This window comes from Lemur catta, chromosome 9 (assembly GCF_020740605.2).
Source record: "Lemur catta isolate mLemCat1 chromosome 9, mLemCat1.pri, whole genome shotgun sequence".
Lineage (NCBI taxonomy): Eukaryota > Metazoa > Chordata > Mammalia > Primates > Lemuridae > Lemur > Lemur catta.
The window spans coordinates 27,791,261-28,079,618 of NC_059136.1; the positions used below are offsets into that span (position 1 = coordinate 27,791,261).

The 288,358-nt window shown below is 42.0% G+C and overlaps 1 protein-coding gene across 1 annotated transcript; it reads left to right on the plus strand.

Annotated features, from left to right (window-relative positions):
- Positions 1–421: 421 nt before the first annotated feature.
- Positions 422–181,315, plus strand: FAM135B (family with sequence similarity 135 member B). Its single transcript, XM_045561074.1, has 19 exons — positions 422–520; positions 48,900–48,979; positions 87,968–88,107; positions 94,470–94,540; positions 99,627–99,800; positions 104,884–105,010; positions 137,555–137,708; positions 139,783–139,832; positions 149,752–149,907; positions 150,686–150,759; positions 158,636–158,790; positions 162,807–164,826; positions 166,576–166,742; positions 169,219–169,310; positions 171,823–171,920; positions 173,284–173,435; positions 175,480–175,590; positions 176,260–176,373; positions 180,785–181,315. The coding sequence occupies exons 1-19, from the start codon at positions 444–446 to the stop codon at positions 180,988–180,990; spliced, it is 4,218 nt and encodes a 1,405-aa protein (XP_045417030.1). The 5' UTR covers positions 422–443; the 3' UTR covers positions 180,991–181,315.
- The last annotated feature ends 107,043 nt before the right edge of the window (positions 181,316–288,358 follow it).

The following is a 288,358-nucleotide window of genomic DNA, read 5'->3' on the forward strand; positions in this document are numbered from 1 at the left end:
TGAGGTTAAGAGCAGTATAGTGACTTGCACAAGGTCACACAGCTAGAAAGTGGGAGAACAGGGATTCTATGTCATGAGCCATGAAGGATGTGCTCTTAGCTGGGATTCTGTTGCCTGCATAGTACTTATAGGTAGGAGCTGGCAGTGGACCTGCCAGGCTTTGGAGTTAGGATACCTGGGTCTGAGTCCCAGTCCTTCCAGGTGTGAGCTGTGTGACATTAAGCAAGTCATTTCGTCTCTCTGTATCTTCTTCTATGAAAGGAACCCTGAGTGGTGATATTCAGTGGACACATGCTACTCCCTGGGTCCTGTTGGTCAGATATTCTTGTCCAGCTGAGCACTGTTGATTTCCTGTTGTAGAAGTGAGGTTCTCCATGTTTGGCTGATGTGATATCAAGTTGTTAATTTCTTTCTTGTTTTTCAGGTAATGAACCAAAAGGATCATGTCTGAAGTACAAGGAACGGTGGAATTTTCTGTAGAGCTACATAAGTTTTATAATGTGGATCTTTTTCAGAGAGGGTAAGCATTCTTCACAATTTGTATTGTGTGTGTGTGTGTGTGTGTATTTCCCTGGGAAGAGGTGGATGTGGGGAAGGCAGGTTATAGGAAATTTGAGATTAATGGGGAAAGGATTTTCATTATGTTTTCTTGCCAAGTTGAAGATTCAAACCTTTATTGCATCTGAAAATAAACCATATATTGACAGACTAGAAAATGCTAATTTATCTCCTTCCTCCTGCACTCCCTTGTACCTTCTCTCTTCTCAGTTGCTCTTTCCATGAAATATGTGTATTTTAAAGGAAAGTGAATTTATGGGAAATGAAGCTTGCCTGTATAGCTCTGATAAAAAGATGTCTGTATGCTCAATATTTATGGGGGCCATCCATTTCCCCAAAACCACATATTATCCAACTTGTGCCTGGATGTTTCAAACACTGAGAATGTTGGCATTTGCAAATGTCATCTTTAAATGCATAGTTAAAATCTAGTTGTTTCTATTGTTTTGAGGATGTACTCTGAATTTGCCATTTTATGTGCATGATCTCAATAAATTCTCATGATAAATTAAACTTTCAGAATCATTGTAAACAATGAAGATGAGAAATGGTTATATTAATATAATGCAACTAAATGAAAACTCGACTACATGTACTCACAATGGCTGCTACTACTTCTGCCATGTTACTAATAAGGAAACCGAAGTTCATGGAAACTGACTTTGTTATGTGCCCAAGTTAACAGAGCAAATTAGTGACCAAAACAAGGGATATCTATCAGTTTGCTTTTGCTGCATAACAAAGTACCCTAAAACTTAGTGGCTTAAAGCAACAACTTTCAGTTAGCTCATGATTCTGAGTAGGCAAATTGGACTGGGTTCAGCTGGGTGATTCTACTGAGTTGGACCAGGCTTGGCCGATCTCAGCTGGGCTTGCTCATAGGCCTGGGCCCTCATCTGGGGGGCTATGGTTTTTCTCCCTGTGATCTCTGATCCTCCACAGGGCTGGGTTCCTGGGCTTGGTACCTAGTTAGCTTCCAAGAGCAAGAGTGGATACACACAAAACCTCTTGATGCCCAGCTTTGGAAATGACATGAAGCTGTTTTGAATGAATTCTACTGGTCAAAGCAAGTTACAAGACCAGTCCAGATTCGGGGTGGAGAAATACATACTGTTTCTTGATGGAAGAGTGAAAATCCATGCACATTTTTATAATTTACCATCAAGGTTAGACTCCAATGTTAAAAGAATAGCTCAGAAATTAATGCTTTAAGTGCCTCTTGGGTGCCATGGCCCCTTCTTACTTGAGGGTGAAATTCAGTGGACCTGAGTGGTTTTAGCAGGTGACCTAAACCAGGGAGTAAGAGGAATGGGAAATGATTCTGGGACCAGCTTTATGTTCCAGGGAAGGAGGGACAGGGAGGATTCTGGTCAAGATTCAGGCACTGGGCTTTGATGTGGCAGAGCTCTGTGCATCTTCCTAGAAGTCCCATTGCCATCTGCCTACTTCTCCTCATTTGATTAGAAGTTACCTGACACAGTGATGAGAGCCCGAGGCTTGGGCTTTGCCACTGCTTCTGGGCGTTTCTTTGGCATACCATGCCACTCTGCTCTTCAGGTTCCACAATTTGCAAGAAAAGGAAGTAGTTTTAATAATGTCATGTGTCCATCATGGCGTTAGATATTTTTCTATTCATTATCTCCGGACTCTTTATAACCAACCATAGAAGTGAGCATTATTATTTTCATTTACCAGAGAGGTAACTTGATATCAGGGAAGTAGAAGAGTACACAGCTTTAACACAGCCAAGGGGGGAGCTGAAGCTAAAGCTTTCTCACTCAAAATTGTGTATTATTTTCTATTATTTAAGGCCAGTCTCCAAAGTGGGCTGCATTTTCCCCAGGATTTATAAGATAGCCATCAGGATATGGGAAGAAATATTAGATCTTTTATTTATAATTGCTTTGGCCAAATAGGTAAAAAGAAATCAAGGTCCACTAATAGTTAGAATCCAGACTGACCCTGAAAACCTTGCTTTGTCCGTAGGGCAGTCCCATTGAGTAACTCAGATGTGGAGAAAGAACAAAGAGAAAGTCCACAGTACAAATAGGTTGACATCACTGTCACATCACAAAATACTGCAGTGTGTGACTGGACAGTTATGTACACCTATCGGTTGTTTTCTAATTTTAACTACACTAACCCTCATAGAACTCTGAAGGAATCATGAATTGAAGGTAATAATAATAATGGGAGAAAACCAAATACCAGGAAATGCCAGAACCACAAGTATCCTACTTCTTGCAAAAGGCTGTTGCTATACACACTGAGATTATAGATGACAAGCTAATCATATCCAACAATAAGTAAGCTGAAAGATTTGGTCTTATTCAGAAAACTATTTGGTATACAGATTTGTAAGCTTAATTATCCACAACACATCTCATACTTGCTCTATATTGTACCTTGAAATACTGTCTGAGTCTTGTATGAAATCATCACCATGAGCAAAACATTTTGAAGTGACACATCCAAAACATGAATAGACCCCTGAGGTGGTATAAAGGAGATTGAATAATGAGTATAGAAATCATGACGTTTTTAGTAAGCCTATGATACTCTTCTTTCTAGATCTATATGTTTCAGGGAAGCATTTTGTTTAGATATGTTCACCACTAAAGTCTAATATTGAATTAGGCTTCCAGATCTTATGAATATATATTATATATCTATATGCTATATAGATATATATTTCATCTATCTGTATAATATAGATAAATGAGAACAAAAATGTTATGTGATTCATGAATACAAAACTATCTATTTTAAAACATGAATTATTGCACTTTTGTCATTTAAAACACTTTTTTCTATATACTGCATAATATATATGTGTAGAACTGTACATATTTATTATTTATAAGTAAATATACATATATTGGAGTTACATGCTCAAAAACTTTTTTACTGATAAGCATGCAAATCATTAACATTTGGAGACTACCAGTCCAGTAGATCAGAAATACTTTCACAGGCTTCTGGCTCTTAATGCTGGCATTTCATGGTTCCAAGGAGTGTGTGCCTTCAGGTACATAGTTGAGATGTGGATGAGGGCATAATCTCATGGCTGTACATGCTTGAGAGTAGCTTGATTGCAGCTACGTCTGTGGACAGGTCTGGGTGTGGTTTGGGTGGAGTGACATAGACCTCTCAGGTGGATGGAGTGAGTTCTAGGATCTCCAAGGTCTGATTAGCAATAAACCCCTGAGCTCCTGGATCCTGCCTTCAGAGAGCTGTGGGCAGGCTGCGTGTGATGCTGACCAGGATTCTACATTTGCCAGGGAAGTTCCTGGCAGATACAATCCCTAGTGCTCAAGGATTTTTCTGCTCTGAATCCCACAGAAGCTGTGCTTAGAGTGAAATGTAATTACTTTTCCCAGCTTGTGCTCCCTGGGGAAGGGTTGGCTGCAGTCCAAGCCTGGTGGGCAAGTGGGGCCCTGGGGTAGTTTGTGAAGGAAAGCAAATGAACTCCCGATGTCAGTAAGAGAAGAAATGTAGGGTTTGGGGAAGCTGGTCCTTTTATGGGGGCTCAAGGGTATATGATTACATGTATGCTATATAGGGTCCTTGGGATGGTAAAAATTCAGGTTGGAGATTGAGAGTAGCCTTCCTTTGACTGAGTCTGACTGTGGCCATCCAAGTTCCACCTAGTTGATGAGAAATGTCCATCGTACCTCCATCCGGATGTCCCTGCTTATTGTTTCCTCGTCTGGCCAGAAAGGGACCTCCTCTTGAGTTTTTGTGAGATGCTGTATTGGAAGCACATAGATACACAAGTCAGAATATTGCCTGATAATTTGCCTTGATCATGGAGTTTTGCTTTTAGCACGTTTATATTTGTGGATGGTTTTTCTGGTGCCAGAACATACCCTGCCTTTTCATGATGTTTGCTTTGAGCAAACAGTCAACATGCATTTACCCAAAGTCTATATTGACTGAGGCAAATTCTCCAAGGGAAAGCATTTCCTCACACTAGTCAACGAGTAACATGAGGTGTCATGTCCACATTCAGCGGTGAGGCTCATGCCAATAAAAAGCCAGGGCCAAGGAAGTACTGGGACCTGGCTTTGGGCTCAGACCTGCATTTGAAGCCAAGCTCTGCCACTTATGAGCTCTGAGGACTTGGGAACATCCCTTAAAATCACAGTGCACCAACATTTTCTAGCTTGTAAGATGGTGGTGACAAAGCCCATCTCATGGGGCATGCGAAGGGCTATGTCACTAATTAATATCTACAGAGAAGGTAGTGTGGTACCTTGTATCTAGGAAATGCCAACTAAACTGTTGCTACCCCTAGTATACTCTTGCCTCCAGTCTGTCACTAACTCTACTAATGGAAGTATTACCCAAAGGGGTCCGTGTGACCACCTTGCCTTTCTGTTTATAATCCTTCCAGCTTCTTTTTGCTCTCATTCCTCGGTCTAGTGCTCAAAACCTGAATGTGTGACCTTAAACCTCCTCATCTTATTGTCTGTGCTCAGACCATTCTTGGCCTTCTTTCCCATAAGATCTGCCTTGAAAACTCTGCTCTATGCAGGTACTAGCTCAAATGTAACCTCCTCACCAAACCCTTTCTGTGTATGGATACTTAGCTACTATATTCAGCCTAGATGTTATGAATTCTTAGCCTTTCCACATTCCTCATATGCCTTATTCGGTCATCTACTCACATGTTCATTACCGTAAACAATGGTAAGCATGTTCTATTGCATTAGACCCTGGAAACACTGGGAGGAAAAGATAGAGCCCCTTCCCTCAAGGTATTTACCAGCTGGTGAGGGAGGCAGATACATACACAGGAAATGGCCATGATGTGTGGTAAGTTCTGCCACCGACACAGACTTGGGGTGCCATGAAGAGATGAAGAAGGGGGGATCCAGTCTGTAGGCAGAGTCAGAGAAGACATCCTGGAGTGAAATGACAACAGAGCTGTCACCTTAAACATAGGTGGGTGTCAGCTGTGCAGAAAACCTGGAATAGTGGGAGTCCTGGGGCTCAGTGGTCTTAGGAAGCAGAGCCCACCTGAAAGGCCAAAGGTGACAATTTATGGATGAAGTGAAGGAGTGGGGAGTGGGGCAGGTAAGAGGAGTTATTTATATATTTATTACAGCCTACTTTTCGTTAGCCTTGGGGTGGTAGGGATGCTAGTGTCAACTGCCACAAACTGTCTTAGAGAGCAGAAGAGGACACTGCAAAAAGGGAGTGTTGGAGATGTTATATGTGGCTTTGTCTTCTCTCTCTCTCTCTCTCTTTTTAGTGACTTGTAATTTATTTATTTATTTATTTTCAAAATATTAAGGAAGTACAAATGTTTTAGATTGTATGGATCATTTTTGTAATATTTGAGTCCCAGCTATAGTTATACCCATCACCCAGATAGTTTTCATATTACCCATTAGGTTGGTTATTTTCCCTCCCCTCCACCTCCTTGACCCCTCCGCACTGGTTAATTTCCGCTAACTTCAGTAAGTGTGAGCTCCTTAACAATGAGGACCTGATCCTATTTGACTATGTATTGAGGGTGCCTAGCCTAGAGCCTGCTGCATGCTGAGAGATAAATAATAGCTTATCTTTGATTGGATGGAACTTTTTGTTTCTTGTGTTGAAACTTCTTCAGTTGCAGATGGGTCACATCGATCTTTATTAAGTGATGTTAATAGAAGACAATTCCTAATTCCTAACGTACTGTTTAAATTGATGCTACCCAAGGTGTGGTCCATAAGTTCTCCTGGGAACTTATTAGAAATGTGGATTCTTGGCTGTTGTCTCAGACCTGCTAAGTCAGGACCTGTGGTTGAGGGGCTCAGGACACCATGTTTTAACACGTCCTCCTGGTGGTTCTGGTTGAAAAGCACAGGGAGCACTGCTGAAAGAGTTTCTGTGAAAGTCTTGAGCTTTGTCACATAGTGGTTTTGCCTGGAAACTGAAAAATCTACCCTTCAGACCAATTAAATAAAAAAACTTCTATAGTGAGACTGCAGTGTCAGCACTATAAAGTCCCCCAGGTATTTCCAGAGTTGCAAATGGCTGAGTTAAGACTAAGATTCCACGTGCTAAGTAATCTTGGCCTTTCATAAGTCCTTTCATGAAGTTTTCTCTTCCCCAATAGAAGATTGGATCTTAACTCCTTTGCACACTCTGCCACTGTAAAAACTACAGAGATTCTGTGTTAGCTTTCCAGCATGGTGCTGGGGTGAGAAAAAAGGAGAGAAGATCTTATTTTGTATGCAATAATTTTTTCATAAGTAAATACTTTTTAAATTAACAATTAATTATAAAACCCATTACATGGTTATTTGTAAATCATCAATGTAGTCATAACCAATTTGGATCTATTTTAAGAGATCATGAACCTTCCTTTCTAATATTGTTAGCTGAGATGGAGCTGACATTTGTCCTTAAAAATGAATTCAAATTTGTTTTTAAATCCTAATTCAGGTAAGGCTCTAAATGAATCTGGTTTTCTTTCTGAGTGAAGTTTTCCATGGTTTGAGGTACAGATTCATCTCCTGTCTTTCCTCTGACATTTCTGTACTGTATCATGTAGGAAATTTTCTGCCCAGAGGTTTCATAGGACTTTACTGAAAAATTCTGTCCCTATTTACAGAAAAGTCTCACAAAAAGGGCCTGAAATCAGTGTCATCAGATCTGACATGGAAGTTCAAAAGCTTGTAGAAATGTTAGGATTGAAATTCCCTTTGCACAAACTCACCTGCCTTTTCTCTACTGAAGTGAAGATGGTGGAGTCATAAGTCAAGTGGCTCCTGAAGGAAAATGCCATCTCGGGTTTCCAGCCCATGTTCCCCAACACTGATTAATGCCCGGCGACGTCTAGCTCCCCTGTGAAATCAGCTCACCAGCCCTGATGTGCCTTAATAGACTCTGAAATACAATTATCTTTGCTTGTCAGAGATCAGTTAATTGATTTGCCTGTTTCTGTCAGAAACAATCCTTTTTTTCTCTTCTCTTATTAAAATATGTTGAGTTCCTTTTCATTCATTGCCACAGTTTTGAAAGAGATTATACACGTTTGCAAGCCACCTGGAATGGCCGGCTTTGCTGGAAAAAGAGGCGGCCACGGCAGAGGTGGCTGGTCAGCGTGCAGGAGGACCTACAAGGACAGCACTGCCAGGGCTTCGGCAGGGGTGCGTCTGCGAGGGCAGGGTGTCCACCATGCTGAATGGTCAGTGCGTATGATCTGGACACCACAGAAGCGGTGGCTTTGACACACCATTCCAGTGCCTTGATTTTCAGTTGTTTAAACAAATACACTCCCTTTACTTTTGTGGAAGCCAGTTCAGTTTAGGGTATGGTCAGGGTTTCATCTAGCACAAAAAGTGTCTAAGCATCTTTTTATCTCTTAAATTCTATGATTATCATTGTAATAAAACTTTGATCTTCTCCCTCCACACAATGGCTTTATTACCATTATTCCTATGATGAGTAAATGTCAGTTTACCCCAGGGCTTATGTAGATGGACATTTTAGATTATTTTTCTTGCAAATCCACATTCCTATTAATGGTTGCCCTGTCCTGTTTTTCTGTATTTGCCTTTTAATCTGTGACTTCATCAGCCTGCTGCTTTGAGCCTTTTATCCTCTTAACCCCTGGCCGAGGACGTGCTTGGCAGGTGTGTAAAGAAAAGCCCTTTCTAGGGGACCAGATGTTGCCCTGCAGAGATTTAAAATGCCTCTGGTGAGCCCAGAGCCACCCACAGGGCCTCCCTCCCCACCCCGTGGAATCAAACGCAGAGTAGAATGCCACGGGGAGTGCGCTCCTTTCTAGTTTTGTACTCTAAACGTACTCTGAACCCTACAGGTACTCGCTGGTTCTCACTCAGGTCTTTCAAGGAGAGTGAAAGGGCACCTGTAACCATGAAGGTGGCATAGTAGGAAAGCACAAGCATTTGGGAGACACTGATATTTGTTCTAATTTGTTTTCTTCTATTACTAGCTGGGTACCTACAGACAAGTTACTAAACTTCTCTGGTCTCACTTTTTCATCATGTACTTTTGTAGGATCTTCATTAGATGTCAATTAAATCACCTAGGAAAACAGAGGTCCAGGCTTTGCAATGCCTGTCAGGATGGCCCGATGCCACTGTGGCCTGTCTATCCCACTGACTATAAGATAACTAAAACTCTGAACCAGACGTCCTCAGCTGGGTAGTGCCAGGACTGGCACAGACTGCTGGGTGGGTGAGGCTCTGAATTTGTGCTCCTTCCTATATTTTAAGCAGGTGCTTTTTGCCTTGTACTCACTACTGCTAATCCCTCAGGAAGGGGTCTTCTTGCCATTGTGAAACCATGATGGTTCTTATTGGCTTCAATGGGAAAAATCCCTTTTTTCTTTATCACACATTGGAGATCAACAAAGTGAAAATGCCACATTTCTAAAGAAATGATAGCTTTAGGAACACTAGTGAAATATAGTCAAAAGAGATATACTAAACCCCAGAATGTAAGACAATGAGATCATTAACTGCTCTTTTTCATCTATCAGTTGTCAAGTGTTGCCCAAAAGCAATTTGAAATGTATTCCTTCAGGTATCTTCACTGTGTGTGTGTATAGTTGTGATTATAAAAGTAATATGTGTATTGTGGAAAATAAGTATAAAGATAAAAATGTCACCATAATTCTTTCACTAGGCAATGACTATTTTATATTCACATGTGTTTTTCTTGAAAATGTAGTGTTCAAGTTGTTCTGTATTTTTCTCACTTTCCATGCTGTGAACATTTTCAGTAACTCTGCATATTTTTACAGTATATTTAATAGCTACATAGAATTTCCATCATATGGTTCCATTATAATTTATTTAAATAATGCTGTATTTGGGGACATTTTACTTGTCTTACATTTTTATTTTAAATATTGAAATGCATTTTATTATTCAAAATTTGTCATGGTATTTTTTTCTTGATTAATTAGGAAACATTTCTCTCTTAATAATGTAAATAATATACCCTAGAAAGGAATACATTTTGTTGCTGGTCTTACTTCATAGTCCCAGGTAACGCTGATGAAGATTCATGCTCCATTTGACAAGCTCTTTATCACTGAACAAGGTGAAGGAGGAAATGATCTCTGACCTAACAATCCTTGTTTACTTCCAAATCTTCTCTGCTCCACCTCCTCCAAAACCCCTGCAAAAGGAATTTTACAAATCTCAGAGGAATTAAACACTAATTAAAAAACTCCATGGCATGAGACAATGGATCTACACTTTTTGAGTGAGAGGAGCTTTTGTGAACAGAAAAAAATCAGCAAATCGTTCATCTAGCTGATGCTGGAGTTTCCATGGCTGCATTGATATTCAGGTAGCTGAGTTACTGCTTGGGAACTTTTGGAAAAAACAAAAAGAGTATTGGAAGGATGTTCTGCCGTTCTTCCTCAAAGTAGGTACATCTTTGCTTTCACCAGCATGCTCATTCTCAGAACAAGTGAAAGTTTGTGTTTTCTTGGAAAAAAAAAAATCTCTTTACTGTCATTTGATGAAACTATCTTTTATGTCTTAACCCTCCAGAGTCAACCAGAATTCTTTGGAGAAGGAAATTTAAAATCTTTGTGTTATTACCATTAACCTCATATAAGCCTCATAATTTTACAGGTAACATAGTATTTATCATCCTTAAGTCATAGAGGAAGCAGAGACGCACCTGGGTTCAACATCTTCTTTGGTTTTGCACATCCTGGAAGTGGCCAGGTGGAGAAGTTCATTCTGGAATGTCTGGACTCCAGAGTCCACAAATTCCATGGACTCTCTCTCTTGCCTTTAGTGCTGCCATAAGAAAATCCCTGAGACTGGGTAATTTATAAAGGACATAAATTATTTTTTTCACAGTTCTAGAGGCTGAGAAGTTCAGGATCAAGCCACCAGTTCAGTGTCTGGTGAGGGCCCTCTTGCTGTGTCCTTACATGCAGAGGGGTGGCCACAGCACCCTCCCATAGTGGAGGCAGAAAGGCAAAAGGGCCTCAGCTAGTTCTCTCCAGCCCTTTTATCAGGCACTAATCATTCCTGAGGGCAGAGCCCTCGTGATTTAATCACATTCTCCAAAAAGCCACCTCTTTACAACACCACAATGGAGGTTAAGTTTCAACATGAATTTTGGAGGGGACCCATTCAGACCATAGCACTCACAGTGCATATTTTATTTTCTCTGGGCCTTTCTCCCCCTTTCTTAACCACTATGCTTGGCTGCAAACAGCAAGACTCCAGAGCACTAGTCTCAGGAGGAAATGATACTCAGACTTCCTTTCCAGCCACTCTGTTCCTGCCAGGGTCTCTCCTTGAGTAATGAGGGGATAATGTGGGTTTTGAGAATTGAATCCTACCAGCCAATGACTAGCAGAACCAAGAGATACTTTCTTAGCCAGACATGCTCGCACCTCCTTGATGAAAGTTCTTTCCCTAGACAGAGCACTCAGAGATGGTCCCTTTTTTCTCATTCTTTAAAAGTGAATGAGTGACAAAAGTCTCCCCTTTGCTCACTCAGTTCTCACCGATGTCGTCTTCCTCAAGAGAGAACATGTGGTCTTCCCCCCATGACATTCCTGTACAAATGCCTCCTTGTAAAATAGACCCGGGGCCATTTCCCTTCCTTTATTCATTTACAGACTGTCATCAAGTTGCTCGTTTAGGAGACCCCGAGCTCTGGTTCTTGTTGGCTCTCTCCTACACGTTCTGGGCAGAACAATGAACGGCACAGCTGTGAACTCAAGTAGTTAACAATACAGTGTGGAGAGAGAGGTGTAAGTCAAGAAAGTGATGCCAGAGATGGAAGGCAGAGCATGGACTAGGTGCTGAGGTAGGGCAGGGATCCCCCCACACCCCCAGGAGGTATCAGGATGGGTTGCCTAAAAGGGGGGGCGTTCACTAGCCATATACAGGCCAGGGGGGGTCTCAGATATTAGGAATAGCACACACTGAGGTCTAGAAATGAAAAAAGGACCTGGCATCTCCTAGGAAGCACGGCAGTGCTCAGGAGCGCTGTGTGAACGTGGTGTTTCCACAGAGTGGGTTGGATGGGACTGGCCAAGTAGCAGCGAGACTGAGAGACTGATCAAGAAGGGCACACGAGTGAGTCCCTTTGTAGAGCTGGGATTGCATCTTGCAGACAAAGGAAGACTATGTAACAATTTAAGTAAGGGAGTTGCTTGATTATGCGTGTTATAGAAATGACACCTTGTAAGCAAAGAGGATGACCACTGGGGTGGGGAGAAGTGATGAAAGTGTTCAGGGTAGCTCAGAGGGAGAATTTTGGGGAGCTGTTGAGGCAATGGGATCGGAAGAACTGGTGCTTGCACCTTGTGCTGAGGGGAAGGGATAGGTCGCCTTGGTGGTCAGCCCTTCCCTTGGGTGAATGAATTGATGAGGCTGAAGGAGAGGAGGACCAGGCAGCAAGCAGAGGCCTGGTGCGAGTCTGGGCTGGGATTCGCCAGCTCTTGGGCATACGTGAGTCTGACTGAGATCACTCCATGACTGTGTGACACTAGTATAGGCTTTGTGGGCTCAGACTGCTGTGTGTCAGGAGCTTTCCTGTGTCAACTCACTTGATGCCATGGGCAGCACTATGAGCTAGGCATTATTGTTATATTTGTCTTTTACAGATGAGTACAGTGAGGCTCAGGGTCACCTGGCTACCCCATGGCAGCCTCAGGGTTTGGATTCATAGCTGTTGGTCTCTAAAGGTAGCGTTATCAACACTGTCTTTTATTTTGTTAATGAGACCAGGTTCCAAAGGTGAAAAAAGTCACAATTTAAGTGCACTTAAAGGTGGAGAAACTGGCAAAGAGTCTGAGGTATAGCTGTTGGGGAGGTGCAAGGAGAATCAGGACAAAGAAGTCAGAATCCAAGAGATGTGGGAGCCAGAAGGAGGGGGCATCCCACTGGCCAAATGTTGCAGAGGGATCTAAGGGTATGAGGACCAAAAAGTGTCTTGAAGCTGGCCTCGGGGGTCAAGGCTAGCCTTTGCCAGAACAATTTGTGTGATGAGAGCAAACAACAAGAGAGCCTGGTATGCAAATGCTGCAAATATGGATGGGAACTGACCTCGCAGAGGGAAATCTCACCACGAACTGGGGAGACCTGACCTGTAAACCAGGTTTTGCTGCTCAACGTGGTGGCAGCCAGAGACCAGCTATGGGGCAGAGCCGTTCACCCTGGACACCCCATCACAATGATGATTTTGGGGGAGTGACACAGAGAAGGCATCCCAGAGGAGGTTGAAAACCACACCAAGGAGTCTGGGTTTTCTTGTTTGGGGATGGTGTGGGAGGGATGAATATAGGATGTCTTAAATAGGGGAGTGATGTGATGAGATGTGGGTTAGAGCCTCATTTGGCTCAAGTGTGGAGAGTAGATTGCAGCAGGGAGAGAGACTGAATTCATGCATTGGGTGTGGTTACTTATGCCAGCTGGGTGATGATGATAAGGGAGATATTTACTGAGCAGTGTGGCAAAGAGGTTTCTTACTGCGCCCCAAACCCCATTGATTAGTAATTTCTGAGAAGTGGGGGTTAGTTTGTATATAACTCAAATCCCACTACTGATTCCTCTCTTCCCATGACCTAGTGAGCTATAGAACCATAAGAAACAGTAACGAAATGGAGCCAATGTCTGTTATTTATAGCTGGGAAAGTTCATGATTCTCTCCTACTGAGGGGCATTGAGGAGAACAGATTGAGCAATAAGGATTAGGAACAGGCATGAAAGCCAAAATGGGATTTCTTCCTGTCTCTCCCCATCCTAACTGAGACAAATCTTTAGACTCAAGTGGTTAAAGGCAGAGGGAGAGGGGAGGAGAGAAGATGGATTGATATTTGCCTCCCAGGAGGAACCCAGCTCCATCAGCCAAGCTGTATTTACTGAATACAAAAGGAAAACAACTGCCGATCATAAGATTGTACATGAATCTTGAATTTTTTGTAAGGTTTACAGCATGATATTTATTTACTTATTTATACATAATAGTTGTATACATTTATGGGGTACATGTGCTATTGTGATACATGCATACAATGTATAATGATCAAATCATGGTAATTGGCATATCCATTATCTCAATCATTTATTGTTTAGTTCCTGACATTCAAATCAGCATAACCCTGCCTATTATTAAAATGCATCCCAGCCAATATCTCAGTCTTTGGCAATCAAATTGGTATAGCTTCACCACCTGAGTGACCCAGTCCCATGGGTTTAAACACCATCTGTGTGGGAGTGGCTTCCCAATTCATGTCACAGGCTCAGCCTTTGTGGAGCTCCTTCTCTTATGTCGTGGGTACCGAGAGTACTATGTCAACAAGTTCAAGGTTGCCTTCAGAATCAATAGGAAAGTGTACTGTGTTAATCAAAACACCTGCCCTAAGCATGCAGGAATTCGTGGTGTGTTGGTTTCCTAGAGTCGCCATAACAAAGTGCCCCAAACTGGGTATACTCAACAACAGAAACTTGTTGTCTCACTGTTCTGGTGTCTAGAAGCCTGAAATCAGGGTGCCGTCAGGATTTGTTTTGAGTGACGGGAGAGAGAATTTGTTCCCTGCCTTTTTTTCTACCTTCCAATAGCTTTCTGGTAATCTTTGATGTTTTGTGGCTTTTAAGTGAAGCACTCCACTTTCTGCCTTCACCCTCACCTGGAGACCTGTGTCCCTTCACAGGGTCTTCCCTCTGTGCATGTCTTTCTCTGTTTTTATGACGCCAGTCATTTTGGATTAGGGACCACTCTAATGACCTCATTTTAACTTGATTCCCTCTGTAATGGCCCTATTTCCAAATCATACCACATTCCGAGGTCTTGGGAGTTAGGACTTCAACATATCTTTTGTGAACACAATTAAACCCGAACAAGTAGTATCTACCAATTTTGTGTGGAGGGAACAGAATTTGGAAAGGCGTGAAAAGACATGATTTTATGTGGAGTAACAGCAGTTTTGGGTAGATTCTGTTTTTTCTCAGGACTGAAGGGAGTTCCTGGGATGTGGGACTTCCAGTGCTAAGGCCAGGAAAGTCCCAGGCAAACTGCAGTGAGTGAGTCACCATAGGGGCACGAGGTGAGGGGGTGAGCAGTTGTATATTGTAAAGACTTTGTATGTGAAGACCATGGGTGTTATCCAGTGGGGAGGAGTGTGACAAGTGTATGGGCATAACGTATGGCAGTTCTGGAAATAAGCATATATATCACACAGTTCAGCTTCCTTAATGTGTGAATAAGGAAGCCAGGCACAGTAAAAGGGGACTTTGCCTTCAGTAGAATCTCAGATTTTCTGATTCCCAATCAAGGCCTTTTCTCTCTCAAAACCAAAATATCCTGAAGTGTATTCAGTGGAACATTAGTCCCTCAATTGCAGCCTGCAATATCCCTCTCTGGGGATTTTTTTTCTGCAGCAACATTTCTATACTTATTGTGTCACAGATGTGCGCGCGTGTGTGTGTGTGTGTGTGTGTGTGTGTGTGTGTGTGTATACATGTACGTTTGTGTGAGTGTGTGTGCATATACACATGTCTGAGTGTGTGTGCATGTGTGTGTGTGTGTGTGTGTGTGTGTGTGTGTGTGTGTAGAAAACCTACTAAGAACTTCTGATACTAGAATTCCAAAGAACATTTCTTGGATAATGGCTATTTTCCCCATGCCACCAGCTTCTCACACATCAAAAGGATTGATTTGCCAAATTGTACTAAGTTGGATTTGATTGGAGGGCTGAGGTGGAAGATGCTTTGTGTCCTCCTGTCTAGCGGCCTTCGTTTGAATACTGACTGAAGAATGTTGACTTAGGTAAAGGAAGAGGATGACATTTATTGCTGTCTGTTTACATTAAACACTTCACATAGCATGCTCTAGTTTGCATGTTTGAAATATCACGAGAATGAGGAAACTTCTTAGATGCCAGATGGGGACACACAGGGAATTCAGAGAGATTTGCTCAGGGACTGGGATTTGGGCTCTGGTGTCAGAGTGCCTTAGTTCAGGTTCGTACCCCAGGACCTCTTTGAGCAATATGGTTTTGGACAAGTTACTTAACCTCTTCTTATCTGAAAATGGAAACAATGATAGTATCTAACTCACAGGGTTTTTGTGAAAAATAAATTGTGTGTATTGTTCTTATTAAATTTTAGCTATGTGGTTATTCTTCATCATCATCATCATCCTCATCGTGGTTATTCCACAGTTTGCCTGAGGGAGCGCTACTATAGGCGAATAGGAAACCCAGGATTGAAGCCTGTTCCTGGCTCACTGCAGAGCTTATGTGTTCTTATACATGCTTTGGATTTCAGGCTCCACTTTGCTTATTTTAGCCTGCAGAAAGGGTGCGTGTACAGGCTACAAAAATACCTTTATTGAGAGTCTCCATCCACCCATCCATCCATCTGTCCATCTACACACATATGTATTCACTCATTCATTCATTCTTCCTGTCATCATGTATATATCAAATAAGTAATACGAGGCCAGCCATATGTCAAATGTTGGAGAATTAAAAAAAAAAAAGGAAAAAAAAAAAAAAAACCCAAACATACACACAAAAAAACAGCCAGCTTGAAAACACCAGCCAGCTTGTGCTTAATCCCTGCTATATCCTCCTATATCCTAGGGATTGTCCTAGGCATTTTATCTGCGTCACTTCATTTACTTATCCTGGAGAAACAGATATAATCTTTTCTATTTTATGCATGAGCATGCAGCCTTCAACAAAGAGTAAAGCCAGATAATTTATTCAAAGCCATGCAGGCTACTCTGTGAGGGGTCCAGGGTTCTATTCCATGTCTATCTCACCTCCAAGTCCACGCTCTTTCCCAGAAGCCATACTGTTTGCCTTCCAAAACCCACATCCTGCGTCCCTTCCACTAAACAGCTCCCGATCTTACAAGATAGCTAAGTCATAAGGAGGCTGAGCGGTACACCCTTTGCTTTTGTTGCAGTTATTTCATGAGTGGCATTAGTCCAGTGCGAGCTTGAGGACACCTCCTGGCCTGTCGTGGCAGGGGGCTGGGCGTGGCCACTCCTCTCTGCCCAGGCAGACCTCAGGGGCTCTGTGTGCCCATCCATGTGTCCAGTCCAGGACACTGGGCAAGTGTGTTGACAAACCTGATCACTCGAAACCTGGCAAATTCTGCCCCAACTGTTTCACAAGGAGTAGTTTAATGAAGTGGTGATGATTCTGAGCTGTGTGAGCACCACTTTGTGGTCAATAATGGTCTCCCAAGAAGATTAATTAGACTTGTCCTTAGTTTCTCTGACATCCTGAACTGAGACTGGGAGTGAGAAGAAGGAAGACAGGGAAGCAGGTGAAGGGTTAGGTGGGAGGTCTGCAAGCATTCTTGTTTGTAAAGCTTTGGCTTTCTTTTCTCCAGTGGAATCTTACAGAACAGGCTGATATGTAAAAGAGGAAAAAGAAGAGCTGGTCTGGTTGACATTTCCCTGGGTGGGGGCAACTCTGGGGTTGCTGCTCAGAACATGAGGACATCTTTGTGCATATTTGAGCCACTGGGATAACAATAGTGCAAACAGTAACAGTAGTATTAGCCACCATTTAATGAACACTTGCCATGAGCCTGGTATACTGCTAGGTTTCATATGGTAGTTATCATCTCATTTAATTCTTAGAACAACCTCCTGATGTCAGGACTACAATTCTGCCACCACTTTGTAGGTGAGGGAACCAAGGGACACAGAGATGATGTGACTTATCCTAGGTAACACTGACAGTCTGAGGCAGCGCTTGGCTGTGCGTTATTAGATCAGATCAGGGAACCTCTAAGGATGTGTTGATTCATAATGTCCGATTCTCCCAGAACTGCTGTGTCTGGCGCGGGCCCTGACTTGCCACCCCTGGAGATCTGCAAACAGAGTGGGTGGTGGGTGATTGAGGACTGCTACTTCAGGCACCTTAAAAAATAAAAATAAAAAATCTCAGAAGGTTATAAGAGGGCTGTTAATTATAAAAGCAGCAGGCTGTCTTTGTTTCTCCAGTGTGCAGGCCTAATGGGGCACAATTCCTTTTGGCTGTTCCTTCTTGTGATCTTTCTGAGCCTGGGTTTCCATGCACTATGTTCATGCAGAGATGACTTGCAGAACTTCTAAGCGTCAGTGTGGGTTCTGATGTTGGGGCAAAGGATCCAAGACTTCCTATGAGTATTGCTGTCTTTTTTGTTCTCTCTGAGATGGAGCCAATCGTGGGCTTTTGGATCATTGACACCACAGGGAGTGATAGTTTGTGTTCTCAAGCTCTGAGCTCCATGTTCACTCTTTGTTTAGGAAGCATCTGGGCTCACGCTCTTGGTGGATGAGGAAATAGTTACCGAGATGCTCTGAAAAGTCCTATCCTCCTTCTCCTCTTAGAGAAGACATTGCCCTACCACACACCTTCCTTCACTTCCACCCCTTCATTCTTTCTTTTGTTAATTTATTTATTCATTCATCAAACTGTAATCAATACCCACGTGCCAATCAGTGTGCTACATATTAGGGACTCAGAAGTGACAAGCACAAGACCTTTCCCTTAGGCTACTAAACCCTCACGAGAGAAACAGACACATGTTATTGTACAGTGTGATTGCCGTGAACATTCATGAGTGCTTGCTACTTGCCAGGCCCTTTGCTGAGCTCTTTACATGATAAAATTTAATCTTCACAGAAACTGAAGCAAGTCCTATCCACATTCACCTTCTACGATAGAGAAACTGAGGCAGCAGAGGCCATCATGTAAGATGATAGGGGAGCTCTTCCAAGGCAGAGTCTAACGAGTCTAGTTTGCCTTTGGAGAATTCAGAAAAGGCCAAGAATAGGGTCAGAGGAGGCCCCTCCCTCTTCTCAACTTTGGGATGTCAGGTGTTATGGCCAGATAATTGGGTGGCTCGGGGCTGTGAGTCATTCCAGATACAGCTGCACAACAGACAGGGTTAATATCACAGAATCCTCACATGCTATGCCAAAGGGGCTTGAATGAATGAATTTGGGGGTGCCACATTGTTAAACTGAGGGTTTCTGTCATAACTCTGGCAGCTGACTTGAAGTAAGCACCCCCCCCCCAACCTGTCCATTAGGAATTACCCAGACTTAGGTATGCTCTGTTGCCTCCAAGCTTTGCACCTGCCCCTGCTACTGCTAGGAGCACCCTTGCTGTCCATACTGTGCTCTCTGCTGACTCCTGCTTATGTTTTTTGTCTCTTCTCTAATGCCACCTATTTTAGGAAACTCTCTGGCAGCTGAGCCCGGGTTAGGAGCCTCCCCCCTGCTTTCCTTTGTCCTACCACTTATGCTAATCACCTCCCCATTGCAGCTAGGGCCTTCCAGCCACGTCTCCTCCACCAAGTCCTCTGTCCCCAGGCTTGCCACTCAGGGCTAGCCTAGTGTGGGGCTCCACTAAAGCTTGTTGATAAATGGATGAGTTGGTTTGAAATATTTTGACCCTCATTGTCCGTTGATTCAACAATGAAACCGCATTTTTTGAGTGTCTACTGCATAGATGGACACAGTGCTGGGGGCCGCTTTCATGGCTATGACCCAAACAGGACAGTCCCTGCTCTCAGGAAACATCAGTCCAATGGGAGAACACACATAAAACCGAAACTCCCTTTTCTAAGTAGAGCATTCAGTTTGAAATATGTGCTATGGTGCAAAGTGCAGGTGCCCATAGACAGTACGGCAGGAGACTCCTAATTTAGACCGAGGGTTCAGGAAAGGCTTCTTTGAGGAAGTAACGCAAGAGAGACTGAAGGTTAATTAAGAGATAGCCAAATGCAGGTGGAAGAAAAGAGGATGCGAAAGGGCAGCCGTGAGGCCCCGAGGCAGGGACAGCTTATTTCAGAAAGTGAAGTGAGGCCGCTGTGCTGCTGGAGAGGTGAGCTGGTGCCAGGTCATGCATGGCCTCAGTGCTCTGTTGAAAATCTTCCAGTGCACTGCCCCGGGCTCCCTGCCACTGAAATTACAGCAGCCGCACAGGCCTGAACCTCAGAGTCATTCTTCACAATGTTCCTTCTCTCTTGACACATTCTATCTTTTTTTTTCTTTTTTTTAATCCATCAGGCCACACTTTTGGCTTACGTTCATATAATACCCCAGATCTAGCCACTCTCCTCAGCATCTTCACTGTTGCCATCCCAGTCTTGGCCACTGTCATCTGTCACCTGGGTGCCTGCCACTGCCTCTACCTAATCTTTCTCTGCTTCCTCCCTCATTTTGTCTCTGTCAGTGCAGCAGCCAGAGGGTCTTTTTAAAACCTAAGCCAGAAAGTGTCACTTTTCTGCTCAAAACTTTCCAGTGAGTCCTTGATTCACTCAGAACAGAAGTGCAAATCCTTGTGGTGGCCTAAGAGGCCATCCCTGACTTTCTGGTCCACCTCCACCTTCCCTCCCCCACACCCCCCCAAACCCCAGCATTCTGGCCACTCTGGATCCCTCCTTGTTCCTGCCCTCTCTGCTTGGAGCATTCTTCCCTGGCTGCTTGCATAGTGCAAGCCCTCACCTCCAGTGAAAACTTTTCTCAGGTCACCTTTTCTAATCACACTTGAAAGCTGCAGCTTTCTCAATCAGAAATCCTCTTTTAACTCAGCACTGTTTTCCAGCGTACTATATGAAAGGTACACATCACATTTTTATTAATTTGCTTCTCCTGCTAAAACATAAGCTACACAAGAGCAGGAATCTGTATGTGTTCTTTTCCCTGAAGAATCTCAGCCTTTGGGATGCTGCCTAACACACAAGGAACACACCCAGCTCTTTGTTTAATGAGCTGAATGAATGAAGTAGAGGAGGGAATGCTCCAATGGGCATTTTTTATTCATGCACAATATGTTACGTATTTATGGGGTGCATGTGATATTTTGTTGGGTGCATAGAATGTGCAACCATCAAGTCAGGGTATCTGAGGTTCCCATAACTTTGTGTATTTATCATTTCTATGGATTGGGCACCCATTAAATCCTCTAAAGTCATTCTACTCTACTGTCGAAAAATGGAATTTATACCTTTTATCTAACTGTATGTTAGATACCTACCTGTCTTCATCCCACCCTTCCCAGCCTCTAGTATCTGTCATTCTACTCTCTATCTTTATGAGATCAACATTTTTAGCTCCTGCATATAAATGACAATGTGTGATATTTGTCTTTCTCTGACTGGCTTATTTCACTTAATATAATTACCTCCAGTTCCATTCATGTTGCTGCAAATGAAATGGTTCCGTTCCTTTTTCTGGCCAAATAGTATTCCATTGTGTATATATACCACATTTTCTTTATCCATTCTTTTGTTGATGGACATTTAGGTTGTGAATAGTGCTGTGATAAACAAGTGAGTGCAATTATCTCTTTGATATACTGATTTCTTTTCCTTTGGATAAACACAACCTAGTAGCAGAACTGCTGAATATTATGGTAGTTCTATGTTTAGTTTCTTTGAGAAATCTCTGTACTGTTTTCCAAAGTGGCTGTACTAATTTACATTCCCAACAACAGTGCATGAGTTCCCTTTTCTCTGCATCCTTGCCAGCATCTGTTATTTTTTGTCTTTCTGATGACAGCCATTCTGAGATGAGATGATATGTCATTGTGGTTTGGGTTTTCATTTACCTGATGATTTGTGATGTTGAGCATTTTTTCATATACTTGTTGGCCATTTGTATGTCTTCTTTTGAGAAATGTTTGTTCATATCCTTTGCCCACTTATTAAATAGGATTTGTGTGTGTGTGTGTGTGTGTGTGTGTGTGTGTGTGTGTGTCTTGTTTGATGTTTTAGTATATTCTGGATATTAGTCCCTTTTCAGATGAATATTTTCTCCAATTCAACAGGTTGTCTCTTCACTCTTGATTATTTCCTTTGGTGTGCAGATAATTTTTAATTTAATATAGTCCTATTTCTCTATTTTTGTTTTAGTTGCCTATACTTTTGAGGGCTTAGCCATAAAATCTTTGCCCAGGCCAATGTCCTGAACATAGGAAAAACAGTATTTTCCCTATATTTTCTTATAGTCATTTTATCAATGATCACTGTTTTAGCTGTGACCCCTGCCACTTCCCAAGATGAAGTCAACCTGCCCACCTTTTATGCAGCCCAACCAATCTCCTTCACTCCTTTAAAATAGAGGAGGGGTCTTGCCTCCATCTGAAGCCAGCTGAGTAGGGATTGAGGATTATGACAATGTCATAGAAGTGGCTTATTGAGCAAGTAAACTGGAGGGAGAGGAGGTTATGGCCCAGGAATGAATGTAGGGATAGCTGACTTTGGGATGTTGAATAGTTTCTGTTACTAAAAATCCCAGAGTGTGACAGAGAGATTTATAGAGGTAGAATGAAGGAGGGGGGTCCATAGAAATGAGGAATTCAGAAATCTGGGAGGCTCTTATTGTCTCACCCTAACCATAACCCAAGCTAGGATCACGGTGACATTTGGACTGGGGATGCATGTGGTGAGCCAGCTGCCACAGTTCTCTGGGAGGAGGTCAGAGGAGAGTGACAGGATGCGGGTGTGTGTGGCTAAATGGCACAGCCTCAAAGATCAGCCTTGGGTGACAGGTCTGGGCAGCAGTGGTCTCCAAGGGGCCCTGGGTTCAAGGAGCTTCCAAACTACCTCCTAATCCAACATTGTTCCAGACAGGAGAAAATAACCAAGGCAGTGCCTACTGCAGAAGACTTCAGGGAGCCAGAGTCCTCAGAGAACACAGCGTTTCATTTCAGGCAAGCAGATTCAGAGACTATTGAGAGGAGTTTGCTGATTATGAAATGAGAGTTCCAGGGGACACAGTGGACTGGTTGAGAAGGGGCAGAATGGTTTGGGGGCTCAGTCAAGGGCAAGGAGGAGCGGAGCACTGTGGGGTTCTTGTGTGGTAGATGATGACTTGTGGTTTTGACCTTTATCATCAACTGGGAAAACAGGGTAAGATACATCAGAGTTAGTGTCTTAGCCAAGGCCAGGCCGGCACACTTATACCATGTTGGCTGCAGCTCAGTGTGGGAGGTGGGACACTTCCTGTAGCCTCCGCTCAGCCATCCATGGCTGTAAACAGAGACCAGAGGTGGAATGGAGCTACTTTGGAGTCTTCCAGAGCCCTAAGTCCCTTCTAAGGTCCACTTGTGGCCTGGAGGTCAAGCTCTCTGTGCTTGAGAAGCTGAAATCAGAGTGTCTCTGCCTTGGTTTGGCTGCCTTGGCAGCTGGAGGGTGTAGCGGTGGCTGTGTGTGTTCCTGCCTGCCCATCTCTAGAGCTGGAAACACTAAGCCTTCATGAGAGCCAGGTCCCTTTTCAGACAGCTCTGTGGTCAGAACGCCTGGCAACAGGTGGGACAGTCTCCCTTCCATCCCTCAGTCCAGGAGTTCTCATTGAACCTCATCAGGACACTCTACATCTTTCACGCTCCAGGTTACAGAGCCTCGTTTCTTTATTCCTCACGGGGCAAGCTTTTAAGGAAGAATATGTAAATAAATGCATATTTTAAGAATCAGTGCATTTCTTTTGCAATAAAACTTAGGGAAGAAAATGTTATTGGTATATGGATATATAGACTTCAGCATATTCAGTTCTGAACTCCCTGTGCCTAGCATGCAGCTGAGGTCACTGAGTCAGTGCATGCATGTTTCGGTGCACTCATGTTTGTGGACATGCATTGTTGCATGCACGTGTATTTGTGGGCATGCATGTTTGTATGCTTGCATGTCTGTGGGCATGCATAGTTGTGTGCACATGTGTTTGTGGGCATGCATGTTTGTATGCTTGCATGTCTGTGGGCGTGCATAGTTGTGAGCATGTGTGTTTGTGGGCACACACGAGTGCTTTTTTAAACTAATGGACAAGTAGGAAGATCTGAGCCCTGTCATGCAGCACGGAGGGCTCTGGAAATCAAGAGGGCCTGTGGTTTGTTTCTTCCTCATATCCCTTCCCCTCAGTGAAACTTTAATTATCCACCTCATTGTGCCAAGAGTGAAGTTTGTACTGAGTGTCATTGTCTCCTGTTCAACGGGCTACTCAGACATCCCCTTCTCTCCCAGGGGTCTACGTAACTGTGTTCTAAGAACCATTTGAGTACCAAAGGCCCTTTGAAGACACCTGAAGGACTCTTGGCTACAAGCACAGTTGAAAGCACCTTTCCCTTTCTCTGGTCTGAAAGGAAGCTGCTCCTTCTGCTGCCTTGTACTAATTAGAGGTCAAAGCAGGGAGGAAAATTCCTACTGCTTGGGAGACGAGGAGGTTCTGGGATGAGTCTTTAATTACTCTATAGCATTAGAGCGTCACTCTACCTCTGTGGCCCTCAGTTTCCCCATCTGTCGGTCATGCCTAGATTGCCACCCTTGGGATGTTCTGGAATTGAGTAATGGTTCTGCCTCTCCCTAGCTGAAGAGCTAGTTTAATCTCTCTGAGCTCTGTCTACCTATTTTCCCTATTACAAGAAGACCTATTTTATGGTATTTTTTGTGGAGATCAAATAGTTGAAGAAATGTGAAGGTCTTAGCAGGGGGCTTGGTGCATAGTAGGTGTTCCTAGTGGTAATTAAAGGCAGAGTTAAACACCTGGCAAAGTGATTGTCACATCTGCCGGCTTGAAGCTTCACATCACCACTGTTCATCTCAGAGCTCTCAAATCTTCCCCCACTGAAACTCTGTACTCACCAAACTCTAACCAATTGCCTCCCTGCCCTCCCCCTGCAACCCACCATTCAACCTTCTCTCTCTACGAATTTGGCTACTCCAGGAACCTCATGTAAAATAAATCATACAGTATTTGTCCTTTTGTGACTGGCTTATTTCTCTTGGCATAATGTCTTGAGGGTTCATCCGTGTTGTAGCACGTGTCAGAATTTCCTTCCTGAATGCTATTTCATTGTGTTGATAAACCACAGCTTGTTTATCCACTCATCTGTCGGTGGACACTTGCATTGCCTGCCCCTTCGGGCTAGTGTGAATGATGCTGCTATGAACACGGCTGTACAAATATCAACGAGTCCCTGCTTTCACTTCTTTCTGGCACATACCTCCTACTAAACACCTTTTGAGTATTTTATTTCAGATTCTCTCCTAGGCTCTAGGAAGAGAGGGGGTACTAGACAGTGAGGATGTGTCCCTGTACCTAGGAAAGTGCTTGATCTTGTAGCATGGGAATCAAAGCACATCCATGTCACACAGGGAGACAGGGCTGGATTTGGAGAACATGCTGGGACCAGGAGGTCCCAAAAGAGGGAAGGACCATTTGTAGCTGCCAAGAAAGTGAACCTGGAACCAATCCTTCAGGATCAAGTGGATGTGTGAGGTGCAGGGACGGTTGAGGCAGAGGGAGCCTCAGGCGCACAGGGCTGCTGCGTTCAAGGATGTAGGAGGCAGGCAGGAGAGGGAGGAGATGGGTAAGGAAGGACCAGACCGTGAGGACCCGTGTTCCAGGCTGTGGAACTTGGGTGCTGCCCAGTCAGAGGGTCTCTGAAGGACAGCATTATGATCTGTGCTTGATGCCTACATGAGGAATAACAAGCAGGGCCTGGGTACTGGAGTCGCCCTGCTTAGCTGTGTCACCAGGGCCTGTCACCCCTCTGCGTGTGTCAGTATCCTGTTGGTGGATGATAATGCGATAATAGCATGCAGTTAAGCATATGGGTGATACAGGTACTACTAATACCTATGTGAAGATTTAGTGAGACACTTTAAGTAAAATGCCCATCGCATTGTTGGTATGTGGGTGAGTGCTCAGTGCCCGTTACCTGTTCTGTTGTTGTCTTTCCTTTCACATTATTTGTGTTATTTGTTTTGTTCTTGGGTCGTGTTGTTATTTTAGAAGGATCTCTCTGGCAGTGGCAGAGTGGAGGGTGAATTACAAGGGGGCTCCCAGACACCCAGGGTGCAGAGATGCTCTGGGGATAAGAGCTGGACCTTGCTGTAGCTGTCCCAGACTGTCCTGTGACCTGCTCGCCAGGGACAGCCGGGTCACAGGCTGTGGTCTTGCCAGATGATGAGAAGGGAGTTCTTACAGCTCTCACCCCATCCCGGAACGATGAGTCAGGCACGGCTCCCAGGGATGGGGGGGGCCGTGTCCACTGCAGCCTCGACCAGATGGTGGTGGAGACAAAGCGCAGTCCCCGCCTCCCCCCGTCAGCTCACCCTCACCACCCTGCTGAGCAGAATGCAACAGTCCCTCTCTTCCTGGGGGCCAGCCCTGCAGAGGGCAGCCAGGTGGCACGCCAGAGGGGGCTGGGGTGGGGGTGTGAGCTGGGGAGGCTTCCCTGTAACACAGAGAGCGGAAGGATTGTGTTTAGATTGCTTAGTGCTTCAACTGTATGATGCTGCACGTCTCAGCTGATGGAATGTTCTAATTCTAATCACTGTTTAAATACAATCCATGCCCCAGTTTTGTCAAAGGTCACTGTAGTTTCCTAGTCTCCTTTTTCCTGGGGTCCTGAAAGTGTGGTGGGAATGTGAGGTGTCGCTGTTCCTGACTCACATCCCTCCCTGGAGTACTGCCTGGTTTCAGGGTAGGACGGGGGGGGGGGGGGGGGGGGGGCTGGGGGGGGCGGGAGTGACACAGGTGAGCCAGTCTACATTGGCGATTATAAATATGTTTAGTTTTTTAAACATGATGCAATTGGATTTTCAAATCTGAATAAATACCACCTGACCCGCTAACAATTGTATGATTATTTAGGGTTTTAAAAATAAGTACAACATATCGCACAACTCCTCTACTTTATGTGAAGAAAATAATAGGAGATGGGGGGGCCCTAGGGGAGGGGGATGTCGTCTCACGTGCCAGGTGCAGCGGACTCTTCTCTCTCCTCTCTAGGACTCTGAAAGCCCCTGAGTTCTCTGAGGGGCTTCGAATCCCCAAGACCGACTCTCAGCCCCAATCCTGCACTGTAGGTCGTGTGTAGTGCTGGGTGTGGCACTTCCTGAGGTCTGTATCATTGAAGACATTTATCCTGTTGGACAAAAATAACATATTCATTCATACACATTAGAAAATGCAGAATAACAAAAATTGTATTCCTCAAAATCGTTACTAAAATTTTTAGAAAGTTAGGGTCTTCCACATGAATATAGATTATATGTGCACTGATATCAGCATTTTAAACAAAAATAAGATTATATTGTACACATTGAATCCTTTTTATTTTTCTGACTGTTTACTAGCAAATGGGTGAATGGATATTTGCTAAGGAGCTCTGTAGACGCTTGCTGTAGGTCAAAGTCTGAGTGATGTGCAAATGCAGAAGCGTTGCCAGGGTATTTCCGGACCCTCCCTGCTGTGGCGGATCAATGAGAGCGAGCTAGAAGTCAGGATCAAGAGGTTAGTGGTCAGATTCTGCCACTAGAGTAGGCTCCGGGCTGGGCTGAGGCATTCACTCACTCTCCAAATAAGTAGGTTGAGACAGTCTGCATATATCAAGTTCTTCTAGTGAGGAGCTGACAGTCTGAGTCAGGTGCTTGGGTTAAACAGATATTAATTCTTAATTAATGTCTTATTAGTCCATTCCTAATTCTTGCCTTGAGGGACTGCTAGGCAGTGTGCTGGGACTGTAGAGAGAAACGAGGAGCGTGATACAGCTCTAGCCCTCAACATGCTGGGTTCCAGCTAGGGAAAGGCTGTTGGAGAGTGAGCAATGGTGATGCGGTGGCACCAGCACAAAGCAGTGGAGAAGGCCAGGCGCTTAGACAGCAGAGGATGGGCAGCACCCTACCCAGCTGGAGGGCAGGGAGCAGCTTTAGAGGGAGGTGTCAAGTGCAAAGGTGTGAAAAGGTGGACCAGCAGGATGCATTTGCAAAACAGTAACACAGCATAGCGGGTGCAGAGGCAGCTGTCTAGGGCCAGAGCTCTGTCCTCAGGATGATGTCAGGAGAGAGGAAGACAGACCCTACCTCAGAGACAGAGCTTGGTAAAGGGCAGAAGCCCCTGCAGAGTAAACTGGGTCGTGGTTTAGTTGTCCCATTGTGTGTGTGTGTGTGTGTGTGTGTGTGTGTGTGTGTGTGTGTGTTTGCTTTCCAAACCCCAACAATAGCATTCCCTGACTCCCTGTTAGGGAGAACTCTGAGGTGAGGGTGGAGTCCTGCTCAGCACTCACTGGGCACAAAGCACCCTGCTCTGTTTCATTTGAGATCATCTCACCTCCGCCATCTTGCTGAAAAAACATCACACAGATGTCTAGAAAGCACTGCCAGCCTTTTGCTTTGGTTGGCTAGCAACATTCAAGGCTTCTGATTTCTTCTGTAGGCTGTTAAGACCCAAGGTAAATTGGCTGAGGGTCCAGTAGGCTCCTGAACCCTACTTGGGTTTACTGTACTCCATGTGCACCCTTATCTCCTCCTCACCCCCCAAACAACCCCCCCACCCCCACGCCGGCTTTTCCCAAGGGTCCTCCTCACTTGTTGCAGTTAGGAGCTTCGCCAGTCCATCCCATTGCCTGAACACACGCAGGGTGGAGCAGTAGAGAGGAAGAGTGTGCTCTTTGCAACCAGGCCTGGGGCCAAATCCCAGATCTACCACATCAGCAGGTGACCTTGCTTTACCTTGAGTTTCAGATGTATTGGGATGTAGCACCTTAACAATATGACTAGGAGGATTGAAAGATAAACTTTATGGGATATTGTCCATCAAGGTAATTGTTACACTGTAGAAAATGCAGTCTGTCTTTTTCCTCCCAAAACCCTCAATGAGCTCCTGAGAGTGGCAGAATCTTTCTAAAACTGGACACAGAGAAAGCTGTGGGTCACAGAAATGGGCTCACAGGGCAGGCAGGAGGTGTTCGTGCAGTCCTACCCAGGCCCCGAGGCAACACAAGCATGCTTTTTCCTTGCAGACCAACGGGACTACTCTTGGACCACAGGCCTAGGGTCAGCTGAGCTCCAGGAGATATGATATGTCCCAGAGCTTGGACTCAGATCGGCCATTCCAAGTGTAGACCCAAGCTTTGACCCTGCTCCCATTAAACTTTTCACTAATCAGAAGACAATCTCTTAGCTGCACCCATCCTTTTCACTTTTTCTTACAAATAATTATGGAAACACGGCGTGCAGCCTCACTTGGAAATTACAGATTTGTTCCGAGCATTGCAAATGGATCCTTGGGCAGCTTGAAATGGGAATTTAGTTCTGGGTTTCAGAACTCACATAGTTCACCGTCCTCATGTTGGAAATCCTCAGCGTGTCCTGGAGATGTTAAGTGACTTGCCTAAAGTCACACGTGAGTTGGTGTTAGGGATGGTTCTAGGCCCTTTGGACCACATCACATGAGGCTCTCTTTTGCCTCAGGAATAACCTTTCAGGACTCACCAGGGGAGTCTCTACATGCTGGAACGTAAGAGTCCTCCGGGGGCCCCTCCCAAATGCACGTCACTAGCCTGATGTGAAAGAAGTAGAAACTAAACTAAACTAACCAAACAAGCAGAATTCAGGCTTTGGGATACTACAGGTCACCCCAGAGTAGACTTTATTTCAAATGTCCACAAATTTGTCATCAGTGTGATGTTGTTAAGGGCTGATGGTGCTGTGCTTGTGTTTGGAAGACCATTCTGTAGTGTAGAGTTATATGGCTCAAAGAGTTTGACCTTGGTTTGAAATCCTGCTCTACTGCATTTTTGCTGTGTGACCTTTGAGATGTCAGTCAACCTCTCTGAACCTCTTTTCTCATCTGTAATCTGGGATAATGCCTACTTTTATGCCTGCTTTTAAAAAGAAATTGTTCTGTTTTCTGTCATTCTGAAGAAAGAAGAGACATTGTATTTCTTAAAAACTTGTATCATAAAATAAACTATTAGGGGTTTACAGATATTGATTTAAAATGCTCCAGAGTCCCTCAGTTAGTACCTTGTATACCTGAATCAGATGACAAAATGCACAGCAAAGTATATTTGTCTTTTTTTTTTTTTTTAATAATGGGTTTACTAATGGGTGTGGAGTGCAGTGTCTGGGGAAATGGACATGCTTGTAGCTCTGGCTTGGGTGACGCAAAGGCAATATATGTAAATAAAATGTTTGTAGCCCCATAATATTCTGAAATTTAATAAATAAATAAACAAATAAATAAAATAATGTGTATACAATTGAAGTAATTCTTTACTCAGCACTTCATCTTTCTGTGACTGTGTGCTAAGTTGGAACGGTTCCCAGCACCTACCGTGTGTGGCATGCCAGGGAGGCAGGATAAAAACGACAGGTTTATGTGAGAGAGGTTGACAGCTGCCTTTGGAGGTGATGGATTGCCTGAAACTTGGGAGCTTCCAGATTATAATTCTGTTCAGAGAAAGTGGGGAGGTGATGAGAGAGCATGGGTGTTAGAGGGGTAGGTAGAGCAGCTCCAGTTCCCACTTGGCTAATTAACCTCAGCATAGCCTTGGGAAAGCCACTTAAACTCTGTGAGCCTACTTCCTTCATTAATAAAATGAGGATGACCCTGCTCAGGTGGTTCACTGAACTTAGACATAAGGTGTGCTCCTGGACAGAGCAGCAGTGCGTGGCAGGGATTTCGTGCTCAGTAGCTAGCACTTGTGCTAGAGACAGGGTCTTGCTCTGTTGCCCAGGCTGGAGTGGTATGGTGGTGTGGTCGCAGCTCACTGCAGCCTTGGAATCCTGGGCTTAAGTGATCCTCTTGCTTCAGCCTCTTGAGTAGCTGGGACTACAGGCATGTGCCTCCACGTCCAGCTAATTTAAAAAAAAAAATGTAGAGATGGGAATCTTTCTATGTTGCCCAGGTTGGTCTCCATCTCTTTGGCTCAAGTAATCCTCCTGCCTTGGCCTCCCAATGTGGTGGGGTTATAGGCACAAGCCACTGCACACATTTTATTTGAAAAGGGAAGTGCCTTTGAACAAGAAAAGTGTTGGTAAGGTTGTTATCATGTGTTGAGTGTCCTCTGTGGGTCTTTTTCGTACGGATTCAGAGATGCACAGACCTTCCCCAGTCTGCTCTTTCAGAACTTGAGTGTTTGCTTTTCCCAGTACTCGAGCTCAAGGGAAGCACAGACAAGTGTGGGCTTTCTATCCACCAAAGACTGACGTTGTCCTAAACCACAGAAAACGGCAGACAGCATTTTAAACTTAGGACGCCTTGAATACAGGTTAAGGCATAAATATAAGAAAATTAATGGATAGTAAAAATGAGTAGCTTGTGCCTGACAGCAAAAATAAGAGCTTTATAGTCAGGGAAGGGTGTGAGTGCATGTGTTTGTGTGTGTGTCTGGGGTGGGGGCGGAGAGACAGACAGATAGACAATGGAGGGATTGAGCAAGAATGAGCCCGTTGGCCAGCCAGCCCCTAACCAACCCCAAGTGAGGAGTGTGCTCATATCCAAGCCAGCGCTTCTGTGTTCAGTTCAACAGAGCTTTGTTAAGCACCGCGCTGTTCTCTTTCTTAATCATTTTGGGACTTTTCGTCCTTTCTTCCTTCTGTTCAACTCGCTTTATATTTATATAGTGACATCTACCAAACTTCTGACCCAGGTTTTCTTACACTGAGCGCAGGGCTTTTTCAGGAGTGATAATAATGACCGGAGTTGTTACTGTTAAGTACAGTAGCTTTGGCAGGCTCAGTGCTGCGTTCTCACATCTACTGCCTTGCTCGTCCTCACGGCAAAGCCTCCCCAGTCTGCCGGACCCCGGGCCCGTAACCTGCCTGCTCCTCACATCAGCCGGGGAGCAGTTCTGCAAAGACAATTTGCCTCACTTGTGAGCTCTTGGATAAAACACCCTCCCCCATTGTAATTACAGAGCACATCTCTTAGTCAAATGGAGCTAAGGGAATTTTTTGTTGTTGTTCTGTCTGAACAGTTTTGCAGAAATAAAGATTTGATGGATGAGGAAATGGAAATTTTTACGCAGATAATGAAATCCCTTGAAATCTCCAGAATGGCTTCAGACACCTGGTAGTTTTCATATCAAAAAGCAATTAAGAGATACAAGGTGCCAAGGGGGGAAAATGAATCAGGGTTGTGACAGTTTCTTCTCAAAAGAGATACATTCTGGTGGAAGGCGCTGGAAGTTGGTCAGGGATGCTTCCTCTGAGAAAACAGTTGGCGAGTGTGTTTGTTTGTTCCTCTAATATCTATTTCTCTATCTTTATGCATTTATCTGTCCATCTGTCCATCCATCTATATCTATGTATTTATCTATACATCATCTATCTATCTCTGTCACTGTCTGTTTAGCAATCATCTATCTAGCTGTTTGTTTGCATAGGTTTTGGTGGTATCCTTTGCCTGCCCTTATAGCCCATGAACTAGGACTTGAACTAGATCACTTACGGATTTTGTTTGTTTGTTTATTTGTTTATTTGTTTATTTATTTTTAAAGGAGGCAGAGGCTGCTAACTGTGAGGTTTCATCTACGTAACAAGACCACCTTTGCTAGCCAAGCATCTTCCTTTCTCCCTCCCATAACCTGCCCTGCCACTACAACCTGATTTACTACCATAACCTGTTTTGGGCCATGCTCGGAGCATTCAGCCGTCATTCTTTCTGTCACCTGAAGATGACATATAAGCTTCTGTACCCCATAGGGATGTTGGGTCTTCATTTCGAAGGCTCCCATATATATATATATGCTAAATAAATTTGTAAGACTTTTTTCTATTAAAAAACAAAACAAAACAAAAACAATATATTTTGATACTTCCCCCACCCCTGCAAAAAAAAAAGGAGGCAGAGAAGAAAGTGACATCATCAAAAAGGATGTTTAGGGTAACTTTCATTTCTGGAGTACAATGTATACATAACTTTAATAATGTAGTTATTATTGAAGACTTTCTCTGTGCTGTGCTAATCTTTTTGGATGTCCCCTTCACTGAACCTTATTAAATGGGTCTACTTGTTCATCTGCATGTTACAAAGGAGGGGATGGTAGCTCAGAGAGGTTAAGTAACTTTCCAAAGGTCACACAGCTGGGAGGTGATGAATCTGGGACTCAAACCAAGCTCTGTTTGATTTCATAGTTGGTGCCCTTAACCACTACATGTATACCCCATGGTAGAGGGTAGCTTGAACTATCTAGTTTTATAGTAACAAATAACAGTAAATGTTTGGGAAAGAAATAGATATTTGTGGTCCCTGGTTCTCCATCCTATACTCCAGCCAAACCCAGCTCTCCAGTGTCCCCACAACATTCTCCAGGACCTGCCCTCTGCATTTTTCCAAGCTGTTCCTCTACCTTAAATGCCACACCTTCTTCCCTAGCCTGGCCAAGACCTACCCATTCTTTAAGGGTGAGCCAAAATGGAGTGTAAGCTTCATCAGCATTAATTTAGAGTTGGAAAATGGGTCAAGCCCTGAATAAGTCAGGTAAACTCATGCATAGAAATATACAACACGCATAAAATTTCATTACAGAGGATCTCTGCCTACCAGGACCTCCATCACCTCTGGGTCCAAGCCTGCATTCCAGTGCTGAAGAAGCATGCTGTGGTTCTCTGGGAGTATAGAAAAGTGGAACATAGTCCCAGGCTTGTTCCCTGAGATTAGCATGTTACTAAGGTCCTGTTGAAAACTGGTGACATCAAAGAGATCAATTTTTGCTCCAGCCACTCTGCTTTCTTCACTGGCCTTGGACCCTTAGCTCACACCCCTATTTCTTGAAATGCGAAGTCTCTTTCATATGTTCTGCTATCTTTTAGGGACTTTTAGCTTTACAGTTACTACTTTCTGCTTTGAATAAACCCCCACCACCTCCTGGAGGCAACCTCTTCCCACTCTAAGTTAACCTTGCCCTTTATGTCATCCTTGCGAGCTTGAGAGACTTCTTAAGAGTATGGCTATTTTTTGTGAAGTGGGCTTTCATCTCTGCTAGCATGTAAGCTCTTCAAGGGCAGGGCTTGTTCCTTCATTCATCCCTGTGTCTTTGTCCCCAGCAATAGTCAAGTTACAGTTGGCCATAACCAAGCAGAAGAATTTGAAGATGTGGAGTAAAGTTTGCAATGGCTTATTCCATTACTATGACTGGTATGACTTTTTAATGTTTGGGCTTTTCATGCTTTTATGGGTCATTACTGTATCCCAGTGACCTTTCAGTTGGTGGCCATTATATATGCATTGGCTCCAATTTTAAAGATATTTTTGGAATTTTATAACCATGAGCTTGCATCCAAATTCTTCTTATAAGCTATACCTCTATGAGTAAAATACCTTTTGATTTGAACCTCAGATTCCTCACAGCATAGGACTATTGGAGGAGGTGATGGCCATCCTTTTGAATATTGTCCAGGTAGAATATAGCAATGCATGTTAACCACCTAGAATGGTATCTAAGATTGACTTGTAAGAACTGGTGCCTTTTTTGTTCTTACTCTGATAGTATTCAGTCATTAAATATGAAATGTCCAATTTTGAATCAAAAGTGTAGTTTATTATATTTCAAACAAGAAGCAGTACAATGAATCAAAGTATGTGCCCAAACTGTCGACACAGTTTTGCCATCTTATAGGTAGTTTGTTTATGCCAGCAGCAAAGAAGCCTGGAGAGCGAGTGGCAATGAAATCCTGAAAGACGTTTTCTACATTTTGTTGAGAATTGAATATTTTTCCTTGCAAGAAGTGGTCCAAAGCCTGGAAGCAGTGGTGGTCAGGAGGGGCAAGGTCTGGTGAATATGGTGGATGACAGTCTAGCTTCTGGAGTCTGAGCAGTGTTATTTATGTGACATGTGGTTGAGCGTTGTCTTGCAAAAGGATTGGCCTGTCTCTATTGACCAATCTTGTCTGCTTAATCGCAAGTGTCCTCATCACTTCATCCAATTGGTTGCAGTAGACCTCCACTGTAATTGACCAGGTTTCATGAAGCTGTAGCAGATAATATCAGCACTGGACCATCAGACATTAGCTTTTTTTGATGAATATTTGGTTTTGGACTGTGTTTCAGCACTTCATCTTTATCTGACCATTGTGCCAAATGCTTGCTATTGTCAAAAAGAATCCATTTTTCATCACACATCACAATACAGTGTAGAAAGTGTTTGCCTTTATGTCCTGACAGCAAAGAAAGGCAAGCTTTGAGATGCTTTCCCTTCTGAAGCTCATTTAATTCACATGGTACCCATCTATCCAGCTTTTTTACCTTGCAAATTGTATGATTATTATTGATATTGATGGAATGTGTGAAAGCAACAGTAAGATAACAGATCTACCTACTTGTATAAGCTCTTTTCTTATCACTTAATACCAATATATATATATTGAAATTAAATTGTGTCCAAATATATTGGTAAAATGGATTGGAGGATGGGCTGAAATTAGCAGTCCTAGGTTCTAGCATAGACTCTGCAAATTTGGAGGAAACTTATTCCCCCTCTCTGGGTCTACTTCCCATTAGCCACCTAGAAATGTTATAAAAGGAATTGGTGCCTACAATGTCTCATGCACTGTACCAGGTGTTCTGTGTGTATTATCTCATATGTTCCCCACAACAATCAGTTTTTAAGAGGAAAACCAGTGCTGAGAGAGGGATATGAATTGCTCAAGGTCATGCACCATCAGTGAGCTGCACACCTTAGCTTTTAAAACCTAGTGTGTCTGAGGTGAGGGCCAGAACGCTGGGGTCCCATTGTGTGTTTTCATTTCATGCCTTTGATCCCTCTGTAGGAAAGCCCTGTGGGTTGTGTTGGCTCTCCAGCCCTGCCTCCACTTCTGACTACTTGGAACTAGTTGCACGTTCTGGTCTTGCCAATTAGAAAAATTCTTTGTGCAGATACCCCTGTCACAGTGTGATACTGCACGGCAGATTTTCTGGTCTGAGGTTTTAAATTACCCATGACATTTCAAGCTGTGCAAGTTGCTCGAAGGCCTGAATTCACCCAAGCTCATTTAATCAATCCACACCAACGTGAAGAAAATCAAATGCTCCTTCACATCTAAAGGGAAGAGGACTGGCACCTGTTGCACAGCTGCTGTGTGCCGGGCATCTTGTACTGAAACCCTCTGCTTCATATTGCCTCTCTAGAAGGAACTTTCATTTTGCCTGAAAATGGTACTTTCCTGGATGACAGCGTGATTGGCAATTTTTCTGAGAGCAACATTGACACGTGGCTACTAATGCAAGCTAGTACCCCATCTGGGATGGTCATTAGATAGGAACAATAGGTCCATCACCATCCAGTAGGAATAAAAACAGCTGAAGGAGATGCAGGGACGGGGAGGTACTTTTCAGCTTTCTGGCAGCTCAGCAATCTCCTATTTTTTATATTTAGTAACTTCAGCTAAGCTACTTACGTTGCTGATTTGAGTACCTTAAGGGATCTGCTTCCGTGAGTACAGATGTTTGTTAACGAACCTATTGGGGTAGATAGGCAAAGATAACCATAGCAATAATAACACCTGCCATTTACTGAAGCTCAGTTTTGCTTGTCACATTGATTTTGATTTCCATATCAACTCCAGAAGAAATCTGGTATCCTGTTTTGCAAAGGAGAAGACTATTCTCTCTGCAGAGCCCTGTCACAGTGTGAAAAGAGTTCAGGGAGTTAGACAGTCTTAAGTTGACACAAGAGGCATCACTGTGGTTGTTCTTGCTGCCATTGGTTTTTTGAGTGTTGTTTTAATACAGATGAGAAGAGAAGGCAGTGGGAGAAGTTATGGCCTTCTTGTTCGGACTTCCAAGTGTTTGCAGAAGGCACACATTTTGTAGAGGTCCTTATTGCCTCCAGCTTGTGAGAATCTAATTAATTAGCTTTATTCAATGAGATTTCTCTAAGCAGTAAAATATAATTTTTCCTAAAAGCTCAGCAGTTCGAGTCCCACCCAACAGTGATTTTCTTGGAACTGTTCCAGATTCCCTACTTATTTACTCTGGGTGTCAGATTTCCTTTGGGTAAAAGAATGGAGTGCTGGTGGGAGTGGAAGAAGAGGGCAGCAATGGTGTGCTGATAAGTGTTTAAAAACTGGCCCTTGAAAAAATATATTTAAGATATTTGTCAACGTCCATGCTATTAACACTCCTACTAAGGCCAATTGCAAGATACCAACTTGACATTAAAGAACGTGAAGGTGTGTACAGTCAGCACACCACTGCATGCCAGGTGGGAAGCCACTTAAAATGCAATAACTGTATATGGGCTTCTATGGATGTTCAATTTAAAAAACAATTTGGGCCGGGCGCCGGTGGCTCACGCCTGTAATCCTAGCTCTGGGAGGCCGAGGCGGGTGGATTGCTCGAGGTCAGGAGTTCGAGACCAGCCTGAGCAAGAGTGAGACCCCGTCTCTACTAAAAATAGAAAGAAATTATCTGGCCAACTAAAAATATATATACAAAAAAATTAGCCGGGCATGGTGGCTCATGCCTGTAGTCCCAGCTACTCGGGAGGCTGAGGCAGTAGGATCGCTTAAGCCCAGGAGTTTGAGGTTGCTGTGAGCTAGGCTGATGCCACGGCACTCACTCTAGCCCGGGTAACAAAGTGAGACTCTGTCTCAAAAAAAAATAAAAAATAAAAAAATAAAAAACAATTTGATTGAACCAGTGTTTAAGAGTCTACAACTCAGTTATCTCATTAGTTGATGTGATATTGGCCATGTGACTTAAATTTTTTGAGTTATTTGTTTGTTTTTAATTTAAGGGAGTTAATTATCTCCAGGGACTCCTCTAGCCCTAAGAATAAAATATGGGTTTTGAAGTTAGACTGACTGTGTTGTTTAAATCCTGACTCTACCACTTATCCTGGGCAAGTTATCTAACTACTTTTGCCTCAATTTTCTTTTACGTAAAATGATATAATAGTACTTAACTCAAAGAATAGTTGTAAGCATTCAATAAATTGTTATATGTAAGTTGCTTTTCATCTTCCTTTTAGATAAAACCAGGACTTTTAATTTATTGGCTCTCCTGGTCATGATAGACTACGTTGTATAGTGGGTTAAAGCTCCCACCCAAAAATCAGATTTCTTGTGCTTAAATTTCAGCTCTGCAATTTACAAGTTGAAGGACCTTGGAAAAATGGCTTATCAGACTTTAATCATATCTCTCTTTTTTTTAAAATGGAGATTATAGTTGTTTCCACCATAGAGGGATAGTTTCGATGATTGGCTCAGATGTCCTATGGATGGTTAGCATAGTGCTTGAAACACAGTGTTAGGTATCAGTGTGATAGCTGTTGACTATTCCTTCCACTCTGAGTTTCTGGGGTTCTGGTAATTGAGAGCAATCACAGATATTTTCTGTGTCAAGAGAAGGCACTTTGGACTTTTGAGATTCCCTAAAAATGGTAAATGGTCTCATTTTTTGTCATCACTACTTTTTAGAGGTGATGAATGGTGTGGCTGGACATGTTCACTTTCTTTTAAGGAATTGAAGGTAATGCTGTATAAATCCCCTACTTGATTTAGGAGTCATACCACCTTAGGATTTTGAAAACGCTTATTTCCTTACTTGTGTGTGGGAATGATAATATACAATTCATAGACTTTTCATGAGAATTAAATACGAGTTGTGGTAGTGTGAATGCCACATAGTGTCAAACACAAGGGGTTGAAAAACAGCAGAGTGTGCAACCAGGGTACAGTTGGTGAGGACACAGGGATTTGCAATTTTGATCACTTCCCTCAAGTTTTCTGGGCAGATAATGTACACAGAAAGTTACGCAAGAAACACGTTACTGTCCCCCAAGGCTTTGGATGCAAACCCTGTTAAAGAAGGCCAGTGTGTCAGGTTTCAGCCACATGAGGTGAACCTTTTTCTTCCATTGAGTAACCTTTGTAACCCTTTTTGTAGCTGTGGTGTACAAAAACTATCTGCTTCATTTCTACACAAAAGTCCAACCTGGATTCTTACATTTCAGTGGCTCATGCAAGGGCAAGCTAAGCTTTCCACTGCCAGAAGAAAGGCCTTGAGGGAAGTCAGACTGACTATATCCCTTTTTCTGAGTTTTCACCTACACAAGATATGGCCCAGGAGGGTCTTATGATCTGATCCCATCAGTAAGAATTGTGTTTGGCTTCAAATAATCAGACCCTTGACTAACTGTGGCTTATCCATCATAAGACACCACAAGAAATGCAGCAGCAGACAGCACACCCATTTTGCCAAGGACACCAAGGACTCACTCAGGCTTCTGCCTTTCTCTTCTTCCATTCTTAGTAAATGACTTTTTTACACTCATGGCTGAAAGAAGACTGCTTTAATGTTCACTATTATGTTTTCTATATCGAGTTGGAAGACAAATTCAGAGAAGTGACAGGCAACCCAAGGGTCATGAAATAGATTTCTCCTTTAAAATCTTTCCTGTTTATTCTACCTGCCAATATGTGCTTTTATCTCATTAGCCAAGGGGGGATCATAGAATCTCTCCTAGCTGCAAGGGACTCGGGAAAGGATATTTTTAGTATAATACTTCCCCTGAGGAAACCTGGCTCTGCTTTGTAAGGAAGGATCATGGATCTTAAGCAGGTGATTCATAGCATGAGCCACATAGAGCCTTCCAGATCAACAAGGATATGGGGGTAGAGAAATGAATTGGGTCATCACAGTAAACATTGTTGGAATCTGAATGAGTTATTGTAATTGTTATGTTTTGACCATGTTGAAGTAGCCAGACAAGTTCTGCTGAAATATTAGAGTGGCCTTTTCTTGAAAAAGTGTCTCAGTATTTGTTATTAAGGCCAATAAAATTCAACAGAATGGGTTGTCATGTTACAGTGTCATCTTACAGTGGTGGGTGGATATTGTCAGAACAGATGAATCAGTGTATAAGTGTGTACTGCATAGTAAAAACATACAGTTGTTTTCTGGGTCTTTTCTGATTTTTTGGGAACCTGAAGTCCTCTCTTATTGGCAGGATTTCCCAGGCTTCTCGCAAGGGCAGAGCTGCACCCAGCTTCAGAGTGTCTCCCACTGTCAGGTTGCAGCCACCTGTAGAAGGCTGGGATTCCAGACAGAGCCAGGTTTCCTGATGGCAAAGGGACTGGTAGGGACGATGTGATAGCTCATTAGCCAAGATGTAAGCAAACAGAATTCTTGACAAGGATGGAGGTAGGCGAGTTTATGTTTGTCATGTCTGGCCGTAAGAGAAATTGTTCCACCACTCTAGTTATTTATAAATCCTTATGCAGTTTTCCTACAGCTGACTATCATTAGATCTTGAGCCTTTTTTTTTTTTTAAGTAAAGAAAGGCATTGAATGCATTATTTCCAATTCTGTTATGGTGTCCTACTATTAGAGCAAGGCCAAGGAGAGAACCACCAGTGTTTTACACAGCTTTATCCAATGAGGTTTCTCTGAGCAACTCTCTGATGTCAAGCACTCTAGAGGAAGCTTGGACTCTAAGTGACTCAGCCTTTTGGAGAGCAGAGTTTCCTCTCCTAACCAGACCAAAGGAAGCTCAACTCAAGTCCTGAGTCCTCTACCAACTTGCCAAATGTCCTTAACTAAGCTTTGCAATTGTGAAGTGGGGGCCATAGAGGCTGTTTTGACTCTCAAATGAAGAAACATACAAATCCAAGCTTGCTTTACGAGGAGTTGTGCTAGGAGTCACCATTTACAGAATCCCTTCCTTGTGCAATGTTTTAACTATTCTTTAAAAATAAAGTTCTGCACATTCGTATTTCAGTGTATACTCTAAACATAAGGAAACTAAGCCTTTGCAAGTCCTGGATCCTGGAGAATGTGAACCCGTGTTTCTCTGACTCCAAAGGTCCTTCCAGTATTCCTTCCTATGTCTTGTGTAGACAAGACCCAGTTGTGAGACAGTCATGCTCACTCTTTCCTGTGACCTTTGCAGGAAGTCACAGTGTGCTCAGCTTTCTTGGAATCCCTGAGGTCCAATGAAAGACACTTCATGTGTTCACAGGGACCTTGACATCTAGATGAGCAGACAGAGGCAGGAGTAATTCCATTATCATGTGACAAGAGAAATGTCAGGTGCCTAAGGCACCTTCATGAAGGCATCTTCATCATCATCATTTTTATCATCCTCATTATAGAAAACACCCATTTAGCCTTACTCCTTGCCAGGTACTATAAGCACTTTGCATATTTCACATCATTTATCTCTCATAATAGCACTTACTGTCCCCATTTATAATGATGAATTTGATTACAAGGACATTAGTGATTTACTCAAGGTCACACAATGAGTAACAGCCAAAATTTCAGAGTTCCCCTTAACCACAATGTTATAATTGCTTCAGAAAACTCGGAGAGGTTTTTTTTCCCCAGCCCCATGGGCACAGTCACATCACAGCAGAACATTTACATCTTGAGTCCGCCATTGTGTGTTATCATGCACTGTGGGCCACAGGCACCTCTACCTTGCCCCACCCAGAGCATCACACTTTCCCCCAGCTTTACCAATAGTATGAGGTTGGAGCATAGGTTGGGATCATGGATGTGGGAGGATGTCTCATGTTACTATTGCCATGTCTTAGGTAACAGTAACAAAGACATTTTATCTTTGATCACATATGGGGTTAAGCATCACTCACAGCCCATGCTTGCTGTGAACTGTTCTGTTCATGCCTCATGATTATTCTGCAAGGCTAGTGCAAGTGTGTGTTTCCTCACCCATGAGGAAAGAGAGGCTCACATAAGGAAAGTTACTAACTTAAGTTTGCTTACTTGGCTTGGAGTAGGTGTTCTGAATCCAGGATATCTGTGTTTGACCTTTTCATGATAGAAAATTATATTTTAGGTCATGTCAGGTGTCCCTGGGTCAGAGTGGTTGTTTCGTGCTATACTAATGTAAAAGTGATTATGACAAAATGTCACAGATCTCTGTATTCCTATTAGAGAATAAGACTTCTAGTTTTATTAGTTTTATAAAAATTGCTTGCGGACTTGAGTTACAGAGTTGCAGATATTGGATTTGATTGTATAAGCCCATAGTTTATTGAGAATCTCTGGTAGTGGAATTTTAATTCATTCATTTATCTGGCATGTATTGAATGCAAGATCCTGGCACTTTGTAAGTTTGCTGGAGATACAGAGATGAATGGGCCATGGCGTGACTCCTCCAGGAGCTGACGGTATGGATATTTCTATAATTACCTGAGAACAGATGTTCATTAGATGCTTCTCTCTCCTTGGTACAGCTCTAAAGAATGCAAAAGAAGTAAAAGGTAGCATTTCTTTTCTTAAAGTGCTTTTGAGAAAACAGAGGGAAATACATGAAATAACAGAAACATTAGAAAATTAGTGATCAGAGCAAGAGTGTGATTGGGCGCCTGGTGATAAGAGTGATGAGGAAATTGAGGCAAACTTACAAAGTTTAAAGCACCTGGCTTTGCTTTTCCTAAAATAAACTTGGTTTTAGTCAAAGGGCCCTGTGTTTTTATCCCTGAAATTCCCAATAATTAGCTATGTCACTATGGGCGAATTGACCTCTCTGAGTCACAGTTTATATATTGTTAACATGGGAATAATTGTTCCTGTTAGTTTTGTCATGAGGGGTAAATTTGAAAGCCTGTATGCATTAGTTTACTGTTACTGCTCTAACATATTGCCACAACCTTAGTGGCTTAAAAGAACACAAATTTATTATCTTAGAATTCTGGAGGTTAGAAGTCTGAAATGTGTCCCACTGGCTAAAATCAGTATGTTGGCCTGGCTGTGTTACTTTGTGATGTCTCTAGAGGAAAATGTTTCCTTATCTTTTCCCCTGTCGAGAGGCTGCCTGCATCCCGTGGCTGGTGGCCCCTTCCAGCTTTGAAGCCAGCAATGGCTGCTCTAGTCTTTCTCATGTTGCATTTCTCTGTCATTCTCTCCTTTTTTTTTTTTTTTTGCCTCATCCCTTCACTTATACAGGCCCTTGTGATTGCATTGGGTATATCTAGGTCATCCAGAATAATCCCTGCATTTCAAGGCCGTTTGATTAACAGCCTTAATTCCATCTGCAGCCTTATTCTCTTTTGCCTAACATATTCACCCGTTCTGGAGATGGGACATATACATTTTCATTATGTCTTGGAGGAGGGTTACTATGCCTACTATGTTATGTAAAAGGGCATAGTTTGGTGCCAGTCTTATAGATGAAATTCAATGAAGGATGATTATTTTTGTTATATTTCCCAAAAGGAGTCCTGTGCAAATTTAGACTGCTCAAACATACCGGTGTAGTGTCTGCAGTTTTGTACCTCCCGGTCTTAGCTTCTCTCTTCATTCTGACTGGAACTCATTGCTCGGTCTTCTCCTACCACTTGCTCATTCTCTGAGAACTTGAGCTAAATGCTCCTCCCTTCCTCATGGTAGCTTCTTTGAATGATCCCGAACTAGGAGGAGGTAGGTCTGAGATGGTTAAAGTGTACTTGGAGATTTGTCTGCATTACTCACTGAATATATGAACTTGGACAGATCTCTGTATCTCTAGGTGTTAATTTTCTCATCTTTAAGATAGAAATCATAATAAGTGCAAAGATATCCTGTAGGGATTGAACAATATCATGCATGTCATGTATGAATGTGTGGTTTATGGATTTATGACCTGGCGGAAACTTTCAATGAGGCAAAAGAGAATTCCTAATGCAATTTAAGCATTCTGTTTAATCAGGACACAGCCTGAATGGATCACCCTAATTGAAACTTATTTCTTTCAAATTGTGCCCATGAAGCATCTGAAGTTTAAGATAATTGATTCCTTGAAGTGAGATTTAGTAGTATCAAGTGTTTTTAAGAAATAAGAATTCAGAGAGCACTTTGGAATTAGTTATAAAAGGGATCTAAGCTATACAACAAAATATGACTCCTATGAGGCATAGCAGGAAAAAAACCACACACTGATCTCTGGAGTTAGAATCCCAGTCGCCCTTTCATAGCTCTGTGGCTGTGGATAAGTAGTTAGATCTCTCCTATGGCTCAATTTGTTCCTTGGTTAACACTTGAGATGGTGCTTTCTTTCACAGAGGATTTATGGGGGATCAAACAAGAATAGGTACACGGAAGTTGCTAGGGCAGCTCCTGGCACAGAAAGGCTTAATAAATCTTGCACATAGCTGCAACTGCTCCAAGTACAGTCGGCTAGGAAAGTGATGCATCATTCCTGGCAGTGATTGACCCATTGTATGTTCAGGGACAAAGCCTTTAGACTATGACAGTTGGTGGCTGTGCTGATGACATTTGTGCCCGGTTCCCTCCTGATGAAATTACTGAAATGCATAAGTCTTCTATTAAAGAAACATTAAAAGTAACATCCTGCATTTGTATCAATCAGAATTTGCCAGTTATTGGCCCATGTGGATTTAGCCTGTAAATGTGTTTTATCTTGTTGACACAGCGCTTTATTGATAATGTTGTGGCCATAGTTGCTGCTGCTAATTGTTTTTGCTGTTGCTGATGTTGCTGCTGTCATTGTCATTGATTTATGAGCCAATACTTGGCATTTTAAAGATGTTTTATTAAAAATTAAATTTATGTCTTCCCCTGAAAAAACAGAAAGATCTAGCAGTATGCAGTCAGTGTTTCTGGACCATGGTAATTAGCTGCTGCTATGTAGCTGCTGCTTCTGTGGACAAGGCAGGATCTTCCACTCTGCCACACCACTCTCACTCAGATGCAGTTCGTGGTTATTTGTTATTGTGCTTACACTGGGATTTCTCGATGGTGGTATACTGTTTCTGTACCCACATTTCTATCAAAAGTGGAAAATGAAAAGATAGATTAGGTGGGACCCAGGGTTTTCTTAAAATTTGATTTGTGTAATTCGCCTGGCCCCTGTAGGCATTTGAGTTTGCTCCAGTTGGTGTGCATCTTTCTCTTTACCCAGTTTGCTTAATGGGAGTATCTTCTAACACTATAGTATGGTATCACAACCAGGATATTTATACAGACAGTCAGATACACAATATTCTCATCACCATAAGGATCCTTTCTCTAGCTGTTTGGTAGTGACACCTACTTCCCTCCCACTCGCAGACCCCCAACCCCTGGCAACTAATTTGTATGCTATTTTTATAATTTTGTTATTTCAGAAATGCAGTATAATTAGAATCACATACCTTTTAGAATTGGCTTCTTTTGCTCAGCATAATTATCCAGAGATTTATCCAAGTTGTTGCATGTATGAATTGTTCATTCTTGTTTATTGCTGAGTAGTGTTCATAGTTTGTTTAACTGTTAACTTAAGGACATCTGGGTTGTTTCAGTTTTAGGTGATTATGGATAAAGCTGCTATAAACATTTTGTACAAGTTTTACCATAAGTAGATTTTCATTTCTCTGAGATAAATGCCCAGGAGAGCAATTGCTTGGTATGACAGTTGCATATTTAGTTTTTAAAGAAATTACCACTTTCCAGAGTGGCTGTACCATTTTACATTTTCACCAACAATGTTTGTCTGCATAATTTCCAGTATTTGGTGTTGTCACTATTTTTATTTTAGCCATTCTGATGGGTGCATAGTAGTATCTCATTGTGGTTTTACTTAGTATTTCATGTAATGTTGTTGAACATCCTTTTTTAACTGTATTTTTTTGTATATATTTAAAGTATACAACATGGTGTTTTTATATACATAGAGTGAAATGATTATTAGAAGTAAGCAATGTAGCATTTATAATGTCTTCCAACATTACCTCCTTTTTATTTTTTAACTTTTTTTTGTGATAAATACACCTAAAATCTCTCTTATCAAATTTTCAGCATATAATATAATATTAACTGTATCCTCCTACTGTACATTAGATCTGGAGACTTATTCATCCTACCCAACTGCAATTTTGTATCCTTTACCTACGTTTCCCCATTTCTTCTCCTTCCCTGCCCATGGTAACCATTGCTCTATTCTCTGTTTTTGTGTATGTCTCTGTTCTTTTTTTTTTTTTTTTAATGTTACATATATGAGATCATGTAGTATCTTTCTTTCTGTATCTGGCTTATTTCACTTAAGTATAATGTTCTCCAGGTTCATCCATATTGTCACAAATAGCAGTATCTTCTTTCTAAGGCTGAATGACATTCCATTATGTGTATTCCATTCTATCTTGTACAGTTCCACAGTTCTTTACCCATTGATCCATCCAGGGGCACTTAGGTTGTCCATAACTTGGCTATTGTGAATAGTGCTACAGTGAACCTGGGAAGTACAGGTATCTCTACCAGGTGCTGATTTTATTTCCTTTTGGTCTATACCAGTAGAGGGGTTGATGGGTCAAATGGTAATTCTATTTTTAATTTTTTGAGGAACTGTCATGGTATTTTGCATAATGGTTGTACAAAGTTATATTTCTACCAACAGTGTATAGGAGTTTCTTTTCTCTACATTCTCACCAACACTGTTATTTCTTGTCTTTTTCATAACAATCGTCCTAACCGGTATGAGGTAACATCTCATTTTGATTTTGATCTGCACTTTCCTGATGATCAGTGACATTGAGCACCGTTTCACATGCCTGTTGGTCATTTGTATGTCTTCTCTGGAAAAATGTCTATTCAGGTCCTTTGCCCATTTTTAGATTGCATTATGTGGGTTTTTATTTTTTATTTTTTGCCATTGAGTTGTATAAGTTCTTTATGTATTTTGAGTATTAACCCCTTATCAAATATATGTTTTGCAAATATTTTCTTTCATCTATAGGTTACCATTTCATTTTGCTGATTATTCTTCTTTCTCAAGATTGTTTTAATTATTTAGGATCTCTTGTGGTTCCATGTGTATTTTAGAATTTTTTTTCTCTATTTCCATGAAAAATGTCATTAGAATTTTGATTGGGATTGCACTGCATCTATGTATTGCTTTGGGTGGTATGGACATTTGAATACCCTTTCATGGTCTTATTTGCCCTCCGTATGTCCTCTTTGGTTAGATTTCTCTTCGTGTGTTTGCCTTTTTTTTTTTTTGGCTATTGAATTTTGAGCGTTATTTTATTTTTTTAGTGATGAGGTCTTGCTATGTTGCCCAGGCTGGTCTCAAATTCCTGGGCTCAAACTATACTCTCTCTTCTGTCTCCCAAGTAGCTAGGATTATAGGTGTGCACTTCTGTACCTGATGAAAGTTCTTTTTATATCCTAGGTACTAGTCCTTTGTCAGATAGTCAATTCTCATTGCTCACAGTAGTATGTTCTATAAAGTCACCGTGAACACTGAATTAGCAAATACTGAACTATTGTTCCTGGAGGAAATACAGGTATAGGTACCTGTGAGCTTCTGGTCACACTTCTGTCAACTGATCAGTACATAACCTTGTTTTATGTGTGTTGATGTTTAAAAATACCTTACTTAATATGTATTATTGATTCATTAACATTGAACTCAGCCAACAGCACTAAAAATCATAGCTGAACAAAGCTCATCTAACACACATACTTTCTCTGTAAAGCACATCATGGCATTCCTGCATTTGAAGACACTACATAGCACTTGGCCATATGCTTGGGAGCTATCTTAAAAAGCAGAATCACCAACAAAAAACATAAAGTACAAAAACATGTGCCACTAAGTATACTTCAAAAAGATACTTGTTTGCAGTATTGCCCAACCTCTGTTGGGAACCTGTGTGTCAGATGATTCAAATTTGTTCCGCCACTGTGTTCCTGTGAATGGCATGAGGGTATCACTTGTTTTTTTTATGGATCATGCTTTCTGTATCAAGTCTAAGAACTCTTTGCTTAGCTCTATATTTAAAATATTTTCCATTTCTTTCTAAAAGTTTAATAGTTCTGCATTTTTCACTTTAGTTTATAATCTATTTTGAGTTTTTATATAAGGTGTGAGATTAAAGTTGAGGTTTGCATGTGGTTATTTTGACTAAGAACGTCCAATTCCTTCAGGGCAATTCATTTAAAAGGCTGTCTTTCCTCCATTGAATTGTTTCTGAACCTGTGTCAAAAATCCCATGGGCATATTTATGCCCTTGTTACTGCTGGGTGGCGGGTGGAGGTCTAGGCTCCCCGCATGGTCCCCACTTAGACTGGAGAGGTGGGCTTCTCTTTAGCATCCACTGGGGTTGGAAGTCTGGCTCCCTGCTCATGACCTCTGCTGGCAGGTCAGGGTGGGGAGCAGAGCTTTTTAACAACCTGGCAATGGTGCAAGTCTGGATTTCCTCTGGGATCTTTGAAGATGTGGGTGGAGGTGGTGCCACAGTATTTTCTGGTTTCTTGTCTGAAGTACACAGCTATTGTCTAAAAGTTTTCTATCTTCCTAGGCTGTCCCCTTTCTGATCTTTTGGTTAGAGGGAGCAAGCTTTTTTGATAGGGCTCTTTTTATCCATGGCTGTTAGCATTCCCTGTTCTTCACCTTCTTCAGCTTCCATCCTGGGATATGAGGCAAAATGAAATGCAGAAAACTCACCACCATGCCTTTCTTTGGGCCTTGGGGTCCTTAGCCTGTCTGCTCTCTTCTCGCTATACTGTCTAGAATTTTGAGTTGTGCTTAGTGCAAAGAGTAGAGGACAGTGTGTCTACTCCATCTTTCGGGAAGCAGAAGTCACGGCAGGGATTTTTTTTTTTCTTAACTAATTTTATGGACAGAAACAAGTTTGGTGAAGTTATGTGATGTACTTAATATCCCACAGCTGGAAATGGTGTCACCCAAGCTACAGCTCTGAATCCAGTGCCAATGCTCTTTGTCCTACATCTCCTCTGTTCATTATTTACACGTAAAAACAAACATGGGCCTGCCTGCAGAAACATTCTCTCAGTATATTCACAGTGCAGCTGTGTCAAGAACAGGGTACTCCCCCAGGTATGAGCTCAATGAGCCATGGGAGACTGATGTGTTCAGGGTCCATTTTCCTTATATTGCACTTTATTTTATTTACATTCCATTTCATAATGGGGTTAAAAATCAGTGGAAGGGAAGAACAATTATGACACCAGAAATGTTCCCAAGTACTTATAGGCAAAGTGGTCATGATCATTAAATGCAAAGCAATTGTTGAATCACAAGATGGATCTGCACTTGTGGCCAAAGAGGGCACATAAGAGAGTATACTGACAGCATGGGAACCTCTAGGATGCGCTGAAATGATGGGATGTGGAAATGGGAGTGATATATTGAACATACAGGGAAAAGAAATGCACTGGGAAAACTGTTTGGCAATACCCTTAGGAAAAACAAGTCAGCTGCTGAGTTTCCAAAGGAAGTGGTTTTCTGTGTTGCGATGTGATAGAAACTCACTTTGTTATATGGGTTTTCCACCATGCATTAAAGAACCTGTAACAATGGACTTTCCTGACTAAAGAAAATTCACACCCCAAATCATAACTGTGTCACCAGACCCAGCTATTCCTTTTCTCTATTCCTATCATCTCTAACCTTGTTCAGTCTTGTATGATCTCAAGTGAGCTCATCTGCCTGCCTCTGACATTGCCCCTCCTTCCCTCTCTGACCCTGCTGATAAAATACGTTTCTCTTTGATGCCAGATGATTGTGCATGCTGCCAAGAAACTTCCCTGGTTTCCTATGGCTTTCACGGTTAAGTTTAGGTATTTTTAGAAGTTGTCAGCATCAAGGAGTCTGATCTTCAGCAGCCTGTCCTTTGCTCTTTTCTTAGGTATTACCAGATCCGAGTGACCTTGAAGGTGTCCTCAAGGATCCCTCACAGAGTCAGTGCCTCCATCGCTGGGCAGACAGGTGAGCAGAAGAACGGCAGCTGGGCGCCTGCTCCCGATGGTAAACCTTCCTTTGTCACTGCATGCCAGGGCATAGCAGCATGTGAGGCACATAGAGGTGCTCGGTAAATCATTGGTGAATGTGGGATGTGTGAATTTTGGGAATGGAGACCAGCTTTTGGAAGTGGCCATGGGTGTACATTGTTGTAAAGAGAACTTGGCTTTAAAAAATAACATTATGGAGGTATGACTACATGGTGAGTGCCAGGCGCACTGTCTGGAGAATGGATACTCTTGAGGCTCTGACTCAGAGGGATGGGCGGGACATGGACAATGTATATAACCTGAGCTTTTGTACCCCCATGATGAGCTGAAATAAAAAAAAAATAAAAATAACATTATTCCAGGAGCAGCTGATACTTGGGGATAAACTGGCTTTGGGGGGTTGGTTAAGTCAAGTCAGGAAGGAAACTGGTGGGAAGTGGCACCCAGCAAGTGGGTAAGGAGCAGCCTGTCATTAAAGAGAATGTGGAAATCAGCTAGGCATAGAGGCCTGAGTGAGTAGGCAGTTGTGGTGGGGCTCACCATACAAAAGGAGGGCTCCAAATGCCAGGCCCCCAGCTCGAGAAGGATGGCCAGGGACAACCCGCGTCCTGGTTTGGAGATTAAGCGGGTGTTGAGGGCTCCGAGCAGGTGCTCTGTGATACGATGTTAAGTGAGAAATATAGAACGTATTGCACCAGAAATAAAACTAGCAGAGATATATGGAGGTTATATTAGCAAATTGGGGAGAACTATGTTAGACCAGCTTAACCTTAAAACCAAGGACAATATAGTGGGATAAAAAGAGCTATGGAAAATCTGTTTAAGAGTAGCCAAGAATGTTATAGAAATTGGATCCAGTAGAGTTAAGAGTTCTGGTCACAGGTATACTTCATAAAATTCATTTGGAATTGGCAGTGATATTATGGGGAGTGAAATCACATACGACTGGGTACTCAGAGTTAGGGGTATAGATGTCGTGGTCTGCCTGGCTCCACTTTGGAGGAGGTCTGGAGTGGGGAGTCAGCTCCTCAGGCCACGCAAGGGGACATTAGAGGAGGCCTGAGGCTTATGAGCAATAGGCTAACTCAAGCCTGTGCTCCATGAAGGGAAATACTGCTGACCACCTGCTTCTCCCTGACTCTGGACAATGTGTTAGGTAATAGTCAGGTCATCGTATTTCCATGGTGCTCCTTCTCTTTCTCTCTGCTCCTCTCTCCTGGGAAGACATCAGCATCTGATCCTGGGTAGCCACCCACTCCTCTACGTCCAGTGTGCATTCAGGGTGATTCAGGAATCCACATAGTCCCTCTTTTGCTACCACCCTGTGGTGTGCCTCCTCCCTACCCCAGCTTTCGGGAGAAGAAGGTTCCTGGTGTCCACAGAGAGAGTAGAGGGGTTGGGTGCCGACATTACATAAACTAGGTGTGTGACCCCAGGTATGTTATCAGCAGCTTGAGGTTTATTTCCTCACCTGAAATATAAGGATACAAATCCATCCTTCATAGTTTTTTTTTTTTGTCTTAGAGATTATAAATGAAAAGGACATTTAATAGAGAATGTAAGTGCAAGTGTGTGAGGAGAGGACCTGGCACAAAGTAAATGTCCGATCAGGGTTCCATTCTCAGGGCCAAGATAAAAGCCTGGGGGTGGGACCTGCAGGTCAGGTGGGAACAACAGCCCTGGTGACCTGATGACAGCCAGCCCCAGGTTCCTGACAAGGACCCTGCTTCTTCCTGCTGACTGTGCACGACATGTGTTTGGTTCCTTTCTTGGGCTGAGCCTTCTCTTGGGCTACTGGGTGCCCAGTGGCTGGCAAAGCCCAGCAAGTAGCTGTGGGAAAGAAGGACCTGAGATAGTGCTGCACAGAGACAAAAGAAAAATAATATTTTTGGGAAAAATCTATTTTCTCTTTTGCTCTAGTTTGACAGAGGAATAATCATGGTGAAGTTGGTTTGCCTTGAGCTTTACAGTAGCACACTGTTTAGAAGTGAATGCTAACACAGAGGCCAGCGGTAATTTACAATAGGACTATTGCATGGGTGAGGGGTACCACATTTGTGATTTCTTTTTCAAAGTGAATGTTCGATACCACTGCATTACAAAGCACTCCAAAGCATAGTAGCTTAAAATAATGGTTTAATCTCTAATTTTAATGTTCTGAGATGGCTTGGATTGGCCAGGGTCTTTTATGCACTACATTCATCCGAGACCTCAGGATGTCTTCACTCATCTGTCTGCCTCCGGGACTGGACAAGGGAAAGCTGAGCTTCTGCCTCCAGCTGGGAGGTCAGACTTCTTAACCTGGCAGCTCAGTTCACCAAGAGAGAATGCGTGGAAGATTCCAGGGTGCTAAGGGCTAGGTGGGGAGCTTCACAAGGTCACATCCTCCATAGCCCATTGGTCAAGGCAAGTGACAAGGTCAGCCCAAGTGGAAGGGAAATAGGCTTCTCCTATTCATGGAAGCTCCTTCTGCATGCACAGTGGTGGCAGGAAGCCTTGGCATCACGTTTGCTGGCAATCATCCAGATATATTTTCCATTACCTGCATGTATCTTTGAGGAATAAAAGAAAAAATGTTTTGGCAACAAAGTATGATATATTAAAAAGAACCAGGAAGAGTGGAAACACTTGGAATCTAATGATGTCTTTGGTATTCATTAGTTGAATAGTCTTGTTGGAACAGGTTATTTAATTTGGCTTTTTGTTCCACTTACCCTTAAAACGGAAATAGAAAAGGTACTGAGTTTAGAGAGACACAGTTCAGTATCAGTGAGAGTGAGAACCTCTGGGCTTCTGAGGTTCAAATTCTAGTTCTGCCACTTCCAAGATGCTTGAATTTAGAGAAGTTATTCAACCAGTTTGTTTTCCAGTTTCTTCATCTATAAAATGGGGATGCTAGGTGGCATTTATCTCATAGGTTTGTGGTAAGGATTGAATGAATTATGCAAGTAAAATGATTAGAGTGCTGCCTCATGCTCAGAGTAACCGTTAGCCAGAGTAAGATTTGGTAAAGTAGCTGTTCACACAGCAGCATTCTGCCCAGTGGAGACTGGGGTGGCCGTCACTTGGATGGAGCAGTGACACCATGCAGGACTGCCCAAGGTAGGAGCTGGGTGGCTTGGCTGAGGAAGGACCTCATAGATGAGACTGTGAAGGATGAGTAAAATTTGGTCCCACAGATAAGGGTAGCGAACGATGATCAGAGCGGAAGTAACAGAATGGCTGATGTCATTGAGACCTGAACAGAACAACAGTGTTCCACGGGGGCAAGAGATCTGGTGTGACTACTGGTGAGAACTGGGCTGCCCTGAGAAGAGAAATAAGTTGTGGTTGGGGGGCGGGGGGTGGCTGTTTTGTGTCATACCAGGGAGACTGGTTTCGTTTCACAGACACAGCCAGATGAAATGAAAGCACTTTGACAACATAAACCCAGTGCTGTTCAAACATATGGTGTTGCCTCATATATTAAAGGACAGAATTCTGCATTTTTATTCTTTGTAAGTATGTCAGTTCTCTAATAGTCACATTATATGAAAATATGTTTCAATTATGCAGATGATTTAGATGCAGATTCTCTAGATGTGAAACAATGTCTCATTGGATTTTACAAACTAGATGTTTATGATTACAGCCTGTGGATGATATATAGTAATTCGTTATGGGAAAAGCCTGTACCCTATTGTGTTTTCTTTTTCAATACCTTTTTTAAAAAGATGATTTGGGGAAGATTTCTCTGGAAAACTGATGGCTTATTCTTGTCTGAGTTAGCTGTATATATTAGTATATGTAGTTGAGTAGACTGTGACAGGCTTTGAACTCATGCTGGTTAGGAAATCTCCTCCCCTTGGGCATTCTGGAAAGATCCTAGCTTTAGAGAAGGGATAGATATGTGAGCAGTGACAGCAACTGTAATAGTATCAAATGTGCTCATGGACTTGGGTACAGGGTACAAAGGGGGCCCCTTCTGTGTGGATATGGGGATATTGGGCAGTTTGGCCCTAGTGTTCAGGATAAATATAAAGGCCATTTACAGTAGTATCAAAAATATCAAATACTTGGGAATAAATTTAATCAAAGAGTACTTGTGTACTAAAGACTACAAAACACTGTTGAAAGAAATAAAAAAATACAAAATAAATGAAAAGACAGACTTTGTTCATAAAGTAAAAGATTTAATATTGTTTAGATGGCAATATTCCCCTAATTGATCTACAGATTCAATACAATTCCTAGAAAAATTCCAATTGGCTAGAATTGTGAAAGCCAATCCTAAAATTTGTATGGAAATGTAAGGGACCCAAGTCAAAACAATCTTGAAACAGCAAAACAGGGTTGCAGGACTTGTACTTTCCAATTTAAGTGGGATTAATTCACAGTAATCGAAACAGTGTAGTAATGGCAAAGGATACACATATCGATGAATGGCATAAAACTGAGAGTTCAGAAGTAAACCTGCACATCTATGGTTAATTAATTCCCCACAAGAGTGACAAGAAATAGAAAAGTATAAATTACAGTGTCTAATGATTCACTGAGCCCAAGGCTTCCCTCGACTATTTTAAAACATAAAAGAAAACTAATTGCAATATCTTCCTATTGTTCTCCTTTAACTTCAGTAAAAATTGGGAAGATTCACTATTTAGAACTCAGGAAAATCAGCAAGAAAGAAACCAAACAACCCTATCCAAAAGTGGGCAAAGCACATGAATAGAAAATTTTCAAAAGAAGACAGAAGTATGGCCAACAAACATGAAAAAATGCTCAACATCTCTAATCATCAGGGAAATGCAAATCAAAACCACAATGAGATATCACTTAACTCCAGTGAGAATGGCCTTTATGAAAAAGTCCCAAAACAATAAATGTTGGCGTGGATGGGGAGAGACAGGAACACTCCTACACTGCTGGTGGGACTGCAAACTAGTACAACCTTGTGTGGAAAGTAATATGGAGATTCCTTAAACAGATACAAGTAGACCTACCCTTTGATCCAGCAATCCCATTATTGGGCATCTACCCAAAAGAACAAAAGACATTCTATAAAAAAGACATCTGCACTCGAATGTTTATAGCAGCACAATTCACAATTGCAAAGATGTGGAAACAACCTAAGTGCCCATCAATACATGAGTGGATTAATAAAATGTGGTATATGTATACCATGGAGTACTACTCAGCTATAAGAAACAATGGTGATATAGCTCCTCTTGTATTTTCCTGGGTAGAGCTGGAGCTCATTCCACTAAGTGAAGTATCAGAAGGATGGAAAAATAAGCACCACATGTACTCACCATCAAATTGGTTTCACTGATCATCACCTAAGAGCACATTTAGGAATAACATTAATTGGGTGTTGGGCAGATGTGGGGGGGAGGGGATGGGTGTATACATACATAATGAGTGTGATGCTCACCATCTAGGGGATGGACATGCTTGAAGCTCTGATTTGGGGAGGTGGGGGGGAAGGGCAATATACGTAACCTAAACTTTTGTATCCCCATAATATGCTGAAATAAGAAAAAAAAAATTTGGGAAGATTCAGTGGAATTTGTTAGATTAAAGACTCAGATTTTTAGGGTGGCAGGTCCTGCAACAGAAAGGACCTAGACTCAGATAGTCACGTTAAAATCCTGCTTGTACACTTTAGAGCTATGAGTGCCAGGCAAGCCCTCCAACCACTGAGCATACATTTTACTATAATGGGGTTAATCATACCTTTTGCCTGGGGTTGCTGAAAGGGCTTGAGAGCATGATGGTGAAGCCCCTAACACCACGCTTGATACAAAATGGGAAAAACAAAATGTACATGGTATTACTATCCATTAATAAAAAGTCTTACTATGGATTCAAGGAAAGCTTGTAGATGGAGCTAGCGGAGGTGTTCCCAAGACAAAGGCGATCCAGAGATGTTTCAACAGGGTGATCGGCTGTAACTGAGACAGAGGGACTCTGCAGCATGGGGGAAGGAAAGCCAAGGTCAAACAGGAGGGAACATTCAGTTTTCCTCAAGGGCATTGATGGAAGATGGAGATTGGGATTCAGGAATGGCTGGGAGCAAGACTGTGACTTAGTATAGTGTGATAGTCCCTGTGCCATGTCATGCTGTGTGGGCACAATGGCCTTAAAGAATGATGCAGACTGTCACAGCCTTCTTGTGTCATTACTGCATCCCTGTGCATTCTTAGACAGGTGGGGTGTACACATCCAAGTCAGAGCCAGGCTGTACACTGTCATCTGATAGTTGCTAAATGAAGCCTGCCAATGGCATGTGGTTTGCCCACAGCCAGTTATGCAGCAGAGATGGAACAGAACAGAAACAAGGGCCACATTTTTCCTTAAAAGTATGATGGGAAAGTTCAGAAATTTTTTATGTCTCAGTACTCAAATTGCATGTTACTTTCATTATTCTTAGTAGTAATCTTAAAACATGATAGAAACATACACACCTATATATATGCATATGTAAACATGTTCATGCACATGTATACGTATAATTGATTTCAAATGACCTTCCTATTCATATAAATACATATAACTGTATACACATATATGTATAATTGATTTCAAATGGTCTGTCTTTTCCTAAAATATACACTGAACATAGACTTGTCAGTCAAGCATATTGGCACTGTGATTCAAATTGGTATTTATGTCAGTTCAACAAATTTTTCGATGCCTCCTCTAAGGCAGGAAATGTACTACTGTGCCCTGAGAAATACAGAGATGAATGGTAATTAATTGAAATGTGAGAATTAAGGTGTTCCAGGAAGAGAAAACAGATGTAAGAAAGTTAAATATGTGATTATATTTACTTCAAAGGTTTGCTTACATTTTGTGGGTCTCAACATTGTTTTCTCTTTTCTTCTGAATTCAAGATTACAATTACAAGTAACCGATATATCCAGTTCTATGAATAAATGTTAAGCGTACTTAGCCTTGCTATTTCCTTCCACCAAAATGGTGCTATTTAACAGATTCTGCAGTCTCTTTCTACCTAGAGATGGTAAAAAAAAAAAAAAAAAAAAAGTTTTTTTTTTCTCTTTCTTTTTAGGGGTCTGATGAATTAAGTCAGACTTAGGAAAGGGGGGTCTGTTCAAACGTACTGAAGTTATGGCAAAAGATTAGGCAAAAAATAGGCATCTGCTAGTCATTGCTCATCAAAGCAAGAGGAAAGCTAGCACAGTAAATTGTACAAATGTATAAAGTTTGTCATGATTAGTTTTAGTAATATTTTGAGAGGTAATTTCCATTTCCATTAAGTGGAAGCATTTAAGAGTTTCACCATGTAGGGGGCAGGGGAGAGATATTTATTCTCCAAATGAATCAATCTAATTTTTCAGGGTCCATTAAAGTGAACCTAAATATCAAATATTCTGGTTTTCATGGAGAATGCTAAGCAGGTAAAACACTCCAGGTCCTAGGCTCTAAGTACCTGCCTGGAGCTAGAGGAGAGGCTGCCCAGGGCTGGCAGGGTACACTCCCTGAATAAGCAAAGCACTTAGAAGAGGCTCTTGCAGCCGCCTGGCTTCCAGCCAAGTCACAGCAGTCAGCTCAGGAACGGTGAAGCCCAGGGGTCCCTTAGGTATATCTACTCCTTGCACAGGCGAGGGACCCACTCTGCCAGCTGGGCCAGTGATCCTTTGGGTCAAGCCAGCATTGTCGCTCTATCCTTTGTCCCCGAGACCTCATCTTAAAGCCTGCGTGGGCTCTAGGGCCCTCGTCAGGAAGCCTTCTTCAGTCTCCTGTTCCTTCATGTGCTCTGACTCATCTTGGCTCCTGCTCTTGCAGTCCCTTCCACTTTGAATGCCTGTCCCTTCCTCCCCTGCCCTTTCCCACTTCTCCTCCCACTGGACCAGCAGGAAGAACGCGTGCTGCCTCCAACGACTGGGTTGGCTAAGGGTGATCCCTGCCCCTGTCAGAATTCTTAGTAATATTTGCTCATCTGAGGGTCCTTCACTCAACCTTTATCTACGTGGTGTGGACCCTCCTGCACTCCCTCTTGCTCTTCTGTGCTTCTCCCACCCCATGTTTGTGTGTTTTCTGTCACCTGAACCTGGGGTTTCACTTTGGGAGACCACCCCAGGCTACAGGAAGCATTTGTTCCAATCATTGAATTTGTCTGGGAGTTTGAATCCCACTGTCCTCACCCCTACCCCCATCCCCGATGTGAAGCAATGGTTGTTAACTCAGGGTCAGGGAAGCCCAGCCCCCTTCCCTCAGGACAGATGGTGCTGAGGCATAACTCACACTCCATAGTCCCCTGCCTGCCCAGGCTGATGTGCCCTTCTCACTCTCATGACCTCTGATAAATGTGCCCAGGCCCATCTCTCTCTCTTTCCCCACCCTGGACCCATACTCTCCACACTGGGCTCACTGAGGGCACACCCATAACAAGTGACTTGCCCACAAATCCTTGGCTGTCATTTTACCACCTGTATCTGGAAACCCTAGAAATAGTACAGCAGTTAGAAAGTAGGTTTTGAGGTTCACCTGGCTTCCTGTTCCCTGTGCTGGTAGCTTCTGTGCATCTGTTTAGTCCTCTATACATGGGACACTAATGATAGGAAAGACCCCAGAGAGCTATTTGGTGGATTGGTTAAGGTGATACATGTGGGTACTTAGTAGGGTTCCTGTCCCATTGGGAGCCATATGCATGGATTCTCATGTGTACATGCACACACCAGGACATTGCAGCCTTGTACCATCTCCTACCATATCTGGCAGGAATAACCTCTTAGTCTACCCCAAATTTGATGTGAATTCTATTGAGATACTTACTCAGCATCAAATTCCTAGTGCCTGAAAGTGTATGAACTTGATGGCTGCCTGCCCTCCTGGGGCTCCGAGACCAGGGTGTGGAGCAGAGAGATTGAGTGTCAATTACAGTGTGGGTGATGAGGGCTCAGGAGGCAAAGGGCCCTGGGTGCTCAGGGCCTCCTTGGGAAAGTTGCTCTCTTTTGTAAATATACCTGAATGACTTCCAGTCCAAGGCCATCAATGCAAGTCACCCCATGTTCAGAAAATGAGAAAGTCCCCCCAGCAGGTCTCTATGAGTTCAGCTCACTTTGAGTGAGCACCCCCAAGCTGGTATTCATTTCCCCACTAAGTAAGGCTCCAGGGCCCCTGGTCCTCTACCTGTTCCTGGCTCAGGGAGTAGCAATAATAGCTTCTGTGGTGGAGCTTGTACCCAGTACACTGAGTTTTGAATGAGCAAACCTAGAGAGAAAGAGGAAGAAAAAGTGAAGGGCCCCTGGAGGACATGCCCAGAGAGAGATGCCCCACAGGCTTCGCAGTGGCTCACCTTGTGGATGGGGGCACGGGGGGAACAATCTCTGTCTCTAGAGCATTACACAAATTGATTCTAGAACCAGACACCTGGGCATGCACTGGGTGACCTTGGACTCTTTACTAACCTCTTTAGGCCTCATTTTCCTTCTCTGTAAAATGGGAGCAATAACTTATTCACGTGGTTGTTGTAAGAATTGCAGATGTTAATTTGTGCAGGCACATAGAAGGGAGCTGACAACATAAGCCCTCAGTCCATGCTGGTTAGTTTTAGTTGTTAAAGGAGCTAGAGTTGGCCGACGTGAGGGGAGAGTGGCACGGACTGAAATGTTGTTCCTGATGGATTGCTGCTTGTTCCGTGTTCCCTGAGGGCCTCCTGTGTGTTTGACACTGGTTCTGGAGCTTTCTGAACCCCACCAGATGCCCAGCCACAGATGTCTTCTTTCATAGCCGGGAACTTCACCCCACTGGGGGTCTCAAGCAGGGATTTTCACTGCGGAAGGAGGTGATGGACAATGAAAAGACCATTGTAAAATTGCATGTACATATTCAAAGTCATTTCAGTCTTTCCTTTAAATGAAAAAATTTTTCTTTATCATGATACTTAGGGATATACGTTAATTTTCCATGTGGAAGGCGATGCATAAATTCACATTCCACAGTGATGGCACCATGCTGCTTTCTTCGATTCTGGCTTGCTGGGCCTAGCAGAGCCTGGGGCATAGCAGACATGCCGTGCACATTTATTGAATTAGTGGATGAAAGACCATATCAGAGAATAAAGCTTGGGCCAAAGAATAAAAAGAGGAGGAAAGCTGAATTCCATGCAATTCAAAAAAAAAAAAGAGAGAGAGAAGAAAGTAGTGTGCTCTTGAAGGTGAAACAACTAGCTGTCATCGCTTCAGCGGCCACCCCAGGTGTAGCTCTGCCCACAAAGTTGTGTTTGAAGGAAGTGAGTGTTTCACTAGGCAAATAAGCTGTTTTGAGTTCTCTATAGTCATTAAACTGTTTCTTAAAGGGGGAAAAAAAACCTGCTTATTTACAGAAAACAAAGTGTATAAAAGAGGCAAGGCAACTTCTTTCTGTTTGGGCCAGAAAGTCTCTGATAGTCCAAGATTGAAGTAAGACGCTGGGAAAGTAGAGTATCAGCGGGGAGATTATCTAGAGCCCATGGGGGAGAGCTGTTCTAGACCTCTCAAGCCACAGCATGGGGTCCACATCCTTATCGCAGAGCTCCTCCCTGCGTGGGCCATTAGATTTTAAAAGTGAAATGAGATGACACTCTGAGAAAATATTGAAGAAAAAATTCACTTGGGGCCACATAAGTAAGATAAACTCTCTGCTCTCCCAGACCTTGGAATTTTGTACTTGCGCTAATACATGAATAATAATGATGGATAATTGGATGATAGAATCTTCTCAGAGACTTACAGTTGTAAGAAGAAATTCTGAAGTCTTAACACTTTAATGTAAAAGACAGGTCCCTGAGGATGGGACTTTGGAGCAGAGGACTTCTTTCTTTTTTTTTTTTTTTATTTAGAATGCTACAAAATGCCTTTATTAGTGGAGTGGTCATTTAATTTGTCATCCAAACCTGGACACTTTTAACATTGAAAGAGGTCAGAATCCAAAATTATACCAGAACAGCAGGCATAGCTAGGACTGTCCCAGTAAACTGGCATGTATGGTCACTCAACTTTTTTTTTTTTTTCAATTTTTATTTATTAATTTATTTTTATTTTTTATTTCATTTCAGAATATTATGGGGGTAAAAACACTTTGGTTACATATATTGCCTTAGCACCATCCCAGTCAGAGGTACAAGATGCCCATCTCGCACCAAGTGTGCACCACACCCATTAGGAGTGAATTTACCTATCCCTTCCTCTCCTTTCCCCTCCCACCTGCCCGACACCCAATTAATATTATAGCTGCATTTTCATCTGGCGCCAATGGCAATCAGTGTAATTGTGAAAATAAATATTCATTTCTGAGCCAGCCAAGGCAGTTAGGCAAGTGGAATAGTAACTGCCGTGAACGGCAGGAAGGCCATCTCTGCTTGGTCCAAACTCTGTTCTAAAAATACCTTGGCAAGGCCACAGGCTCTGTTGTAACCACGAGGATTACCTTGTGCATTTTTTACTCCGAGGGAGCACATGGTGGAAGGGGCAGGTAGATCAGAACCTCTGGAAGGAGTAAGGGAACGTTCTCCGGGCAGCATTCCTACCCATGGGGATTCTGTGCACCGTACACCAGGCCCCTAGCGTCATCTCAGAAGTTCCAGCAGGGCCCAGACACTCTCACTTTTGGTGACCTTACCCCACTTGCTAGCAAATATATTAAGGTCAACCAATTTTGTACAATTGAATCAGAAAAATATCTATTTTTTGTAAGGTATGTTTTCAAAATTAATTAGTTCCCAGTAACTCTTTATTCATGAACAGTTATGACTTTTCTATATACTCAAGAAATGTTGCAAAGTGAGAAAATCTACTTTTAAGGAAGGTCTTTGCAAATGTAATGAAATTTTTTTAAAGACTAAATGTGACCAATATAATATTATTTTGAGGAAATTTAATTACACATTTTGACTCTAATTTTTATATTTTTGACTGTACACACACACACACACACACACACACACACACACACACACACACACACATCTGTGTGTGTGTGTATCTCTCCCTCTCAATCATTCCCTAAGCCACGGGGCAGCTCGCAGACTCCAGGCACCCTGCCAATGGCATCCAAGGCAAACACCAATAAATCAGTGCTGCCTGGCGGGCAGGTGTCATGCATGTTGAACTGAGTCCAGAACTGTAGGGCTTGTTGTTTGGGTGGTTCATCTGAATAATAAAAACACAAGATTTTCTATTTCTCTGTTCCTTTGAAGCATTAAGTTTAATGATGATAATGGGTTGAAATGTGCCTTTTTTGAGAGATATCAGGATCATCCGGGGAGCATACACTTTGAAGGCAGACAAAACTGAGCTGATGTCTTGGCCCAGTTTCTTAGGGGTTTTGCGCCTTTGAGAAAGTCACTTGATGTCTCTGAATCTCAGTTCTTTTAGCTGTATGATAAGAATCCTAATTGTTACCTCACGGTATGCTTAAAAGCATAAATTGCCGTCTCTCGAGGTGCAACGTGAGCAGCAGCTTTGGTGTGGGACTGTGAGGAATGGAGACGTGACCTCTAGGGGCTCAAACCAAATGAAAGATGATTTCCTGCATTAGAGTCTGGAGGTGGGCAGCCCAAATTGGCATGGTGGCCCCCTGTGGCCATCAGGGACCCAGGTCCCAGCCATCTTCCTGCTCCTTTATCCCATTGTGCTGCTTCTGCTGTCAAGCCCAGCTGCGGGTCCAGCGTGACAGCTGACGCTGCAGTCATCACACCTGAGCTGCAGACTGACAGGGAAGGAGGGAAGAGGGGAAGAAGGAACAGAGTGGGAGGGTGTGTTCCTCCTTCTATTTAAAGGTCTTCCTGGAGGGCTCAAAAAGGTCCCTCTGTGTCTTATTTGCTTGGATTTATTTATATGGCTATGACTGAAAACAAAAGGGAGGCTGAGAAGAGCAGCCCTAGGACTGGGTGCAGTTCTCAGGTTGTCTCCAGGAAGGAAGAGCCCCTGGGCATCGCCTGCCCCACTAGCAGCCCCTGCCCTGGTGCTGTGGGAAGAATCAAGATGACTCGAGGGCACATGTGAGATAAGGCACCTGAATGTGACTCCTCATGGGAAAGTTTCTTCTTTTTCAGTTTTCTTTCCATACGTCTGTTTAATTCAAGAAAATTATTTTTAGTCTAAAATACATCTTTAGTCTAATACATCTTTAGTCTAATACATTAACCCTTGCTAATCTCCCTTTTTAACAAAGAGATCAGGTGCAGGACCACCTACTCTAGTTAGCAAGAGTATCTAGCTAGACTTTAATAATGTTGATTTGTTTTAATTGAGTTTGTTTCTAACCATACCTTCTATGTATAGACAGTAACACTGGATTTTTTTATTATTAATTTACGGGAATGATGGCACGTTTCACTTGCAAATAAACTTAAGTACAAAAAGAATCATTGTAAGCAAAATATATTAAGCAATGCAGGTAGAGGGAAATAGGTAAAATCATGAAAGTTTTATGTGAATGACAGAAGTTGGGGAAATAGCGATATTAAATCCAAAAATAGACACGAAGCTGCCAGATCAGTATCTGAGCAAGTTACATTGAACTTCTAGCCATTATTTATTGTTTGAAAGATCAGGAGACAAAGGCGCTCTTGTGTTTCATAGAATGCCTTTGATACAGTGTCCTACTTATGTGTGCCCTATAAAAAATTAGGAAAAACTTGCTTCAGGCGATGGAATAGAGATAAAATTTCCCACAGAGGCCCAACAAGTTGCCACAAGAAGACATATTCTAAACCAGTGTAGAATTGTTGTGGACAATGTTGTTACTCAATCAGGGTTTCTCACAGACTGGCTCTCTGTGCACCTGTCAAATGGTCCTTTCTTTCCGATGACAGCCCGAGATGAGAGATTAGATTTATGTTAACACTTCTCATGCAAGGAAACCAGCAGAAAATGCCTATCCTACTTTTTAATATCCATATTGTATTTGGACAGTTACAGAAACAGTGTTTCCCTTTTTATCTTGTTAGCTCATTGGAAATATCTCAAGGAAAAGCTGTGAGAAATACTCAATCTTGTAGAGTGCTGCTTTTGCTCAGAATGCTCTGGAAGTAAAAGCATGAGAAGCTTTTTGGTTTTATTTTGTTGTTGTTGTTTTATCCTCTCTCCCCCCGCTTTTTTTTTTTTTTTTGGTAGAGTACATTCACCTTAGCAAGGCAGCACTTTTGTGAAGACTTTACTTATCTTGACCAGCACGCATACATTCAGGGCAACTGTGAAATTCAGATGCTTAGAGCCATCTGCCTGAGGGAGGAGTCAGCTCCTTCAGTGTGTGTTCAGTGCAATAATCTCTCTCCACCACTCTGGAGAGATCTTGAGTTTCAACTCAGTCTAGTCCGTCACTGGCAAAGACACACTGATGTCTGTCAAGTCCACACAGAACCCAGATGAATATTTCTTACAGGTAATTCAGATTATGTTGGGCCCCTACTCAAATTCTTCTGATGCTGAAAATGAAGGCAAAGATGATGATGATGATGACAGCAGCAGCAGCTAATGCATATAAAATGCTTAATATGCATCAGGCACTGCTATTCTAAGCTCTTTGCATATATTGACTCTTCTCACTTCTCACAACTCTATGGGGTAGCTGCTATTATTATCCCCATTTTACAGATGAAAATACTGATTATACCCTTAGTAAGAGGTAGGTGCAGCATTCCAACCCAGGCAGGCTAGCTTGTAACTACTGCATTACTCTCTGCAGTACACCTTGGAACAAAATCCAAACTCCTTCATAGATTCTGGTTTGTTCTGTGTCATCCTATCTCTGAGTTCCCCTCGCAGTTACCTTCCACCCTCTTCCCTGTCCCTGCTGCTCTTCCCTGAATACACCAAGTTCATTCCCAACTCAGCTTCTGAACTTGGGGATCTCTTTGCCCGGAATTTGGTACTTCCTTTCCCAACCTTTTTCCAGTTTGTTCTATCAGTTAGCTCAGGTCTTTGCTCAGATGTCACCTCCTGAGAGAGGCGTTTTTGCCAAGTTTTCTTTTTTCCTTTAGTAACTTCCCTGCTTCACTTGTTGTCACATAACTCCTCACTCTTTTTTATCTTCAGATGACTGCAGTTAATTTTATTTTATATTTGTTCATTTATTCTTTTGTCAGCATCTCCTCTTGAATTTAATAATAATACTAATATTTTGGCAAGTTGTTAGTGTATTTTATGTACCAGAGTCATACTTTAATATTTTATGTGTATGCATGTACTTAAGTCATCACACCTTCCCTGTGTGATAAGTTACATGACTAGGCCCCTTTTTTATAGAAGAGGACATCTAGGCATAGTGAACCTCATTGACCTGCCCAAGGTTCCTTGGATATTAAGTGGTGGAGACAGGATTTGAATCCAGTTAGCAAGACTCTGGGGTCTGGACAGGTCTTGTTTGTTCCCTGTTGTGCCCATGGCGCTGGGAACAGGACCTGTATCAGCACTGGCTGAAGGAACAAATCAACTTTGTTGGTAAATAACCATGTAACTGGTCCAGCAGGATGAACCTGGGCTTCATCCTTAGGCCTTTGTCCACCCTCACCTCAACCTCTCATCAGATTTTCAGTCCTATCAATGGGCCTTTCTCCTCCTCCACAGATCTCCAGTTCCCTCCACGCCCACTGGCTTTGCTCTGGTTCAGACCCACATTCTTTCCCCTGCTCAGCATCCAGACCCCTCTCCCTGTCATCGTGCCCCCCAGCTGTCATTTCATGTTCACACTGACACTGTCAAAGTGGTGGCAAAATTAGACCTGCTGGGGCTTCCAAGACAGTGTTCCACGGATGGGCTTCTTGGACTACACACGTCATTCCAATTTTACTTTTTAAATAGTTTAAACTTTTAAAAAATGTAAGAGATGCAATGTTTGTGTTATTTTGATAAATATTTATACACCAAAGACCTCTTTTACGAGTATAACTTCTAGTGTCTGTCTGGGTTTGAATCCTGGCTCCACCTCTTTGAAATGGTAAGACTTTGGGCCAGTGTCCAGTTTCTACATATGAAAGTGATTGCAAGAGTAGACCCTGCCTACAGCGTCCTGTGAAGATTCAGTTTGGTCATACAGGTCACCAACACAGAAGTCGTGTTCTAATGTCAGCTTCTCTCCTCCCTCATTCCCTCACTATATTGTCTACTCATGCAATATTCTCTGTTTTTGCATAGACTTCCTATTCTCCTGTCCCCTGTTTCAACTGTGTGTCATTGTGGGAGTGACTTAGCAAATACACGTCTGACCACACGGCATTGTGCAAGCAGGCATACCCCTCCGTGACACTTACATGTGGGGGGCTCAGATGCCAGGCCTGGCCAGGTCACATCTTCTCAGCACAGAGTTATACAGTGACATGAGGATAGACAGCAGCCCAGGTCATGACGATATTGTGTTGTATGTAATTCCAGCACTTACCCTGAGCTCCCCATGCGTCTTATCTGACTTTAATATTCATAAGGAAGAGCATGAGCATTTATCGGATATAGAAGTGGAACTTTGAAACAAAAATTGACCCCAAACTTTTCTCTCTTAATCAATTTTAGAGTTCTTGAATATTAAGGGAAATAGTTACCATGCGAGGTAAAAATGAAAGTAGAACCAAAAATATTGGGGGGGTGGAAATCAAAGGTTTATCACACAAAATACTTACACATTTATAATGATTATTGTAAATGTTAAATATGCTGTATCTTACGTTGTTATCCAAAACACGCATATCTAAGACTCCTCATTTCAAACTTGCATGTCCATCAGAATAACCTTGTGGTTTCATTCTTTTTCTTTTGCAAGTATTATTATGCATTTGAACTATATATTCATCAAATCATGTTTGCGTATTTCACAGGTTGGACTTCCATGTAAGATTGAGTTCGGGGATGGAGGAATTAGGAGCTGCATTGCCTAAGCATAATTCATTGTGATATTAGTAAAATACATAAAGGGTTCTGCATGGAGGCCTGAGCTGTTTTCTGGGAAGGTGTGAGCTGACATTAATTAATTCATATGGAGTCACCAGCAAATATGCTGAGGTTAAAGCCAGGGGTGAGGATGAGTTTGTGGGTGGAGAGTCTGTGGATTTTGAAGAGAGGCCGACCAAGGCCTTCTAAAGCTGTGCAAATGTCCAGGGGTGGGCAGATGAAAAGGAGTTGATGAGGATGTCTGAGGAGGAATAGCCAGAGAATGAAGAGAAAAGGCAAGAGCCAGAGAGGATTTCAGAGGGGAAGTCTCTTTCCACAGGGCCAAGAGTTACAGAGAGGTGTTTGACAGAGAGTGGAGAGCATCTGTTAGAAACAAACATCTAAGCCTTATCTTTTGCTCAAAGTTGCTGTGGATATTTGGGGTCTTGTGTGGTTCCATATGAATTTTAGAATCTTTTTCCTATTTTCATAAAAAATTACTTTGTAATTTTGAAAGGGATTACGTTGAATCTATAGATCACTTTGGGTAATATGGTCATTTTAACAATATTCTTCCAATCCATGAATAAAATATATCTTTTCAAATTTGTGTCTTTTTCAGTTTCTTTTATTAGTGTCTTATGTTTTCAATGTAAAAATCATTCCCCTCCTTGGTTAAATTTATCTCTAAATACTTTATTTTTTTTTTTTGAAGCTACTATAAGTGGGATTGTTTTCTTCATTTCTTTTTCAGGTAGATAGTTTGTTGTTAGTGTATAAAAACACAATTTTTTTATGTTGATTTTGTATCCTGTATCTTTACTGAATTTGTTTATTATTCAAAAAAATTGAAGAGAAGATAATACTTCCAAATTAATTTTATGAAAGTTTACCCATAAAGTTTATCCATCAGTATCACCCACATACCAAAACAAAATAAGGCCATCACAAGAAAAAACAGAAAAACATTGCAGGCCAATATCCCTGAAAAATATAAATTGAAAAATTTATATTTTCTAACAGGTTTTTGGCGGAATTTTTAAGTTTTTCTATATATGAGATAATGTTATCTACAAAGAACATTTTTACCTCTCTCTGTCTAAAATATATATATATATATTTTTTTTTTTTTTCCTTGCTTAATTGCTCCTTTCAATACTCTGTTCAAGTGAAGTGGTGGGTGTGGGCACACTTTTTTTTTTTTGTTCCTGGTCTTAAAGGAAAAGCTTTCAGTTTTTCACCATTGAGTATGATGTTAGCTGTGGGCTTGAGATATATGGCCTTTATTAAGCTGAGGTACGTGTCTTCCATACCTAATTTACTGAGAGTGTTTTATTATGAAACAGTGTTGAATTTGTCAAATGCTCTGCACATGGCATCTTTAAAAAGTTCTATATAGCAAACACCTGACATTTGATAAATTTTGCTTGCAATTCCACATCAGGTTCAACATCCTTCCTTCCCCTTTTGCCTTCCTGACCCGATCTGATGCTTTTGCAACCAAATTCCTGCACTGGGTCTCTCTCTGCTCCAAATATCTAGGGAAGTTTCTGCTTTCCTGACAAGATAATGCTACAATGAGAAAATAAGCCATTAGGTGGACAGGTCAACAGAAATAATAATTTACAAGAGAATCAAGTTGAATTTTCCAAAACCAAGTTTGAATTTCTTAAGTGGGGCCTTTCCCTTTGAAATCAAGAGGAAAACAAAAACAAAAACAAACAAGCACACACACACACACACACACACACACACACAGATGCACAAAACAAAACAAAAAAACCCTAACGTTTAAAGCCAAAAGTTAGAGATAGATGAGTTGAGATCATTGAGTTCTCATTCTAAGGACATTAAATCTCCACATTCCTGCTCTTAGGGGACTAAGAGGTGTTAGGATCAAAGCATGATGTGAATCTTCTCTGAATTGCTTCTGTACAGATTGAAATCCAGCTCACCCTCCCAGCCATGACGAATGTACCCATTCAGAATCACCTGGTGATTGCTACTCCAACAGATACTACAGGTCGAACTACACATTTTCTTCCTTACTCTGTCTTCCCTGCCACACGCACACAGATTCTGATCTCAAGCAGCCCAGCCGGCTTGCAGGAGAGGCTCAGTGAGGATTCATGGTGTGGACCCATGTGGAGCTCTGCATGTTCTGTTGATCACTCCCTGAGAGGCAGCGCTGCTTTTTTAAGCCCCCGTGTTAAGGCTCCAGACACTGTCTATCTTCCTGACACAGTGTTTAGGCCACCCTTTTGGCCTGGTGTGATTTTTTAGCTGTCTCAGCTTCCCGAGTGTGATTTTTCTCGCCTTGATGTAGCTGACACTGTCATGTCACAGCCAGCTCTGACAATGTTGCTGGGTGTGTTGCCATTTGAGGATTGGATGCTTCATAATCACTAAATTAGGAAATAAACAAAAAAAACACAAAACTTTTGCTGGCACATAGAGAAGGCCCTTGACTTCCATGGGATAGACAGGAACATGGAAGATAACCGAACGCACTGGTGGCTGCCAAGGGCTTGGCCTCCGGGATGAGGTATCACAGGGATAAAAGTGAAATGCAGGCACAATCCCAATCCTAGATCTATAAACAGAGGAGGTGGGCTTAATGGTTGTGAGAGTGAGTGTTAGCTGAAGTATTCACGAGATGACTCTGGAGCAATGAGGTTTTCCTCCTTGCCCTGAGAGGTCCTCCTGGGAAGATTCCACAGGGCTGGAGCCAGTTCTGGGGCGGGTCCAGGGCCACGGCCGTTTTAGGCCAAAGCAGACGGAGGTGGAGGGCAGATGTGTAAGCCTGAGCTGAGCTAAATGAGTGAATGCACAACTCATCTGTCACAGGATCAAGCCATTGGTCAGTAAAGGTACTTCCTTCACCAGATCTGAAGGGAAAAGTTGAGTCAGAAAATACGAGGAACGTTCTCCATTATTCAGAGATTGTGATTCCTATTAGGTGGGTTTCATGACAATTGCAAACTCATGTATCACTATTGTGGAGGCTTGAAAAACTGTCTGCAAGACTCTACCTCCTTTGAGAAGTGAAGCCTAGAGTTTTGTTTGACACTTAGAAAGCCCTGATGCTGTTGTCTGAGCTGACGCTGTGTGTGTGTGTGTGTATGTATGTACATTTTTTAAAAAGTGAAAATAGGCTTTCATCCTCAGAAAATGTGGACATGCAGCCAAGGAACTAAGGATTAAATGTCCAGAGGAAAACCAAGGTGACAGGGACTGATGAGAGACTGTCAGGAAGGTGTGGAGAAGGCAGAGGGACAAACGCAAGGATGACTGTGTTTTCAGAGGAGCTGGCCGCCCAGGACCTCTGTTTTAGGTGTCCTTCCTGCCTGCATGGACAAACATTGTAATAGGAAGGATGCCCATGTCTATTGTAGACCTTGTAGGACGGCTGACATGCTGGACACTTCTCCAAAGCTCCACAAGGTGGATAATCTTTGACACATATGGTAGAATATGATTTTAGAAGATTTTGTTGACTGGTCATTTGTTAAGGAAATTTATCTTTTTCCTTTCTTCTGAAAAGAAAAAGAATTTTATTGGCTTGCTTGGTTTCTTCCTCATATAAGCATTTTCATTATCAGCATGAACCTGGCGGAAGAGGCTTCCCCAGTCCATCCCTGCCTGCCTCTTGGCATTAGCTCACCTTGCCATGTTCCAGCCTGCCAAACTGCTTTTACTTGCTCAGAATCTCTTCTTTCTCTCTCCTGCAGGCCTTCACAGGCACTCTGCCTTCGGTGTGATCACTCCCCGTCTCTGCTCTTCCCTGTTTCCCCCACCTTCCTTTCCTCCACATCATTCAGGATGTTTTATTAACCTAGGTGGGCTTCCCTGGCCTGGGACCCCCCACATACCTACCTCATAGCACCCCAGACATTCCAACACCACATCTATTGCATGCCTCCTTTCTCTCTTTCTCAGTTAGATTTGCAGCTATGATGGAAATTACTCATTAACGTCCATTTCTCCAACAACAGATTTTAACTCCCTCCGTTAGTGAACTTGATGGATCTCCTGATCACCGCCATCTTTTCTTATAGCACTCAGCACCAATTTATTTCATGAATGAATGAACAGATTTCATTGGTTTCCCTCAGTGTGCATGAGGAGGTAGAGTAGTAATAAAGGAACCAACACTGATTGGCTATTTCATTAATTTTGTTTTTTCACTAATTTTGCTTCATAAGTAACACAACTTTGTTGTTTCGATTGTTTCATTAGTTTTGTTCCATATGTCATCTATGCTAAATGCTCCTTGAGAATATTTCAAATAAGGGTAAAGATATCTTGGGCTACTACCCAAATCCAAGACACCTCGCCTCTCCAAGGAAACCATAGCTAACTTGTTGGTATACGTTCTCTGCATTTCATTTTGTGTGTGTGTAGATAGGTCATATGTAGATATTGGATTGTCATACTTTAACAAAATCTGTTCATGTGTACCGCTGGTGTGCCATAGCCAGCTGTGCCAATTCATGGAGCTGACAGTGGACATCTTTTCTCCTTTAGTGACTTCACCTTGGTAGACTGAAATTGGCTGTGGGTGGGGCTGTTTATGCCAAGAAATCAGCAAACACTACAAATCAGGTCTGTTTTGAGGAAGCCAGTTGTTAAACGTGTACTAGCACATCACGGTTTGGGGGCTTTTACAAACAAGGATGATTCTGTAAACATTTCTGTACATGCCTCCTGCACAAATGTGTGAAGAGCTTCTGTGGGGTAGACACCGAGAAGCCCAATTGCTGAATCAGTTCTAGGGTATGCAGATTTTACGTGTTTTTAAAAAAGACTGCCAAAATGCACTTCAAAGTATCAGTTTCACCTTCCATTAGCAGTTTGTGAAAATATCAATTTCTCCAAACCAATCTAGAAAGGTAAAACGTAATATCTTCTTTTAGTTTTCCATTCCCTTATTCCTGAAGAGGTGGAATCACTTTTCATTTGTTTATTAGTTATTTTTATTTCCCATTTTATGAATTTCCCATTCATAACTTGTGCTTCTTTTTCTTTGGATCATTTACTCCTTAGTAATATAATTTTGTTTCCTACCTACTGCCAAACACATCTTTGATAGCAATATTTTTGATATATCATGTAGAAAATATTTTCTCCTAGTCTTTAGCTTGCCTCTTAAATTTGTTTTATGTAATTTGTCTCATACAGACATTTCAAACTTTTAAGTTTAATGTATTGAAGCTTTTGCCTATTAGCTTAAGATGGGCTTTCCTACTCACACATATATTCTTCCCAGCAACCTGATGCTGGAACCAACATTATTCCCTTTTACAGTTGGAGGAAATTGAAATTCAGGGAGGTAAGATGGTGGGGTGGGGATTAGCATTCAGGTCTGTTTGGCTCCAGTATCATGGTGTACTTGAGTCATAGTTCCATGCCACTGCTATGGTGCAACCCCAGGGGTCCCTAATGAGTGACTCCCCTGCTGGTTTAGCCTGCCTTGCATCTCCATTTCTTAATTGGACAACTTTCAACCACACGGAAATGTCCTGCTGGAGTCCTAGAAAGGCCTTAAAATGACACCAGGACAACTTGTTCCGCCATGTGTCTCACCTCTGGTTCAGCAAATTCTGAATATCTAAGCTAATCCTGATGTATTAGCCTCTGTCTTGCTGCCTGGGATTGCCTTAACTCTCTGAGGAGTGAAATGTGCACTGGTCCCTTGGCCCCTAAACTGGAGGTCTCTATGAGTCTCTCTGATTAGGCCCTCTCTGTGCAGATTAACAGGGGGTGAGACCTCTTTACTACACTGGAGGTGGTAAAAACAGAGATTACACAGCAATAGCTCTCGCCAGATATGTGTAACATCTCTCCAGAATCCTTTCTTCCCTTCCTGCCTCACACCATGTTACTCACCTGCTGTGACCGAGAGCTGCAAGAGCCGTGGTTCTCATGCGCTCCCTGGGCGAGCTCTGCATGTGAACCTGCCCTGTCACGTCGGTTTGCGGGGTCTGTTCCTGCCTCTGTCAAACTTCAATGTTAACAACCTGTAAAAATGCTTTTATTCGTCTTTAGATCCTAAGTCCTCCCCATCCACAAATTAAGAGTTCTATATTTCCTTCAGTTTTTATTTTTGTAACACCTAAAACTGAATGGTTTCTTGAGTGATTTTTGTTTCTTTGTTTGTGGGGGTTGTTTTGTTTTTCTATAGCGTGAGTCCTGTGAGGACAGAAACTCCATCCTGTTCACTGCCACAACTCAAGTGCCTGGCATACCTTAGTCACTCAATACTTAGGATTTGAGTCAGTGGATTGATGGGTGGATAAAAAGATGAACAAAGGAATGAAGAACTTCACATCACCTCCAGACTCCATTTAAGGACCCTTTCTCTTTTCCGTAAATCCTGTTAGACAGATTCACCTGAGCGAACGTTCTTCAGTATTGATGGTTTTGGTTTAGAGCAATTCAGGTCGATATTGTGAAAATGTAAGTTGCAATAAAAGTCATGACTCCTGGAAATGAATGTTCTTGTTTATCTTCCTTAAAGTAAATGTACTTGCCTAACTTCTGAAATATGTGCCGGCATCTGATACATATTTCCATGGATTGGCAGTAATGGCACTAATAAATTTCTGTTGACTGCACGACTGAATATACCAGGTACTGTGCTAGGTCTTTTGTAGGTGCTATTTTGTGCATCCTCATGACAGTCTTTGGAGAAGAGTATCTCTGTCCCCATTTTTCAAAGAAAGAATCCGAATCTCAGAGAGTTTAAAAGTGAATAGAGCCAATGTGTGTTTCTGAATTGTTGCTGTACTTTACTTGTTAATTTCAGTTTATCCAGTGAATAATTTGATTTCTCCGTATTTCTATGATTTTTTGTCATGGTCAATTAAGAAGAAAATTCTTTTAAGAATTAAAAAAAAAGCAGGTCAATGGGTTATTGCTTTTATACTTTTTTCCAAACCTAATACTATTTTTTAATTTCCACATTCAACAAATATCTATCAAGCAGTTATTTGCTATACAGTGTATTAAGTCTGTTTAATCAAAACAAATTTAGCTTCACAGAGGCTTTGGTTTAAAGCAGGAGGCAGTTATTATGTAAATAATCACACACAGTCAATTCTACACTAACTAATGTCACAACACTAAGAGATATGTTAACATTTGGCCATGCTGGGGAGATTAGAGAAGGCTTTCCAAAGGGAAGAGATGCCTGAACTGAGAGGTGAAGGATGAGCTGAAGTCATCTCGGTACACAGGGAAGGGAAGCGACATTCCAGGCAGAAGGAACAGCATGGGCTAAGGTGACATGGTGACAGGGGATGCCATAACAGAGAAGGTGACAAGGTGACAGAACATGGCTGGGGAACAGTAAGCAGGGGAGTGGGAGTAATATGAGGATGGAGGGGCAGGGGGGAGCAAATTAGCTTTGAGGACTATATTAGGAATTTGTTTTTGTTTATCCTAAGAGGAATGGAGAGAGATGGACGAGTTTTGAGCTAGGAGCAGCATTTGCATCTTGAAAATATTTTTCTCAGGCAAAATTGTGGAAGACAGTCCACACAGGAGGCAGGCTGGGGAGAATAAATGTCATGGAGGGGGCAAGTTTGCTGGAGATTGAGATGGAGAGAAGTGGGATCACTTGATGAAACACTGCACATGGGTGGTAAGGGAAAGGGATTTATTGAGGGTAACTGTCTGATTTCTGCCTTAGCAAGAGGCTAGATCATAGAAGCATGAGCAATGTAAAATAAGGAATGTTGGGAGGAAAAAAACAGCTTTTTAATTTTTTTTTAATGGTGATATAGGGAGTTATTTTTTTTTATTACAGATTTTATTTTTTAGAGAAGTTTTACGTTGACTGCAAAATTGAGAGGATGGTATGGTATGCATGCCCACCTCCCCACTATCAACATCTCACATCACAGTGGTACCTTTGTTGCCGTGGCTGAACCTACACTGACGGATCATTATCACCCAAAGTCCATAATTTACATGAGGAGTCATTCTTGGTGTATATTCTATGGGTTTGGACAAAGGTATATGACATGCATCCACTATTGTAGTGTCTTACAGAATATTTCCACTGGCCTAAGAATTCTCTGAGCTTTTGCTATTCCTTCCTCCCTCCCCTCTGACCCTGGCAACCACTGATATTTTTACTGATTTCATAGTTTTGCCTTTAATAGAATGTCATATAGTTGGAATAAGTATGCCTTTTCAGATCAACTTATTTTGCTTAGTATAATAACGTGCATTTTAGTTTTCCATGTCTTTTCATAATTTGATAGCTCATTTCTTTCTTAAAAATATATATATAATGTTACATATTTATGCAGTACATGTGATATTTTGTTACATGCATAGCATGTGTAATGATCAAGTGGGAGTATTTGGGGTATCCATCACCTTGGGTATTTATCATTTCTGTGTGTTGGGACATTTCAAGTTCTCTCTCATAGCTACTTTGAAATATACAATACATTGTTGATCTCATTTCTTTTTAGTGCTTGAATAATATTCCATTATCTGGAGGTACCATGGTTTATCCATTCACCTACTGAAGGACATCTTGATTTGCTTCCAAGGTCTGGCAATTATAAATAAAGTTGCTATGAACATTTGTATTCAGATATTTATGTAGACATATGTTTTCACCTCCTTTGAGTAAATATCAAGGAGTGTGATTGCTGAATCATATGCTAAGAATACATTTATGTTTACGAGAAACCACCAAACTGTCATCTAACGTGGCTGTGTCATTTTACATTTCCTGCAGTCATGAGTGAGAGTTCCTGTTACTCTACATACTTGCTAGCATTTGGTGTTATGAGGGTTTTGAATTTTAGCCATTCTAACAGATATGTAGTAGTACCTCATTGTTTTAATTTGCATTTCCCTGATGATATATGATATGGAAAATATTTTCATATGTTTATTTGCCATCTGTGTATCTTTGTTGATGAGGTGTCAGTCAAGATCTTTGGCCCATTTTTTATGGTTTGTTTATTATTGTTGAGTTATAAGTTTTTTTTGTATGTTTTAGATAACATTCCTTTATCAAATATGTCTTGTGAAAGTATTTTCTTCCAATCTGTGGTTTGTCTTTTCATTTTCTTAGCAATGTCTTTTTCTAAACAGAAAATTTTAATTTTAATGAAGTCCAGTTTATCAGTTCTTTCTTTCATGGTTCGTACCTTTGGTGTCACATTTAAAAGACATCATTGCCAGACTGAAGGATATCTAGATATTTCTTCTTTGTTATCTTCTAAGAAGATAGTTTACTCATTTACTTTTGAACATGTTAAATGTATTTTGCCTTTGAAAATCTAGGCAGGTGATTTCAGATAGGCAATTTAACTCATAAATTTTGAACTTAAAGGGTAAGTCTAGTTTGAAGACATATTCAGTGGCTTTGTACTAGATGCCATTTTATGTCCAGGACTTGGAGAATGCACAAAACAGATAAATTGGCTGCTCTCCTAGAGCTTACATTCTGGTTGGAAGAGATCAATACATCTCAAGTTGTAGTATCTGCTATAAAATAAACAACCCACCATAAGGATGGGTAGGGAGTGGCATTGGGGTGGGGAGGGCTTGCTAATTTACAGGAGGGGACTCTGATAAGGAAGCAAAGAAAAGCTGCCAGTGAAGCTTTATTTCACAGTGGCCAGGGGAGAGGGTATTTCGAGGAGGACGAGTTGACCAACATTGCGGGATGCTGCTGAGAACTTGAGTACAATGTGTACTGAAGGTTTCCTTGAACTTTTAGCAACATGTAGGACACTAACCACCTTGATAGGAATTGTTTTCATGGTGCTAAGGGAACAGAAACCATATTCTGGTATGTTAAAGAGTGAGTAGAGCAATGGAGAATTGGAAACAGACATTAGAGACATCCTTTTTGGGTATGTTGATTGCTACCAATTGAAGGTAACTTGGAGGGGCTGAGAGATTTGGCTTCTCTGTGTATTTATTTCTAATGAGAGAATGTTGAATACACTTACCATCACTGGGAAGGATCTGGTTTAAGATGAAAGATTGAATATGTAAAGTAGGAAACAGAGTTGAAACACTACAGTCATTATAAGTTTGCTTTTTCTCAGGCCCTGCACCAAGTCCTATGGCTGGTGAGAGGAACCCACAGCATGATGGATCTCAAAGAAGCTCTCACAGACATGCAAATAAACAATTATACAATGAAGTACTCATAAGGAAGGTGGGGCAGTGCAATGTGGTAGCTCAGCAGGGGTGGGGCCGCCCCTCCCTGCAGATGTGCAGGAGTGTGTGTGTAATTGAGAGGAAGAGCTGCCCCCTGAACTCGGCTCCCAGCAAGTTACAGAGGGCTGTGGGGCCTAAACATCAAACTTGCATGGTTGCTTCTGCACCAGGGAGTTGATGTAAAGAAAATTGAGCCCAGGAGAACAGGGCACCTGGTAACTGAATCTGAAAGTGCAATGCTTATTTCTGCAGACGCAGGCATAGGTGTGTATTGATTCTGGAGCCAACTTGGTTAGCACTGGCTGATGCACAGGCAGGTGATACTGTGACTCTCAGATGGTGGTTGTAGAATTTGCTTAGACACAGGATTAGAGAGAGCCTTGGAAATAGTCCTTTTATGCACTGGTGAGCATCAGGGCTCTGGACTTGGAGAGTGGATTTGAGATTCCACCGCTGGCCCTTGGGCTGGATTTTCTACCTCATTGAGCCTCCAGTTCCTCTCTGTGAACTGGGTTTATACAACAGTGTGACTTTCTTCTAGCTCTAAGTCCCATCTTGTATGCGTGAATTATCAGATGTAGGATATTAGCTGAGAGATGAAAAAAAGAAAAGTTGCTTTTCCTAGAAAGTACTCATCCTTCACCTGTGGATAATCAAGGTCCCCAGACTAAAACCCAAAAACTCATTTGACAATTTGGGGTGCATGTATTTTATTTAAAGCACTGGTCCAGGTCACAGGGAAAAGGCTCAAATGATTTTCCTATGGTTGATGCCCTTAAGTAGCTTACAGAACAATGGAGGAGGACAGGGTGGAGGTGGGTGATGGTGAGATGAGACTAAGTTGAGTAGAATAGAAGGTGGACTAAATGGAACCAAGGAAAAGTGTGAAGATGGATGAGCAAGGCGGGGCAGAGATGTGTTTTTCATAATAACAGTGACATGCATCATTGTCTTGCTAACTTTTAAAACAATCCTTCAGAAGAAGAGATTGCCATGATTAGTTTATATATGAAGTGAATTAGACTCAGAAAGGATAAGCAATTTGCAAGTGCATGAATAAAGATCTGTCTGATTTCGGAGCTTGTGCTGCTTGTAATTACAATAAATTCTGCCTTCCAGTTGGGGAACATCTTCATAGAAGAAGCGACACTTAAGAGGTCGTTGAGAAACAGGCAGTATTGTAAGATGAGGGTGAGGCTGTTGATTCATTAAAAATCACTAACTGTGTGCTGCCTCTGCCAAGCACCTTACTAGAAGCCTAGAACACACTGGTGAGTAATGGAGTCTCTAATCTTGGAGAAATCCGTGGACCAGTTACAGAAAGACACACAGAGCTGTTACTCTGAGTAACAGCTGTTCCAACAAAGCTGGTGCAAAATGCCCTGGGAAGAGAGGAGGGAGCGATTATCCTGCCTGTGGCATTAAGGGAAGAACTTCTGAGGAAGAGAAAAATATGCAGGGTCTTTATGGATGAAAAAAAAGTGAGAAAAAGAATGTTATAGTAAACAGAATATTCAGAAATATTTATAGATTACCTGTTTTAGACAAGCACTGTACTAGCACTTACTGAAAAGTATCAGTAGATACCCAGGTCTAATCAGAAAGAAACTTGGATTTGGCATGGCAGAAGGCACTACCAGCACATACCCACCCTCCTACTCCCCTAAAGTTAAGAAACTAATTAAAACATTGAACAACAGTGTTAATGTGTAGTGAACCATAAACACTCACTTTCATTGCCTGATTTGATACTCATGACAGCCCTGTAATTGGAGTTCATAGCTCCAGTTTACAGGAAACAAAGTGATTTTTTTTAAAAAAAATCATGTTCTTATCATAGGAAAAAATTAAGACACAAACTCAAGTCTCTCAGTTCTCCTTCTGCATCCCAGTGGCCTTGATCAGCTCTCTCACATTCCTCAAGTCATCTTACCACATCTGTATCATTGACCAAACACATATTGATCACCTACTATGGGGGTTGCAAGGGCAGGATTCCACAGGTGCTACAATTGAGGAAATCAGAACATTTATTTAAGGAAAGAGAATAATATTGGGTCTTCCTCAGAGCAGGGAGTATCTTGTGTCTGCTGATCCTGCACAGGCCATGGAATTCTCAGTTAGTATTTTTGATGGAGTATGTGTGTTGGGGGAGTGTATTAAAAAAGACAGATGGCTTTTCTGAATGCTGAGTGGTGCTGGGCAATAAATGCGTATGATTCAGAGGGGAGAACATTCGCTCTACGCTGTGTGCAGAAAGGGAGAACACTTGAAATAGGCCAGATCTTGCATTAATCCTTCAAGCCCCACTCCTTGAAAGTGTGAGCACTAATAAGTGGATAGTTATAGTACACTCTAGCTGTGCCTGAGACTGGTCCAATAGTTGGCTGGAGCTATGGTTGTAAGTGCAGAAGAAGTTCAGGTCGAGAAGTATACTAGAACCTTCAACCATAGGACATGTGGTTGGAACCCTTCTGTCCTGTACTTGCTGTGTGTGGAGTTGAAAGTGAATTACTTGGCTCAACTGGGACCAGATCTAAGTCAAGGTGGCCCATCAGAAGCCAGGTCGGCTATTTAGGTGTGACTCTAAGGCTTAAAGACCAACTAGAAGGGGCTGGGGTGTTCAGGGCCTGAGGAGGGTAGAATTGGAGAGAGCAGAGCTGGCCCTGGAGGGATTCCCAAGTCCACATTTACACAAACTGTGTATCTGCAGCATTTGGCACAATGTACCAGCAGTGGGGACAGGAGCTGAATTAGAGAAGGGGAACAAGTGTGCTACATGAGCCTCCAGTGTCCTGGAGGACAGGATCTCAGATCACTCTGGGCTGCCACTGGAATTTAGAGAGAGAGTGAGTGTGAAGCTGAGAAGACAGAGCTCTGGCTGCAGGGGCAGGTTGCAACAGGACTGAGCCGCACGTGGTGTGGGAATGCCTTGCTCATTTTAACCAGGGCCAGCATTCAGCCAGCGCATCTGGTATGAGCAGTTATGATCGACTATAAGCACAGCTCAGGTATGTGCCTGATGGACAGAGGGGAGGGGACCAAGAGGAGAAAGGTGATGCAGGGCAGGAGAAGGTCCAGGTGAGGATGTGCTGTGACAGGACAGCCAATTCAAAGCACAGGTTGGGGAGGGGTGGGGTCAGCCTGCGGAGGGAGTTGAGGCTGAGGCTACTGATCTTCTGGACCAGTCAGGCTTGGTGTAGCCCCTGGAGTGGGGCTGGCCTCACCGGAGGGACCCTTTATATCTGTGGAAGACAAAAGCAGAGCAACCGCCTGGTCTCACCTACACAGCAGTGGCTCTGGAGCTCCTTGCTATTTTTGCAGTCACCGCCTCCCCTCCATTCTGTGGCCTGCATCTAAGGCCAAGGTCACCGCAGGCTAGCGGACTGCTTTGTGCTCCTCGGAAAATCTTGGGGACCATGACTGGGTGGGGACACTGCCGCTCTGACAAATATTTGATTAGCTGCAATTGCAGCTATACTTAGTTCTCCTTGGGAAGCATGTGGGGAGACAGATGGCTCAGGAAAGGCTGAATCACATAAACAGGGCTCTTTGCCTCCCATTTGCTGAGTCTCCTGATGACTTATTAACAAGGATGAGTTTCAGGATTAGAAGATGGAGCCTTGGTTACACGCTTCTCAGAAACCCCACGGTGTGTGTTTCCGGCATGGTTTCTGCTGGCTGTTTGCAAGGGAACATGGATCGATGTGGACTCTGGGTCACAGTGGGGACAGAACAGGAGACAGAGACAGCCTCAGTGCGCTGGCTGCTCGGTCTGAGATGCAGTTCACTTCCACAAATGTTATTAAACGCTGCTGCCAAATTCTCAGTGATCGGGTCACTTGGAGCTTTGGTCGGTCATGCATTCTATAAATATTTGCCTGGCCCGGATACCACACAAAGCATCAGCTTTGTGCTAAGTCCTCACTGTGACTGCAGCGTTCACAGGGATCATTCCAGGCCCATGAAACCACAGTTAAGAATTTAGATTTTGTTTTACATACAAAGGGCGGGTAATGACATCTGGTTTATATTTTATATTGATAGACTAGTGGTGGTAAGAGTAGAAGCAAAAAGTAAGGTTTTTACTATTTCATATCGAGAGAAAATTAGAAAAGAAGATAGAAAGGATCAGATTCTTTTGAACCACATTTTGATTTTGAATCCACAGGATTTGCTGATTGGATAGAGGTAGTGAGGGAAAAAGAAGAATTAAAGATGACCATTTTACTATTCATAATTTTGGTAAGATTGGGAAAGGAACATGTTTGGGACACACAGTGACAGATTCTATCCTGGCTACATTAGGTTTATGATCTGTATTTGACATCAAAGGAACAATGTCCAACGGGCGAAGGATCACCCCCACTCAGGAGATGGAGTTATACATGCAAGAGGTCTCAGCTTATATGTAGCATATAAACCCTTGGAAATGGCTATCATCTAGGGAGGGAGCTTATAGAGTATAAAAGAATTGAAACCTAGACCTGTAGTTTTGCAGCACAGAGCACTGGGAGCTGCAGGAGGAGCCAGGGATCAAGAGAGGGCAGTGGCAGGTGAGTGAAGAGCCTGAACTGAGATACCTCCCATTAGCAGGTGCAGAGGGTGTAGGAGCCAGCTTGCTCCCCAAGGTGGTCATGTTGCTATTGTCAATTTCACATGTAAGATAACTGAAGCTGGGGGTTTTAAAGGTCTCACCCAAAGTCTCCCAGCTCTTAAGCAGGGGATTTTCCACACTCCATCCAGGCAATGTCCACTGCCCTGGACCAAGCCTGCTTTCTTCCCAGTTTCAAAGGGCAATTAAGGACTCCTTTCCATTCCCCACACCTGCCAAAATTTCTGTTCATAGCTGGTAAAATTCTGTGCTGGATAATTTTTATGGCCACATCAGCTCCACACTCCTATTGATCCAGCAATGCATTTATTTGCTGCTGTTTCTCCAAGCACATATTCTGTGTTGCATCCTGTACCAGGTACTTTCCTAGGTCATCCCATTCAACTCTCCAAACCCTGGAACAGGTGTTCCTCTTCCATCTCCAGTTCACAGCTGGGGAAACTGAGGCTCAGACTGGGTACATTCTTTGTTCACAGGTGCACAATGTATAAATGACACCGTGGAATGCATTTTAACGCAAACACATTTCTTGTCCTCACAAAAGCATGAGGTATAAGGCCACATACTGGACTCTTACTGAAATCCAATCTGAAATACCTAAGGCTACTGAGCAGTTAGGAGCAATCCAAAACCACAGCTAGCCAGCTGTTGGGCAACTAGAGGATGCTAGAGGCAGCACACAGGGCTCCTCCTTCTGAGATTACAGAGCAATACACATTATTGGAAAATAAAGTGTTATCAAGTGCTGGCCCTACTGGGCTCATGCTAATGGTAGGTCACAATGGTTTGTAATTAAATAATTAAGCCCACTCAGCATTGATGGGAGAATGCTTACAGCTCAATTGCAGCAACAGCCCTTACTCATTCAGTAGGTTAAATTGTGCTTTTGACTGGGCTCTTTTGTTTACTTGCTCTCCTGTAAATATGCATTTTTGCCGAGCTATGGTATCCACTCTGTAACTTGGGTTTTCTTCCTGAGTAGGCTGGGAGTCAGCATCCTGGGTACTAGAACTATCACAAACTAGAACTACCGCAAGCAGTGGGTAATGTCCACAAGCCATCTCCCTCCATTTCTATGTTCATCAGTAGTTGACTGATTGATTCAGTGACCGTGATATGTAAAGCCTGCTGTTCTATCATTCTAGCACTTACATTATTTTTCTGTAAGATACAAGTGATGCAAGTGAATTGAGGAGAGAAAAAAGTTGGGAGATTCTGTACTAAATATTGAAGAATATTCCTTGCCATTGTTTTATCTTCACCAGTGACAGCATTATGTGTAACATATTGCCTGTGTGGTTGTTTAGTTAAATAATGAATGAGGGAATAAACAAATTAAGGAATGAGAGAATTAAAAAAAATAATAAGATTTGCAGTAACCATTCTACCATCTACTCTATTTGGCACTGAGGAGGTAACAACTTCTACGATCATGATTTTCTGCATGAGTAAAATGAAGACTCATATGCCCAAGGTCATACCCAGTGATCTAAGGAATATAAAATACCTGAAACTTAGACCAATCAATCTAGGCTAGCTTCTGTAGAGAAGTTTTCAATGAACAAAACATTTTGTATTTATTATATATTACACAAAAGTGACTTTTTCAAATCATACAATTAATAAATAACATCTATGCTCAAACTCAGTTTCATGTACATAACTTGCCACCTTAACTAAAATTTTAAATTAGCCTATACGAGTTGTTGCAACTAGTGCAATGTGTCTGGAGAGATTAGACATTCATTTAGATCAGGGCATGACTGTGGGTTTGGACAGCAATGGGAGACTAATTCCTTATTTCACAGACAGGAATGTGCAACAGATATGCCTCACAAGGAACCCTGTGATTGTTCACTGCTGACTGCCAGTGTTTGTCCAACCTGGTACACAGAAGGTTATTAATAAATATTTCATATAAAAATATATTTTATAGCAAAAACTATAGAAATTTATTAATCTGGGATTATGGGGAAGAGATAAACTTATACCCATGTGTATTAAAGCAAAATGCTCAGTACTCCATGTACATCAGGGTACTTTATGTAGAAAGCAAGAAAAACATTTGATAATCTTAGAAATGGCAATAAAAATGACAACTAAAACATAGTCCTTTATCAATGTGTCACCAATGTGATATGCTTCAAAAATTGAAGGTACAAGTAGAATCGTATCTCTTCAGATATTTCGAGTAAGTGCTTGTGTCTCTAAATACCCTATCAGCAGAAATGCCTCTTGCTTCCCCTTTCTCACATTGTGCAAGAAGCTTACACACAAGAACTGGGCTTAAAGGGGTCCTTTTCTGAATTCCAGGTTTGGAGACAGCTGGTTCTGATGGGTCCCATGCTGCTGGGGCATCTCGTTGGCACATAGTGTGTCTGTTGAAGTGTGGATCGTTAGAGATCTAAGGCAGATTGTAACTTCAGTGGTGAACTCCTAGCTGGTCCAGGTATCTGCTCAGGCTACGAGGGCCCCTGCCCTGAGCTGCCAAGTTATAATTCCATAGATAACTGCTATGGTCTCAACGTATGTCCCCTCCAAAACTTGTATTGAAATTTAGCTGCCACTAAGTAATGGGACCTTTAAGAGGTGATTGGGCCAGGAGTGCTTCACCATGATGGGTGGGATTCCTACCTTTATAAAAGGTCAAGTTTGGCCCCCTTTTGTCTCTTGGCCCTTCTGCCTTCTGCCATGGGATCATGCTAGAAGAAGGCCCTTGCCGGATGCTGGCAGCTTGATATTGGACTTTCCAGCCTCCAGAACTGTAAGCCCATATATTTCCATTCATTACAAATTGCTTCTGTATAGCAGCACAAAATGAACTAAGACATAGCATTCATATATTCAGCCACTGCTCGTCACAGCATAATCTTCCTGTCAGGTTAGATGAGTCCTTGAACTTTCTAGCCCACCAGGTAGCCAAACCAACCTTCTAACCATGAAGCCTCAAGCATTAATAAACATCCCAGGTCATCCTCCTGGGCTCCAACTTTTCTCAAGATACTGTTATTTCTGTGGGCATGTTGTGCTGGCCTGATCCACATAGTATACCATGACGACCTTGGATGGGGAAGGTCTGTCCTGGTCCAAAAATACCCCTGCCGTTCAAACTCAAAAGAAAGTCATCAAGACCATGGTTCCTTCTCTCCCCATAGTTCCTGGTTTACTGTTTAAATTATTTTGCTTGTACTCCAGTGATGGGGTCTCAACCTTGTGTCATCACAGGAGGTCCCACTATCCCTCTCCACCCTGGCAGGGAGTGCTCACTGGCCCTACCAACCAGGCAACACTTACATGGTTCCAGGACATCATTCTGGTCATTCTTTGGAAAAACAATGAATGTCCTTTTTGTGATGGCTTTCTCTTCTGCCTATTCCTTGAAATGGTTGGAAAAAATAATAAAGTTCAGCTTCAGAGTGACTTTCTGTCATTCTTGTTCCTAGAAAACGTCAGGAGATTACCTTAGTCATTATTATCTTCAACTTACGAGAAAATCTGTTTGAATTTTGAGAATTTTACAGGTAAAAACATGCTTCTGTATTCATCCTTGTACCTAAGCCTCACATCCGTTGTGGAAATCAGGCAGGACATGCTTCTTGCCTCATTTGAGCTCGGATTCAATGCCCTGCCCAAGGCCCCACAGCTAGAAAGTAGGGGCAAGTTTAGAACTTAAGTTTGCCTGGTAAAGGCAATTCTGTCCTAAACTGTATGAAAGCCAAGATTGTGACTTTGAGGAACACATAGTCTATTGGGGCATTTCCACTTCAATTGGATCTAACATGTTAAGGAATTCTCTCTAAGAATGTGGCCTGGGTTTAAAGAAATTCAGTAATGTATACTCAGTATTTTATTTTTCAAACAGCACAGACTTCACCCAGCTGGCTTCAGGCCTTGGGAGTTGGAGAGTGTGTCTTCTGGAGTTTTGGCAATGCAGCAGCCACCCAGTTTGTTGGGGAGTTCCTCTTTGCAGGCAGAGCCATGGCTGTGTTCATGGAATGGGATTCGGGTTTAGTCCACAGGTAAATGCACATAAGGTGTTCTTGGCTTAGGCACCAGGGTGTAGGGGTCTGTGGCAGGTGAGCAGCCTCCACACTTTGTAATCCATCTCATGGAGCATCTGGGGCTGGTCATAGCTCTCAGCAGAGGGAATATCATCATTTTAGTTTTAAACATTTAAAGGTGTATAGATACGTGAAGTTTTAATATCTCTCATTTTGTGAGGGAGAAGAAATAGAAGAACCTAAAAGCCATTTTTTCTCTTGCCTTCTGGACTGAGATTCCAGGTTCAACTCGGGTTTGAAATACATTCTTTATACAGTTGGGGCCTTGAAAAGCTCTTCTTCCCTCTGCCCTATTCTCTTCTCTCAGTCATCTCCTCTCTTTTTTCTTTCCATTCTCTTGTTTTCCTTCCCCCACTTTCTTTCCATCTGTCTTTCCCCCCCTTAAAGTTCCAACTCTCCTTATGCATGGGGCCAACCCTAACGCACACAAGAGAAAGATATGTGGGAAGACTCTGGTCATTGGACCACTTGTATGGAAATCTGGTTACCAAATAATAAGTCAAAATACCCTAATGAAAAAAGTGACACTTTACCCCATAGCGAGCAAAGGGCAGCATCCCAAACTATGAGTCGGGTCTTGAAGGGTGGAGAGAGTGTGTACTTTCGTCCCCTCTGGGTACCCAGAGCACCAGGAAGCAGCAGCAAGGATGGTGGTAGCACCTGAACATGGGTGGTTGTTGAAGATGGGGGGATCCCCACAGGGACAAGAGCAAGTGTCCCCACAGGGACAGGACAAGTGCTGGCTCAATGATCTCCATAATCCCAGAAGCTGCCCATGATTAGCGAGCTTTCTCTTATAAAAAGACACCTGTTAAATGCCCTATTTAATAGTGGTGATAAAATGACCCAGAAAGTCCCCTAAGGTGTGATAAATGTCTCTTTTTCAACTTAATGGGGTACCTTGGGATTTGGTGATTTTTAGTAAATACCAGTTAAGCCCTGTGGTCCAGTTTGCTGATCTGCTTAAACTCAGAGAAGTTTAATCTCCCATAAAAGTGTGGCCAGTGGAAAAGTATTCAACAAAAAGAACTCAGAACCTTCTCTGTAAACACAATTAAAAAATCATCATACTGTGTATTGCGTGCCCAGTGCGTGCCTGGTCTCAGGCTCTTGATCTATTTCATCCTCTTTATGTCTGCAACAGTTCCAGAAGGTCAGTGAGGATACACCCATTTTTCATAAGGAAAGCTGCTGTTACAAGAGGTGATGTCACTTGCCCAAGAAGGCAAGTGATTGAGCTGTTTTGCTGGCTGTCCCTCCTGGTGGCAGACGGCTCAGTGCTGCTCTGACCTTCAGCGTATTTACCCCATCCATCCTCTGCCACGTTGTCAGTCTGGCTTATCGATCAACCAGGCCTTGGCAGTGATCAAGAAGGGGCTGGGGTAGAGGCATCTGTATACGAGAATCATTTCTATTTAAAAGCCACATCAATTTGAATCTTAACAGGTCTAAATAGGGCTGCATTAGGCCAATAATTTCATTTCCTTTATGATGAAGTGCAAATTAAAGCAGGCGCATCTGAGCAGCCTTGGAAACAACCTGGGGTTTTACATATTTTGTGTTCCCTACTCTGAAGCTACAGGGTAGGTGTTGGCTTAGCTGTCACTGTGCATTGGGAGGTGATGTTGATCCTGTGTCCCTGTTTCTAAGGCACTCGTTAAGCCATCAAGAGGTTGTATACAAGGCACTTGTGCAGTTTTTCTTTGCTGGTTGAACTTATTTTTCTTATTTTCTTGGCTCCCTTTTCAATCAAGCTATTTAATTCTTTCAGCACTGCTTTATAGAGTACCCACTCTTTGCTAGGAAATAGGTGCATTTTATTCGTTCTCCTGAGACTTCATTTTCCTGTTATTAAATGGAGATACATGAGGGCAAATTTACAAAGTGCCTCATCATACAGCAATGTTCTACCTTAGGTTCGTGTAACAAAACACCATAAACCAGATGGCCTATCAGCAACTGAAATTTATTTCTCATAGTTCTAGTAGTTGCACGTTTGGAGATGAGGGTGCCAGCGTGGTCAGTTTGTGGTGAGAGCCCTTTTCCAGGTTTGTGGACTAATGACCTCTCATTGTATCCTCACATGATATAAGGGATGAGCTCTCTGGCCTACTTCTTATAAGGGCACTAACCTCATTTATGAGGACTCCACTCTCATGAACTAGTTACTTCCCAAGGGCCCCACCTCCTAACACCATCATAAATGTTAACATATGAATTTGGGGAGACATAAGCACTCAGCCTATAACAAGGACATAAAAAGTCACTTCTCTCTTCTTTGAGCCTTGGTCTCTTCATCATAGTAAAACTTGCCTTACGGGTTCATTATGAGGGTTAATGAAAGCAACACAACTGAAAAGCACTTTGGAAGCTGCAAAATGCCACATAGTGGCTTGTTATTATGGATAGGTAATAATTCTCTTATATTACATAAATCAGATAGTATTTATAAATAAGTATAAGTATTATTTATTTTAGAATACTTGTATATTTTTCCAACTCTACAGTTTATGTGTTGAGTGATTCTGAGGACTTCACGCATTTGTTCCCCACAATAACCCTGGTTACTGGGTGCAGTAAGGTCTCTTAACCTCATTGGATAGATTTGTCTTCCTGGCATCTAATTAACTTTGAAACAATGTTTAGGGATTATGGTAGGTTTAGAATGCATTGCAGGATACGAAGCTAAACAAGTTCCTTAAATAAAACTTGATATACAGCACAGTTTGGATTAGCACATTTGTCTAAACTTCAAAACAAAGTGTTCTTCCTAACAAAATGACATGCAAACAGCATCTTTCAGGAGAGGGAGATTCTGTGGGCACTAGGAAGTCCTTGTAGAAGGAAGGGTGGTTTCTATCTTTTACTCCATGTTCTCTTCATTGTTTCCAGATGAGGGGGGTATGGAAAGCTTCACAGAGGAGGGGACCACCTGTGGACAGGTGAATAATTGAGTAGGTGCTAAATTCCAACTGAGGAGCACTTCCCACAGCATGGCAAGTGACTGACATAAGATTATATAGCTTGTGCAGGATTAAATAAGACTCTTCTGTGATACTAGCCCAACTCAATGAACAGAACTATTTATGTGCTGGGGTCTCATTTATCTGTGATTTTAAGCCTTGGAAATTGGAAGGCAGTTTGGGGCCATTACTTTTGGTAAGCAGGACAGACACCTGATAGGGCTGCAGTTACAGGACAGAGCTGAACTTCACGGGCTCCTACTGATTCTTGTTTTGCAGAGAGCAGCAGCCTGCGTTCAGCCTGTGTCCACGACAGCACCTTGCATAGCCGAGTCTTTCAGATCTTATACCGGAATGAAGAGGTACCCATAAATGATGCCGCGATCTTCCAAGCTCATTTACTCTTAGATGGTGAAAGGGTAAGTCGTGAATCTACTGCCAGCCACACATGGCTGTTCCCTGTCATTGCTAGGTAAATGGTAAACGAAGGAGAAGCTGTAGATTTACTCAGAAATCTGACAGATAGGAATTTGTGATTTTAGAGTGCTCATGTACTTATTTACATATTCATTTTTTTTACTCATTCTTTCATTCATAAACTTGCTCATTCCATGTAGTCTCAAGTGCAAGCAGTCTCCATTGACTAACTTGCTGTCTCTCTTATTCACCGCACACTTGGTTATTTGTGCATCTATTCAGGCACTCTGTCAGCGAGTCAGTCACTGGATGTTTATTGAGTATCCACTTACTGTAGGGCTCTGTGTCAGGCCCTTGGATGAGGGACAGACTGATGAAGGCAGTAGTAGGTCCTATGCATCAAAGGGGTTGGTGGTTCAGTAGGAAAACAGATGTATAAACGAGTACCCTGGTGGATGTGCACTCAACTGGCTGTTTGTAGAAATTAAGTAAAGGGACACCAAGGATGGAGAAATGAACTCCATGGGGATGAAGGCAGTGGCGTTGCTCAGTGGCTTCACAGAGGAGCTGGCTTTCATATGCACATGCTGAGTCCATCAGAGCCAGAAAGAGAAAGAGCATCTTATGAAGGGGAACTGCATTAATACAAGCCCAGAGGCCTCGGGGGCTTCATTATACTTACTGAAAACTTGATTAAAAATTGCCTTTTTATCAGATTCACATGTTTCAAAGCAATATCTGAAGCCCAAACCATTGCTCTCCCTCCCCCATGCTCACCTTGAATCTCTGTTGCCACATTCCAGCTGATTATTTCCTGCTAGGATACCTTTAAGTGGTGTGGAAGAGTGTTCCTATTGTAGGAGAATCTGTTTGGAGCCTGCTACTCACATTTCCCACGGGAGTGCACAACGACTCCTACTGGGCATCTGATATCTTTCTCCTCTCATGCCTCGTGTCTTTATGTTCACATCTTTTATGATCTAGGTAGTGACCAAATCCTCCTGTGTGGCTAAAACGGAAAAGCTGTCACTCACTCATTCTTTACATAGTAATCCACCCATCCATCAGAGTTTTACTGAGCACCCACTAAGCACCTACTATGGTGTTTTGGGGCTTATATCAAACAAACTGGTCATGTCTGTTCTATCAATATACACCATGCCCAGCTCATGAGTCTATGGGATACACTTGTGAGGGAAAGAAGAGATACACGTGCACCCCCCTGGAGGTCTTGTGAAGCTACAGTTGTCCCCAAGTGGAAAAGACAGCATGACAGTCCTGCTGAGCAAGAGTGGCCACTGCCTCATGACAGATACTCAGATGATGAGATTGTCAAGGGCTCAGCAAGTCTTCAATGCAACCTTCACAGCTGTTACACTTAGTGTAGGGAAAGATTCCCTTGAGTGTTAAACTCCCAGGCAGGCTGCACTCAAGATCAGCTTCCCCAAATAAGAGAACCACACTCTGTTTCTCATGGGCCATTATCCTTTGGCATGTTGATCTCAAAGAGATACCTTGGCAGAGTGACTGTTGCAAACAAATGATGGAGGCTGGGTTTGGGCATCATTCAGGTATCCTGTCCATTATTCCATCTTATTTCCATCAGCATCTTGCTCCTGTTCCTACGAGTGTAAAGCTTTCGAAGTTTGACCTTTCCCAACGCTCAACTTTAGCTCAGGTGAGGTTGCAACCAGCCTTAGTTCTGAGGTTGAATAGGGAGTGTGTTTCACAGTACATGTTGTTTTCTTCTGCATATCAAATTTCTTTTCTCTATAAGCTCATAATTTATTACTGTGTTGGGGTAATCCATATGGCAGCGAATAGTGTAACAGCTAATCATTGTTTCCAAATCAGTGACAATTAAAGTTAATTGAGTATGTCTGTAAAGACTGTATATTTGCAGTAGCTACATTAGCTCTTTTCTAGTTAATATCTATCTGCTTATGACAACCAAAACACTTCTTATGGCCAGGTGGCTAGAAAATATGTTCATGAATGTACATAGACATCATTGTGAACAGCAGAAACATATGAAATGCGTGTCCATCAAGCTCTGTTCCACATGCTGTGAGGAACTGAAGCATGAAGGAGATTCAGTCCATGTAGTGAGGTCCCAGGTAAGTGCAAGAGGTGACCATGGACAGAGCTAATCACAGGTTAAGGTGTACTATGTGATGTTTTCATGACAGTTACAAAGAGTGAGTATGAAGATAATGTGGGTATATATTCTGTGTAACCCCACAAAAGATTTAAGAAGGTTTAAAAATTTATAGAACACTAAAAAGAAAAAGAAAGAAATATTTTTATAGGCAGAGATATATAGATGGAAAAAACACAAAAAGGAAAATAAAGCCCAGGTTAAATGTAGCAGACCAAAATGTACAAGCATCCTCTGGGCGTTTGTTAAATACTAACAGCCCACACAATTAGTGCTGAGCTCCTAGTAGCCAAGGCAAAGATGAAGATGTAGTTATTAACAGGATGCTTAGCACTCCGAGGGAGAAGAGGAACATATTATATTAATATATTTTTTAAAAGTCTTTGTTAACAAGATTACATTTGCATAGGCTTAAAAAAGGAAAAGCATTTCCCAAAGTGCTACTTCTTGGTGCATCACGGTCCCCTGACAGTGCTTGTAGAAAATGCAGATTCATGAGCCCATCCCTGGCCTAGTGATTCAGACAGTGGGTATTTGTTTGGAGGGGGCAGGGATTGATTCAGAGCTTCAATAAGTAGGACAAGGCAAGATTTCCATGGGAAGCATTTATGAGCTCCTGAGACAAAGGACAGTGAAAAGCAGAAAAGTAGAGGGTGGGTTTGTGGAAGAGGCACAGACATAAAGCTGGGAAGGAAGGTGGAGGAGATGGCATGGAGCCCCACAGAGACCCTTTCAAAGGCCATATGTTTACCCTGCTCTGAAGGTGGGAGGCTCCTTTGGGATTCCAAAGGAGAAGAGCTGGGATTTAGAAAGATCAGTCTGCAAAAATATGGAAAATGGTTCCCAGGAGACCAAGGGTATAGATGCAGTTGCTGCGGTGGTCCCTGAGGGTGCTGGTGAGCCCCATGGCGGAGAGAGTAGCTGTGTGGATGGGGACAGTGTTGAATGAGAGGATGAGCTGCCTGGCAGCTAGTGCAGCTCACAGAACTGGGTTGAGGTCCAACATGGGGGGTGGAGGACATTGTGTGGAGAAGAAGGTTAAATGGAAGTTGACACTAAGACTTGGGCATGGTATGGGCTTGGAGTCACCCTTGGCAGTCCAAGGTAGTTGCAAAAGGGAGAGTTTCTATTGGGGAGTGATGGGAATTCAAGTTGAGTTATAATAACAATCACGATGAGCTTAACACAAATATAGCATCTTATACTTATTAGGTGTGTGCTGTGTGGCAGGCATCGTGCTGAGTTCTTTGTCTGGAATATCTCATTGAATCACTGCAACAACATTATGAGGAGATTCTTCCTCTTTTACATATGAGGATACAGAGATTTAGAGGAGTTATTTTCCAAAGTCACACCACCAGGAATTGGCAGGGCTGGGATTCAGACCTAGGTAGTCCAATCGCAAAGTCTGTTTGTGACCAGCGTGCAGGGCCACTGTGTGGATTTGGTGGAAGAATGGCTCTGTTATGTGAAAAGGACCAGTAATAAATTGGAAATAATGGCAATAATAACAACTAACATTCATTGAGATTTGTGTGAACAAAACCCTTTGTGTACATTTTCTTATTTAGTTCAGACAACAGCAATACTATGGAGTAAGTGTAATTATTTTACTCCCATTTTATAGATGAGAAAACAGCAGAGGTTAACTGGCCCAAGGTCACACAGATGATACTAAGTGGTAGAGCTAGGACTTGCGCCAAGGTAGGTTGACTTGAAAAGCTGCCTTCTTAGCCACCAGACTGTGACAAAGCTCATGAGGGAAGTTAAGAATGGAGGAGAAAATAAGAGTCCCTTTTGTGAGCAGAGTTAAAACCAACCAGTGAGAGAATGTGCAACCTAGAACACAATAGGATCTAGGATATGGGGCTCACTAACTAGTTGAGTTTGGGAAAGTGACTTCACTGCACCGAGCCTCAGTTTCCCCATTTTTAAAATAACTTCATGACTCATAGTTTTATGAGTCATCTTAAATAAGATAGTGTATGTACAATGATAGTTGATTTCCTTCCACATAGTAACTCTTCTATAAATATGAGCTTCTTTTGTTATTTTCACTATTATAAAGAACTGCTTCTTGGTGGTGAGAAAATGACCCTTGAAGGAAGGTGATATCTTTAATGCAGAAGAGGCAGGGTAAAGGAAAAACACGTGTGCATATGTGCACCCTGTGTGTGTGTGTGTGTGTGTGTGTGTGTGTGTGTGTGTGTGCGCGCGCGCGCGCGCGCGCACGTGTTTGTGGGCGGGGCAGGTAGTTAACAGACGATCATAAAATGCATGTTGCGAAAAGGGGGTGACTTCATTCTGAAGTATCTTGCAAATAAGATTCATTGAGGCATCATGAAGTCATAGCCAGGCTCAATTTAGCCACAGCTTGTCCAAGCCATTGATTTCTCTCCAGTTCCTAAGGAATCGCAGCAAGTTTAAAACTGGAGCTGACAGTGAATTTTCATTACCAAGGCAAATGCGTGCTCAGAAGGCGGTGGGGAGGACTTGCTTTGCCGGTCTCACTTCCAAGGAACCAGTGGCAGGAGACTGGTTTCCTTGTGTATTTGAAGCAAGGTTCATGATTATGCAAAACAAAGCTAGGAGAAGAAGTTATTTATAGCACTTGGATTGAGCAAAATGTTAACTTTTAAGTGGCTTTTTTTTTACAACAAATTTTAAACCCTAGAGACCTAAAGATAAATTCCATCCATATGTCTCTGCCTGAATTATGCTTAACCAGGGAGACGTTTCCAAAGAGGCCTTTGGATAAAATATTTCTGTCCCTGCAGAATGAGGATATTCTTGCAAAGAAACAAAAACAAAGAAAAAGGTTGGGGATAGGGAAGATGCATTGATACTTTCTATGTCGCAGGCACTATTCCTGGAGCAGGGGATCCAGAAGGAATTAAGACTAGTCTCTCCCTTAATGATACACAGATTACTGGGGCCACCGGGCAGGAAAATAGCCGGGAGGTTTTAGCGCAGGCCAGATGGGCATTGTCAGTGACTGCAGCAAACCAGTAGTAGCTGCAAGAGCAATTACTGATCCAAACAGCTTTCAAATACCAGCCCAGCATTGCCACATACAGGATTTTTTTTTTTCAGAAGCTGAAAACGTGTAATAAAAATGTGAAATTGCCTGAATTGTAAATGGTTGCTACTTGTACAAAACATTTTAAAAAATACCATGGGGACTAAATAAAACATGTCTGCAGATAATACTTGGCTCATAGGCTCCCAGCTTATAAAGCTAAAAAAAAAATACAATTGCAATAGGAAGCGCCAAATGCTAAGAAGCAGACGTTCACGGTCACAGAGGAGAAGGGCTCCATCCAGCCTGCAGTGGGAAGGGGGCAAAGTCCTGTCACAGGTGTGCAGCACTGACACTGGGTGGCCCCACTGAGTGCAGGTGGTGGAAAGATCTGGTAGTTAGCAAGGGGGAGAGGACATTGCTTAGTGTGAAAAAAGAAGAAGGAGGGGTACCATCTTTTAGGTATATGTGAGAAGCTGGCAGGAAGAACACAGATTGGTATGGTAAAAAGTACTTTTTTAAAGCTAAGGATACAAGCAGCTATGGACAGCATGTGAATGCCCAAGTGTCTTCAAGTGTAAATGGTTAAATGCAATGGATCTCAAGATAAAATTGAAGGAGCTGCTTTCCCATGAAGTTGAGACATCTTGAGCAGTAGCGACTTTCCTGAGCACCAGCTTCCTCCTCTGCACAGGTGGACAGTGGTGCCTGCCCTCAGAGGGTGCCTAAGGGTTGGAGGTAACATTCCCTCTGGCTTTATCTTATCACTAGCCAAGTGTGGTTTCACTGTGAATCATTGCTCCATCCTTCTCCCAAAGCAGGTGCTAGGGAACACTTTGGGACTCTACTCCTGCCCAGAACCAGATTCCAGATCAAATCGTTGTAGGAAATGAGACTCTCAAAAGTCCTACAATGAGTAAATTTGCTTAGCCTTTTTTTTTTTTTGCAAATTGGCTTTCCCCAAGCTGAATATGTAAATCTCTTCCTTGTGTTTTCCTTGTAATGTTCCCAGATATCCTGTTCATCCGGAACTTCATGGAATATGCATGGAAATGCTGCTTTAAGCATAAGTGGCATTCATTTTGTGATAAGATACTGTTTTTCTACTTTGGGACATAGACCAGCTAAGTATTTCATTTGGACAAGATTTGACTCCTGAAACCCCTTGGATTTTGTCTCTCTTACAGGTGGAAGATGCACTGAGTGAAGTCGATTTTCAACTCAAGGTGGACCTGCACTTTACGGAGAGCGAACAGCAGTGAGTGTCCTGGAAATCCTTGAGTTGCGGCAGCACGATTCTCCCCTCCACCCGCCCCTGCTCCTGTGGCATCCTCATGGCTCCAGAATGCTCCCCGCATGCTGGGGTCCTGATGAGCTGTGAGGTCCCTTACCGGGAGTGGGGGCTGAGAATGACTGCTTGGCCATTTCAAACTGCATGCATGCTAGGCTGGTAGTTCAAATGCTGCAGACACAGAAAATGCCTGACTTCCTGGATTTATTAACTGGCATCTTCTCATGTCTGACACCTTTTTATGCTTTCAATGTGGTATTAATTGGGGGTTTTAGATAAATGACCCTATGGGGCTATAAACCTCAAAGCCCCTTCTGATTCAAAGGAGATTCTGCCAGCATTCTGCATCTTCGTACTAGATACCTGCTATTGTGTTTCAACTCTCTGAAAATTGAAAATCCATTTATGTGTAACCTGCTGATTAAATAAGCAGGAGGCAACTCTCTGCTTTCTCATAACTGCTTCCTTTCAGCCTGTTGGCTGGCCTCTTCCTCCTACCCTGGGGTGAACTATCATGCCAGTAAGCCTCTCTGGGTTTTCTCAGGTAGTAAATAAATCATCCTTTCCTTAAGTATTAAGAAGCCCAGTCAAGTGTAATGTCAAAACTCTAAACTCGCATCCAGTTTACAGCGTTTTTCTGTTGGTACACCCACTTCCTGGTCCAGGCTGTCCCAGGGCAGGAAATTCCCAGTGCAGAATCAGGGCATGGTGGGGGCTTTACATCCTGCCCTGCCTTCCCTCCACTGCAGTTTGTGGAACTTTCCAGCATCAGGCACAGTGAGGAGGGGGAGATGGAGGAAAGGGCAGGGGTTCATTTGTGAGCAGAGTCCTTTGCGTGGCAGATACTGAATCGTTCTTGGGATATTCTTGTGAATTCCTTGGAGATGCACCTGTTAGTCAGCCCCTCCGACCCTCACCGGGCCCCATCCCTACAGTTCTCTGATATAGTGATGCCTCTTGTGGCTGCATGAGTCATTCCTTGCAGGAAACTACTTGGGACATACACTTCTCCAAATAACCCACATCTGGCCTATGGGAAATAGACACAGGCACTTTAACCCCCATCCCACATTTGTGGGGAAAATCCTCTGGCACAGCTGCCTGGTCTTCCTTAGACCTATCCAGCCACCCTCAGCTTCTCTCCTGATAGCCTCTGCAGAATGAGTTGGGCACCAGGACCTGTGTGCCCTCAGTCTCAGGGGACATAGGGCAAGTTCACTTGAAGACCCTCTTCCTTTGGCTTAAAGTGCAGGCAAGAAAAACTTTTTCTTCCTCTATTAGAAGAATCTCCACACACATGATCACTCTCTGCAAACTCAAATCAGTTCTCACTTCTGGTCTCTACAACCTCTTGAGCAAATGCCTCACCTTTTCCTCTGCAGTTGGGGAATCTGGAAGCTGATATACCAGCACTGGTAGAATGGGCCAGCACTGATCCCTTCAAAGTTCGGACTTCCTCTGAGGACTTTCTCCCTCTTCTGAATGACTCTTCCATCCCTGAAATACGGCTAATTGTTATGGGGGGTTTCATAAAATGAGGAGTTGAGTCAGAGGGGATATGAACCAAAGATGGACTTCTACTGAGGTGTCAGAGACCTGACTGTGTCTGGGAATTGAGGACGGACACCTGCTGATGTATAGCTGGGCTTGTCTAGTCGCTGGGCTGGCGGAGGTATCTGTCCATGGTTCTGCAAAAATGTCTGGGCTCAAGATCACAGGTTTTTCATTTTTTTCTTTATGTGGACAGCAGCCCCTCTGGCCATCTGCCTCTCTCATCACGTCTGCTGCTTCCCTGGTGGGACGGTGAATGCCTAGGAAATCTTACCTGCTTCACACCATCCACAGAATTTGTTCTTGCACCACATGGATGAACCCAGAATCACTAAAAGAGACTGGTCTTCTTCCCAATCTACAAACTCAGACGTGAGGCCCCTGCCTTCATTGGTCTCATATGTTCTCTCAACTGTCTGGGATTTCTATCATTCACTTCCCCAGTAATCACTCCTGCCCTGTCTCTCTGTGCCCACTTCCTTCAGAGACATGCATCCACAGCTCCATGGTAGTTGATTACAGAACCTGCCATTGGTTCTAAACTCAGCCTAGAAATAATTCTCCAACCAGTGCTCCAAGTAGCCTAATAATAAGCCACTGTGGACAGAGCAAATGAGACCTTCTTTCCAGTAAGACAGCAGTTAAAGGAGAGCCTGTATACAGGAGATTGGCCCAAAGTGTATAAAATTCAACCATCTAGGGTCTGTACTCATAAACTATAAAATATTGGAGACATCCTTGCACTTTTATAAATCTCAGTAGCCTTATTTATAAAGTGCGTATCATCATAGAATGCAGACCTCATCAGTTTTTTACAGAGATTAAGAGAGAGAATACATACAGCAAGCCAAGTGCATGGCCTGCTGAATAAATTTCTTCCACTTTATGGCTTCCTGGTCTTTGATGTGTCATTTCCTTTGCATAATAACAAAGCAGTTAATAACAATCAGAGCAGGAGGTTTTCATGAAGTACAAGATTAGCTAAGAGGAACAGGAAGCAAGAGCCCAGAACGATTGAAAATGACATATTTTTTCATTTTTATAAATTGGGTTCAGGGATGACACGGTGTCTGTAGCATATCCTGGGAGTAGACATTCGGTTTCGAAACATGACTGCATTAGCTGGCTTGTTTTGGAGCAGCATAGCATCTCATTTCAGGGATGCTGAGTTCCCCAAGTCCATCTTGTCTAGGCTCTCAATGCAGGTGGCAGAATTCTGCCTCCTGGAGCATTTGACTACGTCCAGAGACATTTTTTGGTTGTTGCAATTGGGTGGGGATAGTTGAGGGGAAATAGCAGAATGGAGGCAAGGGCTTCACTTCTGAGTTTAGGTTGGGAGGAAGGTCGCCCTCTTTTAGGGATGGTGTGAAGCAGATTGGATCGTCACAATTATTTACTGGCATCTAGTGAGGAAAGGCTGGAGATGATGCTGAACACCTTAGAACACACAAGTCAGACACCTCCACTACAAGGCATCGTCAGTCCCCTAAGTCAGTGTCACTAAGGTTGAGAAACTCTGTTCTAGCCAGACCTTGTCTTTGTACTTGTTACTCTGCAAAGGCCCATCAGCCCCTGTTTGCCCAGGGACGGGAGCTTGTTCCTTCTCATCATAGTCCATCCTGCCCCTAGCAGTTCTGCTGGTCAGGGAATTCTTGACTTCAAGGAGCACTGCATCCTTGTGAGTCTTCCCTCAGTTGATCTCTTATTCCTTATAACCACCCAGAAAAGCTGAGTCTGGATGGCAGTTCAGATAATGAATGTTCTTCATGCCATCTCTTCATCTCCAGGCTGAATACCCAGGCTCTTTCTCTGTGTGTTTTTATTTGTTTAATTTTTTGTTTGTTTTAGTTTCTTTATAAGAACCCAGGCTTTCTCCTTTCGATGGTACCAGGTTAGACTCCCCTCCCTGGAGGAACTAAGTTTTATCTTCATTTCAGATAATATTCATTTCAGAGCACAGAAGAGTTATCACCTCCATAATTCTTAGTTCTTTATTCCTACTGATATGGCTTAAATTCCTATTAACAAGTTTTTGCCATCTTTGCTACCTTGACATGTATTTAGCCTACTGTTATTCAATCCCTGGTAATATTTCCATGAGTCGTAGGAGCCTGTGTCTGAATAGATTCAAAGCAGCATCGAGCAGTAACTCAGAACCGACTGTAGAATCAGAACTGGTCTGGCATTTTAGCTTAGCCCTGTGACTTTGAACAAGTTAATTAACTCATGTTGATTTTACTTTCTCTCTATAAATGGAATAATACTAGTAAATACCTCATAGGATTGTCATACAGATTAAGGGAAAAAATACCTTGCTCAGTTCATAGCAAACCCTTGATAAATTATTGCCAGAATTAAAATGTATATCAATATTAATGACTTTCTGAGTTTCTCCGCCCCCTCCCCATCAGGTTTCTTCCAGGTACAAGAGGAGACCATTATTCTACTCTATTTATAGAGTCACACTGGGCTGCGATGATTTAGTTGGCTCTTTTATTTGGCATGCATTTGCATGCAAGCAACAAGGATTTCAAGGAAGCAAAGTCCCTTGGGTTCGGTCTTGGGAAGCTGCGCCCTTCACCTTGACCTTTCTGTGCTCCAAGCATTTATCCAAGGAGAAAGGAGGAGCATTTCCTCCCTGCTCTACTCATGGAAGCTGCTCCTTCCAGGTTTCCCGTGTGCTGTGCGTTCAGAGAAACTTACAGAGCCTGAAGCACTGTTTTTCAGAGATTAGTGTGCTGGGTCCTTCTGACGGCTACCATGGCTGGCTTTTATTTAGACAAGAACCAGTCCCCTCTTTATAACAGAAGACACATCAGGTCTTGCCTGCAAGTTGGTTTGTCTCTTAGGAGTAAGACGCACACCAATTACAAAACACTGGAGCAGCGGTGGGCAAATTCTTGATGAAATGGGTCAGACTGCGTAACCACTGGGCTCCGGGAGCCATTCATTCAGCCAGTCCCTTGTTCGTTTTGATAAGCGCACATTTGACCGACTTCTGCAGCATGCCAGGTACGAGGCTAGGTGTTGAGGATATAAAGATGAATAGGCATAGTCCCTGTCCTGAGGAGGTAGGAATCTAATAGAAATCACAGGCTCACACAGTCAATGTGGCATTGTAAGTGCAGGGCTGGATGTCTGGACATCTGGGGGGAATAGGAGAGAAGTGTGGGAAAGGAGAGCCAGAAGGATTCAGTGTGGGGATGAGCCTTGGAAAGCAAGTTAGAGCCTCTTATTCATCACTGACACGTGGGCTTGTTGTCCCAGATATGCCCCGTAGAGCTGTGTGATATGCAGTGAGTTCTTTCCCTCTCTGAGCATTGATTTCTTTATCTGTCAGTCATGGGAAAAGGGATTTCTACCAGGCAGGGTATTTGCAGGATTAAATAAGATGATGCATGTGCAGTGCTTGGCCCACGGAGATGCTGTAAGATAGACCTGCTTGGTGGACAGCAGGGCCAACCCTCCGTTGCTCATGTGAGCTCACCTGCTTGCCTTCCAGGTTGAGGGACGTGGCCGGGGCACCCATGATCAGCAGCCGCACGCTTGGCCTACACTTCCACCCACGGAAGGGTCTGCACCACCAGGTGCCAGTCATGTTCGACTATTTCCACCTCTCTGTGATCTCCGTGACCATCCACGCGGCGCTGGTGGCTCTGCGGCAGCCCCTGATCAGGTATGAAGTGAGGAGGCCGCCCTGGGGCATGGGGAGCTACCGTCCGTCACAGTGTGGCAGAGAGGGTCGGGTTTGCCAGGGAGATCAGCGTAGACAAGAGTGCTTCTCCCAGGCTGTAGGTTCAGGCTCTGGTCCTAAATTCTGAGGGGACTGGCAGTCATGAGGGAGCAGGCATCAAGGGCCAGGCGCTGAAAATCTGCAAACCACGGCTGACACTGGGAACACGTGGATTCTATACCCGGCTTCACTTTTGTCGAACTGTGCCTTATTTGAGAAGTCCTGTAATGTCCCTGAGCCACATGATTTCATCTCTCAAACTGTAGCCCTAATGTGTCCCATCTACATAAGGTCTTAGTGAATCCAAAATGAGAACAGTGCCAAGCACGTGGTAGGGCCTCAGTTTTCTTTCTCTCCCTCAAGTTCCTTGTTCAGATAAGGAAGATCCACCTACATGGTTTGCCTCCCTCCATCAGTTAATTTTCCCAGAACATCTCCAAGGGCCCATGAAGCACTGAGGTTTTATGAATCCTTGAGTGGAGGAGCAGAGCTGACAACAGCCAGTGCACTGTGCTGTGCTCAGCTGTCTTTATATTAACACATACTCCCAGCACGGCCTGATACGTGCAGCACATCATTTCAAAACATCACACATGCGCATGGGCAAAATTTGCGCATGTGCAATGGGATATTTAGGGATAGAATCTTACAACGTGGAGTCTCAGAAAGGAAACTTCCCCAGTTTCCCTTTTCTGGATGGCTCCTCAAGTGCTGAGAGTTTAAATGCATGTGGGGGAGACTTGAGTTCTCACTAAGTTTGCTGTCTCTGGCCTGAAGCCCCTATTCCCTGCTGGGGTCAGAGAGCAGGAAATGAGTTATCTGACCTGAACCATAGCATGTGGCCAGGAGCTGGCCCCTGGAGGTCTTGACCCAGTGACCATGCCCATTTGCTGATGGCACTCTGGGGTCTACAGAGGGAAGTCCCACAGGAGAGTTAAAGTCAGAGCTTACTGCAGGAGCAAAGGGCACAGGGAATTGAGGGGTGGAGAGAGCTGGGGAGGGTGGTACCCTAGCCTGGATTCACGAACTGAGATAAAAAAAAGTCTGGGGATGTTACAGCCCAAACCTTGATTGAGCTCCTGGACAGAAACTGGGTCCTCAAGATGAACGAGACACATGTACCAGGGAGACCTGGGGACATTTATTTATTCTTTCATGCAATGGATGTTTATAGTGGGCCTATTTGCTTTAATAAAGGTGTCAGGAGGTACACAGCACATCCTACTCTGGGATCTAAAGATACCTTGGATAGATCCTTCCCTCAAAGACTTCACAGTACAGTGGAGTGGACCAGTTTGCTTACATGATATTATAATATGGTCAATGCTATTCTAGTAGAATTTGATAGAAAATATTATAAGATTCATAATTATAGGAACAAGAGAAAGCAGCCCTGACCTTGGGAAGTGACAGGAGAAATAGAACGCAGAAAGCAGCAGAGAGCAGTCGTACCCTGCCAAGGATGTTCTCTAGCTGGTGGCTCACTATGAGGCTTAGCAAATAAATGGCCTCAAGGCAGAGTCAAGGGCATGATCTGTCTGCCCTCAGTGAGGTGAGGCTGGCGAGGCCGGGCTGGTGGCCGAGGGTTGGGTCCTGGGATTAGCAGGCTGTCGCTGCTAAAGGTGTGGTGACAGCCTGGGGTAGGAAAGGCAGAGCTCCCTGCAGGGTGCTGGGGTCCTGAGAGCGAATTGTCACCAGCTAGAGTTTAGACCATCTTGTCTAGCCATGCTGTTTATTTTTCAGGCATCCTTGGATAAGTCCCCTAACTTTGCTAAGAATCTGTTTCAACATATAAATGAATGAATGAATGAATGAATGAATGAGGAGGAATTTTTAAAAACTGGAGTGTGATACTAAACTAACAGGAATGATGACTGGCTACAGTGAGATGAAGTAAACAGTGTTGCAGTTGGTGAAAGTGTGTTTGGTTCGAGGTGGGTGTCACTAAGCATTAGCCACTTCTAGAAAGGCCAAGCCTGGAAGCTCTGAGATGAATAGATCAGGTCTAGGGCCCTTAAAGGCTGCAGTTTGGCAGAAATACACACAGGCTGTGAACTCTAATTCGGAGTAATACCTGTTATGCCGAGGGGTGTACAAAGCATTGTGGGAGGTCCGTGTAGGGTAGAGATAAAGGGATGGTCTTTAGGATCAGAGGGACCCAGACTGAAATTCCAAGTCCCCTATTAATTCTATTAGATCTAGCACGTGAGCTTCAGTTTCAGTATGTACCCAAAGGCTGTTTGAAGGATTAAGTGAAATAGTACATGTGAAACCCTTGACCATTCATCCAATCGATTGATATTTACTTAGCGCCTACCATATCCCAAGCCTTGATGCGGGGGCCTCATGTCTAGCACATAATAAACACCTAATAAGTGGTAGGTAACTGTTAGCATGGGGAAGACGTGCTTCTGTTTAAAGGACATGAAGGAAAGCTTTCTAGAAGAAACAGCCTTTGTGTGCCACCCAAGGGATGAGAGACTGTGACAGTGAAAAATGAATTTGGGAGGGCAAATTGGAGTTCTGTGCTAATAAGGTAACTAATGACACATTAAGGAATTGAGAATCTGCTTATTGTAGAAGGAAGTGCTGCAGGTTTTGAGCAGGAGAATAACTTGATGAGCGCCATGTTTTGTAGAGACCCCAGCAGTTGTGAGTGGGCTGCACAGGGAGTCACATCCGAGCAGAGGCAGGAGGAGGAGTTAGGAGAGGGGAAGTGTTTACAGCAACTGAAATGGCAGAGAGCCGCCCTCACTTCTTTTGTGCTAGGGGCCCTGATACTATTCTAATGAGAATTTCGGGATCTAGGAATTCTTACTAAAAAGTTTAACCTTCGGCAGAAACAGTCTCTTGCAAGTTTGTCTGCAGCAGCCTTGCTGGGTAGGAGCACAGATAGGAATTCACAGTAAGAGCTTAGACTTCTCCGGGGATGGGGGTAAAAATAGAACTGTCTTCTGTTCTCTGGATTTTGCAGGAAGAAATTCTCTCAGTTGGCTCACAGTAGCTGGGAACAAAAGGGAACCCTTTAAGGTTGTGGGAAATACCTATCAAATGGGGCAGGCACTAGCTTTTCCAGAAAAGCAGCTCTTCGCAGCATCAGTTAAATCCAATCAGTATGAAGCAGGTGTAAAATTAAAATTTAATCTCAAAAGACCCTTAACCTTCACTGAACCAGACTGAATAAAAGAATATGATTTTTAGTCCTCAAATGAATTCAGTTAGATTTCCCTTGAGGGATTCAGATCCACTGGAAAAGCTAATCGAGGACACCCTTAAGCAAATAACAAGTTATTTTAGTTATTAATTTGTATTCTGTCCCAGGAATGTGCCATAAGTATCCACACACACACACACACACACACACACACACACACACACATATACACATTCTACTTTTCTTCTGGAATGTTCCTTCTATCCATCGTTTAGCTAAATTGTAGAGTTGCTTCAACTTGCAATTCACAACAAATCAGAATAATGGTATTATATTTTATTATATCTGTGTCATTATCAGGAATAGCTACTAGCATTTATTGAATCATTACTATTTGTCTGACACTGTACTGGAGGAGTCCCTGGCTTATCCTGTGGAATCCTCACAATGATGCTATGGTTAAAGTGCTCTTTTCCACCCTTCTGACTCGAGGAAACAGGGTAGCAGAGGTCGAAAAGCTTGCCCATGTCACACAGCCTGGGGGGGTGGGGGGCACTGCTGGGCTTTGGACCCTGGCCCAGGGGCCTGTTGGCTGCCTCTCCAGCACTTGGCCGTGCTTCACTTGTGTATCATCTCTGACTATTCATCCTGTTTCCTAGTTTGTCTTATAAACTGCTCTTCTGTGCCCACTGGTCTGAGTTTACCTCCCTCGTATTATATTAGTTGCTTTGTGTGTCTGCCTCCCTCTCTAGAATAAATTGTCTATAAGGGGAGGGTTGTGCTTTAATCTGCTTGCCACCCTAACACCTAACGCACTGTCTGGCATATAGTATGGGCCTCATAAATGCTTCAATAAATGAATTAAACAGAAATAGAGCATAATTTCCCTGTCAATATTTTAAGCAGGAACAGGGGTCTCTTGGGTTAAATCTCCCCACGACTTTTTCTTAAACACTAATGACAAAGATGATGCCACCTGGGGCAATGTATTATCAAGACCTTTGCCATCAGAGACTTTCAATCTCACCAGGGGATTAAAAAATATCTATCAAATAGTATTTACATTGTGACAAAACAAGTAACCTTAAGATATTAAATAAAAGAGCTCTGATAAAAAGGAAAAAATCAGTATAAATAGACTTTACAGATCTATCAATTGATAAAAATCAAACAAGTAAAGGGAAGGAGAGATGATCATAAACCCAAATAAAATAAATTTGAGCAACCCCGCAGCCTTTTCTAATCTTCTTCCATCCCAAAATTGATAGTCGCTGTCACAGCGTGGCAGCTGATCTTTCCGCTGCATCGCAGAGCTGGGTAGCACCTGTATATTTGTCTGTTGAACAGATTACAATATTCCCCACTAGCATTGACAGGGAGAGAGCTTAATTCATCAGGACAGCCTTTGACATCGGCTCGACTCTCGTGTGGATGCTGGAGGTGGATGTTGTTTTATGCTTTTCCACAGAAGAACAAACAGAGGTTCAGAAGCAGAGACGAGACTCAGATTGTGTCCAGCTGGGGCTGTTCCCAGTCCTTCTGTGGCCCGTTCCACCTGCCCCTCGGTTCACATGCCCTTGAGCTCTGCTCAGTATCCCTCACGGGTGTGTTGTTGGCATGTAGGGTGGACATTTCTCTGTATACATTGTAGGGATATGTAGCATCCTTGGCTCCTAAGCTTACGTGTGAGTTGCTCCCTTATCATTAAGACATCCAAAAATGCCACATGCAGACACCCCAGGGGGTGAGCTACTCTGTGTAAATGACTTACCCCAAAGACTCCACAGTAACACCCCTCGAGGAAGCTGAGTTAATGGCAAACATCACTTTCTTTACATTCTTTTTCTCCCTCTTCAATTTTCTTCCTTTTAGTTTTACTCGTCCGGGAAGAGGCTCCTGGCTTGGTAGAGGTGGCCCAGACATGGGGCAAGAACAGTCCATCATTTCTCTGGAAAACCTGGTCTTTGGAGCTGGATACTGCAAGCCGACTTCCTCAGAGGTAACGTCTGCACAGGGCAGTGACCCCGCGACTTGCAAACTTCACATTGCAGGGCGTGCGCTCTGAGATTCCTGCTTCTGTCAAATGCTGTCTATAGAGATCCTTTGCTTATTTGTGTCTTCCTCTCACTGTCCATCATCTTCCCTTGTAACACTTCAACATTTATCTAACACATCCCTAATGCCAAGCCCTGGGGTCGACACAGGAAGTACGTCCTTCATATGGTGCCTCTTATGTGTGGTCCCCTGGAAGAGTAAGGTTCCCTGGAGGTGAGGAGGCTGTGTTATGCAGGGCTTCCCCCAGACTGTGGTAGCATCGAAGGTCTGCTGGCATTGAGCCATGCCCAGTTTGAAAATCTGGCTCCACCTCTCCTTTGTTCACTTTCTGAGCATCAGTTTTCCTACCTGTAGAGTGGGGTCACTGATGGTTCATAATCAATTACATGGAGTGTTATGTGTATCCACTGTTGTAATACGTGAAAAGTTCCCAGCTCAGTACCTGGTGCTCCTAGCTGCTCAATGAATGTGCATATCTGTCCTTCCTTCTGTTCCTTTGTCCCAAGAAACATACGTTACTCTTTGAGGATGTGCAGGGCTTTGGCCGCATACAGTATTACTTTGTCCTTACATTGTCAACCTAAAATAATCAAGAAGGTCAGAATCTAGTTTAAAAGGAGTTTATTCAGGTGCAGAGGTTGAGGACTGCAGCCCAGGACACACTTCCAAGTTGCCTTGGAGAGTTCTCTGGAGAAACGAAGAGAGGCACAAGTGTTCAAAGAAAACAAGGAAGCATGGGGGTGGGGGGTGGATAATTACAAAAGTGGTTCTTCAGGAATTCTCATTGGGTTACAGGAGTAACATTGGTTTGTGATTGGCTGGACATTGCTGAACTATAGGGTGGGTGGCATTTTATGGCTACTTGGCATCAGTTAGTCTAGAGCCTGAGTAGCATGTGGCTTTAAGAGGATGTGAGCTCAAGAGTACGTGAGACGTGCCTGGTGCTACATTGTAAATGCCTTTCTGGGCCTGATAATTTAAAGGGGCTCACATTCCTCAGATAATTTTTTTTTGTCTTTCTCAGGATGGTGTGTCTTTATTAGTGGTCTGCTCAGAAATAACTAGCCTGTATTATTCAGGGTTTTCCAGAGAAACAGACCAATAGGAGATATAGAGATATAGGTATACACACATACACACAATACACATATACATATACACACGTATACACGCACATGAAGAGATTTATCATAAGGAATCGGCTCACATGATTATGGAGGCTGAGAAGTCCCCAAATCTGCAGTCAGCAAGTTGGAGACCTAAGAGAGTAGTTTATAGTTGTGGTCCAGCCTAAGTTTAAAAGCAGGAGAAAGCTGATGTCCCAGATCAAAGACCATGAATAAGAAATATAAAATTCTCTCCCACTCAGCCTTTTTGCTCTAGTCAGGCCCTCAGTGGGTTAGATGAGGCCCATTCACATGGGAGAGGGCTGTCTGCTGTACTCAGTCCGCCAGTTCAAATGCATGAGAAACACCCTCACAGACACACCCAGGATAATGTTTGACCAAACATCTGGGCACCCATGGCCCAGTCAAGTTGACACGTAAAATTATCCATCACAGAGCCCACATTGTAAGTGTGAAAGGCTGTCCATGCTCGCACAGCCCCCAAAAGAGGTGCTTCATCTTCCTGGGCGTCGGGCTCTGTGCTTAGACTATTCAGAATGTCAGGTGATGCGCTGTGACATCACCTTTTCTATCTCTGAGACCCAATGGGGAGGTCTGGCTGTGAAAGCTGCCCAGGTCATGTCTCCATCAGGTCCAAGCTGCTGTGCCACATTTTCTCATGGCCTTGAGGAACAAAGACAAGAGCTGCTAAGACCCTCCTGAGGGACAGGGAACCTGAAGCCAGAACAGGGCTCTGTGCCGTGGAAGGAGCAGACTTTAGAGCCAAGTAGAGCCAGCTTGAGGGTAGACTTCAGGGACTTAGAGATGCAGGACCTTCGACAAACAGCAAACTTGTCAGAACCCAGCATCCTTGGCATCGACTCAGAACCCAGCGTGCTGTAACTGAGTGAGGAAGGAAGCAAGTAGAAAGTTGAACCTGCCAGGGTGCGGCGGATGTTATTGGCAGCACACTCTATAGGACCATCCCTGCAAAAAGCTCCCTAAGGGCTGACTGAAACCTTTGTTGTGACCACATCACAGTCCAATTTCTCCTCTTCCCAGTCCTACTTCTCTCACACCCCCAACATGTGCCAGCCCAGAAAGCCCCCCCAGTAGATCCGGTACCTGAAAATCCACCCGCTCAGGCTCTGTTGTCCAGGAAACTTGGCCTGGGACATTAGGAAATACCAGTGGTCACAGATCAGTTCAAAGCACTTTCAACACTTATCTCCCAAGTTAAGGGCTGTTGGTGGTGCTAGAGGAGCAGGAAAATGATTATGGTGAGGTGCCTTCATTGAAGAAATTCTGATATACAACTTCCTACACGTCCTTCCAAGACCTTGTTCAGATGTTCAGTACTCTCTGATTCCCTAGGAAGAAATACTTTCTCCTTAATTCTCTGGGTGTCTCTGCCTCTCCTCCACTGGACTCTGAGTAGGTGGGGTAGAGACCATCCCATTCAGCTCCACGACCGCAGGGCCCAGCAGCACACCTGGCACACATAGTTAGTGCTCAAGAAGTGTGTGTGGAATGATTGACTGATACACGTGTGTGAATCATGTTCATGTAAAAAGCTGAGCAGCAAGAGAGTGAGGCCACACGGACCATCATTGCTTTACAAGGCAGCAGAGGGAAACCAAATGGAGGGGGCTGAGGAGCGGTGGGCACCACACTGACATGTAAGTGCCCAGCAGGGCTGCCCTGGGAGGCTGTGCAGATCCCTAAACCTGGTATGGGGTGGGGTGGAGTGAGGCACACTGTAGGTCATTTCAGCCCACCGGACTCTGCCAGGGAGGACACCTCTGAGCACGACCCAGTCCCAACTCGATCTCTGAGCCTGTCGTAATGCGCTAGAGAGAAAATTCTGGTTTCAAATACCTGCTTTGGTAAATACTGTATTACTTGGGGGAACTCATTCACTCTTGTGGAAACTCAATTTTCTCACCTGTGAAATGGGAAAATAGCTATCTTTTAAAGAGAATTTCAGGAGTTAATATGTGTAAAAACATTACAGAAATAGACTTAGCAGGCACATGATACAGCATAGTTTTTTTTTGTTTTTTTATCTTTCTTGGGTATTTTTAGGGACGTGTGTCAAAGCAGACCTCCCTGTCTTTTACGAGAGTCAGATAAAATGGCTTGTTTGTGGGTGCTTAGCATTGAACTTGCTCGTGGAACGTAGCTCAATGGGTTATTTTCAGGACTTGATTCTTTTCCTGTGCATTTTCCATTTGGGTCCCATCCAATTATGTGGATTCATTGCTGTGCGCCCACCCTGTGCCTTCCCACCAGGCCAGGTCTGCCAAGCAAAGAATAAAATCCACTCCCCTCACCCCGCCGGGAGCTATGTATCCAAATCCCTGCGAAGCCCGGTGCATTAACAAATACCATCGGAATCCTCACAGATTGCAGCATCAGCTGGAAGGATTAGAGAACAGGTGCTTCCTTCAAAATAAGCCTTTCCTTGCAGAGACATTTACAAAACTAGAGTTTCATAGCAAAATGAGCTATGAAAAATCATGGGGAGGTGAGGACTGACGTAGCAGGCCATGTCCCTTTCTCATTGGCCCCAGCCCTTCCCCCTTGTGGACTCCGTTCTTTCCTGCTGCACCTTTGACATTTACACCTTCAGATTTAGAATTGGTGGGGCGAGGGCTTGTGTTCTTCTCCATCCCAAACCAGCAGCTTTGCACTGGTCGGGGGGTGATTTGCCCTCATTGGCTCATGGCTTATCTGTCAGTAGGGATGCTAATGCCTGGCTCACAGGGTTGCTGAGAAGATTATGGGAAATAAGCTTATAAGGGTCTTGAGCATAAAGCCTGACTAAAAACTGCCCAACAACCCCCTTGCTGATATTATTTTCTTTCATTTATTCACATAATTAAATCAAATGTTACTCCAACAGCTTCAATGTGGTCTTGTGATGGGACATTGAATGAAGAGTCCTAAATGTGATTTTGTTCTTGGCTTCATTAACATGCTATGTGACCTTGAGCTAGCCACTTCACCTCTCTGGGTCTCAGTTTCACAAGGTGTAGAAAGAAAATTGGATGTGATCATCCTGGAGACCTCCTTTAGCCCTTTCTCTGCTGCTTTTACTGTGATATCCTTGACACTGCCTCGTAGAGTTGGGGGCAGGTGGCACATGCCTGATGTATTAGTCTAGCTTCTCTAGAGAAACAGAACCAATAGGGTTTGTGTGTGTGTGTACTGAACACCTCCTCTGCCTCAAGGTGCACTGTTAAGCCATTGATGTGCATGGACTCCTTCAATTCACACAAGGACTTATTCATATTTTCTTTTACAAATGAAGACATGAGACAGAGAGAGGTTAAGGTATGTCTCCCCTGTCACACAGCTGGGCAGGGGTCATTGTATCTTCTGCCAGACTTAGCGCTCTACCAGAGCGGGGTGTGTTTCTGGTTTATTCACCTGTGTATGCCTGGCACGTGGTCTATGCTCAGGAAGCCTTTGTTGAATGAATGAGTGTTGAACGCCATGGAATCTGAGAACATCCGAATACAGGAGAGCAAAAGCACTTGCAAGCAGAGTGTGAGGCATTTGACTTTCCCAACAGATCTGTTCCTAGTTGGCACTTTGAGCCTTCTGGATCCTTTGCTCACCTGCGGAGATCACAGGTGCCTCCCCGTTGTGGGTAGTGTGTTCTGTTAGAGCAGGCTCTGTCTGAGATGGGTACTCTGGCCCCCAAAGTGGGATCCCCCATCCTCCGTTTGACTTAGAAGATGATTTCCCAGACAGAGGAACATATGTCATTGGGAGAATGTTCAACGTTGCCGCTCTGAAGCCAGCTTTCTCTTAAGCTGGATTGCAGAGAATTGTAGAATACCTTCCTTGAAGTGAGTAATGCTTATACTGTATATGCGCATGGTGTGCTTAGCTTTACAAGGCTCCTTCCGTGCTGAGCCTTGTATTGTGACAGCCCCTTCCCCACTGATGGGAGTTATATATCCAGCAGGAAAAGGTGGTGATGGAGAAACTGAGGCACAGGCAGACTCCTAGGAAGAAATTTTCCCTCTCCCTGGCATGTTCTTTTTATACCCTTTCACCCCCATTTTTATTGGGTTCCTGGCACATTACCCTTGCTTTGAATATACCCTCACTTGTTATTGTAAACATTCTCATATCCTTTTCATGAAGATCTAGGGTCATATGTATAAGACATAGACATTCAATATAACTTAAACATGTCGTTATATTACCTCTGTATTGGGACATCTCTATGAGCAGAGACACCACCATTGATTTATTCACTAATAAAATATTAATCAAGCACCAACTATGTCTCAGGCACTGTGCAAGGAGTTAGTGACAGGACAATGGAAATGGCAGTCTTAATCCCTTCCTTGTGAAGCATCTTCATTTCTAGAGCCCTTGGCACACATTAGAGTTGTCAGCACATTGTAGGTGCTCAGTTAATGCTGGATAAATAAATGAGGTGAGAAGCTATATACTTTTATCTTCTTATATCTATGATGAGTGACCACAGCTGATATAGCCACCAGACACAGTAGGCACAGTACCTGGTAACCATGGCAGTTTTAGGGACCAATGGAACATTTTAATTTCATTTAAAATCAGAAGAAAAAAAACTATACAATCCAGTCTAAATTATATTCATCTTTACACAAACAGTTATGAAACTATAATTTTATACTTGTTTCATGGATGAGGGAGTTGGCAAAAGGCAAAAGTGTCTAGAGCCCACAAAAGTCATAATTCAACCCTGGGAGCACTTGTTCTTATTCCTCATTATTGTTTCCTGATTGCAGACGGAAGAAAGCAGAGCTTGGTGAGCCCAGTTGATTTCCTCAAGGCAGAAGGATACAAACCTAGAACTCAGTCCTCTGTTTGGCTCCAGGCTTTGCTGACACTCATTGTGGCAGCATGTTGTCTTGCACCTGGAATGTGCTACATGGACATTTGTGACTGGATGGAGAGTCCGAATATAAGAGGCACCAGTGTTTGAAATTTGTGAATATTATGCTTTAAGGTTAAATACCTGGAAAGGAGCAGGAGTTATCAGGAAAATGTCCTCCAGATTAATCCATGTTTTTATATGAGTCAGGATTTTCTTATTCATTAAGGCTGATTAAGTCCATTGTGTGTGTTTGTTTTCTTTATTTATTAGTCAAAGGACATTCAGGTTGTTTCTATGTCTTGGCTACTGTGAATAATGCTGCAATGAACATGGGAGTGCAAATATCTCTTTGAGACCCGAATTTCAATTATTTTGGCTATATACTCAGAAGTGGGATTCCTGAATTGCATAGTAATTTCATTTTTAGTTTTTTGAGGATTCTTCATACTGTTTTCCATAGTGACCACACTATTTTACATTCCTACTGCAAGGGTATACAAGGGTTCACATTTCTCCACATTCTTGTCAGTGCTTCTTTTCTTTTTTTCATATAATAGCCATCATAACAGGTGTAGGGTGATGTCTCATTGTGGCTTTGGTTTGCATTTCCCCTGATCATTAGTGATGTTGAGTATCATTTCATAAGCCTGTTAACCATTTGTATGTCTTCTTTGGAGAAATTTCTACTGAAGTCCTTTGCATATTTTTAATTGAGTTATTTATTTATTGTTTTTTTAGTTGAAAGAGTTCCTTATATATTTTCTATATTAACCCCTTATTGGATATATGGTTTATAAATAGTTCCCCCCTCTCATCTGGTAGGTTGCCTTTTTCACTCTATTGGTTGTTTTCCTTTGAGGTTCACTTTTTAGTTTGGTGTCATTCCACTCATCTATGTTTTCAAGAGATGATTTTCAAGATGAATGTCCCCTTATGTTTTCTTCTAGGAGTTTTATGTTTTCAGGTCTGACATTTAAGTCTTTAATCCATTTTGAGTTGATTTTTGTGTATATTGTAAGATATGGGCCCAATGTCATTCTTTCAGGTGTGGATATGTAATCTTTTCTACATCATTTTTTAAAGAAACTATCCTTTCCCTATTTTGTATCCTTGCTACCTTATTGAAGATCACTTGACTGTATATAAGTAAGCTTATTTCTGGGATTTCTATTATTATTTTTAAATCAATTTATTGAGCTATGATTGACATATGTAATGTTTACAACTTGGTGAGTTTGGATGGGTTTGCAGTTTGGTTCCTTTGGCCTAAATTGCTGCTTTTATGCCAGTACCATACTGTTTTAATTATGGTAGTTTTGTAATATAGTTTGAAATCAGGACGTGTGATGCTCCCAGCTTTGTTCTTTCTCAAGATTGCTTTGGCTATTTAAGGTCATTTGTGGTTCCATATGAATTTTAGCATTGTGCTAAATGACATAAGCTAGTTACAGAGGGACAAATACTACATGATTCCACTTATTGAGGTATCTAACATAGTCAAGCTCATAGAAACAAGAGAGTAGAATAATGGAGGTAGGCAGGGGCTGAGGGGGAAAGTGAGAAGTTGATGTTCATTGGATATAAAGTTTCAGTTACACAAGATGGATAAGTTCTGGAGATCTGCTATATAGTACCATGCCTATAGCTAACAATACTGTATTTTTCACCTAAAATTTTGTTAAGAGAGTAGATCTCAAATTAAAATTTCTTACTAGAATTTAAAAAAATGAAAAAAGAAGTTACCAGGGAAACATGAAAACACAGTAGTTATTTAAAGTAAAAAATGTTTTATAGTTTAAAAAACTGTATTTAATAACTTGTACTAATTTAAGAACTAAGATAACAAGTGCTGTTTTGTTCCCCTCATTAAAATGATAAGATTTAAGATTTTTCTTTTAAATGGTTGTCTTATTTAATAAAATCCTGCAAAATAAATAGCAAGTTACTATATGATGGGCTTCAAGCACGTGGCAATACATTACATCAGTCTGCATATAAATCCAGTGTAATTCCACTGTCATTTCCAAAAGAGCCATTTAAATTAGTGAACATGCGCTTTTCATGCAAGTCCACAGTGTTGCTTACTTACGTACCACCCTTTCCTTACTGCAAACTGCCTTGATTCCACATTGCCTGCCTTCTATTTCCTTGCTCCTTGCCAATACTTGTAGGCATGATGGGAGATGTCATATGGCAACAAAGAGGCAGTCACATCCCTTCCCACACTGTCCAGGGTTCCCCACTGTGTCCTTGGTGCCCAGTATGGTGCACAGTGCATGGCATCCACTCAACAAATACGCACTCACCGGGAAGTGAGGGAGCAGCAGGGCACACAGGCAAGAATACTGCACTTAGAGTAAGGAAATCCAGTAGGGCTAAGGTTGGGTTGTCAGTGGATTAACTGTGAGATCTTGAGCAAGCTATTTAACTACTCTGAGCCTCTTTTTCTTCTTTTCTTTATGGGGAGGATAAAATCTGCTCACCCTAAAAGGTCTGTCTGGGACTCAGGAAAGGTGAGGTATTTCCCCTTTCAAGAATACTTTCCTTGCTATCCCCTTCTTTCTCCCCTCCCTGCTCCCCATCCCAGGATGGTGTGATGGTGACAGTTCAAACCCATGTACCTTTTAACAGAAGTGTGACAGCTAAATGTAGTGAGCAATTATGCATATTTGGCTCTATCCTGGATATTTTTAATGTACTTCCTCACAGCTCCCTGAATATATTCATGTTATATAGTTGAAGACATTAAAGCTCTCATAACTTAAGCAAATTGGCCCGTGTCAGACAGTTGGTCCCTGGAGGGACTGGGATATAAGCCCAGATCTGACTGTGTACAATACTTTCCCTCTGTCCCCTTTGAGTCATTTTCTCCTGCTCAACTCCTTTAATCCCCCCTGGCAAGTGTCAGAGTTGTATCTGTTCCATTCTGTACCTAGCAAGGAGCAGTCAGCAACAGGTATCTCCTTATAAATAATTATATCAGTGTTAGCTCCATTTTGCAGTGATAAACCTGAGTCTAAGCCACTCATAGTACATTACTGTGAGCTCACGTGTGAGGATGAGCTCAAGTGTGAGGCTGCCTGATCCCTGCTCTTATGGGGTTTACAATTTAGCCAGAAAAAAATGATCTTCAAAAAGTAATTTAATATGAGATGAAAAGCAAAGAAACAAAGTAGACTGAAGAACTTCAGATGTTAGTTGACTAGGAGAGACCAGAAACAAATAGATTGACAGCCCACTCAGTAGTTTTTAGAAAAGTATATTGTCGAAGAAACCAGCAGCATGGACTACAAGAGTGTTTTACTATTCAGGGCTGATGTCAACCCGTGTCCCTCTGGTGCTATAGAGCAAGAGGCAGGCTTTGAAAACTATATTGTCCCCAAAGGATCATGAGCCCCATTGCCAGAATCAGAACAGACCAAGAAAACTAAGGCAGACCCAGACTACATGAGTCCAGGGGCATGGACCAAGGAGTTCCAACCACTAGCAGAATTTCTGACTAACCAGAAAACCTTTTGCACGTCCAGCTACAGAGCCTTCATTCAATTTGCCTTCCTGGCCAAATTTCAGAATTTCCATAGTCCAGGTCTACTGCGTGTCTCCAGTTTTCCTCCATCCCCCCAATAGAAATGTTTTATGTCAGCTACCCTGTTATTTCCTACCATTGTCCATTGTGAAGGGTAGTTAACATCTATTTTCAGGCCTTAGATTGCTGGACATAAAAGAGTCACATCCAGACCCAACGTCAACACCACTGCCCATCACTCAGAAATCCTGCAGTTTGAATATGATGCAGTGACTGCATGAGCTTAGCATGTGGTTATTCTAGGAGTTGGTGGAAGGGTGAAGTAGACGGCGTGTGATCGGAATGGCAGTGGTGGCAGACATTGGCAGGATCCTCATTCATCTTTACACGCACGATTGAAGATAAGTTTCTGAGTCTCCCTGGCAGTTAGTTTGGGGCCATGTGTCTGGAGTACACGTCTTATCCCTTGAAAATATTTTGCACGATACTCCAGGCTTTCCACCCCATCCTATGGGGCCTTTGGAAGATGCATGTTAAAGGTGGCAACATTACAGGATAGAAGGAGCCTGGAGCCTCCAGCTCCTGCTTTTCGTAAACTGCCAGTGAAGCCTGCGGCTCCACAGAGGCCTTTGCTGCTGCGATAACTCAGCTTTCACGTTGCCACACAGGGAAAGCTGAGAGTTATTTGTTCCTTCAGCACTGTCTGGCGTACTCTGACTGTAACAGTGGGTCTCTGGGGAAGAGCACCCCAGATAAAAGGACCGTATTTATCAAAGGCTAGAAGCCTGATGTGCAAAACCCCTTTAGCGTCTGTGTTGTGGTCTTGAGATTTAGTGTGCCTGTTAAATTTAGTGGAAAATGGGCTGGATCATGGAAGGTCCTGGAGATGATTCTTTTAGACTCAGTTTCTAGAAGGCCCCGTGCAGAAGGTGCCAAGGAGGAGGCCACAGCAGGGGTGAGGTATGGAGGGAGTGTACAGTGGTGTGAACTCCTTGACCCTCCTTCAAATGCCTGCCCCAACTATTGGAAACACCCAGAAAAGGGGCCGAATAGCCTTCTGGTGATGGTGTCACCAATGGCTGTGTGACTGGGTTGTGCCCGTGCACACACATGTGGGTGCTCGTGTAGAGAAACGCAGTTCTGTTTGCAGGAGGGATAAAGCAATTGCCACAGAAGCAGCTGTGTTCTGTTTTTAACCCACTCAGCAGAACAACAGGACCATGCACCTGTCTATACGTGATACCCCGCCTCTCTGTCCTAAGTCTAAAATCTCAGCTGGCCCAGGAAGAGCAGCTGCTGCAGTTTGATGGCCAGAGGGAATGCCGAGAACCAGGGTACGTCCGGGTTTTGTGCTGTAATGCAGGCGGCATTGCTGTCCTCTTCTCTTCTTTGTCCTTTTCCCAAGTCTCTTAATGGTCTGATGGTACTGCTTGAGGTTAAGAAGAAGAAAGAGAAATTCCACTGAGCACCCAAAAGTCATGGGGTGCATGCCGCACGCCCCCCGTAAGCTGGCTCCTGGGAGTCTGTCGTTCAGCTCAGCCTATGAAACCTGCCTTGTAGAATACAGATCTACTCCCTGCCAGCATATGTCAGTCAAGCTCCACGACCTCTTAGCTCTGTATACTCTTTAACCTGGACATCAGAAGTCTGACATATTTGCCCTTCTTAGTAGCTCATTAGTGCTAAACAACCTTGAACATGGTACCAGACCACAGGCAGAGAGCATCTGTCCCTGGGGCTGCCCCTGCAGTTGGGATGACACAATAGTTACTAACCAGGAGTTAATAACTCCTGGAGAGTCTCTTCTTTAATAGGGATATCTGAGCCCTACCCCTAGAGATTCTGATTCAGCCCAGCTAAAGTGAAGTTTAGATAGCAGTATTTTAAATATCTCCCCGGGTGATTCTGATGTATGCCTCCAGTGAGGTCTCCTAGAATGGTCCCAAAGGCACAGACTTTGGAGTTGGACACACAGATTCCAACCTAGGGTCTGTCACTCTGGGACTTGATGTCATCATTTAACTTCTCTGAGCTATAGACAATGTATACATAAAGTGCCCAACCCAGGTTGGGAGTGCAGTAACATTCGTGACTCAACCAGGGATTTTTTTTCTGTCCTTGAGGAAGGCAGCAGAAGCTGTAACATACCTACTTCTGCATAGTCTATTAGATTTTGTTGATTGCAAGATTCAGGATTTACTACAGAGACGTGACAATGGGGAGTTATTTTTCAATGGATAAAAACAAGATGAGTAAGTTTTAGAGATCTGCTGTACAACTTAGTATCTATAGTCAATAATAGTGTATTGCACGCTTAAAAATTAGTTGAGAGGGCAGATCTCGTGTTAAGTTTTCTTACCACAAAAAAAAAAACCACAACAACAAACAGACAAAAAATAAAACAGCAGAGAGGCACAAGGGAACATTTGGAGGTGATGAGTATGTCTATATCCTTGATCATGGTGATGGTTTCACAAGTATATGCATGTGCCCAAAGTCACCAAATTGTATACATTAAACATATGCAGGTTTTTTTTTGTTTATCAATTATACCTCAATAAAGCTGCTAAAAATAAAAACAAATTTTAAAAGGAACAGGTAACAGGACTCCCATAGGAAGCTAAAGGAGGGAGCAATAGTATGTCTAGAGTTTTAGGGAATCAAGTGAGAAACTCTGGATCCAAGGCAGGTCCCAAGGAGCTAGACAGGGGAACATTCATGATGCCCATGCTAGAGTGCCCTGTCAGCTACCTGAGCTATCCTTGCTTTGCTGATTCACTTTTTATATACTTCCTTCCTTCTCCCAGTCCCAAATAGTTGGCTTTCTCTCCATGTCCCAGAACAAATCTCAAAAGAAGAGAATCAGTTTGGTTAGGACAAAGATGAGCATCTATATTTGAGCAGAGATTTCAGCAACAACCACGTCAAAGGTCAAAAGGTCAGTTCCTCAGGACAGTCTGAGTTCTGCCTCTCTCCCCATCTCCTCCTTCCCTCCTCCATGTCTCCACCTCCTACACTCTGCTTCACCTCCTTTCCTTCATTGTAACTATCTTTGCTGAGAACTTCTTTGTCACCTGTGGCATTCCTGAATCAGTCTGTATGGATTGATTTTTCTCCTCATATGTGGTGTATTTTCCTGCATCTCTGTATGCCTACTAGTTTTTGATTCAATGCTAGGCATCGTGATTTTACCTTTTTTCAATGCTGGATATGTGTGTGTGCATGCATGAGTGTATGTGTTTGAGCTTTGTTATGGGATGCAGTTATTTGGAATCTGTGTGATCTTTCCAAGGCTTGCTTTTTAAGGTTTGTTAGGTGAGGTCAGAGCAGCCTTTACTCTAGGGCTAATTTTACCCAACCATTGAGACAATGTTCTTCTGAGTTCCCTGTTCAGTGTCCCCTGAATTCTGAGGTTTTTCCATTCTGGTTTGTAGATACATCAAGTATTCTCAGTCCTACGTGAGCTCTGGGGATTGTTCCCTTGGCTCTACTTCCCAGTACTCTGTCCTGGGAACTCTAGCCCCCTTGGACTCCCTGAACTCTGCTTTCCATCTTCTCAAATCAGAGAGTCTTCTAGGATTTTCCTGAGTTTCACCTTCCTGCAGCACAGCCCGGAAACTCCCTCCAGGCAGTATATGAGAACAAACAGCAGTAGGGCTCACTTCATTGTTAGTCTATGCAGCCTGATGCCCAGTCTGAAAAACATTGTTTCACATATTTTATCTGCTATTACAGGTGGGTGAGCAAATGTGGTCTCTGTTTCTCTGTATTAGCTGAAGCAGTAGTCTCTCTCCTCCCCATCTTCCTTTTTAGATGGAACTTTTGAACATTTCTATGTGTGCAGTTACTTGCTGTCATTTGATTTCCTATTTCCTTGTAAACCATTAGCTGAAACACAGGACTTGAAACAGGTTTCTTTGAGAGTCCTGTGTGGTATAGCTGTTTTTAATTTCATCATCACTGCCGGCACCATCATCATCCTCTTCCTCCTCCTCATCGTTATCATTGATACTAAGGACTTACAATGTGCTAGATATACTTCTAGGCTCTTTACATCTATTTACTCATTTAACTAAAATGACAACTTATGAGGCAGATTATTAATAATCTCACGTTTAAGAAGAAGAAAGTGAGGCACAGAAAGCTCAAGGAAGCAGCTCGTGAGCAGCAACCTAGAACGCAAACCCAGGCAGCTCCAGCACCTTCAGGCTCAACAACTGTGCCATTTGCCTTTCACACGCAGTTGGCAGTTGATCACAGCCGGACCTGTCCAGGCAGTCCCAGAGGAGAGAGTGGCACTTCAGAAGCGGATTGGAGTGACGTTTGAATTACACTTGCCTAGGGCTCTGAAGGAAACAACGGGTCTGTTCCAGACTCCAGGCTAGAAGGATGTGCCAACCATGGGTAGAGGCTCCTGTCATAATATTGTCCCCTGTAGGCAACCCAAGCATTTCAGATTGCGTACCTGCTTTAGTAGCTCCAGGATGTGCTGTGGATGCTGGATCCAGACTGCTTATGTTCTACTCTTGACTCTGCCACTCTCTGTGCACAAGAATGTGCACGTGTGCATGTGGCAGGGAGGGGATTTAAGGCAAGTCAATTACCCTCTGGGTGGCTGAGTTAAACTCATTATAAAATAGAAATAATATTAATAAGGACAATTCATAGGTTGGGGTAAGAAGTAAATCAGTTAACGTATTAAAACACAGAAGGTAGTGCAGGGCACAAGAGCAGCCTTCCCTAAGCTGTTATCTTTGAATAGTTTCTATTAACTGCTTATGCCAAGCACATGGGTGTCCATCTCTGTGTCCACCAAGTATGAGTTCTCCTAGAGGCAGAGCAGCCAGGTAGAACACCCTGGCAGCAATCTAAGAGAGAACCTGCTGCCTGCTAATGACAACAGGAAACTGAGGAAAGAAGTAAAGAGTCACTTAAGAGGGAGAATAAATAGGTCTGGGTGAAGGAGACAGAAAACTCAAGGATAATTCTGATTTTCTGTTTATGCTAATTAGGGAATAGTATGGTCTTTACCATTTGTCGTCTGAAATCATGCTCCTTTGGTATTTTCTCAATTTGCATCTCAAATATTTATCCAGACTTTCTGGTCCTTACTCTGTACAATTACTGAGTGGTCTTCCTGAACTTGTGGGGGTTCTGGGCACCATCTGGTACCCAGTGGATTTTTGTAAAATGACTAAAAGCAGAAAATCAATTTCTGTGATGAAAGTGGCCAGGCACAGGTTCCAGGTTTAGCAATTCTAGGCGTTACAAGAGAGCTGGGAATAGGGATCCTTTCCCTAAAATATCAGCCTCTTCTCCCCATAAGTGTCCTCTTTTCTCCCTGAAAAACAAGCAGGACCAAAGGAGCGTTCCAAACCCCAGACTTTCCATCTCCCACGTCATACATAATTGAATATATTTGATAGTTTCTATCATCTTGAAAAATCACTTTTCAAATATTGAAATAATAAAAGATCCATCTAGGAACAGTACTGTAGATATTACCTTCTGTTCCCATGGAGACCAGATTACTAGTGTTCAGCTGTGTGATTCTTAATGACAGTTGCAGATACAACTCATGCTGGGTTAGCCTCGTCAGTAAACATGTGATATTCATCATCACCTGCAAATATGTTCGACTCATTTTAACTTATATTTATTGTTGGGATTTTATAAATGGTTTTCTTTTCTAGTTTGGTTCAATTTAATTTTCTTTAAGGCAGATTACCAGTGAAGGTAAGCATTTTCTTGGTTGTGTTGTCTATTCATAAATTGTGTGTGTGTGTGTGTGTGTGTGTGTGTGTGTGTGTGTGTGTTGGGGGGAGCGGGGCACTGAACAAGGTCTCTAGAGTGTAAACTCAGTGGCCGTAGTACACCTTGGGAAGCAAGAAATCTAGTACCCAGGAAAAACAAAAGGAGAAGGGAAATTTATTGAGCAACTACTCTGTGCTATACACAGTGTTCAGTTTTTGCAAACGTGATCTCTTCTGACTTTTCTAATATCCATGTACATTTCTAAGTATGAGCCCCACTCTCTAGAAGAGAAAATAAAGGATCCGAGAAGCCAGGCATCTTTTCTAAGAGCAGTTATCTGAGTTCAAATTCTAACCCACCTCTACAGCTCTGAAGTGTTTGTGCTCCTGTGTATGTTGCACTAAATTAATTTGTGATTGTGAGCAGAATATATTGCTGGTCCCCTGGGATCTCTATGGTCGTTCTCATGGTTAATATATTCAGAGTGACTGACACATGATAAATATCAAATGAATGATAGCTTTCTTCTCCTTTTTCCTTCTCCTGCTTTTAGTTTTTCTCATTATTTTTAGTTATAGCTATAATTAAAAGCAATAGAAATAGGATTATAATCTTTTCTCATGTGCACAAACAGTTTTGGTTAATTTAAGCACTAGATTTACATGGATGCAGTTTTTATTTCCCCCCAAAGTCTCATTGCACACATACTTGGAAGTAATCTGAGTTATCATGTTTCCATAAATAATAAATTTCCACCCATTAAAGTTTATCCGTTATACTTAGCATGAAGAGGTGGAAGTTAAATATGACATCCTTTAATAGTCTCGTTGTTTGGAAGACAGAGGTAATTTTTTATATAGAAATTAGAATTCCTTAAATGTAAAAGCTTGCCTAGAAGAAGCCCTCAAGTTTCTTATCTTCTTCCCAGGTCTGTTTCACAGTAACATTCAACTTCTTCTCTTTTCCCATTTTATCCCCGTCTCTACAAAAGCTCCGTGAAGGAAGGGACTAGGTATTTCTTGAACACTGATGTATCTCCAGTGCCTCAGACATAGGAAGAAACTCACTGAATATTAAGAAATGCATGAGAAAACAAATGAATAACTTCATGAAGACAGCTAGAGGCAAGGTGGTTTTTATTGTCATTTTACAGCTGACAGTGTTGGAATTCCAAATCAGTTCTTCTAACTCAAGCTAAGAATTCTTTGAACTATACCATTTTGTTGTCCAGGTATGACTATCCAGAAATATGTCAACAATTCTAGTCTTAAGCACATTCTTCAATTTAGTTACCATTTACATAAACATTGGTTGTGGATAAGATTTCCGGACTCTTGACCTCAGTGGGCATGTTTGTCAGGTGCTATATGAAGACAAGGATGATGATGATGATGTTGACCATGTTGATGACAGCCAACACTTACATATATTATCTCATTATCCGTCACAACAACTATGAGACTACTATTATCATCCTATCATATGCATCAGGAAACTGAGATAACAAGTTATTTGTCCAAGTTCAGACACCAGTAAAGGGAAGAAGCTGGTAGACTCCATAGCTCAAGGGCCTGGGAAAGCTCTGCAGCCTACTGGTTATGTGTCCTCATGCCTCAATTCCTCCCTTTATAACATGGTCAGGATTGTAGCTATCTTCCAAGGGCATGACATATGTTATGTGAATATGCTTATTGCAGAGACCACCGGGCCAAAGCTTCCTGTGAATGAATCAGAACTTAGGGACCAGATTTTCACTCTCCAACATGCCTTCCATCACTAGCTGTTTAGCTTGATATAGAAACAGCTATGCTTTCTAAGTGCTCTTATTTATAAACACATCACAGGACACTGAGTATTTATTTCTCAAATGAATGACAAAAGCAGAACATCAGAAAAATTATTTTTTAGAGATTTCCCTTGGCCATCTTTTTTCCTTTTCAGAATGAACGTCACTTGCTCAGAGGAGCTTTACCTGACAACCCTTACCTTCATCCTTTTCCGTTAACCCTTAGTGCACTGCACATATCACTGCAGATGGTTGCCTTCGTGCTATAACCCTCATCGCCCATGCAAGCACCTGGTGCTCAATAAATATCATGTGTATGAATTTCATTAAAACTATTCTGAAAAATTATTATCTCAAAATGGATCAGATATGTCCTCTTTTATCTAACCACTCCTTCCAATGGTTGTAAATCTTGTTGGTAGTGTCTTCATAGAAACTTTTGTCATAATCATTTAGATTTTAATTGGCAACCAGCAACTTGCTGCCTCCATTCCAATCCAGATCCCCCCTTCCTGGAGTAGATATGACAAGGAAACCCTCTTGGAACCAAGCCTTCGGATTTTTCCAGTTATAGACAGTCTCCTTGTCTGTAGTCTCCTTGTCTGCTACTAACATAGTCTGCTCCGGTATTTATTATTGGAAATTAATCTTATTCCTCACTGACATCTGCTGCCCCCTCTGCCTCACTGGCTACTTTCTCTGGGTAGGTCAGAGAATCCTATTTCATACTGATCTCATTCTCTTTCACAAGAGAACTTTCAAAAAAATCAATGCTTGCTCATGGCTGCCAGAATGTCTGCTGAGGGCTTTGGGGAATACTCTAACCTTCACTTGGCATCACCTCTAGGATGTGAGCCACTCATGGGGGGCAGGCAGGGTGGGGAGAGTGGGAAGCCCACCCCAACTTCCCAAGGTGACTTACTTGCACTTAGAATTATCATTGATGCATCAAATAATGCAACATGATTTTGGGGTTCTAAAGTGTTCTGTCTGTCCCAAAACACTTCCACCCTCTTGTTTCATTTAGTATTTATGACCATACGTCTGCAATTTGTTAAACTCTATCAAAGAATGAGAGCCCGAGGCCCAGAAAGTGGATGTGACTTGGCTAGGCTTGTGCCTGGTAAAAGTTAGATGCTGAATTTAAGGCTCCAAGTTTACTGTTCTGTTTGCTACATAACAGTTGTCTCCAGCGATCATAGCAATGAATTTATATAGGGATAAGGGATATATTCCCATGGCTAATATCCAGATCAAAGTCCATACTTTCAATTAACTAATAGAATAATATTAGATATTTTTATTTTTTTAGCTTTTACTGTATTATAGCCCCCATAGTAAGCCTTTCACACACTATCTGATTTACTCTTCAGGAGCCTTTACAGGAAGCTATTAGTATTAATAATTACCTCCTTTTATAGGTAAGGAAACTGATGCGTGGAGAGATAAGTAACTGGCTCCAGATCTGGTAGATTGTGAATGATGGTGATTTGAGCCCAGGCTGATAGACTCTAGATATTTAATCTTAACCTTCATATCTAATCAGCCGGGGTTGTCTTCCTGGGACCTAAAACTGTTTTTATCTGTGTTGTTTATTAAGTCACTAGAAACCTCAGAATCATCCTCGATCCCTTCTTTCTCACATCCAGTTCAGAGACTGATTCCTGTAAACTCTAAGTATCTTTGCTTTTGTGCCTTTTCTCCTCTCTCTTCTGCTGCCTGAACTCATAAGTTCTAATCTAATTGCTTCTTATCTAGACCATGCACAGATTCCCAGCTCAACTTTTCTTCTGATACTCTTCACTCTCCTCCATCTCTGCCTAAGGCTAATTTGAGGTGATGAATGCTGAATTCATCATCATGACAAATGAGAGACCTTCATACTTCCTTATGCTTCTAAGTCTAAACTTATCTTAAACCTTATCTCCATATGTACTTTCTGTGAAAATCCCATCGATTTTATTTTTCATTTCTCCAAAAGTTTTTTTTTTTTTTTTTAACCTGTGTCTTCACCAATGTGCCTAGAATTTTCTTCCTTCTGCCCTTATCTGGCTATTTATTTTAAACAGTGGAGTCCCTTTTTACATGGCATTTTTCTTGACTGAACCCAGAATGATACATTTGTGCTGTAATAGCATTTGCGTGTAAATTTATCATAGCACTTACTAAGCTGGACTGAAATCATTCATCTATGTGCTGTCTCACATCTTAGCTTACAAGGGTCTTGAATGCAGAAGTCATGTACAAATAATCTTTTCATTTCCTAACAGAGCTCTGCTTGGTGTTTAGGCCAGAAACAACACCCAAGAACTGATTCTTGAATAAATGCATATGTGTACCATGCTAAGCATGCTATGTGTGTATGTTCTACTTAATTCTAAAATGTAGCTATTCATAATAATGTTAACCGTAATTAGGATTGAAAACATCTAAAACTCTTTTTGATAGAAATATCTCTTGCCTTGGTGTAGAACTAGTAATAAAAGCAGCATTTGAGTCAGGGAGATGGCAGAGCAGTTCCCAAGAGAAGAGAAACTTTAATTTACTGGGATGTCTGTTGAGAAACAGCGTGAGGATATCACCTGGCAGCCCGTAACATGGATTTGGTAAGGTGAATGCATAGAATATAGATGCAGTTAGGTTAGGATCAGAGACTGGTTTCAGGGATAAAGCAAGCTGGTTCCAGGGAAATTAAAGGCAGAGCAATGACAAGCCACAGGAATGACGACTGGGTTTCAGTCCCTTGGTTTAGAAGGGCCTCCACAATGAGGCATCTAGAGCACCATGTAGGACCCACATGAAAAGTTACTGTGAGTCCGGTTGAGAACAGACTTCCAGCCACAAATCTCCATGGCTACAGAAGCACTCATATTGCTCAGTCCCTCCTGTTTATTATGAGTGCCTACTTAAACCTGGCCTCTAAGTGGGTTCCAGCCCAGTGGAGCTTGACAGTTGCTCTCTACTCCTGAGTGAGTTGGTTGGACCCCCTCTCCCTTTATACGCTTTCCAGGCCATTTCCATGTATTTTATCCTCTTGCACCCTTATATTGTTTAAATCCACAAAGAGAAACTTGCAAGGGAGATAAACTTCCTCCACATTTGATCCTTAACAAGCTCTAAAGTCCAATCTCCAAAAGATACTCTGCCAGATCTGAGAGTCGAGTCTCAAAACAATCAAAGACATCAAGTAAAACAGAAAGGAATTACAACAAACTGAAAACAGCACATGGAATCTAACCGTCCTCTCCCGTCCCTCCATCTGTCTGTCTCTTGTAACTCTTGAGTGCGATCTAGTTATGAGGGAAAATGATGCTGTTGACATTATAATGGTATTAATAAAAATAATAGAATTAACTGGAATAATGATAATTATTATTAATTCATGGTGGTTACTCTTTATGGAGTGGTCATATGGTATACTTAAAACATACCAGGCATTTGATTTATTATACAAATTAATCCTTTCAACAATCTTATACAGTAGGTGATATCTCATTCCAAAATTGTTTTTCATAGAGGGATGCAGCATTTTGACGTGAGGAGTGGTGCTCTAAGGAATCATGTTTCAGAGTTTACAATTTGCAAAACCAGTATTTGAATCTAGGTTGACCCTGTGGGTGGAGCTTGTACTCATTCTACTCAACACACAATGTCTCACATTTTTTTTTTTTGAGACAGAGTCTCACTCTGTTGCCCGGGCTAGAGTGAGTGCCGTGGCGTCAGCCTAGCTCACAGCAACCTCAAACTCCTGGGCTTAAGCGATCCTCCTGCCTCAGTCTCCCGGGTAGCTGGGACTACAGGCCTGCGCCACCATGCCCGGCTAATTTTTTCTATATATATTTTTTACTTGGCGAGATAATTTCTTTCTATTTTTAGTAGAGACAGGGTCTCACTCTTGCTCAGGCTGGTCTCGAACTCCTGACCTTGAGCAATCCACCTGCCTCAGCCTCCCAGAGTGCTAGGATTACAGGCGTGAGCCACCGCGCCCGGCTCACATTTTTAAAATATCACAGGAAATGATTGTTTGGTCATTTTTTAAGAAACACATATAAAGCTGATTAAATTGGAGAATAGTATTTTTTTTCTTTAAAATGAGACCTTCCTTCAAGCCAGACTGTAAAAATAAAAGACATTCATCAGAAAGGTGTTTGCGGTTTTATGATGATCTGACAACTAAATTGCTTGTTCAGTTTGAGTTGTGTAATGTTATTCTCAATTAGATTAAATATTAAGAATCCAATTTGCAAACTGCTAACAAAATTGCTGAACATTGCACACAGTCAGGGGAATTGCTTTTAATGAGGAACAAATGGAAGTAAAATACTAGAAAATGAAAGTGCCAAAGCTGTAAATGTTTTAATAGATAGATTCAGCATTTTCAAATGTAGACTGTTAAGTATTTTCTACACTGGAATATGATGTATTGACTTTGGTTACCTTAATTAAAGAATTTGCTGTCTGCAGAGTCATTGTTAATAGATCCAGTTGTGAAATGGCCTCTGCATATCACTTGCAGGCTCTGTCTGCAATACTGAAAAGCAGAGAGGAAGCTGTGTCTGGAAGAGTACAGGGAAAAGGGGTTCCGTTCTCCCCTACTTCCTTCCTGTGCCTCAGTCTCTTCAGTGCAGGGAAAGGGGAGCGACATTTGTCAGGGTGGACAAGTAGGGTACCAGCTGATAGCCAGCACCATCACTCTACCTGCCGAGACCTCTAAAGTGTCCCTCTTGATACTTTAGAACTCCATCCGAGGGCCATCTCCCCCAAGTCCCTGCAATCTGGGTCACATGCCTTTCTTGTCTGCCTGCATTCTACAAATACCTTATTCTCTGCTGGATGCTCCTCCTTTCCAGCTCTCTTTTAAGCATCTTTCTCACATTATCTGTTTTTGTTGTGCCTCACCACATTGTTTTCAGGTGACAGTTACTATCACTGCTATTTTATAGTAAGATAATAAATGATTGCAGATATGCTGCATATAGATACATGGCCGTATGCCATGTAGACAGTGCTCACAGTGTTTGACAGAGTATTAGCAAGTAATAAGCAGTCAATACATGCAGACCAGCATTAACAATACATCAAAGGCCCTAGCCTCAATTAAGACATGTTCCAATGCAAGATAAATACTGTCACATCAGTAACCATGTGTTTAACCACTTGATCTTAAACCCTATACAAATGCAACTACTAAAACTGTACAGTGATATTTGAATACAATTTGGTTGTCTGCATGATAAAATTTTACTTAAAACGGGTTCAGATTATTTTGGGCCTATTAATTTTGATAAATATTTTTGTAGGAAACTCTTGATTCCTGACACTGTCTGAGAGATCTCCCACTATGTCTCTGCATCTATAAAATGAGGCTAATAATGATACATACCTTACAGAGTCGATCTAAAAGCCATAAATAAACTATTACTTCTTATGCAAATACTATTATTTTGGTTTTTGTGATTGTCATAGTTATTTGAATTAAAGCCAGACATACTTTGAGCTGGTTTTCTATAGCACTAAACATTCTATTATGACAAGGTTTACAAAGTGGTCTCCCATGTTCCTTAGTAATCCCTCAGAATAATAATCCCTCAGATCTGTTTTCTGCTGGCCCCAAGAGGGAGACGCCATTACACTGAGCATCTTCTGTAGAGAGACAGGGGTTGGTCGTGCTTAGGAGCATGGGCTGTGGGGTCAGGCATGCCTCATTCAAGTGACAGCCATACTCCATACTGATTGTCCAATTTTGACACCTACAGGCCACCTCTACTCCCCCACCCCACATTGGACCTAGTTCTGGGTGCCATGAGGCTCAGACATATGGGTTTATGAGGAGCCACCTGGGTGTGTGTGTGCTTGACATGGAACATAGACATGTTTTCAGTATTGACCTGCTCTGGGCTACTTTCCAGGTTCCCTGTAGAGGGACCATACTTAGGAAGCCCATCAAGAGTACCAAGGGGAAAGACAAAGACCAAATTCATACAAGCAGCCTCAGAACTCACAATAAGAGAGTAATTCCAGATACTGACTCTTGGCCTGGCCCAGCATTAGTTGAAGGAATGTAATATCTTTATAAGTAAAATCACAAAAGCATAACATTTTGAATCTTTAAAGCACCATAGTGAACCTTGGCCACTTTTAAAGTAGAAACGGATGCAATGGTCACAGTGTCCTAAGGCGCTGAGACTGACAGCTCACTCTGCAGACACCTCTAAGCTTATCCTCTTGGAACTAGCTTCTTGGAGATGGTTGTAATGACTGTTTGGCCTTTCACAGACCACGTGATTAATGCTGTTTATCTGATGGCCATTTCACTTTACTCCTACTGTTTTCATTATCTCTATTCTCACTGTCTTGCCCTCAGTTGAGAAGATACCATTCAATGTAGGGGCTTTGATTCTGGTGAATTCAGAATAGTAGTATGTGGGATTTGAGCCAGGTGGTGCTGTTTAGGAATTCTAGACTTGTCTCTTAGCGTTGTGGCACCATTCATGTAACCCCTCAGGGGCCATTCCACTTTGTACACTTGCATCATGATTCCAACATTTTTAAGGGGTTGAAGGACCAGCAGCTGTGACCTGCAGGAAGCCAGAGTCACAGAGGAAAGCCTGGACACCTTCCCACTCTGTCCTGCCCTCCTGTCCTTGACAGACACCCTGACATGTTCCACACGGTGCTGATGTGTCTCTGGGGTCCTGGGAATTGATTCTTGACTGACATGCTATGCCTGGTCCTCTGTGACCTTACTCTAGCCTGTCTGTCTAGTTTCATCTCCTGGACCCATTTACTTTAGCAGCACATAGCTGATTATATTTCCCTGCACTTTGTCCTTTTATTCTCACCCTGTGCCTTTGTTTATGATGGTTTCTGTTCATAGCATGCTCATCCTTTGTCCTTTATGTACCTACCTAACCCTTGAAGATTCAACTGCCACATCACCTCTTCCAGGAATCCTTCCCTACCCTCAAACTCTAGATAGTTTTGTGCATCCCGTCCACACTCAGAGTATCCTGAGGTATCTTTTAGTATGACACTCACTTGTCATATAGCACTGCAGTTATGTGCTTGGGTCCCTGGTTCCTCCAACTTGAGTACATTCTCCTCCAGGCAAACCTCTGGAGCTCAAGTGCTTGCCACCATGATGGGCACACAGGGAAACACCAAATAAAGAGCAATTAGGGTTATGATAATAAATGGAACTGGTTTGACTCCACCGCCTTGCTGACAAACACAAAGAAACCCAATCATAATACTTCTAATATGAAAATATAGTTCTCTAAAGTCAAGCAGATTAATAGCAACAACTTCTGCATTCATACAAAATGCATCATTGGTATTAGGGCAATGTATAAGGTGGTTATGAATTATTCATGGACAATATATCAATGTATCTAATTACTAGTGAGTTATTATTTCTGTAAAGTTCTAAATAAGTTGAAATCTCTCGGTGTTGTAAGACTTGACCGATTCAGTAAAGAAAAGGTCATCACTTAAGGACAGCGGTGCAAGGATTCATGTCTTCCACTACCAATGATAATCACAGGAACACTAGTATTTTTTGTCCTTTGTGGATAGCAAAGAGCTGTTCCCCTTTACCTTCGCTCTTGCCCTCTGAGGGCAGCGAAGGCCCGGTCCGAGGTGCTAGCGCAGCCTCTGTCCATGGTGATAGCAAAGCTTAGATTTGACTCCTCGGCCCCAGGCCTCGCCTCTAATTTCCCATCTGCTGATATTTTTATGGAACCTTCTTGCTTCCCTCCATACAAGTTTAAAAAATCAAATGATTTTGGAATAAGCTGGATCACAAAGCATCTTTTAGAAGTTGCTGTTTACAACAGGCTTATAAACAGAAAAGGAAACAATATTTAGGAGTCAGAAATGAAAACAATGAGCAACAAAGATGGTTGAGGTCTGATCTTCAGCCAAATAATTGGCACTTGCCTTCTGGATAAGGACAGAAAAGCTCCACCCTCAAGGGGTATTAGTTTAGTCCAGTGATTTTTGTACTTTTTCTTTTTATAAGTGAGGATTTTTTTTTTCCAAACAAATTCCTATGCAGAACCCAGCACATAAAACTGCTATGAACAAAAAGCTATGTTGAAGTGGGACCCCCACCCACTGGTCTATTCCAACCCTCTCCCCAACACTGACCAACTGTCCTGCATGCCACCCTCATTCCTGAGCACCCCAGGTGACACGGCCCTTCTGTGGCCATCTGTCCACAGTGCAGCAGTGATAACATTAATGATCTTGTCATCATAGAGCACATCTGCTATTGGACGTGAAGGGGAACTGATAAACAATACCTTCTTTTCCCCAAATGAGTGCCGAGACAATTGGATAAAACAAATTGGAGATTTTGTTTACATTTTTTGGCAAGGTAGAGGGTGAATATATGAACAGTGAGCTCTAGAATTAACTACTTACCTACCCAGGCCCAGTAGTGTGAGACAGCTGCAGGCCTCCCTTGCAGGACTCCACGACCAGGCTCCCCCAGGGCTAAGGGTGATGGAGATTATTGTCTCTGAGGACAGAACAAAGCAGAGCATGTTTCTTATCCAAAACTCACCATTTGGCCAGCAAGTGGGCAGAGACAGGCCAGGACTATAATGGTAAGGGAAGTCCCTCCATTTTGAAGCCACCTTAAGAATGGAAAATTCACATTCTCTGCCACGACATGCGCCCTCCTACAGCTCCCACTCATTGTCTCTGGCACACTCAGTGGGACCTTATGTAGTTAAGCTCTTCACAGTAGCCTTTTGAGAGCTGGAGACATCTCTCAAGCTTCCCTGAGACCCTCCTCTTGTTTCAGTCAACCACATGGAGTGATTGCCAACTACATGAATGTATCTGGGAGTAGAAACTGAGTAATAATCTCTCCCTGATTTCCAGGAGGGGCACACTGGTACCACAAACTCATAGAGGGAGAAAACACAAAACCAAGATTACTGTCTCCACGTCCAGAGCCATACAGATCTCCCTGTGATCACTCAATAGTCACTTGCATGATCCTTCGATGCTGAAGCTACATGTAGGTGGAGGGCAGCAGGTGTACACATGTGGGATGGAGCAGATGTCTGGGTCAGGACAGGACCCAGACCCAGGACTCCCAACTCCTCCCCGACCCCCACAGCTACCCCGCAGTCCCAGCCTGGCAGCTCTTGCTTCCTTTTTCTCCTGCTAAATAAACTCTCTGGGATGTCAGTGGGGGGTAACAGGTGTAACTTTGAATCCAATAATATTAATATGAAAAATCATTTGTGATTTTTATATTTTAAATTGAGGGGTGGGGTGTTTGCAAGAAATACTTGTAGTTCAGCTCATAGTTAGTCACCACAACCCAGAGTACTGGGACACAACATTTAGGACTCACCAACTAAAACCTCACCGATTTGTGGCTGGCAGAGAAGGTGATGAAGGGCCAGAAGGTAAAGTGATTTTCCTGGATCACAGCTAGCTAGCAGCAAAGCTGCAGCTAGCACAGGGGCTTTGATTCTCTTTGCGATGTATGAAGCAGGATTCCTTTTGAAGCCTGGGCCCTTGACCTGAGTTAGAAGCTCGACTCAACTGCTTCCTGGGTGCGTGAACACAGGCAAACTATTTAAACTGCCGGAAGCTCAGTTCAAAAAGGAAGTTCAGCATCAAGATTGGAAGCGTGTGGGCTTCCAATGCCAGCGCATGTCTAAATTCCTGATCTGTTGCCTGCTTGTCATGAGACCTGCAAACAAGGGATTTGCCACTTTGAGGGTCAGTTTCCCACTCTACAAAATGGGTGCAGTGAAACAAATAGACTTATATCATGGGGTTGACATGAGAATTAAGTGATTAATACATGTAAAACACTTAATGCCTGGCATTTAATAGAGCCAAATAATGTTAACTATTTATTAATGCTTTTAAGATTAGTATTGTTTTCTTAATGGTAAAAATGAAACAATAATGTAAAACTCACTGAATTACCAAGAGGAGGAAGCCAGGGACTAAAAATAGTACCAGGCATACCAGCAGACACGTAACAAATGGTGCTACTATTAATAGCATTCTAGATTTTGAGGTCTGATAGAACTCACATGTCTTTTTCAAATAAACCTCTAGAATATTAAAAGCCAATTTCATTTACGTATTCACTCATAACTGTAACACAAACAATGTATTGATACTTCTTAACAACTCTATCTCTTGCTTTTATGGGTATTTTTGAATTATTTTGAAAAGTTATCAATGTTTAGCACATGCCAAATAAAATTTAGATTACATGTATGTTCCATATAAAGTATAGGTATATTTATATAGGACATATATATCTATAGCATGATTATTATAGTAATCTAGGAAATCCTAATCCAAATCCCCAAATCATGTGAAAGTCCCACAGTTTTAAAGTAGGGGGACGTGAGGCTATGTTGGACATAAAGGCCAGGACTGTGTCCATCAAGTCTGTATTGTCATGACGATACGGTGACCTGTAGCAGAGGCTACAACTCACTCCTTCATCCACTCATTCTCTGTGTATTCAGTGAATATCTATGTGCCAGTGTTTCAGGTTCAAAGACAAATAACACTGTTTCTACCGTCTAAGTATTCAGAGAATGTTGGAAAGAGAAAGAGGGAGAATCATAATTGGTCTAATAAAGTATGCATGAGGAACCACAGAGGGGGTGGTGGTTGGAGAATCTCACAGAGGAGACAGCATTTGATGTGCATCTTGGTGGTGACTAGGGGTTAATTCAGAAAGGCTGGGAAAAGGACATTTAAGACAGCAAGGGACAGGCCCTCAAGAGGAAATGTACCTGGAGGGAAACAGTTGAATCTGGAAATGTGGTCAGGGCTTAAGGTGGAAAGGCCTTGAATGCCACACAAAGGGGTTTGAACTTTATCTTATAGACAGTGAATAATGACATGAACTGACTTGCACAGACTGGTGCTGTAGGTAGAAGCTAAGACCAGAGCAGTGAGACTCATAAGATGGATGTTTTTAATAATTCAAGTAAGCCATGTAGACAACTCAAACTGTGGCACGGATCAGAGAATGCTAGAGGGAGAACCTTCAAACTATAACAGATTTTTGAGGTAAGAAAGAATTCTGGGGCCTTGGGGAACTCCCTGGCTTTACTGGGTGTTGGGCAAAATGGGTCCCATTAAGGAAGACTAGAGGAAAGAGACGGATCTGGTGAGGGGGCGGTGATGAGCTCTGTTTGACGTGGCTTTATGACAACTAGGCAAGCTATCCAATCAGAAGTTTGGAATGCAGAGATCTGGATCCCAGGGAAGGAATTAAAGTAGAGGTGTAGATTTGAGAGGCATTTATATAAAGGTCAGAGTTGATAACAAGCTTAGCTATTCTGATTTTTATATACTCTGTTAAGTAATAAATGAGATAAAAATAAACTTCTTAACTAACATATTAAGTACTTAACTATAAACCCGGCACTCTCTTAAGCATTTTAACTTTATTGTTATCCTGACCGTCCACAACAGGAAACTGGCACTTCTAATGCAGAAGGATGGGCTCAGGCTTGTTGTTACGAAGGGACTAATCCATGAGCAAGGTGCAGGCATGTTTGACTCCAAAATCTGTGTTCAAAACCAAATCAGGCCTCTACAGAACTCCCAGTGAACTTTAACTCATTTTTAGGTCTCTAAGTGTGTATCACTGTTGAATCTTAAGCTACACAATCCATAGACGTGTTCACCGAGAGTGGCCTATGTAAGCAAACTTTCCTTTCAGTGCACACTGACTTGACACTGGGCCATTACATATGTCAGCATTTTACCTGAATGGCCTCATTTAATCTTGAGCAGTAACCCTGTGACACCAATTTTAGGACTATTCCCTCTTGACAGGTGATGTACCTGCAGCACCAGGGAGGGGGAAACCCTGCCCAAGGTGACATTGGTAGTGAGTAAAGAAGCAAGAACTCAAACTTGGGTTTGAGCCTCAACACTAATGCTGTTTGCCATGTAGTCCAAGCTCCAGACTGTACATTTAACCATAGAAATGTTTTCCCATTTACTCTGGACTGACTGCAGCCTCAGGAAGGGAGACACCTGTCTTCTGTCATGCACCTGCTCTGGGGTGAGCCCTGGCCAGGAACATTCCATGTGTGAGTTCGTGTGCAGCCTGACGGTCTGCCTGCCCTGCTGGATTCCTGCTTTAGTATTTAGGGTTTTCACTCCAGACTGCTGCAAGAGGGCTGCTGAAGTGCCCTTGCTTTGTGCTAGGGAGATTGTCACATAACTTTTCAATGCACTTCATGCAATTCTAATGGAAGTACATTGGCTCTTCTACCCTGACACAAGCTCTGCAGGCCTGGAAGCTGGCTAATGGGATTTTCTGTGGCATATCACTCATTTTTCAAAAGTCGTGCTGTAATTTATGAAGAATGGAGGTTTTCAATTTTGTTCTGTTTATAATAATCTCCAGCCACATCTATTTCAGTATTTCTATTTGGATTAGCATTTTGACTTCTTCTTATCTCAATAATCATATTGAATCAGCCTTATGAAGGTTCCCCAAGGTTTTCTTTATGTCTCTCTTGAAAAATCTAAACAATGTTTGGAGTCTAGTTTTAAAAGTCAAACTTAATAACAGACTTCATAGATCTCTTGCCCTCTTCGGTGGGCCTGGAAGCACTTTCAAAATGAGGCGATCGTGATGAGAAGACCGAGCTGTGGGTAGGTGTGGGCAGGTAGCTGGGGCAGAGGTGGGGTTCTCAGGGCTGCTGGAAGCTAACTGGGGCCTCATAGCTACCTTATGTGGTGCCTTTGTTAATCCCCTTCCCACTCTTATTCCTGCTTAGTCACAGCTAATGGAGACACTGCTGTACTTAAATTAATGCCTCTGTCAAGCAAGCGGGCCTTTGTCTTGCATCTGCTTTCTGCCGGGCACGATTTTCCGAGGCACGTGTGGCATACTGAGAAACGACTGCCTGGTGTCGGCTCCTGAGTTTTGAGAATCATGTCTGCTTCCGACAAGCAGAGAGTCCTTATATAAGTTACTCAGTACTTCGAGCCACAGTCTTTGATCTATGAAATGGAAATAAGAGCTTTTGTCATTTATTGTTTGGTGTGATCAGAAAGAACTCCAAGACATGAGAAGTGATGGAAACAAGGAGCAGATAAATGCCCAGAGCATCCTCCGACTTATAAGTATGTCTGTGTGTGTTTTCAGGGTGTGCGCACATACAGTAAGTGCACATGAACATACATAGGCACATATGCACGTGGTAGTATTTTAGAAGGGTCTACAAGAAATTATTAGACTCTAGGGAGTGGGACACTTTAAATTGTGTTTTCTTTGATGATAGTGAGATTTTATGTTTGTTAGTTTATTTTACTACATCTGTATTCTAGCTAAATGCAGTGGTTTCCTTCCTGCTCTGCAGGCCTGGATAGTCTGACATGCTCCCTGCTGTGCACTAGTTCTGCCAGTTTTTCTATACCTGTCTGTATTGGCTTGGCTGTATTCAATCTTAATATAATAGGTGATATGAGACATGGGAATAAATGGATCAGCCTCAATGCTGGGTGAACACAGATGTTATAGTTGGCTGAATTTTCTGGCTATGGAATCTTTTGATTCCAAACCTTGTTGAATGTCTTTCTTAAATTCAAATCAGAAGGGACCTTACAACCTTGTAATCCAAAGCCAGGTTTCAGGGCTGGGAAAAGTGAGGCCCTGGGGAGTAAAGTTGCTGCAGAGGGTCTCCCCAGTGGACTCTGTGGTGGGATGCCCAGACCCACCTTCAGGCCTGAACCACTCCCTCTTCACACTGCTGGGAATATCAGTGGCTGGCAGCAATCGGCCGAGTTTAGAGATTATCCTGTCTAGAGAGAGCTGCTCACCCAAGGTCAAACCTTCCCCATAAAGTAACTCACTTCCAGTACTGGTCAATGCCTGGGTACAAAGACCTGGCCCTTGACTGAGGCCAGCTGCTCTGCAGGTCCAGGGCTACCCATGGCATGGGCTGAGGTCTCTTTTGTGTCCGCATGACAATGCAATGCCACTCCTCTGTCCTGTCCCACTCCCCCACAGATGTTGCTCCTGAGAGCACACCACAGTGACCCTCTCATAGTCTCTTTCTAGGGACTATGCACCTAAGACAGTCTCAGAGCTAGGTGATCACAGATCTGAGACTCCCATTGAGGTTTCCTAAATTTTATCACTTTGTATCACACATGAGCAAATCATCCTAAGATGGTTAGTATCAGTATACTTATACCCATTGATGCCTGCTGACACGACACCATTGGGAGCTCGGATGAGGTGCAGATGTGTGTTGACCCCCAGCAGGCCTATTTTGCCCCCACTGGACCAATTCAGGCCTCTAAGATGACAGCAAAAAGAAAGGAAAGCAAACGGGGCAGGAGGCTGTCTCCATCACTGGAGATGTAGACTAACTCACACAAGCTGAGAGGGAGAAATTCCCGCATCTCCCCGCCCCAAGCAGGCCAGGCAAGGCAGCAGGCCCCAGGGACAGGAAGAGCCGTTGCTTCCTCCCATCTCAGCCATGTGAGCAGGAGATGCACAAACAGGTCCCAAGTCCTCTGGGTTTCCCAGCACATTTCTCAGGAACTCCCACCCTCTGTGCCCGGACCCTCTCCCACGGGACCCCTTTCTCTGCTTTCAGAACAGATCCCTCCTGAAGTTCCTCCCGGGATGCCCCTCTCTCTCGAGTCTGCAGGAAAGTCAACACTGTGCTGCTGCTTCCTTTTCATCATGCCTGGATCTCCAACGCAATTGTGGACTTAAATGTCCTTTCCTTGTTAGACAAACTACTTTGTAACTCTACCAGTTTAATCTGTCTTACATCTATTAATACAAACAAAATATCATGTGTGGAGCATCCCAACACTGCATGCTCACATTCAAAGTTCACTTTCAGCATTGATTACTTAACCTCATGACCTCTTCCTAGTTTACCACAGCACATTGTTTTTACTGTTTTTCAGCACTATGTATCATAAGGCATCCACCTGCTACAAGGGTCTTTCTAAATTCCTTATCTCCCTGTGAAAAGGGCCCACCTCCATTGTCCTATGGCCTCTTCTTAGAGTGCACCCTGCAGTGGTGGGGGAGAGGCTTTTAAGGGGGGCCGTTCAGTTGCCACTGACCTTTGAGGTCAGTGCCCTCATCCTCATCATTCACTATTATTATTGTTGTTGTTGTTATTGCTATTTTATCATTTTAATTTGAATGTGATACAACAAAGGTGAGGCAGAGTCCAATGTTTTTCCCACATGGAAGAATAAAAAAGAAATTCAAGCTCAGTTCTCTTTTCCTGGAATCTGTAACCACTTCCCAGTTTTCTCAGGACCAGGGCTGCTTCCTTCCCTGAACCGCCAAACGTTTTGTGAATGTTGCTGCAGGGTGAGTGGAGGGTACAGCCCTGGGTCAGGCGTGATGTTCCTCAGCGTTTGTTTCTGTCTAACCCCCGCAGGGGAGCTTCTACATCCCGTCGGAGAACTGCATGCAGCACGCACACAAGTGGCACCGAGACCTGTGCCTGCTGCTCCTGCGTGCCTACCGGGGACTCCGCCTCTACTTCCTGGTGATTATGAGAGATGTCCCGGAGCTGCCGCACACGGAGCTGGGTAAGGATGGGTGGGGGGGAAGCCCATCCCAGCACCTGCGGTATCCCCTCTGGCTAGGGATTGCCAAGTCCAGCATGCTTTTGTGGCACCGCAGTTCAGGTAGGTTTTGTCTGCGTTCTACGTTATTGTAGGAGGAGAGAATCTGGGAAGTGCAAATGCAGTGTGAAAAGACACGTTCATTCACTCAGGCATTCATCCAGCAGCCATTTATTGAATACCTGTTACACACCCGTACTCCCAATACATAATGTGAAGTCACTTTCTAGGGGAAAATGCTAGTATATAGCCTTTTATTAATTAGGCTATAATTATAAAATTGTAATTGTTTTACCAGAGTGTAAAACAATCCTCATAAAGAACTATATATATTCATATACCTATATATTTACATATGTATGTAATCTGGATGATTATGGAAACCTCTTAGTATCCATCCTATTTGGCTAGGTTACCTGAGGACTAATTGATTTTTGCACATGGATTTTCCAAAGATTAGATGTCATAGAGATCACTGGGCCAGAATCCCTCTCAATTGGCAGATGATGGAAGTGAAGTTCAGAGAGGTCAAATGGACTGTTTAGAGTCACACAGCAATGTGTGGCAGAACCCGGACAGGTCCCAGGGATCCTGTGCTGATCCCCCAGGGCAGGGTCCTTCATATCATGTCATTCTCAATCACAGCAGGTGAGGTATCATGGTTCTGCTCAAAGTCCCCTAATAAGAGCACTTTGCCTCCAGAACAGAGGTCATGTCCTCAGCCTGGTTTTCAAGATTAACACCAATTTCAACATCAGAATCTGATGCTGGGTACCTTCATTTCTCTGCCTAGACCCCAGACTTCACTGCTGAGATTTGGCTATGTCTATGGCCTGTACATTGCCCATTATTGCACTGAAACCATCACATGACTTGTCTGCATGCTTAGCTTCCCCTCTGGACTTGGGGGAAGCAGGGTGCCCTCGGATGCCTCATGCACTCTCCCTGGGATGTGGAGTGGTGGAGCAGGTGCAGGGACAGAGTTGCTGAATTGACATCTACAGCCATCTTACCATCAGCTTTATCAGCTCTAACGCCAAGTCCTATGCTCAGGCGCTACTCTGAATCCCAGGCAATTACTGAAATTTTTTCAGGTTCAAATCTTATGTATACAATAAACATAAGCACAGAATCAGAGCCAGTTTATATAGCTCAAAGGGAAGATGAAGATTGTTCAGTAGCAGTTGGACTCCTAATATAACTTTTTTTAATCCAGAGGAACTGAGTTAATTTGTTCACTCATGCATCATATTTTACTGAGCATCTTTTATGTGTCCGGCGTTGTGCACCGAGGAAGCACAGCTGTGATCACAACAACAGTCCGTTGTGTCTCCTGGGGTTCACAGACATGAGGACAACAGTCAGGTGAAGAGATGCACGCTAATTAGGTCAGCAGCTAGCATCCTACGTTGCTGAGGGGTCGTTTCCAGTCACCTGGGCAATAATGCCATAACTAAAACCCATGCCCCAGCCATGTTCAAATCACTGACCATGGCATCATGGAACTAGGGAAGATTTCAAACAGTCATGACTATGACCTTTATATCCCAAATGGCCAGAGGCCAAGAGCCAGTGAAGCTGAGAAGGAAGCTGAGCCCTGCCCTCCACGTCTCGGGGCTTCTGCATTTCCATTTGTAAGGTGGAAATGCAAATCCATGTCTCATACATGCTGCACATATATATGTCTGTGTGTGTACATGTGTATGCATGTACCTGCAGAAACAGAAATAAGTGTGGAATCTCTCTGGACCACACAAAATATTATATGAATGTGGGGATATACTGTTTCTCGTAAATGTATCCACGAGATGATGTTGGCCTTTAGTGCTCAGCCCCTGGCTCCAATCAGGCTTATTCTCCTTATAAGCATGATCTCTTTAGGAAATTAGAATATGTGTAAGGAGAGTCCTCGGCAGTTGTGTTTGTCTCTGTGTGACTTTGATGCCAATTTGAAACATATACTTTTTTCATTTAATTAGCAACTGCTGCATTTCCGTGTGTACATTAATTATATGGTTTTTTTTTTTTTGCTTCCTAGAGGCCCTTGCTGTTGAAGAAACACTTTCTCAGCTGTGCTCGGAGCTACAGGTAATTAGAGAACTGGCCCTGGGGTCTGAATGAATAGCAGTAGTTGTGCAAGATAAACATAGTTGCTTGCTTGCTATAGAAACCAGAGTTGAAAAGACACCACTTGTAACCTTTCTCTAGATCTCAAACTGAAGAAATGTTCTTAGATCTGTTACCCTATGTCATTAAGTGTCTATTAGTGTGTGCCTTGCCTGTGCCAGATGTTTTGGAAAATCTAAACAGGTTAACAGGTCTCTGTCTTCTTGAAGCTTGTACTACACTTGTGCATTTGCCCATCGTTCATCCATTATCCATCCATATTTGTTGACTAGTGACAATGGGCTTCTCCATGGGTGTGATAGGACCTTGCACCTGTGCTCAGGTGGCCTCGGACACGTCAAGGAGGCCAGAGTCAATGACGATGACAAAGACACAGCATGCATTTACCAAAAAAATTCATCAAATGTGTATTAAGAATATGTGCTCAAAAAATATTTGACAAGTGCATGGTATTATTTACAATTTCTGGAACATTTCACATCCTATTGTGTTGGATGGTCTGGGTGAGCACTGTTATCCCTGTATTAACGAGATACAAATTAAGATTGGAAGGAAGTCTGGTACCTTAGGGTGAGTGACACAGCTAACCAATGCTAGGAGCAGAACCCAAAACAACTGCCTCATCGCAAACTGACATCTCTGTCTTTTAAACCAGTGTTTCTCGACACTATGTGCACATTAGAATCACCCTTGGAACTTTGCAGGTCCACCTTTGCCTGGGCCTGGGCTTCTAGACAGCCTGAAAGAGAACATCTGGGCCAAGTAGTGGTGTTTTCATTCAAAGCTCCCAGATGAGCATTTTGTGCAGCCAAGTTCAAGGTTCCCTGCTTCAGAGCAAGTTACAAAGTTAGCAGAATTTGTGTCACAATGATGCAGAGGCAGAGAGGCTGTGGGGCACTGAGAGCAGCAGGGCTCTAGGAAGGGTCTGCAGGGGTGGGGGGGGCATTTGACATGAGCCTGGAAGATGGGGGCACTTGCTTGTAGGATAACAGGGAAATCACATTGCAAACACTGCTTATCATAACTGCAGGAGAGTAACACAGGAGTCGGTTTAGAGAGTACGTAAGGACCAGTAAGGCCTTAAAGTCCTCCTTGCCAGCAGCAGGGAGCTTACATGCTCTACACTGGTGCTGTTGGACCTGCACCAAGTGGACGGCCAAGAAGGCAGTGGGCCGCAAGGCTGCAGACAGCTATAGCTCTCTGTCCTTCCCCTGAGTGAGCCCCAAGGCTTCTCAGCCGCACTGGTCCAGGTTTGAATCCAGGCTGAGCCCTTCCTCCCAGCAGCTGCAGGACCCTGGGTGATGAACTCAGCCCTTAGGGCCTCCAGTTCCTTGTCTAGTGTTGGGGTTGTTGTGAGGGGACCACCAGGGAGCTCAGCTCATGGAAATTGCTCTGCATAGGTGGCCTCTCCCCCCAGGACTTGCCAGGCTGCCTCCTGTTCCATCCCCCGAAGGCCTGGTCAGAGCAGTGGGCCTGCGGGAGGCGCCCCTCAGCATCCCAAGGAAAAATTGCTTTAATCTGTGAATTATCAGAAATTTAGGTTTAGCGATTGAAGACAATATCAACAAGAAGAAGAAGGAATATGGTCAGCTTCCTAGATCAACTTTCTAATTTCCAATTCAGGAGATGGTGCGGGAGAGCTAGCTGATTAGCACCTGTTTGTCAACACACCCTCTCACCTTCCTGCTGGGCATGGCTGCAGGTTCTCCAGGTGCTTCCTGTGCCTGTTATGCTCAGGTTTCTGGGAGCTTCTTGTCCAAAGCCTAGGATCACCATAGCACCAGCACCACCAACTTACATTTAATAAGCAGGGATCCCCAGCCAGGCAGGGCTCTAAGTGCTTGTCAGTAACATCTCCTTTAACTCCCTGTTACCCACTGAGATGTCACCTTCGCCAAAGCACCTAAGCAGGTTAGCAGGGTAAGTGGTAGAGAGAGTCTGTGCTCACACCCAGCAGGTATTCTGCCTCCAGAGCCCGAGCTACAGCTCCAGGCCCGCAGTCCTGAGGGCAGGCAGGGCTGCAGCATGTTTTTTCCATATTGGTCAGGTGATGCTGGGTAGTGGGGACCTGGGGTATATCGTAAAGATTGTGTGCATCAGAGCCTGGTTATATATTCCCTACCTAGTAACTGTGTGACTTGAAGCAAGTTGCTTAATATTCATGAGCCTTGATTTTTTTATCTGTAAAATGGGGATAAAAACCATTTGTTTGTCATCAATGTCTTTTTCTCTTAACCAGTGAGCATGGCACACTCACTAGTTGCCTGATTGCTATTTTGTATGAATTGTGTATGAATTTCCTCATGTAATCAATAGAACAATTCTATACAATAAGTAATCATATTATGTTCAGTGGGTGAATAAACTGGGCTGGACTCACTAAGGATACACCCTTTGACCAGGGTCACTGGCAGAACAGTGGCCCTCGTGCCCCACCGTGATGCCGCCCCAGGAAGCAGCATCTATGGCATGGAAGAGAGGTGGGGTCTGTGAGACCCACTACAGTGCAGAAAGCACTGACGTCCTGGGGGTGCGGTGATCACAGGGCTCTGGCTTGTCATGTCCTTTGTCGTAAAGTAGGTTCTATTGCTCCAAGTGCTCTCGGCAGCAAATAAGATTAAATGGCTGTGTTCTTTTTGTCCCTGGGAACTACTACCATTAGGCTATGGACCCAGGAGAGTTTTGATTAATTTCAGCAAACATTTCCTGAGTCCCCAGTGCTCACCAGGCCCTGGGCTAAGCCTGAGGTGCTCAGTGGGGACCCCTTCCCTTGTGGAGTGCCTAGCCTGGGGAGGTGATTGCTCACTCTTGAGCCTCCACTGCGTGGAAGGGCTCCTGGCACCTAGTAAGCTCTTAATAAAGGCTGGGATGAGCAGATGAAGCAATGGATTGCAAGAACGATACCAGAGGTGAGGAAGTGATTGATGCTGGAACAGTTACTGCTGACTCCCTAAGGCTGTTGCCCTGTCTATAAAATGAGTTTGGACTCCTGTGTTCATTTCCTCATTCAGTAACTCTGTGTGCTACTGTTCTGTGCTATGTTTCACTCAGAGAGCAGTCGTGAGAGTTGAGTTCTGCCCAGACTATGGGGCGCAGCCCTGAATCTGCCAACTGGCAGTCCAACATCGGGCAGGTCATCTCCGTGTGTGAAAGCAGCTGTTACAAGGACGAAGTGAGGTCCCATGCACAGGGTGCTTAGGACAGAGCCTGGGGCACCATATTGTCACCACCCCTGCTACTGCTGCCTTGTTTGGCATCAGTCAGGCTTTTCCATGGGCCTGGTGAGGGGTTCAGACAGGGACACACATGCTGTACGTGGTTGTGGGCCCCCAGGTGGATGTGTGGCTAATTCCACCCAGAAGGAGGCAGATTCTAGTGGACTCTAAAGAAGAGACTGCATTGGAGGAAATAACAAACTCTTCCTGTTTGCACAAGAGCAGCTGATAGAGGAAAGAGGGCACCAGGCTGTGCTTGTGGCACAGTGGACAGGCTCTGGGGAGCGGGTTTGGGGGCACTGTGGCTCCAGCGGGGAGCCCAGGCTAACAGCGAAGGGGCCCTCGTGCCATGCACCAGGGAGCTGGGACAGATCCCCCCGGGTCACAGAGAGCCATGAAGAAGGAGGTGCTATGTGGCAAAAGAAACTGCTGAGATCTGCCTCTACCCACAGAGCACTTTGATGACAAGTACCTGGGGGTTTTCCTCACCCCAACAACCTTGCCAGTTCTAACACCAGCTGCACATCCTACAATCCCACCAGCCCTTCCTGCCAATCAGCTATAAATCGGGGATTCCCATGACCCCCTCCTTGAGTTTAGTTATTTGATTAAATGGCTCACAGAACTCCAATAGCACTTGTCTTATTAAATACTATTACTGATTTATTATAAAGGATATTACGAAGAACACAGACAAACAGCCAGATGGCGTGTGTATAGGGTGAGGTCTGGAAGGGTCCCCAGAGGGCTTCTGTCCCCTGGAGGGGGTTGCACGGCCCCCTGGCACGTGGTGCCTTCTCAGACCCAGCAGCTCTCCCAGCCCTGGCGTTTAAGTTTTTAATGGCGGCTCCATTGTATCAGGCAAGATGGATTAAATCTCTGGCCTTGGTGACAGGCTCAGTCCCCAGCACCTGTCTCTTCTCTTGAGGTCAGGGTGGGGCAGAAATTCCCAACTCTCTAATCACTGATTGAGCTTTCTGGCAAACAGCCTCCACCCTAACACTGTCTGGGGGCCTGGCAAGAGACACCTCATTAGCATAGACTCAATTAGCCTTTGGCTGGAAAGGATTTAGGAATAACAAAAGAGGCTCCAATCACTACCCCAGGGTTGTAGAAGCTCTATGACAGGACCCAGGGTTTGTCAGAGGGAAAGGGGGTGAGGGAGTCTTGAGGCAGGAGGTGGTGGTTATGGTTAACCCCAGTGGCAGCAGTGGCAGTACCAGGCCCTGATGCGGGGAAGGCTCCCTGCCCGGCTCACTGTCCTCTCAGCAGCCCTGGGAGCACAGAGAGGGAGGTGCTCACATACCCGCCCACTTCACAGTACGTGGACCACAGGCCTGTGGTAGGGCCTTCTGTGCTCACCGTGGCATTGTCTGGTCCCCACAGTAGTTCAGGTAAGAGACTGTGCTTGGGACACAGGCTGCCAAAGCATTTATCAAAGGCTGTGACATAGGTTGTATGAGCCTTGCTTCTAAATGGGAGCTTGGAGACTGAAGCTTTAGAGACTGCCTGTGTGCTGTGGTCACTGTCACCACTCCCTTCTCTGCAGTGGGTCCCTGGCTCTGAGTTTGCAGGACTAACTCTAGAGGGTGACTCAGAGCTCGGATCATTTGGAGCCTGCCCGGGACAGCCAGAGAGCACTGAACTCAGCTAGAGGCAGCTAGTTTGAGAAGCAACCATTTCTCTGCTCAATTTTAGAATTTCTCAAACTTTAATATGCACATGAATTACCTGGGGGTCTTGTTAAAATGTGGATTCTGCTGCTTTTGGTCTGGGGTGGCACAGTAGATTCTGCATTTTCAAAAAGTTCCCAGGAGATGGTGGTGTAGCCGGTACTCCTTGTCCCACAGCGTGCACACTTAGTATCAGAACTCCAAAACTGCACTAGGGGTCACTCTTTATGTTGACAGCCAGCAGGCACTAGCTGCCTCCTCCTCCGTCACACCGTGAAGCTGGGCACGGAGTTCAACTCCACTCAGCCTGGACTTGACACTCCCGAGCTGTGGGGCTCCTGGCTACGTTGCAGGGCATCTCTGCTGAGGTTCCAGGGGCCTTGGCAGCAATGCCCAGCTGCCTTCGTGTGGCCCCTCCCCTAGAATGTGGAGGCTCACGGGCCCAGCAAGACCTCGCCACATCACAGCATTGGTCTTTACAGGCGCCTCTTCTGTAACTGCGAGCCCCTGTGTGGCAGGGACCTTGTCTGACTCATCCTTTGCTTCCCGCAGCGTCCCATACAGAGTACACTGCAGTAAGCATGGAACCCACACAGCGACAGCTCTCACTGTCCTGCTCACCCGCAGCATGAGGGCCCGACTGCGTAGGCCGGAAGCCAAAGCTGTGGGCATGTGATGCTCCTCTCACCCGTCCCCGAGGTGCCCCAGCCCTCTCTCCTGAACATCCTGTATTTCAGCCCCTCAGGGGATAAAACTGAGGACCTCACCCGGGTGCCTTCTGCATACCATGGCCCCTGCCAGACTGTCCCATCTCACCGTGTTTTTATTTCTCACACCGTCCTCGTCAGCCTGTGTGGCCCAAGCCAAGTTCTCATGTCACAGGGAAGCATCTGAGATCCTGGGATCCGAGATCTCCCCATGGTCCCTGTGTGTCCCCGTGCAGTGCGCCGTCCCCGTCATTGCTCAGTGAAGTTTAGTGATTCACATTGCTTTTCTTCCCCTCCACTAGGCCGTCAACTCTTCCATGGAAGGGACTGAGTTCTGTGTATGTTTGCAGCCCATTGCAAAATGAGTCTCCAAATAGCACAAGGTAGAGAATAGTGCCGCAGAGTAATTACCAAATTATACTCTAGACCTTGGGTTTCATTTTCGTTGATAAAAGTCTCTCTGAATGACTTGAATTTTCTTTCCTCCGCATCACCCTTGGTCCTGTAAGTGGGTGAGCTAGTAGAACTGTTGCTGTGCACTGCTATGATAAGAGCCCTTGAACATTTGAGGGAAAAATGGTTAATGAAGAAGGTATCAAGTGAGCTCCAAGCCAGAAGCCTCCGGGTATGGTAGACCCTGTGCCTGTGCAGAGTTTGATAAGTACAGCGTTTGCAGGCAGTCCCTCCTGTCTTCTGCAGATACGTACTCAAGTGGGCTGAACAGACACGTGAGCGTGCTGCTGGGATACACGCAATGGGATGGCCGCCACCCACAGGTCTACACGGGGTGCAGTGGGAGCGTGAGAGGCCACACAGCATGGTGACTGGGCCAGCTCTGGAGCAGGTCTTCCTGAGTCCAGACAATGTCTCCATTACTCACTCTGGGTGTAATCTTGAGCATGTTGCTTAACCTCCCAGTTGCTCCATCCATATAGCAGATTGATACTATTAATAATAGTGCCTACTGATAGGATTGGTGTAAGGATTAATTCAACCTCTATAAAGTTCCCTGTAACTCTCAATTGTCAATGCTATTCTTAAACACCCTCTTGTGTATCCAAGAGAGGGCATGTAGGTGAGTGGCATTGCGCTAAGATCTGAAACACGAGTGAACGCCGCAGGTGTGTGTGTGTGTGTGTGTGTGTGTGTGTGTGTGTGTGTGGTACGTGGGAGGGATCCCAGACAAAGGTGAGAACATGCACAAAGGCGGGGTTGTGATCAAACAGGGATTTGCAGCCCTGGCCCCCTACTACGATCATCTGGGAAACATTTAAAAAGTGTTAATCCCAGAGCCACACTCTCAGGCGTTTTGAGATGGGCCCAGACACCTGTGGAATGATGGCTTCCTGGTGCTTCTGACGTGCAGCCAGGATTGAGGACCGGGAAAGCACGGTTCATCCAGGGAACATACGGCAGGTGTAAGGCAGGCTTCTTCTGACTTAGTGCCTGTCCACCTTGAAGACACAGTGCTGGCATCACCTCCTCCAGGAAGCCTTCCCTGACCCTTCCACAGCACTCAGTATGCATCTCGCTAACTGCACATTGTAGGTGTATTATAATTATCAGTTATAATAGCTCTGGCAGGACTGTTTGTATTTGTACTTGGCTCCTCAGAGTTCAGCACAACTCCTACCACAGAACAGGCTCTCAGTGAATGGGACACAGAAGTGAGGAAGTGAGTGAGGAGTGTGTGAACACGTGTCTGGTCCAGGTGACGAGGTATGAGGCAGCCGCAGGGGGCAGTGGCTGAGCCTTCTTCTCAGGGAGTTTCCCCTATGACAGCACGGACCACAGTTGTCTCTGTGTGGCGTCAGGGGCCTTTCCTTGGTCTCCTGAAGAAACCTTTCCGCTCCTGTCATCTGTAAGTCCACAGGCCCAGGCCTCTGCAAGAGTAGAAGAGACCTCTTGTGGCTTAATTAGAAGCTTCTGTAACCTTATCTGAAGCCATTTCTATAATCAACTGAGGGCAAAATAGTTCTTCCAAAGATACATATAATGAATAGCTTTTTTTTTTTCCTCCTCTTTTTCCTTCTGGTGGCTGAGCTCAGATGCACGCTATGTTTGCCGGAACCACCGTGGTGGAGGGGGAGGAAGGGGGCAAGGGAACAGGAAGCCCAGGAGGGGCAGCCTGGGAACCTCCCCATGATGCCAAGTCACCTGTTGATTTAATAAAGGGTTACTGACCCCCGCTATCCATCAGCCATCACGCGAGTTACTGAAAATGCTCAGAAGGCCAAAGCTCCAAGTGCAGGCGAGGAAGGGTGTAGGAAACAAAACAAGCAGCATGGTTGGAGGTGCTTGGGGAGAGGTCTGTGCAGTTCAAGTAGACATCAGGGACAAGGAGGTTAGTCTGATACTTAGAACATGGTAGAAGTTGCAGAAGAGTCATGGAGTCATGAGAAACAAGGAGACACAGAATTGGCTCCTCAAATGGTTACCTGGTAGAAGATAGACAAGTCCAAAGTGGTGAAGAGAAGAAGAAAGGAAGTAAGAAGGTAAGAGGAGAAGGCACTCCAGGGATGGGGGAGCCTGAGCCAGGGCCTGCGAGTGGAAGTAGCAGCTCAGTGTAGCAAGGGCTGGGCGTACATGGGGCCAGCTCAGAGGTGCCATGGTTGAACGATGCCCTCTATTTGGAACATGTTCATTAATTGTAAAGCATCAGCACCCAGTATTTAGAGAGCCTGTGTGCCATATTCCTCCTCCGTTCCTCTTCTACTTATTCTTAGATGCCTCACTTTAACTGATCTACCTTCATCTAGCACTAGTCTTCAGTCTAAGAATAGCAAAAGGAACTTCCAGTGCTTTAAGCTAGGCATTGGACTTAGATCTCCCTATATGTTATTACATCCAAAAGCAGTTATTTGCTTTACATACTCATTTAACAGATGAGGAAACTGAGGCATGGGGAAAAAAGAGAGAAGAGATGGGGTTATAAATGGCTATAGCTGTGTGTCCTAGTCCACATGCATGGGAGAGATCTCCACGCCACTTAGATTATTAACCCACATTCCTGTCTCCACCACTGAAGGAGGCTCCCTGCAGACAGAGACCCCTCTTATTCATCTCTGTGTCCTCTTTTAGTCTAAACACTTGCCTGGGATGTGGAAGATGCTCATTAAATGCTTGTTGAATAAATGATGATGCCTAGAGCTCAGTGTTGGGCCTTGGCAACTGGCTCCTTGCCTCTCCTCGGAGAACTGACCTCTCATCCCTCCTCTCCAGAATTCAAGTTACTCACCAAGAGGATGGCTCTCGTAGATCTAAATTGCAGTTGTCTATAATGTTTCTGTCTAAAGGCTCTTTCTAGTTTTACTCCTTTAAGTTTTAGTTAAGGCAACCTGGATCCCTAAGAAATGTGGAGGGGCGAGGGGAAGGTGGTGGTGGGCCAAAGCTATTATGCACCCATCATGTGCAAACCACCTTGCTACTCAGGTGCTGAGAGGTTATAAAGATGTTGCCTCCTCTCAAGCGAAGGTTTTAAATACCTGCTATGTGAGGGTGGCATGGTGATGCAGCTTTGTGGTCACACTGTTCTTCAGAATCCTTCCTCTGTGTGATCTTGGGCATTCTACTTACTAACTCTCATTTTACCATTCTGTAATAGCATGGCTACAACAGCTCTACAAAAGGGTGATTGTAGCGATCAAATGGGTAGTGTATATAAAATGCCTGGTGTTCCACCTGCCAAATAGGAGATTGCTATAATGATTGCAAAGTACCCAGTTCAGAATTTGTTGGGAGACAGAGAATCTAGCCCAGTGTAAAAATATTCATTACCTGAGGGGTTTGGGGAGGATGTGAGTGGTAGGTTTCTAGCTGGTGGCAACGTCATTGTGAAGGAAGAGAGATTGGATAGAGAAGTTGAAAAGGCATAGCGGGTATAAACAAAGGGAGAGGGAAAAGATCAAAGGTTCAAGATATTTATGGAAATCTAACAATAACTTGCACTTAGAACACGTGAAGGTAAAAATAAAATGGAAGCAACAGACTGGGGCTACATTGTGGGTGCTCTTGCATGCCAGACTAAGGGTTTTGGATGTTTTTCTGTAGACAGTGAGGAACTACCTAAATAGTTTATTGTTGCCATTGCTGTTTGAGCCCCCAGATCAAAAGTGCTATGATGACATGATCCCGTAGGCCATGAGGTGTAATATGACACCACAGAGGTACAGAGAAAGGAGGGAGATTTATTGAAAACAGAGAAGTCAGTAAAGACTTCAGGAAGAAGACTGCAGTCCCTGAATGCAGTAGGGGGCCTTGACCGCCACCCCTTGTGCCTCTCCAGATGTTGAACAATCCAGAGAAGATAGCAGAGCAGATAAGTAAGGACCTCGCCTGGCTGGCCGCCCACCTGATGGCTCTGTGGGCCCAATTCCTGGACACGGTGACTCTGCACTCCCACGTGACCACTTATCTCACCCAGGAACATCACACCCTGAGGGTAAGGTGTCAAATGGTATAAATTCTCTGGTCACGTGCATTTGGTTTCTTTTCAGGAAGCTTTATGAGAGTTAGTTCAAGAATTGAGATCGGCCTCTAGATCTAAGGGCTTGTCCTGCCTGCACTGTGACAGCACAGAGTGACATGACAAACTTGCTTAGCCCCTCAGACCTTTGCTCTATCATTTATAGACACCTGCTGTGGCTATCTCAGAGTATAGCAGAGCTTATCACAAGTAATATTACAAGTACTTTGAAAAGTATTTGGAAAAAAATGTTTTCAAATGTAAGAGATTGCTCTTAGTGTATTTCCTGGCCACCGGTTTGGGTGCATATGGGTAGGTACTAATGAATAGCGAAAGACGTTGGTCTTCTCGTTTGCAAAGAGAGGACCCAATGTCTGAGGATTAGAGTCCACAAAGCACTTAGGCAAAACACTTAGATGACTGGCTTTGGGAATTCTGTTTCTGCATTTATTTATGGGCCCTGTCTTATATTCTAGTACAAGAAATAAGATCTAAATATAAAAAAATGATGGAAAGCAATACAAGAGCAGATTCATAAACACACATTAAACTGTGTCCAGAAACCAAGTGTGGGCTAAGAGCTATGAATGAGAGAGAGCAGCTTGGGAAGAGTAATGAGAACTCAAGGTTGTGGGCACAGATTTCCTCCTGTTGGTATATGTCACTTGTTTTTCCTTGAGCCTCAATTAAAAAAAAAAAATGGAAGTAATACCCACCCAAAGTATTAAACTGTTTACATTATTTTATTCCTCAGGTTCGAAGGTTTTCTGAGGCTTTCTTTTATATGGAGCACCAAAAACTTGCAGTTCTGACTTTTCAGGAAAATCTGTAAGTAGCCCGTTGCATGCCCACTTTGTTTCCTAAAAGCAGCCATTCAAAGACATTCTTGTTCAAAGTCACTCTTTACTTCATCTCTGAACGTGAAGGAGAGACGTCTCCTCGCCCCTGCAGATTCCATCTGCGTTTCCTCTGCAGGTAAAAGAGTCAGACAAATTCTGACTCAGAGGTGGGAGCTGGCAGGTAGCAGAGAAGGTCACCAGCCAAAGTTTTCTTTTGTTGAATGTCATTATGGTTCTGCAGACAGAATCAAGACTTCCTAGGTCCCTGATGACATCTGGGCTGAGTCCTCTTTGCAAAATGAATTAGAAGCAGGTGGTGTGGCCACAAACTATGGCAGGAAAAAAAACACAGAATTCGTCTGAGACTCTGTGGTAGCTATGAAATGCTTTTAGCATAAGAATTAAGTCTGAACTACCTAATTAGGAGGGCTGGTGAATTTCTAAGTTTGCCTTCTTCCAGAAAAAAAATTCAGAAGTACCCAAAAAAGTCAGAGGGTTGATGGAAGATGAGGTCATGCTCTCTCATAGAATCCCTGGTGAGCAGGAGCAGAGATTCCTCCAAAGTGTTTTGGCCTTTGCTGCACAAGCCCAGTGATTTCCTTTTGCTTCCAAATCATAATTTTGCTTCAAAAACTAAATGTGGTTGGCATAATGCTTGAGATGCCACAGTAAATCTAAAAGGACGAACACCTGAGATTCATTCATCACTCAAGGCAGACCTGGAGGTCCTTTCACCTTTATCCTTGTAATCTTATTTTCTCCCCACACCTCGTTCGGTGTGGAAATTACAATGACATTTACAGTTTGCCTCATGGATTCTGAAGGTAAGAGGGGCACCGAGGAAAGCACAGCTGCAGGTTGAAATAGCTTGTCTAGAAATTTCTAGAGTCATTCACTTACTCATTTATACATTCATTCATTCGTTCCAGTCTCCAGCTGGAACTGGCAGAATATATTTTCTAGAACTAAAATAAGAAGAGTTAACCTACAAATATAAACATGACTTTGGGGGCCACTGAGCGAAATATGGCAAATCAGGATTCCTGCAGGAAACCTGTTTCCCAGAGTTGCCACAACGACAGGTAAGCCTGAGATTGTTGAGGCAGGGTTGTGTTCTTGAGGGATGTGAGCTCACGTGGAAGAGCTTTGTTGGGATGCTACCCACAGAGTTCCGATAATACGGCTAAGTCAGACAACCTGAGGCCAAGACTCTGTGCCTCCATTTACTGGCATTTGATACTTGAGAGAGTTATTTTTCTGGCCTTGTTTTGTTTTTTTCTTCTTTCCTTACTCTTATCCAGCCTTAGTTTTCATATCCATACAATAGGCAAGATAATAATGGTTGGGACCAAATGAGAATGTCTATGCACATGGAATAACATAGCACAAGCCACAGGCTCTGCTCAGAAAATGTCACATGGTGATTGATGGGGTGTTTATTGTGCACATACACAGTGGGAATACAGCAGGGAAGGAAGTAAAGATGCTGTCTTCATGGTCACTCATTCTAGGGGAGAAATAAGCAAGACATATATTATACCATTTCAGGTAGAGACAAGTGTGGAAAAATAAAGCAAGGTAAGGACATAGAAAATAAAGAGAAAAGGGGTATGTCCAATGTCCTCATAAATGCTTAACAACCAGCTTTCAGAAGAGCAAAAGCAAACAAACAAAAAGATCTGCTTTCTACTGTTTGCTGATTTCTGTATAAATGCTCCCAGGATGGTCAATTCCAAGCTAACAGTGTGTTATCACTAAACATGGAGTTGAGAAGAGATGGGCCCAGTTAGCTCTTGCAAACCAGTATGAACTGGCTCCAAGGCCACACTGGGTGTAGGAGAAAGACTGTGATAAGAGAAGGTCTTTCAGCTGGGTGCGGTGGCTCACGCCTGTAATCCTAGCACTCTGGGAGACCGAGGCAGGAGGATCGCTCAAGGTCAGGAGTTCGAGGCCAGACTGAGCAAGAGCGAGACCCTGTCTCTACTAAAAAATAGAAAGAAATTAACCAGACAACTAAAAATATACAGAAAAAATTAGCCGGGCATTGTGGCACATGCCTGTAGTCCCAGCTACTTGGGAGGCTGAGGCAGGAGGATCACTTGAGCCCAAGAGTTTGAGGTTGCTGTGAGCTAGGCTGATGTGATGGCACTGTAGCTCTGGGCACCAGAGTGAGACTCTGTCTCAAAAAAAAAAAAAAAAAGAGAAGGTCTTTCTAAGGGTGTGACATTGAAGGTTATCTGAGGTTACAGCAAGACAGACCATGACATGGGAGAAGATTTTGTTTAGGCAGAGGTGATCTCTGGCGTGAAGGATCTGATGTGTTTGAAGAGCAGCAAGAAGACAAGTGTAGCTGGAATGGAGAGAGCAGTTGGAGAGGGAAGGAAGGGACTGTCAGAGGGGCAGGTGAGGACCAGCCCATGTGGGGCTTTACGGACCAGGAAAAGAATTTGGATTTCGTACTATGACAATCATGGTTAATGGCTTTTTTTAAAAAACTAGGAATTGAGTATGGGCCTTGGCATTTCAAATCTCATATATCATATACATGGTTTTAAATCTTGATTCCACAACTTGTAATACTTGTGACATCAAACTAGTAATGGAATCTCTCTTAGCTGGTTTCTTAGATATAAAAGGGGGATCTCTTCATTCAACAAAGGTTTGTTTAGTGTTTACTATGTACCAGATGCTATTTTAGTGTTGGATATTCAGCAGTGAACCAAACAGATTCCCTGTCTCATGGAGCTTATCTTTTAGCAGTGGAATGCATATAAATACATAAATATAACATCCCAAATGATAAGTATTATGCAAATATATATATATATATCAGTGTGAGAGGAACAGAGAATGCTATTTCACAGAGTTGTCAGAGCGTTTATCTGAAGCAGGCATGAGATTGAGCTGTGCAGATCCCTTGGAGATTAGACTATTTGTCCTATGGAGTAACTGTCAAGATTAGAGAATGTTTTAAGCATTCAATTAATAGTAGATATTAATGTAAAACATATCACAGACTAAGATAGAAGGGATACTACTAAGAAGAAAGTAAACTTAGTTAGGTCGTCAAGAATAAGGGGATGGAGGTATGACTACATGGTGAGTGCCAGGCGCACTGTCTGGGGAATGGATACGCCTGAGGCTCTGACTCGGGGGGGGGGGGGGGGGGGGCGGCACATGGGCAATATATATAACCTGAGCTTTTGTATCCCCATAATAAGCTGAAATAAAAAAAGAAAAAAAGAAGAAAAGAAAAAAATAAATAAGAACTATAGAATAGAGAGAGGGGGAGATTTTATTTTGGACTGCGAAAATTACTAGAGAAAAGATACCAAGTGCTGGGAAGAGAAGTGAGGCTCAGATGGAGATGGTGAGCGGGGCTGTGCCGAGCTGGCACCTGAGCACGAACACAGGTCTAGGCATGTGGAGATCAGAGCTGGAGAGAGGCGGCCTCTGTCTCAGGAGGTCCTGCTGTTTACACAGGAGGGAGCACCAGGCTCCCAAATCAGGAAGAGCATGTGGAAACACACAGTGGCACAGGAGACACTCATCTGCCAAGGCCCATCTTGTTAAAGCTCATATTAAATTAGGTTTCTCAAACAATAGGTCACAATCATTTAGTGGACTGTGAAATCAACTTAGTGGATTTGGAATAGCACTTCCCAATGGGTTAGGATAGGATGGAACAGAATAGGAGAGGAGAAGTCTGAACAGGCAGCAACAGTAAACTTTTGTTCAGTGTGTGTGTTTGTGAAAGTGTGTGATTGTTCTGGGTTGCCATGAACATGAAGATTATTTTTTGCCATGGGTTGTGACTTTTAAAAAGTGTTAAAAAATGAGTCAGAACTGGTCATTAGCAAGGGTGTGTTTTGTTATTCCTCTTCTCTTTTTTATCTAAGTCTAGCCAGTGCTTTCCACACCTAAGGAGGTGCTGCCTGGAAGTCTGCCGGTGATGAATGGAGTGTTGATGGATAGGAAACCCTGTGCTGATGTGTTAATTCCCATAACAATGGTAGTTGACATGCCACTTTGCCTTTTACGCTCTATATATTGATAATTGTAACACCGTCCACCTCTTAAAAAATCATTCATTCAAGAGATTCTGTGTATAGGGTTGAACACAGTAGGCATCTTACCTGCCTTCCTGGTGTTTACAGTCTATGGAGGTTACTCTGGTAAGAAATTATCTAGTGCATAACATGCTCTGGTTCTTTTAATGTTCACATTACTCCTATGAGGTATGTGTTGTTATTCCCCCAACTTTACAGAAGAAGAAACTGGGAAAACTTGGGTTCAGAGAGGTTGAATAACTTATCTTAGACCACACAGCGAGCGAGTGACACAAACATGGACCTGTTGGAGTACAGAGACCACAGTCCTAGCCTCCTTGCCATGGCTGCTTTGTACAGTATTGAGCCATCATCCTAAAGAACATACAAGAAGTAAAAGGTGGATTTTTAACCTCTAACATAGAGGTGTCCTTATGCTGTTGAGCTATACTCCAGGAGTACAGCTCAAGACAGCCTAAGTTGGGAGTCAGGTGAACCTGATGTTGAACTCAATAGATGATGAGCCAGGCCTTATTTGCTCCATAAGACACTCCCCCTGATTGCTTCACAGCATGGTCCAGCTGAAACCCAAGGTGTCTGCCTGAATGCACAAAAGGAGAGCCTCGCCCACTGTGCGGACAGGCTGATTTTCATGCATCGCAGCTCTCTGAGTGTCACCTAGTGGATGAGGAAGTGGCCACACATGCAGTATGCATGCTCAGACACAGGTGTGACAGTCCAGCCTGGGCAGGTTCATTCCAAGCTAGTCTCTTCCCACTTGTGTGGCTTTTGCAGTGGGTGGGGTGGGGGAGGACCATGCAGGGAGGGGAATGGGAGGTGACAGTTTAAAAAGAGAAAGGCACAGAGTTCAGATTCCTGTTTGAATCCTTTTGATGAGGAGGAATGGGACTTCTTATTTAGTTAATGCTGCTCTTAATTGCTAACATATTTATTCACTCAACTCCCTCTCTCCCTTCCTCTTCCTCTTCTCTGCACAATCATTGGTAATCCATTGTGTTCCAGGCACTGATCTGGGGACTTCAGATATAGTGATTAAAAAATAAATAAGGTAGATAAGGCCTCTGTCCTCATTGGACAGAGAAGACCAATACATTTGCAAATAAGCAAAACAAACAAAAAACAGAAACAAAAATTCAGATAGGGCTAAAGAACTAAAAACCTGGTGATTTAGTATCTGAGTTGGGTGATTATGACCAGTGGCTCTCTAAAGTACAGTGTTAAAGGAGAACATTTCTGAGAATATGGCGTTTACTCTAAGGTCTGGAGGGTAGGAAGGAGCCATAAAGGAAAGTGCATTACAAGTGGAAGTAACAGCCAGTGCAAAGGCCCTGAGGTCAGACAGAGCCCGGATGCTACCTCAGAGGTCCAGGAGAAAGCCAGTGGGGCTGAAGGGTGGTATGTGAGGAGAAGGTGGGAGTTAAGTCACAGGTATGGCAGGGCTGGGTGGTCATTCAGGGCCTTGGAGGGTCAGTCTAGGAATCAAGATTTACTCTCAGTTTTGCCAATAATGAACTTGACTCCACCTCCTCTCCCACATTCTCCTGTAGCTTCCTTAATTCAGAGGGAAACTTGCCCTCTTCTTTAAATATTATTGTTCATATGTTTGTTTCCTTTAATTGATCTTTCTCATCCTGGATTTCTTCATTCCCCACAGAACCCTATAAAATAAACACAAATACACATGTATACATGCAGCAACACACTCCCACCTGTGCACACACCCCTACACCCATATGCACACAGACATGCCCCATACATATAAACACATATGTGCACCACATGCACTCATGAAAACATACACACATATGCCAACCCCCACAAATACACACCTGGATACACCACACATGTAAACAAACCCACTCACTCATAGACTTTCTTCTTGGTCAGAATTATTGTCCTAAAACATCGGTGAGGCTGCAGCATTTCTTGGCATAGAGGCTGTGGTCTGCCGCCTCCTTTTGTCCACATGGGGTCTTGGCCCCACAAGGTACTCAGGGATCTTCATGCTCCAGTGCCACCCTCCCTCTGCTGCTTCTTCTCAGCCTGCAGGACACCCACGGAGGATCTGGAAATACGCAACACTCCCTATTTCCTTGCATACACCATGTTGATTAATTGATTCATTCATTTAACAAGTATGTATGGATGCTCACGGTATGGAGGCATTGTTCATGGCACTTGAGCCACATCAGTGAGCAAAACAGCACAGGAGGGAAGGCAGGTGCTAAATGACATGCATTACAAATCAATAAATTATATAGTATAGTAGGTGGTGACAGATATTGTAAAAAAAATAGAGTAGGGTAAGTGCGTCAAGAGTGTTTTTGTTTGGGTTGAAGTGGGGCAGATTGCAGTGCTCCGTATTTTTACCTTTGCCATGGAGGAGAGAGTGTCCCTGCCTGGAACACTTTTCCCCTGTTTGCTTCAATCAGTTAGTGCCCGGTAATTCCTAAGTACCGGTTTCGGTTGCAGTTCTCCGGAGAGACACAATTGATAGGATGTATAGAGATTTTATATGAGAGGGGATTTATTAGGCAATTGGCTCACTGGAAGACAGAGGCTAAGAATCCTCACCATAGGCCTTTCTGCAAGCTGGAGAGCCAGGGGAGCCAGTGGTGTGGCCTAGTCCAAGTCCAAAGGCCTTGGAACCAAGGAAGCTGATGGTGATTTAGCTCTAAGTAAAAGACAGAAGTCTTTACTGAGAGTCCATGGCAGGAGGGGCACTGGTATGAGTCCTAAAGGGGGAAAAGCTGGAGAACCCGGAGTTGTGATGCCTAGGGCAAGAGAAGCAGGGTATCCCAGCTGCAGCAACAAGAGCAAGGATTCTCCTCTCCTCTGCCTTTACATTCCACACAGGTCCCAGCCAATGGGATGGTGCCGCCCACATTGTGGCTAGATTTTCCCCACTTAGTCCACCAACTCATGGCCGATCTCCTCTGAAAACACCCCTGCAGCACACCTGGGGCGGCCCAAACTAGCTGTGCATGCTCATTTCTTCTCCCAAACTCACCGACTCCATAAGGCACTGAGTTGCTATGGAGAAATATGATACAATATTAGTCATTTTTTCCTCATGGAGTAAAAGAAACTCTCTCCCTTCTTCAGGGACTTGAGGAAAAGGGAACACACATTTTCTACCACTCCAGCCTTTGAATTAGAAATAGTGATTATTCCAAATTCTGGAATCAAGTTTCAGAATCAAATAAATTCCTATTGCTGGAAGGAAATTTGGGTCATGGAAATAGAAATTAGGACCCCCCTTTTTTTTTATCCTACATGGAGAAACCAAATAATATGGTTCATGGACTAGAAGAACTTATGCCCTAATCAAGGATGCCAGTGTCCACATAACAATCAATAAAAGCTATTTAGATGGTTTTTAATTCAAATATGCCAAAATATGACTCAGACTATATGTGGTGTTTGAAGTTAGAGAAGCGAGAGTAAAGAATATCTAAATTTAAGTTTTTCCTTCAAAATACTAATTTAACATTCCTAGCCATTTGGAAACTCAGCTGGCATTTCACTAAAACAGTTTGTGATAAATACCTTTTTGTTTCACCTAATGCTACAATCTGTGTCCTGTAACCTCCGTACCTAAACCAGTTCCTAAACAACACAGACTGTGTGGTGGCTGAGAGGGTGGGTGTGTGGGAAGAAAAGAAGGATGGACAGACCTTCGATTGCCGGAGGCTGATGAAAATTTTCTGAATTTGGGGGGATTCACAGATGGGACAACAGTGTTCAAACATTTTCATCTTGGTTGGAAGCTCACACTGTGTGTGTGCTCCCCAGGACACAGAGCCACAGCCAGCTGTCTCTGGACATCCGGAATTCAGAGTACCTCACCAGCATGCCCCCGCTGCCAGCCGAGTGCCTGGACATCGACGGCGACTGGAGCACCCTGCCGGTTATCTTCGAGGACAGATACGTGGACTGCCCGGGCACAGGTGTGTCTCTGTGAATAGCCTTCCCCGTGGGTTTCGAGCGGTGGCCCTGCTTGTATCCCAGCAACAGTGGGACCAAATTAATGAACTATTTTGTCAGGTTGTAGGGAGGAAGCAAGCTATTTGTTCGAAATGAATTTAGGTCAGTGACATTGATAAATCAATCTAACAAAAGAGCAGTGATAGTAAAGAGTCCCTCCCCAACTCCTTCTGGGGTGGAATTGTATGTACTGCCTCAGTGGTTTCACCTATAAAATGGGAACCAAATTCCCACTCACCAGAGTGACATAGGAGTCAGACAAAGATCCTTTCTTATTTATCCCAAGTGTGTGATTCAAATAGAAAGTCATTTCTAGTTGAATTTTAATGACATTGGTTTCAGGTTCCTATGAAGTGTTTTATGCCACAAGACAGGCAAAGCACTCAAGAAAGTGGGCTGCATGAACACAGTCAGTGTCAGTTCTGGGTCCTGTCCCACAGCTCTGCTTATGGAAACCCAGCAAGCTAAATAAACCTGTCCTTCCTTCAAGGGTCAGAAAAATACCAGGCCCAATACTGGAGGTTTTAGGTGTTTAATTTTTTTTAATTCTACAAACAACCAAACAAGCTCTATTTTGCAGATAGAATCTGAGGCACAAGAAGTGTAAGAATTTGTTAAAGATCATGTAGTTTATTGAAGCCAACATTCAAAACTAACTCACTCAGACTCCAAACTCCATGCTTCACCTTGCTGTCTCTGTGAAGCATTGTAATTCCTATGTTTGGCACCCATCATTTAAATGATGCATTAAAATGGCTAAATTTCAGAGGTTCTGCAATCTGGGACTTATAGGATGTTTTAAAAATCTAGGTGACTTCCAAGGACAACACAACCTTGCAAACATTTGCGGTTATTTGGTTCTCAGTTGTATCCTGACATCTAGTGCCAACACCGTGTATGACAGCTAAAACATGGCCAGTGTAGAAATGGCCTCCAACCCACCTGGTAGAAATGAGTATGAGACATGGCACTGAACGTTTTTCTTATGTGGGGTGCTTGTGTGTGTTTGCATATATATGTATGTGTACATGTGCATATGTATATGCATATATATAAAAGTTTATCTTCATCATAGTTTTTTTTAATTTAACTACAAAATATTTGAACAGATAGAGAAGATATTTAAGATAAGCACCCATTGTCAGAATTCCTAATATTATCATTATTAGGGCTTGTTACAGATTGTCTTCCAGTCTTTTTTCCTAGGCATATTAATAGATATTCTAGTGAATGTAAAATTCAGTCCTTCAACTCACACGTGCAATCGTATTGGATATCTTTATTTTTTCTTAATCAAATTCACTTTATCTTCGAACCTCCATCCTGCAGCATCAGCTGGAAAGCCAACCTCAATCTTTCTGGAACTTCCCTGTCCACTCCTTTCCTACTACTTCTCATATCAGTGTCCTGGAGTCTAAGACAGCAGCAAGACGTGGTTGGGGGAGGTCTTTCTAGGGTCATCTGCACATGAAGGTTCCTCTAAGCCATTCATTTTTTGTATTTGTATAGTGTTTTAGGACAAGCCTCTGCTTGAAGCTTCTGTGATGTGCTCGGGGCTGGGACTCCAGCACAGCACAGTTGTGCTCATCTTCCCAGACGAACCACAGGGCAGTTGCCCTCAGAGGCAGGGCTGTCTCCCCCAGGCTTCGCTCCACCTACCTCTGACCTGAGCCGTTCCTGTCCACCAAACTACTTTTACAGAATTATCTGTACCCCACTCAAAGCCCAAAGCTTTCTTTGACCTTCTTGATCTTTCACAAAGTGCTGATCCCTTTATTATCTCTATAATTTTGCCAAATTCCACATTATTTTGGCAGGAAAGCCAGCTGTACCTGTGTATGTTTCCCAGTATTTGACAGATCCTTGATGCTCACTTCCTCTCTTCTTAACACACTGCCCAGGAGAGGGATTTTTCACATAAAGTATGTCCATACACTTTTGATGGGACTAAATGGCATTGAATTAATGTGCATAATAGTCTTTGCTTTGCTGGATTTCTGTTCTACTCTCACTTTATTTTATGAACACAATTCATTGACTGCGTACTAGCCATATGCTAACCTGGGTGCTACAGAGTTTCATAAACCACGAGCTCTTCTCTCCAGAGGGCACGGGAGATGCACAGTGAGGTGCAGGATGGTGGTAGGATGTGTCACACTACAAGTGTGTAGAAAGGATGCTAGGAAGTTGTAGCAGAGAACACCTAACTTGCTGTAGGCTGTGAGGAAGGGAAGTTTGCTCATAGTCTCTCAACATGCTAAGAACGTGTCCAGGTAAGAGCAAGGTCTATTATTGCCCTGGCACCATCGTAAATTTCCGTTAAAGGTGTCAGATGATGATGACTCAAAGCCCCATCAGTGGTTTACTTCATGACCACATTCAGTAGTGATTGTGTCCATTTTCCTTCTACTAACGCCATATAGAGACTTTAAACTTAATAAAAAAAAAAAGACTTTAAACTTTTTAAAGAAAATAAAAACCCAGTCCCCCTTTTTTTGTTTGATGTATGTGGAAATTGAATAACATATCAGATGACTTTCTCATAAGAGCTGTAGTACAGACACGGGACACTTACTTTTGTCCAGTTAGGAATTATTAGAAGGGAGGGAGCAGGGAGAGAGAAGAGAAAGAATAATTTACCCTAAAATAAAATAAGATAAAAAAGATCATACTTTAGCTCCCCGCCATCTGATTATGAAGATCAAAATTATTCCGGGCACTTTCTCGTTGTCTGAATGCTATGTAGGATAATTGCCTTGGCTACAGAGCTCGAGTTTGGCAGTAGTTTTCTGGAGAAACCAGAAATCTGTCTTGCCCATGTGTAACATCATTTTATATAGTAGTTCCACTATGATATATGACTAAAAGGCTTGCTGGTTACTGTGAATCTGCCCATTCCAGAGTTGAGAAAAGTGAACTCTAATAGGAAAGGAGCTTATTTAAGTTCTTTAGTTGTCCTGGATCTTAAAGCTGGTAAGTGGCAAGGTCAGAATTAAAAATCAGGCTTTCCTAGCTCCAAAGCTTTTTTCTTTTATGTTAACTTTGTAAATATTGTGCAAACCGTGGAGAAATGCTGTAATATTTATAAGTGGGGATTATTAAACATACTTTGGTAAGCAAAAAGCAAATAAAAAATGACAAGATTTGACAGCTTTTTATTTGTGCAATGCAATTCTGACACTCACTACCCAGACTTAGGTCAAGCTTCACAGTGTGGGGCACAGCCCTAGATGAGACTGACTTCGTCTTAGATACCAGAAAAGCAAGCTCAGGGGTTCCCAGGCCACCCACACTTCTCAACAACTGGCTACAGATTGGGTTCCCGTAGCCGCCTCACATTCAATAACTTTCTGGAATGACTCACAGAACTCAGGGAGGCATTATGCTTATGATAATATTTTTATTATAAAAGATACAAATAAGGTCCAGTCGAAAAAGGAGATCCATAGGCCAAAGTCTGAGAAGTCCCAGACATAAAGTTTCTGTGTCCTCAGGACTTGTCACCCTCTAGGTACATCAATCCATGTCATCAACCAGAGAAGCTCACCTACGCCCAATATCTAGAGTTTTCATTGGGTTCCATTATATGGGCATAGTTGGTTGAACCACTTGCCCTGTGACTGAATACAAGCTCCGGGCTGGAGATCAGGCTGGCATGACCTGGCTCAGTGTCCTCACTCTCCAGTCACATGATGGGTCTTCCCAGGGGCCAAGCCCTATCCTGAGTTATCTCATTAACATGACTGTTTAAGGATTCATCATGAGTCACCTGATTAGCATAAGCTATCAGGACTCCCATAAATGACAAAGATACTCTTATCCCTTCAGAAATTCCAAGAATCTATAGGGTATCACTCAGGAAATAGGAAACTGGGACATTCAAATTCTTTATTATGCCTATTCTGTGTTAGGTATTTGGATAACTATGAACAAAAATTCTTAAACTGTAATGCAACTTTATTTCTTTTTTCTTTTGTAGGGCATAATTTGAGTGTTTACCCTAATTTTGATGTTTCAGCGACAAGTCCCACAATAAGGCATCTAAAAAAGAAAGAAGAGAACCATATTGTAAATAGAAAAGTTCCTTTTAGGGACGACCTTGTCTTGTCTACTGTGAAACCAGCCCAAATGGACGCTCATGAAGAGGTTATTAGGCGTCCAGAGCCAGATGAGAATGTAACAACACAAAATCACGTGGACGTGTGCTCTGAATCTCAGGTGTATCTGACAATTGGTGAATTTCAGGACAAAGCAGGTACGCACGAAGATGAATGTGGGACTGGCCAGAGAGCTGATGTTGGAACATGCCCACTGACAGATGTGGACATGTCCAGAAGGAGTCCAGGCCCGGAGGATGGACAGGCCCCAGCACTGACCTACATTGATGTAAAATGTAGCAATAAGAACCCCCACAGAGCTGAACCCATGGTGGTCGTCAGTGCTCAGCACGAGAGTAGGAGCTCTAGGGACAAGTGTGGATCAGACAGGACTGGGTTAAGCAAAGCGGTAGCAGGTGAAAATCACCAAAATGCCATCTCTTCGGAAAAAACAGTTCTCCGTGAATTAGGCACTCTAGGAAAGGGAGCTGAACAGGAGACTAAGATGGTGCTGCTACGTCTGAAACTCATTGCCTCTGAGCCCTGTGGCCCACTAAGCTCTACTCTGAGGGAGCCCTTGGATGGTAGGTCTTCCCTCAAGGACCCTCACACAGAAGAGCAGGAGGAACTGTCAGTGCTCTCTGGGGTCATCAAGAGATCTTCTTCCACCATCTCTGATTCAGGCATTGAGAGTGAGCCAAGCTCCGTCGCTTGGTCCGAGGCCCGGAGCAGGGCTCTGGAGCTGCCTAGCGATCGGGAAGTCTTGCACCCGTTCGTTCGAAGACACACACTGCACAGGAACTCCTTAGAGGGTGGACACACTGAAAGCAACGTGAGTTTGCCAAGCGGCATCCAGGCTTCTCTCACTTCCATTAGCTCTTTGCCTTTTGAGGAGGAGGAGCGGGAGTTGGCGCTCACCAAGTTAACCAAGTCTGTGTCTGCACCCCAAATCAGTAGTCCAGAGGAAGCTGCTAATGACGAAGACACCATTCAGCAAGATAGAGGTTTTGGTGAACCTTCAGATGTGGACCTCAAGAGCAAAGATTCTCCTGGACACTGTTCTCACCTTTGTGGTGGCTCTAGAATCCAGGACGCTAGGGTAAACCACTCCGTTGTGGAGGTAGATTTAGATGCTGACAACCAGCAGGGCCCTGGTTACATAGACATTCCCAAAGGTAAAGGGAGTCAGTGTGATCCTCAAGGGCACTGTCATCTTGATGGCAGGACTGAGAACACTGCAAGTGTTGAAACCAAAGGTCTTAGTTTAAAACCAGCACGTGTCATAGCACTTGAAAACACTAGGACCAGATCTCTTCACAGAGCACTGGCGGGAGCCCCGAAGGGCGTGCCTACAGACTTCGATGTGGATAAACGAGCTCTTTCCAATGATGGCATCTCGGAGGGTGAGGGTATCGCCCATCATAAGGTGCCTGAATTGAGCTGTACATCGGCTGCTGATGCCATCAAGCTGAGTTCAACAGGCAAGCAAAGCGGTTTGCCTCAGATTGTTAATGACACAGCATTTAACAGAGGAGTGACTGCCTTCTCTGAAGTTGATCATAAAGCAGGCACTGTGTGCCCCACTGTGACTCACTCCATTCACCCCAAAGCTTTGAGAAACCAAGAGCCAAAGGCAGGTTCTTCCATCGTGGGGTCCCCCCTGACCTCTGCAGAGACCTTCACTCTGGAGAACCTGAAGGCTGTGGAGGTCGTTAACTTGTCTGTGTCATGCACTGCCACATGTCTCCCTTTCTCGTCTGTGCCCAAGGAGACCCCTGCCAGGGCTGGATTTTCTTCCAAACAGACCTCATTTCCCATCACTCATCAACCTGTGGGTTCCTTTGGAGTTGTTCCTACCCATTCCAGCAAGTTGGAGGAAGAAGCCAGTGAAAGGATGTTTAGGTAAGTTACCTGATGGGCTTACATATCACAGGACAGTCTTTTAGTTTTCTCCAATAGTTCTCCATTTCATGCATACTATCTCAAAATTGCAGTGTCTATTATTTTCTGATTTAAATAAAATAATACAGTCATATCATATAAATCAAAACTGCAAAATAGTGTAAGGAAGTAAAAATTGGCAATAAGCCCACCTCCCAAATATAACCACTGTGTGTGTTCTTCCACATTTATCTCTGCATATCTCTATCCATGTATGCTTTTCATGCAAAGATAAGATCATTTTGTATGAACTTTACTGTTAGTTTCTTAAATTGAGTAATATATTAGAAACATCTTTGTATGTTTATAAATCAATTTTTGCATCATCTTTTTCATGTTTAAACAATATTGTATGGATATACCATGACTTATTACCCAAAGTCTTTACAAGTGAACATTTAAATTTTGTCCAGCTTTTGTTATAAGAGACAACTCTCTTAAGAATATCACTGTACCTATGCCTTTGCACATTTTGAGAAGCTTTAGGAGCCTTTGGGGAATAGAAAACTTCAGCAGATTTGCCTCTTAAGCCCACTTTAATGTTGTGGGGTTCTTCAATTTACATATGCAGTGCCAGAACCCATTTCTTCATCCTTGTGTTGGGTTTGTATTCATATCGCTCCCCCACCTATAAACTATTAATATATATTTTATTAGCTATATAATAGAAACATTATATCAAAATATCTCATTTTATTTAATCTTTTGCAAAATGCTAAAGTTATGTATTAATGATATCCCCAAAAGAAATTACACAGGTAGGTAAATGTTGGACTTTTTGTTTTATAAAGAATATTAAGTACCTATTATGTGGTGCTTGTCATCAGTTCAACAAGCATGGAGCAGAAGCTGCCCAATGCCAAGCCAGGCTTGACCTGGCTGTTAGTGTCCTCAGTCTAACAGGGAGACAGACAGATGAGGGAAGTAAATGAGGGTGTGACTGGGTAAATGTGATGACTCATGTGTGCATAGTAGAGCCAGAAGGGATGGGACCTAATCTGACTGAGTGTGAATAGGGATGGTGCTCGGGAGAAGCTTCTAATAGAAGGTAACACCTACTCTGAGAAGTGATGATGACGATGATGCCACCAATAATAGATAATGATGAGAGACAAGTAAGTGTCAAAGCCAAGATTCTAACCTTGGCAATCTGAGTCCTGAGCCCAGGTTCGCAACCACCACCTTGTCTGGTAAGCAGGCAGAAAACATCATAGCTGAGTAGGAAAGGCATTTCAGACATACAGACCCACACACACCAAGGCATGCAAGTAAAGCCATTTACTGTTAGAAGGTGGCAGTGGTGGAATGTGATGCTGCAGAAGCAGGGCAAAGCCAGGCCATGGGGGCTTCTGTGCCAGGTCAAGATGCTTTCGCTCTTGGGAGATCTTTGGAAAGATTGCATGGGTCATTGGAGCTGTATGGATCCTTGGAAGTCCTATCACCCCTGTCTCCTGTCCAGTGCAGCAACCACATAGAAATCTGCAGAGCCAAAACCCACAGAACCTTTGGTTTTCTTGGGGTGCTGCCACCTCCTTGTTCAGCACAAAGCTTCACTCACTGCTGTCTCCCCAGAGGGCTCACGCTGGGCATTTGCTGCTCAGCAGACGCTTTGCTCGTGGGCACTCATCACTCCTGCATACCAGCCCACATCATTTCCTGCGCAACATGAAATACATGGCTTGGCTTGTGATTAATTAGTGTATTCTCCAGTTTTTATCAGGCCAAAGAAAAATTTAAAAAAGAACTGAAGATTGAAGGATTTCTGTACAGTGACTTATCTGTACTAGCTTCTGATATACCGTATTTCCCACCAGAGGAAGAGGAAGAAAATTTGGAAGATGGGATTCACCTGGTTGTCTGTGTCCATGGCCTGGATGGTGAGTTCTGAAAAAAAGCTTCCTCCTCAAAATTCTGTACAGCATACAATTTATAATACTTATGAATTAATCTAGATCAGGTATTAGCTCAACAAAACATACAATTAACAACTGTGGAATGACAGTCACTATGATGAATCTAGGGATATGTCATGGCCTTGCTCCCAAAGAAAATATCTCTCTGGCACAAAAAAAAAAACCTATCAAGTAAATGAAGTACATAAATGAATGGATTCATGTGCTGAAGGAATACATGGAATAAATAAACAAATAAATGGAATGAATGAACAAATAGAATGAGTAATTGGTGGATGAATGTACAAAATAAAAGAAGGAATTGAATGAATGAACGAATGGAATGAATGTGTTACTGGAATGAATATATTAATGAAATGTATGAGTATAGTAATTAGAATGTGTGAATTGATGGAATTCATGAGTCAATAGAATGGCAGGAATAAAGGAAGAAATGCATGGGATGAATAAATGAACTCATTTTGAGAACTTTAGGATATTTTTCTTCCCATTTTTATTCATCTCTCACTTACGGGTGACCTTTTCTATACCAGTCACTCTACCAAGTTCTGGGATTTGCAGGGACAAAGAAAACTTTCTCACTCATCCCCTCAATGCCATGCATGTCCAGGCTGTGTCTCTTTACTTCCGTAATATGACATTAAAATGAGATGAGATTCTCAAATTTTGTTAAAATAAGAAATCTGGACAGACGATAGGCTTGTATTTTTTTTTTTTTCCGTCATGCATGTGGGAGAAGAAGAAAGTTACAAAGATAGAGCAGCTTTGTCCATATTGTCTTGTGTCAGAAAACTGAGCTGTTGGTAACGTCGTCATCTATCTGGGCACCAAGTCATCCAGAGGACAGCTGATACCGAGCACAGGTTTCTTTTAAGGTTACTTCTCTAGTTCAAGGTGAATACGTCTAAGCTCTTCAGAATTTTACAGGATGCCTTTGTTCAAATTCTGTCTCCAAGGGTATATTTATATTAACTGAGAAGTGTACACATTGATCAGTTATGAATATTTGCACAGCTCTTCATGTTGTGCAATAAGCCCAAGATTTTTATTAATCTCAATGTTCTCAGTTTAATGTCTTATTAAATTATATTTTCTGAGAAAGTTTTAAGTTGCAGAAGGTTCTCTTTTCCTCAGTAGCTAAAGGGAGTGGTGGCATTTTCATTCCTAATATAAACACTTTATGCTAAATACAAACACTTCCAACTTTTCATTGTATTTTATTTTTTTTAAAGACAGGTCCTGGAATGCCGTTAGGGAACTTTAACAACAACAAAAACAGCAAAACCCAAAAGCCTAATTTTACTGTCAGAAATGAAAGAAAAAATGGATAGCATTTAACTTTTTACCACAAAATACACATTTTTTTAAAAATAATATGACCGTTTATGACTATGACCCTGCAAGTTTGGACATGTGCTCTGACAGACCACCAGCATGGGTGGCGTTTGGGCATAATGAGTCATCCTTAAAGATCAGGGATGCTTCCAAACATCTGGAGTTACCCCAAATTCCATGTGGCACTTTCATCCTCCTTTGAATCATTGGGTAGTTTCATAAAGAATGATATTAAATTAATTATATTTTCACTTACAGCATACAAAGTACTTTGAAACTATGATAAAGTAGGTAACCTATATATCCAAATAAGCAGCTTCTAATTTTCAACTCCACAGGGACCTGATCTATTTAAGGAATAGGCCAAAAATTGATTAAGATACAACTGAACTCCTGTGACCTGCATGGAATGTATGCCTAACAGTACTTGAATGAGAATCTTATGCTGTTATATCAAATTCATTTTTACATGGTTTTTATCTCAGGAATGCATCTCCTGTGTCATTTGTGCCTCTACAATTAGCTACAGCCTCAATTTCTTAACCTTTCAGTCCTCTGTCCCTGGTTGTCACCACTGAGCCTCCATGGAGCTTGCTCTGTCATGACTCCTGTTCCCAAGGGAGATTCTTGTTCTGTTTAGATAACTGTGCCTTGACTGGCCTATTGGGGGGCTTGCTAATTACCTGTAAGTGGAAGGATTAGATAGACTTTGTTTGTCTTAAGCAAATAATTTAAGAGGTGTCACATTGTGCCATATCAGTCATTAGGCAACACCATTTGCAAAATGTCCTGGGCAAACAGAACTCGCTGTGGAAAAAGGGGAGGTGGTACACTTCCCGCTGGCCCTGCACAGAGAGTGTTCAAACCCTGTGCTGATAGATCAGGGAATGACTCCACTGAGGTGGGACTGCTAGAAGGACCAGACTCTGCGTGTGTTCTGGGTGGGGCAGCCTGGGAGCACTTGTTTTAGTTGTTTTTATTTTCTGCTTACCCCCAAATAGCAAAAACCCAATGGGAAAGGAGAAAAGGGAGAAATAAATCTCTTGTGTGTCACCTTATATGTGATTAACCATGGGGCCCGGTGGGGGTTTTCTGTCATTTTCAGGGAACAGTGCGGACCTCCGGCTGGTGAAGACTTTCATAGAACTGGGGCTCCCTGGAGGAAAACTGGACTTCCTAATGTCCGAAAAGAATCAGGTATGGCCACAAAAACTTTAGAACCGAAAGAACCCCAGAGGCATGCCTTGCATGGGCCTCCTAAAGGCACTGTGATCATTTATGGACTCACACAGATAGGAGGTAGACCTTGCAAAGAACACTGGCCAGTCACCTGGATGGGGCGGAGAGAAAAGACCTACTGTTCTCTTTAGGGAGGGTGAGAAAAGAGTAAGAAATGAAAACGTGTGAGTTAGGTCACTGGAGCCTGTTGACCTCACAGGGCATTAGGGCGGGTGGCAGCTGGGAGCATAAACTATTTGGGAATACATGAATCCACACTAGGGGAAAGGTAACTGTCACTAGCATCTATGTAACTAATAAAGCTGGGTTATGACCACTTCGTTAGCCGGAGGTGACCTGTGGAGCCTTTGCCATTTCAAGGCAGGTAGAGCCTGGGGCCCTAATGAGCTGTCCGAGTAGATCAAACTTTAGAGAACCTATGACTGAGAGATGGGGCTGGGTGGAGAGTTGTTGCTGGCTCCCACACCACGGAACTTGACAGGGATGAGTCCCGAGTATCCCTTCAAGGCACAGACCTGCTTGTAACCAAAGGGTCCCTTGGCCATTGGAATGGGAACTGTGCAGAGAATAGCAAGCAGCAAACACTGGAAGGTAATGCCTCATTTATCCACTGTTAGTGCCCAGTCCTGTTGCCTTCTCTTTGGCACCTGCTGTATACAAAGTCATGTACCATGTGGTACAAAGAGGTATTAATGAGAGGAAGAGAAAAGAGATCACTTTTTGAGCATTCACTGCTTTCTGAGTCCTCTGTGCCCATTTCCTCATTTCATCTTCACAGCAGTTCTACTACATGTTGATACCACAGTCCCCTTACAGAAGCTCTGGGAGTGACACAGGGCTCCACTGTCAGTCTGGCCTGGAAAGGAAGACACCATACGTGATCTCCAGGAAGATAACCCACCTTTAATGTGTGGCCAAACATGACCCAGGCCTAAGGGAGGATACCAAGGGTGTTCAGAGGAGAGGGCAGGGAAGTGAGCGGCACTGGCTGACTTCGTGTTTGTGTTTTGTGCTAGTGAGGTTTTCTTTTCAGGGACGATGCGTGTTGTTAGCTTGAGAGATCTGGTCATGAAACCAGCCTTCTGGGTGCGTGCATCCAGCCACACTCTGATGCTGGGTTCCAACCGGATACCACAGGAACTTCAGAGCTGGGTCTTTATAAGTCACTTAATTGCAGGATTTGGCCACTCAGTGTTGATTATGTTCCATAATGCACTGTCATGACTTTTTGAAAGTGGTAAAAGCAGATGCATTTGTAGTATATTCCTTTCCAAACTCCTTGGTTGGGGAGTTCCTGATACTCTTTTTTAAACCTGCTGTGATTTTCAAAGCATTTCTCATCATGCTTAACTCGGGCCTCATAATTACAACCATTTATTTAATGATTAATCTGTTGAATTAATATTTTACAGTGGAGGAAACAGGCTCCGAAAGGTTAGAGGTAATGATAATAGCAGCATCTGCCATAGGTGTGTTACATATATTTTACACAGTCTTTAATGTGGTTGCACACTCTGCAGGCTATGCTGTCCCCCTTTAGGAGATAAGAAGACTGAGGGGTAGACAGGGGAGCAACAGGTCCGGGGCACAGGCCCCATGGCAGGAGAGCTGCAGACATGGTTCTTTCCTGTCCCGGGAAGGCTAAGAGACTTGGCAGTTGCTTTATCCTCTTGTGCCGTGAGGCTCACTGGGTGGCAGGTGGCAGTGGGTGCTAGAGGCCTTCTCCGAACCTCTCCTTTTCCCTGCCACACACTCTCTTCTCCACCACCCTGAGGAACACTCAGGAGACCTCTTGTTCACCTTTCCCAGCCTGGAGCACAGCACAGCTCCGGGCAGCTCCTGACAATGTAGGACAGCACCACTTACGAGAAACTTTAATTTTTTTTTTTTTAATGTTGACCCCAAATCTGCTTCCCCATGGTTTCTATCCAAGTTTCCTAAGGTCAACACTTGAAGTTATAGAAACCAATCTAGTGTGTGTCCCCCATGCCCCCCCTTCAGATATGCAAAGACATGTGTGACATTTCTCTTCTTCCTTTTATGCTCTTGAATCCTTCAGCCAGTCTTCTTGGGTGGCTTTAGGATCCTCCCCAAAGCCGGTATATGCCCTGTGGGCATGGCCTTATTGCACACTCTGCAGGCTGTGCCAGATAGAGGGCGGGGGCTTTGGAGTGAGGCCTGTCTTGGTGTGGACGCCACGTGCTTGTTACTCTTCTCTCTCTCTCCCATCGCCCCCTTTGGTTTTCAGTCACTCTCCTAACTGAGGATGCTTCAGCATCTCCATGTTTCTTCATTAGAGCCCCAGTCTGTGGGCCTTTTGTCCTAAAGTCAAACTTCCCTCTGCGACTCTAACGTCAGGCTTAGGCACACCCCCAGAGTGCACCATGGTGTTTCACGGAGAAGGCAGGCTGTGCAGAGTCAGACTTGGCCACAAACCTGCCCAACACCCTGTTCCTCTCTCTTCTTCCAGATGGACACATTTGCAGATTTTGATACCATGACGGATCGGTTATTGGATGAAATCATTCAACACATTCAGTTGTACAACCTCTCCATATCCCGAATTAGGTAAAAGGAAACCACAGGTAGTTAATGCTGGGGGAAGGAGGGGGTCATTTTTGAGTGTTTGCTGTATGCAAGTTTGCTATGATGCTTTCTGTGTACCACTGGGCTAGGTTATTGTGTGACTGTTAATGGAGTAGATTACATTAGAGCAGGAGTACCAGGGTTGATGGACACACTCTTGTCTGTCACAGTATGTGTTGGGGAGAAGAAACATTTTGTAGCTCAGGAGAAAGAAAGAATATTGGACTTAAAACAAGAATTCCTAGGTTTGAATTCTTGTTCTTATAACATTTATAAGTTTGAATCTCAGTCTACCAGGTGTGTGACCTTTTATAATCTTTCTAAATCCTTTCTAAATCTCTGAGCTTCTGGGTCTTTATCTATTAAGTGGAACTAGCACTGAGACAATGCATCAAAAAGCTGAATGCCTGCCCAATGAGAGGGTTTCAGTGGCTATAACAAATAACTTGGTCTAAATATTTCAGTGATTAAGATGATAATAAGTAGCTTACATTTGTTGAGCATTCAATTATGCAGATATTATGCTAATCCCTTGATAGGCATTATCCCATTTAGTGTTCAGAGATAAAATATCACTCCCTTAATTCTATAAATGACTCTGAGGCCTATAGAGGTTAAATAAAAATAAAAGAATGCAAGCTAGGCAATGCAACTTCGTAAGCTAACGTTCATTTCCTCCTTTCCCTGGTTTCATGCTTATCATGAGAAAAGGTAGGGAGTACACCTCTCATAAATAGGGTTTCACTAAATAATTGTTTAATTTGAAAGTAATGATGTGTTGAATCCAGGGATCTGTAAGTAGCAGCACGGCTGGAGCAGACCCTGTAGGAGGGGGTCATATACAACGTAGGCTGAGAATGGGCAGGTCAGGAAATAAACAGCGGTGCAGGAGGGAATGAGTAACGTCACAGAGGTCATCCAAAGTCAGGTTAGGAATGGCCTCATCAGCAGGCTAAGGAGTTGGGATGTTACCCTTTTAATGACCGGGAGGGTTCAATACCCAGAGGTGCATTTCAGAAAGGACCCCTCCCTTCCTCCAGGTAGACTGAGAAGGCCTGGAGACCACATGGGAGGGGGAGGGGCTCTGATAATGCAAAATATGCATGCTTCTCCTCTGACCACTCTGGGCACAGAACTACCATCCCTGAAAACCTCATATCAGGGTTAACACGGCCAGAGTTTGGGAACCTGATGAGGGCGAATTAGCCGCCCCCATTCTCTCTGCCAGCTCCCCTCAACCCACTGCAGGGTGTAGGGCGCTGGCCCCAGGACAGGTGCAGCCAGCACCTCCCCAGCAGCGGCCTTCACCGTGGCACTCACCTGCACCCTTTCTGTCTCCACACAGCTTCATTGGCCACTCCCTTGGCAACATCATCATCAGGTCAGTTCTTACACGGCCCCGGTTCCGGTATTATCTCAACAAACTCCACACGTTCCTGTCACTGTCTGGGCCTCACCTGGGGACCCTGTACAACAACAGTACTCTGGTTAGTACAGGTAAGACTTCTCCAAGCCTCGTCACTTCTCAAAATTCATCTGGGGCACTGGGGACCCGAAACTGGAGGCAGAAGTTCTTGATGGAATCCTGTGACTTCGGAGCCTCTTCTAAGCGGGGAATGGTGGAAAGAGGCCTGGGCTGAGAAATGTGGCCTGTTTGTGTGTGAGCTGAGTAAAGTGAGACTAGATGTTTTCTAAGATCTTTTCTGCCTTCAAATTTCTGTGAGCAAAAAGGTGATGTTCATGGGTTTTTGGTTAGAAAAGATTGACAAGGCACAATGTTGTGATGAAAAGAACATGGACTCTGAATTGTGTCATTTCCATGAGCATCCTGTGGTTAAGTTCTGGCCAAGACACTGAGGGAAGACTCAGGCCAAGACATTTAATCTCCGTGATACTCATTTTCCTTGTTTGTGAAATGGAGATCGTGTGTATTATGTATATATGTTTATGTGTATGTATGAATACATTTATGGCATGTGTATGTGTATATGCATATAGATATGTATATGGTCTATGTGTGTATACATATCTATGACACATTGGTGTGTGTGTGTCATAGAATTCTTGAGGATTAAACAGGGGAAGGAACATGAAGTTCGCTAGCATTTATGGAAAGCTGGATATAGCTGTCTATTGCTTGCTTGTATGGCTTTGAGGCTGTCCCGATTTCATCTGTGTTGTAAGGGAAGCGTGTCACAGAGGGTAAAGAAGCAGGGCTCAACATATTTTGGAAGATGAGCAGAATTTTCAAGACATTGAATGGTGGAAAGTGTTTTCTTTGCAGAAGAAATAGCACATGTAACAATATGGTATAATCTGGTATAATCAGCAAACTGCAGGTAGTTCTTTGTGACAGAAATGCAGCATGTCCTGACGGGGCAGGAGATGATGACGAAGCCCTCACTCAGCAGGAGCCAGGCACTGAAAGGCCTCCCGTGACACGAAGGGACGTTAGACTCACCCTGCAGACCTGGTAGTGTAGATCCTACTAATGGGGTGTGAGCCGAGCAAGTGACATGATTTGGTGGATGGAAGCCCAAGTAGGTCCTTGGGTCTTATATAATAATAAATAGTTTATTAAATCATGTTCCTAACAAATATATCCATCCCTAATTGTTCAAACCCATTATGTGGCATTAGGGTCGCCCCTGATGAGCTCCCCTATCCCTGCCAATCTTCCAGGCCTCTGCCACTGTTCCCTGTACCCTCCCTACACGCTGATGGTTTCCTCCTGACATGGGTCAGATTACTTCGTTTACTTTTATTTTGAGGCCATTACTTGTGAACATGAGTTATCTGACACATTGACACATAACAAGTAGAAGTACTTTCCTCTGCACTCTGTCTTCACAAACCAAGGAAGCCATTCTTTGGGCAAAAACAATGAGTTAAAGCACATTTTCCCCCATAATTATAAAGTAATCTTGCAATATCACAAAACATTAAAAAATGAGGCAACACCAGTAATTCTTCCAGTCTAGCATATCTAGAATAAGTTTGTATAGTCCGTTCTACTTATCTGTGCACACTTACACGTTGACATAAAAATCAATATAATAACACTGTATCTTGTTTATTTCCTTGTGCTTCTATCACATTCATTTGTTGTGGTGACATACTTACACTCATCAATGTTGGTGTTTGCATAAGCATAGCTGAATGGATGGGTTCTGAAATAAGATGTTTACTAGTTTTACAGTATCCTAAATGCATCTGTAAGGATTGTTCTTACATACTTTTCATATTGAGTGTTATGTCCTTAGGCTTCATTTTTCAGGAGATTGAATGGATCAAAAGGTATGGATAGTTTCGTGACTCCAAAGCCTGTTGCTGTATCATTTTGCAGGATGATTTTATATCTGTGCCACCAGTGCATAAGAATACAAATTTACCTCTGACTTCCCAAGTATTTGCTAAAATGCCTACTACTCTCTTAACCAAACTTTGCAATTTATCATTAATCTTTTCCCAATTCCACTGCAATTCTTTTTTGTTTTATGTTTTTGATTTTTGGTGTGTTTTTTAAATCTTGTCTTCCCAGGCTTGTGGCTCATGCAGAAATTGAAGAAGTCTGGGTCTCTACTGCAGCTGACCTTCAGGGATAATGCTGATTTGCGCAAATGTTTCCTCTATCAACTAAGCCAAAAAACAGGTGGGTGGTTTCCTACGCACCTGCATTCATGAGTTTGAGAGCCAGCTCCTGAGACGCAAATTAGCTTTAATGCTATGTTGATTAATGCACATGCAAAGCTGGTTTAACTCATTGGGAAGCCAACAGCTACCCAAGAACCCTGCTTCTCTTGGCCTATCACATATGGGGCACATAAGAGATGAGAACCGAGATGTGTATGGGGTCATCTTGACACACAGAAGCTGTAGCTTCCACTTCCCACCAAGCTTTTAATGTTCTAATTGCACAGGCCCAGCTGGGCCAACTTCACCCAGGTACAGGCCCACCTATAAAAAGGGAAGATGCAGCATTCTGTTGACTGTGCAGTGGGAGAGGGGCTGTTCTCAGGAAGGCCTGGTATTACGCCTTCACTGGCACTCTGTAACGTGGAAGTGCACAAGGTGTGAAGACCCTGCCTGCGTCATGGGAATGACCACACAAGACGGCAGCGATAATAATCATGGCTGTGTGGTCTCCATGGCCAGCGAGGGAGCCAGGCTGCTGACGGAGTGGCCTGCTCAGTCCTGCCACGCAAGCCCGGTTCGGTCATCCACTATCCATCATTCTGTGAACATTGGCTCTTCTCATACCCCTACGCCTCCAAGTTGAAACTTGCTGAGTATAAAACACTCAACTGGCTAATTGTTACAGGGCTGCAGTATTTTAAAAATGTCGTGCTGGTTGCTTCTCCGCAAGACCGCTACGTGCCATTTCATTCAGCCAGGATCGAAATGTGTAAAACTGCCCTCAAAGACAGACACACAGGTAAGCTGCATTTAATGTTTTCCTTAGGGGCTTTCTGATTTAAGAAACAACAGTAAATCCAGGAAATGCACTGTGCCTGTTAGGAACACCTGGGCTCTGGGTAATGTAGTGCCATGTTTATCTCAGAATGGTGTGATGGGCTGGGGATGGCTCACCTGTGTGTGTGTACATACCTCAATGCTATTGTCCTAGATGCTGCTTTTGTGTAAAAAAAGTCATGTGCTTATTAGATTATGAACTTTTGTTCAGTCCTGTTGTGTGCCAGCCACTGAAATAAGATAGCTGGGATGTAGAATTCCTGAGACAGGCCTGGCCCTCAGGCCATTGTCTAGCTGGGGCATCAGGCAACCACTAGCAATGACAGTACAATGTGATGAGTCAACAAATAAAAGAATGCTCAATGCATGGATGTAGCAAGGAAGGTGGATATGACATAGGGCAGAGTCAGGCAAAGATCCATGGAGGTGACATCTGAGTTAGGTTTTATAGGACAAGTAGGTGTTTTCCAGGCAACCAGGATAGGAACATGAGCTGGCATTCCTGGTCTCCTTTGATTAATTAGTCTATTTCTATGTCAGGCATTTTGATTGTTTTTTTTTTTTTAAGTAAATGGTATTTTTGTTATATTTAAGGCATTTTTTAAAAAGTAGTCCACCAAAGGTCCAAAAATTTGATGCCAATGTATAGATGGGTATATCCAAAATTTTTACTGGGACCTAGAAAATCCAATAGGAATTTTGACCAAAAAAAATTTGAATATTAATTATAATAATAAATAGCATTGTGCTTTATACTGTCTAGAATATGTACTGAAAAATAACATGAGGCACATTGCAAAATGATACTTTTTCTGATTGAAAACTGTCCCATTATGGAACATTTCGAAAAGGCAAGCCTATTTAAATAACTTGTGATCATATCCAATTGTACCTCTACTACCACTTGCCTTTCAGGTTTTTCTTTTAGTCTCTTTGCATCTGTATTCATATTAAAAGTTGTAATTTTTTGGTATGGTCTGATGAGAATGATGTCATATTCATTTGTCCATGTTAATAAAATATCAGTATAAACATTTTAAGAATTATATACTATATTTATGGGTATACCATAATTTGATTAACAGTGTCCCAATTATTTTTATATATAGATTGCTTCCAGAAGTTTTTTAAAAATTATGTGATGAAAAACTTTGTATATTTTTTATAAGTCAATCATTAAAATCGACTCCCAGTAGTGGTATTATTGGAGGAAAATATTAATTAGCTAATACTTTTGAAGTTTTTTGCCAGATTTTCACCTAAAATAATGACATCAGCTACACCTAGAGTATATTAGTGCATGCCTATCTGGGCCTACTATCTCTGAGATTAAATATTAATTTAAAGATGTTTGCTAATAATTTTTAAATATTAGTGCTTTTCTCATATATATCTTATCCATTTTTTTATTATTTCAAATTGTCCATGGAACACCATTATAAACAAAGACCTGTGACAATAAACGAAAAGTCAATGACTTGGTTTTAAGTTCAGGCTTTACCAAACACAGTTATTACCAATAGATCTCCAAATATTTTCCTTGTGCAGGAATTTGCTAATTTTCCTTGCCTACTTTATTTCCCTGACATAGAAACGTATTTTTGGTGAAACTTTAACCTGGTAAAGGCTTAAGAACAAGGGTCAACAACTATGATCCACAACCCTATCTGATTCTCAAAGTGTAAATAAAGTTTTATTATAACATAGCCACAATAGCCACACCCCTTCATCTACATATTATGCATGGCTACTTTTATGCTAAAGTTGCCTAGCTAAGTTGAGTAGTTATGACAGAGACTGTGTGTCCTAGAAAGTCTAAAATATTTTCAGAGAAAATTTGCCCATCCCTGCTCTAGAATACTAGCAAAGCTGTATTTACTATGTGCCAGGAACAATTCAGGCACTTCACTTACTTCATTTAATCTTCACAATGGCTATTTAAGGAAAATCCATCCACCTTCATAGGATGTTTATATATGACTTAAATTGATTAATGATCCTGCCAGTCATCGTGAGAAAAACAGCACTCCCTTTTCTTAACTTCATATTTTCTGTTATATTTTTAAATGAGCATTAAGAAATATGGCTTAGTTGGTGAATTAAACATATAAAAATTTGATATGCAGTTTACTTTATATGTGATTATTGCTTTTAAGGGTTTTTTTTTTTTCCTGGAAGAAGTACCAATATTTCTATTTATCAAAAGTTTTAAAATAAAATACCTCCCAACCTCCTCTATCTTTGTGTAACCTCCCAATTTATTCACTACATTGTCATGTAGATAATTTGCTCCTATCTCAAAAGTCAATGAAGATAAAAATGGTACCACATTCACAGGAAAAAAAATTAAAGGTTTGCTATATATGTTTAAAAAAAAATTACCAAGGATTGCTTCAAGAGCTTATGGAACCAGGCTGGACGCAGTGGCTCAAGTTTGTAATTCTAGCCCTTTGGATGGCCAAGGCGGGAGGATGGCTTGAGGCCAGAAGTTCAAGACCAGCCTGAGCAACATAGGGAGACCCCCGTCTCTACAAAAAATAGAAAAATTAGCCGACATGGTTGTGTGTGCCTGTAGTCCCAGCTATTCAGGAGGCTGCAGCAGGAGGATTGCTTGAGCCCAGGAGTTTGAGGTTGTATTGAGCTATGATGATGCCACTGCACTCTAGCCTGAGTAACAGAGTGAGACCATCTGAAAAAAAAAGAAAGAAAAGAGCTTTTGAAACTAATAACAGTTTCAGCAGAAAGTGATTTGGTTGTGTGGTTGAGTAATCACTACATTTTGAATGACTTTTGTTCCTAATAAATGACCTTCTGACTTTTATTGCATGTGCAATTGAAACAAATTATGGAATGGATGTAACAAAAATATGCCTCTATTTCCACTTATTGGCAACATTCATGCATTATTCCTGTTATTATTTAGTATTCATATACATCATTTTAAAGGGGTATAAAATTATTTAACCAGTCCATGAAGCATGGTTAATGTAACCATTCCTTTGTTGCTGAATTTTGGCTGATTTTCATTTTCCCTCTGAAAAGAATACTTAATGCATAACATTTTTATAGCATGATAACCTGTTAGCATATTATTACCTATTGTAATGACCACTATATTAAAACATTAATGAGCTCTTGGGAAGGATCATACACTTTAACTTAACCCCAAGTTCTTTTCAGCGGGATAGACTTGGCTAAAAAGAGATTGTTCACAGCCAAATCCCTAATTATTTCAATTTTACATTTCAACTTCCTTTACTTCAAAGCTCCTACCAAGACTCTCAGAAGGGAGAAAAAAAGACAAATGCAAAGGCTCCTGGCATGATGGGGCGTCCAGCTGCCCTTCCCAGCCTGGGAAAGCAGAGCTGCAAGTGGTCTCCCCTGCTGATGACTTGAGGGGAAAGGAAACAGTGTGGGTTTGTGCACATGGCACTGAGGAACATCCAGAGTGAGGCTGGTGGACTGTTAAATGGGACCTGTCCTCTCCCCATGCTAACTGGGGGTGCCGTACTGGCTTCATAAAACAGACCTGGTTATTTGGACGAGGCTTATCTCACCACCTCTGATCACTGTCTCCCTTATCAGTCAAAAGTAAAATATCCGAGCTCTCAGGATCATTACAGAAGGTGTGATCAGATGTATGATATAAAAGTTTCATGAACAGTTTTACAAAAGAGAAGAACACAGGCCTGAGAGGTATGATTTGTTGACTCAGGTGTGCAAATTTATTGTTCAGCAGCTCAATTGCACTGCATGGCTTTAACACCTCCACTGAGGCAAAATTGCAGTTGAGTCACTTTTGGGTGGAAGCATAGTCCATTCAGACTCCCAATTGTAAAAACAAACCAACAAGAAGAAAACTGCATTCTCCTCCTCCTTCTACCTGGCACCCAGAATCAGGGGAGAAGGGTGAAATGCCACACGGCTTGTATAATGCATGACATCTGGAGACGTCTGCTTCCTCTTCTCTATTGAGATGTGTCTCCAGCCCCTAAGGTCCCCTGAAATAGAACTTGAATCTCTGAGGGTCTTCCCTAGTGCATGCACACCTCCTTCTCTGATCTGCTAAGAGGCACAGTCCTGCACTGAGAAACACAAATACCTGCCCACCCCCATTCTGTCATAGCTTCTAACGCATGGGTCCCCAAAGCCACCATGTGGAAGCCTCCTTCTGACCCTGGCTTTTGTAATCTGACTAGACAAAGAGAACTTTAATTTTATTTCCTATCTATTTCCCTAACATTAGGAGGATGTTGGAAACTGGTATATAAAGGTCTGCTCAGGAATAGGATCCTGACACACTTCCAGTGTTTTTCTCTAGATTCCACTGCTAACTTCTGGACCAGCCTCATATCTTTCTTCCCTGCTTACAGGGCCAGTTTATGCGGAAATGATCAACAACCTTCTGGGCCCTCTGGTTGAAGCCAAGGACTGCACTTTAATCCGACACAATGTGTTCCACGCGCTGCCCAACACTGCCAACACCCTGATCGGCCGTGCAGCCCACATCGCTGTTCTGGATTCAGAACTCTTCCTAGAGAAGTTTTTCTTGGTGGCGGGACTCAACTATTTCAAGTAGTGGCTTTGTGGGAGCAAGCCTTGGGTAACTCACCAGAAGCGATTAAGATTGATCCAGAGCTTTAGCTGAGACATGCTTTTATAGACCTCATCATTTCAAGGTGAAGCTCCAAGAGGACGGTGGTGAGGTGTGGAGGCTGGGTGGAACCGGACATTAGAGGTGCTTTTGGAGATTTGGGAAAGCCCAACAAAGAGTATAAATGACAACAGACTTTGCTTGAATTTGTCTAGCCATCTGGAGTCTCATTCAAGATGCTTTCTAGGAAAAATATGAGACCAAAAAAGGGACAGGATACTTGGAGTTGGTGAGCCCACCTTTTTAACCACCACTGGCTCACTGAGAGGTTGCTCCAGTTTAACTAGATTTGTACAGTATGTCACTAGCTCATAGCTTTATCATTTTTGATTAAATCGAGTGCACACAAGCATTTCAGAACTCAGGTTAACCTCTGCGCAGAAGTGGAACATATTTAGAACTCTTAATAGATTCAAATGTGCCACTTGTTCAAGCAAATGTGATGCCCATGTTCATATTCTCTCTTTATGTTTTCAAAACGAGAGACAAAGGAATGCTTTATCAATCCCAGTTGCATTTCATTACAGCAGTGAGTGCGGTGACTTAAGGAGGGATAAAGGTGACACTATTGGTAAACATACATTTGCTACAAACAAACACATCTCTAGGGGACATACAGTTGCTCCACCTAGTTCCCAGACTTTGTCTATGCATAGCCCTGCTCCACAAATCATGTTTGTGGTTGCTTACATCTCTGTGTGTGGTGGGGAACAGAGTGAGACTGAACCTAGCAGAAGGGGTCACTGGGATTAATGCACAAGTGCATGAAGCTCCTGCTGGTACATCCAAAGAAATGCTATGTTAGCATTTGATGCAATTGCAAAAAATTAAAACCATTAACATGGCCCCCTGCTTCTGCTCTCCATGGAAGGAGAAAGATATCTGAAGGGAAGGGTGCTGGATTAAAACCTCAGGGGAGCTCTAAGAAGGGGTGCTGGTTATCTTTTAATAGAAATGTCTTCTTGCCTTAGGAAAATAAAGGGCTAGGAAAGGTCACCATTCACAAAAATCAGTAGACAACAGGGATAAAAGTGAGATCAGATTGGAGAACAACAGCTAGAACGAAGACTCAAACTGTGAAGGGGAAGTTTTGAAAATTACCAGGATGGCTAATATGGTCCCCAAAACCGAACACACTCTAAGGGCTAAAGGAAGCCTAAAGAATCATTTAGCTGTATGGAAGGAAGGCATGAACCTGGGCAGTAGGAATGAATAGCACAGGAGATACATCGTCATCTGGAGATGAAAGCTCCTGCTCCTACAAAATAGTCCCTTCTGAAGTGCAGAAATTCATCTGGAACCAGGTTCCCGGTCCCAGCACCTGGCCCATGACTCTAGGCCACTGATGCTGTGGTGACAAAGCCAAGTAAATCTAGGCTCATTTGAGAATTTTAGATCCTTGCCAATGAACAATGTGGCTTTGGAAAACAAGTGCAGACCATGGGAAACAAGACCAGATAGGCAACTTAGCAGATTAGACACATGGATTTCTTAAAAAAAAAAAAAAGTTTTCTAGGGGGATGGCATTAGGAGAGGGTGGCAGGCGGAGTCTGCAGAGGCAGGCGTCCACATAGCGGATTCGGGTTTCTTTATGAGTCAGTGCTGGCCAGGGACTCTGGCTACTCATGCACAGCGCCACATTCACTCTGTGCCCTGGGAGCTGTTGGTTTCCTAGCTGTGCAGCCCATGACCTTGTGTTTTCTGGCCTAGACAAGTGCCAAGTGCAGGACAATAGGTTTGTAGCAACTTCTCCTTTCTGGCCAAGTGATGAGCCCTGTCCCCCTGATGAGCGCATTTCATGTTGTGTTTCCAGTGCCCATCAGCAGCGTTTGTCGTTCCCTGGTCATTTGAAAGACCATGTAGCCAGCGGTTATGGAGCCAGGATGAATCCGATGATCATCATCTTTTCCAATAACCAGATGCCATTTTTAACTTCAATATGCTGTCTGGACATAGTGAGAACTAATGGCAATAAACGTCCAGCTGCATGGTGCACCTCTTTTTTACAGGGGTGTTGTGCTGTCTTTGTAAACCCTCTCTGGCCTCTGAGCATCTCTTATAATTATGTAGAAAGTACATCTCTATCTTGTAAATAAGAGTGTCGAGTGTTGCGTCTCATGCCTCATTTGGAAAGGCTTTTTTATGTCTCTTTCTATCGAAGTATAGATATCTAATATATATACATAAATATATAAATATATATAAATAATGTAAAACAGCAACATTCTATTATTGATTATAAAAATTATAGACAAAATGCCTGCCAAGATACTGGTCTAGTATGTCTTCATTCACTGTGTAGTTTTTTATTTTTTATTTATTTTTTATTTTTATGATTCGTTAAGTTTCCCAAAACTAGTTAGAAATAAAAATTACTGATACTGAGATTAATTGGAATTTTGTTGTTTATAAGCCAAATAAATCCAGAGGAGCAGATTTGGACTTAAAGTCACTCTGGGACAAAATAAATCCCTCAATGGCAAGTCGAAAGCGGATGGAGAGCTATGGACCTGGGAGAAAGTGCAGAGAGAAAAGCCTCCTATTAGTTTCTGCAGTTCCCTGGTGTTTACTGAGCAACTTCAGTCTGTGCCAGAAGGAAGCACAAAGCTACAACACACAGTCCCTGCTCTCAAGGATTTAAGAGAGATCCAGCCTTGTCACTGCAATGGGATATAGTGAGGACTCCTGCAGGCCTGGGCAGGTACATGCGGGTCCTGGATATCCACTCCTCATTGCCTGGGGAAGGCCAAGAAGTCTCACCTGAGAGTGAGACTTGAAAGGTGATACTGCTTTGCACAGCCAGTCACCACTGTGTACACACTTTGATTATTTCAGTCATGCATTCATTTGACAAATTTGTATGGCAGGCTTACTCTGTGCCAGGGATGTAATGGTAAGATGCAGTAGTGCGCCATCTAGCGAGGAATACAGCCAGTGAAATGGGAAAGCAAAGTGGGTAAGCCCTGCAGCAGTGGTAGGAGGTAGGTGCACACTTACGTGTGCTCGGAGTAGGGACATCAACCTGCACCAGGGGTGTGGGGTGGGGGTGTTCAGTAAAGGCCTCGTGTCTAAGCCAAGACATGAAGACTGAGTAGGAGCTGGCCAGGCGAAGGTGGGTTGTGGGGTTCCAATAAGCAAAGGGCTCAAGGTGGGAGAGAGAGAGAGAGCAACAGAGAGCACATGCACTTGGAACCTTTGGTCGCTGGATAGACAGATGGAGAATTCCAGTATAAGAGTGACAAAGAAGAGCTGTGAGATGTCAGCTGCTGTACAGGATTTTTTTTGTTATATCAGGAGGAACTTTCCATTATTTATAATAGTAGGAAAATTTCCACTTAGAGATGAGCGTCTCTGGGAGGCCATGGCCTGCCCCTGTCATCATGTCCCTCTCCAGAGCTGGCTCTGTGGGAGAGATCTGATGCCCCTTGTTTGGAAGAAGTCCATGGCCACATCCTTCACCATCACTCATTTCTGCAATTGCCATTGAGGACCATAGTCAATGTGTCTGCTGGGCTTCTCATGGAGAGAAGCTGGGACAAATGGCATCACATAAATAGCTTAAGAAGAGGGAATGTTGATGTGGTTTAAATTATTATTTTTATGCATGTAAGCAATCAAGTGAAATTTCTATATTGGTATTTGTCAGGAACACACTAACTGCTTTGGATCATATGAATTTTATACAAGGAAGGAAATTTATTTAATCCTGAGTTTACAGTTGAACAATCTGCAGCCCCACAAGATTGGGATAACTTAGTCAAAACTACAGTCCTTTATTTGGTTGCAAAAATTTCCTGACATTGCCGTAAGCCAGGTGTAGGTCATAAAGCAAAAATAAAATAAAAAGTGCATCCCATCCTTATGGAGTGTGTGCATGCAAGGGGAAGGTAGACAGTGAGCAGACAATTACAAGCATGGTGAGTTGTGGCCAAGGCCAGGCTCTGAGGGAGACAAATCTGTAGATCACCCATGTAGTACATGGCCAGCAAAGAACAAACCAGAAATAATAACATGTGATCCAGTTTTTTTCTGCAAAGTAGAAAATACATTTAAAAGTGCTAGGACATGACAGAAAGGTGTACTTAGCCCTCTGTGCACAGTGACGGCATCTCTCTCTAAGCACATGGCTATTGACTTGAAAATTTGGTTTTAGGTATTTGCAAGCTCCTAAATGCGATTGCCATTTTTCCCCCCATGCTGTTTGCTTTGGTTTCAAAGCATACATTTTTGAGCATTGGCCATAACCAAGGCTGCTGGGTCCCAGTTGAGCACTTGGTGTAAGAAAATAAGTGTGACCAATGGAAAAGAACACACAGAAGTACAGTTATGCTTTCTTATACCATTCTGGCAAGGTGTCCATCCCAAAGGTGTGCATTCTAATATCCTTACGGAGGATAGATGTTATTCTCTAATGAGCAGAGCCAAGCAGTATATGCTAACATTTAGATCACATTTTTCTCATTTGTTCACTCACTTATTCTTTGAACGTTTTATTGAACATCTATTTTGTGCTGGGTTCTGTGCTAGGCTATGGTGGTTAACATAACTCATAGGATCCTAAACACTAAAAGGATCTAGGAGAAATAATAAAACTTGGTGTTTTCATTTTAATGGTTAGTGTTTAACATAAAACCATGAGATCTGAGTTAGAAGAGAAAAAAATAGATTGTCTCATCCATACTCTATCTGATATTTAGCATCCTGAGCTAAACTCCAACTCCATACATAAGTTATTGTGGTGACATTAGACACAACAGTATGTGTGTGTGTGTGTGTGTGTGTGTGTGTGTGTATTTATCTATTTATAAATATAGAGCTGCCACCATGAAGATTTTTCAAAACATTTCAGATGTCTTTCCCAGTCTTTCCATGCCCCCTCCTCCTTTATTTATTTATTTTTATTTTTTTCTTTATTCTTTTTAAACTTGATTTTCCATGGCACAAGAGCATTGTGCATAACACCAGTGATGTCTAAATAGAAATAATTAAGGACAATCTGGTAAAGATAAATGAACTCTCCCCTGTGCTTCTTTCTCTTCATGTTGAATGGTGATAAAACACTTTACTTTTCAGTGTGCAAAACTCTATAAGTCATTTTTAATTTTGGGGAAAACAAGCCTAGTGACTTCTGGCACACAAAGAAAAGCCCTAGATATATAGAACTATGTTTCGAGACCAAATGTAAATGTATGGATGTTTCTGCATAATGCTTTGTTAATTATTAAACCAGATTGTTTCCCTAAATTTGATCTCCTCTTTATGACCACATCATGGAGTGTGTGTCTTTGTTTCATAGATGTCGTTGTAATTATATGGCTTTAAAACATAGTCATCAAACCTAAAACTTTATGACTCATCACAGAGTTAGAGACTTAAGAGGTAAACCTAGACTTTAATTTATCTAATTTTTAACAAATGAAAGAGCAAAGGAACGAAAATAACATAGTCTTCAACTTTTATTTACTAGGTTTTTGCATGTGTCATTTAATCTTTAAAACCCAGAAAACATACAAATGCTGGGAGAAGTCAAGTAACTTGCCTAAGGTTAAACAGCTTAGCAGTGGTAGAGTGAAGATTCGAACCCCAGGTGTTCATTTTATCCTTTATGCTACAATTTCTCAACCCAGAGAAGTTACTTAATTGTGAAAGTCACACATCTTGTTTATATCGAAGCCAGGGTTCTAAACCATAACCTTATGAGTTTTCTTAAATTATAATATATTCTCATGTGAGATACTTTCATAACCAATAAATTAGCTAGCAAAGGAAAACATTATTTGGTGGCAAAGCATTGTCAAGAGTGTAATTGGGCAATTGGCTGAACCTTTCCATTCGTGGCTGGTCACCTGTGTTTATCAATCACACAGTCTCGAGATTCTCTTTTCTCCTACTAGCCCCAGGCCCCGTTCCCCATGCCTTTCCTTCCATAGCTGTTAAGACTGTGCTCTTCCATCTACACTTGTGTTCTCTTTCTGCTGTGCCCACATTGGAATGGCTGATCACCATGATCCAGGAATCAGTTCCCTTTACTGTAGGGCTGGGACTGTAATGGCTCCCAGATGTGGTTTCCTGCTGCAGGATGAATCCGAGCTCAAGGACTTGTGTCAGAGTTAAGTTTTCTCATGGCTCCATGAGCCTACTCCTTTCACATTTCTCATCACAGTGATTTCATGTGTGTCCTCATGGGTCTCCCACATACACATATCTTTTCCTTGAGGGCATGTCCAATTCATCCTTGTACACCTGGTGCTGCATGCATAGCCTGGCACAGAGTGGGCGCTCGGTAAGTGTGCTCGGGAGGTCCAGTTCATCTTATCCACAGCAGCTACTGCCGATTCAAATGCAGAAAGAGACTGACATTGGCTCATGTTTACTCTTAAGCTTCTGAATTTGCAAGAGGAGAGTAGTTTCATCAGATAAGACATCACTGTGGACTTTTGTGTAGTTAGAAGACCCACAATATCTCTAGGCCTCAGTTTCCTGATCTGTAAAATAGGTTTGAGGACACCTACCTGAATGGCAGTTGAGAGGTGGGGATGGGATAGGAAAGGCAGAGATCTGGAGCAGGGCCTGTCATGGAGCAGGCACTTGAAACCCTCGGTGGGTACCTTAGGAATGTTTTATTAAACATTGAAAGGGTACCTGTAGGGAACTTTCTTTGTAATGAATTAAGAAATTTTCTACATGGCTTCAAAGTGTTTCATGCACGATGGCTTAAGGGAGATTACCTTGTCTGAATCTTTGAAGCTTCCAGCAGTCAGGACATTCCATGGTGACACCAGGAGCCTCCAAACTGGACGTTCTGGGGAAAATTCAGTGCATGATTGGATGATCTTTATAATAAAACCGTTTTTCTGCTCAGGGTATATTGTAAGCCATTGTTAAATTGAGAGCTGAGGAAAGGCTGCACCTTGACACACAGCTGAGAACAGTATTACATCTAATTTAAGGTGTTTGGAAGCCCTGAATTCTGTAAACACCACTCAGAGCCTTTGTATTGCATCAAACTGCAAAGACATCTTGAAATGTCCTTTAGCCCACGGTTAAACTTATTGTATATGGCAAAATACCCTGCTTCATCCTTCTTGCCCTGAGGAAATTTAATAATGAAGGTGCATCTGATGTCATATGGCTATGTCTTTTTTTATATATGCCTTTTGCTTTTAAAGAGGGCACCTCACTTGGTCCCACATACTCTTTTCTCTGTACGTAACTTAATATGGAAGTCTGTGATCTTACTTCGTTCACAATTTTCCCATAATCCATACCTGAATACATTCCCTTTAAAAAGCATTTATTTAGTTTCCACAGGGCTCCGTGTTACACACTGATCGTTGCAGAAATTAATCAGATGTGAACTTGCCCTTCACGAATTTATAATCTGATGGAGGGGAGAAAATGGTCACATAAATCGTCCAAGATAGTTAATGAGGCAAGAGAGCAGGTGGAAAACATTAAGAAAAATACCATCTTGATGCTGCTAAAAGCAAACCACATCCCTGGTAGCAGGGTTTTGGCATCCCATCTGGGTCTGGAAGCAGAAAACCAGTGCAGGTGAGATGCCCCTGTGATGTCAGCCATGGCACTCAGGTAGGATTTGAGTGCTGTTAAGGCCTCCCATCCCCAGCTGAGTGTCAAGTTAGGGAATTTGCAAAAGGAGATGAATGGTGCAGCTTACAACCCGTTCTGCCCAGAAGCACCTCCTCCCGAGTAGCCCATTACCTGTTTGGAATACAAAGTCTTTGGATGCCTTGTGACTGGCTTTACTTCTTTCTAAATTAATAAACAGAATAGATTATCAAAAAATTCATAAGGCACACCAGTAGTGTCCATAAGCATTACCATGCTTAGACTTGGCCAAGGGAACCAGCCTGTGGCGTATGTTTATTGATCCCACAGGGCAGGGCTCTGGAATTTATTTTTTAATTTAATTTAATTTTACTATTTTATTTTTACTTTCAAATGTGACCTCCTACATTGTAGAAGGTAAAGAGAGACAGGGTCTTTTGTCATGGTCCCTTTCTCTGAAAAAGAACCTGAATGTATAGCTTGATGCCACTGTGAATCCTAATGCATATTTACTCTGGTGACGTCTGTATACAGTATTTACAATCTCCTGCACACTCTCACAAATCGTCTGTAAAACAACCACCATAGTAATAACGAAGTCATTAGTGCCAATATAATTCTACTATTTTTCTACATTTGTTTTGGTTGGCATTTTGTGTAACTTGTGATGTGTATAAACGATAAATGGCTACAACAATAATAAAAAAAAAACTTTGACTTTCTTTTGTGAAGACTTTGTGTTTATAGAGTATACAGTAGCCACTCTTTGGGAGTGCACTCAGGGCTGAAGGAGTTACTTCTGCATTTGGTTAGAGGACACATGGCATGTGGTGGTTCTTTCCGGGGTGCACACTGTTGGAAGAACCTAGGGTATCCTGGGTGGCTAACAGAATAGCAGAGAGCTCCTAGGAGGCCCCTGGGGTGATCAAGTTAGGGAACTGGACGTGCCATCCAGTGAACTGAATGCCCAGTCTTCATCCACACACTCAGTGGGCCCTGATTACTCAGCGTTTCTAATAGTCAGAGCTGCTCCCCCATCTGGAGGGATGTGCCCTTGTCTCTGGATGGCAGCTTTGCTGGCTGCATCTAGGTGGCCCAAGCCAGCATGCAATGGGAGGGTGTCCATGTCCACCCACTGTCCAGTGCTATACTGAAAGGCCGGTGGTGGTGAGTGTCTGTCTACTGCCCACTTCCAGTAGACACCACCCATGACGACAGCCCCTTCTGGGAGAGCAGGCTCTGGGCAGTTCTTGAATCCCTGTGGCATGGTGTCCATACCACTAGACTATACCTCCATTGACCGCAGCTCATAGGACCAGGATGGACAACTGACCCAAGCACAGAGCTTCCATAGACCAACCAGTGACCTGTGATAGACAGAACCAGGATGGAAAAAATTGGCCAAACTATTAACATATTGACTGCCCCCTCCAAAAAGTAAAACACCCAGAAACTTTTCCTTGAGGCCACAGTGTTTTATTACGAAAATAGAATAAAAACTTCGAGGATAATTTAAAGGTAAACATAAATGGAAAAATAAAATTTATTGACTTCTATTCCTTTAATCCACATTTTTAGAATTAAATTATCAATACTAATTATAAGAATAAGAACATCAACAAGTAACATTTTATACATGCTTCATGAGGCCCCAGGGTAAAAACTAAAGTGAGTTAAACACAACTGTCATGGCAGTGAATGTGTTAAGGATATTTCCAGAATCTGAACGGGAGAATGTGGTGAGCATTAGGCCTGAACCAACCTGAGCACACGAGTCTGAGTCACTGCCGGGGGCGGGGGGCACTGTAGAGGAGACAGCCAGGCGACCAACCCCTGCAGCTGCATGGACTCCTGGTGCCAGTCTCTGTGGGACCCCGAGGGGCCACAGTCCTGTGTTCCCCAGGCGGTAACAAGGATTCTGCATGAGTGATGTGCAGGGTTCCCGAACAAGGATTGTTCAACATTATGCAAGTGAGAGCAAAAGGTGTTAGCTGAAACTATCAGTTTAAACATGTGCACTTACCTGTTTTAGGTCCAAGGTTTTTTTTAAGGTGTTTTGCATACATTGTTCCAGTCAGGTCTGTGAAATAGGGCAGATAATATTTCTCAAAATTTAGATAGAAGCTGAGATTCTGGGAATCTTAAGAAATTAACCCTCTACTCCCAAGATAATTACTGACAAACTTAGATCTAGCCTTAAGCTTACACGCATATTTTGAGAGTCCCCGGAAGCTAAAATTGATACATAAACTATAAAATGCCAGGTAAAGACACATTGCCATTGTCTGAGATCACAAATGGTGCCCATGCCCATCCTCCTCAGGTTCTTACCAAGTTCTGTGAGAGGAACCGACCTGACAGGCAGGCAGGTGCAGAGTCTGCATGTTTGACCAAGATTCCATCACTGTCGAGTAGAAACACCAGCATTGCACCTCCAATGCCCGCTCCAGCCCTAGTTGTACTTTCCATCAAAATGCTAGCGGAGACAAAGTTCAAGTCCTTTGATGGTGGCCGGTGCCCTGAACAGCATCCCAGGGAGGGGCTGCAAATCTGGAGGGGCAGCAGGAGGGCGCCAGGCACAGCTCGGATGGAGGGCAGATGAGGACAGCACATTGAACCAAGTTCACAGTTTGACTCAGGCCTTCTATTTCAGAAATCCTGAAGTCACTGGGTAAAGGGGATAGGCAGGGGCGTGTACAGGAACGACAGAGACAATAGCATTCATGGACACACATTGTCAGACAGTGAGCTGGGCAAATTCTTAATCCGACAGCCAGCCAGTGTTGTAATCCCTGTCCGTGGCCGAGGGGACTGTGGTCAGCAGCTTGCCTGGGTGCACATCGGAGCTCGGATTGGTCTTTTCATCTCCCCCTGCATAACAGCCAAGAAGACCTCACTTCATCTGACCCCTGTGACTTCTCCCACCTACCCTGTTCCGCTCCCTCACACACCGCCTGCTTCCCTCTTGGTCCTCTCCTGCCCACACTTACAGGCTTCGTTGCTGCTGCTGGAATACACGGGCAGGCTACCGCCTCAAGGCCTCTGCGTGGCTGTCCCCTCTTCCCTGGGCTCTTCCTCAGGTAGCTTCAAGGCTCCCCCTTCCCTCTGTCCTGGTCTTTATTCCAAAGTCTGCCCCGTGAAGCTTTCCCTGGACTCCTGATATGCAATCTCACCGCCCCACCCTGACCCAGGAACTGCATAGCCGGCTTCCTGCTTCCTCCTTTCCCCTCAGCCCCTCCTCTCCCCTTCCACCTTACTACCTGTTTTATTTATTATTTATCTTGTTGGTTACTGGTCTTTTCTCACTAGAATGCCAGCTTTGTGAAGGCTGGGGGTTTGTTTGTGGTTGTGTATTTTGGCTGGCTTTCCACTTCTGAATTACAGTGTTCTGGCGCATAATAGGTCCTTAATAAAATGTTGATGAATGAATGAATGAATGTGTATTTGACTCACAGTAAGTGCTTGGGGAGTATTGGCCATCAAATCCCTGAGCCTGAGCTCTTTCTGCCGTAGCACGCTGCCTCCCCAAAAGCGTCTTTAGTTCTGTTTCAGCACATGGCCCCTCCCCGTGCTCTTATTAACCACCTCCTCACCCAGGGACAGCACAAAGGCAGCCTTCCACTGTGGCAATGCAGCCTGCGCAGAGACACCTGCCGCCCTGGGTCGCGCACCTGCGGCGGGGCGGTGGCCCAGCCCGGCATCCGCAGGCCTGCAGGGGGCGCCCGAAGCCCGGCGGACAGGAGAGCGCTCGCCGAGCCAGGAAAAGAAAAGATGGGATTTGTTTTCTGGAAACAAGTGAGGAAAATGGAAGTGAAGAACTTAGAATCAGCGAGGGGCAGCATGGCATTTTAGGATTTTTAGCTAGGATCAACATGATGCATGATATTTATTCCAATTCAGTCCACAAACAGCTATCGAGGTGCAGTGTGTGTGAGCTGCTTTGCTTTGTAATGGGAATTCATGTAAGAGTAAGACGCCCCCTTTTCCTGACTCTGGCTTTTTACCCAGTTGTCAGAGTTGGAAACTTGGCTCGGATGGTCTGAAAGAGGCTTCCGCCAGTTACATTTAAACGGCACTGCGTTGCCTCCTAGGGGCAAGGTTGAAATCCTGGGAGATTAGTGAGGAGCATCGATTCCTTAATTTAACACGTATTTATTGAGGACCTGTAATGTTTCAGGCTCCGTTTTAAGCACTTGAGACAATCAGTTTCCAAAACAGGCAAGATACCAGCTTGAATGACACTATGTTCCAGTGAGGGAGTCATGCAATGATAACCAAGGTAAGAGGTGAGGAAATGTGGTACTTTTATTATTTCTGCTTACTCCAGGAAGCTTTCCAAGCTGCCCAGAGTTGGGATTATTCTTGCCTCTATTTCTCTGGAGTGCTTTCCTTTTCTCTCATATTCCATGCCATGCTGGTCCCAATAATATTGTTGATGCCTGTGAATTTTATTGAGTTTGACTTTTCTCCCCATCAGTTTGGAATCTTCCCAGGGGGCTGATGATTGGGCCAGTAAATGAGAATAAAACGTGTGTTGACCCCTCTATGTTTCCAGTGTCCTCATCTGTAAAGCAGTAGCAATGGCTCTGTGTCCACTGTGAGCTCTACAAGGTTGCAGGGAAACCCAGGCCCCCACTTCTTAGCAAGATGACTTTGGTCCTCCTGGTCTTTCAGTTTTCTCTCTGGGTCCTCCACTGACGTGTCCTCCATGAGAGCCCCAGCAGGGTACAAAGACTCTCTGATCCTATTCTTCCCAGAACATGGATAAGACAGAGAATTAAAAAGGAAAGAAAAAAAGAAGTCCTGCCTAGAAATAAGCAATTAAGGCAAATTTGTACCCCCAAATCTACCCCCTTCAAGCTTTCAGGTTTTTCCCCCATTAAAAATACTAAACAAAGCACTATTTAATTTTAACCTCAGAGGTAGCTCTGGGTCAAGCCAGCAAAACAGTGGCCGAGGAAGAGGCCTTAGCCCTGTTCTCTTTCCACTGAGGCCAAGTGAGGACTGACTTTATGCTTGTGGAACATGTAAAACAAAGACACATGGACCACCGTTCCCTACCTAGGCAAGTTTCTAAAATCTTTACACATGTGAAAAACATTGTTGACATTCTTGCCTCTTGAGGAATTCTGTAATTATTAGTGCTTCCACCTTACTATCCCATTATTCATGTAGAGGGATAAACTTGGACCCAAAGACAATACAAGGCAATATAATGTGCACAGTTCTCTAGGGACATCGGAGCATACAGGATCAATGATTCTAAGGGGAGCAGAGGTGGGGGATTCATATGCGGGTTAGATTTGGCCAGACTGTGAACAAAGGTCTATGGTTTTCCCAATAGAAGATGAGGAAGTGTGAGCAGTCTGAGAAAACAGTGTGTGCACACAGGCAGGGGCACAGGTGCGGGGGGATGCGTGTCTGGGGATTGATGGGGGCTAGTGTAGGACCAGGAAGAAGGGAGGCTTTGGGGTAGGTCCTGGCTGGAGATAAAGAAAGAGCATCATAGACTGTTCTGAACTGTAATAGAAGAGGGCCGGGACGCCGTGGGCAGCAGATTCATACAGAACGGAGCGTGTGCCATAACAATGCTTAATACGCAATAAAACTCTAAATGGCACAGCAAAGAGATGCAGAAAGTTTACGGCATGATGGATGACATCAGCCAGACAGTTACTGGGTCAAAGCTGATGGCCATGAGGGAGGAGCCTGAATGCCAGTCCCTATAGCAGGTGGACTGTGGGGACACTTGGCATAATTCTAACAACAACTATGATCTAGTATCTAATATTTTTCTTGTACATATATTTTTAGGTGATATCAATCATACTAACTGATATTATGTTCCAGGAACTCTGCGTATCACCTCGCATGTGCTACAGCCTGCTGACAATGATGACAAGTTGACTTAGCTCTGTAAACCCATCTCTAACCAGGCATGGGCAGTTTGATAATACAAGGCCAGGTGGGGTGCCTGGTGCGTGCAATTGCTGGCCCAGTGCCTACCAACCCATCAGCCTAGACATGGCTAGATAACAAGCAACCCTAAGAGATTTGTGCTTCCCTAAAGTGATACAAAGACAGTGTTTAGGGCCTCTGGTTTTAAAGGACGTGCTGTACTTCTGCCCACTGACCCCGATCCCCCGGGGCTTTGGTTCTGTGCTGGGTGGGGCTCCCTGTTGGCAGTAAAACTTTCTATCAATACTTTTTTATTCTCTTACTCTGTTTTTTTTTTTTAAGTGAACACAGGCATTATGCCATCTAGTCCTGAAAACCCCATGAAATATGTATGAATATTATTCTCATTTTATTGATGCAGAAACAAAATCTTGGAGAGTAACTTGCCAACAACACACAGTCAAGAGGAAGACCGGAATACCAGCACTCAAATTCAAGGAGCCTGGCCCTGAGTCTTTGCTCTTAGAGAAATGCACACATACCATGCTGCTAGCACCATTTTCCCTCCTTTATATTTTTATTGTTCCTCGTTATTTACTCTTATACTAAATGAATTTGCTTATTCCAAAGAAAATATTAAGGGTATAGACATCTGAAAGATGGAGTATAGGGAGAGAAATAGCAGAACCTTGGAGCAAGTCACTTGCTACTCAGTATTTTCAAAGATGAAAAGAATTGGCTAAGGTTCCCCCAGGATCTGATCCTCTTGGCCACACTGATGTCAATTCCCTCTTTCCTTATAATACAGAAGTGTAGGCAGTTTCAGAGCTGAGAGCTTCCTTTAAAATCATCCATCCAATCCTCTTATTTTACCAGTGAGAAATCTGGGGTTCAGAAAGGGACCCCCACTTGTTCCAGGACACACAGTTTACCCATGTCCTGACCTACACGAGGTCCAGAGACCTGACCCTAGCCCTGTGCTGAAGCCATCGCTACCTGCCCGTCCTTGTGTGGATACCTGTGGTGCCTGTGGACAGCTTCTAAGCCTGGAGTTACACTCTTGCCTCTCCATGGGGTCTGGGGGTGGCTTTTGTCCCAAATCTCCTTTCCTCTACTCATGTCTTAGAAAACAAAAACAAAACAAACAAAACAAAACAAATAACCTTCCCTGGAGGGGGAAAAAAAACAAACCCTTATGTCTTGTTCAAGAACAGAATGGCTTTTCCTCATATTTTAATCACGAGACTCCTCTAAGCCCTTTTAATGTGAGAGCAGTTGTGAGACTGATTCTCATTAATTCCCAGGCTTGTAGATTGAGCATTAATATTTGCTTTTTGGCTTCATATCATCTTCAGTGTTCCCAATAATCTATTTCCCAATAAGTGAAATGGAAAAGGCTTTTGGCTGTGTTTTCTTTCTGATGCCCTTTCCTGCCTCACCCTCATTGTGATCCACTCCACGGGCCCCTGGAGACCTCTCCTCTTGGAGGGAGGATGGTAATGAGAGATGAGTCAGAGTAATTGGACAGAATCTTGGACTCAGAACATCAAAGGAACAAAATGCAGTCCTTGCATTTATAAAAAAAAAAAAGCTCACTTCACAGATTCATCTATTAAAGATATAAATGCAATATATCACCTCCTATTAAAAAATTATTCTACGGCACTCCATTGTTCTTATGGAAAAAGCTAAATTTCTTCCAAGACCTGGCCTGACCCAGGCTGTTACAAACTGTCTTTCTTTTGCTCATTAAACCTGTAGAACCCGGCAGCGTCTGGATCATGGAGTTTTATACATGATCATTACCCTCCTTTGTGACAGGCATTGAAGATGGGAGAGGGGGAATGTGACCCTGGGGATTGCCTCAGCCAAGTGTGAAAACATTTTGTGCTAGGAGTTGAGACTTCTGGAATAATGAGTAAGAAGCTCAGTGGATTTTATCCTCAGCACAACAATAATTTATCTCGTGAAGATTATAAAAGAAACAATCATTTGAAGTGTCAAGGAAAAATGGCACTGGGCCAAATTAAATAGGCAAAGGAGACTTTATTCAAGACTGTTGCAATGGGGGAGAGAGGCTAGAACTCAGTTTGAGCTGAACTTTGCTGACACTAAGGGCAGGAAAGATTCAAAATGCTGGAATGAGAAGGAGATCGTGGGCCATCTGTGTTTGTTAGTTGGTTTTACTCAAAATAGGACAAGTAAACATTTTCATGTTATGACAGGAGGTAGTTTAACAACTTGGAGCAAAGCACTGGCCCACCAAAGTCAGGATCCTCCCTCCAGCTCAGGCTGGGAGACAGGGACACTGTCTTCCTTGATCATTACGTTGCAAAGAGATGGTTCCCTGTACCTTGAGAAAAGTAGTCCTGGGCTGTGAAACTTGCAAAAAGCTTTATAAGAGAGTTACATGTCTAAGACAATGTCTCTAAATCTCATATTGTCACCCACCACCATTTTCCTGTTATGATACTTTTGTTTGGATTAGGGATATGGTCTTTGGTTGAACAGTAAAAAAGCAATCTTGGGAATCTACAAAACCCTACAAAACTTCTTGAGGCAATAGGCATCACCACTGGGAATGATGATTGCTCAAGCCAGTTTTGGATATGAAAATGATAAGTTTTTATATCTTATAAAGAAAATTCAAAAAATGACTTCTCCTTAATTTTGTCCACAAATTTCATCAACATCTCCTTTGTCACCATTAAAAAAGAGTCTGAAGAAGAAAAAAGAAAACAAAATCTCCATGATATCTGTATTTAATTTAGGTTTTATGAGCTTCTGATTTGCCCTGCTGATATTCAGAGGACCTATGAGGACCTCTGACGTTCTTGCCAACATATTTGGTAAAAGGAGTTTTAAAAGACCCTGCAGGTCTTGCACCTCTGAAATGAGTGCCTTTGCAGAGATTGAGCTGATAAGCCTGTGTAAGAAGACCAACCTGGGCTGAATCCTGACTTGTCTGTGACTAGAGGAATATTGTGCTATATAATGAAATAATCATATAACTTACCATAATGCAGAATCGGTGGGAGCCGTAAGCTTGTTTTCCTGCAAATAATGCCACCGCTGATCTGATGGGAGGAGGAGCTCAGGCAGTTAAACAAGCAATGAGGAGCAGCTGTAAATACAGAGGAAGCTCGCCAGCCACTCACCTCCTGCTGTGCAGCCTTGGTTCCTAACAGGCCACTGACCAGTACTTTTCTGCCTCCTGGGGGTTGGGGACCACAGCTTTGAAGGGCCTAGCACACTGCCCCAAACAGTGTAAGTGCAGCTATTTGAGCTATAAGCTATAACCCATAAGGGGCTCTAAACATCCACAGAATAAACGGCCTTATATAATTTGGTCCTATGCTTGCCAAACTTGGAAATTAAAACAAAACTCTTCAAAACAAATGAAAACACCCCCAGAACTATATTCTCTAATGAATAATCTTTCTTCTTACAAAATGTTATCACAGCAATAAAATATTCAAACCAAATAAGCACATTATTTGTGAACACATTTTGCATTAACAGCGAATCAGTTGCTCCAAATCCCTATTGAATAAAGGTTAAACAAACATTTAAAGACTGTCAGTCTGAAGAGCACTACATTATTGCCCTATTTGGAATACCTGCTTTGCTCCATCCCACCAGCTCCCTCCTCTCCGGCTCTAGGTGGGCCATGAGGCCCTGGCCTCCCTTGATCCTCCTTGAAAGATCAAGCCTATTGGTACTTTTCAGGGCCAATCTTGCCCTGCAGCAGAAGATTTTAACCACCTGATCTGCAGTACAACGGTTCCCAGACTTGCCCGAAGAATCACCTGGTGTGATTTTTAAAAACACACATTCTTGGCCTCAATAAATATCCAACATAAGCTCATAGCCTCATCTTCTTTAAGAAACTGATTCCAGTTAAAAACTTCCTTCCCCCTCACCAAGTAATTTTTAAACCAGACTGCATATTAAAATCATCAAGGGGCTATTAAAAAATCCCAATGGTCCCTCCTCACTTCAGACCAATTTGATCTGAATCTCCCATGCAACACGTTTTTAAATATCTACAGTGATTCCACTGTCCAGCAGGGTTGAGAATCACTGTGACCCTGATGTGGTATCTAGAGCCTGATAATTGGTTTTGTAATATTCATTCATCCATTTACTCATTCGCCTCAAGTGGTTTGTATTCAGACACTTTCAATACTGCAACTATAAGACCTCAGATAAGTGATTTAACCCCTCTAGGTTTCAGTTGCCTTATGCCAACTTTGGGAATCAAGACGCTCTCTTACATTGCTAAATTGTTATGAAGGTTAATTGAGACAATATAGGAAAAGCAGTTGATAAAATAATAGGTACTCAATAAATGGTGGGTATCAAATTATTCATTTGCTCTACAAAACCTATGCTGAGCATTCTCTAGGTGCCAGGCACTCTGCTAGATTCCGTGCTTATGGTAAACCTGACATTCTCAAGGAATATGTCCTACAGTGATTAACATTCTTGAATTTGCAAACACGAGCAAGAGAGCGTACCATGTCCCCCAGAAAATAACCTACACCACAACTGAAAAGAGCGACCTATTCAAACCTTCTGATGATCCTGTTGGTTAAAGGCTAAGATAATATAGTCAAATCTACCAGTGTCTGGAGATCCTGTCCAGATGGGCCAATGCTGCTATACACGGCCTGTGAGTGGACCAGGGTAGAGTTTAATTAAATCAATTAAACAATGAAAGAATGTGACTTGGAGAAGCAGCCTCCAGCCAAGTAAACAGGCCTTCCAGATCACCCATTGTAGAGACTTGAGCAAAGATGGCATCAGGCGGTGAAGTGACAAGCAGGGAATCTAAGAGCCCAATAAAGATTCTCAATGAAGGACCTGGGAGAGAGGCAGCTCCAGCCAACAGTTTCTATGAGGAATAAAAAGCATGATGTGGCCAGATCTTCATATATTTTAAAAGAAGGGATGAATATGATTTTTATGTAAAATCTTTCATTGTTTAACCATTGGTATAGATTTTAGAAGTTAAATATGCCATGGCAAAAACACTTTGGGCATTTAAGGGCAGTGGGCCACTACTTTGTAAACTTTTTGAACTCTAGAACTGGAAGATTCTATCAAGAACTTTGAGCTAGTTGAAACAATTAGAATAAATCTTGTCCCTAAGTTAGCTAAAATACTACAATCCATCCTTATAGGAACTGCCAACTCTGGTGTGACTTAAGCCATGCCCTTTGATGAGCTTCTTAGGCTCAGAGGGAAGCACTGTCAAAATGATATACGCAATTTCATATGATGCCAAGAGAAGAACCTTTCTCTCCTTTTGTTCATGGGAATGTCTGTTCAGCCTCCTGACTTCCTTACAGATTTCTTCCCTTAAAGAATTAAGTGTACGTGACGGCTCCACATCACAAGTTGATCACTTTCTGGAATTTCTCTTAAGCGATTTCTCTTAATTGGGATTTTTCTGTACCTAAAACGCTTACTTGAACAGTTTGCATACAGTATTTGTGGATTTAATCAACAGGAGAACTTAGCTTGCTCAATCTGTTTTTTTTTTTTTTAATTAATAGTTTTCCAGCATAACTCTCTTGGGCTTCTTTTTTTCTAGACCTGTGCTTGAACTAAATCTGCTCGTTCTTATCCCAGTCATAAATAAACAGGCTGAAGGCCTGTGTGGGGCAGCAGTGTTCGCTCTGTTTCCCTGCCCAGTCCTGCTGAATTTGTTGACACATTAGCTACTCTCCCCAGGCTCAACAGTAGGAGCCTTTACCAGTGGCCAGTTTGCCCCAACATTAGGCTACTTCACTGCCTTCATTTATCTCTCTTCCTTACTCTGCCCCTTCCACCTTGACCCCCAGCCAATCTGACCCTGCGTGTAGTTAGACTTACCTCCATCAAGTGCAGAGAGGCAGTGTGGCCGCCATGCAGGCGGCCCTGCTCCACCAGGTCTCCCAGTGTCTGCCTCAACCCCAGTAACACTAATTCCTCCCCAGATCTACCCTGTGAAATCTTCCCTATGAAAAGTGAAGAAACTACCCAGGTTGTTCCAACTTCCACCTCAAGTCTTTCTTAACACACTTTATTTATTTCTCTTACTTTTATAAATCTATACACTATGATATTTCTATTCTCAGAAAACCCAAATTATGTACACAATAGTCACTAGTAAACACAGATACACTCCACACGGGCTTCTGCATGCTTCTTGGTGAGGAGGAGGAATCATGGAGACACATTGAGAAAGGGAGGCTGACTGCGGGGCTGTGTTCACTAATCAGCCAAGTGACTGCCCCACACTCCAGTCACCATGCCTGTTACAGGGTGAGAATTCAGCCATCCACTCATTCACCCATTCAGGATACCTTTACCGAGAACCTTTTCAGTGTCATGTACTATGGGAGGTGCAGGAGATACTAAAATTAATCAGGCAGGAGCCCTGCCTTAAAGGAGCCTGGAGTCATATAGAGATGATAACTATGGGCTAAGATAAATCGCAGCACAGCATGACAAAAACTAAGTAGAGGGGGTGTCAAAGGTAAAACAGCACAATGGAGGAGGTAGGACATTCTGTCTTGGGCAAAGAGGAACATCTCAAAGGGGCCACACTTCAGCGTTGAATGATAACTATGGTTATCATTCCAGGAAGAGGGGCAGTCTGCGCGTGCACTGCATTTAGTGTCGTGTTCTTTCCCGCACTTGCCCAACAATTATTTAAAACAGGAAAAAAAAATTCTTTGTCTTCATGGAATTTACATATTCATAATGTTTCAGACATTATACATAGACCAAGATGATTGGAAAAAAAAATATGAGAAGGGCAAGGTATTAGATGGAACTAACACCAAGAGCCGGATTGCAGGAGGGTGTGGATGACAGCCGTGGGGCTTTGGCACCATGTATTACAGGGTCCTTCAACCTTGGACGATGGAGGGATTTGGCTGACGAGCCTTCCTTGTGAGAACCTTCCTGTCCACTGTGCGTTATTTAGCAGCGTACCTGGCCTTTACCCACTAGATGTCAGTAGCACCCTCTCCCGCTTTGTGTCAACCAAAATCATCTCTAGACATTACCAAATGTAACCTGGGGGACAAAATTACTCCCAGAGAGAACCACTGCTGTATAATAAATCAGTGAGGAATTTTAATGAGTGAAGAAACAACTGTATGTTGATGCATCTGGGCTTATGTAAAATCCCTCCTTGCAGGCACTAATGCATTTATTTGTTTCCAGATACAGTAAATGTGTGATGTAGACAATTCCAATCCTTCAGGCACATGCCTTTGAGGCATGGTAACACTCATGCCATTATTTCTATATCTGCTACATAAAAATATTGGTTTCTCAGAGGCAAACGTCTTCAGGTTCAATATTTCCTCCTCTTTTAAAAGTAATACCATTTGTTGAGACATGCAGGGGTCTGGTCCAGAGAATATGGGGACATTAACCAAGGCCCACATCCTTGCCCCAAGTGAGGGTGAAAGATGCAAGTTCTTGGCCTCAGGTCAAAAAACATCATTTCTCATTGCTTTTTAGATGGAGTTTCACAGGTGAAGCAGAAAATACAAGTGAGAAATGAAAAGCAAAAATATTTTGCAGACACATTCATGGGGCTTTCAAAGACTAACCTCCATCAAAGTGTTTTCAAAGGTCCATAAAAGCTGCAGAAATCACTCATCACTGTGACTTTGTCTTCACAAAAGGGCAAAATATCGCATTGGTCTTAAGGGCTAAAAAGTAGAAGTGTAAAATGGAGCAAAATTATCCATGGCTTTCAAGTTCCCTTAATGATATGATTAGTGATGGATGAAACTTTCCTTCCAGGGTTATTTTTTGTTTTTTCTTTTCCCTGATATCAGGGAATGCCAATCAGCTTAATTGTTCCAGTTAACACCCAGTTACTTCCCACTGGTAGCCCACATAATGTTCATCTCCTTAATTAACCTAGCAGATGAATCCAGGTGGAAAATAGGCAACTCAGGTGCACCCAAGCCTTCTATTAATAATAGAAGCACCAAAACTTTAGTGCTACCAGCTTAGAATTCCTTCCTGACAAAGAAAGCTACATGCTCAACTGCCCACTTGGCATCACACTTTGAAGGACTTCACCTCCACACATGCTGAGCTCTCTTCTGGATCCTCCTCCTTCCAGTTTACCTCTTCTGTTCTCCCCAGTCTCAGTAAACAAAACTATCATCCATCCAGATCCAGAACCTGAAGACCTCAGAATTATCCCTGAAAAACCTCTCTTACTTGCCTTTTCTCTTCCATCACTCGGAACTGTGGTCCTTGTTACCTTCATGTCTCTTGAATCAATTACCGTGTCCCCACTCAGTCTTTGGCCACCCACTGAATTCTCAGTGCCTAGCTTAGTGTTTGGCATGAGGTTAAGTCTTAATAAATATGAAATGAGAGAATAAGAGACCAGAATCATCTCTCTATGCCGACTGCACCATGCATTGCTTATGTCTTCAGTTTGAAAGGAGATTGAGAAATAGATGAATGGGAGTCAAGATCTCCAATTTTCAACCAACCATCAATCAGCAATCCTCAAATGTATATGTCAAAGGAATATACCAGGCATGTGCCCACTTATTGTTCCAACCTTAGCTACTTTCCATAACCCTTTTAAGAACCACCTAACTGTGTTGAGCTGGCTGGCCCAGGCGTGGACCAGGAGGACTCCATCGGCAGCTCTGGCCCAAGACCTGGATGAAAATTATGATTTTTCACAGGCCTTGCTTTTGCCCCAAGACTCACATCCTGTCCAGTCACATACAGTCATATAATAAAACAAGTGAAAGAATCCATTGAAAGAGATAAGAGTTTGAGTAAGAATCTGAATCCCAAAAGGTGGGGACCATAGAAATGGGACCTGGGGTGGGTTCATGTCCTGTAGGTTCTCAGAGATGCTAAGAACCACTGAGAAAGGGGAAGGGCCAACCCTGCACACTTCCACCCATTCCTTTGGGTGTGATAGGTACTGGGTGGGAGTGGAAAGTTTTAGCCAGTTAATCATAGAGGTTAGAGAAGGACAAGTGTGCCTCCTAACAGTCCATGACTTACCTATGCATTTTCTAATGTTCTGCCCTATGGCCAGCACTACCCAGAGCCCCAGGCTGACTATGCCCTGATAATACCCAATATTGTAACTGTCTCCCATCCTCAGCATAGAAAAAACCCATTTTCAAGGCACCAAACTCCCAACAATGTCACTGAGGAATCACATCCTTGTTCCTTATCAAGCTTTCTTCGTCCGGTGCTTTGGTGTATGTGGTGGACAGTGATGAGTGCAGCTTGAGTATTTCCTCTACCTGGAGTTTACATTAACATCTCTTCTTCTGAGGCCTTTAACTCCTGGATCTAGGATATATTGGAAGGAGAGAAAGCTGTGTGTTGGCAATAAATGATTAAATGAAACTGAACTCAATTTCACAAAACCAACGCTTCTGAGCACCTCCTCTGTACAGACCACTGTGATAGACACTGAAATTGGCATCAAGATGAGTTAAATTGATAAAGTGAGATTGTGTCCCCTTGTCTGGGAACTCATTGCTCATGGTCGGGGAAGATGCACAGGGAAACCACCATGGTAAAGGGGAGGCTATAAGAGGTCTCTGATTAAGTCACTGACGAAGATTAGGGCAAGGTTAGCACTACTGACATTTTGGGTTAGATAATTATTTGCTGTGGGGGATAACCCTGCACATTATAGGATGCCTAGCAGTACCACTATCCTGTACCCACAAGGTGACCTGTCCCAGCTGTGACAACCAAACGTGTCTTCAGATATTGCTAAATGTCCCAAGAGGTCGAGGGGAGTATAGGAGGAATGACCTTGCATTGAGAGCTACTGGTCTCAGATGAGGTTAATTCTAACTGAGATATAAAGACAGATTTGAACTTGACTTGGAAAGCAGTGTTTTATTCTTACAGGCACATCAGAAGGGAAGAATACCTCTGGGAGGTGTCATTTGTTGAGCAAAGGCCTGGAGGAAAGAGACTGGAGGGTTCGTGTTGGGAACCATCTGGGGGCCTGGTGTGGCTGGATGGGACACATCACTATGGCATTGGTTAAAGAATACCTTGAATTCAAACATGAAGAGGTAGAAATACAAAGATCATGACTAGATTTCATTCAATCCTCACAACTGACCATATAACAATTTTTATTTTCTCATTTTCCAGAAAAGTAAACCCAGTTATGTCGAGGTCAAGTGGCCATACCAAGGCAATGTAGGTAGTAATGGGCTTCTCTTGCATATCTTCTGATGATTGCATTTGATTGGGGCCACTGCAGTTTTGGCAGTGAGTTTACAGAAAAGTAAAGGGACCCCACAAGAGCTAAAGGATTTAAAGTGATAAAATAGCAAATGTCTCCTATGTTCTTTGCTCACACATAAATTGAGAAAAAGGACTATTATAGGATGGGTCAGAGTCTCAAAGCCCTCACTGGCATCTCCCAGCATCTGTGGAACAGATATTTAGAAAGTGGAAAAGGTTGGGAGGGAAAAGGATGACTCTTTTTATAAAGCTTATTTCTCCAAATGTCTCCATAGCATGTACATGCTGCTAACTATCTAATGAGGCACAGATTGAAAATGGCTAAAGACTCTTGTAGTGAAACCAGGATGATGGTACCCAGAGGCACTGTGAGGAAATTCCTCTAATTATAATTTTAGTTATTATCAACATGGTCCCTATACTTCAGGGATAAGTGCCAGAGAGATGTTTTCACGTTCTCTCTACAATCTCCAGGTCTTTTTGAAACCCAGGAAATTTGGAGCCATCACTATGTTCAGGACCAAGGCAGGCCTGCTTTGCTTTAGAATTCTGGTTTCACACCTTTTAAGAGAGTGAATAATATGTGACAGGCCTTGGATTAAAATGATGTCCTTGTTAGCTTTGCTAATAATATTAATATGATAATGACTACTAATACTGATTTTTTGCCACCACATGCCAGAGATTGTCATAACTTTTAATATACATTAACAATGTTTTTTAATATTTTGGGGTATATTTAGTGCCAGTGTAGTTTTGATGCACCTTATAATATCACTTAATTTAATTCTTACAATAATTCTATGATATGAATATGATTGTCAAACCTTATGTACAGATGAAATGTAGGCTTCGAGATGTTAAATGACTTGCCCAAACTACTTACAACTATGGTGAGAAAAAGTAAAAATTCATTTTTTTTGTCTGTTTGTTTGTTTTACTTTAAACCATATGCTGCTAATCTCTGAAAGATGCTTGACGGTGACTAAGTGTTTTGAATCAGCATTGTCTAACATGTAACATACACACAAGTTATGAGCTCAGTGAATGTCAGCTAGGGTAAAGGGAACAATTCAACAGGAAGACATAGCAATTCTAAATATTTATGCACCTAACACTGGTGCACCCAGATTCATAAAGCAAATCATGCTTGACCTAAACAATATGATAAACAGCAGCACCATAATAGCCAGGGACTTTAATACCCTTCTGAAAGAACAATACAGATCTTCCAAACAGAAAATAAACAAAGGAAAAATGGGCTTAAACAGAGCTTTGGAACAAATGGGCCTAACAGACATTTACAGAACGTTCTACCCCAAAACCACTGCATATATGTTCTTCTCATTAGCTCATAGAACATTCTCTAAGACTGATCACATCCTAGGGTACAAACCATGTCTCAACAAAATTTTACAAATAGAGATTATACCATGCATCTTCTCAGACCATAATGGCATAAAATTGGAAATCAACTCCAACAGAAGCACCTCTTCACAAAGTCATGGAAACTAAACAACCTACAGCTAAATGATAGTCAGGTCAAGGAGGAAATTAACACAGAAATCAAAGTATTCTTTGAACTAAATGATAAAAGGACAGAAGTTATCAAAATTTGTGGGCTACAGCTAAAGCAGTGCTGAGAGGAAAATTTATAGCCATAAATGCCTACATCCAAATGACAGAAATATCACAAGTCAACAATCTAATAAATTGTATCAAAGAACTGGAAAAGAATGAGCAAACTAATCCCAAACCCAGTGCAGAAGAAAAGAAATAGCCGAGATCAGAGTAGAAGTAAATGAAATCAATAATAAAAGAACTATACAGAAGATCAATGAAGCAAAAAGTTGGTTCATTGAAAAGATAAACAAAATTTATAGGCCTCTCACTAGTTTAACCAAAATCAGAAAATAAAGGACTCTAATAAGCTCAATCAAGAATGAAAAAGGCAAAATTACAACTGACACCATGGAAATACAAAATATCATTCTGAATACTATAAAAATCTCTATGCACATAAATGTGAAAATGTGGAGGAAATGGACAAATTCTTAGAAACACACAGCCTCCCTAGGCTCAATCAGGAAGAAATAGAATTCCAGAACAGACCAAAATCAAGTACCAATTTTTTAGTTATTATTACTTGCAACATAATTCTGCTATTTATAAGTTTCAGAGTCCAGAGAAGCCAAATGGTTATTGTGTTTAGGGATAAATATGTGCTTAGAACTGGGAACAAAAAAAAAAAAAAAATAGAATCGCAAAAGCCCCAGTGAAGGAGTACAAAGAATATAACCAGGCTGGCCTGGCATAAGAATGCATTTCTCAAAAGAAAGCTGGAATTCCTTCTTCCTGGTATGATTAAAAGAAAGGTGATAATTTGGCATAGAAAAATTCACAGAATCCATTTTGAGAGAAAATTATGAGTGAAAAGCATCCAGAGAGTAGGGAAGTTTCTAGATATGTTTTCACCTAGGAAACTTTTAGTAAATCCACACCTAATGATGTGTCACATGCTGTCTGGGGGATGGGCATGTTTGTTGGGCAGTGCAAAGGCAATTTATGTAACCAAAGTGTTTGTATCCCTATAATACTCCAAAATAAAAAAAAAAAAGAATTTGTTTCCTCATCAAACAATGGAAGAAATTATTAATTTTATCTAAATTGTCAAACTTATCTTCATAAAATTAAAAAAGAGATCCAGAATTATGCTGCTTTGGTCACAATCCTTGCAAGTACAATTAATGCCTTTATACCCTACTTCTCTCTCTGCAAGTCAGTTCCAAAGAAAGCCTCCCACAAGTGTTAATGTCTCTGATTGGCAGATTCTAAATCATAACCATAACATCAGGGAATGTGACTTTTAGCTCTCCTTCTTTTGCAAACCAGATGAGCATCGAAATGGGAATCAAGGGAGCCACTTCACTGCACTTTTGTACTCAGATGTACAGATTTGCTTTTGACAAATTTCTTGGCTTCCCTTAATCTTTGTCTTTTTGTCTAAAGTTAAATGTTAAATCTGTACTGCCTGCCTCCCAGGGCTGAGAAGGAGATGCTGAATGTTAATGCACTTTGGATACAGCAACAAATATTTGCAAGATATTGCAATTAATACAGACATTTGAGAATGTGTGACCAAAACATGGAGGTTATTTTCTACTAACATGGAAAATGGTATGGTGCTTTATGAGTGTTAAAAGGAAGGAAGCAGACTGACATTTATTAGTACATACTATGTGTCAGGAACTGTTGCAGATGACTTCATGGCATCTCCTATTTATATATTAATAAATCATGATGACACTAGAGATTAGATGCTAACACTTCCCCCACGATGAACATTTGGTTTTGTTGAATGCAACAGTCTGATGGGGTGATAACAAGATAGACATCATTGCTCTTCAAAAAAAATTGAGTATTCTATTTATTAACAGTATCTGGAATTCTATTGTGCGTGCATGTGTGTAGGGAAAAAATGAGTCTCAAAGTGCAAACAAACAAAAAAAAAATCTGGATCCTTGATTCCTAAAGCACTTTTGTTCAGATGTTCTCTGTTGTTTTGCTACATAAAAAGGGAGCCCAAATTTTGTGTGAAGTATAAAAATCAAAAAATCCAACCCTACTTGAGGCCATCAAGTATTGTAGCGTTGTGGCAATGAATGATTAAATAGATAGGGGAAACGTAATTCTCAATAAACACCAAACGAATTCGTTAGTTGAAACTCAAAGTTTGCCAACTGAATTTTTAAAAAGGCACATAATTCTTTGTCTGGTTTTATTTCTTCTCCATAGCAAAATGTAAATAAGGATATTAAAAAACAGAGCTTGTGCAGCATGAATAGCTTTGGATTCTTAGTCCTCAGTTTTATTTTGTTTTAATTGTCTGTTTAAAGGGACCGTGTGGTCAGGTGGCATGCACCTAGCACACGGAGAAAGAAAGGGAGGAAGGGCTATCTGCAATGACCTGAGTTTTGAGCTACCATCTGCCACTTACTAGTTTGAGACTTCTGGCAGTTTTATTGAACTTTTGGATCCCCAGTTTCCGTATCTTTAAAATATGGAAAATAATTCCAATTTTAGGGGCTTAGTGACTCCTGAAGTAAATCATGAATGTAGCATATTCATCAAAGTGCTTGATAAATGCTAAATGTTCATAAGTGGTTACCTTCCTATATTCACTCTTTTCCCTAAAATGCAGAGTCCCCTAACATGCCGAATGCCATCTCTAAAGAACATGGCTGGTAATGACACAGTCATTGTGTGTGTCGTATTTGCAATGGATGGCACAGAAATTATCCCCCTTCCTGGCAAGTGTGGGTGGGGTGCAATGTCAGTGGAGGTGCTCAGCCATGACCAGAGAAGTTGGCACAACCTCCGGGTATAATAGCATCAGAGAACAGGCCCAGAGAAAGCCTGTTTAGCTACAAAATCCTGCACAAATACCCCGTTATCTAGTGGGTGATAGGAAGGTGGGATTATTTTAATCAAAGACCCACAGAGGGTGAGATTTGCCCCACGGCAGAAAGGGTGTGGAGAGTCTGCAGGCAGGTGGCAGGGCCCATGTTATAAAGGCGTAGTTCAGGGGCAAGTTTCCAGAGGCTAGGAAAGGACTAAGCAAGAGAAGAAAACGAAACATGGGTTCTAGAAAGAGATGATATTAGACAGATTATGGATTACCCAGACAGAGGCTCTTGTGCAAGAAACGAGAGGAGACTCTAAAGACCGTAAATGGGATTGGGGTGGGGGTGTATCCACAATAAAGAGTTCACTTATCAGAACTCAAGCACGAGTTCAGGGCTAGGCTAGATCTGTTGCCAACAGGACAGGAGGCTGAACTCTGGAGACACTGATCGGAGTTTTCCTTGTGTAAATTGGGTGAGTTCAAGCAAGGTTTTGGCTATAAGCCGGGTACTTGGCCTTATGCAAGAAGCCTCTATTAACTCAATAAAAATTTTAAAAAGTCTATTCCACCCTCTTTTTATAGACTATATAAGGTATTTCTCATTGGCCATAAAACTTACATGTGGATTCAAGGGATCTAGTTTAGTTCCCTGACCTCCCCATTCTTTAAGCTAGTCGTTCAACTTGCAAAACACCCCATGTTCATCCTAACTACTGGGTTGTAAGAATCCAATGTACTAGTACTTATGAAAAGAGAACAGTCATTATTTTTTTCTCTAGTCCTGCACTGTTAAATATGGTAGCAATGTTACCATTGAGCACCTGAAATGTGTTGAAATTGAGAAATTCTGTAAGTGTAAAATACACTGTGGATTTCAAAGACAGTGCAGAAAAATAATGTAGATTATCTCATTAATAATTTTCAGATTGATCACATGTTGAAAATGATAACATTTTAAATATGTTCAGTTAAATAAAATATATTATTGAAATTGATTTTACTTGTTTACTTTTACTCACATACTCACATATTTCTTTTGGAAAGTGCTGATCTAAAATGGTCCTTTTCTTTCTTCAGGCAACATCTCTGATTTTTATTTTGTACTGACTCCAGCCCTAATGGTAGAATGTATGACCAAACACATCACATTCCCCTGGTGATTACTGCAGGAGTGAGCCTTGATCCAGTCTTCATCAGACAGAGTGTAATGACAGTGGCAATGTGGTGTCTGAGCTGTACAACTCTACTTTGACAATGTGAGTCTCAGGCTGCCATGAGACAGCCTGGAATGAAACCAATCAGAGGAAATAGCTGAAAGCTAGATCAGATAAACACTCAGATTATTTCTGCAGCCAGGTTTACCACTTGGCCTTTTCAGTTACGTGAGCGAACACACCTTCTTGCTTAGGTCACATAAAACTTGATTTTTTTCTCCAATTTCCAGTGTAAAGAATCCCAACTATTTCCAAGAACTTTTCAACTATGAAGGGGCATCTGCATACACACTGCTTACCTGTTCTAATTATTTTGGCTGAGGAGCAGGAAGTTCAGGAATGTGCAGTGACTTGTCCAAATCCACAATGTAAAACAGTTCAGATTATGAACTTGTAAATGAGGCTCCTTACTCCAGGTCATGGAAATCCCACTGACACACCCTGCATAAGAGTGAGGGTAGCAAGTGCTGTAAAAGAGTGCAATGTCTGAGGTTGGGACACCAGGTCTGACTCACATTCCTTTTGTCTCTCCTGCTCTTCCTAGCCATGCACAGTGTAGAGCTGACCAATCCCGGTTCTGAGCCAGTCCTTTTTGATCAGGGCTCAGGGCTTAGGATACCTTAAACCTTTGGACCACCAGCCAGAGTATCTTAAAATAGTTCTACTGCCCTAAACTCCAAATCAGTTGTGTATTGAATGAACCCTGAATACTTGCTTAACCATTGTGTACCAACTTCACTTAAGCCTTAAATTGTGAGCTAAGGGTTGGGGTTTTTCTTACGCTGACGATTGGCATGGACACCTGCATTGCTTCTAGGAAAGGGGAGGGAGTAGAGCGTGAAAAGAGGGAACGTTATATTCAATAAGACACTCCACATGGAATCATGAGAAAAAGGAACAAAGGTTTCCCCACTATCAAAATGGCCATAGAAAAATAAATAATCAAGCCAAGCACGAGTAGGTTTTCCTCTGGCATAACCTCACGTCTACTAGTTTAGCTAGTGCTTCAACACCACATTCACAATTCTCTCCTTAGACTGTGGTGGCCTTTTCTAAATAATTCCCTAGAAGAGTTAATTTTTATACTTTTCTATATCCATGAATTGTGTCAATCTCCCTGAATAAGGATACTGTGGAGAAGTCCAAGAGAGACTTCTGAGTGAGCCCACTTACAACGTTAGGCACGAGCTACACGATGCTATTGGTGAGAATCACACCATCTCATCACACAGGAGCAAAATGCCAGCTGGATGACTAGATGCTGCTGATCCATTTCTGGAAAAATAGTAACCATATGAATATTGAAGAAGTTCTAAGAGTTTGTACTTTTTAAACTATAATTAAAAATCATGCATAATGACCATATTGGTGCCTGCTGAACCTGACGTGGGAGCTCTGAATGCCGGGAGAACATCTGTTTCCAAACATCAGCCTCCCCTTGCCTTCTCCACAGGTGTCTGGGAAAAGACTGGAATGGGGTGCACTCAAATCCATACGGGGAGGTGGATAGAGGGGCGGCTTCTGCATTTTCTCTCTCAAAACTTCTCCACTATCTCACTGTGGCTGTTATTTTTTCACACTTGGGGTACATGTATGTGCAGCACAAAATGGTGTTGACACTTTCAAGATTAGCATGGATAAGTCCCTTTGTAGATAGATGAGTCTTCATTTCTTTTTTATACATTATTACATGTTTTATGTGTTGCATAATAAAAATTTTAAAGGGTAAATACAGAGAGAGTTAAATAATGTATTCTCAACCTTTTTGTTGTTGTTTAAATTTGGGAGTTATCTGAGGAAAAACACCAAAAGCTGTTTGTTGTGAATTACTTAGACTAGATCGGTTGATATTCATTCCGGTCTCCTATTGTGTGCATTCCTGTCTTACAGGGGTCAGGCACCTAGCTTCCCAGCTGTGCTTGACACTAGGTTTCTAGCTGTGATTTAGCTTATTCCAATTAGGCGCCTCCTTGCAGTCAGAACTGAGATAATGCAGAAGCCATCTGTTTATCGGTGTTGATTATGGCCGGATTCTGGGACGAGTGGTTGCAGGTGGCTCCTCTGACTGGCAGGCAAAGTTCTGATCCTAAAGCCTCCCGGTCCTCCAGGGGGCAGCAGCACCTGCTGAGCTGGTTCTGCAGGGAGCTCTGGGCGTCATGCCTGGAAGCCCAGTTTATTAGACTCTTCTGCTCTCCCAACAATTCAGCTGTCTGCTTAGAACTCTGTAGCCAGTCCCCTTAAACTAGCAGGAGAGGATTCCACGCTTTGAAAATTAACCCTAGTGGATGTATCATTCAATATGTGTGCTTAAAAATAGAACAATTGAATTCAAAACTGACCACAATATTCCAAGCAGGAGAAAACTGTATCAGTATCACGGCTTCTGTCTAGACATTATATCCTTATAAATGCTGCTGAAACCCTCCCTTCACTTGGTGCGTGTGCAGTCACAAAATACTGTTGACTTGTACTGAAATTAGTATGAATAAAGCCCCTACACTTTTTCAAATGTTTCTTCTGTTTCTACTATTTCCCCTCTGAGAGATTCATGGGTCACTGCTGACCTCCAGGAGCAAATGTCTCCTCATCTGCTTTAAAAGAAGCCAGGCAGAAAGTGGGGAAAAGGCCTTCTGGATAATTTAATAAATCAAAGAACTACAGTTTATGTTGTATTCTTAGAAGGGAAGAGAAAGGGCGGGACACATGATGTGAAGCCATGTGAGTGATGGGAGACTCCCCAGGTGACCGTGGGACGCGTCGAGTCACCACACGGCCCCGAGCTGCACAGTGAGACCTCCTCAAGGGAGTGACTGTCAATGAGCCTTTCTCATAAGCAATCCCTTGTGCCCAGTTGCATCTGTTTTCAAAACAGATGCCGCGCTGAAAATCACATGGGTAGTCCATGGGCAGGAAACCACAGCACAGAACATTTAACTCGTTTCTTCAAAGACTCATGAGCTTTGGAGGCAAAGAGACTGGATCCTAGTTCTAGATCTTAGGTTCTATTCTTAAATATATGTGTGTAAATCAGCACCCCAGCCATACACAGGGACTTCCTCCAGAGCACACTGGACACCATTTCAATAGCTCACACCACCCAGTTCTGTAATTGTGTATTATGCAGCTCTCTCCCCCACTGATGGGCTTCTTCAGGCGGGGGCTGTATATGTCACAGTAGCGACAGCATGGGCTTTCAAATGACACTGAAGCAGATTCAAATCCAGCTTTCACCAATTTTCAATGCTACTTTTTCCAGAAGTTTTAATGCTCCTCACCGAGGCTGCTTTATTGATAAAATGGGTAAAATGATATCTTATAACCCATAAAGCCAGAATAAGATAATGAGATAATGGCAAGGCATATAGCAGAGTGTCTAGTTCATGGAAAGCAGTCAAAACTATCAGCAAATATGTGCTGTTAATATTTTTACTTCCAGGACTGAGTCCTGGAGTGCCTAGAAAATAATAATAAGTGACAAATGTGAGTTGAATCTGAGTGCATAAAGGAAGATAATTTGAGTCAGAAGAACTCAGTTCAGTTCAGTAGCTTACCAAATAATAGTAAGTGGCCTTGGAAAAAATTGTCTCCCTGTACCACGGAGTCCTTATTTATAAAAACATAACAATGGCTTCCTCCTCACAAAGATACAGCAAATATGAGTATGTAGTTGCAAGTTCTTTGTAAATCTATGTAAGTAGACACTATAAATATTATAAAGATTAAAGATTACTCCTTGTCAGTGCCAACGTTCTCATCTTCTGGTTCTCAAATCTAGAAACATTCCCAGAAGACTTGAGTTTTGTCTTCCTCAGTGCATTTGCATTTTCTGTGTAAATAGAAAATGGAAAAGGAGATGTTCCACTAACGGCTGAAAAGCACCCTGTCAAACTGTGTTTCAGGAAGAGCATCTGCCCGGAGCCTGCCGGTAGAGATGTGGGCAAGGAGTGTATGTGTGTGGCCCTTCCATCCTAGTAAGCAGTGTCTGTCAGAATCACCACACACTCCCCAGAACTGTCCTTTCTGGTGAAACTTCTCCGTGGCTGGCAGATGAAGTCTTCTCAGCTCAGAGCCAAGGTTCAAGTTCGGGCATCTGATTTAGCATTTTACGGGAGCTTCTGCTAGACCCAGGGACACACAGTGCTCACCAGGCAGCTACACTGTCTTCCAGCAATGCCTTTGCTGTTTGAACCTCTGCATAGACATTCTAATAGAAATGATATCATAAAAGTGGGCCAGCTCCCAAGTTAGCCCACAGATGTCATTTTAATACATAATACAGCTGAACTCTCTTCAGTCATAATCTATGACCTGAGTCCTAGGACCCATATGCAAAAGGAGAAGCAAGGAGAAAATGTGCCAAGGAAGTTCTTACATATGTTCTAGATATAAATTCAGCTTGAACAAAATTTAAAAACTAGCAAAACTTGCATTTGGGCGCTAACTACCCAAGAGACAAATGTTAACTTAGAAACAGTATGAGGTATGAGGAAGAGGATGAGTTTTGGAAACAAGCATCTAGTTCTGCTACTTACTACCTAGGCGACCCAAAACAGGTGATTTAACTCCTCTATGGTAGGATCTCTTCACTTATAAAAATAGGAATATTATTATTTGCCTCATTTTGTTTTCATGGGTGCATTGTGACAATATAGGTAAAGTTCCTGACACCTTGTGGGTAATCACCACATGACATTTCTCTTTACCTCTTCCTCCTCCTGTCTGGCAAGATCAAGAAGTGGCACACGTGGCCACATAAAGATGTACTAGGACTAAGCCGTATTCTTCCTTTTCTCTTTCTCCAGTGCCTAAAGTGTGCCCCCATGCTTGGGTATAACGAGATCTCTGTCTGCACTGTGTCTATGGTTGTCCTTCACCTTCCCTGTTGATGCCTTGTGCCCAAGAGTCCATTTTGCCTGCCCGTGGCCCCATCCTGGCCTCGTGGCTTGGCTTTGACATTGGATCATTGACAGCTGCAAACCCAACCAGGTCTTACCATAGTCTTCATTTCACCCCGGTACCAGCACAGCACCATTCCTCACCACAGAGCCCCTGCCTACATTTGCATCATTATTGTGGCTAGAAAGTCAGAACACGTGCACGTAACTTCATACATTGCTAACAACTCTGTCCCGTGAAGGCTTGTTTAAAATAAGCCTGTCTCTTTTCCATATTATACTTCCTAAAAACCTTGAAGACAGAAACTGTGTTTCCCAATTTAGATGTTAGTTTGGGCTAGCAGGTCTATTCTTAAAAATAATAATTATTTTTATACATATACCTCTCTGGTGGTTAAGAAGAGATTATGTGTAACCAGATGGCTTTTCTCTGTTTCCTGAGCAGAGAAAATGAAAGTTTTGATAAAGGAGCATTTTAGGAAGTAGGAAATGTGCTTCCTGTCCCATCTGCCAGAAAGTAAACTCTGTCTTTCTGGGTACTGAAGCGTAGAGTAATGAAAGGGTTTGCTGAATGAGGAAAGAAGAAAGATGTCTGTAATGGAAAATACACGGACTATGTTGCTCAATGGATCTCCAAATTAAAGCTTTTTATATTAATCAGTCACATGAACCAGGCCAAGCCACTGAGTCCCACATATTCGGAAATTCATTATAGGAAAATCCCTATCTCTTTGGGATAGGGGAGAAATGGAAAGAGGGAGAAATGGGAGCTCTCGGGCAGAACCACTTAATCATCTCAGTATGCAGTGCTCAGGCTCCAGGGGGTGAGTAATAGCCCACTTCTTCCCCTTCCAAACATAAAACCAATCGAAATACATATAAAAGTCAGGAAAACAGACACAAGGGTCAGCTCTATTAGCAATCAGCCATCCGGAGAATGTGGTTCTATATCTGTGACCAAAGGGGCCCACTAATACCCACTGTCACCACAACACCCCAGCACGTCTCCCCCACCTCTGTACACACACAGAGTGTAGAAGTAGGGGATCCCCTGCCAAGAAGAAGCACGGGTTTAGAGAAGAGACACACCTGTGTAATGTGGCCCAGAGACAAGCAGCCACCAGTCAATTCTTTCATCTCTGGGGAGAACTGAGTAGGAAGGTGAAGGGCGAGATGATTTGAGTGTCCCTCCTGTGGCAGTAAAGGACCCACTATGTTCTATATGAGAACACACAGAATTGTATCTAGACTAGACCCAGAGGGACTATTCAGAAGTTATTATAACAATGCAGGCTAGAAATGATGGTAGTTTGGACCAGGACAGTTGGGGTGGGCAGAGGTTGGAGATTTATTTTGAATGTATGAAATCACAGGATTTGATGACTTTGAGTTTCTAACTCAGAAAGAGGTCATTCAAAGATAAAACTAAGATTTTGGTCTGAATACTTAGAAAATGTTACCATATAGGAAACTATCAAGGAGAGGGTTAAGATCAGAGAAGGAAGAATCAAAAGCTATGGTTTAAACTTGAGATGTTTTTTATATATTCAAGAGAGATATCAAGTGACATATAGGTTGAAAAATGTAGGAAAGATATCATACATGTATATTTATGGGTAGTTTATTAAAATTTCTAAGAAGTTGTGCAGACAACAAACTGCTTTAACATTGTTGAGCCAAGAGCACCTAAAGCAATCTGACTAAGAAGCCTTTACTTCTTGTGCTGTGTGTACATGTATTTGGGGCAGCAGTCCCCAACCTTTTTGGCACCAGGAAGCGGTTTCACGGAGGATGATTTTTCCACTGATGGCAGAAAGGGGAGAGGCGGAGCTCAGGTGGTGATGGGAGCAATGGGGAACCTCTGTAAATACAGATGAAGCTTTCTCCCTTGCCCACCGCTCACCTCCTGCTTTGCATACCAGTTCCTAAGTTTTATGGAAGACAATTTTTCCATGGCTGGGGCAGGGGGTGGTGGAGCTCAGGCGGTGATGCGTGGTGGCCCGGTGCCTAACAGGCTTTGGACTGGTAGCAGGCCTTGGCCTTAGGGTGGGGACCGCAGTATTGGTGAACTGGGACTGTCCCACAGAATACGTTTTGAGAAATGCTGGCAGACAAATCGCAGAATGAAGATGTAATAATTATATGTCTTGAAAATTTATTGTTGACTTTTTTAGAAAAGAAGAAAAGAAACTGTCGTTGTGCATGCATAGAGATAGCTCTGTAGAATCAATGCTTATGCAATGTCTCTTCTCATTATATTCATCATGTTAAAATTAGTGAAAAGTCATTGTTAGCAGGAAAATATGCTTAAATACAGTGGGGGCTGGCTAACATTCCGGTTTTCTCCTGCCAGCTTATAAATATGTCAAAACTTTCAAGGGCTGAAGCAATTTATTCTGAAAGTGGGAGTGGAGCAGCAAGAGAACACTTGGCAGGCTGTTTTCAATCTCTCACGCTGATGTTATAGGTTCATAAAACATACGGACGTTGTATTCAGCAGGATTTTTCAAATTATGAGTAAAAAGACATTAGTGTTTAGTATATATTCAGTAGCTTTGAAACCACTGTTTTTAGTTCAACAGACTAGATGTTATGTCACAGAAAAGAATGGATTAAAAGGAGAATTAAAAATATCCGAGTAAGAAAAAGTAAAAGTATCCGAATACATCCCAGTTAGGAAGGGCAAATATTGTGTCCTATAGTCATGCATTGCTTAATGATGGCGTATGTTCTGAGAAATGAGTCATTAGGTGATTTTGTTGTTTGAACATCACTGAGTGTACTTACACAAACCTAGATGGGATAGCCTACCACACACCTAGGCTATATGTTATAGCCTATCGCCCCTAGGCTACAAAACCCACACAGCATGTTACTATACTGAATACTCTAGGAGATTGTAACACAGTGGTAAACATTTATGTATCTAAACATATTTAAACATATTTAAACCTAGAAAAAGTACAGAAAAAATATAGTATGAAAGGTAAAAAATGGCACACTCTAGGCACTTGCCATGAATGGAGCTTACAGGACTGGACGTTGCTCTGGGTGAGTCAGTGAGTTGAGTGGTGAAGGCCTAGGGTGTTATTGTACACTGTTGTAGACTTCATAAACACTGTACACTTACACTACACTTAGTTTAAAAAAATTATCTTTAATAAAAAATTAATTTAGTTTGCTATACTTTTTGCTTTTTAAACTTTGTTTTACTTTTTAACTCTTTTCTAATAACACAGCTTAAAACATAAACATGTTGTACAGCTGTGCAAAAATATAATCTTTATATCCTTATTCTATAAGCTTTTTTCTATTTTTAAAATATTTAATTATTATTATTATATTACTTGTTAAACTTTTTTGTTAAAAATTGAGACACAAACACACATGTTAGCCTCAGAATCATCCATATCACTGTCTTTCATCTCCACATCTTGTCCCACTGGAAGGTCTTCAGGGGTAGTGACATGCATGGAGTTGTCAACTTCTATGATAACAATGCCTTCTTTTGGAAAATCTCCTGCAGGACCTGCCTAAGGCTGTTTTACAGTAAACTTTATTTTTTTTTAAGTAGAAGTGCACTCTTCTATAATAAAACATATAGTATAGTAAATACATAAACCAGTAACATAATCATTTATCATTATCAAATATATTATACTGTCCATAATTGTATGTGCTATACTTTTATACGACTGGCAGCACAGTAGGGTTGTTTACACAGCAATACCACAAACATGTGAGTGATGTGTTGCACCAGGACGCTTACAATAACTACAATGTCACTGGGTGATTGGAGTTTTTCAGCTTCGTTATAATATTACGTGACCACCATTGTATTTGCAGTCTGTCATTGACCAACATGTCATTATGTAGCACATGACTGTATTTTTATTTCAAGTGGATGTGTGCATGTGTGTATAAATTCACATATTTTATAACGAGTAATGATGTATTAATATAATATTACAGAATGTCTTTGGTTAATATATTTGAAAATAGGAAAATAGATGGATGACTTCATACATGATTTAAAATATGGAACATGATCAAAAAATAAGATTAAAGAAGACATAGTTAGGAATATCTGAATCCAGGAGTCTGTCAGTAGTTTTCCATCAGGAGCTTACTTACACTCAGTCACTAGTCAATTTTAGCCGAATTTTCCAATTTGGATATCTGTTGAATGGGTCCCTTTATCTATAGACCTGTTGCTTCCACCTGGTGCTATCTACTTCTTTTGTTAGCTTCCTCGTCTTTAAAAATGAAATATCACAACAGCTGCCCAGTTGGTCTTTCTTATCCCATTCTCACAACTTCCAATTCATCCTCTACTTGGCTTTAAAAATATAAATATGATAAAGTCAGTCTCTCCCCTACACACCTCTGGACTAGCTTCTTATAATCTTTAGAATAAAGTTCAAAATATATAACCTAACATAAAAGTCTCTGGTTTCTGCCTTTAATGTGGGCTCTTTTATCTCCAGTGGCTTCCAGCTCTTTCAACTTTATCAATACAGGACATCTTACAATGCATCAAATCACCCATGTTTTCTCTTGCCTCTAGTTCATTTTCTTTTTCTTTTAACTCTAGCAATCTCTATCTTTTAATCAATACATTTAGATCTATTAATTTAATGGTAATTATGGATATGTAGGGCTTGAGCCTGCCATTTTATTATTTATTTTCGGTTTGTTGTTTCCATTTCTCATTCTTCTGCTTTTCATTTTTTGCCCTTTTGTGGGCTACTCAAACATGTTTGTATATTTAGGGGATTCCATCTTGACCTATTTATAGTATTTTTGAGCATATCACTTTGTATAGTTTTCTTAATGGTTTTTATAGTTGTTATAATATGCATTATTAACTTATTACAGTCTATTGATATGCTGATACTTTACCACCTCAAGTATAGAAAATTTACTCTTATTCAGGAATCTTTACTCTCCCAACTTTTAAAATATAATCATGGTAAGTATTACCCCTAGAGAAATTGACCACCAGATCTAGTGGTATTGTAACTTTTGCTTCAACCATCAAATATGATTTGTGAAATTGAAGTTCTAAACCATCTTCTCTTAACTTTTACTTTCTGTTTAGAGAAATTCCCTTAGTTATTTTTTAAGTGTATGTTTGATAGCAAATAATTCTCTTAATTTACTTTATCTGAGGATGTCTTTCTTTTTTTTTTTATTCTTGAATGATAGAAATCACACTGGATATTTCTTTTATTTTAGCACTTGGAAAACACTATGCCACTTTCTTCTGGCCTGTGGGTTCATACAGGAAACCTGCACTCGTTTGAGCTGGTGTGCCCCTGCAAGCAATGCACCATTTCTCTCTGGCTGCCTTGAAAATTATTCTTCATTGTCTTTAGTTTCAGAATTTCATGATATACCTTGGCACGGATTTTCCTTTTGTGCGTATGTATTTATCTTATTTGCGGTTTGCCTGGCTTTCTGAATCTGTAGGTTTGTGTGTTTTGCCAAATTTGGGAAGTGTGGCCATTATTTATTTTAATATTTTTTCAGTCCTACCTTCTCTCTGATTTCCCTCCAATGATACAAATATTAGCTCTTTTGTTACTGTCCCACAAGTCTCTGAGACTCTGTTCAAATGTTTTTCTGCTTTATTTTCTGCTCTTGTTCAGATTGTATATGTTCTATTGATCTGTCTTCAAGGTCACTGATTTTATCTTGTCTTCTCTACTCTACTAGAGAGTTCATTCAGCAAAGTTTTAGTTTCTTTTATTGTATTTTTTCCACCCTATAATTTCCATCTTGTTCTTTTTTTAACTTCTGTATCTTTGCTGAGATTTTCTATTTTTCATTTGTTTCAAGAGATTTTGTAATCACATGTTGAAACATTTTCCCCAATAACTGCTTTGAAACATTTGTCAGATAATTCCAACATCAGATTCATCTCAGTATTTGCCTCTGTTGGTGAGCTTTTCTCATCCAAGTTGTAATTTTCCTGGTTCTTGGTATAAGTGATTTTTGAATGTGTACCTCCCATTTTGAATGTCATAGTATGAGACTTGGGATCTCATTTAAGGGTTTTTAGCAGACATTCCTCATGTTGATGTGTGGCATGAGGGCCAGGCAGATGTGTCTGTTCAGCTTCCCACTGGGAAGCACCTACATTACCTGTCAAAAGTGGAGTAGCAACTCACCCTTGCTCAGATCAGACCCGCAGGGTAGAAATTCAGCTCCTCCGTCTTTTTCTCTCACAGTTTCTCATTCACACCAACGTACACTGCCCCATTGCTTCTGAGTGAGTGTACAAGCTTAGATCTCCACTGAATCTGCTTTCTACAGGGTAGAGGAAAGCAGCCAGAAGGCTGATCCATGTCACTTTGCTGCTGAAGGGTGGGACAGGTAGTCAAGCTTCCCTCTGGATCCAGATAACCCCCATGGAGGGGAATGATGGAGTGGAATATTCACTGGCTGCCTGGCTGCACATCCCACCACCTCGGTCTGGTTCATGGATGATGGACAGGTGCATAGGTTCAGCTCCCTAGATATCTTTGTTGACACTTGGGTGGGGGAAAGTAGATCTGTGATCAGTCCTGTTTCCACCATCTTGTCAAGTCCTGTTGCTCCTGGATGGGGGTTGAGGCACAGTTTGCCACAGCACCACACCAATACTACTCTGGCACGGCACTTGCAGAACCATCAGCTTCCACCAAGCAGGGAACAGAAGATCAGCTCCCCACTCATTCTCATAGACACCACTATCTCAGAAGGGGAATCAGGGCACTCCCTGCTCTCACTAAGTGGGGGTTATGGGATATGCTTCGTAACCAGTGTCACTGACACTATCCCATTAGGGGACCTGGGATACTACCTGCTTCTGCAAGGTGGGGGATACAACATTAGCTCCCTGTTCAGATCTGCCATTGCCATGGGGTGGGTGAATAGGAGCATCACCGTCTGCTTTCATTCCCTGCTAGGCCCCTGCTGACTCTGTGCATGTGAGTGAGTGTGTGTGTGTGTGTGTGTGTGTGTGTGTGTGTGTGTGTGTGCTGGGATTTGGTAGGTCTGTTGATATTTGATTGGACTTTACTAAAATGGTTTTGTGTTCTGTTACACCATCCTTTTTTTAATCCTTTGCTAGGAGGGAGCAGGCTTTTCATTGTCTGTGCCTGTAGGTGGTTCTACGTTAGAGGTTTCGGCTGTGCTGTGTCTGAGACATCTGGGAGGCAACAGGGGAGCACAGGGAACTTACCAGCATGTCCTCACTCAAACTCTGAGGCCCATAGGCCATCCTCGCCTGCTGTCTCCTTCTTTTCCACTTTCAGTCTCCCTATGCTCATATTATGTCCAAAGTTTTTGCTCATAAGAGGGAAGTCCCAGGAGCAATGGGTCTACCCTGCATTGCCCTAAACTGGAAGTCCTTGATGGAATTTTAAATATTTAACCATATGCCATTATGAATAAATATTTGTTGCTGCCAGTGATCATGGTTAGGTCCAGCAAGCAGGTTGTGTCCTACTTTGGTGCTCTGTGATTCCAATGACAGCTTAATTTTCAGAGACTTTGATGGTATTATCTTGGTCTTTTTGATGTATCTGGTGACATTTGGGCTCCTAGTGGTCCTTTATGGTGTTGCCTGAGGATTGGGAAGACTCATCCTCACATCAGGCTGGCTAATGTCTCTTATTGAATGAGGAGATTCTCAGGCTTGTGAGGACCAAGAGGCCACTCATTGGGACTGGGTCCCTTTGGATGGCTCTGCCTCTCCTTGTAGTGTCTCTGGGTAGGGAAGAGATTTCCTGGTCAAACACTTGTTGTGGTCAAACACTGTTTGTGGGGAGGAAGGGTGTTTCTGGAGCCAGATGCTGGCTGTGATGGGCTGTTCTGCCTGTGGCCCCTCTGCATGCCAGGCTACCCTGCAGACTCTGGGCAGGAAAGGGAGTCTCAGGCCTTCAGGGACAAAGATACTCCCTTGGCCAGGCTGCTCATTGTGGCTAGATCCCTTCTGCTGGTCTGCCTTCTTGTCCTGATATCTCTCAGTGAGGGAGAGATAGGTCTCTGGCCCATCAGAGAAAGAGACATGGCTTTATACTTGCTGGGATGGCTATATTGAAAATAAGTATTGGCAAGAATATTGAGATATTATAGTAGAATCTTCATGTATTGCTGGTGTCAGTGTAAAACAGTGCAGCCACTTTGGAAATAGGTTGGCGATTTCTAAAAATATTAAAAAGTAATTACCATATGATTGATCAATTCAACTACCAGGTGTATGCCCAATAGAAATGGTAACATCTGTCCACATCAAAATTCATATATAAATGTTTATGGCATCATTCTTCACAAAAGGCAAACACTAGGAACAAGTCAAATGCCCATTGACTGTTGCATGGACAAACAAAATATGCTATATCTATACAACAGAACACCATTTAGCAATAAAAATAAATGGAGTTTAAGGACATATTACAATGTGGATGAACCTTGAAAACATTATCTTGAGTGAAAGGCACTAATATCAAAAGAATTCATATTGGTTTATTCCATTTATGTGAAATGTTCAGAATTGGAAAACCTATAGAGAATTGGAAAAACTATAGTTGCCTGGAGGCTGAGGTTGGTGTGAGGACAATTGAGAATAAAAACTCATTTATTGGCTCAGTTTTTTTCTTAGAATGACAAAAATATTCTAAAATTAGAATATAGTGATGGTTGTGCAATACTGTAAACGCACTAAAAAATTGGATTGTACACATTAAATCGGCAAGCTGTATGGTTTGTGAATTATACTTAATAACATTGTTAAAAATAGTGATATCCAGTTGGTTGCTGGTTTTGTTCAGTTTTTCTATATTCTTGCTATCTTTTGGTCTATTAAATTTTTGATTGCTGAAAGAGGAGGATTTAAAGTTTCCCTGTTTCCCCTTTCAGTTCTGTCTGTTTTTGTTTCCCGTAGTTGAATTTCTGTCATTAGGTGCATACACTTTTAGATTTGTAATGTCTTCATTATGCTTTGATCTTTTCATCATTATATATTGTTCTTACTGTTCCTAGTAATCTTCTTTACTAGGAAGTATAATCTGATATTGATATAGCCACTCCAGATTTTTTTAGATTAGTGTGTACATGGCATATCCTTTCACATATTTTAAAATTTAACTTAACTATGTTACTATCTTTGAAGTGAGTTTCTTGAAATATCATATAGATGAGTCATGTTTTTTATTATTCATATTAACAATATTTACCTTCAATTGGTTTGTATGCCTACTTATAGGCAATGCAAATATTGATGTGTCAGAATATAAGCTTGCCATTTTATTATTTGTTTTTCTTTTCTTTCATCTGTTATTTTTTATATCTCTGCTTCCTGTTACCTGCCATTCTCTGCATCACTTTACATTTTTTCAGTTTTCTGTTTTAGTTTATCTAATGTGTTTTTTAGTATATCTTCATATATATATTCTTAGTTGCTCTAGGGGATTATAGTACACATACAAAATTTATCACAGTCTATTCATATCAATGTTTTGCCACTTTAAGTGGAGTGTAGAAACTTAACTGTCATTTAGTTTCTTTCATCCACCTACTGTTATGACATAGTTATCTCAAACACTAGTTCTACTACATTTAGATAGTATTTTTAGATACTTATTGGTGTCAACTGGTATTAAATTCTTTGCCCAATAATCCTCATATCAACCCCATGAAATCATTAACACTGTTATGCCATTTTGTACATAGTGATTAACATCATTTTCAAAATATTTATAGATATGGAAACTCAAGTTTAGAGACTTTAAAGATAATGTGGGAGCTTTCACACTTACAAAGGGATGACCTCCTCATTCGAACTGTTGGCTATTGTCTTCGGCTCTGAGTGGTACAGTTTGGAAGGATACTAACATCTAGGTTGATGCTTACGTTCTCAAGTTCTTGCTCATTTGTTAAAAATAACATGTCATTTCTACTGGTCTCAGCTTCATATTTTAAAACACTTGGAAATGTTTTCAGGATGTCTTAAAAAGTACAGAAATGTTTTAAGAATGTCTTCAATTTCCTGTCAACAGGCTTATGTACAAGACATGAGCAAGACTCGTCATTCTGTCAGTGGCATTGGCAACATGCCTCTGTGTGCCTTTGAGCGAGGCACTGTCCGAGGAAGCACTTGAAGTTTCCTGACACAAGGTAATGACCTGTGTGCTTAGCTGGAAAGTCCATGTGTCCAGGGACCCGCTCAGCTTGTTACGTGCATGTTCCACCCTTGCATCTGTGCACGCTCTGCCACCAGCCTAGGATGCCTTTCTTTCTATTTGCAAACATTTAAATCATGTCCATTGTTCCAAATCTTGCTCAGATATTTCCTTCTCAGATATTTCCTTCCAAAGCATCCTCAGATCCCACCAGATGGCGTGACATCTTTCTCATCTCTCTTGGACCACAAGGCTCTAAACCTCATTTATGTCTGAGCCTCTTTCTTTCTACATGTGGGCTGCTTATTTGTGAACAAATCTTCTCTGCACTCCTAGACTGTGAAGCCACTGTGCCTCCACCCCACAGTGAAGGCAGACATGAAGCTGCTCTTTGTGGCTCACCATGCAATGAGAAGTGATAGAGGTGTGCACACCTGCTCTGGTGGCACCTTGGACTGAGGTGACTGCTCTCCTTTTGAACATGTCTAGAGGAGGGGGCCTGTGACCTGAAATTATGGCTGGAGAGTACCAGATTCACAGTGATAGGAAAGGCATCCTGCAGAGACAAATCAGGGTGTACTAAGAAACTCTGAGAAGTTAGAATGTGTGCAATAAAGTGGCAAAGTGCAGATGGTGATGCACAAGGGTAGAGAATTTGGCAGGAACCAAACCATGCAGAACTTCCCTCGGTCCATGTGGATGAAAAATATTTATTAAGCAGTCAATATGGGCCACACATTGTTCCAGCATTTGGAGATATATCAGGAAAAAAGTACAGTCCCTGCTCTTGTCGGGCTACATTCTTGTTGGTGAGGGAGGCAATTGAAAGTGAACAATGCAAAGTCATGCTAGAAAGGTCAAGTGCAATGAGTGTCATGAAGCAAGCAAAATAGGGTAAGGTGATAGGGGGCACAAGGAGCTGAGATGATGCTTTGGTTTAAATAGGAAATGCCTCTCAGAATTGAAATTTGAATGCTAAGCCAATACTAAGGCAATGATAGGTGGGGAGAGCATTCAAGGGAGAAGGAACAACTAGGGCAAAGGTCAGAGTGCAGTGAGGTGGGCTGGAGGAGCCAAAGACCCCAGGGTGGCTGCAGCCACGGAGGGAAGGGAGTGAGCAGAGCAGGAGCCACTGGGAGCTCTGAGCAGGGAAGGCATTTTGCACCCAAAGGCCACTGGCTGTTGGAGGAGAACGGGCTACAGGGTGGGGAGGCATGGAGGTCCCAGAGCAGGTTAGGGGGAGCGATGGCAGTGGCTTGGAATAAGGAGACAACGATACATATGTGGAGAATGAATTTGGCGACTTCTTGCCGCCTTCACCCAGGTGTGCTAGTCCCAGGCCCCATTGTCTCCCACCAGGGTGGTTAAGTTTGCCTCTTGACTGGTCTCATTCCTCCGCTGTCTCTTACCCACACAGAACCTACAGGAATATTTCCTTTTAACCGTTTTATTAGTATGTACTATGTATATAGGAAAGTGCACCTGCAATGAGCTTATGGCTTCGAGAATTTTCACGACTTGAACATTCCGTGTAACCGGCCTCCAGAGGAAGGATCAGGCCCTGTCCGGCCATCTTCAGGCTGCCTCCTGCTCCCTGCCAGAGGCCACCTCCTCTCAATACCGACTACCACCCTGACTTCTGACAGTGCAGAAGCGTTCCGCCCGCTTTTCTGCTTTGTGTGAATGCAATACAACGTGTGCTCTTTTGTGCCTGGCCCCCATTCTACCTTGTATTTGTGAGATTCAGGCATACTGTCCTATGCAAAGGTCCTTTAGAAAACGTCAATCCTACCTCATCACTCCCCCAGCCCAAACCCTGCAGTGGCTTTCTATGACATTCAGATGAAAAGCCTCACCTTGGCTCACAAGCTCCTACCTGTTCTGGCTGCCACTCTGCTCCTGTCTCCCTCTGCTGCTGCTTCTGCAGCCTTCTCCCCTGTTGCTGGGCCCAGAACGCACTGCGATAGTCTCGCGTCAGGAATCATCGTCTGAAGTTGGCATTACAATGCCCAGTTCATAAATGTCACTTGTCTTAGGTCACAGAACCAGTAAGCGAAGAGCCAGTACTCAAACTGGAATCTCTCCTCAGTGTCTGGCGTGCTTTCCCACCCTTTATAATTTGGGATTCAACACTCTGCAAAACGTGCTGCCCACTCTGCATCTCCCTCCAGGCTTCCGTGGGAGCTAGTGGTACAATCACCCTTTTATCTACAATTACCCTTTCTCTCACCTGCCTTTACTTCTACAGCCATACTTCGCCATGTTACTACCTCCATCTGGGACTTCCACCCACCCTGACTCCAACCTCCCACCTTTTCACTGGCTGCTGCAACTTGGCTTCAAAAATCCTGTCCACTGGCCAAGGCTCTGTGGAATGACAATAGTTTCTTTCATATACAGAATCAGGGAATTTGGTTTTAGTCCATCTCAGGCACTTTTTGTCTTTTATTTGAAATGCAAACTACCATTCAGCTAGTAGTAAGTAACACCTGTAGATGAGAGTTTGAATTTGAGAGCCAGACCACCTGGGTTTGAAGACCAGCATTCCCTAGATACTCACAGTACTTTTGTGAGGATTAAATGAGTAAATACACATAAGCATTTAGAAGAACGCCAGCCCTGAGCTGTGCTCAGTGCACGCCACCTGTCATTGTTAGGCTCTGCCACCTCCTCCAGGAAGCCTTGGGGCTCTGTCCTCAGGGTGGATCTTTTCTCAGGTGCTCTGGAAGAACTTTCCTGGAAGCTCACCTCGTGGGCTCACTGGGCTTTTCCTCCTGTTTCAGTTTGTTTTAGACATGTACATCTCCCTGACTAGGCATTTTATTTCTGAAAGTCAGAAAGGATGTTTATGGTTTTTACACCCTCCGTGCCTAGCAGAGATGAGGTAATATTTAGTTTGTCAAATTTTCTAGTATGGAAAAAAAGTAAGAAAAAAAGTCCAAAGATACCCACGAGATGGAGCTGTGAGTCCACAATCACAGGGATTCTCAGGAAAGGAAGTGGAGCCCACGGCAAGCGCCCTGGGAGACCTCACCCCTGAGACGGGCTGTTGGGGGCAGACTCAGACCCTGTGAAAATCCATGTAAAGCCTACTCATCTCTTTGGGGCTGGGGCAAGTGATCCTTGGAATTTACACAGCTCATATACAAACCATTTCTCATACAACATGCCTTCTCTTCGGATGTTAGGAAAAATTCATAAATGGCCAGGAGGGAAGGTAAGAAACATTTTTTATTGAATGCTGACTGTATGACATTCTGTGCATTTATGTCATTTCATTGATGGTTTAGTAAATGAATAAGTCCTTATAATCAATCACTTTGTGAAACATGAACTATTATTTCTGTTTTATAATGAGCAAATTGAGGATCAAAGAAGTCAAGTTCCTGGCCAAAACCCACCTAAAACACACTCTTAACACTGCCAAGTCTAGATTCCAATCTTGCTTCTTCCACATTTCAAACCTGTGCTCATTTTAACTTCTACATGGTGTCATCTGTCTTCAGTACCCTGCCTTTCCAAGACATTATGGTGTGACCTTGAATGGGTTACCTACCCCCACATAATTAGAGATGTCCCCTCAGCATAAAGGGTCCCTGTTCCTATTGGGAGTGAATGATGAAATAACACATCATGGACTGGACACATGTATTTATCTAAAACTTCTGCAAGCTGTCATCACCTACAGGTTTTATTACATAGATGGCTGTGTTGAAATGACTAGTGTATGCTCTAAATATCCCACTATGCTACATATAGCACTGAGTCTTCCTCTTTAATAGATTTTCCAGTTTTGCTGAAGGCTGGTGTGCTGCAGACAGCAATGGACTAGGGCCCAGGAGATTGCATTGTGATCTCTTTTTCTCCCCAGTTTGCTGGGTGATCCCAGGCAAATCACTTACCTTCTCAGACTCCAATCTGTTGACCTCGGGGATGAGTTAGGTTAGTATGAAGGCCTCTTTCTCCTGGACATCACCATGCTTGATTTTTCTTGAACACAAAACTGACCAACTTCTTTGGGGATCACATGACAGAGATCCGTCCAAGAGTTTCATGTTGCACTTATTCCAGGTCAACTGTCTTGTCACATGTCTTTCACTCACCGAAACACATTGCTCTTGGCCTCCTGGTGCTTAACTAGGCAGTGGAGCTGGAGAGGAGCATGGGGTCCCTGTTCCCTGCTGGTTAGTGAGATGGGCGCACCTGCATTCAGCCTTCTGTCTGAGGATAAGCATCTTGACACTTCATAATGGTTTTTGGCCCAAGCTAGTGAACAGAGGCAGGACAGGGACTTGTCCTCAGCCTCCTAGCCAAGGCGTTGCACACCTATTCAGGTGACCTTCTCCCACCAGCACTGAGAAAGATGCCCCCAGCTCCTTTCATTATTCCCCTGTATTAGTTTTTATTTGCTGCTATTACAAATCACCACACACATACTAGTTTAAAATGACACCAACATATTACCTCCCAGTTCTTTAGGTCTCTCCCATCTGACGTGAGTCTCACTGGGCTAAAATCACGGTGTCAGCAGGACTATATTACTTTCCAGAGGCTTTAGGGGAAATGATGCTACTTTACTTCCCATCTTCTAGAAGTCACTGGCGTTATTTGGTTCATGATCCTTTTGGTTTTATTCAAAGCCAGCCATATTGCATCTCTCTGACTATTTTTCTTAGTTACATCTCTCTCTGACCATGTTACAGCCAGGAAAGGGTCTCAGCTTTGTAGGATTCATGTATTAATAATTAGAGTAGGTCCACCTGGATAATCCAGGCTATTCTTGCCATCTCAAGTTCCTTACCTGTCACATCTTCAATGATATTTTGCCATGTAAAGTAGCATTTTCACAGGTTCTAGGTATTAGGACATGAGCATCTTGAGGGATGTTAATTTTACCTACAACATCATCCCAGGGGGAGAACTGTGCATTCATTGAGAAATTCATATTTAATTATTAATATTTATTTTTGTTTATTTGGAATCAAAGAGACACACATCTTTCTAAACTATATAGAACTATGTGCTTCAAAAAAATTAAGTAAAGAATTAGAACAATACTCATTTTTCCCTAAATTTAGATATGTATATATTTTATGAGAACAGGTATTGTGAACTTGGTCCGCATTGCTTAAGAATAGAAGTCTTAATCTATTAATATCCTCTCTTCCCATATAAAGGAAGAAAAACATCACATGGCAGGAACCAGGGCCTTTGGGCATATTTGAATTTAACTTCTCTAAAAGGTTAGGTATTTTCTCAGGTGGCTTCTGATTTTTAAACAGTATATCTCTCTGCTCCTAGGTCCTCAGGCAAACTGTAACTAGGTAATGATAATGAAGGTCTTAGTTATGATAAATATAAGGCTCTAACTGGTTAGATTTGGACAGTGTCTGGGGTACACAGACTGTCACACATTCTTCTATGAGGAGGTTTCAGTAGGAAGTTTGAGTCATCCATTAAAGAGTGAGAGCCCCAGCATGAGAGAACACAAAGCCTAAGTGTTATTCCTGCATTTGCTTAACAAAGAGTTGCTGAATATCTGCATGAGAAAGACACTGAGTTAGGAGCTAAGGATATACACAGGGTTGTATATCCTTAGAAGAAGAATACACATGGTTTCTATTCTTAAGAATGCATAGTCTAGCATGGAAGAAAGAGAACTGAAAAAGTAAGAATCCACTCCAAAGAGGAGTTCAGTTCAGTTGATAAGGGAAGTGCGGGAGCCATGGAGAGACACGGTTACCAGAAAGTTCTGGGTACGTACGTAGCACAGTGCAGCAGGAAAGGTGCTGGAGGATGCAGTGGGGTGAGTTCTGCTTCAGATTCCACCACTAACCTGCTGAGTGGGTTAATCATACTCAGTAACTTTAGTTTGAACTGATTTTAGTTTGGTCCTTTCCACCTTCTGGGGAACCTCCTCTGTTCATGACAGGGTTAGGCAAGGTGACTTTGAAGTTTCTACCTCTAACATGGGGGTTCTAAGAATCTGAGATGTGGCAAGAGTGAGCATAGCTCTCTGTTTTGGCACAGACAGCCTCTCAGCTAGTGATGACAAGCCCTGGCTCAGTGTCTACCTGTTGGAAATGATGAAATCAGTTCCTATGAAAAACATGTGATTCTCTTTCTCTTCTGTGCCTCATGGAATCATGTCATTATTCATTCTGAGTTTCATGGCTAAGGAAAAAGAGAAAAGAAAGAAAGGGAAGCAGGAAGAGAGGGAGGGAGGGAGGGAGGAACAGAGAGCACTTGTGTTCCCTCCTCCTCACTCACCACCCTTAACTCAGAGATGGACTCTCATGCACTGGTACAAAAATAAGTTATCAGAAAAATAGGTATCACAGAAAAATAGCCTTGGAAAAATGAGGTACTCAAGAGAATCATCGAAGATATATTTAGTCTAGAAAAATGTGAATATTTCAGTGAAAACCTATAAAAAGAACATGAAGCAGAAGATAAGCATTCAACAACAATCAACAAAAAAGTACAGAGAACATGTGACAGAAATCGTTCCAGGAGTTGGGGTTGAAGAAATGGATGGGGCACTGTCTGCCCTCAAAGACCTTTCAACCCGATTAGAGAAGTAAACAGGCATATTAAAAAGGCAGGCATGCAAATAATGTGACATGTATATGATAAGAGAATAGGAAACATTCTATTTGAGCCAAGGAGGTCAGTGATTGTTTTGCTGAAGGGATGAGGAGAGGTCTTGCTGATGTTTAAGATGAGTTTTGAAGGACAAGCAAGAAGACATCATGTGGGGTCAGGGAAGAAGGGATATCCTGGCACTTAGAACGCTCATGAAGATCAGAGAAGCATGAGAAAGTCAGCTGTGTTTGGGACTGGGCAGTGGTGAGCTCTGCACAGCCAGACTGTGGGCTTGGGTGGGGTCTTGGTACAGTGTGAAGCTCTTGGGGTACAAGTAAGCACAAAGCATCATCACAGCCCTAAAGAGGCCTGAAATCTAGCTGGGGAGATAGAACTTGAGAGGCTAGTCCATTTAACTACTGATACAGAAAGAAAAAATGAGGGATTTCAAAGGCAGGAGGGCTGAAGTAATTAAAGATAATTTATTCCATCCATTTAACCAAAAATTTTTGTGTGTTGCCATCAGTGTGATAGCGTGTTCCAGGTGCTAGGATACACAAAGCAGTGAGAGGGACAAATTCTCTACTGTGATGGAGCTCACATTCAATGGGAGAAATAAAGATACTAAGTAAGCTAAAATAAATAAAAAATAAAAAATGAATATAAAATAATGAATGGTATGTAGAAAACTAAAATAGGGTGATGCCACAGAGAGTGACTGGTAGAGATTTTATATAAGGGTTCAGGGAGGCCTTACAGAGAAGAATACTTTTCCATTTAGTTCTGGTTAATACGTAGAACCTGGTTACACGAGGCTTAGTGGGGAGAAGCATTCCTGGAGGGGAAGTTCCTATCACAAATACACTGACTTGTGCTGAGAGTTCCAGTGCCCCAGCTGTCACAGTAAAGCCAGTGTGGCTAAGGCATGGTGGAGGGCTCCCACATAAGAGAGAGCTTGGTCAGTTTGTGCTGTGTGGGTGTAAGTACCATAGGAAGGTCCTGAAGGGATTTAACCAAGGGGATTGTATTAAAACATGCGTTTGTTAACATCACTCTGGCAGCTGCATGGAGACTGGATTGTCAGCAAGCACAGTGGGAACAAGGACATCAGTGAGCAGGCTGTCATTGCAGACAAGAAAAGAGAATGATGGCTTTGACTTGACTGTTCAAGTGACAACAAGGAGAAATCGATAGATATAGGATGAGTTTTGGACAAGGAATGAAGTGTGATGACTTGTGAATAGAAATGATGTGAAGAAGATGAACAAAAGTGAAGAATCAAGGATGACCCTTAGAGCAATTATCCAGAGAGGTTAGATGTATGATATAATTTGTCTCAATGGAGAAGACTGCAGACAAAGAGTGTCTCTCATAGGAAAACAAGAGTTTTGTTTTATCTACATTTTTTGAGTGACATATTGAATATATTCATAGGATTTTTATGTAAAAATCAATAATTGCAAATGGAGTTTAGAAATGTAGGTCTAAAACTGTGAGTGTGTATCAGTTAGGAATTATCATTGGCTGACAGATAAAAATAACAATTATTTAAAAGGAAATTTACTATTGTCTCACATTAAAAATACACCAGGGTAGGAAGTCTTGGGCTGGTTTAGTGGTTTGATATCATGAAGGACCTAGCCTCCTTCTACCTCTTTTCTCTATAAATCATAGTAAGAGGTTTAGACTCTAAAGACCATGGTCAAAAATGGTTTCTGAAGATCTAGACTTCTTACCTTTGTTTCAGACAGGAATTATGCCAATGATGAAGGGCACAAAGGAATAAAAGGGGCTTTCCTGGAAACTCAACTCAATTACCTCTACTTTTTTTTCATTTATTTTATTTCCTATAGCCCATGCCTATCTCCAAGAGAAGCTCAGAAACACAATTTAAAATTTGGGTATATTGCCACTCTGCATAAAATCAGAATTCCATTGTAAATAACAGGGGAGATTGGCTACTGAGTAGATAACTGGTCGTTTCCACCACACAGCCTTTGGCAAATAGATAACCCCTAATGCCAAGGGAGTGAATGAAGTGATGTCAAGAGACTTAGCAAGGAAACAGAACTGGGGGATCTAGACTAAGCCTTGTGCCCACTGCCTTGTTGAGGCTGAAAGGAGGAGGCACTGACAGTGGAGACTGAGAAACATCAGCCAGTGAAGCAAAGAAAGAAAGCAAGAGAGTTTGTCATGGAAGGCAAGAAAAAATGTTTCCAGTAGGACGAAGTGGTCAGCCATTTCAAATGCTGCTAAATGGTCAAATAACCAATTACAGAAATGGTCATCATCAGTCACCGTTGAATAGACAGTAGTTCTCCTAGTGTAGATGCAGAGAAACAGAACTGAAGGACAGTAAACATGAGAGCAACTAGTTTGCTTGGAGAGAAGGGCTTGTAAGTGAGAGGAAGGGAATTTGAGAGTTGAAAATGTTCAGAAGGGGACAGATCATGAGGGTTCTTGGACAGGATATTGAGAGCAAACTTTTCCCTAAAGTCGTTGTCCCATATGGAGAATGATGCTGTTGTGCTCAGGCTCCTGTTTAAGTTTATGGTCAATGGTGAGTGAGGTCAGTGAGGATGGAAAGGGCAACTGTTTACCTTGATGCGACTTCATGAGTGGTGTCGTCATGGGAACGGGCAACTATTTAGATATGGCTGCCACCAAAGGAAGGAATCAAAGATTAAGATAAAGTTTCAAATCTAGATGATGGGAAAGGGAATCTTTCATTAGTATAAACAGGTAATTTAGTTAGGAAACAAGCTTAGTGGAAAGAACAAATAAAGCCAATTTCAGAAATATTGGGGCTCAAGGAGAGTAAAAGGTCAAGAGTCCTTTTGAGAGTCATTTATACAGAAGATTCTCAGCCATTCATAACTAGTTATTCATTAAATATGTATTTATGGAATATCCATCATGTCTCAGACATCATGAAAAGAGATTGGGATACAAGTTAAATATTATGTGATCTCTGGCCTCAAGGAGCTTACCATCTGGACTTGGAGAAATAGACATATAATCTATAAGCAGTACAATGGATGCATTGACAGGTGACACCATGATTCAGAAACACAGGGATCTGGAAGAAATCCACCTCAGCTTTACTAGAGATGTTTTATGTCAGAGAAACTTATAAAGACATGTGACAGAATAGAAAATAGAAGCTATTAGTACTTTTGAGGCCCTGCTTTATTAACTGTTTATGGGTTTTAAATATAAGAAAAAGAAAGGAGGCATTTTCTAAGCATCTATTATGCCTCCATCAATTTAATAGACATTATTTCACATAGCGTTTCCAAAAATGGCATCATCTCCATTTTCCCATCTATAGAACTTGTGTCTCCAGGTAGAGAAAGCTCATTCTCAAGGTCACACAGCAAGTCAGTGGTATATCTGAGATTTGAATCCATGTGTACCTTACCTCAAAATTGACATTCTTTCATTTGTCTCATTTTAATTATATAGCAAACTTTCTCAACCTCTGCACTATTGACATTTGACATTGAATAATTATTTGTTGTGCATTATCAGAGTTTTGCAGCATCTTTGTCCTCTGCCCTCTTGCTACTAGAAGCCAGTAGTACCCTCCAGCCGAAACATCTCCAGACATTAGCTCATGTCCTATGAGGGGCACAATTGCTTCTGGGTGAGAGCTGAGAACCACTGTTCTAGAGTGAGCTTCAATCTCTTCCTCTGCTTCTCTCTGTATCTCTGTCTCTCTCTCTCTCCACACACATACCCACACACACACAGTTTGCTACAGAACAAAATCTTTCAATCTTAGTTTCCCAGGCACTCATTACCTTTTGCCCTAAATCTTCTCCTCTTGTATAATAGAATCTGTACAACACTATTAGCTATCCTCCACCCAAAGCAGAAACTGGGGAATAATCCTAGACTGCTCCTTCTACTATTCGCTCTACAACGGATCAGTCTTTTGCTTCTGAAACATTCCTTGGGTTGATCCTCTGCTCTCAAGTCCTCTAACCACTACCTTAATCCAGAGTATCTTCTGGCAGGGCAAAGAGAAAACATGCAACACGCATCCAGCCCTCTCTTTACCTTATAATCACTGAAGCTCCTGGCAAACCTTCAAACACTTTATTTCCTTTCAAATCCAAGGGCTCCCATAGGCTGCTCCATTATTTTCATCATTTCCCTGCTTGCATTCCACCCACTTTCTTTCTCTACTTTAATAGTTCCTAAGCACAGTCCCAGGACACATAACGATCTCTTTTTTTTTTTTGAGACAGAGTCTCACTTTGTTGCCCAGGCTAGAGTGAGTGCCGTGGTGTCAGCCTAGCTCACAGCAACCTCAAACTCCTGGGCTTAAGCGATCCTACTGCCTCAGCCTCCCGAGTAGCTGGGACTACAGGCATGCGCCACCATGCCCAGCTAATTTTTTTTTCTATATATATTTTTAGTTGTCCAGATAATTTCTTTCTATTTTTTTTTTTTTTAGTAGAGACGGAGTCTCGCTCAGGCTGTTCTCGAACTCCTGACCTCAAGCGATCCACCCGCCTCCGCCTCCCAGAGGGCTAGGATTACAGGCGTGAGCCACCGCACCTGGCCTATAACGATCTCTTACAGTTTTCACTGGTTAACAGGAAAATGGGAAAAACAAGGGCAAATGGAGATAGCTGTCTTTTAAAAATGTTGCTTCCTCTACCAAAATTGTGTCATTCTCATTTTTTTTTCATATTGGGAGGAGTGAAAAAATTATATTTTCTTCAGATAAATGCTTTTATTTATTGATGATCTTTTCCTCTTATTCAAATATCCTAACGTCGTAAATCTGAAAAAAAAACAATAAATAAAAACAATCATATGTTATTGACCCATGAAATTGCATATGTAGCTATTATCAGGCCCATATTTTAGGCTAGATTCCCTTAGAAACATCCCTCCCTAAGACAAAGGTTTGGGTATAAGTGGTGTAGTTGAGAGGTGATCCATGAAGCACTTTTATAATAGTGGGAGATGGGCACAGGCACGGTAAGGCAGCCAACAAGGAGGGATGAGTTACTAACTATGGGACCAAGGACCAATCTCACAGGGGAGCTCTGAGAACTGGTTAGGGCACATGCTTCAACTCACATCGGTGACTGGAAGATGGTCATTTGTCCTCCAGGACTCATTTCATGTAGCCACTGCAGGGAGTCCTCTGACCACCCCCACCTAAGCTCATCCTTACCTCTTTAAATAATATTAAAGCTCTCTGAGGACAAAGACATTACCTTCGTCATTTTTCATCCTCAATGTTTGCTCTGGAACTCTGTAAATGGGAATTATTCATCAAATGTTAACTGAGTTTCCTGTGTCTAGTGACATAGGCAGAAAGGCGAAGAGCTGGGTACTTTTGCTTATTTAAAGGATAACTTGGTGATATATTTGATATTCTTGGTGAGAAGACTGGAGGGAAATCCTATGTTCTGGCATGGCAACTTGTTCCAGACAAATGAATCAATTAAGATTGATTTCAGTCAGTGTATGTCACTTTCACTCTGAATAAAAGGTGCCAAGATGCCTTTCTGACATTCTGTTTCCCAAAAACAGCCGGAAGTTAGTGTGTGTTAGGAGCCATCAGGAGTCAAGCTCTGAGATTTAAAAAGAAAATAAGGTCTAGAACTGCACTGTCCAATGCGGTAGCCACCAGCTGCATGTGGCTACTTAAGTTTCAATTTAAATTAATTAAAATAAATATTTCAGTCCCTATGTCTCATTAGTTACATTGTAAGGGCTCAATTGCCACAAAGAGCTAGTAGTTACTGTGTAGGACAGTATAGCTATAGAACATTTCTACCAGTGCAGAAAGTTCTGCTGGGCAGAGCTGATCTAGAGGATTGGGCATAAGGGGTGTGTGTGTGTGTGTGTGTGTGTGTGTGTGTGTGTGTGCGCGCGCGCGCGCGCGCGCGCGCGTCTAGCTGTAATTATTGTCTGTCTCTTCTAGTTCATTGTATACCCAATGAAGTCATGATCTGGGTCTGATTTTTCTTAATATTTCATGTTTCTTGGCTCAGAGTATAAATTCAACAAGTATTTGCTGAATAATTTAATGATATATTGACCATTTATGGTCATAAAATACTGTTAGACACTTTGTTAAAGCTAGTTTTTAAAATTTTCACTGTAATATTTTGAGCGGTAATAGCAAGTTTATTTCAGAGGTGAGGAAAGTGGAATCCAAAGAAGTTCAATGTATTACCCTTCCTATTCAATAGAGGACAGAGATCAAGATTAGAAGAACATTGACTGGTAAGTGAGGCACATATAATCTAAATTAGAAGCCACTGACAGAATTAAAGCTAAAGAGATAATATAGAAGATAAAAAGGGCACAAATGGTGCCTTCAGGAAGCTTGCAGTATACTGCAGATGAAAAGAAAGCAATAAATGCAATATCTAGTGGAGATGCAAAGCAATGCAATGGGCATGATGGCAGAGGCGTCTAGACAGAACTCTGTGAGCAGGGTGCCATGTCTGCCTGAGAAGTGCAGGACAGGTGCCTTCTTCAAGGAAATCCCTGTGTGTTTGTGAAGATAAGCAAGTGATTGGCAGATAGTTAATCTTGGTGCAGGCATCCCAGTCAAGGAATCAGCACACACAAGTACAGAGCAGTGCCAGGGACTTTCTGCATTGTAGGAATGACCTATAGTTGCATGTGACTTGTTTGTAGGCAAGAGGTGGAGGTAATGCTGAGAAGGTAGGTTACCCTGGTTATGGGGGGATCTATAAGTCATGATACTGGCCATCTTGTTAACAATGGAAGGCGCTGAACTGTTTTAAAGTACTGAGCTTTGAGAATGGAATCAGGGAGTAGGATAGGTGAAGAGTAAGGAACAGTCTAGAGTGAATATCAGCTGTGAGTGGACCAACACAGGGTAAAAGAAAGGGGGTGGAGATTTTGGGGGAAATATGATAGATTAAGTCTTGAACACACTGAGGAAGACATGACTCTAGTCTATCCACATGAAGATGTCCCAATCTTGAATTGTATCTAAGCTTCAGTGGAATAAAATTAGCAATGAGAACAAACTCAAAACCTGGCTGACCCAGAGCTCAGTATTTGGGAGATTGTTCTGTGTTTCACATTCCTTCGCTTATTCCGGGTGAGTAAAACTATTCGGTTGCTGAAATCCAAAGAGATAAAATTCACTATTCTTAAAACAGTGCATGAGTCCCTGAAAATATGCCCCCAAGTTCACCACATAGGCACTGTGTTTTTAATTCTGAAACCACACTCCGAGAGAGTCTGTCCTTCAATTTAATTTGATTCAATCAATATTTAACAAAGGTTTGTCAGGTTAATGCAGTTAATATAGTAGGTTCCACAGAGAAGCATACTGAAGATGAAAGGTTGGGCTTTTTGGCTTTCAGTGGTTTATAATCTAATTGGAACCAAAAATAGAGACAGTGCAAAGATGTATCTTTTAGTGGAATGCATTGTCTGTACATGAAACATATTTTTAAAAGCTCCATGTTTTCAGTTTATAGATTTAAAAGGTTCCAGCAAATTTCTATAAGGTAGATAAGATTTTACTACAGATTTTCATTATAAAATGAAAGACAAGTACCACTGAGAGAGGGATCCTTGCTAGACTGAGTCAAAAGCTTTCAGGAAGATGGGAATTGGGGGGCTGCAGATGCTTTGCCCCTGTGGGGACTGTCACCATCTCTAGCAGCTCATTCCCATGCCTCTTCTGGGAATCTTGCAGACCCTGATAGATCCCATCACATCTGGTGCTCCAACATGGGCTGCATGCAGAAGTGTGAGATGTAATCATTATGAATTGGGCATGAGCAGAACTCTGAAGAATGAGTGGGTTTTTTGTTTGTTTTGTTTGGTGTGGTTTATAGACATGGAACCAAACTAAGTATCCCTTGTTTTAAATAGCCAGGGGTTTCAAGTCAAAGCCAACTGATTTCCATGTCCCAGGTCCTATGAGATCATGTTTTTCTGGCCGAGGGAAAGAACTCTGAAGATCTTTCAGAGGTATGTGCATTCTCCTCTGGAATACCAAAACTCAAGGTGTGAGTGCTGTACCCAGTGAGACAGGGAGTGTCCGGATCAGCAGCTACCAGTGTTTTGAGTTAGGAACAAAGCTGAGATTTCAGGAGCATCAGCAAGGAAGTTCCTGTGTCTCAAAAAGTCAGATTTTTCCCTCCCCGCATTGATGAGGAATGTCTCCCATAACAAGTGTGTGATGGGCAATTTTATTATCTTGACATAAATCATTCCTTGATGGAACAAAGTAGTGAGGTGGGAGGGATTCTGTCCACCCGCATAGAGGAAGAAGGTAGAACTGTCGGGGAAGCACACCTTCTCAGCAGAGGTTAGAATGCCCAGCATCTAAGGTCCAGACTACATGTTCCTGGTGAAGACCCATGATAGTCAGAGACCAGAAATGGGGGTAGCTCTATGGATTGTCCAGAATTACCTTTATTTAATTTTTTTTTGAGGGAATGTCTTACCTATCCTGCACTTCTTGTATATATGTTGGAAGTTTGGTGGTGTTGGATAATTCATTCTCCATCCCTTCATCCCGTAAGTCTTGACTGACTCAAGAAGTCAGATCAAAATAGAAAGAGAGTAACATATTTATTAATGATAAAGTTATACTGGAGTTGGAAACAAACCTGTAATGACCTTTACTGAGCCTAGACTTTGTAACTCACCTGTGGGGAGGTGTGGGTCTGTCCTTAGACACTCAGTCACTACAGGACAGACTGTCACCTCTGCAAGTGCTTGATGTGAGTTATCTCACAGAATCCTCATGGCAGCCCTCATGACTATTCTTTCGATTTATATGTCAAAGGTCACACAAGGATTTGGTGGCTAAACCAAGGGACAAATGAGCCCTTGTCTTACTGCATCACCCTTAATAACAAGCCTGATGAGAATGAAATCAATATTTAGGGGACATCTTCTGAGATGGGATGAAAAATGCAGCATGTAGCTGATAATGCTCCTCTCCAAACTGGAATCTGGGGCTAAAACCAAGCATCCTTTCCCACCTTCCCTCTACTTCCCAAAGCCACGAGCACGTCAAAGTGCCAAATGCTGGGTTGTCGAAGGCTCATCCATTAGAAAATATTTGTCAGATATATCTCCCCACCTGACAATTTAATTGGGAGAAATTTTGGAACTTTCAGAAAGATTATTTAAATGTCTCACAGAAGAGCCTATAATAGCTTTCCCGAATGGCAGGAAAATGAGCAAGCAAGGTGGTCTTTCCACGTATGACAAATCTGAGCTCCTCCCCTTCCCCCAGCCCTTTGCATTTTAACATAAATGACAGACTTCAGCTTCAAATTAGACATTAAAAATCACAGCCTGCTCTAGAGATGATGAGGCCCAAATTCTCTCACTAGTAGAAATTTCCATTCTAGGTTTTAACTGCTTGCACTGTTTCATGTTTGAAGCCACAGTTTATTTCATTGTTGAAAGTTGCACTATGCCCACAGTAACAGGCTGTTCTCATGAGTGTGTCAAGGAAGGAAAGTGACAAATGGAGTTTCCCCTTTAGACCAGAGAGCAGAGGAAAAGAAAGTATGAGCTAGAATTATGAAATATATTTCTTCCTTTGGAACTTACCCAAGCAAAAGACAAATTAATCTCCACCCACCCCATAAAAAAAAAGAGAGTCATTTTAAGCTTTCCCCAAATTAAGACTGTCATCCTTCCTGGAGGCTAGACCATGATATGATTTTTTTTTCTTTAATTAGAATGAGTTGGAAATTTCAGGACTTCCAGGGACAGAAACTGGTCAGTGTTTCATTCTTTGGAAAATGCAATGCCCTTCAATCAGTGGGCATCCTCCTCTCTCCCACCTGGCCAACATCCACCCCAGCTGACAGCTCTCAACCAGAACTTGAACTGTCCAGTCAAACTAACATCCCTGAGTTCCAGAGAAACTCTATTTCCTCAGAGATTAGTGAGTGAATGAGATAATGTCATACCTGAAGTTTGATGTCCAACTTCCCACAGGTCTCAGCTGGTGTGTGTTTCAGAAAGCAGAGGGTGATTCTGATTCTTTTTATTGCTTTCTTGGGTCAGAAATCATGACCTGTGCTGATATTCACTTAGAGCTATCTGTCTCTAATCTATCCATAGGACACGCATCTCAAAAAAAAAAAACAAAAAACAGGCAGAATTTCATAAATAAAGACAAAAAGTGCACAGTTGTTAAATGGAGGGGGCTTATAGATTTATCAGGGCATTTACAAATAATGTACACTCTACCCTTATAAATGGGACACAAGGGGATATGCCCACCTTACATAGGCACAATGGGTGTAATCATTAAGTCCCATCTGTTTATATGAAAAAGGGAAAACATCATTTTTTGGTACAACCAGTTCCATTTGGGGATTTCTTAAGGGTGCTTATAATAAGAGGGGATTGTTTTTAAAACAAATATTCCCATGTAATGACTTAACACATTGGCTGCCACACTAGGAAAAAAAAATTCCCTAGGGCCATAGTGTTTTATTACGAAAATAGAATAAAAACTTCAGAAACAAAACAATCCTTTCTAATTTAATGAAAACTTTGTTATTTTTTATTATTTTCTGTGCATGAGTTATATGTAACTTGAAAAGTAGTCCATAAGGGTAAAGGTAAAGAGATTTGTGAGTTACATATGCTTCATGAGGCCCTGGGCTCAAAATTAGCATGAGTTAAATACAACTCACATGGTAGTTAATGTGGTAAACAGTTTATCCCTCTCTTTAGAGATGGACAAATTATCTACAAATTTTGGTAGACTCTCCTTCCTAAAATGTTGATTATCCTCATCTGCTTCTCACTGGACTGGGAGCCAGTGCAAAGACCAAAGGAAACTCAGCTTCCCCACTGAATGCAAAGCCTCTGCCAGTGGTTAGCACCATCTATCAGTTTCTACTTTGAAATGTGCTCAGGAACTTCTGAGGACACCTATATATTAAAAAGCTATTTTTAAAATGTCCTCAGTTCTTGTTTCCATTTTAAGCACAAAATTGAAATTGATTTGTACAGCCAAGAGGCAGATAGAGATAGAAAACAACAATGTAGTGGTGGCAGTAGTGTGTGGGGGGTGTTTATGAACAGGAAGAACACGTTGTTGGAGAATATGAAATAGTCCATCAAATGCCGCTTGTTGTCATTTGGATCATTCAGTTCTTGCTTCTTATTTTTCCAGGGCAGAAATTTACGCTCCATGAGTTGGTGCATTTCTGAGGGCTGCTGAGTAGGAGCGATAGGTGAGGCATAGGGACCCTGACTCCGGGCATAGTTTCTGGCCACTACAGACCACAGACTAACAAAAGAAGCTTGGATTTCTTAAGGGATGTACTCATAAGATCCTCAGTCCCAGGGACTGATTTCTCTGTCCTTGGAAACCATATATTAGATTGTAAAGATAGAGCTGAGGAAGGAGTCATAACTAACCCTAATGAAAGCTACCAGTTTGGTACACTTTCCATTGCTATTGACTCAGTTGACAGTTACTGACTGAGCTCGTTTCTTTCTCCAGAAAGTTGCACCTGAACCCTTTAAGTCTGAGTTAGAACCTCTCTCTGCTTTCATAACAACATGTACGTTCCCTATAGCAGCCCTTAGCTTGCTTTGTTGTGATGCCTTATTGTATGGAATTCTGTCTTCCTTGCTGGTTCTGGGAGGGAAGGGCCAGTGTCCGTATTTATAGTCCTTACATCCTCAGTGACAAGAACCATGACTGCTCAATGCTCATTTGTTAATTGGATATCATGCTTTCCACTTTATTGATAAGGAAACTGAGACCTAGAAAGATGGAGTATTTTGATCAAATTCATGCATCCAGTAACTGAGAGAGCCAGGGAGGAAAGACATCTGACTCCAAAGCCTGTGCTTTTTATACTATATCACATCATTACAATCCTGCTGTAAATAAATTGATTCTGGTCTTTTTCAACACGGATCAAACAGTTTCCCATGATGTATCTATATGAGTGAGGGAAATGAATATGTGACTATAAACATAATCATACATGTAAAGGAAGCATGGATCTCAGCAACATGGATGCCAGTTATTATCCTGCCAAGTGCAAGGTTGTATTTGCTCCAACAGTGAGAGAGATTCCTTCAGAGAGTTTACGTAGACTGCACATCGGGTCTTCATAGAGGCAGTAGCGAGTACTTTTAACTCTCAGTAGTGTGGCTTTTTTAATTTTTTTAAATGTGAGATGGCCTGTTACAAAACGGAAAAAAACTAATATGCAGAGGGCTTCGTTTCCCCCAATAGGCTGTTTCAGCCACAGGGATTCATGAGTACAGGGCTTAGACTTCAAATTCCTCTCTCAGCTTGGGTGACTTTTGGGTAAAGTCACTTAACACTCTTGCCTAAGGGTTTGAATCTGGAAAGATGGACTTGATACAAGTGGTGGCTAACACTGCAGGCCAGCTTCTGTCATTTCACACACTTATAGAATGTGTTTGTAGAAGAGTGAGTTGTGTGCTCACTTTTAGAGTAGAAGATACTTGCATTGCTAACTCCTGCATAGAGCAATACAAAAGAAACTGGCAATATTGATTGCCTCAAAACAAAGAAATGTATATACTAGGTGTGAAGGAGATTCACTTTTAATTTTTACTAGTGAATTCACTTTTTTTGTATACATATTATTATCTATTGCAAATGTGTGTCATGTGCCATATAACAACGTTTCGGTCAACAACAGACTGCATAAAAGACAGTGATCCCATAAGATTATAATACTGTATTTTTACTTTACCTTTTCTATGTTTAGGTATGTTTATACACTTATATACTTACCATTGTGTTACAATTGCCTACAGTATCCAGCACAGTGAGATGTAGGTTTGTAGCCTGGGAGCAACAGGCTATACCATATACCCTAGGTGTATAGTAGGTTACACCATCTAGCCCTGTGAAGCCTGCTCTTTTATGTTTGCACAGTGACAAAATTGACTAACAACAAATTTCTCAGAATGTATCTCCATCATTAAATTATGTATCACTGTATATATACATATAAAATTCATATAAGTTATTGTGAGAAAAAATGACTACAGTACATGAAAGAGGCTAGTGAAATATAAATCTCTCAGTAATCCTCCTCAAAATGGTCCCTGGATTTCCCATATGTGAGGTCTGTTCATGTATTTAGAGATCTAGACTTAATTGAGGAACCTCAATGCTGTTTTTTTTTTTTTAATAATGGCGCATTTTACGGAAAACTCTGGCAATATCGATGTAATTCCTTGATTAGTAACCGCACTCCAATACCTCCCCTGACACCCTAGTTGGCTGGTGCAGACGTCCTCTGTATCTCTTATCTATTGCCAGGATAATGCTGTAGAACAAACAGCTGCAGCACCTTAGGAACATACACCAATAGAAAATGCTTGCTCATTTGTCTGGGGTCAGCTGGGCTTGGCTAGGAGGTTCTGTTGATTTCGACTGGGCTTCCTTAGGTGTGCAGGCCTGGCTGTGTCTGTGCACTGAGCTAGGCTGCCCTGGGCTGAGGCAACTGGCCTGACTCAGCTCTGCTCCTCATGCCACTCATCCGTCATCATCCCCAGCTCAGACACTTGAAAGAATTCACCAGACTCCATAGAGCACACTCATGCTTTTATTTCAAGGCAAAGGATACAATGCAGCAAGAGAAAGAGAATGCAGGTAAGCACCAGGGATCAGAGAGACATTTCAAATGCATCCACCGGTCTTGGGTGGGACCTCTATTTCGCAAGCCCCCAGGTTATGCTAATGCTGCTGGTCCAAAGAATTCACAGGAGCAGGGGAACTGACGAGTTGCTGGGACAGGAATGCCAGTCCCGAAAGTATCTGAGGTACGTGATAAGAACCCAAATCAGAGCAGTAGGGGAAAATAATAAAAAGCAATAGTGTCAATATTTGGGAACTCAGTCTCCTTCAAAAATTTATGAAATTTCTGAACTTCTCTTCCCCATCAAAATGTATATATTCACACAAACACACAATTTTGAATACAATATTTTAAAACATTTTCTGATGTCTTGATGCCAATTCACAGACTCCCTGTGGAATTCATGTATCTCCGATTAGGAACTGCTGATGGGGAGGGCAGTTTTGAAACTGGGAGATGGAGGCATCATGGACTAAGGCAGGGATTCTGGAAGTCAATTTCAGGCAGTCTTCTGTAGGTTAGAATCAAGACACATGTGCCCTTCCTCCTTCTGCAGATGCTGTAAGCCCCCCTGGAAGACTTTGGAAACATCATTTATAACATCAAATCATAGGCTTTATTTACTTTATCTCACCCGAGCATTAGAATCCCTCTTATTCATGCACACATTTGCCCCTGCTGTTCTCTCCTTCTGCATCTCCTACAGGAGAAAGAATGGGTTTCATTTTCACTTTCCTTCTGATTTGTAAGAAAGAAAAATGTATTCCTTTCTCACTTCACAGTGTCAGCTCCACATCAGTTATGATTACAAGTCCAACTCTTGAGCATTGGAGCTGAGTTACACAACGCCCATTGTATTAGCCTCACAGGGCTCCTGCCAAGCTCGCTCACATCTTCCTAAAGCCACTCAATTCCCTTTTGTTCATCCCACGTTCTGTCCTGCAGTGCATTCCATCCTTGGTAGTCTGCAGCCATCCACAGAAATAGAACAAAACCTTTGGTGTCTGGCTAAGGCACAACGGATTCTGGGGTTCCTTGTCTTATACTGGTGCCTGCTTCCAGTAATGACAAATGGCTGGAAGACTTAAGTGTGAGGCTCAGGAAGTAGCTGGACTACTTATAAAAATGGACTTTGCTCTATAATGTCTGGGGATAAAGGCACTGCTTTTGCTCACCTTATAATTTCTAAATTGTCCTTGGTGACAATGCTCCACCCTAATGTTCTGCTTTTCAACTAGCCTGATATAGTCATTGGTTTTTTATCCACTGAGAGCATCAAAACCTCAATATTTTCATACTAGTTGTCCCAGAGCTCCCTATTTATCCTCTCCTAAGCCTTTTTGGTTCCTGATGTTTGGCTTTTTGTCCCAGTTGAGACCCTGCTCCTGCTTCTACATCTTAATCTTCACATGCATTATTTCTGCTTGAATATTGGTTTCCTTGTTGAGGAACTAGGCAAAATTGATTTCATCTCAGATGAACACAATATACCCAGACCATGCTGAATATTTTTAACATTCCAAAGAGTATGGGCATTTGATACAAACATATATGAGTTGAATTTCAGTGTGACCATCTGTTTACCATTTGCATTTGGACTTAACCTCTCTGAGCTCAGTTTTCTCGTCTGTGCAATGTCACTTATTAACTCTGACCTGGAGCAAGTTATTTAACTTCTGTGAGTCTCAGTTTTTTCATGTGTAAAACAGAGATCCTAACAATACCATTTGTGCCCATTTTGTAGATTTGGTGGGGAGATTGAATAAATTAATACATGGAAAGTACTTAGCATACTATACTGCCTAGGACAATAAATGCTCAACACATATTAACTGTGTATTATTAAGCAGGCATGATGTTTTATCATTTATGCTTCAAAACCAAACAGAGATGACTGCTAACATTCAAAAAATTTGAAATGACTCAGAAATTTAAACAAGCGGGGAATAAATGTAGAATACTCCAAGGACCTAGAGAATTTAGCACATTGAAGGTAATTGGGTCCATGCTCACGTTGTAAATTCAGTATGTGAGTCTCTGGAAAGAAGTGGTTCCTTTCACAGATGTCAGTTACATTCTACATCATCTTAATATCTCACCTATAGGAAAACATTTATTCTTAGGTCTATAGATCCCCAGAAATCTAAGTCTGAGAATGGAGGCCAAGCCTCTCTTTTTCTTCTCCGAATTGATTTGCTGGATTTGATAATGGATTGGGTTTTGGGGATGTGGGGAAAGGGGTGACTTCAAGGTCATCTGTAGGATTCTGGGTTGAGCTACTTGAATACCTGGTGGTTCCGTTTAGTGGGATGAAAGCACTGGAGGACTAGATTCAGGGGTAGAGCCAGGACCCGGGTGTAGGCAGAGGAGCTGCCCACAGATGGCAGAGGAAAAACATTTTCCATCTCAAAAAGAGAAGAGAAGAGAACAAGTTAGAGTTAAGTTGGTTTGAATGGCAGGAATTCAAACCCAGCAGTTTGAATTGCTGGTTTCATGGCAGGAATTGAAGGTAGTATTCATATGAGACCTTCTGTTGATCTCATGAAGATAAAGGTGAGAGGATATGCTTGTAGTGAAGAGTATGTGTATTGGCGTGGAGTGAGGTGAAGGAATATGATAAAACGTTTGAGAATATAGAAGGTTTGTCCTAATTAGTGAGTTTGGAGGCAAGTTCAGGGTGTGATCATAGGAGCAGCTGGCTTAAGCAGAGTGCAGGAGTCAATGGAAATTAAGATCTGAAGAGCAGTGCCCCACCAGGGTACAGAAACTACCTGAGATAATGGTGAAATCCAAGGTCAGAAAGTCCACACTGGGTACCCCACCTTCGGTGGATTAAAGGGAGACTCCGCAACTATCCTCACTTAGAGGGTGCACTAGACCAGCTTAAAGCAGCAGTATTATCTGGTGGGCACTTTCCAGGTATAGCTGGTCCATGCCCCACCGTCGCTCCTACTAGAAATATTTTCCACTTTGTTTTGCTGAGGCAGCTGCGCCTGGCTCTGCAGTCCTGTTTGAAGTGTCACTAAGGTATGTCCTTGCTGTCTGTCTTCTGATCTCCTTGCTTCAAGTTGTTCCACTTAAACTGGTCCTTTCAAAAGAAGATGAAGGCATGACTTCAGAGTAGTTGCTCTGGTAGTTCTTGGGCTCCAGAGATCAAAGAGAGAAGTTGTTAACCTGAGTACTGGAATGAGCTCATGGGAAAGCCCTAAGTTGGAAACAGTGACGTTGGCTCTAAAGGAGAGACTTACCTTCCACAGTGAGGGACATGCAGTAGCAGTGGCAGCAGCATTGGAGTTGGTATTATGCTTAATCTTTTTGCTCCCTGCTCTCTGATAACCCTGCTAGGAAATAGAAACAATACCTAACTCAGAAGGATATTATAACTGACAAGTTAAATAATCTCTTTGAACAATTGGTGATACCATTTGCTTTATGTTTCTATTTTTTTCATATAATAAATTGTATTTAATTAAACTTATTTGTTTCTGTTTATAAATATGCCATTATTATCCTAATGTTATATCATTTCTTATTTATTTATTTTTTAATTATTTTATTTCAGCATATTATGGAGGTACACATGTTCAGTTTATGTATATATTGCCTTTGCCCCACCTGAATCAGAGCTGCAAGCCTGTCCATCCCCCAGACAGTGTGCACCGCACCCATTAGGTGTGAATATACCCATCTCCTCCTCCCCCACCATATGCCCAACACCCTATGAATGTTATTACTATATGTGCACTTAAGTGTTGATCAGTTAAAACCAATTTGATGGTGAGTACATGTGGTGTTTGTTTTTCCATTCTTGTGATACTTCACTTAGTAGAATGGGCTTCAGCTCTATCCAGCATAATACAAGAGGTGCTAGATCACCATTATTTTTTTTTTTTTTTTGTGGTTGAGTAGAACTCCATGGTATACACATACCACATTTTATTAATCCACTCATGTATTGATGGGCACTTGGGTTGTTTCCACATCTTTACAATTGTAAATTGTGCTGCTATAAACATTCAAGTGCAGATGTCCTTATTATAGAATGCTTTTGTTCCTTTGGGTAGATGCGTAGTAGTGGGATTGCTGGATCAAATGGTATTTCTATTTTTAGCTCTTTGAGGTATCTCCAAATTACTTTCCACAGGGGTTGTACTAATTTTCAGTCCCACCAGCAGTGTAAGAGTGTTCCTATCTGTCCGCATCCACGCCAACATTTATTGTTTTGGGACTTTCTGACAAAGGCCATTCTCACTGGAGTTAGGTGATATCTCTGTGGTTTTGATTTGCATTAGGAAATATTAAATTCTTAATTGAACTTCTGAGACAGTTTTTTAAATTCCCCAGTTTAAATCCAATACTGAATAGATGTGGCTTTATTAAGGATAACATTATTCTAGATTAAGAATAATAAACAAACATGAAGCATATTGTATGGATCAAACCTTGCATAATGGTCTATGATCCTTAGTTATTAATATATGAATAGGCAAGTATATTTATAAATATGTACAGGCTACTAGTATGTTGTACTTTAAAAATAATTATAGTTGGGATATTCAAGGTTTATTCCTCACTCTGCTACTAGGTAATTATATTTACAGAAATTTATTGAATCATCTTCAGATTCCCTTTGTCTTATATAATGCCTGACATATAGTTCACAATTAACAATGTCTGTTTGGGAATTGGTTTTTAATCTGTAAAATAGGAATGATGACAGTGGTAAAGTTTTGGAAAAGATTAAAACAAGATATATGCAAAACATAAACTTCTTCAATTTTAAGGCATATTTATAATTGCTTTCCTTAAAATAGATTAAATGATTAAAATGTATAATATTAAAGAGGAAAAAGTAACAATCTCATTAACAATAAAAAGGAAGATTTTCCATACCTGGTATTGGAATAGGGGACCCCAGGGCTCAAAGTTATTACTATATAATGAACAAGATTCATTGTAAAAAAGAACCTCAATTAACATCGGATAACTAGCTTGTAGACACTAAAATTAGGCATGATATTATTTTCCACTCACATACAGAATATAGGAGAATACAGGATGCCTTTATTTTTTTGGCAAAGCTTTGCAGTTGCTCTTTGAGACTAGTAGCAATTGTTTTGTGTGTGCTGTTGAGAGAGCACATTGATGGGGTTGGTTGAGGTCAAGCAGTGGAAGGCTGTAAGTGTCATGCTAAGGACCTTAGACTGATATTGTAGTTAAAGGAGACTTAATGGCAGATTTTAAGCAGAGGTAGTCTGTTTTGCCATCTAAAGGAGAGGAGGCAGTTTCTCTTTAGTACACAAAAATGTCCATAGTATTTTTCCCCATATCAAACTCTACTGATTGTAACATTGGCTCAAATATGAATCAGTTTCATTTGACTTATTTATCTAATTATGGGTTATATTTTTCTGCATCTTTGCATGATTGATAGTTTTAACTGGATTTCATCTACTGAGGATTTTACCTTTTTGAATGTTGTATATTTTCATATTAGTATATTCTTTGCTCTAAAACATAGCTTTTGGGAAAAAATGATCTTTCTAGGTATTGTTTTTAAAGATTTGTTATGCATAATCAGAACAGTATTTTGTCTATGCCTAATTATTACTCACTATTGAGGCAAGACAATTCTGTGTTCTTTACCCAATTCCCATGGATCTTGAAGTTTTATGGTCTGGCTGTCTGTAACAGGCATTCTTCCTTTCCTTTTATCAGCACCAGGGATTTTTAAAAAATGAATAAATTAAAAACCTTAGACCAGATCAAATCATTTCATCTTCTCTAATAAATGTTCTGTGGTTTCTCAGTGCTATTAAGTTAAGAACAGCAGCACTTCACACCTTTAGAGCCCCACATGGCCAGGACCCAGTCTGGCTCTCCTGCATCCCCCGGAGCATTTAGCTTGAAATATTCTTCTTTCTTTGCACTTAGCTGAGTCAGTCCTACCTGTCTTCAGATCTCACCGGAGGAATAGGAAAACCCTTATCTTTAGTTTAATAAAAGGTTAAAAAATAATAGACACACTTTAAGCTTCTCTTTTTTGTTTCTCTTTTATAGAAATGTGTCTGCCTATAAGGCTCTCAATGGCCATTCATTTCTAATGATTTTTGAATTGATTAATTTTTTCCCCAAACCAAGTTTTATAATGGGATTAATTACCATAGATAACTAGATGCTCTGTAAATTTCTGATTTTACTGCTCTGTGGTCATATATATGTCTATCTTAATTACTTTCTAAATGGCTTTTTCCAGGTTACATTCCTACAGGTAATACATGACTGGGAAGACACTTTTCTTCATTTGCTGGTAGGCAGAATGAGACGCAGACAGAGTGATGGCTTGGCATGTACAATAGATAGACCTGTAAATGTATTTTTAAGTTTGCCACTAATGCAAGAAAATGTTTTTTCATTATATTAGGCATATTGGTTTGTATTACTGTTAAAGTTGAATATTTCAAAATGTGTGTAAGCTCCTTATTCATGCCCTTGTCCATTTGTCTTTTGGGGACTTGGCACTATTTTGTTTCTTAAGCTTAAGTTTTGTTGTATAATCAAGCCCATAATCCTTTGGGAAATTATTTTCTGGAAATACCAGGGAATGCTTGCTTTTTAAATTTAGGTTATTTTTAAATTTTTTTGTAGAAAGCATTTTAACCTTTATATATTCAAATTGCTCCATTTTTCTTTTGTGATTGTTTTCCCTTCTCTAAAATTTAAAAGGCAAACTCTTTCTCTAGAGATTTGGTAAATTTTCAATTCTATTTTTTTTTTTCCTTGAGTTACGGTTTAAAATTTTACCTGTGATTGTTGAGGGATTTATTTTGATACATGTGGGGAGGTGAATTATACTTCCTCTAAACAGCTAATTATTTTTAAAAATATCTTCCTTGGAATTTACTGTTTCTTGCTTTGTCATATTAAATTATTCTCTGTGGAAGAAGCTTCATCTATAATATTTTATTTCATGATTCTGTTTCTTCCTTTAATGGGATCACCTTCTCCATTAACAGTTTCAGTTTTTAAAGATCTCAGAACTCATCAGAAAATGCCTATCTTTCATCAATTTTCTGTGAAACCCTCTACAGTTAACTGTTTATAAAACGCACTCTTTTAAGATGTCTAATCATGTAATAATTAGTAAGCTTTAAATGCTGTATCATCAATGCATGCTTTTGCCCTCAAGCATAGAAATGTAACAGTCAAAGCAGAACATCCTAGTGGTTCAAGGTGTTAAAAGGCAGGTCTGAACTGAACCAGACTTCCCTCTTGGTTTTGAATTTCAGATCTTTCCTCACTACTGTGTGACTTTAGCAAATTACTTTCACTTGCTTGTGCTTCAGTTTCCCTCATCTATAAATTGTGTATAATAATAGTAGCTATGTTACAGATTTGTTTTAAGGATTAAATAAATTAATAAATTAACACCTCTCTGAGAAAGAAACATTTAATCCCAAGCCTAACAGTCAAGTTTTAAAATCAAACTAACTATCATCATGACAGGTGATCTGATGAAATCAAATTGGTTAAATGCAAATGAGCCAAAGTAGATGGTTCAAAACAACAATAAAATGAAAAACTATCATCTATTTACAAACATTGTTTACAAACATAGAGTAGGTTTGAAACTTTTGATATATGTTTAAATGTCTGCTAATGATTTAGATCCCCACTCCTACCCCTGCCCCATTTCCAGGGTTAAATCTATTGCATTTTGCTTTAACTTTCTATGTGTGCAAATTTCACTACTGTAGTTCAGGTAAGTATCACCCTTTTCAGGGAAACCATATATGCTTATGCTATCCTTTCCCCTACACTCCTCGACCCTTTTCCACATGGTAGCCATAATTATTCCTGGAAAATACAAATCTGAGCACCCAAAGCACTGGGGAAGAGGTGAGGGGAGAAATCTACAGTTTGCCTTGGACTTTCCAGTTGTAGCACTTAAAAGTCCCCAATCTGGGCAACCCCCAAAGTCCCAGGGGAATCTGGGACAGTTGTCAGATTAGCACCTAGGTTCTTTTCCTTTAATCTGCACGCTACTCTTTAAGGCAGCCACTGGCATAAATATCCTAAAGGTGGGACCCCTAAAGCTCCCCGGGAACTCAAATATCAGAATTAAAATTCAAACACAGTTTCTGTGATCCTTTATGCACTATGTAACATTTTAAATCGGTAAACTGGGACCTTCCTTTGGGCAGTCACTGACAAGCTCTTCTGTTCCCAAGTTTTGTTTTGTTGTTGTTTGTTTTTTTTAATAGTGATCCAAAAAGCCTTTTTAATTCGGAGCTTACCTACTGCAAGGAAATGAAACGTATGATTCAAACAAAAAGCAAACAATTTTTGCTGTTACAAACACTTATAAGAAAACCAACCCAAGACTTGTTCCAGAAACCATTATGTGACAACTGCAATGCTAATGAATATAAAAGCATGAAAACTGAATTAGAAAATGTGAGTTCTTGCCCAGCATATAGTGTAAAACTCTCCTGGGGAAGCACAATCCCCAGGAGAGTTTTACACAGGTTCCATGCCCACCTGAGGCCCCCTCCTGGGTGAGGGCTAATGGTAAAGACTTCCCTCCCCAGCTGCTCTCCTCCTTCCTCCTTTGGGCTCAGCTGCTCTCACTTCCTGAGGGACTATATTAGCTCAGCTTCCTATCCAGCCCTACAATGTCTCTCTGGGGTCCGGGTCCCAAACTAGAGGTGCTGCCTCTTCTTTAAAGTCTTAAGGTGTTGTCCAGAGAGGACTTTTACAGCTCCAGCCCTTGCTCCTAAGGAACAGATGCCTTCTTAACTTTCCAGCCAGGAAAAACCAACGGAAACAGCTTACTCAGGTGCTCCACGCCTCACAGGAGGATGGCACAAGCTCCACCCACCTGGCAGTGCCTCATTTGCCGTAGCCCAGATTGCCCTGCCTGGGATTTGTCATCACTTCACCGAGGTATAATTTACGTATAATAAAATCCGCCCATTTTAAGTGTACCCTTAGATTTTCAATTCTTCCTTAAATGAGTTTTGATAAATGTAAACACCTCTATCATCAAGTTTTAGCACACTTCCATCACCTCAAAAAGTTTCTTCATGTAATCGTTGCACTCAATTCCCATTTCATGCTCCACCCCAGATAATACTGATCCACTCTCTTTCATCCTAGTTTTAACTCCAGGCTCTTTTTTAACCTTAGTTTCTAGAATCTTCCTGATTGGGCTGTTTATTTTCCCCCACCCCCGCTTTCCCTCTCCTTCCATTTTCCCTTTTTTTGCTCCAAGCCAAGAACAGTCCCGACTGGTTCTGACCCTAGCCCTGTTGAAGGAAGTAAAGCCTGAAAGCTTTGGCAATTCTCTAGCCAATGGTTATGGTTCCTAGGGTATTGGATGCTGTGGTTACTGTAGGATTAAGCAGGTACCTACCTATTTTTGGTGGGAAATTTTTGCAGCATAAGATATCACTGTTGTTAATATTAAGTCCAGCCTATCATGGGGCTGGTGCTACTTAGATCAGAAACCAGAAGTGGGTGGGCCCCAGGATTTATGTGCTTCAAAATCTGCCAAGGCTTTCAGATCTTCCAAGTCTGTCATTAGAATTACTAATTGCTTGGGTTATAGAGAGCAGGAAACAGGCCAGGTGTTGAAAATGAATCAAAAGATAGTACCTGGGAAATTTTACCATTCCTTTGGAATTAGAAGGTTGTTGCCTAAGGATATGACACGCAAATAACCCCTCCCCCTCAATGTAGCCAAAGCAGGCCTGTATTAAGTCAAGTCCAGTACCAAAAGTTGTCACTAGTGTCTACTCAACTAAATTTTGTAGTAGCGCTTTGTAGTGTTAGCCATTGAAAGCTTTATGGATTTATGAGGAAATCCATTCTCATGGAGGAATAGACCTACCCAAGTTCCAAATACTATTAGGTCTTGGGGCCAAGATCTGAACAAGGCATTTCTGAGCTTAATGCACAACCTTCTTCTGCTATATCCTACTTCCTCTGTGCTGGTAGGACCTGAAACCTCTACTCCATAACTAGAACTGGAGCTTTCTATGACTTCTGCACGTGCTTATCTTTGTTTATTTCCCTTTAGGTTTTCATATGATGTTTATTGTTTTTTTAACAGTCACTTTCAGCTATACCAAGAGGAACCAAAAGAAGGACATTTCTTTTGAGTAATAGCACTGAGGACATTCTCTATCAAAGAAAAATAAAACCCTATAACTGCATTTTGGGTTTGAGGAAAAGGCTAACAAATGTGATGAGACAGGTATAGAAAAATCTGTTCTCTGCCATGGAGTTACAAAAGATCTTTAATTTAGATGCTATGCAAGTTAAGAAAGGCTGCACTAAAAAAAGGAATTAAATGTTTGGTGGAGGCAGAGAAAATGGAACAAAATCAAGCAATTTAGTGCTGGATCTTAAAGGATGAGAAGGATTTTTAAGATAGGAGTAGAAAGGATTTTCCAGCTAGAGAAAACAGTAAGTATAAAAGCACAGAATAGGATTAGGTGCAGAGTGTTGCAGAATGTTGAGATGTCCCACGTGGTTGCAGCTCCTGGCATATGGAGTCTCAAATCAAGGAGCTCGGAGTGGACCCTCTAAGTTGCAGGAAGCCAGCAATAGATTTGATATAAGACTTTAGAGTCAATAATTTTTAATGCTCACTCTGCACCAGGCACTATTTTAAGCAATTTACATAAATTAACCCATTTAATCCTCACAACAATTAAATGGAATAGATGCTATTATCTCTATTTCTTTATAGTTAAAGAAACTGATTTACAAAGTAATTAAATAATCTACCCTGTACAGAGTTTCACAATATGAAGTGACAGAAACAGGATTAGAACCCTCAGGTTTTGGCTCTGGTGCTCATATGCCCTTGATGATTTTGTCCTTTTTTCTCTCTAGTGTCCAGGCCCCTCTTAATTTACCTGATTTGGGGACCAAGAGTGTGGGTAGCGGGAGGTGGGGGAGTTGAGGAGTGATATTGCAGTAGCCTCTGTGGAATTGCAGTGATGGAGAATGGGATTTTTCTAATTCCAAAGGAAGTCATTCAGGAAGCACAGGAGGGGTTCAATTTGCCAAAAGCTAATTTCTTCCAGATAGCTCATTTTCCTTTCCCATCTTCTCTGCAAGTCCTCCTGGTATTCTTTGGAAAATCGTTCTTGCATAGGTAAATTATATTTTGTCTGAGAGGGTTTGGGCATTTCCTTTCTGTCATCTCAGATTTCTGTAATGTCTGGTGTTACCTTTGATCCATGAAGACAGAGCAGATTAGAAAATGTTAACGCTAAGAAAATGATAATTTCCAACCTGCTGCTGTTGCTGATTTATGGAAAGAGGGAGGGCAGGACTAATACTGGGCTCTGTAGGGGCCGTGAGGAGTAATGTGAGGTTCTACCCCACAAAAGTAGACTTGTTCTTCCTGCAGATTGAGAGCTGGTGGATCCCCCATGTCTAGGTCAGCAGTTTCTGTCATTACAATTTCTTACATTCGAATCTTTCTAGTTTTCCTAGGTTCCCGACCTTGCATAGAACTTTTAACATATCCTTCCCAAATTGTATTCATATTTTCTACCTCTACCCATATATTTGTGTGCCTATGTCTTATCTGTGAGTTTTCGTGTTCTTTGAAGGCAGAGTCTCAGTTAAAACCCAGGGTTGGAAAACTTACACCCTACGCTAGCAAATTTTTTGACCTGTTTTTCTGGCCTGTGAGCTAAGAATGGTTTTTATATTTAAACAGTTGAAAAAAAATCAAAAGAAGCATGATATTTCATAATGTGTGAAAATTTTATAAAATTCAAATTTCATTGCCACTGAATAAAGTTTTATCAGCATAGCCACATTCATTTACAAGTGCCTGTCCCTGCTTTCCGGATACAACAGTGGGATTGAGTACTTGTGACTGAGACCATATAGCTCATGTGCCTGATAAGCTTATTATCTGATGCCTTATAGAAAAAAGAATGCCAGCCCTTGGCTGAAAGGCCAGTCACTTGGTTGAAAGGTTGAAAGGCCATTATTTTGCTTCTCAAAGTACCCAGTAACATCGTGTTCACAGAGGTTTGGTGTTCAGTGTGTTTTAGTGGAAACTTTCTTTGTTGCTGCCATGTATAGCTCTTCCCCGCTCTCAGCCCCACCAGGACTCTCCCTTATTCCTTACAGAATAGCTCTAGGCTCACTATCTCTGTACTAATATGTAATGAATTTCCTACCTGGTCGCATGGCTGCTCTGATGCCTGTTGGTCTCTCTTACAAAAATCTAGTGTTCTGCCTTATCCCAGCCACTCAGTCCCACCCTTCTGCTTCATAAAGACTGGGAGTCTCTAGAAGAAAATTGGGCCACTGTCCTTCCTACTTGCTTTCCGTTCTTGCTTTTGCGTCCTGTTCCTGGCAACATAACCCTAGACATGCTTCTTCCTCCAAGAAGTGGCAGTTCCTTCCCATACCAGCATTTGATTGCAAAAAATAAGACTCGTAGAAGCAGACGGTAGAATAGTGGTCACCAGGGGCTGGGAGTGAGAGTTGGTGACTGGGGAGGTGTTGTTCCAAGACACAAAATTTCAGTTTGACAGGACGACTAAGTTCAGGAGATCTACTGTACAGCATAGTGATCATAGCTAATAACAATGTATACTTGAAATTTGCCAAGAGAGTAGATTTTAAATGCTCTCATCACAAAAATAAAGATAAGTGTGTGGGGTCATAGATATATTAATTAGGTTGACTTAGTCATTCCTCAATTTAAACATATATGAAAACATGATACTGTATACCATAAATATGTGCAATATTATTGTCAATTAAAAATTGCAATTTTTTTCCAACACATACAGATCCAGCTGTCAGTTTTATTATATCTAATCAGACACCAGCATCAGCTGGCCGCTGTCACATTTTTGGAAGCCTGGGATCCACCACCACAGGGTCCCTTCTCTGAGCTTGGAGATACCAGCAGCTCAGCAGTGCCCTCTCTTGGAAAGCCTGAGTTTCAGTTCTTAGGGTCCCCTTCTCCATGCTTCTATTAATATATTTACAAATTCCTATTGCTTTCCTTTGCTCCCCAGTCATAGGGTGATAGCAGCTTCCTCTCACTTCTGTGATACCTTAATGTTTTTCCTTTGGGTTTTTTTTTCAGTTCTTAAATACCTAGTTAATTATTCTTGGTATCAAATTTTCTTTGCTTAAATATTTGGTGGGCTTTCTGTCTCCTTCCTGGATCCTGAAGAATATAACCACTGGACAAGACAACCCATCGTTCTACCTGGAAGTCTTTGCAGTCTTGCTGTGCAGGACTCCACAGTCTGCTCTGTTACCCATTTCATCTCCATCTTTATTGGCTGGATCCTCCTTTCCCCCAACCAGGAAGCCTTGGCATGTCTCAGGACTCACATCTCAGTTTCTTTCTCTTCTCTGTCTACATTCCATCCCCTGATGATTTCATATGACATCATGACTTTAAATATCAAGTAAATGCTGATCAGTCCAAAATTCCTATCTCCTATCTCCGGTAAGGACCCCACACCTGTATTCCAGACTGGCATAGCCAGCTGTCTAGAGGCAGATGTCTACCAGAGATGCCAAACAACATGTCCAACCAGTCCCCTGCGATTTCCTTATAAATCTGTCCCTCTTGTTCTCTTACATCAGTAAATGGCTACAATAGTCCCCCATTGATGACCTAGAGTGGTAAGGTCAACTAAGTAGAGGGTGTGCAGGTCATAGGAAGAATTCCTTTTGTTCAGGTTATGTGGGTTTGGCTGCACACTTGGGCCAATATCGTTTTTCCTGTCCTCCCTCACCCTCCTCAGTCCATGCCTCTTTTTCACAGCTGGAAGAGTCAGCACTGGGGGGTTGCTATTAGATTGGAAGTTGTGGGGTCAGAGGCCAAGGAGCTTAGCCTATCTTAAGCCAGAGGCCAGGCACAGTGTTTACTTTAAAAGACTTACAATAGTAACCTCAGTGATTTCCATTTTGTCCTGGTCCTAAACAGAGTAGATCATTTTTGTAGTTAGTTCCCTCAGCATTCCCTTTGCCTCTCCAGCCTTTTTTTTGTTTTGTATTGTTTGTTTTTTTTGAGACAGACTCTCGCTCTGTTGCCCGGGCTAGAGTGCTGTGGCGTCAGCCTAGCTCACAGCAACCTCAAACTCCTGGGCTTAAGCGATCCTCCTGCCTCAGCCTCCTGAGTAGCTGGGACTACAGGCATGCACCACCATGCCCAGCTAATTTTTTCTGTATATATTTTTAGTTGTCCAGATAATTTCTTTCTATTTTTAGTGGAGACGGGAGTCTCACTTTTGCTCAGGCTGGTCTTGAACTCCTGAGCTCAAACGATCCACCCGCCTCAGCCTCCCAGAGTGCTAGAATTACAGGCATGAGCCACCGTGCCTGTCCTGCCTATCCAGTCTTTTAGCATTTATAGTCAACATCCTTCACAGAGGATGATTTTCATGATAATTGTTAACTAATGTGGTTTTTGTTTGTGTGCCTGGCCCCTTGATTGTTTTAGCTATGGATAAGACCCAGGGCTTCTGAATCTCAGTTCTACACTCACTCATTGTTGGGAAACAGTCTCCACGTTTGTATTTTCTTTACCTGCTGTGATGTATTTCCCTTAAGGCAGACATGAAACTTACATTTCTCTTTTATGTCTCATAGTGTTGGTCAAATATTATTTGATTGGCTTAACAAGAAGAAATAGTAGCACAACTCGAAAAAACGCGTGACATTAATTAACTGACCAGATGCCAGGCTCTTTAGGAATGCATACATGTGCTTGTGTGTGTGTGCCTGCCTGTGTACATGTAAGTATTTTGTGTTTGTGATGTGTGCATGTGTATTGTGCTTGGTGTGTGTGTGTATGTGTGTGTGTGTGTGTGACTGTACCTACATTGAGATGTGCAACAAAGAGCAGGGGATAGTGGTCACTTTAATTTGGTGTCCTAAAATTTCTACTATCGTTCTGGTGATGTGGCTCGCACCTATAATTCTAGCACTTCGGGATGCTGAGGTGGGAAGATCGCTTGAGGCCAGGAGTTTGAGACCAGTCTGTCTGGGCAACATATCAAGACCCTATCTCAGCGGAAAAAAAAAAAAAAGAAAGAAAGAAAGAAAGAAAGAAAGAAAGAAAGAAAGAAAGAAAGAAAGAAAGAAAGAAAGAAAGAAAGAAAGAAAGAAAGAAAGAAAACAAACAGACGAATGAAAAACATTAGTGGGGCATGGTAATCCCTGCCTGCACTTGGGAGGCTGAGGCAGGAAGATCACTTTAGCCCAGGAGTTTGAGGTTACAGTGAACTATGATTGTGCCACTGCACTCTAGCCTGGGTGACAGAGCGAGACTTTGTCTCAAAAAAAAAAAACTTCTACCTTCAAAATTCACTCTCATTATGCCAGGTTCGCAGTAAAATATCGGCCAAAATGAGAGGTAGGGGGGTGAGAATACTATATCTAAATATATAATTGAAGGGAAGCATATTGCTTAATGAGATTAATGGAATATTGAGGTGACTCAGAACAAGCTATGATTGCAGTGTGTACAAGGGAAGGGTAAGCATACAAGTAGAAAATGAAGGAGAGCAGAGTTGGTGACAGGTGCAGCCAATGTAGGGTGAATAATGAAACAATAGACCATATAATTGGATGATGCACCGTACTTGCTGCTGTGGGTTATTGCTGCAGGCCCAGCAATGCACCAAGCTGAACCTGCCTGCTGTGTAGGGAGAATAGGCAGCCGGCAAAATGATGAAATTGTAGGGATACTGAAAAGGCCTCTCTATTCTCCCAAAATATCTCCATCAGCAGCTTACTGATCTTGCTTAAAATGTTTTTTCTTGAAATCTATTTTACATTTAAAAAAAAGATTATGAATGGGAGAAGTACTTCTAATTCAAAGTAACACTAAGGAGTAAATGAGTATATTTGTTTAGACTCTTTTTTTTTTAAAACATGAGATTGAACACAACAAGAATAAACTTAAGACAAAGAGAGAACCTTAAAAGTGTTTAAGGTTTTCGTAGGACCCATGAATGGGTTTCAGAAATTGCCTGAAATCAGGGATTTGAAACTGTCCACTTTTTCTTCTATAGGTCTCTTTGTCTCTCTTTGTATATTCTGTCTCTTTTCTGAGCAGCTGCCTCCAGGTTTCAAATCAATTTTGGATAGTCATGTCCATAAATAGTACCTAAGTTTTATTCATTACAGCTTTAGGCACCTATTTAATGAATCCTATTTTAGTATCAAAATTATGTAGAAAAGGAAGACCGAGGCCCTCATTATATCATATACCCATTCCTGGGTATCAATGGTGGACAGGGTTGGGTCCCTTTGCAATAAATAATGCAGTAGTATCCACAGTAACTGTGTGCCTGGCGGAGTGGGAGTATAATAGTTTCAAGAAAAGTGAAGGTCCTAGAAAGATAAAAGGTTTACTATTCGAGAAAGTCACTATGGTATATCAGAACACTTTTTTACCTCATGCTGTGAATGGCACTTTGGATCATGCGTCAGTGGGATATTTTGCCCTGATAATTGATGGTTGATCAATCATTCATTCAGCAACCGCTGTGGAGTGCCTCTTCACCATGCTGAACATGGTTGGCTACTGAGGGCATGGAGATTTGTGCAGTGGACACTACCCTCTAGAAGCTTGTAATTTTGTGTGAAACGTGCTCTAAGCCTAACATTTTTAAAACAAGATTCACCTTGTAAAGTCTCAGTTTTCTCATCTACATGGATATGGTGATAATATCATCTCCTGCCTGTCTCACAGAGCTTTTCTTTTTAGTTTCTCTTAATAATCCTGATTTTAAAATGTATTTTATCTGAGATTAACATGCTACCTTAGATATTTTATATTTACTATTTGAATGGTATATATATTGCATCCATTTACTCAGAACCTGTGTATTTATACCCAAAGTGAATCAGTGTAGACATCATGTGCTTGAGCCTTGACTTTTGATTTGTTCAGATAGTCTCTGTCTTTAGTTGAAATGTTTAGTTTGTTTATATTTAACATAATTATTGATATGGTTGGATTTAAGGCTATCATTTTATTAATTTCATTTTTGTCCCTTCTAATTTGTTTTGCTTCTTCTTTCCTTCTGTTTTTAGGTAAGTTTACTATGTTTTAGAATTTTATTTTATCCTATTGGCTTATTAGATATGCCTTTTGCAATAGTTTTAAGTAGTTGCTTTAAGGATTGCAGTATTATACATCCTTAAAAACTTCTTTATCCACTTACCATTAACACTGCACCACTTCACATAAAATGTAGAAGCCTCGCAAGTGTAGATACACAGTTACTTTTCCCTCTGTTATTTTTAAATAAACCTTATTTTTAAAGAAATTTTAGCTTCTAGCAAAATTTATCAGAAGGTACAGAGATTGTTCATATATTCCCTCCCTCCCCCGCCCCCCACAGCCTCCCCCATTATCAACATTCCCCACCGCAGGGGCACATTCGTTACAATTGATAAACCTGCATTGACATCATTATTACTCAACGCTCATAGTTTCATTAGGGATCATTCTTACTTTTGTGCATTCTATGAGTTTGGACAAATGTAGAGTGAATGTAACCATTGTTATAATAGCATACAAAGTAGTTTCACTGTCCTCAACATCCTCTGTGCTCTGCCTGGTCGCCTCCATTCTTTATACTGGACTTGTCATATGTATTATTCCATAGCATTACATACCACCAAGACCATATTATAATTTTTGCTTTAATCAGTCAAGTGTATTATAAAGAAATTGAGAGGAAAAATATTTTTTTCTGGATATTTACCCTTCCTTATTTTTTTTTTTTGTAAATTTCATACAGAAGTCTGGAGTTCTCTTCTGGTATCATTTTCTTTTAGACTGAAACATCTTTAGTAGCATTCCTTCTAGTGTGGGTATGCTAGAGATAAATGTTCTTAGCTTTCTTTGATCTGAAAATGCCTTTATTTCATCTTTCATCCTGAATGCTATTTTTTCTATGTATTAAATTCTGGTTTGACAGGGTTTTATAATTCATCACTTTACAGTCATCATTATACTGTCTTCTGACCTCCACAGTTTCTCATGAAAAGTCAATGTTAATTTAACTTATTCAGTTTTTCTCTGATGACTTCCAAGATTTTCTCTTCAGTTTTGGTTTCAGTAGTTTACTGTGATGTGCGTGTGCGTGTGTGTGTGTGTGTGTGTGTGTGTTTGTGTTTATCCTGCTTAGGGTTCACTTAGTTTCAGGATTCTATAAATTTAAATCTTTTAATAAATTTGGGAAGTTTTCAACCATTATGTCTTCAAATATATTGTACCTGCCCATTCTCTCTCTGGTAGTTCTGTAACTATAAGCACACATGTCTTAGAACCCTTATGATTGTCTGATGGGCCTCCAAGTTTTCTTCCCCTTCTTCCTCCTTCTTAATTTTTTGTCTTCTTTACTTTGTGGAATTTTTATTGATATAACTTAGAGATCACTCACTCTTTGGTCTAGCATTTCATTCTACTGGTACTCCTATCTGGTGATCTTATCTTATCTTTTCTTTTCTTTTCTTTTCTTTTTTCTTTCCTTTCTTTCCTTTCTTTTTCCCTTTCTTTCCTCACTTTCTCTCTCTCTCTTCTCTCTTTCACCTTCCTTCCTTCCTTTATTTTTTTTTTCTAATATTGTGTTTCTCAGTTGTAGATTTTCTACTTGATTCTTTTATTATAGTTTTTATGTCACTGCTGAGATTTTCTCTCTCTAATTTATTAAGAGAATAGTTTCTTTTACTTCATTGAACATATAAAGCTGCTTTAAAGTCCATGTGTGATGTTAATTTCAACATGTCATACTGAGATCATTCTTGGTTGATTGTCATTTATCTTCTGTCTTTGTCATATATTCTTGATTTTTTGTATGCCATGTACTTTGGGATTGTAGCCTGATCATTGTGTTATGTTGTAAGGTCTCTGAATTCAATTACATTCCTAAGAACTGTGTTGTTTTTGTTTCAGTAGACAATTAATTTTACTGGTGTTGGTGCCAGCAAATTATGGCTCTTGGGCCACCTTGAATCCTAGTTCTGGTCTTTTACTATTAGTAGGGTTGCTAGCAGTCTTCCCCACACATGCACAATGACGACGTAAGCCAACAATCTGTGCAAAGTTTATATACAGAATTTGGGGTTTCTTGTCTTTGACTCTTTCTTTTCTCTGACTCTTTCTTTTATGAAAATTTCCCTTTATTTTCCAGTAGCTTTAGTTACCATAAAATCTGTTCTCTGGTTCTTCAGCTAATAAAGAAATACAACAATTACATCTACCTTGCTTGACTTTGGCCTGCCTTTGGGCTAAAAGACATAAAAATGGATAACTCACATGTGCCTTTGCCTTCTTCAGAGTTCCAGTCCTTCTTAAAAATCTGCCTAATTCTGTTTGCACTCAAGTGTCCTAATATCATTGTGTGTGTGTGTGTGTGTGTGTGTGTGTGTCAATCACATTTTATAGCTGCTGTCTTCAAGACAGTTACTTCAGAGGGATCTGAGCCATATTTTAGGAAGAATCTTATATGTAAAAGTTACTAAAGTATAAATGAATCTTCTCTACTTCCTTCATTGTTCTTCCTTCTCTGAGCTCTCTGTGACGACATCTTACAGGGCTGAAGGAACGTTTTTAGAACTGTTATATTTTCATGATGCAAGAGGCCATAAAGTTCACGTTCCACAGTTTCTCATTTTTCCACCAAGAGTCATCTACTGTATTATCTTCCTCTCCTCTCCCTGGAAACAATTTTCTGAATTTTTAAAAAATTGATTTTGTTTTATTTTCTATAAATTCTACTCATTCTGGAGGGAATCCTTCCCCTTCTCCTCGTCTTTTCCCTCCTCCTCCTCCTCCTCCTTCTTATTCTATTAATGAAGGGTCCATAGCTGCTGATCTGAGTTTCTTATAACCAAGAAATAACAAATCTTACCATACCAGGTTTATGAAAATCTCAAATGAAAACCAATAATTGGATATCCTAATTTTCCTGTGGATATTTATTACAGAGAATGTGGCATTTCCTTTTGGTGTGTGATAATAAAGTTTGACATGACTTTAAAAATCCAGTTTGATAGCCAGTTATGCATTACAGTTTTCCTACTTTTGGAGAAAAAAATCTATGATACACAAAGATGGAAGACTTCCTTAAATCACTTAGTATTTCAGAAAAAAATAGTATGGCCTAGTATTTAAGTACACAAATGTTGACGTTCAACAGGACACTACTCTGATACTTTAGAAAAGTATCAAAAATTCTAACTACAAAAAAATTAAGTTCATAAAATTTTAAAACAGAGAATAAGAAATACATCTATCTTATAGCATACTGTAAAAATTAAATAATAGCAAGGAACGTAAAGCATAGACTACATCCCAATGGATATTATATGTTAGTATCTTTATTATTGCTGTTATTGCTCCTTTTATTTAACAAGTGTTTTTTAGAGGTTAAGTATTATATAAGATGGATTATGCATAACTGGACAAAGTTCTTACTCTCAAGGAGCTCACAGGTTAGGGTACAATACAAGTACATGGGCAATTCGTTTTATTATATTTTTTAATGTAATTGCACATGTACAAAAATACACCAGGTATGAAGGAAGCATAAAGAAGTGGAACCTAATACAGCCTGGGAAGATTAGATAAGGTTCTTGGAAAAACTAAGATATAAACAAAGTGTTTCAGTTTTCCAAGTAAAGAGGCAAGAGGATTCCCAGAAGAAGGGAAACACATGGACAAAGGCATCCAGAACAGTAAGGGTTTTGAGTGCAGGGATTGACACTCAAACCAGTGTTATTGGAGTGTCCAGTGGGAATGCATGATGAGCAATAGGGAAGTGGACACTGTTTCATGAAAGTCCTTATATGACACAGTATGTGCTTGCATGATCCCTGTGCAGTTAAACTTCAGGGGGCACCATTCACATGGAACCCATTGAGCCCCAGTGCACTAGGAAAAGCATAGTTAATGCACGTGTGCGTCAAGAGAAGGTAGCAGAGAATGTCCAGCATAAAGCAGCTGATTTTCCAGTTTCTTCTCTCACAGTTCTCTCCAGCTCTTTCAACTATCCTGCAGCCTCATCACTGCAATTGGGCAATTATGCAAAGGCGAGGGAAAAGGCTAATAAGGGATGGCTGCACGATGCTTTGCTGAATAGGGGCATCTGATCATCAAAAAACGTTAGTTTCACAAGTGACTTTGAAGAGCAAATCATACGCCACTGTAGCTTTGCAAGCTAGGGCAAAACATTGTGATTTGTAACAGGAAGCCATTAGAGCATTATAGTCAGGAGAGTTATATGTTTTAAGTTGTATTTTCACAAGATTATGATGGCTCTTTTGGTGAAAATGGGATTTGAAGGAGCTGGAAAAAGACTCAAAATCCAATTAAGAGGCTGTTGTTGTACACTTGGAGAGAGATGATGGAAATTTGCACATGGAAGGAAAATATTTAATAAAGAAGTATAAGTTTCACACTTAAATGGCTCATACCAATGATTAGGCACACTCACATACTCTCTTCATTAATTAAATAATTCACCACTTGTCACATATTATTGAACACAGCTAAGTACCATAGTCCTTGCTAAGCACTATGGATATATTTGTTAAGCAGGAGACACATGAGTTCTGCCCTCTAAGAACCTGTGGATTACAAGGGAGATATTTAGTAAAGTACCTCAAATATCTAAAAGATATGACATTCAGCAACATTGGATTTAATAATGCCATGATTAGGAAAAATAGAGCAGTAGGTTTAGGTTAGAGATTTATTAAACAAATTGTATGATGGACAGACAATCGGGAAGACCTCCTCCAGAATCTCCCTTCCTGGTATCTGTGCCTTTGTATAATCCCATCCCAAGAACTGAGACCTGTGACTGGCTTCCAGTCAATAGAATGTGCAACGATGACAGGGTGTCACTCTCATGACGTTATGTTTAGTAAAATTCTAGTTTGTTAGCAGACTCTCTCTGGAGCCTTGTTCCCCTTGCTAGCTATGAAGAAGAAAGCTGACATGAGTCCTACAGCTACCAGAAAATGAATTCTCCCAATAACCTGAGTGAGCTTGGAGGCAGATACAAGTCCTCTGATGAGAACTCAGCCCTGGACAATACCTTGATTACAGCCTTGCAAGACCTAAAGCAGAGGACTCAACTAGCCTTGCCTGGACATTTGACTGACAAAAACTGTTAGGTAATATGTGTAACATTTATCTGCAAAGTTTGTGGTACCTTATTATGCAACAATAGAAAACTAATACACAAAAAAATATGAGAATGCCTGACTCTGTGGTATGAGCGACCAGGAAACAGTGATGAAGAATTCATGAACCCACCCTCTCAGTACCCCTCTCCATACCTGGCCATGCCTGCTGCTTATAGCCTGGCAGGGGTTACATGCTTGTAAATGGAATGACAACACTATTTCTACTGGTGGTTTTGTGGTAACTCAGAGAAGTAGAATTCCAGCTCTCTTTTGGGGGTTTGGCAGGCTGGTGCTGAAGAAGACATGTCAGCATAGTCTTGGATAGTGAGGAAATGTTGTTCACCAGAAACTCCAGGATGAGGAGGGCATCCAGCAGATGGCACAGCATTTGCAAAGGCTCAGAGGTATCAAAGACTGTACATTATCTCTCCAGCAACACAGGGTGAAAAGGAACCCAGGAGATCTCCAAGAAGAAAGATAAAACCCAACAGCCTCTATTTGTCAAATGGCTGTGTGTATTAAAAACAAATAAAACAACTTGATTATTCCAGTCTTGCTCCCCTCCCTGAGTTACACACCTTTTGCCAATTTATGACAGCATCTACAGAGTTATTATCTAGGTAAAATTACCACCACCCAGAATAGGAATTTCTGCTATTATAAAACAAAAGCAAACTCCAAAGGGTGGGGGGAGAGAGCCTATGTGAGAGAAAGCCTTTTGCATCTTTTTTCTGGCAATGTTCTTTTTATGCTAATATCCCACAGTTTTCCACCTTAATGGCTCCATTAAATGCCATGAGAGTATTTGCAAGAGAAAAGTGGTACCTGGAGATGAAGATGTAAAGTTACTAAGTGCATTTTGAGGAACAGAGAAGATTTCTCAGTAAAGGAGTTAATGTTCCAAAGAAAGCTTTGTTTATCTGACAGACTTTATGACTGCGCTGTTTTCTTCACTCAGCACCTTAATTCTCAACCACCATAAGGCTGTCCAGATGTTTAAAATAAAAAGCCCGTTTGGGTATTATTGGAGATTACTGGGAAGAGATAGACAGACATGATGTTTAGCTATGCAACATAAATTCCCCGAGTATGTGCCATCCAACACACTCTATATTCTTACCCACTGAAAGACTGAACTAATAAATCATAAAAACGAGACACAAGGCTCTGAACACAATTTACCTCTAGCCAGCTGCCATGGCTGGGAGGGAGGAGTGGGGTAGAGATTAAAAATGTGAGTGGTGCCGTTCCCCTCATGGGAAGTCTGGTGGACAGGACTTTTCCCTCTAATCTAATTTTGAAAATGAATATCTGTGTTGTCCCAAACATTCCTGTTTGGACTTAACATCAACCTTTATTTGGTGCATTTTCTGTTCTAATCAGTCTAGTCAATTTATCAGTACCTTGCCAGCTCTCTTTTCTGGTTCCCATGCCTTAATTTATGTTATTCATTTTGATCTCTGCGCCTGTCTTCCTTATCTCTCTCACGTTCTACTTATCCTTCAACTTCTTACTTGAGACTTCATCCTGCTTGAAGCCCTCTGGAATGGCATCAACCAAAACAAATCTCTCCCGGGTTGCCACACTGTTTAATCTCAGTCACATATAAGGCTCTTATGAAACTCATCTTTGTACAGGTGAGCATCACTACTGAACTCCTTACAAGATTACATTTCTTTAGAACAAGAATCTTTGCTTTCATTTTGTGTAGCTCCCATCATGATGCCAGTTGTCCTTTATCCATTTTCCTATTGTACTATCATAATGACTGCCTTTGAGTCTGCATTTAAATATTTGCTGTATCAGTGAATTTACAGATCATTTGAGATACTGGAATTATCACCACAGTTCTAAAAGGTAAATATTATTGTTTTTGCTTCCCAGATAAGAAGACTGAAGTCCATACATATTAAATGTTTTATACAAAGTCACACAGCTCGTTAAGAGCAGGGCAAGGACTTAATCCTAAGGAACAACTCCTTAAGCATTGCAAGATAGGACCTCCCCAAACCACATTTCCTTGCACATGATAAAAAACTGTGATGAAAATGATTGATAATTGATGTAGGCATAAATTAATACACAAATGCAAACTTTATTTACTAATTTCTGAAGTGGTATGGCTCACTGTCCTGTCATTCAATGACTTTATTGCTGCCTGGACTACTTGTTATTGCTGACAAGTTAGTGATCCAGATGGCGATGCCCCTGGGTTGAGTTCTGAATCCATATCACCTTAGGCAAGTTGCTTGAGAGCTTTGGATCTCCTTTTACTAATCTTTAAAAAAGAGGCATAGCCGCTATACTTACCTAGCAATCAATGCATATTTATGCCAATGATAATGTTATGACAGCGACATGCAAATTGCTAGAAAAATGTTAAGAGAGGAAAATAAGAAAGGGAGAGAAAGCAGTTGTTGATGTTCATTGAAGAGGAGTTCTATATCTTCTCAGTGCAGGACAAGGGGACCGATGATCAATTATAAGAATGCTGCTCGCTCTGGAAAGACTTGCCGGTGAGTCTGACCTCCTTGATCATGACGTTGGCTGCTCACTCAACTGTCAACCATTGACTCAATGGGCCCAGTGGACACAGATCCTTTGGGCACTTTGGAGGAATTATTACTGCAATTCTAAAAGGTAAATATTATTGTGTTTGCTTTCCATATAAGGAGACTGAAATCTGTACATATTACATGTTTTACCCAAAGTCACACACCTCCTTAAGAGCAGGGCAAGGACTCGATCCTAAGGAACAACAAATAAATTTCAAGTAAGGTCACTGATAAAATGGGGTTGGAGTCCAGGTCTACTGCTAACTAGCTCTGTGAACTTTTAATCTCTGAGCCATCATCTCCTCCTTACCTCAATGTTGAAAGACTATCCTTTCAGCACTAATATCCTTCGTGTGTATACATTCACCGCTGGATTCCTGGGAATGTTGTTATCGTGCGTTCTTTACAAACAGATGGCCACTAATGAGAATGTTCTTGTCCCTTACCTGTAATTCCTAATTATACAGGATAAATACAAATTTAGCTTTAATTCAATTAAGTGGTAATGAGGTGGGGAAATAATACTTGAACATATTACTGCAGTTCAGGTTGGTAAGCAATGGATAATAATATTTATGTTCCATTAGATCCTGGAAGGTATTTAGAAAATCTTTTAAAATGTCCCCCAAATACTCTGGCTATAATAGCCTATTAAAAGCAGAGAAAAGTACTCACAGAAAAATAAATATATGCATCTTAGAGGGATCTAAACTTAATTTGTTTTCTAAGCCCTAAGGCAGCAAAGAATTATATATATATATAATTTTATATTGTAAGAATTATAATATACTATAATATATAATTCTTTATAATATATAATATATTATAAAGATTAATTATACATATATAAGGTATGTTTCATATATATATCTCTATGGAGATATTGGATGGTTTACTTTTCTGAGGCTTAGGCTCATTTTCCATGTACATTATGTAAAATAAAATATACCTTTATACCTTTTAGCATATTTTTCATATGATGTTGTGTCTACCATGTGTTGTATCTACCATGTAAGCAACTCTGATTTTCTACAACAGCCTTTAGGTCTCATACAAAATCCCTGATACAGTTTTGATTGACCCATTTTGGGGTGGATGCTGCATCAACCTTGGGTCCGGTGACTATGGTTGAGTAGAGACCTGTGGCATGGAAAGCTGCCCCTTCTAGGGCATGTGTGTTTCCAAATGAGTTAAAATGAAAGTTGGATCTGTCTGGAAAATTTACCTGGCATAGCCATTACAACATCTATTATATATTTATTCTTTACATGAAAGGTAAGATCATGTCTTACTCATCATTTAGTGAGTGCCCAGCGAAACTCCATGTTCAGTGTCTTGTACAAATTAGCTCTCTATTAATCACTTTTTTTCCCTTTTGGATTGAATGAGTAAATAAGCAAAACAAAGAATCCCAGACAAGGTCAACAGCTTGGCTGTTACGGACTGAATTTTGTCCCCTTCAAATTCATATGTGGAAGCTCTAACCTCCCATGTGACTGTATTTGTAGATAGGGCCTTTAATAAGATAAAGTCATAAGGGAGAGCCTTCAATCTATAGAGGACTGTTGTACCTATAAGAAGAAGAGACACCAGGGGTGCACACACACAGAAAAAGTCTATGGGAGGACACAGTAAGAAGGTGGCTGTTGGCTGTCTGTAAGCTAAACAGAGAGGCATCAGGAGAAACCAAACATGCTGAAACCCTGATTTGGACTTCCAGACTCCAGAACTGTGAGAAAATAAATGTTTATTATTGAATCCATCCAATCTGTGGCATTTTGTTATGGCAGCCTTAATAAACAAATACACTGTATAAAGGGCAGGGCTGATATGATTTATTAAAGGATCCAGTCAAGTTAAAAGAGAAGAGAAGAAAGAAAAAAATTCAAAATAACTCCCAAAAGCCTTCTTAATGACTTATAATTTAAACATAGAAGCAAAAATATGTGTCTGAGGCTGGGTATGGTGGCTCATGCCTGTAATCCTAGCACTTTGGGCAGCTGAGGTAGGAGGATCTCTTGAGGCCAGGAGTTTGAGGTTGCTGTGAGCTATGATGATGCCACTGCACTCTAGCCTGGGTGATAGTGACATTCTGTTTCATTAACAAACAAATGTGTCTGGAAGATGATAAATATATACATTCATTTACTTAAGTAATAGTTACTAAGCACCTATTTGTAAACTGCTAGCTGAATAAGTCCTCCAAAATTGTGTATATTACACATACAGCTGTCAGACCTTGTGACTGTGTTTCTTCCCTCTTCCTAGGCACCCCATCCTCTGGCTGAAGGCACTGCTTCAAGTCCTCATCCCAGGGGATGTCAGTGCCCATATGGATCGTGAATTCCATCTCTAGCTTTTATGTTTCTCAACTTCTCCAGCCCTAAAGATCTGCACTTCCATTTGTGCTTTAGTTACATTCTCCCCACCACGTCTTAAAATCTCTTATTTAAAACTATTGATTACTAAAATGCTAAGCAAATATCTCCTGAGAGTAAGCTCCTGATTTCCCAGTAATCTCCTTCCTTTACCTACAACATGATCAATGAGACATTTAGATCCGTTACTTCTTATTTTTCTCCCTCCTTGTAATGCTTTCTAGACTCTTTTCTTTCCTCCCCAATCTGAAGCTTAGGGCAGTTCATCTGAACTCTGTCCTTCCTCATTAGCACTTTTCACTGTCTTAGCATCAATCTCTTTCTCTTAGCCGCGTCACAAAAATCCAAACACAGGTCAGTCATAAACCATAGTTTCTGCAGGTATACCCCAATGGCTGGTGGAGAAAATAATGAAATTCTGGATATTGATGCCAAGCAAAAGTATATCTTGAGTCTTAGCTGAGTCCTCAGTGATACATGTTTGAATAGGCTCCTGTTTTCTGTAAGGATTCTTAGCAATGTCTTGGCACGCTTCTCTTGAAATGAGCAGAGATCATCTAGTCACAGTGAATAAAGCTCATTAGTTCTTCTTTCCTCAGTCTACCACTTGAGATGCTAATCTATGCCTGAAACTATCTCACAGACTCACTCAGAACTAATATTTTAACCGCTGTTTGGTCATTCCTTAACCCAGTCAAGTAGACACGTAAAACTGGACTCACACCAAGGCAACGGGGTCTCACCTTGCTCTGACTTTCTGCTCTCTTCACGCAGGTGGAGGGCCTTGGAAACATTTTCTTTTTATGTGTCTATATTCCTTTTTAAAAGGAATCTGAGTAGGCAGCTCATTGCATTATGAAATTAGCTTCATTGGCTATTAGTCTCGCCATATGTCAAGACAGAAGGATTGTTTGTAAAGAATTGCTATTGAGTTTGCTGGCAGTGGAATAAATCACTATTGACCTTTCCACTTTTAAGAGTTTAATGAACTTAGGAATGGAAATTACCCACAACCATAACAACTGTAACCTTGACTTCTATAACTAAAACCTATTACCATTAATGTTCAATTTTTGACATGCCAGGGGTCATTGTTATTAATAATGGATCAGACCAAGGTAGAAAAACTGGTGGCACAAAATCTAGCGGTCTTCAATGCAAAGTAAAAACAGTAACAACAACATTTTGAATGAAAATTCTATACAGGTAGGAAGTTGCAGAGAGACAGAATGATTCTCTGGAATGGAATACTAAGGGACTGGCAGGAAGCAGACTAACTTTATTATATAACCATTGATTATTTTAGGCACAGGATAGTATATTACATATAAACTACCTTATTATTATATATCTGTGAGTTAGAAGTAATTATCTCTACATTAAAGATGAGGAGACTAACACTCATAGGGAAATATAATTTGCTTAAAATAATTTATTCATCTAACAGTAATTTTTTGTTTACTGAAGGTTTATAATATCCTTGAACCTAGCAATAGAGCAAACCTAAGATAATTTCCTGTCTTATGGATTCTAGAGAAATCACACATGACTTGTCAGTAATAAAGCTTGAATTTTTCCCATTTTTCATTCAGTTAGCACTCTTTATCCTTGAAATAAAAACCCTGGAGTTTCCAGGTTCTGCTAATCAGTAGCTGTGACCTTGAAAAGGACCTTAGAAGCTCTCTTTACTCTAAGACCCTTGAGTCATCTGCAGGATGAGAAAGCTTGATTTTATAATTTTGTAGAGTTCTTCTCATGAATCACAGAACCACCGAACAAGGTAGAGAGGGTCTCATGGATGAAGTGTTATCATGCAGCATGGTGGACTCTTGGTTTCAAATGACACCTAGCTGGCTTAAGGCAGGCCAGGGAATCATTATTAAGTTTGAGCAAGTTATGAAATTGAGCTGAAACAATCAAAGTCATATATAAGTTGTCTGTTTTCTGTGTGGGGATTGTTTTCTAACTCCTGTTTGGAAAGACTCAGGAAGCACATATCTTTGAGAGCGACAATGTTAGAGCTGGGTTTTTTCATGTTCTTAGATGGCTCCTAAAATCTTTCTACCTTCCCAGCATGAATCCCAACAATCAATTTGATCATTCTAAATCAATCAATATGTTCAAGGTGGATGGGTGAATTGATGGGCCAACCTCTGTCACAGACTCTACCCTTAGAGCCTGAGATAAGGTAAATTTACCCAGAAACATTTGGATCTCAAATAGAAATCAGTGGCTTTTGGAAATTGGGGAAGTAAGAATTTATTTCAGAGAGACAACCAACTTAAATATTCTCCAATATGAATATTCTTTCTAATCTGTAAATATTAGCAATATTATTCATTGCCACTTTCATTTTTATCATTATCTATAATTCTTTGAACTTTTTCATCTTACAGGTTACTAAATAGAAAGCTAGGGAAGCTCAATGACTTTCCTCTGCTCACATAGCCAGTTTGTTTGTATTTTTAACATTCTGTCCAAAATATCACAACAAGTATTTATTATGCATCTAGCACATGCCAGAAATTTGCTAGGCATTGATGATGCACAGTCAATTGGACCCCTTCTTTATTCTTTGGAAACTAAAATTCACCAATGATATTATAACCTTTTAAATTGCAAAGGAAGGGTAGGATCTCATTTCAAAAGTCCTCCTATGCTACCTGTAAGGGGAATTATTAGATACTAGCTAGTTTTTCCCAAAGACAAAACAAACAAAATACATATACACAAAAATATTTAACTTGCAGGGCTATAAAAGATCGTATTTTTTTAAAATGGCTTCATTACCTTCCATCTTGCCTATTCTTCTGCATTGTCACCTTGCTTTGTCCCCATCAAAGTTCCTGGACAGTAGAGTGTGATGGGAGTGATTCCGGGCCAGTTCTCGGTGTAGTTCTTGACTGCACAGCCAAATCCCACTTCTTCCTTCTTGGAAGTCAGCCACTACATAAGAAGTGTCCCCGAGACCAATATGCTATGAGAAGCTCAAGTCTTACTGACAGTTCACAAAGGATGAGACACCATGTGGACTGATATAATGAGGCCCCAAATCCCTAAGACATTAGATATTAGCAGGTAAAAAACCATCTTGGATGTCTAGTTAAGGGTAGCCTTTAGATACTTTCGGGTTCTACCAAGTAATTGCAACTGTATGAGAAATCTCAAACTAGACTAGCAGAAAAACCATTGCCCCACTTCCAGTCAACCCATAGAATTGGAAGAGGTGATAACTTATCGCTTATTTAATTTTAGAGGTAGTTTGGTATGCAGTAGTATATGAACAAAATGAAGGCTCAATTTTTGAAAACGATTGTCACGCTTTCATGGTATCAACTTAAGGTTTTTATTTTTTGGCCAAACAAAATCTTATGCCTATACTGCTAATGTGTATTTTGAATAGGAGGGTATGGGTTATAAAGTGAAACACATATCTCTTCCCTCAATAAGTCTTAAAAAACAAAGAGCATCTTCTTATCGAAAGATAACTTTGAAAAGTCACCAGGACTTGCTCACTATCACATGATTATTGGGTAGTTTAATATGGGATCCCAAGTATGTCTGACTCTGAAGCTGTTACTATTTTCATTATATAATTTACCTTCCTCAGACACATGACATTTAACATGTGTCTGTGGGACACATAGATCTGGTTTAAATCTAAGTGGTCAGTAACTAGCTGTAGGATCTTGAGTAATTTACTTATCTTCTATGAACCTTCATTATTTTGCTCTTAAAATGGGGATAATGTATCTATCTTTCAGGGTTGAATAAAGCATTAAAGAAAATAATTCATTTAACACCTTTAGTTTTATGACTGCATAAAATTAACAGTACATAAAAGTAGCAGTCATTATTATTACTATTGAGTTTAAGGGGGTTTATTACATAGTCCCATCTTTTATTTACCATTTTTAATTGATTAACCTCAGGCCATACTTTTATTTGAACACTTTTCCACCAAGCTAAAGGTCTCCTATTTAGCCAAATAAGGGCATGAGATTGAGTTCTGGCCAATGAGTTGCGAGTATAGAATAGTGTAGGACTTCCTGGAAGTCGACCTATGTGGGCCAGATAATTGCTTTTCTTTCCCCCCTTCTCCAGGAATGTAGATATGACAGTGTGACCTGCAGCTGTCCTCTTGGATATTACAGCAGTGAGTTGAGGAGCCTCAGTCCTTGATAACCTAGGGTAACTGCTAGATCTGCTTTGGACTGCTTACATCCAGATCTCCTTTTAGATGAGAAAGAAACCAACATTTCTCTTGTTTTCTCACATGTGGCATAACATTTTCCTGTATGATATACTTCTCAGCAGGCAGGCAGGCAGGCAGCCTATGCTCAATTCTCTTGAGAGATGAAGAGTTCACTCTTTCACCATCCATTAGGGACAATTTGGACTATTGGGAGCTTCTTTATTACATTTGATTGAATTTGGCTGCTCTATAACTAGCTATTTCTTCTGGCCTCTTTTGTGCTACACAGAATAAATGCTGATACCTTGTTCACATGAAACCTTTCATCCATTCTAAAACAGATACGGCAACAACACACATAATGTACTCAAAATAACCCAAACTTCTCCCTATAATTTTGCTCTTGAAAGAATGAATATAGAAACAAACCAAGAGTGTAAAAATAGGATTTTTAGAACTTTCGATATGCAGGTACATATTGCTTATATTCTATGTCCATCTGTGAAATGAATCAGAAAAATCCTTGGGATTGATACTAGGGTTATCAATATAAAATCCTATCCTATCCTATAAAATTACTATCAATAACAAACTTTCCTAGTGGTTTTCTTCCTCATTATTCCCTTTGCATAAGAAAATGGATTTTAATGTCTTAGCTATCTAATGCTGCATAAGAAGCCACCCCAAAACTTATTTCAAAATAATGCCCACTTAATTTGCTCAAAATCATTTCAGCAGTTTGGCCTGGGTGCAGCTGGGCAGATTGCTTCCTAGTCTAGCTTGTGATCACTCATTTGCCTGTGGTCATCTGATGACTGAACTGGCAGAATTGCCCCAGATGACCTCATGTTAATGTCTGGTGGTTGGGCAGGCTGTTGGCTGGGGCATCTCTGTTCCCTTCCACAGCACCTCCCAGCAGGTTAGCTCACACTCATTCACAGGACAGTCTCAGGGCAGCAAAGGAGCTAGCACAAAGGTGGTCAGGCCTCTTGAGACCTAGACTCAGAATACCTACCATGTCACTTCTGCCACAATGCTATTACAGCAAATCACAAGACCCAACCATATTCAAGTGAATGTAAAAATAGACCACACCTCTTGATTGGAGAAGCCACAATGTCACATTTCAAAGGGAAGGACATATAGAAGAACTTTTTTGCAATCTATCATAGTCTTTCCTGTGGTTACAAATTATTTAAATTTTCCCTCTTCAGTTTAAGTTTATCTAAATCTCTGGACCCTCAAAACTCTCATCCCAATTAGATTAGATGTCTTGCGATCCAGGATCTCATGGTCTGCATCAGATGTGAGTCAGAATAAGGTTCCTTTGGAGATGCTCTTTGAGATCTAGATGTTTGTTGAGTAAAATACAAATTATTTTCCCACCACCAAAATGTAAGCATGAGAAAAGATAAAATACAGAGACCCCCTATTAAAATAGAGAGGAACAGGAGGTGTATAGCAATCACAGGTATGTAGCAATCCTAAAGTCCAGAGGAGCCCATGTTGTAACATTCCATACTTTGAAGATAAGAAAATATTTTTGATTAGGCCCCAATTCACCTTGGGTGGAGTGGTTTTTAGGTCCATTGCTATTCTTGGCTTTTGGCTCCACTCTCTGGGCTCTGAGTTCTACCTTCTGGGCAACTGGCTCTTCCCTTTGATATCTTTTTTTTTTTTTTTCATAAGAATTATTCTTTTTTGCAGCCTAGAAAAAATTTTAGCCTGCTTCCTGCCCATAAAAAGTTGGCAATACAGGAGCCTTTTTTCATTTTGATTTATATTCATTTCATTAATCCAAGCTGCCAGTGTCCTTACCTATTAAACTCTCTTTAAAAACTCTGTGGGTTTCCTATGAATTATATCAAGTTGTTCTTGCTTTGCTAGTTTGATTTTTTTTAATTAGTGACCCATTTATTTCTTCCATTTTCTCTCTCTTGGAATTGGAATTCTATCTTATGCCTGTGCCACCATTGTTTTTTTGGAATAAGATAATTTGTTTCCTAATTTCACAGGTCCACAGATGGAGAAGAATTTTGCCAATCATATCCAGAGTCTCACCTATACCTTTTTCAGATGACTTAGATGATGATATTTAAAACCTTATAAATTGATGACATTTAGATTAGATTTTTGGATTTAGAGTTAATGCTGGAATGAATGTGTTGAGTTTGGTGACATTTGGATGAAGTGAATGTATATTGCACATAGGATGGACATAAATTTTAGGAAGCTTGATGGTGAGCTATAGTCGGTTGATCAGTGTTCTTGAAAAATTCGTATTCCAGCAAAACTTCAGAATGTGGCCTTATTTGGAAATAGGTTCTTTGTAGATGTGATTAGTTAGTTAAGATGAGGTCATGCTAGATTACAGTGTGCCCTAAATCCAATGAGTTATGTCCTTATAAGAAGAGCAGGGGCACAGAGAGACACCCACAGGGAAGAAGTTCACTTGCAGACAGAAGTAGAGACCACAGTGATGTGCCCATAGGCCAAGGGACACCAACAATTGCCAGGAGCACCCAGAAGCTGGAAGAGACATGGAAAGATTTTCGTCTAGAGCCTTCAGAGGAAGCAAGGCCCTGTAGAGACCCTGGTTTTGGACTTATAGCTTCCAGGTCTGTGAGAGAATAAATTTCTGTTTTTCAATCCACCAAATTTGTAATGAGTTGTTGTGGCAGCTCAAGGAAACTAATATATAAGGTTAACTGCTGGCGTGGCTCTCATGTTTGGGCAAGGACTGGTTATAATGGCAATGCCTTTCCCTTGTTATTTGGCTAATCAAACTCTAGCCTTATTTAGCCTTAGCCTTAGCCACCAGCCATTCCTAGCAAGATGTCTTCTATCACCTGCCTCCTCTGCTTCTACCATTCATCTCAGGCTGAAACAGACACCTCCCTCTGTGACCTAAAACTCTCTGGTCATGGTGTTCCCATTCATGATTCCCTTAAACTAATCTCTGACCATGTCAAAGTTGGCTGGTGACAGTGTCCTGCAGAGTGGTCTAGAATAAAGTCTTTGTAGCAAAACTGCCCTGATTTAATTCAGGACTATGCTGCTTACTGGTTATGTGACTTGGACAAATATAGGTAGGAGATAAGCAAAAAAACAGGATATAGTGCCATATAGGAGAAGGGGAAAGTACAGAATGTATGAAAAGTAGTGACTTTTAATATGAAAGTAATGCTGTGCCATTGAAGCAAGGTGTTGGCCAGACCCAAAATGTATCTTTCTAAGGAAGACTTGTCCTGAAGGAAAGGGGAAACCATTGGAGGATTTGGGGAATCACAGAAAGATTTTAGGATAGAAGGTGTTATTGTTGGGTTTATGTTTTAGAAAAACTACTTGGACAACGGTTTCAGATTAAGAGGATAGAAATTGGAGACTAAGTAAGATGCTTCCAGTAATTAGATTAGGGATAATGAGGGTCTAAGACAGTGAAGTGGGGTGTAGGAGACCAATATCTGACACTTAAAGAATTTTAAAATATTTTTAGGTTTTTTTTTCCCAAATAACGTGCAAAACACATTCTGAAATAAATTTCACCTGAATATTGCAAATCAGAAAGCAGTCAGTCCTTGTACAAGGTCACTGAAAAATAATATGTATTATGAGAGAGTTCAGGTAAAAATAACTATGTAAACAAGGGTGGCATCTAGCTGGGAGGGTTTCACATTGTAGATTTCACTAACTATTTGTTGGCTAGTATAATTTTTAAGAGTGTGGGCTCTGGAATCACACATATCTCATCCCAGTCCTAGTTCTTATATCTCCTAACACAGCAATTTCATGAAAGATTAACTTCTTTTGTGACAATTTTGCCACCACAGACTTAGGATAATAATAGTACCTACCTAATAGCACTCTTGTGAGGATTAAATAATTTACCATATGTGAGGCATTTAGAGCAAGGCACGCAGATGGTAAATATTCCATAAATGTTAGCTATTTTTATAATAAATGCATGAATTGATGAATTAATAATTCTGTTAAGGGATAAGTACATGTAGCATAATTTCCATGTTGTGGAATATTTTGAGACAGATTTGAAGAATTGAGGTGAGTGAAATGAAGTACATTCATATGTCCCTTAGGGTAAATTGCCCAGAAGGGATGCATAGTACCTAAGCAGTGACTGCTAAAGGGGTCTCAGTGGTATTAGGAGTATGCATTAGCACACACCTGCACTTGGAGAGTGGCTCTATTCCAAATGTAGAGGTATAAATCACTGATATTTGAAGCTGAAACACTGATGTTAACTTGTCCGTACATTTTGTTGATTTCTGGGTAATTCTCTCAGAAAAGGAGATTTGTTTATATGAAGAGGCAGGCTGCAGGTGTTCCATGAGCTGACATAAGGTGACACCCCAGTTAGAGAACTGTTCTCCAGGAAGAATTTAGCTCAAAATCTGCAGCTTGGAGCAGTGAGATTAGGTTAGCCCCAAGCATTGCATTACTGCAAACACACATATCCCACCTTAGTAAAAAGACTAAATTCTCCACATTCCCTTTCACTTCTGGCAAAACTTGGTGTTATTCAGCAAACACTGGTGAGCATCTGCTATCAAGCAGATTGTGTGCTGCGTGTTAGATTGCAAAATGAGTGAGTTATGTGATTTCTGCCTTGAAGTAACTTGTAGGCCAGCAGTACAGGCACATGAATCTATCTAGGTCTAATGCATTGAAAAAAATGTCTTAAAGAAATGCAAATATATGTTAGGGCAGTAGAAAGGAAGAGGGCCTCTGTCAGTTTGACCAAAAAAAGGGGTTACTAGTTTTGAAAATCAATTGCTGAGAGTCTGGATTATGATTCATCTCATGCCCTACTGCTTGGATTGGAAGTGGGCAGAACTCAGAGGACAATTTGGTAACACAAGTCATGAGATTCAAATGTACATGCACTTTGGCCCTAGCAGGTCCTCTTCTAAGACTCTACATATGCACAAACACACATGCACACATAGATGTGCAAAACTATTTTTTTAGAAAGAACTTTATTCCAGAGATTTTTATTGAAAAAACTGAAAAAATACCTAATAATAGGTATTTATTACTGAGTTTTAGTGCAAATTAAGATGATATGTTGCCATTAAAAAGGATGTAATAGAATAAATGATGACATCAGAAAATGTTCATCTTATATTGTAAAGAAATAAAAGGAAGATTATAAGTCAGTAAGTATAATGTGATCCCAATTGCTATAAACTGAATATTTGTGTCCCCTCAACATTTATACGTTAAATCCTCACCTCCACTATGATGGTGTTAGGAGGTGAGGCTTTTAGCAGGCGATTAGTTATAAATGTGGGGCCTTGTGGATGGGGCCCTTTTATAAGTGCACTTATAAAGGGGACCCAGAGAGTTCTCTTGTCCCTTCTGCCATGTGAGGTTATAGTGAGAAGACATCATCTGTGAAGCAGGAAGCAGACACTGAATCAGCCGATGCCTTGATGTTGAACTTCCCAGCTTCCAGAGCTGTGAGAACTAAGTTTCCCTGGTTTCTGAGCCTATGGTACTTTGTTATAGCAGCCCAAACGGACTAAGACATCAATATTGTGAAAAAATATAATAAGTACAACTCCTAGAAGCAGACATACTAAAATGTGAAGTGTTTATTTCTGGGTGCTGTGTATATTACAACAAAAGAGGAGAAGGTAATTGTGTGCTTTGGGGGCAGAAGAAAGGAGCTTGGGGAAGATACTAAATAGTGGTCATGTATTAGCTGGGTTTGAAGGGGTCGGCAGAACAAAATATGCTGAAGCACTGACAAAATTCAAAGAGTGGGAAAAATGCTCCTAATTTCCAACACTGCATTCTAAAATATTCAATTCCATTAGGATCATGGCTAGAGAATCAGGCAAAAGTGAGTCTGTGTCCTGGTTGTTTTCTTTAATTGCTGTGTAATTTGGGTAAATTATTTAAACTGTCTGACCTTTAAAATCGGGAGTGTAATATTCTCATACAGTTGGTATGGTGTGTAATGCTGGAGTATGTAAAGTACCCCACACACTCCTGTTCAGAGTAGCTGGCTAGTGAATCATAATAGTTACTACCATAGTGAGCAAATAGAAGTACAAACTCCAGGGCCTCAATCCAGTTTTTGACTTCTCCTTTTACTAACTCTGTGACTTTGGGCCTGCCACTTGACCTCAGTTTCCTTTTCTATAAAATGGGGACAATAAATGATATCTACCTCATTCCCATGTGCAAGAATAAAATGAGATGACATGTAAATATTCAGAACTGGCCACTAGTGAGTGCTTAATCAATGTTGGCAATGGCTGTTGTCGTCCGAAGTTTCCCTTCACTGATCTTTGAGAAGGACATTGATAAATGGTCTCCGAATGGTCTCCGCCCCTGGCTTTGTTCTTTCTGGGCTACACCTGTTCCCCCCTCTGTAAATGGTGATATAGTAGCAACCACTTTGGAGGATAAATTAGATAATTCACTTAAAGCCCCTGGATTAGATTATGGCACATGGTGCTGGATAAATGTAGCTATTATTTTTACTGTATGCCTAGCTCTGCTGGTTGCTGGGTGTGTTTAGGCAAGCAAGACTCCATTTCTAATGCAAAAGAACTCATAGTTAGGTGGAAGGGAAGGTAAATGAGGATGCTCATGAAAAGTGAAATGTAAGACAGGCATGAATTTCTGAGGGTTTTAGAGCAGGGGCAGCCCACCCAGAATGGATAGGACACTCATTGTTGTTTTATTCCAAAGGAGAGGAAGGCTGAATCGATTAATGATGATAGAACTTTTTCTTGATGCCCTGGTCACTTTCATCCTATACCTCCCATGTCATGATAGAGTTGGTAATTTATCCTACTAAATTTCCTCTCTAATGTCACACTTCCAGTTAAGCACAATATTCTGGATAAAAAGGGGAGAATAGTGAGCTGGGAGAAGATGATTATAAATAAAATGATTTTACATATATATGGTGAAATGTTGTAGAATGACATACTTATCCAGTGTTTACAAAAATGCTTTCATTTCCAAGGAAACAGATGTAAGATCACTGCAGGGTGGGGGGAAGACATTAGTCAAAACATTTTTGTGTCCCAGGTGCCTGTGTTCATTTTAAACTAGGGTGTTGTTAGTCAGTAAAGTGCTGGCATTGAGCTACCCTTTCCTGCCTGCCCTGTGTGCAGAGATGCTAGAACCTTCAGATGGAGGCATGCCTTATAGCCGGGGCATGCCAGCAAAGGTGGTGCTGAGAGTGGAGAAAGGATGGAGCTGCCAAGAAGAGACACAGGTCCTGCTAATGAAGTGCCAGTGCCCGAAACACCTACCCGCTGCCAGCTCTGGCAGCTCATTGTGGGCTTTTGAGTGAAGTTTAGCTGAAAGAGAATATGCTTGCCAGGAGGACAATTGGGTTAGGGGTTTTGCAGAGGACATGCCAAGGTTTTCCTACTTGTGAACCCTCTGTCAGATCCTGCACAGCCTAGCGGGGAATGATAGATGAAGTGCAGACCTTTTCTGAGAATGAGTTATTTTACGCCAAGACACTTTCTGATTGGAGGTCGTGTTTCTCAGACATGCAATCACTCCGGATCCTGACCCAAGAACTTCCTACCTGTGCACCGTAGTCAAGTCTCTGACTCTTGTTATGCCCCAGTTTATTTGTGTACACAAAATGGGAATAATAGTAGTGCGATGCAATCAGTCCATCCCTGTCCACTATTTGGAACAGTGGCTGACACACAGTTTCTTTTAGCCGTCATCATCATCCCCAGTCGGATACATCTCTTCTCATCTCAGCCCCCATACCGGGCTTCTCGTCACCTGCAATACATTGTGCATTTTCACATCTTCCTGCTTTTCCATTCTATTCTTGTGATCTATAAGTCCTGTCCCTGTTTATTTGCAAGACTCAGCTCCAAGTTTATTTTTTCCAAATGCCTAAGGAAAATGATGCACCAAGTTCAAAAAGAATTTTATATATTAATATATACCTCCATTAAGACACTCATCACATTGAATTGTACTTTTGACCTTTCTCCAGTATTGGAATTTTAGCTCATTGATGGCAGAAACAAACTTATTTCTCTATCTCTAGCCTTTTTCATTGTTAGCATACAGTATACACTCACCACATTTCTTTCTTTTGTTTTGGTTTGATAGATGAAAAATAGATGCTATACTGCTTGTATATTGATATTGTTTGGATGTTTGTCCTCTCCAAATCTCATGTTGAAATTTGATCCCCAGTGTTGGAGGTGGGGCCCAGTGGGAGGTGTTTGGTACATGGGAGTAGATCCCTCATGAATGACTTGGTGCCCGCCTTGTGGTAATGAGTGAGTTCTGGGTCTGTTAGCTCATGTGAGAGCTGGTTATTTAAAACCTCTTCTGTCTCTTGCTTCTCTCTCCATGTCACACATTAGCTCCTCCTTTGCCTTCCTCCTTCATTGGCAACTCCTTGAAGCCCTCACCAGAATCAGATGCTGGTGCCATGCTTGTACAGCCTGCAGAACCATGAGCCAAATAATCCTCTTTTCTTTACAATTCCCCAGCCAGGTACTCCTTTATAGCAACACAAAATGGACTAAGACATACATAAGTGAAAAAACAAACAAACAAACAAACAAACAAAATATTCCATGTTGCTAATAATTTTGGTTATATTAATATCAAGGAATAGAGGATTTTTTTTAAATTTTTGACTTTTTTTGGTAATGCAATTACTTTTTTATAATACAAATATTTTAAAAATTTATAAAATACTTTACTTTTGTAAAATTATTTAACTTTTCCAAGAATACTTATTTATACTTTAGTTTAATTATTCATTTATGCAACAAATTTTTGTGAAATCCCTAACATGTTCCTGGCTTTAGAGTATTGAAAAGATAAGATTCATGGATGAGTACAATCCCAGAGCAGGCCCTGGCATTCATGAACTCTCACTGAATGACTGATTGAATGAATGAATTAATGATGGATGCCTCCTCTTTTAACACTAAAGTCCAGGGGGGTGAAATGACACATCTGATAGCTAATTAATGGTGGATCTGGATGAGATTTCACATCTTCTAAGTATATTCTCATTTTTTCTGTCCACATTGTAATGCTGCCTGCTCCCTGCTCGTTCAAATATAAGCAAGTGGAGACACTATAAATGTTATTCACCATAGCTACGAAACAACAGGAGGGCATTTGTAGCAGATGGACTTCCTTGGTGTAGATATTTCAAACAGCCCTCTGGTGGGATTGGCATCAGTAATGCTGAGAAGCACAGTGAAAATGAACACATGACACCAATCAATGATGCAACCCGTCTGTGTTATCCAGATGCTGGGTACAAACCATCCTTGCAAAAAAAGGACGCAAGTTATTCAAAAGTCCCCTGCAGGAGTAGGTTCAAATGAGAGCAGAGTAGCCTGCAGGGCAGCACCTGGGCAGAACAGGGTCTTGGGGTCAATTTACCTGAGTTCAAATCTTGGACCTGTTACTTACTAGAATTGAAACTTAGGGAGTTTCCTTACCCTTTAGGAATCTCAAAAGTGTGTTTGTTTGCCCAGAAAATCTGTCTTGACAAATTTAAAGACAAATTAAAGATTCCCCTTTGCTTGAGTTCAAGGCATCATTTTTCTTGGCTACAATTCATTCAGCAAGAGTTTAGGGACTTGACTTTCACACGTGAGGTTGCAGTGTAGACAGCTCTGGCCTCAGTGTTTTGTCCTAAAGAATCAGTTGTCACCAGGATGTTCTGAAGTACCCCTAACTTTTCCATTATGACCTTTCTCACAGATTTTGTAATGACTCTCCCACAGGCATGCCACCTCCTGGTGGCTTCACTCACCTCCACTCACAGCTCAACACACTGCTTAGTGTAAAACAGATTTTCAATAAATATCTATTGAATGAAGACTAGAAGTTCATCCTCATCTCAAACTCTACCTCCAGGGCTGTACAGATGAACTGATGAATAATGGAATTTAGAGCCAGAAGTCTGGGTGGCCTTCCTGTCTCTCTGACTGATGTCATCATATAAATGTTGCTTTTGGCTGGAGAGACATAAGGTCTTCATCTGTCATAGGTGATTATAATACTGTCCAGAGTTGCTTCCCTTTAATAAAACTGAATGTGGCAATAGTGGAGGATTTGCTCTGTGTGTGGTCGATGTAGGAAGATAACTTAGCATGTCAATCAGCCGACCATTTCCCCTCTGCCAAAAAAAAAAGTTTACAAACTGTATGCTCTTATATGTTTTTAAGATAAAATAAAAATGTATAATTTATCTCTTTAATTTTAATTAACTGATGATCAAATAAGGATTTTCATTGCCTTGGTAAAGGGGCATGTACTGCATACTCAGCTCTGGGGAGACTTTTCAGGGGTTCTGTAGAATGGATTCCTAGACTAAAACTTCTGAGTCAAGGGGTATAGGTTTCATTTGGTTACTGCTGTTGTAGTTCATTGTTTACCTAAATACCATTTCTGCCAGACTGAAAATTCTTCAAGGGAAATACTTTCCCTCTTTCCACCCTTTTGGAGCCTTAAAGAAATGCCTTATTGATAGTGGTCAATAAATTGGAAGGCATGAGTGATGGAAAAAAGGTAATGGTTTGGCAAAGGGTGGGGGGAATGAGACTTTGCCGAAGGATTCGGAGCCTGAGGGCCCTTGATCCTATTCACTGCATTTCCTTCTACTTAGAGTAATGCAGTCTCTGTGACCTGCATGGTAAAAAACTTTAAATGGCAGAGATGGAGTCTGGCGCATGGATGCCCCTGTGTCCCAGCTGCTGGGGCACTTCCTGTTTGAGCAATGCCTTTCCTGGTGTGTCATGGGGGTTTTGTTTCAGCTTTGCCTTCATCCACCCTAAATGGACTTAGGAAACTTGTAATTAATAAAAGGTAATTTTAAATGTCAGGAGTTCAACTCCACAGATTTGTCTGAAATAGAAATTGAACGGAAGCCTCACTGAATCACCCAGAGGGACAGGGGTTCAGAAGGGAACAGCTGGAGCCAGGACAAAAGTGCCACCACCCCCTCTGTTGACCTCTCTCATCTCTTGTTGTCCAGGTGTCTCTCACCTGGGCTTCTTCCATGGAGCTAGAAACATGACGTCTGGTGTCCCCTGCAACTCACAGCTCACAATTCTACCACCAGGGAGAGACTGAATGGACTGTCTCAGCTACATTTAAAAACAATTCCGGGAAAGATTCAGAGTGACATGTGCCTTCCCCTCTGCACCGCCCATCTCCCACTCCCCTGCTGGCTTCCTGGGCAATCACTTGATTCATGGGTGGGAGATTTCTGAAGGACCCTCACAGGCAGCCCTAACTAGACCACC

Coding starts and splice junctions, on each gene's coding strand:
- FAM135B (XM_045561074.1), top strand. CDS start 444: ATGTCTGAAGTACAAGGAACGGTGGAATTTTCTGTAGAGCTACATAAG. Junction 48,980..87,967: donor CTCCATCGCTGGGCAGACAG/GTGAGCAGAAGA, acceptor CTTGTTTTGCAG/AGAGCAGCAGCCTGCGTTCA. Junction 164,827..166,575: donor GCCAGTGAAAGGATGTTTAG/GTAAGTTACCTG, acceptor TGTATTCTCCAG/TTTTTATCAGGCCAAAGAAA.